The following is a 269,405-nucleotide window of genomic DNA, read 5'->3' as shown; positions in this document are numbered from 1 at the left end:
GGGGGTCAGGGGATAAGGGGGGTCCAACAGTTTTTTGTGGGTAGAAAACAGTGAAGGGCCTAAGAATGGAGGAGGAGGGCACTGGGGAAAGGGGAAAAGAGGAGCAGTTGAGTGCCGGAGAGGGGTTAAAGATGGGCTTCAGGGGCCAAGTCCTGGCTCAAACTGCTCTTCAAGCGGGCGTGCTGGGGGGTGGGACCACAGGCTGGGGCGTGGTCCTACGTTGTGTCCCCGCCACTCCAGCTCTTCTCAAGAAAGCAGAACCTCACAAAGCAAGGCCCGGTGAGGGAGGAGCTGGACCGGTATAGGGGCGGGGCCCCTTCGAAGTTGGACCCCGCCCCTCTGCGTGCCGCCTCACAAAGCCGGGCGGGACCGGGGGCGGAGCCAAGCCTCAGGCGTCAGACCCGCCCCCGCCGGTTCCCTGGCCAGAAAGCCACCTCACAGCGCGGCCGCCGGCGTGGGGCGGGGCCCGAGGGCGTGTCCGCAAGGCGAGCACCGCCCCCTGGAGCGAGCTCCGGGCCCCGCCCTTCCTGGGCCTCCGCCGCTGCACGGTCTTACAAAGCGCGGCCGTTCGGGGCACGCCGGGCTGGGGGCGGGGCCCTAGATCTAGGGGCGTGTCCGCGCGGCGGAGCATCACCCTTGACGTACGCTCCCACCCTGCAGTTCCTGGGCCGCGGAGTCACCTCACAAAGCAGCGCCCATTCGCGCGGGGCGGGACGGGGTGAGGGGGTCCGGCCCCGCCCCCTAGCGTGCTCCCGCCCAGCACCCAGAGCCGCCTGCAGGGGGCGCTGCGCCACGGTGGCCGGGCCGCAGCGGCGGTGGCGGCGAGGCGGCGCGTGGCCGGCAGGCGGCGCTGCCCGGCTCGGCCTCGGCCTCGGCCTGCTCGGCGGCGGCGGCAGCGGCGGCGGCCTGGGCCCGGGCGCGGCGGCGGCGGCGGCGGTGGCGGGGCCTGGAGCCGGATCTAAGATGGCAGCAACGGCGGCGGCGGCGGGGCCGGGCGTGGGCGGCGCGGGGGCGGCCGGCACGGGTGTCACGGGGCCCTGCGGGGCCGTGTCCGTGTTCCCCGGCGCCCGCCTCCTCACCATCGGCGACGCGAACGGCGAGATCCAGCGGCACGCGGAGCAGCAGGCGCTGCGCCTCGAGGTGCGCGCCGGCCCGGACGCGGCGGGCATCGCCCTCTACAGCCGTGAGTGTGGGGCCCCGGGGCCGGGCTGCGCGCGGGGGCTGCGCACGAGGCCGGTCGCAGTGGGGGGGACCCTGGCCGGGAGGGACGCGGTGAGGTGCCTGGGGTTCCCAGGGTGAGGGGCCCTGGTCCGTGGGGGCCTGATGTGGGGTCTGTGGGGCCGAACCGAGGGAGCTGGGTGTGGGGGGGCCCCCGAGTTAGGGGCGTGGAGGAACGGTGTCAAGGGGCAGAAAGAGAAAAGAGGGCGTGCGTGGTGGCCAGAGGTGAGGTGCCCCGAGTGCGGAGGGAAGCGGGAAGTGGGGGGGGGGGGTAGTGAGTGCCCTGAGATTGGGAGAGGGTGGGCAGGAAGTGGGGGGCCGAGAGTGGAAGGCAAGAATTCTGAAGAAGCCGGGGGTGTGGGGGCTGGGTGGGAGGGGAGGGGAGGGGGCCTGGGCGTGGGAGAGAATGGGAGTCTGGGGGCGGGTGTGGCCGCCGTAGCGGGGAGGAGGGAGGGGTGTGGACAGCCTCGGGCCATCCAGGGGACCCTCTGGACTGCTAAGGAAGGTTGGAAAGTGGTGCCCAGTCTGGGGCGGCCTGAAGGACCCTGTTCCACTCATCTGGAGGGCCTGGCATTCCCGACCCCCGAGTGGGAAACTTATGGATCTGGGGAGAGGGTCCCTGCGAGGGTGGTGCGAGCCGCTGGGTGTGCGCCTCGTGGAAACGTGGACGGCTGGGGCCCTTTCTTGATGCCGGGCTCCGAAGTAAGATGTAACACTGCCTCCTCCCTCGCCACGGTCCCCCGATCTTCCTTTTTGGGGATGTGAGAAACTGGTTACATTTTCAGAAGCTAGTTTCAAAACTGACATTTCGGTGTGGGGCGGGGGGAGGGGGGAGGATCTCAAATGTGTTTGCCAAGACCCCGCGTCTTTGTAGTTCATCCTTTTTCTTTCTCTTCTTACTCCTATCTGTTCTCTCTTGTTCTTATCTGTTTCTCTTCTCATTCACATTTTGTTATTCTGTTACACTCAGCTTTGTCTCTCCCGGTTTCTTGCTCTGATGTTCTCCGGGTGTCACTGAGAAGGCTTTTCCTGGTGGTGGTTTGTGTGAGCGTTTTGCCACTTTGGGCATGGGGTTTTCCGAAGGGAAGTGTGTGGAGCAGTTGGTTCCCACACAGAATTCCTCACACCCAGCATCACACCTCTTTTTGCTCCGGCAGAGCTGGGTCTTCTTGGACCAGATGAGGGGAGAGAAGAGTATGCCAGGTGGGTATCGGTGCTCTCGACAGACACTTAAGCTCTGAAGGGCCCCCCAGATCATAAGCACTGCTATTCATTCTACATACATGAATGGGCACAGCACCAAGTAAGGCATCGTTTCTCAAACTAGGGTCCCAGGGCTGATCCTCAGAGGAGTTCCAGGGGAGTTGTTTTTTCTTTGGTAAATAAACTTCTTTTGATTTTAGGAAAGGCTTAGATTTATAGAATTTATAGAATTACTAGGAAGATTGTACAGTGTTCTCATATACTCTCTTCACATCTTTCTCCAGGAGAGGTTTTATTATTTAAATTTTTTAATGTGGTTTTTAATTTATTTTTGGCTGTGCTAGGTCTTCGTTGCTGCGTGGGCTTTTTCTCTCGTAGTGAGCGGGGGCTATTCTCTAGTTGCGGTGCTCGACTTGTTGCAGAGCATGGGCTCTAGAGCACCTGGGCTTCAGTAGTTGCAGCACATGGGCTCAATAGTTGTGGCTCTCAGGCTCTTAGAGCACAGGCTCAGTATTTTGTGATGCAGGGGCTTAGTTTCGAGGCATGTGGGATCTTCCTGAACCAGGGATCAAACCCATGTCTCCTGCATTGGCAGGCAGATTCTTAACCACTGAGCCACCAGGAAAGCCCCTCCAGGAGAGTTTTTACTTTCCTGTTTTTGTTTTGTGGATACACTTGGAATTGTTACTAGTTATAATAAAGGAACACTTCTGTTTGGGGTGGTCATTCATAACTGAAGTGATCTTCGAGAGGAGAAAGTCCGCATTTCTCACACCGAGAGTCTCAGTCTGGAATGACAAAGTCTCAGGGATCTGAGATAATTCCCGTCCCCTTTATGCCCAAGTCACCCTGGCATGGAGTTGAGAGCATGGTCTGTGGTCTTGGCTGAGCCTGGTTGTATTGGTTTCCCAGGGCTGCTTAACAAACGGAGTGGCTTAAACCAATAGGAATGTATTCTCTCATAGCTCATGGGCAGAAGTCCAAAGGCAAGGTGCTGGCTGGGTCACATGCACTCCAGAGGCTCTAGAGGAGAATCCTTTCTTGCCTCTTCCAATGTCCAGTGGCTCCAGCATTGTTTGGTTGGAGGCCACAGAAATCCAGTCTCTGCCTCCATCTCCACATGGCTGCTCCCCTGTGTCTCTGTGTCTTTCCCTCTAAGGTTGCCTGTCACTGGATTTAGGGGCTTCCCAGGTGTCTCAGTGATAAAGAACTCGTCTGCCAATGCAGGAGACACAGGAGATGCCTGTTCAATCCGTGGGTCGGGAAGATCCCCTGGAGAAGGAAATGGCAACCCACTCCAGTATTCTTGCCTGAAAAACCCCATAAACTGAGGAGCCTGGCAGGCTACAGTCCATGGGGTGGCAAGAGTCAGACATGACTGAGCGACTAAACACGCACACATGAATCTGGAATCTAAATCCGGGATGATCTTCATTCAGTCGTGGGCGCTAAGTCATGTCTGACTCTTGCGACTGCATGGACTGTAGCCTGCTAGGCTCCTCTGCCTGTGGGATTCTCCAGGCAGGAATACTGGGGTGGGTTGCCATTTCCTCCTCCACGGGATCTGCCAACCCAGGGATTGGACCCTTGTCTCCTGCACTGGCAGGTGGGGACTTTACCACTGAGCTACCTGGGAAGGCCAGGATGATCTTAGATCCTTAATTATGTCTGTAAGGATCCCTTTTCCACGTGAAGTCATATGCACAGATTCTGGGGGTTAGGGCTTGGGCATATGTTTGAGGTCATCCACTGTGTGGGCTGGGCTGGTGCCCGGCAGGTAGTTGGGGGCTCTGTGCCTCGGTCTCCTGGGTGGCAGGATGGAGGTGATGACAGGACTTGGTGGCACAGCGTGTTTGCTCAGGGAACGAACTCTTCTTCCTTGGAGGCAGCCTCTGCTCCCGTAATGGGCTGGCAAGGGCCTCAGAGTTGGCAGCCTCAGGGCGAGGCAGTGCTGCTTCCCACTTGCTCTGAAGTCTGCTGGGGGAGTGCAGAGTCTCAGATGAGCGAGCAGGCTGGGCCTGCTGGGCATGGACGGCTGGCCACGGTCCCCTGGGAAAAGGCAAAAGTGGTCTGGCCTTTGGGGGGACTTGGAGGCAAACTGCATTGTTGGGAGCCTCAGGCCTTCTCTTGGAATGAACTTCCGTCCCTGGACTCAGCATTTCCCATCCTGGACCCTTCTGGGACCCTTCTGGACCCTTCACCTGACCTGCTTTGACCAGGTGAGAAGGCTTCAGGAACCCTGTTCTGCTCACCTGTCCCTCATGAGGCGGGGTCCTGTGAGCCACTGGTGATCCCCAGATACCTGACATTCGACTGTGTTTGGGGGGTCAGAGCGGGGCATGAGGGTCGGGGGGTGAGCCAAGACATCCACATGAATCTCCCTGTGCCTCACATCTGGGAGGTGAGAGTCTTGAGCACGGAATCTGACTGGTGTGAATCACCGGCTACTCAGCCTTGAACTTGCCATTTCACCTGTCATGATACCTGTTTCCTTACCGATAGCAACAGGTACCTGCACACGACCTCAGTTTCCTCCACTGCAGAGAGAATAGTGCCACCGGGGGCCTGGGAATATGGGGGAAGTGGAGCAGGGAGTCCAGCCATAAAGGGTAGGTTGGTCTACAGATGTTATCACTGGTGATGCTATTGGTGTGGAATGGTGAAGAGCTGGCTTTTCTAGTAGAAAGTCCTGTATGCTGTGGGGCTGTCCAGCTGCCTCCCATCCCCAGCAGATGGGAGAAGGACCCCCCAGGGCTGCCACCTCTGCGTCAGGTGGCAAGGCTGGGAGATGGGCTTCCCTGATGGCTCAGTAGTAAAGAATTCATCTGCCAATGCAGGAGACATGCAGGTTCAACCCCTGGGTCAGGAAGATCCCCTGGAGGAGGAAATGGCAACGACTCCAGTGTTCTTGCCTAGGAAATCCCATGGACAGAGGAGCCTGGAGGGCTACGGTCCATGGGGTCGCAAAGAGTTACACACAACTTCACAGCTGAATACCAAGAGCAACCAGGACATACAGGAGGACATGTAGCCATATTCCTTGATGTTCACATCCTCCGTGTGGGAAAGAGGACAGTTGTGGAAGGCTCTGGCTCAGTCACCCTGCGGTGAATGGTGACCCTTCCCCACCCCACTCTCTTTTTTTGGTTTTGTGACATCTTAGTTCCACAACCAGGAATTGAACGCCTGCCCCCAGCAGTGAAAGCACAGAGTCCTCCAACCACTGGACCTCCAGGGAATTCCCTCCCCACCCCTTCTTGCCACTTGATGTCACCCTGGCTCACGTCCATGGCATTGGCTAAGTGGCAGCTCCCATAACTGGACCACTTTCCCCAAGCAGAGGTGCGTCTTCCTGGGCCTTGAGGAAGCTTTGGCACGGGCCCTGGAGTTCCTGGTTGCAGGCTTCCCACGCCCAACTTGCCGGGAGGCAGCTCCTTGAGAAGCCCGTCGTGAGGTGGCTGGGGCCGTGAGCAGAACAGACTCAGTTCCTCAGGCCCGTGGTGGCCTTCCTGGAGATGACAGGGCTGCTTTTCTCTGGGTTCTCTGGCTCTCCCAGCCCCATTGGCTAGGAAGGGACATACAGCAGGGCTGGCTCTGATGGGCTAGATTTCAGTTTGTGGGGGGACCTGCCAGGGGCTGGAAACCCTAGAGAAAACCCCTCTGTGAAAACAAGCTGCAGGTTCCAGAATCAGGAACCCTGTGACTTCCTTCAAGCGCGCTCCTGGTAGCCCCCACCCCCGACAGCTGGGGGCAGTTGGGGTGCTGAGATTGTGGAAAAGTTGGTCCTGTGTGCAGCCTTTAGGACATGCAGTGTCCAGCCTGGGGGACAAAGGTAGTCACATCAGAAGGCATTTACATTTTCAGCGGTGCCTGCCAGTTGCTACTGACTGCCGTCACTTATTGAGCACTTTCTGTGTGCCAGGCATGGATAGACCCCCGTGCTTTAACTTTGGAGGCACTGGGGAAAGGATGGTAGTATAAGGCAGGGCCTGTGGGCCAGTGGCCAACTTTTTAAGCAGTCAGAGCTAAGGGAGGTTTGTACATTTTTGAAGTGTTGATTAAAAGGAGAAAACCCAAGGAAAAATATTTAACGAAGACCATAGAGTCCTGCAAAAACCTAAGATATTTACCTACCAGTCCTTCATAGGAAAAGCTTGCAGACCCCAGGGATAAGTGAATGAAACAGGCAGGAGGAGGGGTAACTTGGGAACTCAGCCCCAACCAGGGTCGGTAGATCTTGCGAAGCTTGCTGCTGCTGCTAAGTCACTTCAGTCATGTCCGACTCTGTGTGACCCCATAGATGGCAGCCCACCAGGCTCCCCGTCCCTGGGATTCTCCAGGCAAGAACACTGGAGTGGGTTGCCATTTCCTTCTCCAATGCATGACAGTGAAAAGTGAAAGGGAAGTCGCTCAGTCGTGTCCTTGCGCAGCTTAAGAGAAGTCAAAAAGCCCTTCTCTTTGTAGGTCTGTTTGTTTTGATTGTGAAGTGTCCTGATTGATCAGGCCATATAGAGTACGCTTTCTGGACCATGTGGGCCCGTGTGGGCCAGTTAGCCTGACAGGTATGACCCTTCTGTGTGTTACCACTGGGCCTTAGAATAGTTCCGGGAGGTCAGGTACGGGCCTACCATACTGTTGTTGGAAGAGCAGGGGTGAAAGGGTTATCCTGGCTGGCAGACAGCAGAGCTGGCTGTTGGATGCTTTGCTCCCTGCAAAGTGGTTCAGTGGAACTGGGTGGTCAGGATTCAGTTTATCCATGCATTAACAGAGACCCAGAGTAGAGGTGGCTTAACCAAGCCGGCAGTTCATTTCTCGTGCTCTGGTCCTGAAGTCTTGGAAGCTGGAGACCAGGGCTGGTGTGGAAGTTCTGCTCGAGGAAGTCCTCACACCCAGGTCCTTCTAGCTAACCCTGTTCCCACATTCCCAGGGTCAAGTCTTGTAATCATGGCTCAGTATGGCAGCAGGAGTCCAGCTATTACACGTGGTTTCCAGACAGCAGGATCAAGGAAGGGGCAAAGGGTTCCAAGAGCATTGCCAGGTGTCTGTTCGGGAAGGTTCCCAGAAGCTGGCCCTGCTTGCTTCTGCTTGCATCCCATTGGCTAGGATGCAGTCACATGGCCACTGCTAGCTGCAAGGGGGCCTGGGAAATGTAGTCTTTAGTTAGAGGGACCCTGTCCTCAGCTCATTTCCGGGTTTCTCTTTCAGTGGGAGAAAGGGAGAACAGATACTGGGAGATAGTCACCTTGGCCATAGTAGGTAGGATGTGGATGTAGCCACCATAATTGGGCAGAATACTCCTGGTTTATGGAAAGATGCTCAATGAGGTGGGAACAGCAGCCTGGTGTGAGCAGAATGGAGGGACTAAAGATGGGTAGCAAGGTTGGGCCCAGGTCACGTCTCCCAAATGACAGGGCCTTTTCCTATATGTGGTCAGGAGTGCCCTGCCATTTTTCACGGGGGCCTAACATGATAAGGATGGTATTTCTGAAAACTCTTCTGGCAGCAGGTAGCAAGGAGAGAAGCCGCAGAAGCTTGCAGGGAATGTAACAGAAATGTAATCAAATGGTTTCAGCTTAGTCTGCCCCTGAAGCACATTAGAGGCCCAGAGTCCTGTTATGGTACAAAAGCTGAATTCCGCCCCTAGGGCAAAGGGCAGATAGTCAAGGCCATGACACTCGGCCAGGGGTCATGAGTTACCTAGCTAAAGGGTTTGTTCCACTCTGTGGTTAAAATAAAAGGAGATTCCTGATATTTTTAAAAATCGGGTGATTTCCCATCAAAATCTGGCTTGTACTTCTGAAAAATCAGTAGGGCTGCAACCCTGGGCCCTCACATCCCCAGGCTGAGTTGGATGGCAGTGCCGCCTTCAGAAGGGGCCTGTGCCCCACATGGCCAGCGCCCCTTCCCTGCTGGTGGCCACCCCATCACAGGCCCCACACCAGTAGCCATTTGCCTTCCCACTTGTAGTGTACTGTTTTTTTTGGGTGTCCATCAGGTATGGGAAAATGTCTCTTAGCCTTAGCCCTCGCCCTTCTTCAGCCCCCTACCCCTCCCTCTAGACAGCTGTTACCCCAGTTCAAGCTGACCTGGCTTCTAGTCGCGGGCCCTGCCCACTGACTACCTCCCAAGCCCCTCCCCTCCCTCACCTCTACCTGCACCTGTGCAGGCCCACAGGCCCTCATTGGCAATTTGGAAATATAAAAGGTCTGAAAACCTGACTTCCTGCTCATTTGGCAGCAAGAGCTAACCTGACCCAAACTCAGGCAAAACCCCAGCCCTAAGTTGCCACATGGGGCTTTTTATACTCTCTGGTATCCAGTTGAGAATGACTGTTCCCACTTAGGGCTTCCCAGGGACACAGTAGTAAAGAATCCGCCTGCCAAGCAGGAGACGCAGGTTCGATCACCAGGTAGGGCAGATCCCCTGGGGAAGGAAATGGCAACCCACTCCAATATTCTTGCCTGGAGAATCCCATAAACAGAGAAGCCTGGCAGGCTACAGTCCACGGGGTCGCAGAGTCAAGCACAACTGAGCACTGCACATTCCCACGTTTGGCTGCAAAACGGTGCTTGGTTACAGCTGTTGCCTATGCTCTACTAGGGATAATTCATGCTGTCTGTACCTTGTTACCTATTTTCAGATGTGAGCAGTTTGTAATCTGAAACTCACTGAGCCCCACGTGTTTCAGGCCGGGTCTAGGGGCCTGGCGCGGCACATCCGTTGGGGTGATTGGGCCTATACGTGAGATCACGGGTGGAAAGTGGTCCACACCATGAGCAGCACCTGGCAAGCAAGCGCAGGCGTTAGGTGTGGGGGTCTGGATGAGGTGGGTGGGCGGGGCCTTTTGACACAAGGAGGAGTGTGGTGTGAACTTCGGATTCTGCGGTGCATTCTGAACCGGTTAGGTCTAGCAGAAGGAGGGAGGCAAGATAACTGGGCGGCAGGTGAGGCTTCTTTGCCGGGGAGCCTGGGGAGGCAGGCACCACCTGAGGAGGTGGTGAGTTTGCTAGGATGTCGGAAGAAATACCCATCCCAGGTGGGAGAGCGGGAGGGCTAGACTTGGGCTGGACTTGGCTGCTTCTGTGGAGAGTGGAGGCTGGTAGGGGCTTCAGGCAGCTCATAGTGGAGGCTCTTAACCTGAAATCCTAGGATGGTCCTGGTGGGTCAGTGGGTGTCCCATGATCTTACAGCCCCTTAAAGTTGCATGTGGTTTGCATAATGGTAGACGGACAAGAGTCAGTGGCTAGGACCTCGGAGGAGCCTCCTTGATTTCAGAAAAGGGGTGGCAGCACCTCTCTGGAGGGAACACTTGTAAAGCGCTTATTAGCTCCGTGTGCTTCCGGTGACCTGGGGCCATGGTGCGGCTCTTGGTTCTCTGTGCTTCTTTCGAGGGAGAGGCTCCTTTGCTTTTGATCCCCCTCAGAGGGATCTGTGACCCGAGAAAGGCTGGTGGCCACTGAGGACAGCAGCAGATTGCGGAGTAAAGCAGTCAGTGGGGGCCACGTGGTATCTGTGTCCTCTTCAGGAGAATGACTATGAATGGCAGGAGCGCCAAGGGGAGATTACTGGATTTCTGAGCAGGAAGAGCTGCCCACTTTGGGTGCTGGAGTTGGGGAGGGGCCCAGGCAGATGACAAGTCTGGGGAGGGCCTGGTAGTGGAGGCTGGTGGGGAGAGTGGGGGAGAGACCTTACCTGGGATGGCAGGGCCCACCAACAGTTCTGTGAAAATCGGGAGACTCGAATTTTCATCCTTTCAATCAGAAGCACACATTCAGAGTGACCTTGCTGTCTCTTTATTGTAGTCATTACCATTTGTCTAACTTTATTTATTAATTTTAAATGTTATTTCTCCCACCAAACTTCTGATGACAATTGCAGTGTGTTAGCTATCTATCGTGTAACAAAAAGTAGTTAATGAATTATTGGCTGCACCGGGTCTTCGTTGCCATGCACACCTCTAGCTGCAGGAAGGTGGGGGACTGCTCCTAGCTGCAGAGCTCAGGCTTCTCGTTGTGGTGCCTCTTGTTGCAGAGCATGCATGGACTCGCAGGCACTCAGGCTCAGTAGTAGTGGTGCAGGATCAGTTGCCCTGTGGCATTTGGGATCTTAGTTCCCAGACCAGGGATAGAACTCGTGTGCCCTGCATTGGCAGGCAGATTCTTAACCATTGTACCACTAGGGAAGTTCTTTAAACAGCAAAAGTTTACTGAGCATCCATTGCGTGCCAGGTACTGTTTGAGGAGCTGAGATTAAGCACGTGGGTCCACACTTGGAGGTCTTGTGGGGTGGGAGTATGTGTGACAAGTGCTGTCTCAGCAATCTCCCTTGTGGCCAGTGCCTTGAAGGTAAACCCGTCTGAGGCTTGAGAATGCTGGGGAAGGGGCTGCTCGAAGTGGGGGTGAGTGCGAGGTACGGGTTGGTCAGGGATGGTCACCACTCAGAGTGTGGCATTAAAGCTGCCAAGGGAAGTGCATCGGCATGACCCAGACTCTATGCCTGTTTCCTCAGCTGTGAAATGGGGATCTTGGTAGCATCTGCCTTGGAGAGTTGTGAGTTGTGAGCTGATAGAAGTAAGGTGCTTGAAGTAGTGTCTGCTACTCAGGCAGGCAGACCTGGGGAGTGAGCCTGTGGGCCTGCATGGCCAAGAGCAGCCCATGGCCAGTGTGGCTGGAGCAGGGTGAGTATGGGGAGGGGTGGGTCCCAGCCAGGGCCTTGGCCTTTATGCCCAGAGTGTTGGGAAGGGAAGTGACACCCGAGGTGGTGTCTGGGTTCAAGCCCTCCCCCATACCTTAGTTCCCTGCCCCATCCTTTCCTAGCCAAGCGATCCTGGGCGAATGACTCAGCCTCCTGGATATCTCAGCTTTCTTGTTGGTGAGGGGGGTTTCACTGAGGGGTTTGGCTGGTGGTGGGTGGTCACCTGTGCCCAGACTCCAGGCCCTGTACACATCAGACGCCACCCCTGCCCCCGCCTCAATTCTGGTCTTGGGGAGCAGAAAGAAAGCGGATGAGGAACCTCTCTCCTTGCTTGGGGAGGGGCCGGAGTGTGGCCTCGGAACCAACCTGAAGAGAAGGGGGCAGGAGGCCGCAGCCTGACAGAGCTGAGGTGGGAAGGAGGGGATCTTGGCGCAGGAGCCACGGGCTCGGCTGCGGCGGGGCCGGCTCTGGGGCAGCTGGGGTCTGTATCTCTGGGCTAGTCCTGCTCTCCTGGTCGGCCAGGCCAAGGGACAGGCCTGCTTTGCATTCCTGGGCTGGAATGCTCACCCTTCCCCCTCCTGGTCTGCAGCAGCTCTCATGGGTCAGAGGCATCTGGAGGTCATGATTAGCATAGGCCACAGAGTCTCCTCTGATTTGACCTCATAACCCCAGGCAAGTGACCCTCCTTCTCAGTTGTTCCCTCCTAGAGTGGAGAGTGGTTTTGGGGGCTGGTGGGCTACAGTCCATGGGGTCGCCAAGAGTCAGACAGGACTGAGCGACTGAGCATGTGCACACATAGATTCGCCCCACATATACAGCAGGTGAATAACATGGTATAAGGGATCACTGGTCTCCTAAGCCTGCCGTGTGGTCTGGAAGAGACGTGTCCCAGGCAGAGATGATCCTGAAACCTCCAGATGGGTATGGGGCAGCTGGGAAGGCCTTGGAGATCCTGCCAAAGCCCTTCCTGGTCCCATACGGCTCGCTTCGTGTGTTCACCCTCCTGTCTGCTCACTTCCGGGACTTGCTGGGAAAGCGTCAGGATTCAGGGTCCCAGGAACACAGCAGGGCGGGGCTGCTGGCACCCTTTATGTCTGCTCCGAGAAGCCGTGGCACCTTTTGGTTTAAGATCCCCGAGTCCCTGACTTCCCCCACACCCACCTCTTTTGTTCTCTGAAAACCAGTTATTGAAGGAAATTGAGGCCAGGCTTCACCCAGGCCTGCAGGAGTTAGATATGGAGGCCCTGTGGGCCTCAGGCGTCTCCTGTGGGGGTTGTGCTTTAGATCACTGGCTTTAATTGTTTAATCAACACGCACAGATGCCCGGGCCTAAGGTGCACTTGACGTGGTGTGCACCCCAGTAACTGCCACCCGAAGTCAGACCTAGAACTTGGCCTGCAGCCTCTGTGTGGGTTTGGTTTGGTTGGCAGGGTATTCTTGAAAACTGGTCGAGACGGGTGTGTGTGTCTGGGGGGTACTCTGTCTCCTCCCCTCCCCCACTCCTCACAGAATAAGGGGAGAAACTCTTCCACTCCCTCTTTTTGTCTGTCTCTTTCGGTTGATTCATCACCCACAGCTTTGGTGAGAGCGGGTCTGAGCTGTTTTCTTTAAGACTGTTGGGCGGATTTGCTCCCCCGCTAATTGTGTTCCCGTGGCTGGCGTTCGTCTTGGCTGCATGTGATACTCACGTAACGGTTTTGTGTATAGAAACCTGCCTGACAACACAGGAGCTGGTGAGAGTCCAGCTGCAGGGACCCCGGCAGATCTGAGCTCTAATGAAAAAGGAATGCTCCGTCATCCCCCCCACAGGGGACACGTGAACAAATGATCAAAGGCAGATTGGGGGGCCTCTTGCAGATCCAAACGGGGCATTCCAGAGAGCTAGCCACATTTTTCGCTGAGCTGGAGGGGAGGGCAAAGGCAGGCTGGGGCTTCCAGCCTTCTGTTGTGTCCCAGAGGCCCCCTCCGCTGAGCCTGTCTGGTCCACACCGAATGTGTGACTGGAGGTTGGCATCCCTAGTGTTGCGTGAGTTTCGGGTTGGAGATGCTGGCTGTTTTCCTGGCCTCAGTGCCCCTCCACCCCCACCCCAGTGCCCTTCTTATCGCCGCTTTGAGGCCCTACCACGGCTGTTGTGGGCTGAGCAGCTGGTGGGCGCCGTGCCAGGCTTTTTACGTTCATTGACTCGTCTGGCCGTCAGAACAGCCCCTTGGGGAGCCACCCTCTTCCTAAGAGGGGAAACTGAGGCACTTGGTGGTGGCTGGCTGTTGGGTGCCAACCCGGCTTTGGCCCTGACGTCTCCCTGGGGGTGCTGGTGAAAGTCAGTGCCCTAGAGGAGAGGCAGACCTGGCCCTTGGGGTGTGTGTCAAGGAAGTGGCCCTGGTGGATTCTTCTGGAGCCCAAAGCCAGTCTTTCCTCATTCCTGTCTTGTTGCCGATTCCATCGTGGGTCGGGCAGGCTCTGTCCCCACTGGCCTGGGCCACATCTGGAATCACATCTGGCGAGGCAGCTGCTGGCAGGCTGGCAGGAAGGGGCCCTCCTCTGGACTCACACATCCGGTTCTCCGAGCCCAGAGGCAGGGCCAGAGGGGCTCCTGGAGCGCCAGGGGCCTGGCAGAGACCCTTCCGGCAGCCACGCGGCCCCAGGACATCCTGTGTTACCTCTGGGCCAGTGGACGAAGTGTTCTCTTTGTCAATGAGCCCTCCACCAGGACTGCAGGTGGGCCTCAGCCCCCTAGCTGGTTTCCTGCATCACTTCTCCACTGAGGCTCCTCTGTCCTGTCCTCCAGCCTCTTCTGGTTTGGCTTCCCTGGAGTCACCCTGGGCTGAGGGCTGAGGTCTCTCAGCTGGCTGGAGGAGGAACACGTTAGCATTCCCCAGACACTGACTGGCTTGGCTTCCTGTGCTGAGCGCACGGTCCCCGGCAGCTGTGGGAACCAGCATGTGGGGTGTCCCAGACACTCTGAGGGTGGGTCCCCCTGCTGCCCTTGACAGGCTTCCCCTATGCATCCATCAGCATGGATGGGGAGATGTTTGCATGTAATGGCTCCCGCCCAGTCAGAGCCCCGAGTAGTCTTTTCAGAAAAGCCAAGCCCTTTCTTTGTCTGGTGCTTCTTCTCTTGGAGTTGCCATTCCACACACCCCTCAGACTCGTTTTTGGGGTCCCTCCAGACCAGACCTACAGGACCACAAGCCTCCAATCCCTAAAGGCAAATACCATCTGCCACCCCACCCCCAGCTCCCATGAACCACCCTTTGAACGGGGTCCCTGCTGACTCCCTCATGAGGCCCTGCCCGCCCAGTTCCTGCGGTCACAGGCGGTGGACACCTTCATGACCCCTCTCAGCCCTTGGAGTCTGGCTCTGTTGTGAGCCTGTAGTGGGGACTCTGGGGGATGGTGCCTGCCAGCTGTGGTCAACCAGCTAGGCCTGGCTCTGCGAGGCCCAGGGCCCACATCCTTCCCTGGACCCTGAGCATGGTCCCCACAGCCTCCTAGGCCCAGCTTGCCCCCAGTGACTGGGATGGGGTGCAGCTGTCTTTCATGAGCAGCCAGGTCCCCAGGCTGGGCCGCTTCAAGCATGTCAGTTCTCTGGGCCTCAGTTTCCCCTCTTGAGCTTGAGCTCAGTGAGGAAGGTGGTGGTTGGGAGCATTAGCTGAGGCCCTGACTTGCATTAGGTGTCTAACTGGTACCATGTACAGCAACTGCTTCAAAGTCCCAGCCAAAGAAGAAAGGCTCGGCGCTAGAGGCCGACAGCACAGCCCCTGGAGTGAGGGGCTGGGGCTAATGGGTTTGTTGCCTCCCCCCACCCCTAATTATCCTCTAAGCCCCCCTGCTTTCAGGGGCCAAGGAACCGTGCACAGCTGCTGTTCCTTTTGTAGCTCACAAAGCCCCGGGCTGCCGGCTGATTAGCATGGATGGGGAGACATTTGCATGTAATGGCTCCCGCCCAGTCAGAGCCCCCGAGTAGTCTTTTCAGAAAAGCCAAGCCCTTTCTTTGTCTGGTGCTTCTTCTCTTGGAGTTGCCCTTCCACACACCCCTCAGTTATACTCGTTTTTGGGGTCCCTCCAGACCAGACCTACAGGACCACAAGCCTCCAATCCCTAAAGGCAAATACCATCCGCCACCACACCCCCAGCTCCCATGAACCACCCTTTGAACGGGGTCCCTGCTGACTCCCAGAAGCCAGTGCCGACTTAGGAGGTTTGGGGGACTCTAGTGTGGCACCTCTTCTTCAGCCTGCGGTCAGCCCCATGGTGGCGGGGAGGAGGCGGGTGGCAAGGAGTGGGCCAGGAGTGGTGGCTGGCTGTTGTTATTGTGAAGTATTGTCACAGGGATGAAGGCTAATAAGAAGACACCAGGAACCGCCCACCCCCACCTGGAGAGAGAAACAAGTGTTGCCTGTAGAGTCCAGGGCCCCTATCTTGTCTCCTCCCAGCGAGATAACCTTGTGGTCAGCCAACTCTGGTGGTCAGCCTTCGGGGCCCCTTTGATGTGGCCGAAGGTCCCACACCTAAAGTCAAGACCTTCCCAAGCACAGCGTGAAGCCGGCACCTCTCAGCCTCAGCCGATGGCTGCTTCAGGTCGGAGTGGCCTGCCCCGAGCCTGGTCTGGGTGCCCAGTAGGGTTGAGTCAGTGGCCAGGTGCCTGGTCTGGGCCCAGCGTGGCCTTGTGTCCAAGATTCTCTCTGAGAGTCCTCCTTTCCCGTCTTTGCCTCTGGTCAGAGGGCCTGGGGATGTGGGCCCCCAGCTGGATGTTGTGTGCCCAGAACACCTGCTGCGTGCTGTGGTCTTGGGCTGGGCGCAGGGTGTTAGTCCTTGTGCCGGTGCTGATTGACACGCTATTTTTCAAGACCTGAAAGCTTGGAGGGCTGGAGGGTGGGGTCCAGGTGGTTCGAACGTGGGTCTGGAGTTCTGGGATTTGCACTGCTGTGTGGCCTCCTCAGCAGGTGGAGAGGGACTTGCCCTGGGCTTCCAGGTCTCAAGAGGCCTCTGGCACCCTGGCCCGGCCCAGCCCTCTGCCCTTCCTCCGTCACACCCACTCAGGGGAGGGGAGAGCGGGGTGCTGGCCCACCAGCTGAGAAGCCAGTGTCCTCTATCCTTTAGCCCTAGTGGAACACTGGGGTCACAGGAGCTGAGGCTGCGGCGGGGCTGTGTGTGTGTGTGTGTGTGTGTGTGTGTGTGTGTCTGTGTGTCTCAAGGCCTCCCCACTGTCACTATTGCTTTTGTGTGCTTATCTTTCCGGAACATGGTCGAAATTCAGACTGCTCAGGAGAGTGTAACGTGAAAAGCCCGTTTCTTCCTCCCTCCCCATCCTGGCCGCTGCTCATCTCCTGTCATGACCTACCCACCTGGGCTTTCAGGCACACACGGGCTTTCAGGCACACATCTCCCCGGGATCACACCGGCTCAAGGTTGTCCATGTTTAAACCATGAGAGGGGGGTGCCTGATGACAAACTACACCTCCCTTCCAGAGGCAGCCCCTGAAGTCATTTCGTGGTGTTTCTTTCTAGACAGGCCTTCCCCATGCCAGCTCGCCCTGCTCGTTTTTACGCCCGTGGCGCGTGTATTTTACACCGTGTATCCCTAACAGTGTGGCTTGGTCATCTTAACATGGCGGCATCTATGGATTGAAGTCTGTGTCTTTCCTAGGCCCTCCTTTCCTTCACTCGTTCTGTAGGTACGTCGGTTTTCTGCTGTTTTGAACAGACCTGTATTTAAGTGCATCTTCACAGACATTTAAAAGTAGAGCTATAGGATAAGGCCCTGCAAGGGAACTTGTAGGTTAGAAGTCTTTGGTCATGTGTGCTGGGAAGAGACGCCCAGACAGGGGCTGCCCGGGGGCGCTGGGGGCTCTGGGTCCCTGCGGGGAGGGTCTCGGATTCACCCAGGCCAAGGTCAGGCCCAGGAGCCCACGGTGACCTCACGCTCCTCAAATACCCTGGGGCTGGGCGGTGTGGCAGCAGCTGCTCCAAGCGTCTCGGGGGACAGCACTGGAGCAGCCGGCTGAGGTTACAGCCAGAGGGAGGCGAGGCCGCACTAGGAGTCCCAGAACCGTGGTGGCTCCTGATCATGACGTGCTTAGTACACTCATACTGCCCTGCCCTGTTATCTCGGGGAATCCTCACAGCAGAGAGGGTTTTTTTTTAATTAATTAAAAAAAATTAATTTGTTTGTTTTTGGTTGCACTAGGTCTTCGTTGCTGTGTGTGGGTTTTCTCTAGTTCTGGGGAGTGAGGCTTCTCTGCGTGGTGGCTTCTCATTGCGGAGCACGGGCTCCGGGCGCACAGGCTTTAGTATTAGCAGCTCATGGGCTCCTGAGCGCGGACTCTGTAGTTCTGGTACGTGAGCTTAGCTGCTCTGCCGCATGTTGGTTCTTCCCAGACCAGGGATCAAACCTGTGTCTCCTGTATTGGCAGGCCACTTCCCATCCATTGTACCATCAGGGAAGTCCTAGGAAGGGTTTTATCTTGACTTTATCCCCATTGCAACCCCATTGCACAGATGGGGTTCCTGAGGTTGAGGGTGAAGGCAGGTGGTGGGGCTGTCTGCCAGGCCCTCCCCGTGGGCTGTGCCATGATCCCCAATGGACAGATGAGGAAATGAGGCCCGAGGTCACATCTAGAGGGCGGCCCGTTAGGCCCTGAACTTAGGTCTTCCTGGATGTCCATTTATTTACTTGGCTCCCTGGGGTCTTAGCTGTGGCATGTGGAATCTTCTGTCTTCATTGTGGAATGTGAACTTTTAGTTGCAGGGATCTAGTGCCCTGACCAGGGATTGAACCCTGGTTCCCTGCACTGGGAGCTGGTGTCTTAGCCATTGGACCACCAGAGAAGTCCCTCTATGCCCCCATTTAAACCACTGTCCTCTTGGTCTTGCCCCCACTGAGGAGGTGGGGCAGAGGGGCCTGGTGCCTGTGGGAGATGGGAGGCTCTTGGAGGACGAGCCCTGTACCCTCATGCGGTCTGGCTTGGCTTGGATGTTGCCGCTGCCCCGAGGCAGCCCATGATCCGTGCTGCACAGGGCATTGTGGGTATCAGCCCCCTGACTTCCCTCCAGCCCCTCTTACCCTGCCTTCTCCCTGGTGCTGCCTGCCACCCTGTGGTGCCCAGGAGCGCGGGAAGGCAGGGCCTGGCCGGCTTGTTCACCACCGTGCCCTCATGCCCACAGTTGGCACTGCGCAGGCTACAGGCTAAGTTGCCCAGCAAGCCAGCCGATAGCCCTGAGCAGAGGGGGAGGCCGCTGGGTGGGCCGCGGAGAGCACTGATTGCTGTGCCTTGTCCTCCTCTTCACCCGACTCTCCTCTCTCCTGTGCAGTGTTTTTCCTCTGGAAGGTGAAAGCCTGTGTTTTATTTGGCAGTAGGAGGCGATTTCATAAAAGACCTCACATTCGGACAGGCATCTCCCCCCTCTCCCAAGTCTGCCAAGATAAATAGCTTTAATTATTCCTCGCTTGTGGCTGTAATAGTTTTCCCGCTAGAGAGGCAGGGACTTGAAATGTGGCCCTTTTGTGTGTGGGTTGCTCCCTTCCACCAGCTGGCGGCTGCTTTTCCGTCTCGCTTTTCTGTTCCCCAGGAGGCAGAGAGCGCCCCTCATTCTCACACCAGGACAGACGGTTCTGTGGGAGGAGAAAGCTTGGCTCCCGGCATTTATTCCCATTCTGCTGGGCCCCTCTGACACAAGTCTGTCCAGCATGAAGGGCTCAAGGCCCCCTGCTTGTTCCAGAGCAGAGGGGAAGGGGGGACAAGGACAGGGGTTACCAGAGGGCTGCCCAGTGCCCAGTGCCTTCCCCAGGCCACACACGCCCTTGGCCTGGGCAGCTGGACCCCCCATTCTGGCTGCCTCCTGCACATAGGGGAGTGGCCGGGCCTCCGTGACCCCAGGCCCGGGGGTGGCCGTGCAGGTGAGCATCCTCAGATGCTGGGCAGGTGCTTGGCCAGCCATGTGCAGAGCCCTGGGTTCAGCTTGTCCAGGAAGTGCTGGAGAACCTTCCTGGTCCCCTGGAAGAGGTGACAGGGACACAGGGAAAGAGAGGCAGGGTGCCTGGGAAGAATCAAGGGACCACGAAGGCTGGGGAGAAGGCCTTCTGCCTGTGGTCTGGGAGGTGGTAAGATCAGCATGGCCCTGTGGGGAGATGGAGGGGTGTGCCAAGCCATCCATGTTAGCAGGGCCTGGCAAGCCCCATAAGGAGTTTGACTTTGTTCCAGAAGGTTCTGGGGAACCACGGAGGAGTGTGGGCAAGAGAGAGACCACAGCAAGCCGGCTGCATTGGACGCTGTGACTGGGACATGCCTGGAGGCTCAGCACGTCCCTGGGTCATCTGGTCAGTGCCCTTGAGGCCACCAGCTTCTTTTAGGCCTATCTGAGTGCCAGGCCCCGGATTAGGCCCAGGAGTGAGGGTGGGGAGTAGGGCATTTCCTTCAGGCCTGGGGCAAGGGAGCCCCCGTGCCTCAGTGTCCCTGCCCTATTCGGCTGCTCCAGGTTCCATGGTGCTATCCAAGGAGCCAACAAGAAGGGGCCTCAGGGTGGTGCTGTGCTGGGCGGGGAGGAGGCAGCTTGTCCCCGAGAACTGCTTGCTTCCCAGTCTCCGTCTTCTTCTGCCTGGCTGGCAGCCCTCCAGCCCTGGCCTCTCCTGGCACGGGGTCCCTTTGGGTGGTTCACCAGGGTTCACCGGGGCCTCTCTCAGCTCCTCCACAGCCTCCCTGCAAATCGCTCGTCTTGCCTGGGAACCCCTGCAACCTCCCTGGGCTGTAGCCAGGATTCCCAGTCACCTCCCATTCTCCTTGCTGGGCCCCTGCAAGGGAGAACTCCATGCCCGTGTGTGTCCCCTGCTCTCAATACTCACTTAGCACTTGAGATCACCGCCAAGCAATTCTCCAGCACCAGCTGGGCCTCCTGCAGTTCAGCTCCATTCTGACCCTGTCTCCCTGGAGGTAGTGTCAGATCACACAAGTTGAGGGCTCAGTACCACCAGACTGTGCACACCCCACTTGAGACGCCAGGCACAACCTCATTTGGGTCACTGGTGTTTCCAATCAAGTTGCTGTATAAATCGGAGATTCCTAGGATCTTGTCCTCAAGTTCGATTAACTTGCTGCAGCAGCTCAGGAAGAGACTGCGCTTACTAGACGACTGGTTGACATGAGAGGATGCAGCCCAGGCCCGCCAGATGGAAGAGCCAAGCAGGGTGAGGCGGGGGTGGGGGGGCAGGCCTGCCGCGTCCCCTGGGGGTGCCAACCTCCTGGCACGCCGCGTGCTTGCCAGCCCAGAAGCTCTCCTATACCCTGTCCTTTTGGGGTTTTATGGAGGCTTCATTGTATAGGTACGATTGATTTAACCATTGGCCTTTGGCGGCTGAGGAGGGCGGACTGAAAGTTGCAACTAATTGCTAAGCTGGTCCTGAAATGGCTTTCTAAAGTCATATACCCCAGGGTGCTTGAAGGGGGTGTCACGTGAATCACAGAAGACACCTTTATTGCTCTTTAGTTTATTTAAGCTTTTTATAAAAAATAATTTTTATCTGTTTATTTTTGGCTATGCTGGGTCTTTGTTGCTGTGTGGGCTTTGCTCTAGTTGCAGCAAGTGGGGGCTCCTCTCTAGTTGGGGTGCACAGGCTTTTTCCGTGTAGTGGCATCTCTTGTTGCAGAGCACAGGCTCTAGGGCGCATGGGCTTCTGTAGTTGTGGTTCCCGGGCTCTAGAGCACAGGCTCAGTAGTTGGGGTGCACAGGTTTAGTTGCTGTGCGGCATGTGGAATTTTCCTGGACCAGGAATTGAACCCGTGTCTCCTGCATTGGCAGGCAGATTCTTTACTACTGAGCCACCAGGAAAGCCCACGTTTATTGCTCTTAATCACTTGAGAAATTGCAAGTTTTAGGAGCTCAGTGCCAAGAAAGACAACTAAATACATGTTTATTGTTAATCAGCATATCATAGCTCCCTTTCCTCTGTGTTCCCACGTGTCATTTCCTCTCGCTGAAGAATTTGTTCCAGTCTCTTTCCCTGGCTGAGTCAGGTGCCATCTCTGCTGCTGCTAAGTCGCTTCAGTCGTGTCCGACTCTTCGTGACCCCATGTACTGCAGCCTACCAGGCTCCTCTGTCCATGGGATTTTCCAGGCAAGAGTATTGGAGTGGGTTGCCATTGCCTTCTTCAGGTGCCATCTCTAGCCTCCCACTATACCCCTGTGTCCCTGGCCTCAGTCCCCATCACCTGGGGATCCTCGTCACTGGCCACCCGGCTCTCCTCACCCTCTCAGGGATGGGGAGGGTGTCTCCCTGCACACCATTGTAATACAGTCTTATTGGCACATAGCCACGCTCCTTTGCTCCTTTACGTAGTGTCTGCAGTGGATTGGAGTCACTGTATGTGCGTGTGTGTGCTCAATTGCTCAGTCAGGTCCGATTCTTTGACACTTTGGACTGCAACTTGCCAGGCTCCTCTGTGGGAAATTTCAGGCAAGAACACAAGAGGGTTCCATTTCCTCCTCCAGGGGATCTTCCTGACCCAGGAATTCAACCTATGTCTCCTGCATCTCCTGCATTGCAGGCAGATTCTTTACCGAGCCATCAGGGAAGCCCCTGAGTTACAGTAGCAGAGATTAAATGGCCTGAAAAATGTTGGGTCCTTTACAGATAAAGCTGTGGCCACAACTCCCTAGTGCTGGCTCAAGGAAGCTCAGAGAGGTGGTGTGCACACCACTTAGGAGCACAGACCCTGGGGCCAGTAGGCTCAGCCACTCGCTGTGTGACCTGGAGCAAGAAACCTAACCTGTCTGAGCGAGCCCCTTTTCTCCTCTGAGCCTTTGGGGTGGTAACAGGAGGTATGAGGCTTTTGTGTAGAGTCCATGAAAAGTGCAGGAGCAGAGCCTGGCACCTGGGAAGTTGTCTGATGTGTTAGCCCCGTCTCACCTCAGCAGGGTGTGGGTGGGTGCTAGCAGCTTGTGGAAACTTGGCCTCTGTGACTTGGACACTTGGGGGCCTTGCTGCCCGGAGAGCAAGACTGGTAGGGTGTTTTTCCAGGCCCCCCACCACACCCCCAGAGCACTGCGTTCCCTGTAGAGTTGTCCCTGGTGATTCTGGCCCCTCGACCCCTGGCCCCGGAGCCTCAGCGGAACAGACTTCACAGTGTGGTGGGTGGGCGGCCAGCCCAGGGTGTCAGGCTGGGTCCAGGAGCAGGGCAGGCATGCTTGCGGTAGCTGTGGCCTGACTAGTGCTCCTTGATCTGAGTTCGTTTCCCTGTTGAGAGCCTGTCTTGGTGAGCTTCCTCGGAGCCTTCATTTCTCAGCCCGCCAGTCCCATCACTGCAGGGAGGAGGGACACGGGCCCTGCTCAACTTGGCTGGGAGGGTACCCTGCACACCCTCCCAGCCCAAAGCCCCCTTCGTAGTACCCCCTGCAGGTAGATCGACAGGGCGGCCTGCCAGCCCTCCTCTCTGCTCCGTGCCTGCCAAGGTGATGAAGGGTGGTATGTTCTAGGTCAGTTTCTGGAAGCAGAGCCCAGAGACCAGTTCTGCCCCTTCCACGGCTCACCCGCAGCTGGGTCCAGGCCCTGTGGGCTCCAGGCCCCTTTCCTGGGGGAAGAAGCCCCCTCCTGGGAACCCCTCCCCCTGGGGGGCCAGGAGGCAGGCTGTGCCTGAGCCCCAGCCTCAGGGAGGTGCGTGGAGAGGGGAACCATTGGCCCAGCGCAGCCAGCTCTGTCCATTGTCCTGAGGGCCCCTCCCAGTGAGGCGGGGAGAGGGGAAGTACAAGTGCAAAGGTCGAAGCCCTGCCCACTGTGGGAACTGGGGCGCTAGTTTGGCCTTGGGAAGGGGCTGGGAGGGGAGGTCCTTGACTGCCAGTCCAAGAGCTCTGATTTCTCCAGAGGCTTTTAAAAAAGACAGGAGCTTGATTCAACTTTTTTTTTTCTTTTGGTTTTTCAGATATTTTCCGACCATCCCCTGCGTACCAGGGACTGACCTCTGGTTGTATAGCTATGATTATACAAAATGCTGGTCCTGTGGGTGTTGGGGGGCCCACCCATGATGAGACCACTCAGGCTGTCCTTCGCCCTGGCTTCCCTGTCCCGGGCCCCTGGATGAAGCCAAGCTTCCCTTGGCCATAGGTCCTTGTGGTCGCCTGCCTGGCGCCAGGCCGCCGGGCAGCTGCTTGGGTTGCCAGGCTCTTCTGGTCTGGCAAAAAGGGAGACAGGCCTTCCCTGGTCTGTTTGCCACCATGTGGGAGTAGCTGACAGATTGGCTTTATTTTCTGACCCAGAAGCAGCCATGGGTACTGCGTCAAGGTTTTAGGTCCGTTCCTGAGACCCATTTACAGTTGGACTCAGGGGCACCTTGTCTTGGGCCCCCTGTGGGTGCGGCCTGGCCGTGACCCTGGGGCTGCCCCCCCTAGTCCCCTCTTCCCTCCTGCCCGCTGTCAGGAGGCTACCCATGCCCTGCTCACCTTTCTCACCCCCAGGAGGTGGCGCCTGGCTCCTGAGGTGTGTGGTGGTCTGGTGGAAACCTAGGTTGTGGCCTCAGGAGCCTCCTCCAGGCTGTGGACCAGGCTTAGGGCTCAGACCAAACCAGGGGTGAGCAGGGGGCCCAGTGAATGCCCGTTGGCCCTTCATATCCAGACTCATGCATTGGGAAAGTTTTGCTTTTTCTATTGAGATAAAATTCACATAACAAAAAACAATTCAGTGGCTTTTAGTATACTCAAAGTATCCGGTCACCACCACCTCTATTTCCAAAATATTTTCATCAGTTCAAAAAGAAAACCTTGTTTCCATTAGGCAGTTATTCCCCATTCTCCTACCCTCAGCCCCTGGTAGCCACCAATTTACTTTCTGTCTCTGCATTTACTAACTCTGGATGTCCCAGATAAATGGGATCGTACACCTGTGACCTTTTGTGTCTGGCCTCTTTCACTTGGCATCAAGTTTCTGAAGCTCATCCACGGGGTAGCAGGTGTCAGGACTTCATTTCTTTCTATGGCTGAGTAATATTCTATTCTGTGGTTGGACCGCATTTTCTTTATCCAGTCATCAGTGGATGGACATCTGAGCTGTTTTGAATAGTGACATTTTGAATATTTGCATACAAGTATTCGTTTGAATATCAGCTTTCAGTTCTTTGGGGTATATACCTAGGAGTGGGATTGCTGAGTCAAATGGTAATTCTGTGCGGCCGTCCCATTCTGAGTTCCCACCAGCAGGGTCTGAGAGTTTCAGTTTCTCACCAGCATGTGTTATTTCCCAGTTTTGTTTAAAATTGTAGCCATCCTGCTGGGTGAGCAGCAGCCTCTGACTATGGTTTGAGTTCCAGGTGCCTAATGGATAATGCTGGGAGGGATTGGGGGCAGGAGGAGAAGGGGACGACAGAGGATGAGATGGCTGGATGGCATCACTGACTCAATGGACATGAGTCTGAGTGGACTCCGGGGGTTGGTGATGGACAGGGAGGCCTGGCGTGCTGCGATTCATGGGGTCGCAAAGAGTCGGACACAACTGAGCGACTGAACTGAAATGAATGGATAATGCTGTGCATCCTTTCACATGCTGGTCATTTGTATATCTTGGGAGAAACATTTCTTCAAGTCTTCTGCCCATTTTGTGAATTGGGTTATCTTTTAGTTGTTGAGTTCTTTATATATTCTGGACACTAGATTCTTATCAGATATATGATTTGTAAATATCTTCTCCCATTCTGTAGGTTGTTTTTTCACTTTTTTGATACTGTCCTTTGATGCGAAAAGCTTATATGTGTGAAAAGTGAAAGTGAAGTCGATCAGTCATGTCTGACTCTTTGCGACCCCATGGACTGCAGCCTACCAGGCTCCTCCGTCCATGGGATTCTCCAGGCAAGAATACTGGAGCGAGTTGTCATTTCCTTCTCCAGGGGATCTTCCCGACCCAGGGATCGAACCCAGGTCTCCCACAATTGCAGGCAGACGCTTTAACCTCTGAGCCACCAGGGAAGCCCTTATGTGTGTGTGTGTTATTAATTCTTTTTTGGGCCACAGCACATGGCTTGTGGGATTGTAGTTCCCTGACCTGGACCCATGGCAGTGAAAGTATAGAGTCTTAACCTCTGGACTGCCAGGGAATTCTTCTAAAAGTTTATAATTTTGATGAAGTCCCATGTATGTAGTTTTCCTTTTGAAACTCTTTGCTTTTGGCGTCATCTTGAGGAATCCATTGCAAAATCCCAGGTCTCGGAGCTTGACCCCTGTCTTCTCCTAAGAGTTTTACAGTTTCCACTCCTACGTTTGTTTAGGTCATTGATTCTTTTGAGTTGGGTTTTTTTTTGTTTTTTGTTTTTTTTAATATATGGCATGAGGTAGGGGTCCAGCTTCATTCTGTTGTACAGGGACACCCAGTTGTCCCAGCACCATTTGTTGAAGAGACTATATTCTACCCCCTGAATGTTCTCAGGACCTTTGATAAAAATCAAATGACTATAAGCAGAGGGTTTATTCTGGAGTCTCATTCTGCTGACATAACAGTCCACGCCTCTCCATTTGCCAGCGCTGTTCTATTTTGATTGTTGTACCTTTGTAATGCGTTTTGAAATCTGAGCCTGTGAATCTTACCACTCTGTCTCCAGCTTGTTCTGGCTGTTATGGGGGTGACTGGGAACACTTGGCCGCAGTTGTATGCATGCTTCTCTCTATAAATATATTTTGTTGTTGTCACTGTGGATTTGACGAGCCACTTGAAAGCAAGCTGTAGACATCACAAGAAACTTCACTGTATTTCCATATGTATCTTTCAATAAAAGGGGCATTCCTTTACAGAAGAATGCTCTCGTCACATCTAGATCTTTTTAAAGTTCCAGCACCTGGGGACGCCCCTGCTGGTCCAGTGATTGGGATTCTGAGCATCCAGTGCGGGGGGTGCGGCTTTGATCCCCAGCTGGGGAGCTAGGATCCCACATGCCGAATGGTGCAGCCTCCCCCCAGCCGCCCCCACCAATAAAAAAGCACCTGTAGTCTACACATTTCCCCAGGAGAGCTTAATCGCTGTTGAGAGGTGTTCATTAGGCTGCATTTCAGGACCACGCCTGGCATCTGCTGGGCACGTCTCTTCAGTCTCCTTCACTCCAGGATACACCTGTGCTCAGTTGTGTCCAACCCCACAAACTGTAAGCCCACCAAGCTCCTCTGTCCATGGGATCATCCCAGCAGGAATACCGGAGTGGGGAGTCATTCCCTTCTCCAAGGGGATCTTCCTGACCCAGGGATCGAACCCACGTCTCCTGTGGCTCCTGCACTGGCAGGTGGATTCTTCACCAATGAGCCATCAGGGAAGCCCTCACTCCAGCTCCCAGCAATTTCTGTCTTTCTTTTCATCTTTGGCCGTTTTGAGGTGACCCAGGAGGTTGTCTTGCAGACTGCCCTGTGAGCTGGCACTGTCTGTTGTCCCCTAGTGATGGGCCCAGGGTTCTGTCCCGCTGTCCCGTATCCGGGCCACAGCATCGGGTCACTTTGTCTCCTGGTGACGTGGTGCCTCACTGTTCGGCTGAGGTGGGGCACCCCACGCTTTTTGAGTGAATGGCCAGTAACCGATAGTGGCAGGCACAGGGATGCAGCGCTTCCTGTGTGTGTGTTGGGTCTGACCCCTGCCCACTGTTAGTTCTGCTTGACAGATGAGAAAACCGAGGACTCAAATCTACCTGGGTGACACCTCAGTGGCGTAGGTGGGGCGTGAATGCAGGCTGTCCAGCTCCCGTGGCCACACTCCCCATACGTTCAAGAAGGGGACTTTCCTGGTGGGGGCTCCAGTGGTTAGGACTTGGCACTTTAATTGCTGTGTCCCTAGGTTCAATCCCTGGTTGGAGAACTAAGATCCCACAGTGCTGGAAAAAAAAAAAAATTCAAGGAGAAGGGCTCAGCTGGAGGAAGCAGAGGTGCCATGGGGATTCTTGACTCCCACCCACCCCTGCTCGGCTATGAAGATGCCCCCACATGACACAGAAGGGCTGGCGAAGGAAGGCCCAGCCCCCTCATCTGGACCCGGGGCACCCTGCTGCGTTCCCAGGACCCTCTGACCCTGCCAGATTGCCCTTTGCTCCCCTGTGTCTTCCCACCTCAGGGCGACGTGGGGTTTGGTGCCAGGAGGTGCCCAGGGAGGGGACATCCCAGCAGAGGTGTGCACCCCACTGGGCCCCCTCGGTGCCTACGCACCTCCTCTCCCCACCTCAACCCTGGTCGCCCTGTGAACCACTATCCTCTCCCGCTGGACAGAGTGCGTCCTAGGTCCCCACCGGGGACGCTCACAGGCCACTGCCTCATCCTCAGTGTGGGCCGGGCGGGCAGGGCACATGGAGCACTTCGGGGGGAGAGGTTGGGGGACTGTGAGGACGTGGGAAGGGTGGCCCTGGGACCTGCCAGCTCACGCCCGCCTCCCTCCCCTCACAGATGAAGACGTGTGTGTGTTCAAGTGCTCGGTGTCCCGGGAGACGGAGTGCAGCCGGGTGGGCAAGCAGTCGTTCATCATCACCCTGGGCTGCAACAGCGTCCTCCTGCAGTTCGCCACACCCAGCGGTACGTGTCCCTTCTGCCCCGTGGCTCGCGGGGTGCCCAGAGCTGGGGGGCCTAGGCTCCCAGCATGGCTGGGGGGCACCTGGAGCTGAGGTGAATCAGAACCGGTTCATCTGACCCAGCGAATGACCCATCCACATCAGAAGTATTCCCCAACAGAAATATGTCCACAGTAAGAGTATGTTCTTGCTGCCTGGACACTGCCCCAGACCTTGCAGGCTCCTTTGGGTCCTTCTGGGCTGGGCTCCTATGTCCACTCCTCTGGGAGGCCCGTCCTGACCTCCCGGCCACCCCCCAGGCCTCTTGGAGGGGCCCCTCAGGTGGGGGTCAGGGGCCCAGCCGCAGCAATGGATAGGGTGGGGCGAAATCCGGGGGTCCAAGTGCAGAGGAGATGCTGGAGGGGTCCAGGCAGACCCATCTGAGGGACACGCTAGGTTACTGCTGGACTTGAGGAGCCCCAGGCGAATGGTGCTGAGAGGTGGCCCCAGGCTGGAGACCCCTGGAAGGTCCAGCGGCTGGGCTTGGTCCTTGCAGAGCTGTAATCAGTGAGCCTGATGGTCAGCGCAGGGGCTGGGGTGGGAGAGCCCGGAGTGGGGAAGCCATCTGTCCACAGCCACCCACTGTGATCCCAGAACCCCCTTACCTGTCTCAGTGCCTCTGGCGGAGTGGGGAGGCGTCCCCGGCCCAGACCCTCAGGACTGCCTAGCTTCATGTGGCCCGGCTTCAGAGCTGGGAGCTGGCCAGGTCAGGAGAAGGCAGCCAGGTGACTGCCCACCTCCCACCGGAAGCATTCTTAGGCTCCACCCTAGTTCCTTCTTTATACGAAACCAATCCCAGTTCACTGTTTAAGAAATAAGTTACAGAAACACCAGCAGGGTTATCAGTAGATGTTCATGGTATAAATCCCCTTGTCTTTTTTCTGTTCTGTGGATAGTTGCATTCTAATTTTTTGCCCTTACATCCTATCAGTTTCTTAAATCGTGGTCAATGATACATAACCATTTTACCATGTTAACCCTTTCTGAGCGTACATTTCAGCAGCAGAGTGCCTTCTGTCCAGCTCCGTATCTCCCCACACTGTGTATTTTAAAGATACCGTCTTCTAGTTCACTTCGTTAAAATACACACAAAATTTACCAGCAACCGCCTTCATGTGTCTGGACTCCAGAGCTGTTACAGCACGTTCACACAGCGGCGCGCCCTCCCCCGATCCATTGCCAGGACTCTTGCTTCTTCCTAAACCAAAGTTCCATCCCCAGTAAACATTCACTCCCCCTTCTTCTCCCCCAACCCCCACAGTACCACCTGTCTTCATGATTTGATTTTGTTTCTTTTTCTTGATACAAGTTTGTGGTCGGTGTTTCACATTGGTAATCGCAGTCCATCTGCATAGTATCCGGCTCTGCCGACTGCTGGTGGCTGGCCCTCTGCCGTGCCGCTCGGCGTCCCCTGCGGTCCCTCCAGTCCCCTGACTGGACGCTGGGGTGGTGTCCCTGTGTCAATTTGCCACCCGCAGACACTGCCAGGCGCTGCGGGCGGGCCTGTGCTTCTTTACTGGGGTAAATCCTAGACATCTGATGCCCGGGTTACTCTTGGAAAGCTTTGGCCAAGCTGCCCTTTGGCAAATCTGCGCCTGGGCCCACTCCCACCAGCCTCAAGGAGCACAGCCCCCCTTGACACCTGCCTTCTCCCATGGCAGCCACCACGTGGCCCATGTGGCTGTCCTTTTTCATTTCCTTAAATTTCAACATTTCGGGGGTAGGGATTTTCAGATCACTCATGCTCAAGGTAGAAAAGTCAGGTGCACACCTAGACCAAACTCCCTGCCCCTGAGTGGGCCGTCATGACCTGGCCTCCCACTTCCAGATTTCTGCTCCTTCTATAACATCCTGAAGACCTGCCGAGGCCACACCCTGGAGCGGTCGGTATTCAGCGAGCGCACGGAGGAGTCTTCAGCTGTGCAGTATTTCCAGGTGGGTACATGGCGCTTGGGCCAGCCTGCCGCCCTTGGTGGTTCCTGGAGGCTGCGTGGCATCTGGGTTCCTGTCCTGGCTCTGCCACTTGCTCAATGAGTAACCCTAGACGAGTGTCCTGTGCTTGCTTGGGCCTCGGTTTCCTCATCTGTGAGACAGAGATGCCAGTGCCTGCCTAGAAGGGTTGTTGGAAGGATTTGAGTGCAGATGAAGCTCAGGTTCACAGGCCTTCTGAGTAACGATAGCACAGTTACTGTGTCCTGAGCACGGAGGGCATGCCAGGCACTGGCTCCAGCGCTTTGATGCGTACGGAAGCACTTGAGACCCTCCCAATAGCTCTAGGAGGTAAGTACTATTGTTGTCCCCATTTTACAGATGAGAAAACTGAGGCTCAGAGAGGTTAAGTGACTTGCTCCAAGTCACACAGCTATTATGCAACAGAGCCAAGATGGGAAGCCAGGTCTGCCTGCTGCCCCGGCCCAGGTGCCACGCTGCCTCCCGATCGCCTGGTTGTCTTACAGAGAGACCCCGCAGCACCTCACCTGCCTGGCGCTCTGAGCCCTAGGGTCCTGTTTGACCTGCTCCTCCGCTTCTTTGGGTCCCCTGAGATGGGGCAGGTGGCCCTCGATCGCAGAACCCCGCCTGTGGCGTGTCTGAGTTCTGGGTGGCTTCCGGGGCCCAGGCGCCATCCAGCTGCATCCTTTGGCCGCAGTGACGGCGGTGGTGCGCCCCCACCAACGGGGGCCGCCTCCAGCTTCCCGCTCCCCTGGAGCGGCTGGCTGCGGAGAGCGATGCGGCCTCCCCAGGTTGATCTCTGCCCGAAGCCGACCTTCCTCTGTCGCAGGGTCAGCCAGGGCCTCGGCCGTCTGCCGGCTGCGTGCCCTGTGCCATTGGCCTGTCTCTGTTCCAGTTTTATGGCTACCTGTCCCAGCAGCAGAACATGATGCAGGACTATGTGCGGACGGGCACCTACCAGCGCGCCATCCTACAGAACCACACAGACTTCAAGGACAAGGTGAGCCGCCAGGCCACGTCTGCCCCCCTCCCCTTGCCCTCAGGCTGCGCTCGTGCCTTGCTGCCTCAGTGGCCTCTTCTCTTCTCTTTTTTGCTCATTGATTTTGTCTTTTCTGTCCTCGGACTGTAGAAGCAAAATCTACTTTTTGTAGAAGCCTGGTGTGTATCAGATGGGAACGAAAGGCCCCTGTCATTTCCCTCTAAAACAGCCACTGCCAACAATAAAGCCCTCTTCCAGATGTTTCCCCTTGCGTATATCTATATTAGCATATATATATATTTTAGAGTTATAATCTTTTTTAAAAAAAATATTTATTTATTTGACTGGGCCAGGTCTTACTTGAGACACACAGGCTTTTTGTTTTAGTGTGTGGGAACTATTTTTTTTTAGGTTGTCGCATGTGGGATCTAGTTCCCTGACCAGGGATCGAACCCGGGCACCCTGCACTGGGGGCACGGAGTCGTGGCCACTGGACCACCAGGGAGGTCCCTCAGGTTATAATCTTTTTTTTTTTTTTTTGAGTTTTTTCTTTTTAGTTTATTTTTTGTATTGAAGGATAATTGCTTTACAAAATTTTCTTGTTTTCTGTCAGACCTCAACATGAATCAGCCATAGGTATACATATAACTTCTCCCTTTTGAAACTCCCTCCCATGTCCGGTCCTGGGTTATAATCTTTTAAAAATATATATATATATAAAACATGGAGAAGGAAATGGCAACCCACTCCAGTATTCTTGCCTGGAGAATCCTGGAGAATGGATAGAGGAGCCTGGCAGGCTACAGTTCACAGGGTCAAAAGAGTTGGACACGAGTTAGCAACTAAACCACACACAAAATAGGATTGTACGCCACATTCACTTCCTACAAAATACTTTTCCCCCACCTAATGTTGTGTCTTGGCACGTGCTATTAAGTTACATGGACGAAATGGAATCTAGTCCTTCCCTAGTTCCTTTTAAAATCTTTGTACTGTTACTCACTGGTACTGCTGACCCTGGAACAGCACGGGCTTGACCTGCACAGGTCCACTTACCCACAGGCTGTTTTTGATGGATATGAACAACCATGCTACACGATCCACAGTTGGTTGAATCCATAGATGTGGAGCCATGGACATGGAGGGCCCACTGTCTGGTTATACTCAGATTTTCTACTGGGAAAGAGTGTTGGCGTCCCAGACTCCCGTGTTGTTCAAGAGTCAACTATATGCGCATGATTAAAGAGAGACCAGATTATATATATTCAGAGAGGAAAGTTGATTCCTTTCTCTTCCCGTAGCTTAGAGTTTGTCCCCCCCCCCCTTTTTTTTTTAATTTTTTTTTTGGCTGTGCCAGGTCTTAGTTGTAATATGTGGGATCCAGTTCCCTGAGCAGGGATTGAACCGGGGCCCCCTGCAGTAGGAGCACGGACTCTTAGCCACCAGGAAAGTCCTCTGGAGTTTATTTTCCCTTGCCACATGGACGTTTGTGATTTTCTCCACACATCTAGGGGGTTCTCTCCACGTGATTCACCTGGATCCACCTTGTCCGGCACCTAGGTCATGCCCCCCCACCCACCATTGCTGAGAATCCCCTCCCATCACTGAGCGCCCCCACCTCCTGCCCACCCCTGGCCCAGGGCCTGAGCCCCCGCAGCCTGAGGAGTTGTTGTCCTCGACATGGCAGCCATCTGTGTGTCCTGGCAGCTGGCATGAGCCACACTGGGGCAGCGCTCGTAGCCTGGGAAGCCCCAGTTCCTTCAGCGAAGCCCCTTCCAGCTCCTCCAGGATGCAGATCCATTTCCTTGTTCATCTAGAGCTCTGAGAGGCACTCAAGGTCCACCCCCCTCACCCCCCGACAGCACCAACGTCTCTATCAGGCACTCAACCTGTGCCCACCCCCACGCCCAGAGTGGGTCTCCTTTAGCTCATGCGCGTCACCAGCAGACCCGTTTATCCCAGCTTTCTGCTCACGTGGTGGCAGTCAGACGAATCCAGAATATGGGGTAGCCCACCATGCTGTGGCCTGGAATCCGAGAGCCTGTGCTGTGGAGCCCGGCAGCCCTGAAGAGGGCACCCATGTGGGAACCGTTCCCAGGTCTCCTCTCAGGTTGTGGGGATACCCTGTAGGGCCTGGGGTCGGGGGCTGCCACTTTCTGCTGGCTGTGTGGGCCGTGCCGGTCAGCCCTGTGTCCGAGTGGTCCTGCTGCCTGCAGGGCTCAGAGGTGTCCTGACCTAGTGAGCCCTCACTCCCACACGCCCCATAGATGGCCCAGGCCATGCCTTCTTGAATTGGATCTCAGAGAGGGTACTGGTTCTGACATCCCCACTGTGCTCAGAAGCAGAAGCTCCCCTCCTGCCACCTCTGGATCCAGACCGCAGGCTCCCACTGGGAGCAGGCTCAGGGCAGCTGGCCGTGCGGAGGCACAGCAGGCTGCGGGGCGGGGGCGGGCTCAGCGGGTGGGTGGGTGGGCCTGCAGGGAGCGAGCACCCCTGACACCCCCATCCTTACTGTCGTATCCCTTCACTGCTAGCTTGTCCTCACCGCCCCCTCCTCCCCCAGATCGTTCTCGACGTTGGCTGCGGCTCTGGGATCCTGTCGTTTTTTGCCGCCCAGGCTGGAGCGAGAAAGATCTATGCAGTGGAGGCCAGCACCATGGCCCAGCATGCCGAGGTCAGTGCCCGCTGGGACTCCGGCCTGTCCTCGTCCCCCCACTCTAGGCCTGTTCAACCTGGGGAAGCCAGCTGGTCAGGAACGCGGGGGAGGCCTGACCCCTGGATCCAGGAAAGCCTGGGGACGTCGCTCTTTACTTGGGTCTCTTGTCCCCCAAACTGAGTGGTTTCAGGGGCAGGGGCTTGCTGGGCCTCAGAGAGTCTCTCTTGCGTGATGAGTGGTTGCCCACCAGGTTCATGGGTGGTTCGGGTCTTCAGGGCAGGACTGTGCAGTCACACAGACCAGGGTGGGATCCTGGCCCCCCGGCAAGCCGCCCATCTCTCTGAGCCCCCCTTGAAAGATGGACAACAGGAGTTCATTTTGTTGGTTTATGTTGCTTGGCACCGAAGCCTTCATTCAGAGTTTAACACCTAAAAACTACAAAGACAAATAGTGGGGATGGCTCCCTCCCCCACCTCCAGCTCCCAACCACTTAGACCTCCCAGCAGAGGGAGAGATACGAACACAGAAGCCCTGTGAGCCCCCGTGGGCTCTCCACCCGCCCCTCCCACATGAACATCCACACCGCTGTCTGGCTCCTGGCTTTGCTCTGCTTGTGGTGCATCTGGGTTGTATCTGTCGTGTGAAGAGCTTCATCACTCTAGTGGTCGCCAAGCATCCCTTTGCCTGGCTGGACTGCTGTGTGTAGGCTGTAGTTGACACTGAGGCTGATTCTCGGTCTACAGCACAAACCAGTGCCGCCCTGAGGCTTCGTACCCGCATCCCCTCTCGTGGTGAGGGTACATCTGTAGTGCACACCGCCCAGCACTGGGATCGCTGGGTCAGAAGGTGTGTCCAAGCTGACGTTTGGTGGCCCTAGCCAGGCCTGCTTGTCCTCGTACCTGAGGTGACAGTAGGGTCTGGGAAGCTGCAGGAGGGCCGGCCCGAGATGGGTGGGGCTGCAGCGACCTCCTGACGGGCCAAGGCTGTTCACAGCTGCAGTCAGCATGCTTACCAGCGAGGTAGCGGGGGATCTGGTGGCCGAGCGTGGACTGAGGCCCTCCCCAAGAGGACCCCCGTGACCCCTGTGGCCTGCCCACCCTCAGGTCTTGGTGAAAAGTAACAACCTCACCGACCGCATCGTGGTTATCCCTGGGAAGGTGGAGGAGGTCTCACTGCCTGAGCAAGTGGACATCATTATTTCGGAGCCCATGGGCTACATGCTCTTCAATGAGCGCATGCTTGAGAGCTACCTCCATGCCAAGAAGTACCTGCGCCCTGGCGGTGAGTGTCCCTGCTGGCATGGCCGTTGCTTGGGTCGGGGGCCCCAGGGCCCCTGCGGGGGGGCGCCGGGCTATCGCTCAGTCCAGGTGTACCGCAGCACCCCGCGGGTCTGCGCTGGCTGCCTGGGTGCCAAGGGCATCAGGGCCTTCACGCCCACTCCCTACCCTGACCCAGCCCCAGATGACTGGGCCCCAAATGAGGCTACTTGTTGGGCTGCCTCGGCATCTTGTGCCACCCGGGGACAGTGTCCCAGTTGGTCTGTGGTCAGAGCCAGAGTTGGTTTCTGCCAGCACCTTCTCTGAGGAGCCACCCTGGCATCTTTGTCCCTAGGCTTATAGACTTGCCCTCAGCCTCATAGAGCCCTTTGCTCCTCAGGGCCAGGAGGCCATGGGAGGTGTGGGGGGTGGTGTGTGTGTGTGTGTGTGTGTGTGTGTGTGTGAGTGGGGTGGGGGTTCTTGGCACTGGGACGCAGCTGTGTGACCTCTGTGTCACTGTACCAGCCCGTCTGTGCTCTGGGGTCTCTGGGTTCCTGTTGACCCCTGTGTCACTGAGGTCGGGTCTGCACTTGGCCACGCACATCTGCTGCTGTGTCCATTCTCTGCTTACCTCTGGCACATGTCTCCATCTGCGTGTTTTTGTACAGGAAAGGGGTTGTGTGTGTGTTTTTGCGGTACAGGATGACCGTGGCCAGGGCAGAGCGTGGAGGCCAGTGCACCTGCAGGCCCTGTAGGGGCAGGAGCCGGGCTGCAGGGAGAGGGGAGGTGGCCGTGGTTCCCCACAGCTCTGTCCTGCTTTCCAGGTGTATGGGCAGCCAGGCTGCCCCAAGGCTTGTCCTCTACCTGCTCTTCTCGTGCTTGGCCCTGCAGCGTGGTGGGCCATGCTGGCCGGGGTTAGGAGGGTTTGCGGGGAGTGGAGTTGGGTTGATAAGCAGTGGTGGCCCCAGCAAAGCGTGGTCTCCTCCTCCTGGGGTTCTGTGGGCAGCTGCCCACTCACCCCACTGGTCAGGCAGCCTGCCCAGCCCCCTCTCCACAGCCTGCATTAGTGTGGCTTGGTTCTATCTCAGGGAGCTCTTTGAGAGCATTAAGGGGAACTCCCCCCAACCCCCATAATTGCTCTTCAGCTACCTTCAGGCAAGGGGGGGGGGCACTTGCCCATGATTCTCCAGGGGCAGGCGGCCTGGCTTGTGGCCTCTGGGCCAGAGAGCACCTCGCCTTCCCCACCCCACGGCTGCAGCTGAAAGGCAGGCAGATTCCCGGTGCCTCCTCGGACAAAAGGAGCGAGGGAGCCCCACATCTGGAGGCCAGGTGACTGGAGGCCCCAGACTCAGAAGTAGGCAAGAGCTCCTGAGCCCTGACTGTCCTCCCGCTGGCTCTGACTCACCCGTCTGTTCCTCGAGTCAACAGATGGAGGCCCCACCCCGCCCCCCCATTTCAGGCCATGCATGTGGCCCACCCTGCCTGGCAGAGGCCTGTGCAAGGGGATTCGGCTGAGGCCGTGATGGTGTGGCCTGGGGCTCACCCTCGCCCTGTCCAGAGTACTTGGCTTTGTTTTCCCCACTGCACACCGGTCCCAGAGACACCGTCCAGCTGATGGAGCAGGACCCCTGAGGCCCTGGAAGGTGCCATCCTGTCTCCCAGCCCTTGGAAGGCTAGGTCTTCCTGCTTCCCTGGCTAGCTGTCCAGGTTCAGTGAGGAGGTGGATGTCAAGTATTCTGTGGCCGCTGGCAGAGCAGGCGCTCGGTGCCTCTGCACTGCATGGATGCAAGAATGAGTGAGTGAGGAGCTGGGAAAGCCCAGAGTTGGGGTTCTGGGGCCCTCTGAGGCTCTGCCAGGCCTTGCTGGATGTCCCACCCTGATGCCAGCACCCCTCCCTGCCCCCACTCCCAGGAAACATGTTCCCCACCATTGGTGATGTCCACCTGGCACCCTTCACGGACGAGCAGCTCTACATGGAGCAGTTCACCAAGGCCAACTTCTGGTGAGTGTGCTCCTCGGTGTCCTGCCTCCTCAGGGACAGCCCCGCCTCTCTCTCATTCCTTATCCTTCATAGGACCTAAAAGACGGGCTGGATGAGGGCCAACTGGGAGAGAAGGCAGTCTGGCCCGCCTTTCTCCTGCTGCTGGTGACCTTGCCATGGGGGGCGGGCGCTTTCTGCAGGTACCAGCCATCCTTCCACGGAGTGGACCTGTCAGCCCTCCGAGGTGCTGCAGTGGACGAGTATTTCCGGCAGCCTGTGGTGGTGAGTGGGGGCACTCAGGGCACTCCTGGAGTTAGTGCTGGGCGTGGCCCTCATCTGGGGTGACAGAAGGAAAGCTTTCTTGTCAGCCTGTGCAAGCTGTGCAGCGTGAGGGAAGCCACTGAAGCTCTGAGTTTCTGCCCCTGCAGGGAGCTCTCACACGGGGATGTTGGGAATAAAGTAGCAAGGCATGTAGAGTACTTAGCTCACAGCATGCAGTACTTGTTATCAGATGCATTGATCCTTGATGAACTGATTCTGTTCAATTGACTTTAATTATTGAGATTTTTGAACTGATATATAGACCCATGGTTCAAAAATCAAAAAAGTACAAAAGTGGAAACCTCCCACTTCTGTACCCTAACACACAGTTCTCTTTCTTTATAGGCAAACAGTCTTGTTGTATATCTTTTAGAACTCTTATACCTAAACGTGCATGTACAAATATATACATTTTTTCAATCTTTTTTCCTCTCAAAGTATAGAATAATCAATGTGTTGTTCTGTCTTAGTTTTTCTGTGTTCAGAGAACATACACTGTATGAGTTCAGTCCTTTGAAGTTTGTTCAGAGTTGCCTTATGCCCGATGTGTGTTCTCTCTTGGTTTATGTTCCCTGTGTACTTCCTTGAGAAAATGTGTACCAATCACTTGTTGAGTACATTGTTATATTAATACCAATTCAATCACATTTGTTAATCATGTTGGTCAAGTCTTCTCTGTCTACTGATTTTTTTATTTGCCTTTTCTGTCTATTACTGATTGTAGATTTATTTTTCCGTGTAGCTCTGATAGTTTTTGCCTGATTTTTTTTTTTTTTTTTTTACATTACTGTTATTAGGTGCATATAGGTTTAGGATTATTTTTATATGTTCCTGTTGGATTGATCCTTTTGTAACTATAAAAAGTGTCTTTATTTTAAAAATGTCTAGTAGTACTGTTGCCTTAAAGTCTGTTTTTTCTGATAATAGTTTAGCTACTCAGGCTTTCTTTGATTAATCTTTATACGATACATATTTTTCCATCATTATACTTTCAACCCTTTTATAACCTTATTAAGGTTTATCTCATGTAAATAGCATGTATTTGAGTTTTGTTCTTTAACCAGATTGATGGTTTTTGTCTTTTAATTAGAATGTTTAGATTATTTATATTTAATGTAATTACTGGTCTTTATGGCTATAAATCTGTCATCATACTATTTTTTTTTTAATTTATCCTGACCCTTCTTTCTTTTTACCTCTTTTCTTACTTCCTTTTGTCTTAATAAGGTACATATTATCCCCCCACCCATCCCCGATTGTCTTTCACTAGTTTTGCAAGACTCTAGGACAGCATCACTTTAAACATGACCTCTGCCCCATGTTTCTTCTCTTGGTTCCCTGATTATGTGTATATGAGACCTTTTCACCACATCTCAAATGATTCTTCTACTCTTTACTCTTTTTTGTATTTTTCCATCTTTTTTCTCCCAATTAATTGCATAATTTTTACATTGTCTCCTTATCTGTCTCCCAGTTTCAATTTTCTTGATGCTATGTCTAATCTGAGTTTGTTCTTGGTTTTTCTTTGGAAAAAAAAAACAAAAACATTTTCTTGTGATAAGAGCTCTCAGGATTTAATCTCATAACAACTTTCATATGTATTGCAGAGTTAATTGTATTTATCACGTTGTACATTACATTACTGGTACTTATTTTATCTTACAACTAGAAGTTGGTAGTTCCTTTTGATTGCTCATCCAACACTCCCTCCCTGATTTTGTAAAATTTCAGTTCTAGAGTTTCACCTTGCTTATTTTTTATTTCAGTTCTCTGAAATTTGTTCCCTCTTTTTCCTTGAACGTGTTAAATATAAGTCTCTGATCACGTGTAGTATCTGGAGGATAAGTGGTAAATGTATTTCTGCTCTTTCTTCTCTTGGTTTGGTTCTTTGTTCTGTCTCTTGGTGTGCCTGGTCCTTAAGTGTCAGAATGAAAAATTATAGAGGCTCTAGAGGATAGAGTTGACTCACTGGAAAAGACTCTGATGCTGGGAGGGATTGGGGGCAGGAGGAGAAGGGGACGACAGAGGATGAGATGGCTGGATGGCATGGCTGACTCGATGGACGTGAGTCTCAGTGAACTCTGGGAGTTGGTGATGGACAGGGAGGCCTGGCGTGCTGCGATTCATGGGGTCACAAAGAGTCGGACACGACTGAGCGACTGATCTGATCTGAGAGGATAGTTTTCTTTCCAAGGATTTGTTTTTCTTCAGGCAAGTAGCCATAAGGATGTAGCACCTTGGTCCTGTGAAGCATTTAAGATATTTGGAGGCTGCTCTTCAATTCTACTTTGTTGCCATATTGCTAGCTTCCCTGTAAGGCAGCAGTTCTCAAACACTTTCAACTCAGGACCCTTTTACATTCATAAAAATGTAGGATCCCAAAGAACTTTTGTAAATGTGTGTTATATATATATATTTTTAAAACAATTAAATTTTGTTTTTATTATTTTTGGCTGTGCTGTGGACTTGAGTTGTGGGGAGCAGGGGTACTCTGTGGCCGCTGCAGTGGCTTCTCTCGTTGCGGAGCGCCGGCTCTAGGTCACTTGGGCGTCAGCAGCGGCGCACAGGCTTTAGTTGCCCTGCAGCGTGTGGAATCCTCCCAGACCAGGGGTCAAACCCGCTCCCGGCATTGGCAGGTGCATTCTTAGCCACCGGACCACTAGGAAAGTCCTAAATATGTGTTGTATTGACTGATATACTGCCAATATCTATTGGTGTTAAAAACTAAACTCAAGAAATTTAAGAATATGCATTAAAGGATGACAGGAAAACCCATTATATGTTAATATAAACAGCATTTTTTGAAAAGAAAACTATTTTCTAAAACTTTCCAGCAAGAATTAGTGTCATTTGAAATTTGCCAATCTCTTTAGTGTCTGGCTTAGCAGAAGACAGTTGGATTCTGCTTCTTTTGTTGTTGTTATTGGATTCTGCTTCTGCATTCAATCTGTTATGGTATCATAGGTGAGTGAATGAATGAAAAGGACAGAAAACACCTTAGTGTTACATGAACGTAGTTTTGACCTGAGGGAGCTCTGGAAAGGGACCATGTTTTGAGAACTGCAGCTTCAGGGTAGTCTCCATCATCTTAGTGAGCCTGGTGGTTCATAGGCCCCTGTCCTAGCCTCCCAGTTCCAATCTGGTGCTGAACCATATTTAAATAAAAAAATTAAAAATCGTATTAAAAAAAAGATAGCTTCATTTAAAAAAAATCTTATTTCTATTTTAATGGGGCAGTAAATGCATTTGTTCAATCAGCCATCTTTAGTCAGTATTTTTTTTAAAGAAGTCTGCTTATTTAATGTAATTATTTGGCTGAGTTGCATGGCCTGAGGGATCTTGGTTCCCTGGCCAGGGATTGAACCTGTGAGCCCTGCACTGGAAATGTGGAGTCTAAACCACTGGACCGGCGGCGAAGTCCCTTTGCTTTAGCTTTTTAATCTCATAGAAGCATCTTTCTGCTTGGTTCCCTACCACCATCCCACATGTAGCTCAAAAACTGACAAATGCCAAGAACTAAAATCACATGTGCAGTGTCCACCTCGAATCTCCACATTTCCTTTTTTTTTTTTTTTAGCATCTTGGCCCCTTGAGTCCTAGCCGCCTCAGTAATCCCGAGTCCCCATCTGGCTTTCCCCACACAGGGAGGCCTCTGAAGGGCCCCACCCCCAGGGGAAAGGCACGTGTGAAACAGCACCTCTCCTCCGTCTAAGGTCTTGGCCCCAGAGCTGTGGCTGCTGCGGTTGCTCTCCAGTGAAGCAGACAACTGTTGTTGTCGTTGTTCTTTTTTATTCAGTTCATATAGTTCTTGACAGTCTGACATGAAATCTCCGTCATAGCTGTGAGTGGATGTCAGCGTAGTTCACTCACTTGATGTTTGTGAATTTGCTTAACAATTTATCTTGGACATCTTTCCCCATCTATTCTAAAGAGCCTTTTCATCCTTTTTCACATGCGTGGTCTTTACCTGTTGGGCCATCACTAGTTTACCTTCCAGGCTGTTTCTGCTCTTGGCAATCTGTAACTATGGGTGGAAGTTCTGTACATGTGCACATAGATTTGTAGGTTACAATCCCTGAAGTGGAACTGCCAAGTCTTTCAAGCAGATGAATAGTTGTCATTTTGAGAGCTGTCACCTAATTGCCCTTCATTGTGTCAGACCAGTTCCTCCTCCCCCCAGCATGGCCGAGAAGGGCAAACTGCAAACTGGTTTGAGCCAAATGGCCTAGAGGCTGCAGCCAGCCTGGAAGAGGGCCGGGCTTCCCCTTCTCCTCACAGCCCGTGCCTGAAGCCAGGTCACTCTTCTGCTCTCTCCCAGGACACATTTGACATCCGGATCCTGATGGCCAAGTCCGTTAAGTACACGGTGAACTTCTTAGAAGCCAAAGAAGGAGATTTGCACAGGTACCAGCAGCCCTCCACCCCTGGCACCCCGTCCTCCTGGGCTCAACTCGTTCTGGAGGTCAGGGCCACTGCTGGCTCCCTTGGGCAGAACCCTGCTTCCCAGCCTGGGTGGGCTAGGGCCCCCACACCCCTCTCCTCTCCCAGAAGCCCTGTCACCTTCCCCAGCAATCACTGCCCTTTGCCTTACAGGATAGAAATCCCATTCAAGTTCCACATGCTGCATTCCGGACTGGTTCACGGTCTGGCTTTCTGGTTTGATGTCGCTTTCATCGGCTCTATGTGAGTGCACCCGAGCAGAGCAGGTGGCCCCCCTACTCCAGCCCCAGGTGGTAACTCCAGGCCTGGCTGGCTCCGATGATGCACTGGGGGCTGGAAGGGCCTGACTCGACTCTGCCGGGTGCTACTGCTCCTTGCAGAAGGCAGTGGGAGCTGGCCTTCGAGCAATAGACTATTGGAGGAGGGTGGTGGTCTACCCTGTTCAAAGTGACTGTTCTTCACGGGACCTGATTGTGTCTCTTGGTGTGTATGTCAGGGTGAGTGGGCGTAGGTAGAACTTCCTGGACAGCCAGCCTGTCTCCGCTCCAGGGGACCCCTGGGTGGCGGAGGCCAGGGGTAGAGGGTAGGTGCTTGGGGAAAGCTCAGAATGCACAAGGTGGGGGTCTAGCCCAGTCAAGGGCATGCCTGTCCCTGCTTGGCAGAATGACCGTGTGGCTGTCCACGGCCCCGACGGAGCCCCTGACCCACTGGTACCAAGTCCGGTGCCTGTTCCAGTCGCCACTGTTCGCCAAGGCCGGGGACACGCTCTCAGGGACATGTCTACTTATTGCCAACAAAAGGTGCGAGCAGCCGCCGGGGGCTGGGGGCAGCAAGGGCTCAGTCCCTCCCGGCAGCCAGCTCACGGCCGCCCTCCCTGCCTCCGCAGACAGAGCTACGACATCAGTATTGTGGCCCAGGTGGACCAGACAGGCTCCAAGTCCAGCAACCTCCTGGACCTGAAAAACCCATTCTTCAGGTAGGACGGGCCCTGGGCCTGCGCGGGGGGCGCCCTCCTCGCCCGCTGCCCCTCGCCCTGCCCACGGGCCGTCTCTGCTGCAGATACACAGGCACAACACCCTCCCCGCCGCCTGGCTCCCACTACACATCCCCCTCGGAGAACATGTGGAATGCCGGCAGCACCTACAACCTCAGCAGTGGGATGGCCGTGGCTGGTGAGCAGCCCGCGTGTGCGTGGGGTGGGGGCGGGGGCAGGGTCCTTCCCTGGACCCCCGCCAGTGCTGGCCCGTCGAGCCCTCCTGCCCTGACCTCTCGCTCCCCGGTGCAGGAATGCCGACCGCCTACGACCTGAGCAGTGTTATTGCCGGAGGCTCCAGTGTGGGCCACAACAACCTGATTCCTCTAGGTGAGCCCACAGGGGTGGGTGCGCCCAGGACCACCGTGAGCTTGGGCCTTCTGCCTCACCACCTTTGCTTCTTCCCCGGGGGCTGAGCTCCGCCCCCCAACTGCCTCTCCACCTTGCTCTGCGGGCGCCGCACCCACCCTCACCCGAGTGTGAGCACCCACCACGCCGGGCACGTGGGCCGGGCAGGCTGGGGGCGGTGACGCCATCTCCTTTCCTTCCTTCCTTCCTCCTGCTGTGCAGCCAACACGGGGATTGTCAATCACACCCACTCCCGGATGGGCTCCATAATGAGCACAGGGATTGTCCAAGGTAATGGTGGGCGGGGGTCGCAGGGCCCCGCGGGTGTGCGTGTGCCCGGGTGCCCGCCTGCCCTCTCTCCTGTGCTCTTTCTCTCTGACTCTGCCATGGGTCTGGGCGGGCAAGGGGACAGAAGCAGCCCCTTAGTGCCCACCCCCTGCCCCACAGGGTCCTCTGGCGCCCAGGGCAGCGGTGGCGGCAGCTCCAGCGCCCACTATGCGGTCAACAGCCAGTTCACCATGGGCGGCCCCGCCATCTCCATGGCCTCACCCATGTCCATCCCGACCAACACCATGCACTATGGGAGCTAGGCCCCTGCGGCGTGGAACGGACTGACAGCACCAGGAAACCAAATGAAGACCCTGCCCCACCCCGGGCGGCTTTGACCCCTGTACTGGAGAGACCCACATACCCGGCCACAGCCCTCTTTGCTACGGGAACTTGAACACTTTTTTACACGACATTGCCGCCGCCGCCGCCCCCACCCCACTGCCCATCCACATCTTGGCCCCAAGCGCGTGTCGCTGCCATATTTTACACACGATCATGTCGTGGGAGCTCTGTGCCCCCCCCCCCCCCGGCCCCCTCCACCCTGACCTGGGTTTGACATCTTCTGTAACAGGCGTGTCCGGGCCTGGCAGCTGCAGGCCTGGCGGGGAGGGAGGGGGCAGTGGCCGCCCTGCCCGGTCCCTCGGGCCAGTCCCCTGCCTGTCTCCAACAGGGAAGGCAGTCCTGGCTGGCCCCTTCCTGGAGGGGCCTCCCCTTCAACTACCAGGCCTTGGTCACCACAGGCGTGACATGCTGCTTTTTTTAATTTTATTTTTTTATGAAAAGAACCAGTGTCAATCCACAGACCCTCTGAGAAATCAGGCCGGCCGGGCCGAGCCAGCAGCCCCTCTCCCCAGCTCAGAGGCTCAGTGGCGAGGGGTGGCCCTACCAAGTCTTCAGGATGGGGTGGGGCCGGGCCTCTGGAGCCCAGGGAGCCCCTCGGCCCCCTCCCACCAAAGGGTTCACCTCACACTTGAATGTACGACCCACCCGGCTGTCGGGAAGGCCCTCCGTCCTCAGCCCCTGCCTCTTGCTGCTGTCCTGTCCCTGAGCCCCTGCAGGCCCAGCCCCACCTGCACCCAGAGCTAGAAAGGGTGGCCTGGGGGCCCTGGGCCTGGAGGGAAGGGTCAGCGTCAGCCGCTTGGGGCAGACGCAGAAACCTCAAGGGTCTGTCGTGGAAGGCGTCCTTTTTCCTAGTAGCTAACGTTAGGCCTGTGTACCCCCTTCAGTATTTGTAGATGCTCCTCCCCCGCCTCCTACTCTGATGGCATTCTGGTCCCACCCCAGCCTGGGAAGGGGCCTTGCAGGGACCTCTCCAAAAAAAAAGGAAAGAAAAGGAAAAAAATAAAAATAAAAAAACCCACGGAAATGTATGTTTCAGCACAGGCAGTTTTCTTCTAATTCTGCTCCCCCGTTTCTAACAACCCCAGACTTGGATGTGGCGGAGCTCAGGCTCAGCTCAAGGCCCGCTCTCTGGGCGCCCCAGGAAGAGCAAGTGTGGCCCAGGCTGGGGTGGCCCCTGGGGGCGATGGCCGCCCTGGAAGCTCCCTGCTCTGCCCTTCTCCTGCCTTTATATCAATTCTCTGAATCACCTTTGCATAGAAAATAAAAGTGTTTGCTTTGTAAGAAAAGTCTGGAAAGTAGCGAAATGATCTTGAGGTTTCAGGGGAGCCTCCAGTCACCATCTCTTGGGCCTGAAAGAGAGAAACTGAGAAGTGGCCCCGTGGCTTCTAACATCGGGCAGGGGGCAGGGGAGTGCAGTTGGAGCTGGAGACCCTGCCCCCAGCCACAGCTGGGGACAGTTCCTCACCTGCAGGCTCAGCCTTCCTAGGCTGCCACAGACCTTGGCAGGGTGGGTGGCAACATTGTGGCTGGAGGCTGAGAGGCGGCTTGGTGGGGAGATGCCATGGGCTCTGGAGGCAGCGGCTGGAAGAAATAAAACTGATCCAAGAGCCCTGGGTCAGCACTGGAGCCGGCGAGCTGAGTCCCCACCCCGAGCCCAGCCTGTGACCACCCCAGCCCAGTACCTTGCAGCCCATGGCCAGGAGGGCGTGGAGTAGCACCACCACAGACAGCAGCACCCCAGCTGCCCACCGGGTGTCCTCACGGACAACGGGCCAGAGGGTAAACACCAGGCCAGTGGCTGACAGGGCTAGGGCCAGGGCCCCGAAGAGCCACTGCAGCCACGGGACAGGGATGAGCCACAGGACCTGGGGGGATACAGGCAGCTGGCTAGCAGGTCGTCCCTGTGGCGCCCGGGACCCACCCACCCCTGGGCCCTACTCACCACAGTGGGAATGAAGACAAAGAGGGAGTAGCCGTAGATGCACACGGTCTCCAGGAAGGTGTAAAGCCCCATGCGCTCCCGGACACCCTTGCGCCACCGCAGGAAACCCCACAGTGCCAGCGGCACCAGCCACGCGTAGCAGTAGATGGTGATGCTGGCCACGGTCACTGCGGGCCAATCGGGTTATCACTCCTGGGCCCCATGGCACCCTGAGCCCTTCCAGCTCCCAGGCCTTGCCCACTTCACTTGCCTTTGTGGAACTGGGGGCTGTAGTGGATGGATGGGTCCCTCCTCTGGGCCAGCACCAGGGTCAGGTTGCCAGTGATGGCCAAGACGAAGGCCAGCGTGGCACAGATCCAGAAGGGGCCTGTGGGTGGAGCACGGTCAGGGCCCCAGGGTGGGAGGTCCCCCGACTAGTGACCTGCGCCATCCGGTCCCAGCCTCTTTCCAAGCTCCGGGCTGCCTCCACCCCCACCGCTTCCTTGATATGGTGTCACACTGGTGACAGACTAGCAGCTGAATCCAGCCTTCATCTCTCATCTCTCTTGGCTTTTCAGTGGCCTTTGACGTAGCTGATCCCCTCCATCTGGAAACACTCTCCATGCGGTTCCCAGGGTTTTACGCTCTTGCTTTTGTCTCATCTCACTGGCAACTCCTCAGCCTCTTTGACCCCCTGAACTCTAACAATGAGGGGACCACAGTTCTCAAACCTCCTCTGTGTTCATTCACCCCTTTTGTGAGCTTGTCCAACCTCAGGGCCTTCTGCCACCTCTGTGCCCACAACCCCCAGTGTCCCAAGTCTGGGCCTCTGCCCTGAACCTGGGGCTCCTATTCAACATTCCATTCCACTTAGCATGCCCACTCTTTCCCTTAGAATCTTCTCACCTTTTCCCATTGATAAATGGAATTCCCTCTTTCTGGGGAAATTGTTAGTCACTCAGTTGTGTCCAACTCTGTGACCCCATGGACTGTAGCTGCCACGCTTCTCTGTCCATGGAATTCTCCAGTGAGAATACTGGAGTGGGTTGCCATTCCCTTCTCCGGGGGATCTTCCCACTCCAGGGATCAAACCCTGGTTTCCTGCATTGCAGGCAGATTCTTTACCATCTGAGCCACCAGGGAAGGTCCCGCTTTCTCACAGTCCAGGCAAAAGCTGGGACGCATCCTTGCCACCTCTCCCCCCACCTGTCAAGTGTGTCAGCACATCCTGCTGGCTCCATCTTCCATGTTTGCCAGGATCTAACCCCCACTCTCTACCTCCCAGGCCAGGCCCATGATTCCACACGCGACTCCTCCCTGGTCCTCCAGCTTCTGCCCTTGCCCCCCACAGGGCCTGCAGCACCCAAGGGCACTTGGCTAAGATCTCTTCTCACCAAAGCACAGGAGGCCCATGTGGTCTGACCGGTCACCTCTGGGGCCTGCGGGCAGCTCGTTCCAGTGCCGTCAGTGCTGCCCTGCAGTGCACGCCTGTTTCCGCCACACGCCTCTTCTGTGATGTTCTTCCCCCGGGTCTCGCCACCCTTAACCCCAACACCAACAAGGCTCATTCCCTCACCCTCCTCAGCAGGGCCTTCCCTGAGCAACCCACACAACATAGCAGCTCCCACCCTCTAAACACTCTGCTTCTCCTCCCAGCCCCACAGCCCTCTGCTGCCTCGCTTGGCCCTGTCTGCATGAACAGAGTACGTTTCAATTCTACCCGAGTGACTGTGCTTTGCGCTCAGCTGTATACCAGGGCCTGGCCCTCTGTCAACATGTGTTGCATCAATAACTGAATGAATTGAACGCACAACCTCACTCACCATACAGGTCTGGCCGATTCCGCAGGTGGTGCCGTACAAAGTTGTGGCCGGGTCGGGGCAGCAGCGAGCCTTTGATCCGGTCCAGGACCTGGGGGGCAAGGCCAGGACCTAGGACAGAAGCCCATCTGGGGCTCCTCACTACCCACAAAGGAAAGAGGGTCACCCTCCTTAGGGGTTCCTTCCCTGCTTGACCTCCCACCTCCTCCATGCTCTCATTTCTCTCCTGTGGCCTGGAGCCCCTTGCCCTGGGCAGCCCCTACTCAATATCCCAGTGTCCCCCCACTCTGAAGGACGCTTCAGGGCCTGCCATCTTTTTCTTAGCGTCCCCCTCCTCTCTGCTTGGCTGCCCTGGACTCCCCTGCTGTCCACCGCCTCCTGCCCCCAATAAGAACTGTCAACAAATCCTGGGTAATCTTCCCCCATCTCTGCCAACGTCTTTCCTACTCCAGAACCCTGGCTTATCACCATCTCCCACCCTGGCCTCCAATTTCATGTCACTCAGTCCTTTCCTGCTCTGAACCCTTCCATGACCCCCTAGCACCTTTAGGAGAAAACCCAAACTCCTTAGTACAGCTCATGAGATCCTTGGTGATCTGGCCTCTCTGCCTGGCCCCCACCTCACTCTCCAGACTGAGTGAGAGGCAGCCTCTGCAGCAGTGGTTGGCTTCTCTCATCTCTGGTCCCCTGCCTATGCTGTTCCCCGTGCCTGGAACATACTTATGCTTCCCTCCACTCTAAGTCTACCTGCTTGTCTAAGTCCCAGCAAATCTGTCGCCTTCTCCAGGGGGCCTTTCCCTGTGCACCATGTCACGTGTGCTCCCCGTGTTCCCGAGTCCCACTCAGGCCACACACATGCAGTCCACCCAGTCATGTCTACCAGCCTGGGTGGGGGCTGTTCTCCCATGTGCCTATTGCCAGCAATGGCCCAAGGCCTGGTGCACAGGAAGTTCTCAGTGAATAGTGGCTGGACCCCATCCCACCAGCTTCCTGGGTCTGACCTGTGAGGTGTCCACGTCGAAGAAGCTCTGATAGTAGCCAAAGGTCCAGAAACCAGGCTGCTGCTTCTCTTCCTGTAGGAGCTGCACAGTGCAGACTTTCAGTGCTGAGGGTGCGGGGGTGGGGGTGGAGGGGTGTGCCAGAGGGAGGGTAGGAGGGACAAGACAGAGGCAGGGCACAGGGACTCCTGGGACTCACCATGGTCTTGTCGCTCTCCTCTACCTCATCCTCAGCTCCATAACTGCCGCCTGAGTCCATTGCCACAGCCACATGCCCCTTAGGGCTCAGCTGATCACTTCTGGTGGTGGTCTCATTCGGGGTCTGGGCCAGCAGATTAGTAGCTTCCTCGAACTCTGTCGAGAAGGAATATGGGACACAGGTGTATTTGGGAGTCGAGGCAATTTCGTTTTGCCCACAGCTCGTCTGGGGAGACTGGCGTGCTGCAGTCCATGGGGTCACAAAGAGTCGGGCATGACTTAGGGACTGAACGACATCTGGGAGCCAAGAGTAACCATCCCCACCTCGGTGTTACCCCCAGCCCAGAGTTTCCTCAACTGTAGTGAGTGGGAAGGAGGCGTGTCCCCTCCTTCCTAACACAGGACCACAATGAGGGCTGGCTCAGGGATGGGGCAGAGCCTCAGATTTGTGGTCTGAGTTTAAGGTGGGAGCGGTGCCAATGCAGGAAGGAGATGCAGGAGACCCGGGTTTGATACTTGGATTGGGAAGATGCCCTGGAGGAGGAAGTGTCAACCCAGTCCAGTATTCTTGCCGGGAGAATCCCATGGACGGAGGAGCCTGGCCGGCTACAGTCCATGGGGTCGCAAGGAGTCGGATACGACTGAGAGACTAAGCACGCACGGGGTTCGAGTTAGAATGGGTTTCATGTCTGGGTGGTTGTTCACAGCTGACTGGGGTTCGGGTTAGATCTGAGCTGGAAACTCGATGGGAGGTTTCGGCCAGTGGAAGGAACAGGATTCCGGCCGGGTCGCGGCTGCACTCACCGTGGAAGGCCAGCTCGTCAGCCGCTGCCATGGTCTCTCAGGGTCGTCACCGCATCCCTCTGAGGATAGAGGCCAATCAGACTCTCTCTCGACACCAGTCGGCGCCCCTCCTGGACGCCAGCCTCAACCCCAAGCCCGGCCTGGCGGCTCCCGCACCCACCGGAACGTGAACTCGCCTCTCCTGCCCCACAGGTGTACCCACGCCCCCCCCTTACCTGAGGCGATCTCAACCGGCGGGGCCCGGGCTCTCTGCGCCTGCGCGACCCGCCCACCCGCCGCAGATGACCCAACTCAGATCTGACAGCAACATCCGGCGTCGGTCCGTCTGCTATCCTTTTCCGATGGGGAAAGATTTCCGGTGATGTTGACGCTTGCACGGAAGAGATTCTCCGGGTCCTCTGTTTTGTATGCGTGGTGTTTCTCTTCGGAGAACGGACGCCCAGCCGGAAGACAATGGCGGCTGCCGCTCTGAAGAGATTTTGGTCCCGAAGCCGTAGAGAGGCGCGTGACGCTGCAGCCGCAAAGCCCGGCGTGTGGGCGCGGTTGGGTGAGTAGCAGCGGGAGGCGGCGGGGTGGGTGGCGCCAGCGGCCGGGCGGCTCTCAATGCTCTTTTCTCCCCTCAGGCGCTTGGGCCCGCTCGCTGCTCCAAGATTACGCCGAGGCCTGCAAGGACGCGGCGGCGGCGGCGCGGGCCCGGCCCGGGAAGGCGGCCGTGTACTTGGGGCTGCTGGGTGGCGCGGCGGCCTGTTGCTCCCTGGCACCCAGCGAGGCAGCCTTCGAGGAGGCGCTGCTCGACGCGTCGGGGACCCTCCTGCTGCTGGCGCCCGCCACTCGCAACCGCGACTCGGAGGCGTTCGTGCAGCGACTGCTCTGGCTGCGTGGTCGCGGCTGTCTGCGCCACGTGAGCCTGGGCCTCTTCTCGCTGGTGTACGAGGCGCCCTTCGATGCCCAAGCCAGCCTCTACCAGGCTCGCTGTCGGTACCTGCAGCCCCGCTGGACCGACTTCCCGGACCGGATTCTGGATGTGGGCTTCGTGGGCCGCTGGTGGGTGCTGGGGGCCCGGATGCGCGACTGCGACATCAACGACGACGAGTTTCTGCACCTGCCGGCTCACCTGCGCGTCGTCGGGCCCCACCAGCTGCACTCGGAGGCCAATGAGCGGCTCTTCGACGAGAAATACAAGCCTGTGGTGCTCACCGACGACCAGGTGGACCAGGCGCTGTGGGAGGACCAGGTTTTGCAGAAGGAGAAGAAGGACCAGCTCTCCCTGAGCCAGGCTGACTCTCTGCTGCCGTCGGAGGCCGCGAGATGAAACTCAGACCCCCCGGGTCCCGACCGGGCTCCCGGCCCCCGCAGAATGCTGGCCCGGGAATGTGCAGTTGGTGCGGGTGAGCCTCAAACGCAGAGTGGTGGAAGTAAATTATTTGCAACGTTCTCTCCCTGGGTTTTCACAAAATCGGGGGCCTCCCTCTCACTTGTTCGCTGTGAGCAGACGGCTTATTGAGAGCCTCCCTGGTCTAAGAGTTGGGGAGAGCAGAGAAACGTGCCATGTCATCTTTATCACTGCCAGAGTTGGTAAGAAACTTTAGACGGAAATAAGCCTTTTTCACTGGGCTTTACGGTTCTCCTGACTAGGGTAACTTGCAGATTTTCGTTTTAAAATTTGACCTAAAAGGTTTATTCTCTATTTCCATGAGGGACATGTATTTTTTAATTCGGTTTGAAATAATTGTAGTCTCAGAGGAAATTGGAACAATAATCGAGACATTCTGTGTAAAGGTTCACCCGGCTTTGCACAATTGATAACATTTCACACTGTCCTTATTGTTCCGTTGCTAACTCGAGTGGGACTCTTTTGCGACTCCGTGGATTGGAGCCCACAAGCCTCCTCTGTCTGTGGGATTTCTCAGGCAAGAATACTGGAGTGGGTTGCCATTTCCTTTCAGTAACCTTGAAAATTCAGAATCATTTGGAAAGGAGTATGTCGCTAAGAGTTGGACAGGACTGAGGGACTTCACTTTCACTTTTCACTTTCATGCAATGGAGAAGGAAATAGCAACCCACTCCAGTATCTTGCCTGGAGAATCCCAGGGATGGAGGAGCCTGTTGGGTGCCATCTATGGGGGTTGCACCGAGTCGGACACGACTGATGCGACTTAGCAGCAGCAGCAGCATGTTAATGTCTATAGCTGGGGTAAAATCGTACTTTTAAAACTACTGTTACAAGAGTGAGACAGCCTCCGTCACTGCTGGGGCCTATGACTAGTTAATAAATCAGGAGATGAAACCACCGTCTTTGTTGTTACATTGTGTTTATCTGTTTTGCTGTTAAGTTTTGGTACTTGGACCTTCCCTTCATACTATAGGGTGCATTGGACACATGGTAATGTTTATATCCTTATTTGGGGGCAGAGGAGCATCTTTAAGCCAGCATGTCCGTTTTACAAAGGAAAAATTTTGTTATTTTTCCAGAGCTGTGGCAGACTTCATGATTGAAACTAACTTCTCAAACTCATGGTATTATCTTTGACCCTAATAACGTGCTACTAGAAACTACTGAATACTGTTACCACTAGCCATAAATAAAAGCTAAGTACAGAAATAAGTGAATATAAACAAAAAGCAATGAAAACAAAAGAGAAATGATACTATAAATTGTAATCCTATACCATTACCTGCTGAAGGCTCTGGACCTGAATCCTGTTGTTCAAGAGAAATTAACCAACATCAGGGAAAGGTTTAAGATGCACTGATATCAAAATGAGACTTGCTCTTTACCATGATCATGAAGTATTTAGAAAAAAGAGACAGACTTTCCTGCTGGTCCAGTGGTCAAGACTCCAAGTTTCCACTGCAAGGGGCACAGATTCTATCCCTGGTCAGGGAACTAAGATCCCATGTACCTCAAGGCATGGCCAAAATTATAAAAATTTTTAAAAAGTATTAAGAGGATTGCACATCGTCATTGAGTTGGTTATTAAATGACACTCAAAGCCAGGGAGTCCTACCATATTTGCTCCCTGCTCCAGTAGCTCTGGTGTCCTGAGTTTGGTATGAGGCATGTGGACTAGAGCGGTTAGGTTTGACAGGGGCCTGAATGTTCATGCTCAGCACCTTAGAGTATACACAGACCTCCAGAGGACGGTCCAGCTTAAGCTTCGTTAACTGTTCACTGTTAAGCTTCCAGTATCCCTCAGTGCTCAGCCCAGTGTGGGCCCCAGCAAATGTTTATACTATACATGCCCATTATAGGTGGGAGTTGCTGTGATCCTACTGGGGAGGGGAAAGCAGACAGGGACTTGGCTCCCCATCCTTTGGCCAGTCCAGAGTAAGAGACCTTCAGATCTCAACCCTGCCCAGGGCATAAATAGCAAAGTAGACATAATGTCTCCATTTGCATAAGGGCAGTAGAATCTGAGGAAGAAGAAGTGGGTTTTGAGGGAATTCCTGTCGATCCAATGGTTAGGACTCTGAGTTTCCACCTGATGGGAAGAACAGACTCATTGGCAAAGCCCCTAATGCTGGGAAAGATTGAAGGCGGGAGGAGAAGGGGACGACAGAGGATGAGATGGATGGCATCACTGACTCGACGGACGTGAGTTTTGAGTAAGCTCCCCGAGTTGGTGATGGACAGGGAGACCTGGCATGCTGCAGTCCATGGGGTCACAAAGAGTCAGACACGACTGAGCAACTGAAGTGAATATAAATTGGCCACAGACATGCATGTGTCACCTGCATCCTGAACGGCCCCTCCGCCTCCCTCCCCACCCCATCCCTCCAGGCTGTCACAGAGCACTGGCTTTGGGTGCCCTGTGTCATATATCAAGCTTGCCCTGGCTATCTGCTTTACACATGGTGATGTGTATGTTTCAGTGCTGTTCTCAAATTATCTCCCTCTCCTCCCACTGAGTCCAAAAGTCTGTTCTTTATGTGAAAACGGATTCTTAACCCCTGGGCCACCAGGGAAGTCCTGGAGGAAAGAAATTGAAGATACAAATAAATGGAAAGATAGGCCATGCTCATGGATTGGAAGTACAACTGTGTAGGACCCTACAGGGTCTTCCTGGGACAGACCCCACCATGTCCTTTGCCTGCCTTGTCTGTTAAAAAACTTGAGCTTCCTCGGCTTTCCCCAAGATTCAAAGAATAAATTCTATCAGAGAAGGGCAGAAATACAGAAACACAGGGAAAGAGTCAAGCAAGACAAAATAATAGTTTCACCATTAAAGTCAAGGACCTTTAGTTCCTCCTCAAGGGCTATAGATGATCTTCTGAGGCATATTGTTCGAGCTGTTTTGCAGATACTGAAACGTGCACCACGGGGAAGAAGTTAACGAGAAGGTTGATGATGTTGAGTCCCAATTAATCAGTCAGAAGAATGTTAAATACACCTGGCCTTTAAAAATCTTTCCCTGAAAGCCTTGGTGTTTAGGCCTTCTGAACATTAGCTGCCTGGTGGAATCCCCTGGTGGTCTCGTGGTTAGGACTCTGAGCTTCCATTGCAGGAGGCCTGGGTTCAATCCCTAGTCAGGGAACTACGATCCTGCAAGGGGCACAGCAGTATGGCCAAACAAATAAGTAAATAATAGAATAAGATAAACATTGGCTTCCTGAACTCCTTGCTTGGGGCTCTGCAGTAATCACTGCACTTTCCTTCACCACAAAGATGCATCAGTAGGTTGGCTTTACTTTGTGTGGGCGAGTGACGCTACATTTGGTTCAGCAACAGAAGAATTAACATTGTTAAAACTGTAATCCCTACCAAAATTTGAATGACATTTTTCACAGAACTAGAACAAAGAATCCTGAAACTTGTATAGAACCACATAAGATCCCAATAGCCAAAGTAATTTTGAGAAAGAACAAAGCTGAATTTATCATACTGCATGATTTAACCTGGATTTAATACTGCATACTACAAAGCTATTGTAATCAAAACAGTACAGAAATAGATCAATGGAACAGAATACAGAGCCCAGAAATAAACCCACAGGTTTATTTACAAATGCTCCTTTGTAGTCAGTTAATTTACCACAAAGGAGCCAAGAATATACAATAGGGAAAGGACAGTCTCTTCAATAAATGGTGTTGGGAAAACTGGACCACTATCTTAAACCATCCACAAAAATTAACTCAAAATGGATTAAAGACTGAAACATAAGTCCTGAAACCATAAAACTAGAAGAGAACATGGGCGATAGCTAGCTCTTTAACATCAGTCTTGGGGATAATATTTTTGAATTGGCACCAAACAAAGGCAACAAGAAATAAGTGGGACTATATCAAACTAAAAACTTGTGCTCAGAAAATGAAAACATCAACAAAATGAAAAGATAATCTCTGAAATGAGAAAATATTTGCAAATCATGTATCTGCTGAGGAATTAATGGTGGCTCAGACGGTAAAGACTCCACCTGCATCCCTGGGTCAGGAAGATCCCCTGGAGAAGGAAGTGGCAGCCTGCTCCAGTATTCTTGCCTGGGGAACCCCATGTACCAAGGAACCTGGTGGGCTACAGTCCATGGGGTCACAGAGTTGGACACAACTGAACGACTAACACTTTCACTTTAATATCTAAACTACATGAAGAACTTGTAACTCAATAGCAAAAACGAATCTCGGTAAAAAATGGGCGGAAAATCTGAAAGTTTTTCCTTAGACATACAGTACATGGTACATGAAACTACGTACATACAGAACAATAGGTACATGAAAGGGTGTATGCTAATCAGGGACATGGTATTTTAAACCCCAAGGAGATAACACCTCACGCCTATAGAATGGCTATGATCAAAAAGAAATAGCAGGTGTTGTCCAGAATGTGGAGAAAAGGGAACTCTTAAGGCACTGTTGGTGGGAGTGTAAATTGGTGTGGTCACTAAGGAAAACAGTATGAAGTTTCTTTAAGAAATTAGAAATAGAACTACCATATGATCCAGCAATTCCACTTCTGGGTATTTACAGAAAGAAAAGGAAAAGAAAAGACACATGTGCCCTTATGTTTAAGGTAACATTATTTAAAATAGCCAAGATATGGAAGCAACCTAAGTGCCCATCCGTAGAAGAATAAAGATGATATGCCATATATTACATTATATATATATATATGTAGGAATATTAGCCATTAAAAAAGGAAATCTTGTCATTTGCAACAACATGGATGGACTTCGAAGGTATGCTAAGTGAAATGTCAGAAAAGAGGCAAATATAAGACCTCACTTAAATGTGGAATCTTTAAAAAAATTAAAAGAGTATCTAGCTCGTCGGTACAGAGAACAGGTTAGTGGCTGCCGGGGCAGGGGGTTGGGGGTTGCACAAACCTGAGTGAAGTGGGCTAAACGGTACAATCTTCATGTTATAAAAGCAGTCATGGGGGCTTCCCTGGTGGTCCGTGGTTCAGAGTCCACCTGCAATGCAGGAAACAGGAGATTTGGATTCCATCCCTGGGTCTGGAAGATCCCCTGGAGGAGGATATGGCAACCCACTCCAGTGTTCTTGCCTGAAAAGTCCCAAGGACAGAGGAGTCTGGCGGGAATTGTCCAAAGGGTCACAAAGAGTCAGACGTGACTGAGTGACTAATCACATATTGGGAAGATTCCACGTGACCCAGGGCAATTCAGCTCATACACCACAATTATTGACCCCACATGCAGCACCTACTGAAGCCCAACCTAGGGCCAGTTCTTCACAAGAGAAACCAACCCGATGAGAAGCCTGTGCTCTGCAATTAGAGTAACCTCTGCTTGCTACAAATAAAGAAAAGCCTTTGCAGCAGCAAGGACTCAGCACAGCTAAAAATAAATAAAAAAAATTTTTAAAGCTGTCATGGGAATGTAATGTACAGCATGGTGACTAATAATAAAGAAGTATTTGAATTCCAGCTTTTACACTCAGGGGATCTGGGACTCACCTGAGATAGGTGAAGTGCCTTCTCCACCCCTCAGATTCTTTCTCTGTAAACAGGAGCACAACCTACCTGAGGTTGTTAGCAACATCAGAAAGCACTTGGTACCTAGTAGGCCATTACTGTGCAGTGGGGCTCAGTGTGGAGGAGGGAGGCTCGGAACCCACCCTCTGTCTGCCCAGGCCAGGAAGAGACCACCACTTCCAGTCTCACCTGCAGCCCCACACACAGGGCTGCCCAGGGAAGTGCCTGGTTAGTGGAGGTCCATGGAGCCTGGGCTACCCTGGTGGCTCAGAAGGTAAAGAATCTTCCTGCAATGCAGGAGACCCAGGTCCATTGCTGGGCTGGAAAGATCCCCTGGAGGAGGGCATGGCAACCCACTAGTATTCTTGCCTGGAGAATCTCATGGACAGAGGAGCCTGGCCGGCTACAGTCTTCAGGATCGCAAAGAGTTGGACACGACTGAAGTGACTTGGCATGTACAGAGCCTGGAGCCTGTGTGTGCTTGTCTCTAGGAGCCAAAGAAACACTTGACTGATACAGGAACATTTTCCAGTCCTCTCTTTTAAGATTTATTTATTAATTTTTTTAAAAAGTATTTTAAAATTTATTCATTTAGCTGCACTGGGTCTTGGTTGCGGCCTTTGAACTCTTAGTTGTGGCGTGTGTGATCTAGTTCCCTGACCAGGGACAGAACCCAGGAGCTCCGCACTGGGAGCTGGGAGTTCCAGCCTGTGGACCACTAGCTGTGTGTGTGCTCAGTCGTGTCTGACTGTTTGCCACCACATGGTCTGTAGCCCACCAGGCTCCTCTGTCCATGGAATTTTCCAGGCAACAATTCTGGAGTGGGTTGCCATTTCCTCCTCCAGGAGATCTTGCCAACCCAGGGATTGAACCTGTGTCTCTTACGTCTCCTGCATTGGCAGGGGGATTCTTTACCACTGTGCCACTTGGGAAGCCCATAGACCACAAGGGAAGTCTCTTAAAAATTTTTTCTGGATGTGGGCCCTTGTAAAAGTCTTTATTGAATTTGTTACATTTGCTTCTGTTTTATATTTTGTTTTTTCCCCCGGAGAGGCGTGTGGAATCTTAGCTCCTCTACTACGTGACCACAAGGTGGCGCTGGTGAGCCGTAGGCCGCGGATCCGCTGTGCCTCGCGTGGGCCGCCTCCTCAAGGCTCCAGGTCCCAGGTCCTGTCTTCTGGGTTCCCACAAGTGCTCTGGGTGCCCCAAAGTCCAGGCCTTCGTGTCGTCTTGGTGATAGGCAGGATCTCCCACACACCAGGTCCCCAAGGATCCCTCCAAAAAGCTTGGACATCTGGTGGCCATCACACACACCAGGAGAACCTGGGGTTCAGAATGTCACTGCCCACTGTCCCCACAAGGGCATCCCTTCTTTAAGCACCAAAAACTGGGGACACCCCAGCTAGGGGCCTTTTCTTTCTCATCTCTGCCCTGGTTCCCACACCTCCTTCGGGTCTTTTCTCGTGATAAGTTTCTGCTTCCTGGAGCCCTGGCCCTCACCTGTCTACCTCCTCACCTGCCTCACGTTCTCCAAAGTTCTTCTGGCAATGGGACCTCATGGGTTTCCCTTTATTTTCTTTACGTGGATTTTTTTTCTTTGGAGCTAGCCCAAGTCTGCCAGGGCAGCGGTTCTTTCTGTCTGACCGTTACCCTGTGCCTTGAACAACCCCTGGCACCAGTAGGTGCTCAGTGAACACTTTCCAAACGCACCAACATGCCCAGGGGTGGAAGCAGGGGGCGCCTGGAGCCGGTTGTTGGCTGTCAGTCCTGTCCAGACACACTGTTGTGCCTGCCACTCTGGCAAGACCTGTTCTCCAGAGGGTGCTGATAACCTTGAGCCCACAGTACCTCCAGTTTCAGTTCTTTGCCTCCCCAGCAGCTTCTAATTCAGGTGCGTGCTTGGGGGAATGTTCTCAACTGTCAGCCCTGCCTTTGGGGAGCTGGCTCCTCTCATTAAGTGTAGCTAGAGGTAGGAGCCCCCTCACACCTCTGGGCTGGAGGTGCTGCAGGTGAGCGGCTGGGTCACCATTCATTTTTTCCCCTCATTTTGTTAAAAAATATTTTGTTGAGTTCTGCCCCTAGGCCACAGAAGTGGAGCCCAGAACCAAGGTCATCTCCGAAACTAACTGAGCCCCTTTGTAACCCTTGCCGGAAGCCCCCCCCCGATCATCACTAACAAGCTTTCTGACTCCCAGTTAGACAAAGATGCCCACTCTAGTAAACACCCCACAGCACCCCAGCCAATCACCCAATGCCAGCCTTCCATAGCAATTTCGTCTTGAGGCTATAAAAATTGGCTGTTAACGCACGAGAGAACTATCGACTCTCCCTGCTTGGTCAGGAGTTTGGCCTGCTGCGCCCTTTTCAGCTCTGCTCTTGGTTCTTAATAAACACCCTCCCTTATGAAATGCTCTGTGTCTGGAAACTTTTCCAGCCCACGCTCAGACTGCCTTAACGTATGTATTTATTTGTCTGCGTTGAGTCTCAGCTGTGGCACGTTGCGTCTTCATCGCATTATGTTGGATCTTTCCTCACGGCTTATCGGCTCAGTAGTTGTGGCGTGGGGCTTAGTTTCTCCACAGCAAACCCCTGTCCCCTGCGTTGCAAGGCAGATTCTTAACCACTAGACCACCAGGGAAGTCCCTGGGTCACCGTTCTTGCTGCTATGCCTGGTTCAGAAGACAGGCCTGGCCCGGGCAGCCTGGCCCCAGGAGCTCAGTGGGCGTGCGAGTGGGGTCAGTGGGACGGGAAACCACAGTAGTGCCTGGTGTTGGGGTCCCTTGAGGAGTGATGACGGAGGATAAGCTCGTGGCGGTGGGCGCCATGATATGAGGAAGAGTGCCCTGACCATCCAGCTCATTGAGAACCACCCCATGGAGGACAACTCCACCATGGAGGTGAGCCGACTCTAGTCCACAGCCTGGCTCCTGACAGGGGCTTGTCCTCCTCCTGCTCTGCAGGAGGGGTCCCATTGTCCTAGGTCCTGGGGGCACAAGAGAAGCAAGGGAGGGTCCCCTCCCAGGAAGGTTGGCTGTCTCTAAGTTCCTACTGGAAGCAAGTGGTCACCGATGGGGAGACCTACCTACTGGACACAGCAGGCCAGGAGAGTCAGCATCATGGAGACCAGTACATGAGCACCAGGGAGGGCTTTCCTCTGGGTGTTTGCATCAACAATACCGAGTCCTTCAAGGGCATCCACCAGCCCTGGTGAGCTGACCACTGACCCTCAGGGGCTTCCTGTCCTCTCTCTGTGACCCCAAGTGCAGCCCAGCCCGCAGCCTGCCCACTGGATCATGCCTTCCCCCTTGTAGGGAGCAGATCAAGTGGGTGAAGGACTCAGATGGCATACCTGTGGTGCTAGTGGGAACGAGTGTGACCTGGTCATAGTACCGTGGAGTCTCAGCAGGCCAGAAACTCACCCAAAACTGCAGCGTCCCCTGCAGTGATGTGTTGGCCCAGATGCACCAGGTGGAAGCCCCCCTCCCTGCCCCCCATCCAACCAGGGCCCTGTGCCACCCCCACTGCCTGGGAGCAGAACTCACTGCCCCTTCTCCCTCCATCCAGGGCAGCTGCTCGACCTCTGGCTCCAGCTAAGGGACCCCCTGGAACCCACTTCGATTTCCCTGACCCAGCAGCCCCTCAAGCTGTGAGTCTCCCCGGGAGGCAGGGGCAGCGAGAGGGTCCAGGACCCGGGTCTGGGCTGACACAGCTCCCGGGGGAGGTGGAGGTCCCCAGAGAGAGCTGCCCTGAGCCAAATGGGAGCAGTGACCCTTTGGCCCTGGCCCATGTGCCCCCAGAGCGCCCCAAGGTCCCAGTCAGCCTTGACCCCTCAGTGGGCAGTGGGAGGGCTGCTGACACGTATTCCAGTAGGGTGCCCTGGAGCCCAAGACAAGCAGGACCCAGCTCCCCATTTGTGGGGTGAACGGGGAAGTGCTGGGGTCTAGCCCCGGTGGATCCAGGGAATTCGAAGCAGGGATGGCGTCGGCGAGGATCAGGAAACAACTGCTTAATTAAACGTTAATTAAGGATATAAAGAGTAATAGAATAAGGATAGCTCAGTGAGGAAATTCAGTGGAGAAAAGAGGCTGAAATAAGGAGAGCTCAGTGAGGAAATTCAGTGGAGAAAAGAGGCTGAATAATTCAGCCAGAAGGTAAGAGAAAGAACGACATGGGGAGACCAAGTTTCAGTGAACAAGGCCCGCACTTTATTTTCCAAAGTAGTTTTTATACCTTAAGTTATGCATAGAGGATAATGGGGGAAGGGGTAGAGTCATGCAGTAAGCCAGGCTTTCTCCTGCAAACTTATCATATGCAAAAGTTTAGGTGATTTGCATCATCTTCTGGCCCGGAGGCCTGTTAACATTTTAAGAAACTTATTTTTCTCTATAGGTGATTATTCTAAAGTCAGGCACCACCCTCCAAAAGCATTAGATAAACTTGCATTCCTACAGAGCAAAGGAGTGGTGGGCTATAACAAGAAAAAGAATTAACTCAAGGGTCCCAGGTTACAAACATTAAAGCTACTACTTACACCAATTATATTAATCAATACACTGCCAGGGACACAGCAGGTAAGGGATATGGAGACTTAGCAGCAAACATTGGCTCAACAAGTGAAAAACCCTTCACCAATACAATTTCTAATCAATCTTTTAACTGCTCAAAGGAATCTGTGTTTAGACAGTTTAGAACATCTCATGCCTCTCACAGTTGCGAGGCTCTGAGCAATCACATGTGGCCGGAAAAACCTATTCAGGCAGGCTAGAGGACTTCCAAAGGAGTTTGTAGGTTGAAACACTATCACACCCAGGAACTTTATTAACTGGAGCTGTAAGTTAACTCTTTTTTCAGAGAGGTAATGGGGGACAGCCCCCTCTAAAGTCAGAAGTGTAGGTGAGAGCACAAAGCAGAAAGTAGGCAGACTCTGGTTTTGGGGGTAGATGCTCAAGAATTTCCAGGGGGACTCCTGAGGCTCGATCCCACCTTTGCGTATGCCAAGCCTCCTTCCCCATGACCTTTGCCACTGGCGGAGCTCGCTCCGGCAGGGAAGGGTCTGAGATTCTGCTCGAGGCGGAGGCAGTGTTCCCCTTGAGCCAGTGCCCTCTTCCTTCCACTGGTGCGTGAGATCCGGCAGCATGCCCACCCAAGGAGGGGGCCCTAGGCTGCCTGAGCTCAGGTGCTGCTCCCCTGACAGGTATGGAGGGGCACGGAGGTGTCCAGTGTGATGTGGGAAGGGGTGTGCGAGGTGGGTGTGGGGAGGAGGAGGCAGGGAAGAAAGCAAGCGCCACTGGAGCCCGGCCAGCCCAGGTTGGTGGACAGAGTGACTGAACTGATGCTCCCTGCCTGCCAGCTGTTGCTCTCCTGGAGCCCAGTCCTGGCCCACCGGGCACAGGCTGAGTCACAGTCAATCATCCGATGGTCTTGATCCTGGGGTTTGGCTGAAGCTCGGAGTCTGTAGTGCCTGTGGCCTCCCACGAGGCAGCTGGGAACCTCAGTTTTGTCCAGCTGGTGCTCCCTTTGCCTCTGGGGGCCCTGAGAGCATCCTTCGGAGACGTCTAGGTGCTACAAGAACCAGCCAGTCTAGCACTTAATGCACGAAAATGTATTAACCTTTAACCAGCAAGGGGGGAAACTGAAACCAAAGTCTGTCCGTCCCCTGGAGGGAGATCTTCATAGGGAATGGCTGGGGGGCAGGGAACCCAGTTGGATCCCCGGTGGGTTGTATTTGCTGAGATTTAGGGGCCCCAAAAGGCAGTCACTGACTTGGACAGTGTGTTGCGTCAGCCCAAACAGCAGCACCCTCTGCTCTAGCCCCGCCTCCTTATGCGTGTGAGGTCCTGGAGGTGGCCTGTTGTTCCCAGAGGCTCCTCAGGTCACTGAAGGGACCTTGTGGGGCACTCTCAGGCTGCAGGAGACCACATACAGCTCCTAGAGGGCTCGCCTTGCCTTGAGCCAGCTTTCCTGACTGGCCGGGGCAGCCCCTTTAGTCACAGTCCAGGCTGGGGGGTGCTCACACAGCATCTGCCCTCCTGGAGCCCAAATTCAGGCCCTTTGGAGTTAGGGACTTGTGCTATATTGGGGGGGGGGGGGTAGGGTCCATCCTCCTTGAGCTCAGCGTGAAAAAGCAGAGCATGTTGCTGGCTTCTGGGGACCTCGGGGTCCCCGGGAGCCTCGGGGTCCCTGTGCTCACAGTCACCTCATCCTCTGGAGGCCCCTGAACGTCCAGTCTCCCTATGGACACAGAGCTCAGGGGGTCATGCGGACGTGTGGGGCCTTGGTGCAGCTCTTGGGGTGCTGTCCTGGCTCCACCATGGCCGTGCTGGTCACTCATGGGAGGGATGCTGGCTGCAGCTGCCTCAGGGCAGGAGGGGTGTCCTGGGCCCAGTGGCGCCGTCTTCAGCAGGCTGGGTGGAGCTGGTTGCCGGAGCCTCAGTGGGGTCACGGAGTCAGGCCTGTTGCGTGGCCCTGGGGGTGGCCCAGGCAGGGACTGAAGGGGAAGGGACCCAGCATTCCAGCTCAAAGCCAAGGTCTGGGGGCCACCTGCCTGTGGCCTCACAGATCACCGGGAAGTTTGGGAGGGAATTGTATCGCTGTGGTCTGCACAAGGTGGGCCTGTGGGGCCAGGCATGGCAGAGCCGGCCCAGCTTTGAGAACAGCCCTCTAGGCCACCAACCCCTGGACTCTGTGGTGGCTGCCCAGAAGAGCGAATGGCCGGGGGTGAGGGGAAAGCCCGGGGCTCACCCACCCACTACTGCCTGAGAGGGGGACTCATGGGGAGACCAGGGCTGAGCCCCTCTGGCCGGCGGCAGGTCATACGTCATCCTGGGTAGCTCAGCCATGGAGGCCGGCAGCTGCGTGTGCACACTGCACCATCCGCCGGGGCCCCGGCCCGGGACAGCGCGTCCTGCAGGAACTCCTGCAGCCTTCCAGGGGCAGCGTCAGGAGGCGCTTGAGGGGTGGGGGTGCCGTCAGGCCACAGGGGGACACACAAGGAAGGCTCAGCCCTCCACCCTGGGGGTCTTCCCACGGGGGAGGGGCGGCTGTGTTCCGCTGTGCACCACCCCTGGGGGTCCATCTGTCCCGACAGAGCCCAGGGAGCACCCCGGCCAGGGGCGCTCACCACAGGGCACCCTGACCGCCTTCATGCGGCTGGCACTCCCTCCTCCGTGGCCTGCGCTCCACGCTCAGGCCCGCTTCCTCCTGTGCACCTTGAGGACGGTGTAGGCCATGGCCGTGAGCAAGTGCCCACCCTCCAGCATGGAGGCCTCCCAGAGCCTCAGGGTCAGCGGAAAGGGGGGTCTGTGGGGACAGTGGGCATGGGAGGGGCCGCTTGAGCAGGGCACGGGGGTCCCAGCACAGGGTCAGAAGCCACATCTGCCTCTGGTCCCTGCAGTCCCACCATTCGTCAGACAAGGTCCCAGAGCTGCTCATCTGGGTGGACAAAGGTGCTCCCACCAGGCCTCTCAGGGTCCTTAGGGCCTGACAGCGCACCAGCTAACCCTCTCGGTGGGGACACCTCAGCAGATCACGATGGTGGCTCAGCTGCACCCCAGGTTGACCCACCCTTCCCGAAGGGAGCCAGGTGGAAACGGCGGGTCCCTGGGACTTCACGGTGCCCTGGGCCCACCAGAAGGGCTCTGGGCTGCCCCTTGGGGCTCCTCAGGAGGGACTTGGCATATCTGAGGGTGGGGTTTGTCCCTCCCTGGGCATCAGGAGTGGGGGACAGGGAGGCCTTGGAACCCAGCGTCCCTGGGCAGCCTTACCTGGTTGATGAAGCACTGCATGAACCACGTGGGTGTGTAAATCCCCGCAGACATCGGCTCTAGAGCAGGGCAGGGGGTGCTCAGGGCCTGCCTGCCCTGCCAGAAACCTCCCTATTTGAGGGCCCTGTACAGCCACCCTCAGGGGTGGTGGACATGCTGTCCGTGGGCCTGCTCAGCCCCAGCTCACCCCTGGCAGCCCCCAGGAGAAGGCAAATGAAGTCTGCAGGAAGCCAAGTCCCCGCAGTGGCCATGGGACAGCACCTCTGGGCGGGGCGACAGTTGTACTCACCACATGTCCCTTCAACTTGGGGAGGGCTCTGCCGAGAACGTGCTTGTGATGGGCCTGGAACCTTAGCAATTTCGGGAATCCAGGGATGAAGCCTGAGGAGCCCCCAGACCCCCACAAGTCAGAGCCTCGCCCAGAGGGGAGTGGAGTACCACAGGAGCCCCCAGCGGTGACCCCTGCCTGTGGGGCCCTCTTGAGCCCTGGCTGGACATGCTCTTCCCAGGCAAGACAGCCTGTGAGGCCAGGGCAGAGGCCCTGCTCCTGGATGCCCAGCTCCGCGGGCACCCTGGGCAGAGGGGTGGGCAGGCATCTGGCCCCGGCATGCTGTCCCCACAGCAGCCACAGTGGGGGATGGCGGGCCTGGTATGGAGGGGCAGTGAGTGTGGCCCCCAGGGGAGATGCGGGTGTGTGCCTGGCCATCTCCTGGCCTCTGCAACCAGGCTGGGGGCAGAGGAGGTGGTGTTGCTGCCCGGGCTTCGTGTGGCTGTGGGCTTGCAGGGCTTGAGGCAGAAGGACCAGCAGGGAAGGAAGGGAGAGTGGTCTGCATGAGGCTGGGACTGAGGGCTGAGGCTCCAGAACCCAAAGGGCAGTGTGGGAAGCCAGTGCCCTTTGCTGATGGGGAGCTGTCCTGGGCCAGGGTCCCCACCAGCCCCCCTGCAAAGAGACCCCAGATCCTCTGGCTTGCCCAGCCGTCCTCGACAGTCACCTACCGCCCATGGTGTGCTTGTCGTCAGTCATCAGCTGCACCAGCCCCTAGAAAGCATCCTCTTAGTTCAGGAACATCAGTAGGATGGCCGCAACCTTGTTCATGTCCTGGAAGTAGACATGTCCTGCAAGAGCCAGACGTGTGTGGAGGACCCACCTGGAGGCCACTCTGTCCTCTCCTGACACTCCCACCTCTGCTCCTGGATGCTCCTGATTCGTGACCAGCAGGAAGACCCCCTGGAATGGGCAGGGCCTGGGTGAGCAGATATTCTCAGTGTCATACATGGAATAGGCCACCAGCACGTGGAACAGGGCCTGCTGCCTGGGGAAGGGGACACAGGGGGCTTCTTTCACACTGATGCTCTTAATTTTATATTGTCTGACAGAGCCTCACGACAAAGCAAGTGTGTTTAAGAAATGAGCCCCCAAAGCCAAGGAGTCCTGGGGTCACCCTGCTTTGGGACTGGCAGGGCCCTTCAGTAGAGACATCTCACTGTGAGAGGAGCATGAGGGGTCTGGGGTCACCACTCGGGCAGCACAGCCCACTCCTGCCTTGTTGCTCTCAGCCCTGCTGTGGCCAGATCCCTCTTCTCTCTGGGGTGGAGGCTCTGAAGAGTGTCTCTTGGTCCAGAGTGAGCTTGATCTGCAGGCCAATAGCCTGCAACCTGAATTGGTTGTGGCAGAACCCTCTCTCTTACCTGCCCATATGTTTTCCCTGGCTGTCAGCGTCTTCCAATCCAGTTACCTGGATTGGAACAGCTTGTTCAGAAAGCACGAAGTGTTGGGAGACGTGATCTCTGGGTGCGTATTAGGGGATTACAGTACACGCTTCAGGTGTTGCAACAGGCTTGAGGTCACGTGTAAAAAAAGAATCCTGCTTCTTTTTTTCTTTTTGCCCCACTGCTTGGCTTGTGAGAGCTTAGTTCCCTGACAGGGATGCAACCTGGGCCCTCTGCAATTAGAGTGTGGAGTCTAACCACTGAATTGTTAGGGAATTCCCAAGAATTCTTGTTTTTAAAATGCATACTAGCAGCAGTAGGTTAGGGTTAGCAATGGCAACCCACTCCAGTACTCTTGCCTGGCAGATCCCATGGACAGAGGAGCTTGGTAGGCTGCAGTCCATGGGGTCGCTAGGAGTCAGACACGACTTCACTTTCACTCATTGGAGAAGGAAATGGCAACCCACTCCAGTGTTCTTGCCTGGAGAATCCCAGGGATGGGGGAGCCTGGTGGGCTGTCGTTTATGGGGTCGCACAGAGTCGGACACGACTGAAGTGACTTAGCAGCAGCAGCAGTAGGTTGGGGGGTTCCCTGGCTGACCAGGGATTAAGAGTCTGTTCTTCCACCACAGGGGGCATGGGTTTGCTCCTTGGTCAGGGCACTAAGCTCCCACAAGCCACGTGGCGCGGCCAAAAAAAAGCATACTGAGAGCCTAGCAATGGGGTGAGGCCAGAGGTCTTGGGTCCTCTGTGAAAGGCATGTGCTGGTCAAGGATGTGGTGAAGGCAGGAGATGGGATGGGACTGGGCCCCTAAGTGATGGAATTTGGGGTTCACCAATCTATTTTTACAAATGATAGAAACTGTAGAAGTAGAAATATGTAAGCAACACCATCAAGATGGGGCGTTATTTTGACTCCTCTAACACGAATTCAGTTCATCTGAGCTCCTGTTCAGCCAGGTCTCTGCCGCCTGGAGGCCCTCCCCTCCAGTGGGTGCCCCGCCCCACTCTCCCCTCTCCAACCGCCACCCGCCGCGAGCCCTCCACCTCTGCCCGAGCTCCTAACGTGACTACTCGCGCCCCCCTCGAGGCTCAGCCGGTACAGCCAGGACGGGCAGGGGTCGACACCCTGCCACCCCAGCTCCAGACCCAGGTCCACCGCCTCCCCGCCAGGAACCTTGGGGACCCACTTGATTCCGTATCGCTCCCAGAAGAAGAGGTTATTTCTGAAGGTGCGGTTGATGTCTACGTCAATGTGCTTGACGTCAGGACAGCACCGGCGGGCCTGCTCTTTTATGCGCTTTTTTAATGCTCTTTTGTGGGCGGGGCCGAGGGGGCGGGGCCAACGTCAGGCGGCCCTGACCCACTGGACCAACTGCCACAACTGCCGCGACGCGGCGGGCGCTGCGCGGCCGGAGGGGCCGCAGCTCTTTTCTGCAGAAACCTCATTGCGCTTGTTTCTGAAGCCAGCGGGGCTCACGAGGGACTCCCCCGTTCAAGGCCCAGAACCCCGACCGTTAACAAGGTAACGTCCAGGCCCTCTGGACCCCTCCGCCGCCTCCCCCAGAGGCCTCCCAGGTGACAGCTCCCGCCGGGCCCTGAGCCTGGTCCCGGGAGGCGGCTCCCAGGTGCGGGGACGCGGGGAGGGCGGCTGGGCCTCTGCTTCCTAACACCCTCTGGAGTGTCCCTGCCATTAGGCGGTAACAGGCCGGGCGGGGCGAGAAGGGGGCAGGATGGGGTGGGCGTGGGGAGGAGAGACTCCAGTTCGCTGCCTTTCCTTCTGATAGTCACCTACTCCTCTTTTGGCGCCAGCCCGACTCAGGGGGCTCGGGCTCCCAACACCCTGACTCTAAAAACCGCCCAGGAGGAGCGTGGAGCCCCACAGCCCGACACCTCCATCCCCCACCCTTGGGGATGGGCCAGGGGTCCCCAGGGGCAGCCCGCCAAGCCTGGCCCGTTGCCCCTGCTCAGGTGGACCGACCGCACCTGATATTTCCTGATGTTCTCCGCCTTCACCTTCTCCAGGTCCCAGAGCAGAGACCAGGCCTGCCCTCGCACTGGTGGAGGGATGCCCTTGGACACCCTTCAGCACATCTATGGGGGAGAAGCAGCCCTGAGACAGATGCAGGCACCACGCCGGGGAGGAGACGGAGCGAGAGGCCTGTGGAAGATGCAGCAGAGGGGCAGGGTCTTCCTAGAGCTGGGTCTGATCTTCCCAAACTGGGAGTAGAGAATAGCCCCGATTGCTCCCTCCCTGTGGGGTCCTGGGCTGGGCTGGCTGCCGCCCTGGCTGGCATTAGAGTCTCCCGAGCCTTGTGGGGCCCAAAGGCTAGCGCCCTGCAGGGTCAGGATACTCAGCTTTGTACCTTCGTGCTGCTCTGGTATTTTTGCCAGTTCCTCAGCTTCTTCACCCACTTGTCAGCTCCCCGGAGGTCTTGGGCTTTTTGCTAGAATATAGGACATGGTGGTGGTCTAGCTGCCAGCTCCCTAGGGTGGCAAGAATGGGCGTGAACTCAAGGGCCCCCAGGACAGGCACAGACCCCTCGCAGACCAAGGACACTTTGACAGCTCTGGGGGGAGCAGCAGGGAACCCCAGCCGCACCCGTGACCACCTCCCTCCTTCTGCTGGTACAGCACGCGTGGAGCCTTACCCTCAATGAGTGAGTGCTGAGGCCGCAGATACTGAAGCCCTGGAGACTAGGTGGGTTTTCCTGACTGGAGGGCAAGAGAAACAAGGTGTGAGATACTGACCCAGCTGGAGGCCCAGAAGGCCCCACCCACCCACTCAACCCCCAAGTCAGTCCAGGAGACTCGAAGGGAGGGCTGATCCCCCCCAGGGTGCTGGCTTCAAGGTGAGCTGCATTCTGGAGACTCTCTAGGGGTGAGTGTGCCGTCAGGCCACTGGGGGGACCCACAAGGAAGGCTCAGCCCCCACATTGGGGGGTCCTCCCGTAAGGGGCGGCTGTGTTCTGCTGTGCACCACCCCTGGGGGTCCATCTGTCCCGACAGAATTCCAGGGAGCACCCCAACTAGGGGCGCTCACCACAGGGCACCCTGACCGCCTTCATGCGGCTGGCACTCCCTCCTCCGTGGCCTGCGCTCCACGCTCAGGCCCGCTTCCTCCTGTGCACCTTGAGGACGGTGTAGGCCATGGCCGTGAGCAAGTGCCCACCCTCCAGCATGGAGGCCTCCCAGAGCCTCAGGGTCAGCGGAAAGGGGGGTCTGTGGGGACAGTGGGCATGGGAGGGGCCGCTTGAGCAGGGCACGGGGGTCCCAGCACAGGGTCAGAAGCCACATCTGCCTCTGGTCCCTGCAGTCCCACCATTCGTCAGACAAGGTCCCAGAGCTGCTCATCTGGGTGGACAAAGGTGCTCCCACCAGGCCTCTCAGGGTCCTTAGGGCCTGACAGCGCACCAGCTAACCCTCTCGGTGGGGACACCTCAGCAGATCACGATGGTGGCTCAGCTGCACCCCAGGTTGACCCACCCTTCCCGAAGGGAGCCAGGTGGAAACGGCGGGTCCCTGGGACTTCACGGTGCCCTGGGCCCACCAGAAGGGCTCTGGGCTGCCCCTTGGGGCTCCTCAGGAGGGACTTGGCATATCTGAGGGTGGGGTTTGTCCCTCCCTGGGCATCAGGAGTGGGGGACAGGGAGGCCTTGGAACCCAGCGTCCCTGGGCAGCCTTACCTGGTTGATGAAGCACTGCATGAACCACGTGGGTGTGTAAATCCCCGCAGACATCGGCTCTAGAGCAGGGCAGGGGGTGCTCAGGGCCTGCCTGCCCTGCCAGAAACCTCCCTATTTGAGGGCCCTGTACAGCCACCCTCAGGGGTGGTGGACATGCTGTCCGTAGGCCTGCTCAGCCCGAGCTCACCCCTGGCAGCCCCCAGGAGAAGGCAAATGAAGTCTGCAGGAAGCCAAGTCCCCGCAGTGGCCATGGGACAGCACCTCTGGGCGGGGCGACAGTTGTACTCACCACATGTCCCTTCAACTTGGGGAGGGCTCTGCCGAGAACGTGCTTGTGATGGGCCTGGAACCTTAGCAATTTCGGGAATCCAGGGATGAAGCCTGAGGAGCCCCCAGACCCCCACAAGTCAGAGCCTCGCCCAGAGGGGAGTGGAGTACCACAGGAGCCCCCAGCGGTGACCCCTGCCTGTGGGGCCCTCTTGAGCCCTGGCTGGACATGCTCTTCCCAGGCAAGACAGCCTGTGAGGCCAGGGCAGAGGCCCTGCTCCTGGATGCCCAGCTCCGCGGGCACCCTGGGCAGAGGGGTGGGCAGGCATCTGGCCCCGGCATGCTGTCCCCACAGCAGCCACAGTGGGGGATGGCGGGCCTGGTATGGAGGGGCAGTGAGTGTGGCCCCCAGGGGAGATGCGGGTGTGTGCCTGGCCATCTCCTGGCCTCTGCAACCAGGCTGGGGGCAGAGGAGGTGGTGTTGCTGCCCGGGCTTCGTGTGGCTGTGGGCTTGCAGGGCTTGAGGCAGAAGGACCAGCAGGGAAGGAAGGGAGAGTGGTCTGCATGAGGCTGGGACTGAGGGCTGAGGCTCCAGAACCCAAAGGGCAGTGTGGGAAGCCAGTGCCCTTTGCTGATGGGGAGCTGTCCTGGGCCAGGGTCCCCACCAGCCCCCCTGCAAAGAGACCCCAGATCCTCAGGCTTGCCCAGCCGTCCTCGGCAGGCACCTACGGCGCATGGCGTGCTCCTCATCAGTCATCAGCTGGAACAACCTCCAGAAGGTGTCGTCCTCGTTCAGGAACATCAGTAGGACGGCCACAACCTCGTTCATGCCCTGGAAGTAGCCCACCTCCTGCAGGAGCCAGACGTGCGTGGAGGACCCCCCGGGAGCCCACCTCTGCTCTTGGATGCATCAGCGCCATGGCCTGCCAAGGCCACCAGGGGTCTCCCTCCCCTTTTGGACCTCTGAGAGATGTTTCTTCCAATGGAAACCCACCCCCAGGATGGGGGAGAGGGGCATCCCAGTGACTCACAGAAAGGAACCTAGCCTGTTGGCAACACTGTACAGTGAGAGGTCTGTATCCTCCCCTGGTTCCCGCACCCTCCCTGCATGGCCCCAAAGCCAGAGGAGGCTGAGAGATGCCAGGAAAGGCAGGGCAGGATAAGTCCCCACCCTGCATCCTAGGGGCACAGTACCAGGCCCACCCGACTCAGTGGGATCTGCCTGGGCCTCACCTGCTCGTACCTGGCTAGGATCCTGCCTGGGCCACCTGGTCCCATTTGCAGTGACTCCCACCTGAGCCATACCCGCTCGTCCTGGGGAGGAGGATGTCCACTCAGGCTTGCTCTGCTCAGCTTTTGCTGTGACCCCTACCTGGAATGAGAGTGCTCTTGCTGCCCATGGTTCCCGCTGGGCTGTACCTGTGCACACCTGGCAATGGGCCCCACCTGGGCCTCACCTGCTCCTCCTTGGCTATGATCCCACCAGGGACATCCCTGTTCCTGCTGGCCGTGTGGGCTGGCATGGCCCACCTGGGGCTCAACCTGCTGCATGCTGACTGTGCCCCCTGCCTGAGCTGTTCCTGTTCCTACTGATAACCATCCTTACGTGGCCTTCCATGGTCTACCCGGGGATGATCTCTGCCTGGCCTCCCTTGCTTATTCTTGGCGCTGGTTCCTCCTGGGACATACCTGCTTCTGTGGGCTAGGATGCTCGCCTGGGCTGCAGTGACTTCCACTTGGCGAATGTACCTTTTCTGATGCGTGATACCAGTTCTACCTGGCTGGGATCCCTGCCGGGTCTCAGCTGCCTGTCTTTGGCTCAGATCCCTGCCTGGGTGCACCTACTCTTGTCTATGATCCTTGCTGGGGTCTCACCTGCTCATATTTTGTTATAATTTCTTCTCATTCCAAGGCTAGTAGGGTCTCCAGCTTCTCCATGTTGGATGCTGCAAGACAAAATCCATGTATTCCAGTGCCCTAAAGAGCTTCAGGGACCCAGAAAGTGGAAGTTGGCTCCCTGTTGGCAGCTTCCTGGTCATAGGGGGAGAAATCAGACATTAGTGCCCCCTTAGTGAGTGGGATCCCCCTTGGCGATCATGGCTTGCAGCCACACCTAACACTTCCACTTCTAGACTTAAGGACATGGGTAGACCTTTCTCCGAAGTCCACCCAGCCTTAGAAAACAAGGCCAACAGGCTCAGGGGGAGCTTCCCAACCTCATCAGTCATCAGGGAGATGCAAATCAAGACCACAGGGCAGACCACTTCTCACCCATGGAAACTTTATTCCCAATAAGAGGATGTGGAGAGATTGCAACTCTCCTGTACTGCGGGCAGGAAATGGTGACCCCAGCTACACTGTGGATGGGTGAATGCAATTGGGCACAAGAGACCATATATTGTATGATTCCATTGATCTGAAGTGTCCAGCATCACCAGGTCCATAGAGACAGAAACTGGATCGGGGGTCCCCAGGGCTGGGGGATGGGCGAGGGGTGGGTATCTGCTGATGGATGAGACTTTTATGAGGTGGTGACAGGTGGATGTAGTGGTGACGGTAGCAGGAGTCTGTAAAATAAAGACCTTTGAATGGTCTACTTGAGCTAAAGTGGATGACGTGTGAATTTCAGAGAAAGCTCTTTGAGCCGGATTTGCCCCAGGAGCCCTGAAAGGGGCAGAGAGAGTTCACTTAGATTAAAACACAACCAGGGGCTCTCATGTTCTAGGGCAGCAGCCCTGAGCTCCTGCCCATGGGGCTCTTCCTGGGACCACGCCCCCCTCACCGCACCACCCCCCACCCCCCGATGGCCCCTCTCGGGAGGCAGAGCAAGAACTGGGGACCAAGGGCACTAGGAAGAGACACATGTTCTCATAATGGACCTAACTCACCGATTCTGGCTGGTGAATCGGCTCAGGCAACACACCAGCCGATCAGAAGGGTGTTAGTTTGGGAAAAGAATGACTTATTTAGCCTCAGGCAGCCTCTCTGTGCTGCTGAGACCACCCTTCAGTCCACAAGTCTGAACAAGGCCAAAGGGGAAGGGCCTCAGTTCCTGGACTCGCACAGAAAACCATCAAGAACATGGCTGGAGAGTGTAGACCTGGTGACACGTGGAGAGCACAGGGGCGCCGTGCACTGCACAGCATGAGGCCCTGTGTCCCCACCCCCCAGCCCACAGGCCAAATGAACTCACATGGCCAGCTTGCCTGGTCTGGGGCAGGACAGACAGGATGCCTCTGGGATCCAGGACACGAGCACAGGCTTGGACCCACCGGGCTCTGGAGATGCCAAAGCTCTGCCCTTCTCCCCTCATCCTCCTCCATCCACAGTCCACCCCTGCATCCCCCCACCTCTTCCCCTCAGCTTCCATCACTTCCCCATCCTCCCTATCCCTCCACCAGCTGCTCTACAGTCCTCGGGCAGCCCCTAGCTTCACCCTCCCTCCTCCTCATTCTCAAGTCCCGCACCCCCGGACCTTCACCTCCCCATCACCCTTCCTCCTCCTACTCCTGTTTCCTGCACTTCCTCCTCTTCCTGTCTCACCACCTCTGTCCCATTCCCACCTCCTCCCTCTATATCCATCCTCCTATACTCTTCTGTCCTCTGCCTCCATCTTCCATCTATCTCCTCTACCTCCTCCTGTATCCTCTCTCCCCTGCTTCATGCTCTCCTCTGGGTCAGGTGTGGAAGCTCTGAGACTCCTCACAGGGACACGGGCACCTCTGGCTGCAGCCCACTCCCTCCTTGGAGCCAGGAGGGGACTGCAAATCCTGGCTGTTTTTCAGTACTGGGGGCTCAGCATCATCTCTGCCAGGAAGGATGGAGTCACCCACCCGGGGGCCTCTGTCCCCAAAGAATCTACAAGAAACGAGGTGATGCTTTTACCCATCAGACCTCTTGCTGCTCGAGCCATGTCCCCTTGATGGAAATGCACCCAGGGACAGGGCAGAAGAGATGGAACAGGGCAGGCGAGGGTCAGAGCAGGTCAGAGAGACAGGGGCCTCGAATGAACACCTACGGACATGAAACAGTGGGTGTGGGCCGCAGGCAGAACTGAGGGGTTGCTGCCTTTCCACCCCACAATGGGGGCAGGTCAGAAGTCAGGGGCAGCACTGAGCCCATACACCTGAAGGCCAGGCGTGGAAGAGGAGCATCTTGTCACCGGGCAAGGGAAGGTGACCAGGGACAGGTGTCACCCGGCACCAGCAAGAGGTCCTAGCCAGCAAAAGCATGTAAGCTTCAAAAGCTCAAAATTTAAAAACGGGTCCGGCTGCAGTGCGAGAGTCGTGGCGGCCTCTGAGGCAGTGCAGGCGGATTCCGCGGCTCTCGCCTCAGGTGCCCTGGCTGTCCCGGCGGCCACAAGGGGTGCCGCCGCTGCCTTGGGTCCTTGGGGTTCCCCCAGGCAGCTGAGAGGCAACCAACCCTGACCCACGGTGGCGAGGCAGCAGCCCACAGGGTCAGTGTCGCCGGCCCCAGAGTTCATCCAGCCGCCGGTGAGAGAGCTGTCCTGGGCCATGAGGACCAACATCCTGTGCACTGTGCGCAGCTGCAGCGAGATCCTGCCCAACTGCCCCGCGCTCAACAGGCACCTGGTCAAGAGCTACCACCGCCTGTAGGACGGCATAGTGAATCCAACAATAAAAGATTTGAAAACTGTACTGAAATTCTGCTGCTGCTGCTAAATTGCTTCAGTCGTGTCCGACTCTGTGCGACCCCATAGACGGCAGCGCACTAGGCTCCCCTGTCCCTGGGATTCTCCAGGCAAGAACACTGGAGTGGGTTGCCATTTCCTTCTCCAATGCATGAAAGTGAAAAGTGAAAGTGAAGTCGCTCAGTCGTGTCCGACTCTTCGCGACCGCATGGACTGCAGCCTACCAGGCTCCTCCCCCAAAGGGGTTTTCCAGGCAAGAGTACTGGAGTGGGTTGCCATCGTACTGAAATTCTACTGTTGTCCAATTGAATGATGCCCTAGAGGCCCTGACAGACCATTTTCTCAATTTTTGTAAAACAGCATTTTATGAAAATGCATGCTGAAAAGAAGCATAAATGTAGTAAGTGCAGCAATTCGTATGGCATCGTGTGGGACCTGAAAAGACATGCAGAGGATTGTGGCAAGACCTTCCAGTGCCCGTGTGGCCATCCCTATGCCAGCAGGACTGCGTTACAGTCCCACATCTACCGAACTGGCGTGAGATCCCTGCAGAGCACAGGGACCCACCTAGTAAGGAAAGGAAACTGGAAGCTGCCTGCGCAGCTGGAAGCTGTCCAGGAAGACTGCCGATTCACTGAGCGACCAACCAATTCCACGGCCAGACGCTCCAGAACTAGAAACTTCAGAAATAAAGCTGGTGGCTTCTTTTGAAGACTCTTGTAGCTCTAATGCCAAACAGTAGACTCTTGCAGCAGCTCCAAGGTACCCTCAGATGTTGCTTTTACCAAAGCCCAAAGTGGCTTTGGTTAAACTCCTCATCATGCAGTTTTGTCCTGTGCCTGTCTTTGTGCCTACAGCTGACTCATCAGCCCAGCCTGTGGTGTTGGCTGTTGACCATCAGGGCTCTGCCCCGGTGCCGTGCACTTACTTGCCTTGTCCATTGGAACCCTGATTCTCGGCCTGGATTCGGAGGCCTGCTCTCTCAAGGAGAGCCTCCCTCTCTTAAAAGTTGTAAATCCTGTTGCTGTTGAGCTGATTAGCACAGGTATTCAACTGAACTTGGGTAAAAGTCCATTTAACCCGTTACAAGAACTTGGGAACACATGTCAGAAGAACAGCATTTCTTCAATCAATGTACAGACAGACCTGTCCCACACCACACCACAATTTATGCCATTTGCGCAGTGGGCCAGCCCTGACTCCTCTGTGTTGTCCTGTTCACAAACTTATTTGACATTTGGTTTCCAGGTTTCCCTTCCCATTAGTGTTCAAACTCAGACTTTTTTGCCCAGTTCTAAGGTAACCTTATCTATTACTGCTCAGACTGACACATTTATAGATGCCAGTTTCCAGCCAGGTGGGATCTCCAGAGAAACTCAGACCAGTGGGATGCAACGTCCAGCAGATGGCCAAGTACAGATGGACCAAGCTGTAATGTGTGGAGATATTTTTGAGAGTGTCCATTCATCATATCGTGTGTCTACAGACAATATTATAAGCAGCAGCTTAATAGCAGAGATTGTAATTCATGACTTGTTACCTCAGAACCACCCTAAAACTTTAACTCAAGATATTGAGAAATCCGCACCAATTATAAACTTCAGTACACCGAATAGTATGCTTTCATCACAGAACATGACAGATAATTAGATCCCAATCATGGATTTATTAAGTGATCTAGAAAACATCTTGTCAAATAACCTGCCTGGTCAGACCCTGGACAATCATAGTCTTTTGTCTGACACAAATACTGGACCCAGCTTCTATCTGGCCCAGCCCAGAATCCTGCAATTGATTTTGATATTGAAGAGTTCTCAAATATCCAGACGCAAACCAAGGAGAGTAAGCTTAGCACCATGACCACTGAGCCAGTCTTGGAATCACTGGACACAGAAACCCAAACTGACTTCTTCCTTGCAGACCCCTCTACCCAGGCCTACAGTTGTAGGGGAAATTCTAGCTTCTTAGGCCTTGAAATCTTTGACACGCAGACACAGATGGACCTGAACTTCTTTTTAGACAGTAGCCCTTGTCTGCCGCTGGGAAGTATCCTGAAATATTCCAGCTTTTTCTTGAGTACTGATTCATCTGACACAGATACCCAGACTGACGGAATCTCCACTGCTTAAAAACCTGCCTGCCCTGGAAAACAAAGTTCAGTTGAACAGTGCTGAAACACAGACCACGAATTCTGGCTTCGAAACTTCATGGAGCTTATTCTTCACCAGCAATTAAACTCGAGCAATGGATGACTTTCTTCTGGCCGATCTGGCCTGGAACACAATGGAATCTCAGTTGAGCTCTGTCGAAACCCAAACGTGTACAGAACTACAGTCAGTCTCCAACTTCTGAAAGCGGAGTCCACATGGGGAATGGATTCACGGTTCCCTTCTGGATTTAGAAGATGCAGAAGGAGGACAACAGTATTAACTCTATTGAATGTAGTCGATGATACAGTAACTTCGATTCTTTGAGGTTCTTTGCCTTTTTGTACTTGTAAACATGAAATTTGTGTGAAAATTTGTGAGTGTATTATAAAGTATAAGATGTTGATCTAAAAAAAAAAAATTAAAAACAGGGAGGGAATTCCCTAGCAGTCCTGTAGTTAGGACTCCATGTCTCCACTGCCATGGACCCAGGTTCAATCCCTGGTTGGGAAACTAAGATTCTGCAAGCATGGGGTATGGCCAAAAATATATATGTGTATGTACATACAGATAAATAGATATAGATACCTCTAGGGAATCTTCCCAACCCAGGGTTTGAACCCAGGTCTCCCACATTGCAGGCAGATTCTTTACCACCTGAGCCGCCAGGAAAGTTCTATATAGTAGGACCTTGTTGTTTATCTATTCTATGTATGGTAGTTTGCATCTACTTATCCAAAACTCCCAGCACACCCCTCCCCCACAGCTCGTTCATTGTCGTCCACTGTACGCCATCGTCCGGATATGCCACCGTTTGTGTATCCGCTCACCTATTGTAAAAGGTATCTTTGGAGCTGCTTTTGTGGGCAGATTATAGCAGATGCCACGGAGCGGCTCAGGACGAGCTGTGGCATGAGATGACCATCAGAAGGCGCCAGAACCTCTTCTCTCTCACCAGGGCTGCACCAGTGCTTTCCTCTGATCCTGACCCACGGTTACTGCACTAGAGTAGAGCTGGTCTTTGCCTCCAACTAGGGTTGATCGGGTGGGCTTCCCCTGTGGATCAGGTGGTAAAGAATCTGCCTGCAATTCAGGAGACCCAGGTTCGATCCCTGGATCGGGAAGATCCCCTGGGGATGGAGGAAATGACAATCCACTCCAGCATTCTTGCCTGGAGAATCCCATTGGAAGAGGAGCCTAGTGGGCTACAGTCCATGGGGTCGCAAAGAGTTGGACACGACTGAGCAACTAACACACACACACACACACACACACACACACACACAGGGTTATGGGGAAACCACTGGTAGGAGAAATTAGTTGGACTTGTTTCCTTTGGATTAAAAAGCAGGGTTTCATGACTGGATGTTGTCCCTGGAAGGGATGAGGGGAGGATAGGTGGGTCAGGGTGTAATCAGGGTATATATGGGGTGGTTTGTAGTTCAGCATTTATGGGGCTTGTCCAGAATCTCACCCCCAAAGAAGCTAACTGAAGAGTCAGCTGGATCTGCCATCTGTAGAGATGAGCTTGGCGTTGGGGGGTGGGGGGTGAGGAGCAGGGAGGAAAAGCAGCCCCATGTCCGATTTCCCAGGATGGCAATCCCTGACACAAAGATGCTTGTGTCTAGCTGGATGAGAAATCAGGGGCCCGGCAGGAGGGAGGTGGCTTGGGATCCTTGGGTCTGAGGCCCCCTCCCCTTTATATAGTGACCATGATAAGTGGCTGTTGAAGGCAGCAGGTGGACCTGCCTTCCCGGGTGTGTGCAGCCGGCCTTGTTTTCACCCTGTGTTGTCAGGGCACTTTAGAGAAGATAGCGCCTGCTCCAGAAATACTGACCGATTTTTTTCAGAATGTATTTATTAAGGCCTCAGAATAAGAACCTCCCTGGTGGCTCAGATGGTAAAGAATCCGCCTGCAATGCAGGAGACCTGGGTTTGATCCCTAGGTTGGAAAGATCCCCTAGAGGAGGGCATGGCAACCCACTTGGGTATTCTTCCCTGAAAAATCCCCATAGACAGAGGAGCCTGGCGGGCTACAGTCCAGGGGGTTGCAAAGCGTCAGGCATGACTGAGCGACTATGCACAGAAAAAGGAATCTTATGCCTACAAGTATTTATTTTTTAATTAAATTTTTTTGGCTGTGCTGGGTCTGCGGTTTCTGTGCAGGCTTTTTCTGCACCTGCGGTGAGAGGAGATGATTCTAGTTGCGGTGCTCAGGCTTCTCACTGTGGTGACTTCTCTCGTTGTGCAGCACAGGCTTCAGTAGTTGGGGAGCAGGGCTCAGTCGCTCCAGCATGTGGGATCTTCCCGGATCGGGGATTGAACCCGTGACTCCTGCACTGGCAGGCAAATTCTTTACCACTGAGCCACCTGGGAAGCTCACAAATAGGTTTTTAATTATGAATTCATAAAATAAATTATTCACATTGAATCCTATTGAGACAAAATTAGGCAAGAGGAGAGGGGACCACAGAGGATGAGATGGTTGGATGATATCACTGACTCAACGGACACGAGTTTGTGCAAAGTCAGGGAGATGGTGAAGGACAGGGAAGCCTGGTGTGCTGCAGTTGATGGGATCACAAAGCGTCAGACATGACTGAGTGACTGAACAACAGCAAAGCCTTGTAAGTGCTCCCATGAAAACTTGAGTGAAGCTGGAACTTTAAATTTATGTATTTAGCCATGCCTCACTGCACGTGGGATCTTAGTTCCCCCACCAGGGATCAAACCTGTGCCCCCTGCAGTGGAAGCACAGAGTCCTAACCACTGGACTGCCAGGGAATTCTGGAAGCTGGAGCTTTTAAACTATTTATCATTCCTTATTTCCTAGTCTCTTGTCCTCAGCCCCTTTTAAGGAAAATGATATCAGCTCATTCTGGTGAATCCAGAACAACATGGACAAAGATAAATCGACTCAAAAGAGGACTTAAATGAAATCTAGCTCATGTCCACCTGCCATGGCACTTGGGTTCCTCAGACACTCACACAGCCTTATCAACAGAGAAAAAACTAGAGACTTCCCTACCTGTTCATCAGTTAAGACTCCATGCTTCCACTGAAGAGGGCATGGATTCAATGGTTAGCGGTGATTACCACCGTGGAGAGGGATGAGGTAAATGGCAACATAAGGGTAGCGGAGTAAGAAGTACAACTAGTATAAAATAAGCTACAAGGGTATATTAAACAGGTGCTTCAGTGGTAAAGAATCCAACTGCCAGTGCCTGAGATGCAGGGGACATGGGTTCACTCCCTGGGTCGGGAAGATCCCCTGGAGTAGGAAATGGTAACCCACTCCAGTATTCTTGCCTGGAAAATTCCATGGACCATGGAGCGTGGCGGGCTGCAGTCTATGAGTCGCAAAGCGCTGGACACGACTGAGTGACTGAACTCACATGCATGGGAAATAAAGCCAATAATTTATAACTATAATGAAGTATAACATTTAAAAATCATGAATCACTATATTGTATACCTATAACCTATAATATTATACATCAACTGTAATATACATATAAAAAATAAACCTGGGGGACTTCCTTGGTGGCGTAGTAGATAGGAATCTCCCTGCAAATGCAGCGGACATGGGTTTGATCCCTGGTCCTCACATGTTGGTGCAACTAAGCCCATGTGCCACAACTACCGAACCCACCCTCCAGGGCCCGTGAGCCACGACTACTGAGCCTGCGTGCTGAAGCCCGTGCACCCCAGAGCCTGTGCTTAGAAACAAAGAAGCCCACTCATCACAACTAGAGAGTAGCCCCTGCTCACTGCAGCAATGAAGACACAGTGTAGGTGAAAAGAAACACACCAATAAAATAACATAGAAATTAAAAAAAAACCAAAGAATTTCCTGGAGGTCCACTTGTTAGGACTCCAGGCTTCCACTGCCGGGGACCCAGGTTCAATCCCTGGAAAGATCCCACAGGGTATGCAGTGTGGCTTAAGGAAAGAAAAAAAGGGTACAAAACATACAAACAAAAATCTTACTTAAATACCCACCCGCCTCCAGGGGCCAGAGGTCATGAAGATTGCTGGGGAGTCCAGCCCGGGGTGGAGGAGACCTCGGGGTAGGTAGGGGCGTCCCAGGCGGAGGACACAGTGTGGGTGGGCTAAGACCACCAGGTCACGTGGTCTTGGGCCCTGGTACCAAGCTGGACTTGGTCCTTGGTAGCTGGGGTGGCCTGTGCATTTTCTAAAAATTAATAACCCTTTGTTTTATAGTTCTAGGTTTACAGAAATACTGAGAAATGAATACAGAGCTTCCATATACCTGCCCAATTCCCCTACTCCTCCCCCCCAGTCTCCTCAGTTATTAACATCTTGCAGGAGTGTGGTGCAGCTGTGCTAAAGAATGAAGTAAGACTGATCTTCATTGGACGTGAGTTTGAGCAAACTCCAGGAGACAGTGGAAAACAGGGAAGCCCGGTGTGCTGTAGTCCATGGGGTCACAAAGAGTCAGACACAACTGAGCTATTGAACAACAAGATTGATGCATTATTAGTTAAAGCCCATAATTCAGAGTGGGTCTCACTCTCAGTGTTGTGCAGTTCTATAACTTTTGGAAAATAATGATGACTAGCCACCCAGGATTGTACAGAAGTTTCATTGCCTTAAAAATCCCCTGGGCTCCACCTGTTTCTCCCTCTGTCCAACCTCCTGGCAACTACTGAGATTTTACCATCTCTGTTGGAGGAGGAAATGGCAACCCAGTATTCTCCCCTGGGAAATGCCATGGACAGAGGAGCCTGGTACCAGAATGTCCAATGGTTGGAGTCATATGGTATACAGTGTTTTCTGACTGGCTTCTTTTACGAAGCTAATGTGCACTTAAGGTACCTCCATGGCTTTTCACGGCTTGATAGCACTTTTTCTTCTTCTCATTTTTCAATATGCTCTTTTGTTAATTGTGGTGAAATACACACAACATTTGGGCTTCCCAGGTGGCTCAGTGAGTAAAGAATGCATCTGCAAGTGCAGGAGCCACAGGAGACGTGGGTTTGATCCCTGGGTCAGGAAGATCCCCTGGAGGAGGGTGTGGCAACCCACTCCAGAATCCTTGCCTGGAGAATCCCATGGACAGAGGAGTCTGGCGGGCTATAGTCCATAGGGTCACAAAGAGGCGGACACAACTGAAGCAACTGAGCGCACTCACACGTACATAACGTTGACCATTGTAATCCTTTTTAAGCGTCCGGTTCAGTGGTGGTCATAGTGTAAATACAGTCACGTTGTGTGTGGCCATAGTCAACTATCCATCTCCAGAACTCTTCTTACCTTGTGAAACTGAAACTCTGTCTTCATTAAAGATAAATAGCTCATTTTTTCTTTTATTTAAAAATCTTATTATGGTAAAACTTTTGTTGTTGTTCAGTCACTAAATCGTGTCTGACTGCAACTCCATGTACTGCAGCACGCCAGGCTCCCCTGTCCTCTGCTGTCTCCCAGAGCTTGCTCAAACTCATGTCCATTGAGTCGGTGATGGTATCTAACCATCTCATCCTCTGCCGCAACCTTCTCCTTTTGCCCTCGGTCTTTCCCAGTATCAGGGTCTTTTCTAATCAGTCGGCTGTTCGCATCAGGTGGACAAAATATTGGAGCTTCAGCTTCAGCATCAGTCATTTCAAAGGATATTCAGGGTTGATTTCCTTTAGGATTGACTGGTTTGACCTTGCAGCAAAATATACATAACATAAAATCTACTGTGTTAACCATTTTTAAGTGTATAGTTTGGTGACATTAAGTACATTCACATTGTCGTGCAACCCTCCCCACCATCCATCTCCAGAACTCTTTTCGTCTTCCCAAAGTGAAACTCTGTCCCCTTTAAACATTCACTCCCCATCCCCCTCCCCGTCACTGGCCCCCGCTCCCCTACTTTCTGTCTCTGTGAATCTAGGGCCCTCCCATAAGAGAAATCCTACAGTATTTGTCCTTTCACGTCTGGCTTATTTCACCCAGTATTATGTCCTCTAGGTTTGTTCATGTCGTAGCAAATGTCAGAAGTTTCATCATTCATTAAAAAAAATTTTTTATTATTCATATATTTAGCTGTTGCGGGTCTTAGTTGTGGCATGCTGGATCTTTGATCTTAGCTGGGGCCTGTGGAGTCTTTTTAGCTGTGACATTCGAACTCTTGGTTGCTGATTTAGTTCCCCAACCAGGGATCAACCTGGGGCCCCCTGCATTAGGAGCGAGGAGTCTTAGCCTCTGGACCACCAGGGAAGTCCTAGAAATTCCTTTATTCTTAACAACTACTGGTAAAGAAGGACTTACTTCTGTCACACTGATAATTGTTTTCTATATAACTTACAGCTCTTTTGTCTTTCATTTCCTGCATTACGTTTTCTTCTGTGTTTAATTTTTTTAGTGAAACATTTAAATGCTTCTCCTATTTCCTTTTGTGTATATTCTATAGCCATTTTGTTTGCGGTTACCATGGGGATCGCATTCAACATCCTAAAGTTATAATACTCAAATTTGGATTCATGCCAGCTTAATGTCACTAACACACAAAACCACCTCTTCACGGCCCCATCCCGCTGTTTTTCAGTTGTTGGTGTCACAGAATCGCATCTTCAGACGTTATGCATCCAAAAACATCAACCAATAAATGTTAAAATACATTAGCCTCAAGGCTTCCCTGGTGGTCCAGTGATTAAGAATCGCCTTGCAATGTAGAGGACACAGGTTCCATCCCTGGTCCGGGAAGATCCCACATGACATGAAGCAGCTAAGTCCGTGGGCCAGTACTACTGAGTTGCAAGCTGCCAGTAGTGAAGCCCATGCACTTAGAGCCCATACTCTACAACAAGAGAAGCCATCGCTGTTAGAAGCCCTCATACCTCAACTAAGACCCAGGGCAGCCCTCATTCGCGTCCGACTCCTTGCGACTGTATCCGTCAGGCTCTTCTGTCCATGGGATTTCCCAGGCAAGAATACGGGAGTAGGTTGCCATTTTCTCTAGGGGATCTTCCTGACCCAAGGATCAAACCTGCATCTCCTGCATTGGCAGGCATATTCTTTATTACTGAGCCACCAGGGGAGTCCTAGGTCCCAATGGCCATAGGTTTTCTGCCATCAAAATGCTACATCTTTTTCAAAAAGCAGGATTCCTAATTGTCTTTACTCTTGAGACCAGAGCTTGGAGGCTGTTCTACTCCAGCATGTGGTCGCTGGAAGATACTTTCACCTGTAGGATTTCAGGCCATTCTTCTGTGAAGCTCTGCTTTGAAATGCCAGCTTGCAAAACAGTTGAGACCTATTAAGAAACCTTCCGCTCTTAAAACATAGTAAACTTGATCTACAGAGACGGAGATTGTATCAGTGGAGATTTAAACTGTGCAGGTACCTTTTTCCCTCGCAGGTCTGCCTTGGTCCCTGTGCAACCACGTTCCTGGGGAGATGAAGGTGATGCTGGTAGAGTACAACGTTACCATGGAGATGACTGGGCCGTGTTCTTGGAGCAATGCAAGTGACATTGGTAAGGTATAATGTTACCATGGAGACAGCTGGGCCTGGTCCTCTGAGCAGCAATCATTCTAGCTATTATCCTGGCAAAAAGAGTGTGAAGAAATTAATATGCCAGCAGCTCTAAGGACACGTGACTGCTACAAATTCTGTGCGAACCACTGTGAAGATGCAGTCTGCAAAATCGCCAGAGAGGCTCTCAGGAAAACCTTCCAGTTCACCCTCTGTTGAAGGTTTGTTACAGATCCACAGCCTGATAAAGCAGAGATGTTTGTGCCCTTTGTCTTAAAGCGCAAACACAAAAGAAGAAAGAAAAAGAACAAAAAGTTCACCTCAGAAGTTCATACTGGGGACTTCCCTAGTGGTCCACTGATTAAGAATCCACCTAACAATGCAGGGGACACAGGTTTGCATCCTGGTCTGGGAAGATCCTACATACTGTGGGCCGCAGCTTGCCTAGAGCCTGTGCTCTGCAACAAGAGAAGCCCCTGCAGCTGGAAGCTTGCACACCGTAATTAGAGAGTAGCCCCTGCTCACCACAACTAGAGAAAGCTGGCACACAGCAACGAAGACCCACGGCAGCCAATGTGCAGCCAATAAATAAATAAATAAAAAATTTAAAGAGAAAGTTTATATTCACTCCACAAGTCAACTTGAAGAAAAATCAGAGCAGCTGGGGATTAGTCTCTATGTGCTTTTACGCCCAGATTTTTGAGCAAAATTTTTTTTTTCTCAAAGTAAATTTTATATCATTAGCATATATGGCAGCTAGTATCACTTGCTCTAATTAGGAGATAAGAGTAGAGACAGTTATGATGACAATCACTATGGAAATCGGCATGGCAGTCCTTTGAACAGTTAAAAGTAGATCTCCCATATGATCCGGCAATTCCACTTTAGGGCATGCACCCAAAAGAACGGACAGCAGGGTCTCCCATACACCTGTGTTCATAGTAGCATCATTCACAACGTGAAGGCTCTCTCTGGGTTGTGGGTGGCCTGCCTCTCATTCAATCCTCACATGGTGTAAAGAAGATGGGAGGGCTCCACTGTCATTGTTCAGTGGCCCTGCGTTCTTCAGGGCTCCACTGTTGCTCAGTCGTGTCTGACTCTTTGTAACCCCATGGACTGCAGCATGCCAAGCTTCCCTGTCCTTCACCACCTCCTGGAGTTGGCTCACACTCTCGTCCATTGAGTCAGTGATGCCATCCAACCATCTCATCCTCTGTCATCCCCTTCTCCTCCTGCCTTCAATCTTTCCCAGCATCAGGGTCTTTTCCAATGAGTCAGCTCCTCTCATCAGGTGGCCAAAGTATTGGAGCTTCAGCTTCAGCATCAGTCTTTCTAATGGATATTCAGGGTCAATTTCCTTTATATATATATTTTTTCTTTTTTTCAATTTCCTTTAGGATTGAGTGGTTTGATCTCCATGCAGTAGACTCATGAGAAGACTCTCAAGAGTCTTCTCCAGCACCACAGTTTGACAGGATCAATTCTTTGGGGTCTCTTTTACAAGGGCACTAATTCCGTTCATGGGGGATCCACCCTCCTGACTTAACCACTACCCAAAGGCCCCGCCTCCTAAAACCAGCATCTTGGGTGTCAGCATCTTAACATATGAATTTGGGGGGATGCATTCTGTCCATTGCAGTGGTTCATCATCTTCAGAGGAAGAGACTTCACTGGACAGCAGCTATGTTAGCAGCCAGCTGATTCATGCTGAGGACCCAGGCCGTCATCAGAGGCACATTCACAGCCTGATCCTTGACAATATGCGAAGTGCCTCAATACTGGAAGATCTTTTTTAAAAAAATATTCTCCACTCTGCATCCAATAAAATCTCTGGCACTGGGAGGCAGCAAAGAGTTCCAGTCCTGCTCTCATGGAATTTATCATTTCCTTTAAAAAATGTTTTATTTTTTTGGCTGAGCCATTGTGAATAACGCTGCTTAGAATGTGGGTGTGCACATGCTGCACAGCAACTAAGCCCATGCACCACAACTACTGAGCCTGTGGTCTAGAGCCTGGGAGCCACAACTACCGAGGCCCATGTGCTCTAGAGCCTGTGCTCCCTAACAAAAGATGCCACGGCAATGAGAGGCCCGAGCCCCGAAACTAGAGAGTAGCTTCTGCTCTCCGCAACTAGAAAAACGTCCGAGGAAGAACGAAGACCCAGGACAGCCACAAATAATATCTACAAATAAATTCAAAAAATATTAAAAAAAAAAATTGAGGCTTCCCCAGTGGTCCACTGGGTAAGGCTCTGCACTTCCACTGCAGGGGGCTTGGGTTCACTCCCTGGTTTGGGAACTAAGGTCTCACATGTTGTGACTCCTGAGCCTAGAGGCTCCAGAGCCCACACGCTCCAGAGCCCACACGCCACAACTAGGGAGTCCCTGTGCCACAACAAAAGATCCCACATGATGCAACTAAGGCCCAACGCAGTTGAGTAAGATAAATAAATGAATAAATATTTTAAAAAACACAAAAAACAAAAATATGGACTTCCCTGGTGGTCCAGGGGTTAAGACTCTACGTTTCCACTGCAGGGGGTGTGGGTTCAACCTCTGTTCAGGGAACTAAGATTCCCATGATGCAGCTGAAAAAAATTAAAAAAAAAAAAAGACTAGCAGACTTTCACATACTTGGGCTGGGCCCAGTGCACCTGGACACACAGGTTCAGCTGTTAGGGAGGCCGGACGGCAGCTGCAAAACTACTTCTGAAACACGATCCCCTGGAAGCTCAAAATCTTATTTATGCAGAAGCCAGCTGTGCTCACGCACTGGCTCTGTCTCTCCAGTCCCCACTGACCCCGCTCTTTGCCTCAAGGCCAGCTCCTTCTTCGGGCGTCACCTGCAGCATCTTTCTAGCCGAGGACGCCTTCCCAGTTTCCAGCTCCTTGCTATACACCCTGCCTTCAGAGCACGTGCTACAGAGGGGAGGTTGCAGAGGGGTTTGTTCATTCAGCTTTCTCACGCCACGTCCCCAGCCTGACACACAGACATCAGGTTCCTACCTGGTCGGTCTTGTATCCTGGGGAGATATCTGCTCAACTCCAGCCACCATACTAATTAAAAAAAAAGTTCTAGACTTTTTATTTTCAACTTCAGAAATACATTGCATTATTACTAGTGTTTCAAAAAAGTCAACATGCATTTATTTTATTATTGTTTTTTCCTTTTTTAATCTTTCCTTTTTAATTTTTATATTATTTTCTTGTCATTCTTTTTTATTATTTTTAAACTTTTCTTTAAAAATTCTTCTTTTTAGTTTATTATTGTTTTTTAATTGTTTTTTGACCATTTGGCTGTGCAGCATGGCATGTGGGATCTTAGTTATCTGACCAGGGACCAAACCCATGCCCCTGCAGTGGAAGTGCACTGGATCACCAGGGAAGTTCCCTCAACATGCATTTAGATTTTTTCACAATTATATAAAATCCTAAAAGATGATGCTGTTAAAGTGCTGCACTCAGGATGCCAACAAATTTGGAAAACTCAGCAGTGGCCACAGGACTGGAAAAGGTGTTTTCATTTCAATCTCAAAGGACAATGCCAAAGAATGTTCAGACTACCCTACAATTGTGCTTATTTCACATGCTAGCAAGGCAATGATCAAAATTCTTCAAGTTAGGCTTCAGTAGTACTTGAACTGAGAATTTCCAGATGTATAAACTGGGTTTAGAAAAAGCAGAAGAACCAGAGGTCAAATTGCCTACATTCCTTGCATTATAGAGAAAACAAGGGAATTCCAGAAAAACATCTACTTTTGCTTTATTGACTATTTGAAAGCCTTTGTCAGTGTGGCTCACAACGAACTGTGGAAATTCTTAAAGACACGGGAACACCAAACCGCCTTACCTGCCTCCTGAGAAATCTGTACGTAGGTCAAGAAGCAACAGTTAAAACAAGACATGGAACAACGGACTGGTTCAAAATTGCGAAAGGAGTACGACAAGGCTGTATATTGTCACCCTGCTGATTTAACTTATATGCAGAGTACATCATGTGAAATGTTGGGCTAGATAAATCACAAGTTGGAACCAAGATTGCTTGGAGAAATATCAACAACCTCAGATATACAAATTATACCACTCTAATGGCAGAAAGTAAAGAGGCATTAAAAAGCTACTTGATGAAAGTGAAAGAAGGGGGTGAAAAAGTTGGCTTGAAATTCAACCTTAAAAAAAAACTAAGATTATGGCATCCAGTCCCATCACTTCATGGCAAGTAGAAGGGGAAAAAGTGGAAGCAGTGACAAATTTTATTTTCCCGGGCTCCCAAATCACTGTGGATAGTGAGTGCAGCCATGAAATTAAAAGACACTTGCTTCTTGGAAGGAAAGCTATGACAAACCTAGAAAGCATATTGAAAAACAGAGACATCACTTTGCCAATAAAGGTCTATCTGGTCAAAGCTATGGTTTTTTCAGCAGTCATGTGTGGATGTGAGAGTTGGACCATAAAGAAGCTGAGTGCCAAAGAATTGATGCTTTCGAACTATGGTGCTAGAAAAGACTCTTGAGAGTCTCTTGGACTGCAAGGAGATCAAACCAGTCAATCCTAAAGGAGATTAACCCTGAAAATTCATTGGAAAGATTGATGCTGAAGCTGAAGCTCCAATACTTTGGCCACCTGATCAGAAGAGTCGACTCATTGGAAAAGATCCTGATGCTGGGAAAGATTAAAGGCAAAATGAGAAGGGGGCTGGCAGAGGATGAGATGGTTGGATAGCATCACCGACTCAATGGACATGAATTTGTGCAAACTCCAGGAGATAGTGTAGGACAGGGAAGCCTGGCGTGCTGAGTCCATGTGGCTGCAAAGAATCAGACATGACTTAGCGACTGAATAACATTAAAAATTGTACATTTGTTTTCTATACCCATGAGTCTGTTTCTTTTATGTAAATAAGTTCATCTGTATCATTTTTTTAAGATTCCACAATAAGTGATATCAGATATTTGTCTTTCTTTGTCTTAGTTCACTTAATATGATAATATCCAGGACCATCTATGTTGCTGCAAATGGTATTATTTCATTTTTTTTTAGTGACTGAGTATAATTCCTTTGTGTATATATATATATATACCATGTTTTTATTTATTCATCTTTTGATGGACATTTAGGTTGCTTCCATGCTTGGCTATTATGAACAGTGCTGCTATGAACAGTGGGGTGCAGTTATCTTTTTGAATTAAGAGTTTGCTCTGGATATATGCCCAGGATTGCAGGATTACATAGGAACTCTATTTTTAATTTTTTTAAGGACCATCCATACTGTTCTCCATAGTGGTTGTAACCAACCTACATTCCCACCATTCCTCCAACCAGGAGGGTTCATTTTTCTCCGCATCCACGCCAGCATTTATTATTTGTAGACTTTTTGACGATGGCCATTTTGACATATGTGAGGTAATATCTCATTATAGTTTTGATTTGCATTCCTCTAAATAATTAGCGATATTGAACATCTTTTCATGTGCCTGTTGGCCATCCGTCTGGTCTTCTTTGGAGAAACATCCATTTAGATCGTCTGCCCATGTTTTGATTGAGTTGCTTTTTTGATGTAGAGCTGCATGAACTATTTGTTTATTTTGGAAACTAATCCCTTGCTAGTAGCATCATTTGCAAATATTTTCCCCCATGCTGTAGACTGTCTTTTCATTTTGTTTATGGTTTCCTTTGCTGTGCAAAAGCTTTTAAGTTTAACTAGGTCCCATTTGTTCATTTTTGTTTTTATTTCCATTCATCTAGGAGATGGATCCAAAAAAGTATTGCTGAGATTTATGTCAGAGTGTTCTGCCTAGGTTTTCCTCTAGGAGTTTTATACTATCTGGCCTTACATTCAGGTCTTTAATTCGTTGCAAGTTTATTTTTGCATATGATGTTAGACAGAACACACTTGATAGTTTATGCTAACTCAGTGACTCATGGTGGGCCCCTGGATTGTTTATGCTACCTTGATGACTCTGGGTGGGTGCTGTTCAAGCCAGAAAGACCAAACACGTAATTAGATAGTTAGGCCTGGAGTCACAGGATATTAGCCTGACTTCCAAGGAGGGTAGGTGGGGACGGGGGCAGGAGACTGAGCCACTTAGGCAATGATCTGATCATGTAAGGATTCAATCAGTGATTCCTACCTAATGAAACCCAAAAAAAACTCTGAACACTGAAACCTGAGTGTGCCTTCTAGGTTGGCAATAATCTCTGAATATTGTGGATGGGTGTGTCTGGAGGATAAATGAATCCCTGAGGACATCAGAAACTTCTCGATGTTAATTCTCCAGTGTCATTGCCATTGTCAATGCTGGAGAAATATTTGCCATATTTTTCTATATGACCTATATGTTTTTTTATTGTTGTTTATCTTAATTTCTTCATTACTGTCTTCTTTGGTGTTTGATGGATTTTTTTTTTTCTGGTGGGCCATTTTCGTCCCATATTCCCTTCAGTCTGTTGCTCACCCTTTCTGCCATCTCTTGCCCGAAATGTCTTTTTAAAAAATATTATTTATTTATTTGGCTACACTGTGTCTTAGTTGTGGCACACAGGATCTTTGTTGTAGCATGCAGGATCTTTTTTTTTTAATATAAAGTATTTTTAATTATTAACACCTATTTATTTGGCCATCAGGTCTTAGCTGTGGTGCACAGACTCTGCAGCTGTGGCCCATGGGCTTAGTTGCTCCGTGGCATGTGGAATCATAATTCCCTAGGGATTGAATCTGCCCCCTCTGCAGTGGAAGCGGGGAGTCTTGGGATTGAACTCAAGTCCCCTGCATTGCAAGGTGGATTCTTAACCACTGAACTGCCAGGGAAGTCCCAAGATGCAGGATCTTTAGCTGTGGCACGGGAACTCCTGAAGCATGTGGGATCTAGTTCCCTGGCCAGGGATTGAACTTGGGCCCCCTCCGTTGGGAGCTCAGAAGTCTTAGCTACTGAACTACCAGGGAAGTCCCTCGATGTCTTTATAACTTTTGACAGATGCCACCGGGAAATTGCCCCAGCCCTGGCACTGCTTTGACGGGGGTGAAACAGAAGCACGCCTCTGTACTAGTCCTTGTGGGGAGCAGGACTGAGGGCAGGTCAAATGCACAACCACGTGTTTTGAGAACAAGATCCACATTGCTCCCCACTCCCTACTTGGGGGCAGCATCAGACCCACAGGTTAAGGTCTCTGGTCAACGAGAGTGCCTCCCAGTCCCTTTGATACCAGTTGCAACTTCAGGTTGTCCTCTGTGCTTCTGACCGACTGGCTGTAAATCAGAGGCTGTAAATGACACCTTCTTGGGTTCAATTATTTTGCTAGAGCAGCTCACAGAACTCAGAGGAACATGTTACTTCCTAGATTACTGGTTTACTACAAAGGTTATGAAAGGATCTGAATCAACAGCTGGATGAACAGATGGACAAGGCGAGGTCCTGAACACAGGAGCTTCTGAGTTGGGGATTTGGCAATCTGGAAGCTCTCGGAAACCCCATCCTTTTGGGTTTTTATGGAGGTTTCACCACATATGCAGGATGGAAGAAATCATTGATGGCGATGGATTCAAATTCCAGCACCTCTCCCTTCCCTGGAGGCTGGTGGCGGGGTTAGGAACCAAAAGTTCCAACTTTCTCATCACAGGCTTTCTTCCCTGGACAACCAGCTCCCATGCTCGGGTGCTTTCCAAAAGCCCTCATCAACATAAACTCAGGTGTGTAGAAAGGCACTGGTTACCACTGTCAAGACATCTTTATTGCTTTTACCGCCTAGGAAGTGCCGAGGGTTTTAGGAGCTCTGTGCCAGCAATGGGGATGAAGCAAATATATTGCTGTTAGTATTAGTCACAATATCACAGAACACAATTTGAATGTAGAACTGATGAGCAATGCCAGAGGAACAGGATGTGAGGGTGAGAGAAAGTGAGGTGGTGAGGAAGACACTGAGATGTTTGGCTTGAACACCTGGAGGGGCGGAGCTGCAGTGGATGGACAAACAAGGCTGTTATTACTGTGTTTCAATTTAATTTTGCACTTTTTTTTTTTGCCACATTGTGTGGCTTGTGGGATCCTTGTGCCTGGACCAGGGATTGAACCTGGGCTCTCGGCAGTGAAAGTGTGAAGCTCTAACCACTGGACCGCCAGGGAAATCCCTATTACTGTTTTTTAAATGTAAAGTACTACCTTAAAAATAATTTAAAATTGTTCATATTTTGGTCTTTCTTCTCATTCAGGAAACACCTCTCAAATTCTAAAGCAAAGGGTCCTATCCATGGCTCATGCAAAACCCATGGACTAGCCCACCAGGCTCCTCTGTCCAAGGGATTCTCCAGGCAAGGATACTGGCGTGGTTGCCATTTCCTCCTCCAGGGCATCTTCCGGACCCAGGGATTGAACATGTATGTCCTCCATTGGCAGCGAGATTCTTTACCACTGAGCCGCCTGGGAAGCCCATTGGTAGCTCAGATGAATTAATTTATTTAAGGTTTGCTAAGCACCTACTACACACCAGCAACTATTAATATTACAGACACATGGGATAAAGTCAATGAACAATTCAAAGGCCCTTGCTCTCATGGAGCTCAGATGATAGTGGGAGGGGTGGGGGAGCACACAGGGCAGAGGAGACGACCGTTGACGTAGTTAATATACTATTTTAAAATGCATTTATTAAAAAAATTATTTATCTGTTTGGCTGCACTGGATCTTTGCTGCAGCATGTGGGATATAGTTTCCCTACACGGGATCGAACCCAGTCCCCCTGCATCGGGAGTGTGGAGTCTCAGTCACTGTACCACCAGGGAAGTCCCTAAATATACTACTGACACAGTGAATAAGGAAATCGGAGAGCGTGTTAGAAAGTGGTAAGTGCGATTGAGAAGTGGGGCTGAGAGCGCTAAGTGCTGACAGAGGGGCTGAAATATCCAAAAGGGTGATCAGAGATGCTGAGACTGGAGTAAGTCTAAAGGAACTGAGGGAGGGACTTCCCTGGCAGTCCAGTGGTTAAACTGCTCTGCTTCCACTCACTGCAGGGGGTGAAGGTTCAGTCCCTGGGGACCTAAGATCCATCCTGCAGCACACAGCAGCTAAAAATAAAAAAAACCATTAAAGGAACTGAGGGAAGAGCAATGATTTCTGGAGAGAGATTGTTCCAGGCAGACAGACAGCAGGTGCAAAGACCCTGTGGCAAGACCATGCCCAGCAGGCTGGAGAGATGGTGAGGAGGCCGGTGAGCCTAGAGAGCATGAGCGGTGGGGACTGGTGGAGTTGAGGGTACAGGGCCTTGTGAGCCACAGTCGGGACTTCAGCTGAGGTCAGTGTAGCAACTGAGGCTAATCCTTCTAGCCTAAGTAGATTCCAGAGGCTCTGATTGCAAGAAATGCTGTCTTTTTTTTTTTTAATGGAGGATAATTTTGCTTTACAATGTTGTGTTGGCTTCTGCCATACAGCAACATGAATCAGCCGTAAGTATACATATATCCCCTTCCTCCTGAATCTTCCCCCTACCCCATTCGACTTCTCTAGGTTGCCACAGAGCACCCAGTTGAGCTCCCTGTGCCCATAGAGCAACTTCTCACTAGATATCTGTTTCACACATGGTAATGTGTTTGTTTCAACACTACTCTCTTAATTCGTCCCCGCCTCTCCTTCCCCTGCGGTACCCATAAGTCTGTTCTCTATGTCTGCATCTCTATTCCTGCCTTGCAAATTGGTTCATCAATGCCATTTAAGAAATGCTGTTTTTACCTTGCCCTAGTTGTGGTGCTGGAGAAGACTCTTGAGAGTCCCTTGAATAGCAAGGAGATCAAACCAGTCAGCCTTAAAGGAAATCAGTCCTGAATATTCATTGGAGAGACTGATGCTGGAGCTGAAGCTCCAATACTTTGGCCACCTGATGAGAAGAACCGACTCATTGGAAAAGATCCTGATGCTGGGAAAGATTGTGGGCAGGAGCAGAAGGGGGCAACAGAGGGTGAGATGATTGGATGGCAAATAATGCTATTTGCAGCAATACAGATGGACCTAGAGTTTGTCCCACTGAGTGAAGTAAGTCAGACAGAGGAGAAGTATCTATGGCATGCCTTATACATGGAGTCTAAAAAGAAACGACACAAATGAACTTATTTACAGAAAGAGACTCACAGACTTAAGGGAGTGAACTTATAGTTGTGGAGGGCAGGGCAAAGAATGGGGGGAAGGGATAATTAGGGAGTCTGGGATGGACATGTACACAGTGCTATATTCAAAATGGATAACCAATAGGAACCTACTGTATAGCACATGGGACTCTGCTCTGTGTTCTGTGGTAGCCTGGGTGGGAATGGAGTCTGGGGGAGAATGGATGCATGTATATGTATGGCTGAGTCCCTTTGCTGAAACTGGACCTGAAACTATCACAGCATTGTTGATCGGCTATACTCCAATATAAAATAAAAAGTTGAAAAAAAAAGACCTAGTGAGAAGTCCCAAGGGGAAAATCCAGAGGAACCCAAGATAGTGAAGCCCTTCCCAAGCATGGCTGACGCCCCAGCCCGCAATGCCTTTCCTAGGGGCCCCCTGCTGACAGCGGCTGATGCACAGGTCATGTTGGAGGAGGCCCGGCTTGGGCAGAGCAGAGATGGGCTTTGTTTCTCCAGTTCAGTGTTGGACAACCTGTTCTACCACAGGCTGGCGGATGCCACGCCCCAGCGTAATCTGCACTGCAGAATGAGGTCAGTGGAAGAAAGGGAGAAGATGGTGTGGGAAAGGCAAAGAGGAGGCAGATGTAGGCGGGCCAGGTGAGAGGGCCACCTGGTTCTGTCACAGCTAGGCCGGCTTTATAATGTCTCTGCCTTTTAATATGCTGTCAAGGTTGGTCATAGCTTTTCTTCCAAGGAGCAAGTGTATGTGTATGTCCTGGTGTTCACCTGTTTCTAGTCTGTTTTGGTGATTGATGGCTAACGTTATGTGTCAATTTGACTGGGCTGTGGTGCCCAGTCATGTGGTCAAACGCTATCCTGGATGTTCCTGTGAGGGTGTTTTTGGATGAGATTCACATTTAAATCAATAGACTCTGAGAAAAGCAGATTGCCCTTCATAATGCAGGTGGGTCTTGCATAATCAGTTGAAGGTATGACTAGAACAAAAGACTAACTCCCCCAAGCAAAAGGGGATTCTGCTGGCAGATTGCCTTGGGGGTGGAACTGCAGCATCAGCTCTTTCTGGGTCTCCAGACTGACGACCCATCTTGTAGATGCTGGATTTGCCAGTTTCCTTAATCATCTGGGCTTCCCTGGTGGCTCGGTGGTCAAAGAATCCGCCTGTCATTGCAGGAGAGGTGGGTTTCCATCCTGGGTCAGGAAGATCCCCTAGAGGAAGAAATGGAAACCCACTCCAATCTCTCTTGCCTGGGAAATCCCATGGACAGAGGAGACTGGTGGGTTACAGTCCATGGGGTTGCAAAAGAGTCAGACATGACTGAGCGTGCATGCTCCTCCTCCTTGATCACCTGAGCCAATCTTGTATTAGTCTGCTCAGGCTGCCGTACCAACATATCATAAACTAGGTGGCCTCAAAAACAGAAAAACTTTTTTTTTTCACAGTTCTAGATGCTGAGACATCCCAAGATCAAGGTGCCAGCAAATTCAGTTTCTAGAGAGGGCTCCCCTCCTGGCTTGTAGATGGCCACCTTCTTGCTGTATGCTCACATGGCAGACTTAGAGATGGAGATGGAGGGAGAGGGGAGAGACAGAGAATAAGATTGTTCCCTGGTGTCTTCTTTTGTGTGTGTGCATGTTCGGCTGCTAAGTTGTGTCCAACTCATTGTGACTCCGTGGACTGTAGCCCACCAGGCTCCTCTGTTCATGGAATTCTCCAGGCAAGAATACTGGAATGGGTTGCTATTTGCTTCTCCAGGGGAATCTTCCTGATCCAGGAATTAAACCTCTGTCTCTTGCATCTTCTGAACTGGCAGGTAGATTCTTTACCACTGAGCCACCTGAGACAGACAGAAAGAATAAGACTGTTGTCTGGTGTCCGCTCTTATAAGCACACTAATCCTATCATATCAGAGCCCCACCCTCATAACCTCATTTAACCTTAATCACCTCCTTCTAGGCCCTCCTCCAAATATAGTCACAGTAGGAGTAACAGCTTCAACATGGAATTTTGGGGGACACAATTCAGTCCACATCAAATCTCTTTCCATCCATGTACACATCCTATTGGCTCTGTTTCTCCGGGAAACCTCGACAACAGAGGTGAGATCAGATCTTCTAAATAAACCAACCCAAGCTCTCTCAGTCACAGACCACTGAGCCCAGGTGATGCTGGCCACTAGGGTTCCCCTTCCCTCTCTGGCTCTGTGTGCCACCTGCAGGCAGCTGACTCCTGCCCCACCGCTAGCCTGCATTTTCTTTTGCTCCCATCACTGGCAGCAGTGGTTAAGGGCATGGCTACCAGAGTCCATCTACCTGGCTGTGACCAGGCCAGCCTGTAAGGACAGTGTGGACCTTGGGTAGATTATTAACCTTTTCTCTGCCTCAGTTCCCACTATAATGTGGGGGCAATGGCAGGAGATGCAGCGAGGGTCATGTACATATATGGATATGGATGTGTAGGTTTTAGATGAACAGACTTTAGTTTTCAAAGATTTATTTGGCTGTGCCAGGTCTTAGCTACGTCATGTGGGATCCTTCACTGTGCTGCACCGACTCTCAAGTTTTGGCGTGTGGGCTCAGCAGCTGCGGCGCACACACCAGGGATCGAACTCACATCCCCTGCACTGCAAGGGGGGTTCTCAACCACCGGACCGCCAGGGAAGGCCCCAGACTTTATTTTTTAGAGCAGTTTTAGGTTGACAAAAAATTGAGCAAATGGTATACAGTTCCCATATATCTCCTCTCCCCATCAACCATCTATCCCATAGTTTCCAGTTTCCCTTATTAACATCTTGCATTAATGTGAAATACTTTGCTACAACTGCACAATTGGTTACAACTGAATCAATATGGATACATTACTACTGGCTAAAGTCCATGGTTCACATTAGGGTTCACACGTATTGTTGCATATTCCATTTTTTAAAAATAGGCTTTAATTTTTAGGGCAGTTTTAGGTTCACAGCTAAACTGAGCAGAAAGTACAGAAAGAACAGTACAAGTTTCTTAGCGCCCCTGCCCCCCTTACATGCACAGCCTCCCCCACTGTCAACAGCCCCCACCAGAGTGGTACATTCGCTGCAATTGCTATACCTGCCTTGACACATCTCCATCACCCACAGTTTATATTAGGGAAAACCCTGTGTTGCACATTTTATGGGTTTGGGCAAATGACATGTATCCATCACTGTGTCATATAGAATGGTTTCACTACTTCTCTTTCACCCCCAACCCCAGGGGAAGGTCTCCTTTTACATTCTCCGGTTTTGCCTCTTCCAGAATTGCCATAGAATTAGAATCACATGGTATATAACCATTACAGACTGGCTTCTTTCATTCAGAAATACGCAATTAAGGTTCCTCCATGTCTTTTTTTTTTTTTCCCCCAATTTTTTTGGCCATGCTGCGAGGCATGCAGAATCTTAGTTCCTAGACCAGGGATCGAAACCATGCCCCCTCCAGTGGAAGTACGGTCGTGGGAAGTGGGCTGCCTGGTCTGATCTTGTTTCTCTATAGTGCTAACATTCCATTGTCTGGATTTATCATGGTTTGTTTATCCGTTCACTTATCGAGGGGCATCTTGGCTGCCTCCAAATTTTGGCAATTGTGAATAAAGCAGCTAGAAACACTCATGTGCAGGTTTCCGTGTGGACCTAAGTTTTTAATACATTTGGGTAAATACCTTGGAGCAGAATTGTGAGATGATAAGAGGATATTTAGTTTTTCCTTTTATTTGCTTATTTTGTCTTTGGTTGTGCTGGGTCTTTGTTGCTGCCTGGGCTTTTTCTAGTTGCAGCAGGTGGGGCCTACTCTAATTGTGGTGTGTGGGCCTCTCATCGCGGCGGCTTCTGTTGAGGAGCACAGGCTCTAGGGTTTGCGGGTTTCAGTAGTTGTGGCACTCAGGCTTAGTTGCTCCGCAGCATGTAGAATCTTCCCGGACCAGGGGTCAATCCCGTGTACGCTGCATTGGCAGGAGGATTCATAACCACTTGTGCTCCAGGCAAGTCCAAGGATATGTTTGGTTTTGTAGGAAATTGCCATATGGTCTTCCAAGGTGGTGGTACCAACTTGCATTTCCACTACATTTAAATTTACAGATTCCCAGCTTAGAATAGCAGCTGGCACCCAGGAAATGCTATGCAAGTGTTAGCTGTTGTTGCTCATATTAATTTCTGGTCCTTCAACGGCGGCTTGGCTTGCTAAGCTCATCCTTTCAACACCTTTGAAAAAGGATTCCCTCTTGTGTCTCTATTTTTCCCAGCAGAGGAAGGGTGTCTAACCTGTCTGGGGTGGGGATGGAAGCTAAATCTAAGCCAAGTCCTCCTGTAAGATGCCAGGGAGGGAGGCAGAGAGATGGCATTCAAGCTGGGGTTATTGTTCAGTCACTGAGTTGTGTCTGACCCTTTGTGACCCCATGGACTGCAGCACACCAGGCTTCCCTGTCCTTCGCCATCTCCCAGAGTTTGCTCAAACTCATGTTCATTGAGTTGATGATGTCACCCAACCATCTCATCCTCTGTCGCCCCCTTCTCCTCCTGCCCTTAGAGACTAGAACAGGACAAAAGGGGACCTGCATTAGGTGTGCAGGGCTGTGTTCCCAAGGAGGTAGAGGAAGATCTGCAGTGGGGAGTGGGGTGGGCAGGAGAGGGCAGAGCCTTGTGGGCCTGCTACTTCACAATGCCTATTTCTGAGCCATTCAGGGTTTATTTAAAGTAAGCAGGTGCGGACTTCCCTGGTGGTCAGTGGTTAAGAATCCACCTTCCAATGCAGGGGACATGCTTGCAATGCCAGTTCTCAGGCCCTGCCCCAGGTCCGCTGACCAGATGCTCTGTGGGTGGGGGCCCCCTGCCTGTTCATAGGCCCTCAAGAAGATCCTGATAGACACACCAATAGTGTGTTCTCTAGTACACGTTTACATCTAGAGTTTAAAAATATGGTCACGTGGAATTAATCACGTGGCTACACTAGTTGTAAATTACTCACCAGACTCACCTTCGCCTTTCCTATTGGTAGGCAGGTGGGTAAGTTTCTGAGTCTGTGGATACTTGCCACTGAAATGATTGCTCCCTCACCTGTTCACAGATGGTACCGATGCCAAGGCTCACCTGGGGCACTTTCTTTTTTTGGCTGCACTGAAAGACTTGCAAAATCTTAGTTCCCTGACTAGGGATTGAACTCGTGCCCTCAGCAGTGAAAGCCTAGTGTCCTAACCACTGGACCACTACAGAATGTTCATTCCTTGGGCACTTTTTATTTATCTTTGACTGGGCGAGCGCTTTGTTGCTGCGTGCGGGTTTTCTCTAGTTGTGGGCACGGGCTTCTCATTGCGGTGGCTTCTCTTGTTGTGGCTCATGGGCTCTAGAGCGCACAGGCTTAGTTGTCCTGAGGCATGTGGGATCGTCCCAGACCAGGGATTGAATCTGTGTGCCCTGCACTGGCAGGCAGATGCTTAACCACTGGACCACCAGGGAAGCCCCCTGGACATGTTCTATGAAAAAAATTTCTAGAGCTCCACCAGATAGGGTCTCAGAACTTAAGAAAATTCTCCAGGCTTGTGTTTTGAACTAATCTCCCCTTGGCGATTCATCACACAGGTTAATGTTTCTTTGTCTGTTTCTTTAGAACAGAAACCTCCATGGGGGCAGAGGAGTTGCACAGTACCTGAAAATAAATTAAGCAATGGATTAAATCACTTTTATTGAATTGTCTCCTAAACAAAAATCACTTACATTGAACTCCTTCCCAGCTGGCCCAGTGGTGAAGAAACTGCCTGCCGATGCAGGAGATGCAAGAGACTTGGGTTCAATATCTGGGTCAGGAAGATGTTCTAGAGAAGGAAATGGCAACCCAGTCCAGTAATTTTGCCTGAAAGATTCCACTGACAGAGGAGCATGGGGAGCTACAGCCCATAGGGTCACAAAGAGTCAGATACGACTGAGCATGCATGCACACACAAACACCTCCAACAAGACTGTAGCTCCCAGAAGGCAATGTTTTTTAAAATTTATTTGGCTGCGCCAGGTCTTAGTTGCAGCATGTGGGATCTAGTTCTCTGACCAGGGATCGAACCTGGGCCTCCTGCATTGGGAGCTCAGAGTCCTAACCACTGGACCACCAGGGAAGTCCCCTCCTTCAAATTTTCTTCCAGCAACTAAGGTATGATTACGACAGAGAAGGGACCCAAAATATTACAAGATGTATCTTCTTCAACTTGCTCATCTGTTCATTTGCCCAGATTTGCAGAAGTACCAGAAGTCAGACAAAGGTAAATAAGTGGATGTGATACACAAGTTCATGGCATAAAGCTGAGGGCAGAGAGTTCTGCAGACTGCAGAATGCTGTGCATTGTTTCTCCAGATGTTGACAGAGGGTGATGCCATTAGAGTTAGGCTGTCCCCTCTTACTGACTGCGTTGGGAAGGAGGGGAAGCAGCAATTACTGAGTGCATTGACCAGATCTCACAGCGGCTCCTGTTGACTCTGCAGGGTAAATACCCAGGAAGGCCACAGAGAGTGTAATTACACACACACTCGCACAAGAGCAGGAGAGCCTAAACAACCCAAATATGGCAGGCCATGAGGTCTTTTTTTTCCTTTACATTTTTCAAGCAACCACAAAATCATTTCTTTTGCTCAGTTCACTGCATAACAATTTCTACCCAATCCATTTTAAAAATTAAAACCTTTTTAAAAATTAATTTTATTGGATTATAGTTGATTTACAATGTGTTAGTTTCAAGTATATAATGAAGTTTCAATTATACATATACATAGATCCACTCTTTTTTAATTCTTTCCCCATATAGGTCATTATAGAGTATAGAGTATTATAGAATCCCCTGTGCTATACAGCAGTCTCTTATTAGTTACCTATCTTATAGTAATGGGGATATGTCAATTCCAATCTCCTAATTTATCCTTTCACTCCCCTTTCCCGCTTGGTAATCATAAGTGTGTTTTCTACATCTGTGACTATGTATGGATGGAGCCTGTTTTCCTTGTAAATGTTATCCTAAGCTTCTCCCTTCCTCCTCTGGATAGAAGGTTCAACACATCTGAGAAAATACAAGTGATCTGCAGCTTTGCTTCATTTGTCATTTAGTCCCTAAGTCGCTTCAGTCACGTCTGATTCTTTGTGACCCCATGGACAGTAGCCCACCAGGCTCCTCTGTCCATGGAATTCTCCAGGCATGAATACTGGAGTGGGTTGCCATTTCCTTCTCTAGAGGATCTTCCTGACCGACCCAGGGATCAAACCTGCGTCTCCTGCATTAGGGGCAGATTCTTTACCGCTGAGCCAGCGGGGAAGCCCCCTAAATAAGACATACCTATAAAACACCTATAAAACTATGAAAAATGTGGGTAGTTTCCACCTGTAGTTGCAGAAAGTGACACAGTTTGCCGCAAGTGTAACACAATATTCTTGATCATCTGCTGAGCTGATTTAAAACTTGGGCTTTCAGCTAAAAGAAATCTATTGCCCTGGGTTTGTAATTTGGAAGGATGGCTTCTTGTTTTCTGCACAGCACATCTCATTGTTTGATTTGGGGAAACAGTTTTCTTGTGATGCCCATTTTTTAGGGCAGTAGGTCATGTTTGAGGAATAAATATATGTTTGGTTAATAAATTAGCAGTTTTATGCCTAAGTAAGATCTGAAGAGACACTCTAAAAAGTATTTCCTAAAGGAAATCAACCCTGGATAGTCATTGGAAGGACTGATGCTGAAGCTGAAGTTTCAATACTTTGGCCATCTGATGCAAACAGCTGACTCATTGGAAGACCTTGATGCTGGGAAAGATTGAGGGCAGGAAAAGAAGGGGGCGGCAGAGGATGAGATGGTTAGATAGCATCAGCGACTCACATGAATCTTAGCAAACTCTGGGAGATAGTCAAGGACAGGGAAGCCTGGTGTGTTGCAGCCCATGATGTTGCAGAGTCAGACACGACTGAGCAATGAATAACAGCAGCATCCACTTTACTGTGGCAACTGAAGAGTATGCATTTCACATTTTCACCCACTGGATGTGGATGAGCATGTTATTTCAAGACCTTGATTTGAGTCAAAAGAGATTAGTCCATTTTCTCTGTAATGGTTCATCTTGTGTATCTGTTTGGCTGGTTCATGGCACCCAGCCATTTGGTTAAACACCAGTTCCTAAGCTGCTGTGGAGACTTTTATCAAAATGTGATTCATGTTTAAATCGGAGTCATGATGTTGAGTCAAACCGTGGACCCTCCATCGTGTGGATGGGCCTCATCCAATCATATATAAGGCAAAAACTGAGGATTCCCAGAGAGGAAGGTCTCAAGACTGTGGCACAGAAACCTTGCCCGAGTTTCCAGCCTGCTGCCCTGTGGAATTCAAGCTCAAACACTGCAGCATCCTCTCTTCCCTGAATTCCCAGCCTCTGGCCTGCCCTACAGATCAAACTTCAGACTTGCCAAGATCCTACAAGCCCTGGATGCTGGGAAAGATTGAAGGTCAAATGAGAAGGGGGCGGCAGAAGCTGAGATGGTTGGAAGGCATTATTGACAATGGACACGAGTTTGAGCAAACTCTGTTAGATAGTGAAGGACAGGGAAGCCTGCTGTGCTGCATTCCATGGAGTCACAAGGAGTCAGACATGACTGAGCGACTGATCAACAACAACAGTCATGTGAGCCAATTCCTTAAAATAAACATCTTTCTCATTTATCTATATACATATATATTAATATATATATGTGTGTGTGTGTGTGTTCTCTTTCTCTCCATATGCATATATACTTCATTTCTCCAGTGCAACAGAATCAATAGGATGTATGTGTGTGTGTGTGTGTGTGTATATCTGGGATTTTCCAGGTGGTTCAAGTGGTAAAGAACTCACCTGCCAGTGCAGGAGATGCAGGTTTGATTCCTGGGTCAGGAAGATCCCCTGGAGAAGGAAATGACAACCCACTCCAGTATTTTTGCCTGGAGAATCCCATGCACAGAGGAGCCTGGTGAGCTACAGTCCATGGGGTCGCAGAGTCAGACATGACTGAGTGAGCATGTGTGAATGTGTATGTATAGCCAACATCCTATTGATTCTGTGTCTCTAAAGAACTCTGACACATCCTCTGAGCTACATGGGAAGCTCCTACCTAATAGGGCCACAGATACGAGGTTGTAGATGTGAATGCAGACTCTGAGACTCCTAAGACCAACTGGGAATTGTATTTTTGCTGTGTGGGGAGTGATGCTGCAAACATCTGGATTGCTACACTCCTCTTTGCATCCTTGCGGAGCACAGCTTCCTCATGCCCCTATCTGGCCCTGTCCTGCCCACTGGGGAAGGTGGGAGGGGCAGCTATCATTGTAAGAGGCAGCATATGGGGAGAGTGACCAAGACCAAGACACAGGAGATGAGGGGTGGAGCCTAAAGCTCTGACTTCACTCTAGGCATCTCCCTAGTGGCATCTGAGATGTCACAGGTGTAAGACTGAGGCCTCAACAAGCATCTCATAAACTCTGATTTTGTGTGAGAGGCAGCATGGGCCACTGGAGAGTGCTTCTTTAGCCTCTTTTCCATGCACCAGTCACTAGGCGCTGTGCTAGGTGCTGGGGACAGACAGAAAGCTTATGTTCCAGCGTGCAGGATGAGTACAATGGAGAGAAATCACCTGGGGATGTAGCAGGTCGCATTTGTAACATTACAGAGATTCTCTGGGAGACACAGCCATGCAGGGGTCAGATGCACATGTACAAAGGCCCTGGGGCAGGAATGTGCCAGGTTTGAAGAATATTAAGAATTGTCCACGAAGCCCTGCCCTCCCCGGTTACTGCAGACCTCCCCCACACAGAGCCACAAGAGCTGTTCTCTGTTCCCACACTCCTTTCCCTCTTCAGGGTCTTTGTACATCCTGTTTCCTCCGCTGAGTGCCTTCCTCCTTTGGGTCTTGGCATATGGAGAGTCTGACCTGACTTCTCAACCCCAGGAAGACCCCATATTATCAACCCCGGGGCTTTTCTTCCAATGCATTTAGATTTTTCCTATCAAGTATTATTAGTGTGATCGGTGTGGGAGATCATTAGCTGAACTCATGGACTGTCTGCTCCAAGGGCCAGAACCCTGCCTGCTCAGTGCATCACCGCACGACTAAGACCAGCTCAGCGTTTTTGGGTTTTTTGGCTGGGTCAGGTCTTAGTTGCAGCATGCGGGATCTTTAGCTGCAGGGCACGGAATCTCTAGTTGTGGCTCTTGTGCTCTGCAGCATGTGGGATCTTATTTGCCCAACCAGGGATCAAACTTGCCTGCGTCCCCTGCATTGCAAGGCGGATTCTTTTTTTTCTTTTTTAAAATTTATTCTTAATTGGAGGATAATTGCTTTACAATGTTGTATTATTTTTTGTGCAAGGCAGATTCTTAACCACTTGACCACCAGGGAAGTCTCCTGCTCAGCATTTAAGATGTTGAAGGCACTTTAAAAATATTGCTTGAATGAATGAGACAGGCCAAAGTCCAGACCCCACTTGCCCATTACCTGTCCATTATCCAACGTCACAAGCTAAGTCACCGAGAGCTTCTCCATGGCCTGTTTTCATGGATTCCTCATAACCAACCCTGTGGAGATGAGTGCTGTCACTGTTTTGACTTTACAGGTGAAGGGATGTGTGGATGCCTCCAGTAAACTTGCCTGGCATCCCCCAGGTACTAAGAAGAGTCAGGTTTTCAATGCAGGTCTTTTTGGCTTCAGGCCAAGGTATTAGTTGCTGCTCTATGCTCTAAGGGCCTCACCTTGGGCTTGGAAAGGCCCAAAGAGCTGATGATACACACCCCATAGAAGCTAATATATTTTCAATTAAAAAAATATATTTTAAGGTATCTAGTGTGTGGCAGAGGGTGGCACCACACTAGATATTCGGTATTCACTAGGGACTAAAATTGACAACACTGTGCCATTCAAATCGAGGTTAGGGAGACGGATATTAAAGGGGTTACCCAAGAAATGTGAAAGGAAGGAAAAGGAGGTGGTGATCAAAGAGGAGGCAAGGCCAGGGGAGGTGATGAGTCAGCTGAGACCTGAAAAATGAGGAAGAGCAGGCCTGAGAGAAGCAGGGGTAGGGAGTCACAGGCTGTGGGACTTGGTCCTGGGGACCGTTTGTCCAGTTGTGGGGCTAGAAACAAAGTATACCGACTCAGAGATACTCTCAAAATTTAAGAGATGAAGCCTCCTACAGTCTCCGGGCCTTCACACTTGGAACAACGCTCTCTCTCTCACTGCTTTTATGTCTTGACTCAAATGTCTTCGCAGCGAGGCTTTCCCTAACTGCCCCATTTAAAACTTCCCCGACCCTTCACGTGTCCATTTCAACATAGTGTATTTTACTAGAGTTTTCTTGCCTCGCGCCTGCCTCTCCCACTAAAGCATGAGCGCCACAGAGGCTGAGATTTCTCTTCGGTACTACGGCACCTCAGTCTGGGGCAGGTCAATAGATATCTGCTAAACTAATAGCCCTAGGTAAGTTTTGCGGAAAAGGTAGCCACGGTCTTTGCCCCCCAGGCTTTGCCGAACAGGCACCGCCACCATCGGAACATCGACCTGCACTTGGCCCAGGGGCCGGCTCTGCTCATCCCCGGCCCAGCCTGTCCGCCTTCTGCCTTCATGCACGACCTTGGAAGCCTCACTTCTGAGTCTCGGGGTCGTCGGCCACGCTTTCCCCGCAAACCTCTCCACCACCCATCCCATCCCATCCCCCAACCTCCCCCTGCCGCCTCCACCACCGCCGCAGTGACCCTGCTCTGCGCATGCTCGGCAGCGTTGAGATGCGCGGCGTGCGAGGACGGAGAGCATCGCGCGCAGGCGCATGACCGTCCCACACAGAGTGGGGAGGCGCGTTGGGCGCTCTAGCTCTCCCTGGCCCCACCCACCTCTCCCAGACAACCCCGGCCAGACGCGCACGCGCGCTAGGAGCGGAAGGGCGGGCGGGCACGCGCACGAGGACGGGCCAGCAGCGGAAGCGAGAGAGGGAGTTCGTGGTGGGGGGAGGGGAGGTGGCGAGTGCGCGCGCAGCGGGGGCGCGGGCAGCGTGGGGGGGCGGCTGAGGCAGGCGGGCGCGCGCGCGAGGCTTACTCTCGCTCGGCGGCTGCGGCGGCTGCTTCTTTGTTTCGTGAGGAGAAGCGAGACGCCCATTCTGCCCCCGGCCCCGCGTGGAGGGGCGGGGGCGGCGCCGGGAAGGCGACGGCGCCGGCGACTCCCGGTAAGGAACGCGGGTCGCGGGGGGAGCGCGGCGCGGGGCTTGGGAGGACGGTTTGAATGGAGCCGGGCCGCCGAGGGGGGAGGGGGCCGCCGGCGCCCGGAGCGGGGCCGGGGTACGGCGGCGCCCGAGGGTCAAGAAGCCTGGCCGGCACCGCGCGCGCGGGTAAGGCCACAGGCAGCGAGGCCTCGGCGACTACAGTATCCGCGGGACGGCGGGGTGGGGGCCCGGGCCGCGTGGAGGCCGCGCGCCCCTCGAGCGCGCTCTCGCCGGGGTCGCCGGACAAAGCGCGTCGCCCCGTCGGCGGTCCAGTAGCCCACATCCCGGTGTCCGCCGGGGCTGCAATAATAGCCAGGCGTCCGGGCTTTTCTGCTTACGTTCTAACGGGTCCGACTCGAATGTTGGGTTTTGGCGAGGCTGCAGTCGGAGCTCAATAGAAAAACCCTAGGTGTGTCCAGCGTCGCCCGGACACGAACATTAGCAGCCCCCCGGGGTTAGCCGACCTGAATTTTTATTTTTAAAAAAGTCATGTCGTTTTAGATTTTCAAGGAAAGGTAAAGAACTCTGCTAACCCCTCGCAAGTAGTGACTTGAGAACGTTTGCCCTGAAGCCGGGGGTCGGCAGCAGTGGGGCAGGATGGAGAGAACTGTTTGCTGTTGAAAGCATTGTTTTAGTTTTGCATCCTTCCCCTTTTCTGCCAATCGATTTTCCAGATTAAGGTTTTTATTTAAAACGCGAATCTTTCCGGAGAAGGTGTTTTGTGAAGGTCTTGAAGACACTATTGTTATTTTTTCCCCCTAGTGAATCATTGGGGAAAGTAGGGAATAAGCAGTGAGAGCCACTTCCTAGGAATTTGAAACAAGTTTTCACTTTTAAATGACAGGCCTGATTCGAGTTTGACTCCTGGCTGTTGCTGGTCACTTCGCTGTGTGACAGGAGGCAAATAGCTTAATCTTTCGGAACCTCTCAGTGTCCTCATATGTGAAATGAGAATAACGGCACGAATGGAGCTGGTGAAAGCCTGTAAAATGGTTCCTGTCAAGAGGGAAGCGCTATTCTTGTTGTGCAGTCCAATCTCTTCCATTCTTGTTCAACACATACTTGTTGAGCCCCAGCTGGGTGTTTGGTGGTTGGAGGTTGGGTGCCCAGAGCAGCCTGTTCAGTCTTGTAGGGGAACAGGTGGTAAATGTGGGAACAACTGGAGGCCTGTCATGTGTGAGGAGCACAGCAGATGGGTGCGAGTGGTGGGAACCAGAGATCAGGGTAGCTGCATGGAAGAGGGGGCCTTTACTCAGGGTTAGGGACGACCCCCAGGTTGTGTTGGACCACTCGGGACCAGTCATTGCTCCCCTCTGCTGCTTTTGCACATGGTCATCTTGATCCTTTCTTGTGTTAGGAGTTACTCCAGTTTATCATTACACATCTCTTCTCCAAGGGCCATCAGAGCTGTTTCTGTGTAATCTCCTTTAGTGTACCCTGGCCCAGAGTGTAGTAGGCCCTTAGCGAACATTTGTGGATGAAGGAGGAGGGTACTCTTGAGGATTGAGTAACCTTGTGTGTGAAGTGCTTGGTCCAGGACTTGAGGGCCAGTTGCAGACAATAAATATTAGTTGCTGGTGATGTGTTTTGCTTTGTTTTTAAATTTTTTTCTAAAGCTTTCCAGGCCATTTTCCCCACACCTCATTCCCTCAACAGTGAGGGTGTGGGGTGGTGGTTAATAGGAGGTGGTGTTGTGGAGTGCTAGTTCTGGAATTAGACCTCCTGGATTCACAGTCAGCTCTAAATTCTAGTTTGATCTCGAGCAAGACACTTAACAGTAGGTCCCCCAACTTGAGAAACAGATATGACAGCGGTGCCAGCTCAAAGAATTGTTGTGAGGGTTGAAAAGATAGTATGGGAAGTGGTTTAACACTGTAGAGTCTGGCATGTAATGAGCTCTCAATTTTTCAGAGGTGGTTTTGTTTATATGTATGTATTTGTAAATTAACTGTTCAGAAAACTGCAAACATAAGAGTCATTCTGTATCCCAGAAACCCCAGGTTTGATGTCCTGGTTATATACATGTTCCTAATTTTCTTTAAACTCAGTACATACACGATTATGAAAATAATAAGTGTTCCTCCTCATGCCACTTGAAATCATTTGTGCCCAACCCTTCAGGGGGCCTTCCAGGTGGCACAGTGGTAAAGAATCCCCCTGCCAATGCAAGAGACATAGGAGACATGGATTTGGGACCTGGAGGAGGGCTTGGCAACCCATTCCAGTATTCTTGCTTGGAGAATCCCATTGACAGAGGAGCCTGGTGGGCTATAGTCCATGGGGTCGCAGAGTCGGACACGATTGAGCACGCACACCAGCTGTTCAGGAGATGTTGATTTTGCAGGTTTTTTGGGGGGGTGTTCATCGTGGGGTGACCTCATCAGAGCTTTGGTGCAGGGCAGTGCAGTGGTCTCCAGACTTTCTGTCAGTGAAAAGCACTCCAACATAAACACTGTATGAACACTCCAACATACACTGGTAACTGTAGACCAGCTTCCGGTCCTCACTGTTTATCAGATGTGGGAGAGGGGGAGGGACTCGGTGTGTTGGGTGAATATCCCTTGAGAACGTTTTGCCAGTGAAGAAACTGAGGTCCAGGCATATTTCACCAGGGCCTATCGGGTTGAACATACAAGTCTGACTCCTGGGTTGGCCAGTTTCCCTCTTGGTGCCTCCAAGAAATGGGGTAAGTCCTCAGACATGACGATTGATTTTGGCCTGGGTCATCAGGGCTGCCGTGGCTCAGAGGGCATTCAGATTGACCCTAGACAGAGCACAATGTCCGTGGTGCCCCCCTGGAGTTGTGCAGGAAGTGGCCCACCCATGCATTCCCCGTTCACATAGGGAACAGGCACGCACCTGCTATGAACCTGGTGCTGCTGGGGGCCGGGGGTTCGGCCAAGAACAGGCAGACAAGGACCCTGTCCTCATTCAGTCATATCCATCTCCTTATGTGCAAAGAGGGCTGGTCCAGTAATAGTTCCCAACTTGGACGATTGTTGCAAGGACTAAACTACAGCAAAATGATGGATGACCAATGTTAAGTGCTTAGAGTGCCTGACACACAGGAGTAGACAGTTTGTCGCTGTTGTTATTTATTAGGATCCCAACAATATCCTAGTGGGTTAAGATACAGAATAGATTTTTGCCTCATTGCAGTAGTTCCATATGTTTTCAAAGTGGTAGGAAAGGAATTGGTGCCTCCGTTCTGTCCTTAATAATTTCAAAATGCTGCGCTTTGCAGTTTCACCATACGGCACTGGAAAGAGGGAAGTGTGTTAGGTGGCTTGGATTTTGAAAAACGTAAAATGTTCGTTTTCCCTTTCACATATCTCCTCGTAACTGGATTGAAACACTGGAGAATCAAAGTTTTTTTTAAAAAAAAAAAAAAAAGAATGAGCAAAACCTCTAAAAGGGAAGTAACAGCGGTCGAATATTGGTGAGGGGAGAGGTCTGAGGGTGAATCTATGAGAACTGAGTTGAGATCACGTGAGCTCTTATCTTCCAGGTGTCATTCCTAAGAAGCAGGAAGCTCTTTGGTGTGATCAGTGATATCTCCGTGTTTGCTCTTGTGTGCTTAGTCATCAGTCGCGTCCAACTCTTTGTGACCCCCATAGACTATAGCCCGCCAGGCGCTCTGTCCATGGAATTTCCCAGGCAAGAATACTTGAGTGGGTTGCCATTTCCTACTCCAGGGGATCTTTCCGACCCAGGGATTGAACCCCCATCTCCTGCGTCTCCTGAATTGCAGGCAGATTCTTTCCTTGCTGAGCCATGGGGGAAGTTTTTCAGGATATGGATTTGATGGGCATGAGAAAGTGGGCCTCTGCTCATCTTCCTGAGTGGGAAGGGGCCTGGAGCTGCCTCCAGGCGTAGCTGGGTTTCTTGGGGGATTCCGTTTCCCACAGCAGAGGGAAGGGAAGAGTTGTAGTCAGTTCCCCTCAGGGAATGGGCTTTGTTGTCCTGGCCCCTTCCTGGAAGCCAAGACTGGTTTCCAGAGCTTGGTTTTTGGGCTCCGTTACTTTGCCTAAAGGCCGTGTATTCATTTTTGTGTGTGGACACTTGTAACCCGGGGGCAGTCTTGAGTTTCGCTCACTGTGAAGTCTGCCAGCTCCTGGAGTGTGATAAAGAGGAAAGGCTTTCCCAGTGAGGACCTGCTGTAGAGCCTGGGGGATTGTACTCAGTATTTTGGCATAGCCTGTAGGGGAAAAGAATCTGAAAAGGCTTATGTACACATATCACTGAGTTGTACACCTGAAGCTAACACATGGTAAATCAACTAGCCTGCAATTAAAAAAAGAGAGGATGGGCTTTAAAATGGCTCCCTGGGGTGGGGTAAGTTCTCCTTTCACTGGCGAGTCGCGCCTCACTGGTTCAGGAAGCAGGCGGCCGTGTGGCAGTTGCCGCCTCACCTGGTACCGTGCGAGACGGGAGGGGGCAGGGTTGCCCCAGAAGCTTCAGGATAGTTGGAGGGAGGGTGTCTCTTGTGCCCATGGCTACACTGATGCGCAGGGGGCTCCTCCATGCGCCCTGGGAGCCGCTTCTGGCCCTGGTGAACTCCGAGCGCACGTTGGACTGCAGCCGGGACTCCTGGCGCCTCCTCAGAACAGCCCTGGAGGCTCTTGCCTCGGGAGTGCTCCCTCTGCTGCACTTTGTGCTCCTCTGGACTGTCCTCCTCCTATGTCTTCTGTTCCTCAGCCGGCATCAGTGCTCAGGCACCAGATGCAGACAGTCTCGAGGCAGGCAGGACTCTCTTCCAACGTGACTTTGGGCAGACAGCCTCTTGGAGCATAAACCCCCTGTTTCACCCCAAGCGGGTGTGAGTTGAGGCCAAAATGCAGCCTGGCTGGGCTTTGCTAAGCCTGGTTCCAGGGCTGGTTGCCCCCAGGGAAGGGACACTTTCTGTATTTCTTTTTTTTGATAATTCTTTTTATTTACTTATGGCTGTGCTGAGTCTTCGTTGCTTCTCAGTCTTACTTTTCAGCTGCAGTAAGCAGGGGCGACTCTTGCGTTGCTGTGCACGGACTTCTCGGTGCCGTGGCTTCCCTTGTTGCGGAGCACAGGCTTTAGGTGTGTGGGCTTAAGTAGTTGCAGCTCCTGGGCTCTAGCGCACTGGCTCAGTGGTCGTGGTGCACAGGCTTAGTTCCTCTGTGGCATGTGGGATCTTCCCGGACCAGGGATGGAACCCATGTCTCCTGCATTGGCAGGTGGATTCTTGAGCCACCAGGAAAGCCCCCTGTATTTCAAATGGCATGGCATGTGCCAGCTGAGGCCCCTCTGGTCACTTTGGTCATCCCTGTCTCCTCTTATTCTCTCACTCTCACATCCATTCCATCTGCCGGTTCAGAAAAATCTTCTAAAACCATCATCAGACCATGTCGCTGCCTGACCTGCAGTATACCAGTGGTTTTCCATTGCACCTTGGGTGGACTTCTGCTTCCTCACCACTGCCCTCCAGGCCTGTGATCTGTGCTCTTCACCCATCTCTGATCTCGTCTGCGGCCTCCCCCTTCTCGCCTCCTCTTCTTCAGGGTCCCACCCCAGGGCCTTTGTACTTGCTGGTCCTGTGCCTGCCCACGGCCACCGGCTCCCATCACACTCCAGGTTTCTGCTCAGATGTGTCCCCGTCCTGAGACTCCCTGGCCACCATGACTGGAAGCGCACCTCCCATCAGCTTGACTGTTAACCCACTTGATTATGCGTAGCTCTTCCACCCACTAGCAACGTTGTGTCCTGTTGATTTGTGTCACTCAGTTGTCAGTTCCACCAGGCAGAGACTTTGTTTTCTGCTGCATGTCCAGTCCCTGGAACCCGGTTCAGGGCACGTGTGTTCTCCCCAGGTGTTTGGAGGTGGCTGGAGGGCCCGTCACAAACCCGCCACAAGTGGCACTTGTGGGTGCCGCACGTGCACTCTGTGCGTCCCTGTTGTAGGGAATTTCTCTCCAGCTGTCTCCAGGAGTCACGGCTAATGCTCAGTGTTGAGTACAGAGCAGGCCTCACAGCACACTTGGTGGTGGTCTTGCTGTTCATCCAGTGGGGCTCGGTCAGCCTTAACAGAGGAGAGGGGGAGAGTCTACCCAGGGTTCAGAGGCGGAGCAGGGTCAAGACTGAAGCTGAAGCTCCAGTACTGTGGCCACCTGATGCAAAGAGCTGACTCATTGGAAAAGACCCTGATGCTGGGAAGGATTGAGGGCAGGAGGAGAAGAGGGCGACAGAGGATAAGATGGTTGGGTGGCATCATCAACTCAGTGGACGTGAGTCTGAGCAAATTCCGGGAGATAATGAAGGACAGGGAAGCCTCGTGGGCTGTAGTCCATGGGGTCGAAAAGAGTCGGAGATGACTGAGAGACTGAACAAGGGTCAGGAGAGAACTGTAAAACTTGTTACGGTTACTTGATTTGTGTTTATGTTGGGTCACCTGGAGTCTGCTGTGCTCAGTCGCTAAGTTGTGTCTAACTCTTTGCAACCCCATGGACTGTAACCCACCAGGCTCTTCTGTCCATGGAATTTTCCAGGCTAGAATACTGTAGTGGGTTGCCATTTCCTCCTCCAGGGCACATGGAGTCTGGATCATAGTAAAAAGAGTTTGTTGTAGATAGGCAGTGTTTGTGTTCTGGAAGGTAGACAGTTTTATCTCCCTGCCAGATTAGAGCTTGAACTCCCTGAGGGCCTGGTTGCCTGCGTGTCTCCTGCCACGTTATAAGTGGGGAGGTGCTCTTCAGTGGTTTTCAAATGAATGAAATACTTAAGGGCGGAGTGGCAGGGGGAGGATTTCAATGCATCAAATGATGCATAATTCCCAGTGCTAAAAGTAATACTAACAATTTGGCATGTCTACCTCTTAGGTAGACCTGAGAAGACATTGTCATCATCATCATCAGGACATGGTTTTTTAGTTTCTAAAATTCATTCTCTTTTAAATGCAGGGCAAGTTTTTGCTACTTAATTCTGTTGGAGGGATAATGTTTGCCACAGAACAGCCAGCTCAGGGCAGCTGTGGGCTCAGGAATGTGCTATTTCCATGTGGTTCCTGAAACCCCAGGTGCCCCGACCCTCATGTCCTTGCTGGTTTGAGGACTGCTGCACCCCACAGCCTCAGGTCAAATGTGGAGGGTTTTATTAGTTGTGGAGTATCTAGGGGAAATCTCATTTTGTAGTTTAAATGGGACGAATGAGGCTGGATTTGCTGAAGCCACCTGGCCAAGCTGCCTTGAACTCTCTCTGAGCTCCGAGTCATGACTTGACTACCATGGAGCTGCTGCTGAAGTGTGTCTTCAAACAAATTTCTCCACACCCCAGGAACAAAACAGCAGCTATCCTGGGACCAAACTTAAATATACAGCCGGTTTTTAGGCAAAATAGAAAAAAAAAAACCTTACCTGATCATCTCAGTAAGCAGATTTCAGAGGGTCCCCATCGCCCGTTAGCAGCCTGTCCTGCTGCAGTGATCGGCTACCATGATCCTTTTAAGAGAAATCATGGTCCTTAGAAGCACTAAGGCCGGTACGAAAGAAGAAATGAGACCTTCTGATACTGAAGCAGTCTGGTTCCACATCTGAACATCAGCACAGCAATTTTGGTGAAGTTGAAAGTAGATGGAAAATAACAGTCTCCAAATGCTTTCATTGTCCTTGTTTATTTCTCCAGAGACACTTCCTGGGCATCTTTTCTGGGTGTTGACTTCCCAGGTATTTTGTCTGACCTAGGCTTTTTTTTTTTCCTTAAAAAGTGTGTGTGTGTGTGTGTGTGTGTGTGTGTGTGTTTAAATCGTGTTTACAGAAGTAATAGATGGTTAAAACAAACACACACAAAGAAAAAACTCCAGAAGTCTGTGATGTGGAACGTGTTAAGCTCCCCATCACACGCCTCCGTAGAGAGCCACTGGCAGTTTGGTGCATGTTTTCTTGGGGCTAGCTTCTATGCTTGGATTAACATGAGGAAATTGTTATTCTTAGCAAAACGGTGCTCAGGCCTACACCCCTGACTTTGACGGTACCTTCTTCCCCCACTTCATTTTGGACCATCTCCATATACATATGTACAATGCTACCTCAGTTTTTGTGTTTTTTTTTTTTTTAACTTATTCATTTATTTACCTATTTTGGTTTTGATTGCCTGGTTTGAGTTGCAGGGTTTTGGTTGCTTCACGCCCCCTTTCTCCGTTTGCAAGCAGAAGCTATTTTCTAGTTGGCGGTGCACAGGCTTCCATTGCAGTGGCTTCTCTTGTTGCGAAACACAGGCTCTAGGCACATGGGCTTCAGTGGTGGCAGCACTTGGGCTCAGTAGCCCCATGGCAGTGGGATCTTAGTTCCCTGACCGGGGATTGAACCCATTGCCTCGCATTGGCAGGCAGGTGGAGCTCCAGCGAAGTTCTGAAGTCAGCCAAGGGAAGGCGCCGCCCCGGGATTACTTTGTGACTGATGTATCCTCAGTAATAGTCACTAGTGACTAGTAATAGTCGCACAGAAGCAAAACATAATCCCCCTGAATTTTGAAATATTCCTTTCTTTCTATATCTCGATGACCTTGAAGCAGTTAAGGAAAACCTGCTTTCTCTTGTCACAGTACTTTTGACACCGAACATGTTTTTTTCCCCACACCAAACAGTTCTCCAGGTTTGTATGGATGCCATTCGGGTGTCCAGCAGTTCATTTGAATTCTGGCACTAACCACCCAGAGTTAGTGGAGACCTCACGGGTTAGGGGTTCAGCCCCACGAGAGTGATGCCTCTTCAGATGCCAGTTGCAAGTAGTGAGTGGGTTTCCAGGTTACCCACACCCCTGTCCAGCTTGGCTACAAACAGGGATTCCCATGATGCCTTAGCAGCTTTGGAAATTTGCACTGCTACTGCTGCTGTTTCGTCGCTAAGTCGTGTCCAATTCTTTGTGACCCCATGGACTCTAGCCCCCAGGCTCCTCTGTCCACAGGATTTCCCAGGCAAGAATATTGCAGTGGCTTGTCATTTCCTCCTCCAGGGAATCTTACTTAGGTTTACTGGTTTATAAAGGCTACAGAAGAACAGCCAGCAGAAGAGATACGTAAGGTGAGGTCCAGAAAAGTTCTGAGTGCAGAAGTGTCTGTCCCCATGCAGGTGGGGTACACCACCCTTTTGGCACATGAATGTGTTCACCAACCCTGAAACTCTTGTGAACCCCATAGTTTAAGGTTTTTGGTGCTCTGTCACATAGTCATGGTCTATGAACTCAGTCTCCAGCTCCTCTCCCCTCCCTGGAGGATGGAGCTGAAGTTTCTAAACTATTAACGTCTTTTCTTCTCACCAGCTCCCATCCTAAAGTTATTCAGGAGCCCACCTGGAGTAGCCTCATTAGAACCAAAGACTGTCCTGTCTCTGAGGGAATTCTAAGGGATTTTGGAGCTCTGTGTAAGATGCTCTTATCACCCTTATCACTTAGGAAATTGCATGGGTTTTAGGAACTCTGTCAAGAACTGAAGGTAGAGACCACAAATACATTATTTCTCATTGTCACAGATAGACATAGATTTCTTAAACAGAACCCCAGAACCATTAATTGTAAAAGAACAGACTTGAGATTATTCAGTTCAGTTCAGTTGCTCAGTCATGTCCGACTCTTTGCGACCCCATGGACTGTAGCATGCCAGGCTTCCCTGTCCATCACTTAACTACTGGAGCTTGCTCAGACTCATGTCCATGGAGTTGGTGATGCCATCCAACCGTCTCATCCTCTGTTGTCCGCTTCTCCTGCCTTCAATCTTTCCCAGTATCAGGGTCTTTTCCAGTGAGTCAGTTCTTTGCATCAGGTGGCCGAAGTATTGGAGTTTCAGCTTTAGCATCAGTTCTTCCAGTGAATATTTGGGATTGATTTCCTTCAGGATTGACTGGTTTGATCTTGCAGTCCAAGGGACTCTTAAGAGTCTTCTCCAACACCACAGTTCAAAAGCATCAGTTCTTCGGCACCCAGCCTTCTTTATAGTCCAGCTCTCACATTCATACATGACGACTGGAAGAACCATAGCTTTGACTAGATGGATGTTTGTTGGCAAAGTAATGTCTCTGCTTTTTAATATGCTGTCTAGGTTTGTCATATCCTTTCTTCCAAGGAGCAAGCGTCTTTTTAATTTTATGGCTGCAGACACCATCTGCAGTGATTTTGGAGCCCAAGAAAATAAAGTCTGTCACTGTTTTCATTGTTTCTCCATCTATTTGCCATGAAGTGATGGGACTGAATGCCATGATCTTCGTTTTTTGAATGTTGAGTTTTAAGCCAACTTTTTCACTCTCTTCTTTCACTTTCATCAAGAGGCTCTTTAGTTCTTTGCTTTCTGCCATATGGGTGGTGTCATCTGCATATCTGAGGTTATTGATATTTCTCCTGGCAATCTTGATTCCAGCTTGGGCTTCTTGGTGATTCAGCTGGTAAAGGAACCACCTGTAATGCGGGAGACCTGCGTTTGATCCCTGGGTTGGGAAGAACCCCTGGAGAAGGGAAAGGCTACCCACTGTAGTATTCTGGCCTGGAGAATTCCATGGACTGTATAGTCCATGGGGTCGCAAAGAGTCAGACATGACTGAGTGACTTTCACTTGATATATTGGACATCATTAAAATTAAGAACTTGTTTTCATCACTGAGAGACAGTAATTATAATCACTTATCCCGAATAAAATGTTAGTGAAAACTTAGAGCCTGTATAAAAGTGAATCTTTTGGTGGCCATTGAACCTATGAAAAGGCGCAACACCGTTAAGTCACAAGGGAAATGGAAATTAAAACCGTAATGAGATTCAATTATACCCTCACCAGAACGGGTACAAAGACCGACAGCACCAAGTTTTGAATGAGAGGAACTGGAATGCTTACTCTGCTGCTGCAGGGAGGGCAGCGTATGTGATTATTTTGCTAATTTGGAAAACTGGCAATATCTGCCAAGCTAACATTATTACGCCTCCCTTATGACCAGCAGTTTCCCTCCTGGACACACTCACAAGGAAAATGTGCACCCACGTCCACCTATTGACATTGTTCACATCAGCTTTACGTGTGCTGGCCAAAACCTGGGAGCTCAGGGTCTGGGAATAGAAGAACTGACGGCTGTCCCTACAGCATGGATGTTCCTCCCAGACCTGACGTTGTGCAGAAGTAAACTGTATGACCCTCCTTTCAGATGGAGTTCAGTAGCAGGTGGAACTAACCTACAGTGAGAGAATCAGAGCAGGGATTCCGCCGGGAGGGTGGTGGTCACGGCTGGAAGCAGGTGCCGTGGAGGTGCCGTATCTGATCTAGGACTCGTGTAGCTGTACACCTGGGATCCGGACCCTTGAAGTATGCCACAACCCGAGGCTGCATCGAGTGCTGGAGGGCTGCTCCCTGCTTCCCTTTTCCTGTGCTCCACACCCACATGATGCTGTAGGTCTGCCCTCCTGTGTCCATGGGTGGTACGAGCACCGGTGCCTGATGGGTTGCTTTTTTTTCTTAGTATTTATTTTGGGTCTTAGTTACAGCATGCGTGATCTTTGTTGCAGTATGTGGGATCTTTCGTTGAGGTGCACAAACTCTCTACTTGTGTCACACAAGCTCAGTAATTGCAGTGTGCAAGCTTGGTTACTCCTTGGCTTGTGGAATCTTTGTTCCCTGACCAGGGCTCGAACTTGCGTCCTGTGCATTGCAAGGCGGATTCTTAACCACGAGGCCACCAGGGAAGTCCCACATTTTGTTTTTAATTGAGGTATAGTTGTGTGTGTGTGTGCGTGTTTGCGCATGCTTAGTTGCTCAGTCATTACAACTTTTTGTGACCCCATGGACTGTACCCCACCAGGCTCTTCTATCCATGAGATTCTCTAGGCAAGAATACTGCAGTGGGTAGCCATTCCCTTCTGCAGGGGATCTTCCCAACCCAGGGATCGAACCCAGGTCTCTTTCATTGCAGGTGGCTTCTTTACTGTCTGTGCCACCAGGGAAGCCCGAGATACAGTTGATTTACAATATTACATTCCTTTCAGATATACCACATTGTGATTCAAACGTTTTTCTACATTGTACTCCATTTAAAGTTACCATAAAACATTGGCTGTTATTCCCTGTGCTCCACGATATATCCTTGTAGTTCATTTTATACGTACTAGTCTGTACCTCCTCATCCTCTACCTGCGTCTTGCCCCTCCTCCTTCATCTCTCCCCACTGGTAACCACCAGTTTGTTCTCTGTATTTGTGAGTCTCTTTCTGTTTTGTTATATTCATATGGTTTATTTTTAGGTTCCATATGTAAGTGATAACAGACTATTTGTCTTTCTCCTAATTGACCAAGCAGAGTACCTGGCAGGTCCATCCGTGTTGCAAATGGCAAAGTTTCATTCTTTTCTATGGTGGGGTAATATTCCACTGTCTAGACTATTACTCCATCCATCTGTTGGTGGACACTTATGTTGCTCCCATGTCTTGGCTGCTGTAAACAATACTGCTGTGAGCATTTGGGTGCATTTTTTTTTTCTGCATGTATTCTTGCCTGCTTTGTTGTAGATTAGCTGACCCTCGTTGCATGGTTTGCTTCTGGGCTCTCTATTCTGTTCCATCGATCTCTGTGTCTGTTTCTGTGCTGGCACCATACTCTTGATTACTCTGGCTTTGTAGAGCAGTCTGAAGTCAGAGAGCATGATACCTCTAGCCCCATTCTTCTTTCAAGATTGCTTTGGTAATTCGGGGTCTTTTGTGTTTCCATACAGATTTTAGAATTATTTGTTCTAGTTCTGTAAAAAAAAATGCCATGGATATTGTGATAGCGATTGCATTGAATCTGTAGATTGCCTGGAGAGGTTTGGGTATTATTTTTCAATCCACGAACACAGTGTACCTTCTCTTTGTGTCATCTTCAGTTTCATTCTTCTTTTGTGTGATTGTGTATGAGATTTCTGTTCGTTTATTTTGGCTGTGCTGGGTCTTCACTGCTGTACGGGCTTTCTCTGGTTGCGCAAGCAGAGGCTGTTCTCTAGCTGCAGGATGTGGGCTTCTCACTGCAGCAGCTTCTCGTTTTGGAGCACAGGCAGATTTTAGGGTGCATGGGCTTCAGTAGTCATGACGCACAGGCTTACAGTGGCATGTGAAATCTTTCCGGAGCAGGGATTGAACCTGTGTCCGGTGCACTGGCAGGCAGATTCTTAATCCCTGGACTACCTGGAAAGTTCTTCAGTTTCTTTCATTAGCGTCTTAAAGTTTTCTGAGTACAGGTCTTTTTGAATCATCTCAGATTTTGCTTCCAAATGAATTGGTCTCGAATTTGTTTTTTGTTTTTTTAAAGTTTGATTTTTCCTTGAGCACATTGAGTTGGGATGTGTGGGGAAGGGATTGTGAGCATGTTCTCTGACGCTACTGTTCATCTCCAAGGCTCCTGGAGCTCTGGAGGAGACCAGGGATGCAGGCAGAGTGGAGAAATGTTTGCTCGTTTGGTTGGGTGTGTTCACAGGCAGGGGAGGTATTTGGGCCTGCCGAGATTTCTCATCCTCTTTGTTCCCGTTATTTAGTCGTGAAACTGGAGTGAAGAAGTATGGGCTTTTGATCTGTTATCCAGGAAGATACACCCCCACCTGTCACAGGAAGACCTTTTTTTTTTTTTTTTAAATCAGGAAAATTTAAAATGTTCCTGTACTGGGACTTCCCTGGTGGTCTAGTGCTTAAGACTCCGTACTTCCAGAAGGAGGGGGCACGGGTTCGATCCCTGGTCAGAGAACTAAGATCCCACATGCCTTGCCATGTGTTGTGGCCAAAATATTAGAAAGTAAAATAAAGCATGTTTAAAGTATCCCCAAAAATGTTCCTGTACCTTTTCAAGATTTATCCTTGAAATCAGGAGAGCCTAGTAAAATTTAAGTGAAAGTGAAAGTCGCTCAGTCGTGCCTGACTCTTTGCAACCCCATGGACTATACAATCCATGGAATTCTCCAGGCCAGAATACTAGAGTGGGTACCCTTTCCCTTCTCCAGGGAACCTTCCCGACCCAGGGATCAAACTGGAGTCTCCTACTTTGTCAGGCGGATTCTTTACCACTTAGCCACCAGGGAAGCCTGACCTTCATGGGAAAAGAATCTAGAAAAATGTGGATATATGTATATGTATATATCCACTGATTCACTTGGCCAATTCATTTTGCTGTACAGCAAAGTGATTCTGTACAGCAGAAAGGAACACAACACTGAACTAACTATATTGCAATTAAAAAAAAAAAGCAAGGGGGGAACTTTAAAATAACAGAATGCATCAGTCCCAGGAAACTTGGTTAAACGGCTAGAATTTGCAGCTTGAAGACGACTAAATGATGAAAAGGTCCTAAGTATGATTCTCTGAAGGGAAACCGTGCCTGGAATGTGCTGAGTAGCCCTGTAGAGCGAGCGTCTGCCTGTGTGTGGAGTAGCCTCGAAGGACAGGCCCCGGAGTGTGGTGGGGTCCCGGTGCCAGCACCAGTCAGACCTCCTTCCTTTGGGGGCTCTGTTGTCACAGCTCTGGGGGGCTCTGAGGAGCTGTAGCCCTTCCTCCCCACAGATACCCCTCAACTCACCTTCCTGGGAGGGTAAGAGGGCAAGACTGTTTCTTGCTGTCTGCAGGGCCAGCAGACACGTAACCTCTGAGTCTGATGGGTTGATTGGTGATTTTTCAGTATTCTTTTTGTATTTTCCAGATTTCAGCACTGAGAATGCCTTACTCTGTCATCAGGAAAGGGGTTGTTGCATTAAAGAGAATCTTTCTTAAGGACATATAACTGCACAGCAGATTGAAAATTGAACACTTACTATAGAAAGCTCTTATAAATCAGCTCACAGGCCAGTCAAAGGAATCATGACTCAGCTCACATTAGGAATTTTTGGGCTGATTTTTGAATCTTGTGGAGGTTCTGGGTCATAATTCTGGGTATCAGATTTTAGTTTGCAGCCCTTGAGTATCACTTTAAATTAAAAAAAAATTTTTTTATTTGACTGCACTGGGTTTTAGTTGCGGCATGTGGGATCTAGTTCCCTGACCAGGGATTGAACCTAGGTCCTGTGCACTGGAAGCATGGAGTCTTAGCCACTGGACTACCAGGGAAGTCCTGAATATCACTTTTGAGGTATTTGAGATATCAGAGTGCCATTAGTTACGTAGTTCGTTATGTAACTATGCCCTTAGTTATGTAGGCTCTTTAAAGGAGCCTACTTTTAAAACTTGGATTCATTTATTTTAAAGGAAACTTGGTCTCACTGCATTAAGTTGAAACCAGCATTCCTTGCCATGAATATTTGTTTTAGTTGAATTGATGAAGGTCCAGTCAGATGCTGTTGCTGGCAAAGGTTTGAGCCTCAGTCACACTCCTCTTTTTTCTTAAATGGAAAGATGAGCAGGCATTCAGAGGGCATGAAGGATGTGTCAGCTCTTCCCTGAGACACGCCCTCTGTTATAACTAGAAAGCTGCCAGGGCACGCCAGGCAGTATCTGTCACCTGGTGCCCCACCTTCTGGGTCCCACCCCTTCCTCAGGGCACTTGGGTTTTTTGGGTGTCTGACTGTCATCTGCTCGGAGAGGAATTGGGGAGAAAGGCCCGGGTGGCTGGGGGTGCCTGTCAGAGGCTCTGTCTGACCTGACCGTGTGTGATCGTCCTTGACCTGCTGTGACCCACCCCAGCCAGGGACTGTGACCCCCACACTGACCAGGACTCTTTTCCCAGCAGGAGACCACTGTCCGCAGCTCCTGTGAAGATGTCCACACCGGACCCAGCCCTGGGCGGAACTCCTCGGCCAGGCCCTTCTCCCGGCCCGGGCCCCTCCCCCGGAGCCATGTTGGGCCCCAGCCCGGGCCCCTCCCCTGGCTCCGCCCACAGCATCATGGGACCCAGCCCAGGGCCTCCCTCGGCAGGACACCCCATCCCGACCCAGGGCCCTGGAGGGTACCCTCAGGACAACATGCACCAGATGCACAAGGTAGGGAGCCCTGGGCCCTCAGCCCCACCAGCTGGGTCCACACGCGCAGGGGCGGGGGGTGCGCAGCGTGTCCTGAGCCCCACTGCGAGCTGGCAGCCGTCCTAACCCTGGGTCTCTCACGCCTGTTGTTTTATTAATGAATAAAAGTGTCCAAATCCTGAAAGATGGCCTGCAGCCCGTGGTTACCTGCTTGGCTTACCTGCATGACTCACGGAGCACAGCAGCCAGTGCCCTCTGTCCCCACTTGATCCTGTACTTGGGTATCATTGTCCTGACCACTCACCCGGGCGCATCAAGGATGCTTTAGCCAGTGAGATGAGAAAAGCCTCTTTTCACACATATAATTTTCTCTTTCTTTGTATTCCTGGGAGGTGGTTGGAGGAAATACTTTCTTATGGATAAAAAGCATCTAAAGGAAAAGGTGCCTTTTTCAAGCATCTGGGATCACAGGCGGCCATCACAGTAGGAGATACAAGGCCTGGGGACGAGGGGTCTCTGCCGACCCCTCTGGCTTCCCTGCCAGGCTGTCCATGTGTCCGTACCCCAGTTCACTTATCCCCTCCTGCCAGCCCATCAGGTGCAGGTATGTATTGTGCCCATTTTGCAGATGAGGAAGTAGGGTCTCAGCGGGATGGTCACTCAGCAGAGCCATCTCATCCCTTTGGCTTTCCCTGACCTCCGGCACAGTGAGGTGACCCCCCTCCACCCTACCCATCACCCATATATTCCTGTCAACTTGGGTACAGTATCTGTCTGGTCATTTCTTCTTAGAAAGCTGTTGAAGCTGTTGATGATTCTCTGACCGCTGCCCTTAATGCTGACTTAGGCCCATTTCTCCTCCGTTTCCCCTCTCTATTTTGTTTCTTCCTGGACACCTGACACGTCTCTCAGACACCTGCCATGTGTCTGGCTGGCCCAAGAGTTGAGGTCTGGTGGTCCCCGCCCCTTCCCCTGCCTGCAGAGAGCTCCTGCCCTGGGGGAGGGGAGCCTGTCTCTCAGCTCCCCAAGCCCAGGGGAGAAGGAGCAGAGGGCAGGCCCCACCCAGGGGTCTGCTCAGCATCCCAAGGGCCCCACGCTGCTTCTGGTTGGGAAGCTGGCCCTCTGCTCTTGGCGCACGCCTTTTCCTCCTCCTCCTTTCATGGTACACATTGAGCTGTGGCTGACTTTGCCTGGCCACCTCTTAGGCCAGAGAGGTGGACATTGGCATCCGAGCCTGGGAGGGTCTCGGAAGACGTCCACTTTGCCAGCCATTCCATGGGGGGAGCGCTTAGTGCTGAACATCAGGAGGGAGGCTGTGTGTTTCTGTCCCACCAAAATCTGACCGTGTCTCCTAGGAGGGGCAGAACAATGTTACAAACGTCCCCCTCCACTCTAGCAGGCAGGAGGCCGATCTGGGATCAGTGAGGACATTTGACTGTTGCTACTGTACCTCGTGGGCAGGAGTTACTGCCTGTCTCTGATTTACAGTCTCCCGGGCTAGAGGGTCCGTGGTCACAAGGTCTTCTTGTGACGGCTAGAACCGCTCCTGACCTGGAGCTCTGTGTGTGCTTTCCTTGTGAGATTTGGGCCATCAGAAACTGTCCCCTGCCTTCCCCTGGGGTCCTCGTCCGGCCGTGCCCTTGCCCCTAGATCACCAGTCTGCAGGTCCCCTGATTGGCGTTATTTCATGCACATGCCTTGACACCTAAGTAGGCATCAGGACCACGTCTTGGACGTAAGCTTGGCCATGGGGGCTCAATAAGTGCCTGGTGACTTGAATGCACGTTTTCAGTGACCTTGAACTTCTCTCGTGTGCATTTCTGTGCTGACTCTTCCCATGCCCCCTTGCTGATCCTGCCTTGTTGTCCACTCTCGCAGCCAATGGAGTCCATGCATGAGAAGGGCATGTCGGATGACCCCCGCTACACCCAGATGAAAGGGATGGGGATGCGGTCAGGGGGCCATGCAGGCATGGGGCCCCCGCCAAGCCCCATGGACCAGCACTCCCAAGGTACGGTTTCCTTTCTCCTCTTTCCTCATGTTTGTCGCCCTCTGGAAGTCCCAAGCTCACTTTCTTAAAGGAGTCACCGATAGATGGATTCCAAGGACCCAGGACAGTTGAGCCTTGTGATACACCCTGCCATGGAGGGCTGTTGAGCTTGGGCTTAGCTGGCGCCCTGTTCAGGCCGTCTTGTCCCAGAGCAGCCCCAGGAGAGTGGAGACTGGTGGGATGAAACCATGTTCCACGCCAGGTGTTAGACAAGGGCTGGGCAGGACAGGGTCCTTAGGACAGTGGCTCTGGTGTCACCCAGGAGCGTATTAGGAATGTAGACTCTGGGAATTCCCTGGTGGTCCTGTGGTTAGGACTTCCACTGCTGGGGCCCTGGGTTCGATCCTTAGTTCTTGATCTGGAAAACTTAAGATCCTGCAAGTCCTGTGACGCAGCTGGAAAAAAAGGAAAGAGAAAGCAGATGCCTGGTCCCTGCTTCAGACCTGCTGAGTCAGAATCTCAGGAGGCGGGCAGGGCTGGGCTTTATCTTTGCTGAACGGGGGTGGCTTCCTGTCAATGGGGCTGGAAGCTCAGGGGCTCTGCAGGTAAGGGAAGTGGGGAGAGTGGACCTGCCCAAGGTGAGGGGCAGGGGGGCGGGCCCAGAGAAAGCCTGCATTTTTGTGTCACCTCTGCTTTAATCATTGGCAAGTTACTAAGTGGGCGGAACCAAGTGCTGTGCAGGCTGCCAACCAGGCTGTGAGCGTGTGTCCTCTGGGTGTCTCTGTTTGAATCATGAGTACAAAGTCATTTGGCCGTCCTTGTCTCAGGGTAGTGGCCAGTGTAAGCTGGGCCCCATCTTTTCCTTAAAAATCACTGGATGTGTGCTGCCAAGTGACCGCCCAGACCCATGTCTCCCCACAGGTTACCCCTCGCCCCTGGGCGGCTCCGAGCACGCCTCCAGCCCGGTTCCAGCCAGTGGCCCGTCCTCGGGCCCACAGATGTCATCTGGGCCTGGAGGGGCCCCACTTGATGGTGCTGACCCGCAGGCTTTGGGGCAGCAGAACCGGGGCCCAACACCCTTCAACCAGAACCAGCTGCACCAGCTCAGAGCGCAGATCATGGCCTACAAGATGCTGGCCCGGGGGCAGCCCCTTCCCGACCACCTGCAGATGGCCGTGCAGGGCAAGCGGCCGATGCCTGGGATGCAGCCACAGATGCCAGCTCTACCTCCGCCCTCCGTGTCCGCAACAGGGCCTGGGCCCAGCCCTGGACCAGCACCTCCAAATTACAGCAGGCCTCATGGTAGGGCCCACCGCCCTGGCCCTTGGGATGGGGAGGGATCTCAGAGCCAGCCGACAGGAATGTGGACATGTGCATTGGCAGGTCTGGGCTCTGCTGTCCATTGGCTTCCCCAGCACCAGGGCTGCTGGTGATAAATGGTGTTTCTCTAGCTCCCTTGTCTGCTCTGGTGCCCACACCAAGGGGCTCCTTGTTGGATGTGTCCCCTGGAGCCAGGGCTGCCCATGGTGGGGGCAGGGTGCAGGGCCGCTGCAGGTATAAACACAGGACACGTTTTATTCTCTGGTCTGTTTCTCCTTGCGTGTAGGTATGGGAGGGCCAAACATGCCCCCTCCAGGACCCTCAGGCGTGCCTCCTGGGATGCCCGGCCAGCCCCCCGGAGGGCCTCCCAAGCCCTGGCCTGAAGGTGAGTTCCCTCTGTCCTACTGACACGTCTGTGCCCTGACTCCCACGTCTAGTTCATACTGTGCAGACCCTGAGATGAGCCTGGTCAGAGAGAGTAGGTCGGGGACACGTCTGCTGCTTCTGCCATCTTCTTTGGGTCTCATCTGGCCTAGCTTGGCTCCCAGAGCCTTGGGTTTGGTCCCATTACTCTCTACCTACCCACCCTTGTCTTTTGGGTCACAATGACCCTGGGGTCTCTGAGCCAGTAGCAGGAAGAGAGGGACAGTAAGGTATGAGTCCACTGTGCGACTCAAGTGAGAGGCTGCAGAGCAGACACCATCCTTCAGGATGTAGTGCCCTGGGCCCAGAGGTCACGGCCAACCCCTTTGTCTCCCGAAAATGCCCCCAGCGCTGTGGGAGGCAGGCTGGAGGGCAGGGCGACTCAGGGTTTTGTCACCCCTGTGTTCGGTGTAAAATGTAGTTAGTACTTATTTGAGGGTTACATCTGTGAGGTCAAAGCTGTGGATAAAACAGACTCATTCCTGTCGTCTTGGGGCCTGAGGATCAGTGATGGGCATTGAAGAGCCAGTCCTGTAAATCAAATTCTGCTGCAGCTGGGGTGGGTGAAAGGCAGGCTCACCCCATACCCACCCCGGGTCGGCACCTGGACCAGTAGGGGCTTTGGGGAAGGGATGTGCAGGCTGAGACCTCAAAGAAGAACAGGGAGCCAGACCTCTCAAAAGTGAGGAGCCATGGGGCAGTGAAGGGTGGGGGGCTGAGAAGCTGCCCAGCCCGTGTCAGCCTTGGGACGAGCTTGTCCCCGGGGCAGTCAGCACCCCACAGGCTCTTCACCTCCCAAGGCTGACCTGGGACTTAATGTGGTGGCCCACTTCCTGTCTCCCCCCAGGACCTATGGCGAATGCTGCTGCCCCCACGAGCACACCTCAGAAGCTGATACCCCCACAGCCGACAGGGCGCCCCTCGCCCGCACCCCCTGCTGTCCCACCTGCTGCCTCCCCTGTGATGCCGCCCCAGACGCAGTCACCGGGGCAACCAGCCCAGCCTGCCCCCATGGTGCCGCTCCACCAGAAGCAGAGCCGCATCACCCCGATCCAGAAGCCGCGGGGCCTGGACCCCGTGGAGATCCTGCAGGAACGGGAATACAGGTGAGGTCCTGCCACCAGCCAGGAGTGCCCCCCCCAACCCTGTCAGCTCTGACACGCATTGATGGTGGGGCTCAGTTCTGAAGGCCAGTGGGGTATGCAACCAGAGGTCTCCTTCCTGCCTTGGTCCCCAGCCTTCTAGTTCCTGGTGTGTGTGCATCCTTGCAGAGAAACCCCATGTGTGTCAGAATAAGTGTGTCCACACAGCTTAGTTTGGGTACAGGGGGTTTATGTGCACGAGGAAACTTCATAGATTGTGCAATACTGCCCTCCATGGAGGTTGTACAGATAGATACGTGTTAGAATGAACATGCCTGGTTCTCCTCTCCTATCCAACTTTTGGCTCATCCGCATTCAAAAAGTCTCCTGGCGAGCTTTGCTGTGGACGTTTCTGAAACGTCACTCACTGTCGTCTGCCTTGCCCGGGCCTCCTGGGCACTGGGCACTGTGTGAGGGGCTGGCACGCAGTAGATCTGTATCCCCTTGTCCGACAGTTCTGTTGGTGCCTGAGATTCACTCCCTGGACACCTCACGCTCCCACTGTTTCTCCCTTGTGTTTATAATCTCTTCAGGGCTGGCCTCCCTGAGCAATGGCAGCTCTGTCCAGGAAGGGGCCTTGCCTCATTCACCGCAAATCCCCAGATACATCAGTGACTCAGCTTAATGACAGTCTTCAGAGTGTATCTCCAGCTGTGATGAGCCCTGGAGCTCCAGCACCTGGGCCCAGGTGCCTGCCCTTCTGCTCCATCCGAATGGCTTAAAGATGACCTGTCCAGATGGCCCGACTCCATTCTGTCTCTATTCCCATGTACCTACCATCCAGCACCAAAGGGACCATGGGACCTTGATCCTTGCTTGCAGTGTCCCCGTGGTGAACTCTCTCAGCTTCTTTTCCCCCCAGCACCGTTCACCCTGCCAACTGGCCTGCACCTCCTCCCCAGCCTCCTTGCTCTCGGCCTTGCCTGTGCAGGCTGTTTTCCCTCAGTTAACTTACACCTATTTCTTGGGTTAAAACTGGCTTCCCATTATCAATTTTGCAACCCTTTTCTCTTTAACCCCTGCCCAGTGCTCTGTCCTCACCTCCTTGACTCTCCTGGTTCCTCTTTCTGTTCAACAGGTTAGACTCATTCCTGCCCCAGGGCCTTTGCACATCCTGTGCGTGACTGCTTGTGGTTATTTAAACTTTATTGCCAAGGCCTCCGTGTGGTAGAGACTCTGTCTCCCACACCCCTCATCTCCAGCCCCTTCTTCAAAGTACTTTTCTGGAATAGCCATAGATACTTAATTTTTTAATTTCTTTATGGCTTTTCTTCCTGATAAACTTATGAACTCTGTGAGAGCAACCAAGAGCCCTGGTTAGTCTTGTTTAGTGCTGAAGCCCCACACATCGAGTGTTCCCTGGCATACAGTAGGTGCTCAATAATTAAGTGTGTGAAAATATGGGGATTATTCCGTTTGAACTTTATGCTCTACCCCGCCCTTTTTCTTTTTTTGGCTATGCCGTGCAGCATGTGAGATCTTAGATCCCCAACCAGGAATCGAATCTGTGCCTCCTGCACTGGAAGCACGGAGCCTTAACAACTGCACCTCCGGGGAAGCCTCCTGTTTGAACCTGTGACCAAGCCTATAGGGTTGCTCTGAGGGGTCTCCCCGCTTCATAGCTGAGTAGATTTCCAGGGCCGGGATGGAGGCCCTGGCCCGCCTGACTCCAGAGATTCGCTCCCACTGCTGAAATGCCAGAAGCCGGCTGTGGGCTTTGAGCTTTCCTGTGTGCTGCGGCTCCTGGGGCCTCTGTGGCTGCCCTCCTGTGCGCAGTCTGTTGTGTGCATCCTTGCTCTGCCCTCTCCTGTCTCAGAACTAGTGTTGGACTCCACTGAGGAGGATTCTTTTGAGGCTCTGGCTTTAAAGAAAGGGAACCAGGGGGGTTCCCTATAAACTGGTGAGATCTCATGTCATGGGTCATTTTTTCCATCTTCGCACCCTAGGCTGCAGGCTCGCATCGCACACCGAATTCAGGAACTTGAAAACCTTCCCGGGTCCCTGGCCGGGGATTTGCGAACCAAAGCTACCATCGAGCTCAAGGCCCTCAGACTGCTGAACTTCCAGAGGCAGGTGGGCGCAGATGTGGGCTGTGGGGTTAGGAAGAGACCCTTCCTGCCAATACTGATGCTCAGATTCAGAGAGATGCTTACTGGGCAGTTTTTTTTTTAATCTTTCTTTTGCTCTGTCTCTCTCTCTGCGTTGGGTCTTAGTGTGGCATGCAAGATCATCATTGCATCACTTGGGATCTTCATTGTTATGCACAAGCTCAGTAGTTGTGGCATATGGGCTCCAGAGTGTGCCGACTCAGTAGCTGTGGCTCGTGAGGTCTCTGGGTGTGGTTTGAGAGCTTGATAGCTGTGGCTACAGGCTTAGTTGTCGCAAAGCACGTAGAATCTTAGTTCCCTGACCAGGGGTCAAGCTTGTGTATCTTGCATTGCAAGGCAGATGCCCAACCAGCAGACCATCAGGGAAGTCCCTGGGACAGTTATGAAGTATACCCTGACCCTTAAGCCACAGTGCTCCCCCTCACAGTCACCCACTGTCCCCCCTTCCTCTCTTCGTCCTGCCATTGGAATGAGCAAGTGTGGGCCTTCCTTAAGGTGGCCGTGTTCAGCTTGCAGCAGGAGGCTTGGATAGGTCTATTTCTGAGGGTCCTTTGCTTTTGAATGAGCAGTAAGAACTTTTGTGTGTGGTTGAGGGAGGGCAAAGCTGGAGACCTGAAGACATGAGAGGCGCTCTCTGGGGTCCAGGGGCAGCCGTGTCCTGCACTGTGGGTGCCTGCTAGCCCTGCCCCACCCCAGGTCCTCTCCATGCGTGTGTTTGTGCTCTCGGGTCCTCCTGCGTGTGGCAGCCCACTGCCTGGTTTGCATTGTGGAGGCACGCGGGCATCACCGAGTTATACCAGTCACCAATTTCTCCCCTTCCTTCCTGAAGCTGCGGCAGGAGGTGGTGGTGTGCATGAGGAGGGACACAGCCCTGGAGACGGCCCTCAACGCCAAGGCCTATAAGCGCAGTAAGCGGCAGTCCCTGCGTGAGGCCCGCATCACCGAGAAGCTGGAGAAGCAGCAGAAGATCGAGCAGGAGCGCAAGCGCCGGCAGAAGCACCAGGTGCGTCCCTGGGGTGCAGGTCGTCAGCCCCGCACTCTGGGGTCCCAGTTTTTGTCTGCACACACAGTCTGCGTGTGTCTCTGTTCATCATAACAGTATTCTAGGCACCGAGAGTACTTCAGTGAACAAAACCAGTAAAGACAGTCGGGGAGATGGGCTGTAATCAAACACACATATGACGTTTGGGGAGTTAATAGGGTGTCAGGAGACAGGACATGGGGATAGACAGAGATGGAGGAGCCGTTCACACAGGATGGTCGTTCAGAGAGGGCCTCCTCGAGAAGGTGGGGTCTGAGCAGAGACCCGAGGGAGGAGCCACACGGATGTGTGATGACAGGGGTAGATGCAAAGGCCCTGGGGTTGGACGGCACACTGGTGTTGCATGTGGTCAGAGTAGGGGGAGCATGGGTGAGGGAGGGAGGAGGTGAGGACAGGGACGCGATGGGACGGGCGTGTGGGGCCCTGTGGCAGAGGGGACCACTCAGGCTTGTGCTCGGAGTGAGGTGGGCGCCATGGAGGGCCTGAGCAGAGGCAGTATCTGACTGAGGTGGTTACAGGGTCTGTCAGGGAGACCAGATTCTCCATTCAAGCAGGGTTTGGGATTATTTTGTCTGTTTACGTTTATATTTATGTTTTTTGTTTTACTTAATATAAAAATATTTGTATTTTCTAAAGTTTTTCTCCAAACAGTGTCTGTTATTGGCATAGTTTAAAATAACAAAAAGTCAACATTCAGCGATTAACCACTGTTAACTTCTTGGTATATATCATTGCAGTCTTTTTTTTTTCCCTCTATATAAACACAGTAGTCAAAAGTTAAATAGCTGTCTTTAAAAAACATATAGACATGTTGACCTGTTGAAAGTATTACTGAAGTCTACATTGCCTTCCGTCTCCGAGTGCTCAACATTCAGTGGTTTATGAAACCATTTCCCTGTCTTGGGACACACAGCGTATTCTCCACTTCCCACTGTTAAAAGTGACGCTGGGCTAGGCATTCTTGGACTTGAATTTTGGCGCCCATCTCTGCCATTTTTCTTAAATCCCTCGCAGCGATGGTTTGGATTGGGGAGGGGATGGGGGCGGATTTTGCAGTGAGAACAATTGCCCTGGCTGCTGAGGCGGGGTTGGAGGGGGGCCCTTGCCACCACATGGTCCCCACAGAGAATGGTGGACCTTGTCAGCAGGCAGTGTCGCAGGACCAGTTTGATCACACCCCCTTGGTTTTCACCAAGCCCGCTTTGGAGTTTCGTCTCCCTCGGGGCAACATCCCGTAGTCAGTCGGCTCTTCTCTTTGCGCTCTGCAGGAATACCTCAACAGCATTCTTCAGCATGCCAAGGATTTCAAGGAATATCACAGGTCGGTCACAGGCAAAATCCAGAAGCTCACAAAGGCGGTGGCCACGTACCACGCCAACACCGAGCGGGAACAGAAGAAGGAGAATGAAAGAATCGAGAAGGAGAGAATGCGGAGGCTCATGGTACAGTCGGCCGTGGTGACCTGGGTCCCTTCAGGAGGGTGACGGGTGTTGGGAGCCTGGGGATCAACCACCCAGGATTACGCTGGGGCATTTTGCTGCTTAGTGTTAGAGGTGGGACAGAGGAAGAAAGGATTTGGGAGTCCGAAACACCTGGCCCCAGGTCTTTGCCTGGTCATCCTGACTGTCATTGACCTCTTGACCTCAACCAGTTAGCCAGCTGCTCTGTGGTCTCTGAAAGCTGCAGGTGGCACTGCCCCCTAGTGGGACAGTCACCTAGTGTGTGCCCAACCTCCCCACCCCTTTGTATGTAACCACGTATTATTCACGGAGGGTTCTCTGATTGGGCCAATATCAACAGCCCTGCTGCGTGGACAGGGACCACAGTAGTAAGGAGGACATGGTTCCTTCCCTGGTGGGGTCATGCTGGCCCTAGAGAGACAGGTGCCCACAGAGACAGACAAGATGGTTTTGGGGGGTGAGAAGTGCACAGAGGAGAACAAAGCAGAACCAGGGAGTGGGGATTAACTGTGTGTTCCAGGTAGGGTGGGCCTGACCCACGACTGCAGAGCTCTGGGGCGGGGGGTGTGCCTCCCAGCACAGAGGGGAGCCAAGAGCATAGACTCGAGGCAGGAGGAAGCTATGTGTGGGGCTCAGTCAGTACCCCCTGGAACAGTGTGGTTCAAGGCAGTGAGGTTGGAGTCCCACCTCCAACCTCCTGGCATTCACGGGGGCCTGGCAGGCCATGGAGGGCTTTGGCTTTAATTCTGACCCTGAAGGGGAGGCTGTGAGCTAGAGGAGGGCAGTGTGGTCTGATGTCTTCTCAGAAAGCCAGGTGGGAGAGTAGTGGTTCGGAAAAGGTGGAGAGAACAGTTGGAATTTGGGTGTCTTGTGAACAGAGGGGATGGGGCTTTTTTCTCCCCAGTCTTAGTTTGGCCACACTTCATGGCATGTGGGATCGTAGTTCCCCAACCAAGGATCGAACTCATACTCCCTACAGTGGAAGAGTGGAGTCTTAACTGCTGGACCGCCAGTGAAGTCCCAGGATGGGCCTTTTAAATGGCTCCTGCAGGACCATGTCTGTCCAGCAGGACCCTGTGGGGCCTGGTAGGGGTGGGAATTGGGGAGGTTCTGCAGGGGAGTTCATAGATCACATCAGTGAAGGGGGTGTATAGAGCACAGTGTAGGCCATGAGCTCAGTGCTTCCTAAATGTGGGTCTGGCCACTGGTTAGCAACACCCCACAGGCTTCTGAGTCTGCTCACTGCCCTGGGTGCTGGTGGACAGGTGAGTCACAAGCTTCCGCCATAACCACCCGCTTTCGCAGGCCGAGGACGAGGAGGGCTACCGAAAACTCATCGACCAGAAGAAGGACAAGCGCCTGGCTTACCTCCTGCAGCAGACAGATGAATACGTAGCTAACCTCACGGAGCTGGTGCGGCAGCACAAGGCCGCCCAGGTCGCCAAGGAGAAGAAGAAGAAGAAGAAGAAGAAGGTGCGCCGCTTGGTGGGGCTGGAGTGGCTGTGTGTGGGCATGCACCTTGGCCTTCTCTGTCAGGGGCTGACTGTCTCTCTCTTCTCTTCCAGAAGGCGGAAAATGCTGAAGGACAGACGCCTGCGATCGGACCTGATGGCGAGGTGAGCAACCAGGGCTTTCTTCTTGTGGACATGCCAGCCCATCCCCGGAAGTTAGGTCAATTTCACCCTTAAAGTTTTTTTTGTTCTGAAATTATGAAATGTATGGTGCTGGTAAGAGTCCCCCTCGGTCCCCTGCCACCCCCCACCCTTCTTGCCCCCACTCCCCAGAGAGCACATCGTTCACACGTGGGTGTGTTTCCTTCTGGGGCTTTTTCTGTTCACGGGCTGTTATTTCTTTCTCAGTTCTTTCTTTAAAATTTTAGACTCCCCGGAGAGGTGTAAGAACAGTACAGAGAACCTTTGTGTGTTCATCACCCACATCCCCACTGTTGATATTCATTTTTTATAAGCCATTTGAGAGTCAGATGCCAACATGATGGCACTCTGCTGCTGTGTGTTTCCTGTGTACATCCTAAAAACAAGGCTGTTCTTTTCCGTAAGTGCACAGCAGTCAAAACCAGGAAACGGACGTTGACGCGGTGCTGTCATCTGATCCACAGCCCTTGTACGGCCCCACCGTTGACCCTCCGGTGTCCTTCACAGCAGCAGGAAGCCCTGGAGTGACGCAGGGTCCTTCTCCATGCATCACATGGGGAGTGTGTGGCGTAGATTTCTTCCCTCAGTGGTGACCTTGATCCCTTGGTGTCAGCCTAGGCGTCTCCAACTGCAGTGATTGGAAGTACCTTCTGGGGAGGTACTCACACTCTGTGAAGATACTCTAACGCCGGAAGCCTGCACCCACTGTTTCAGCGCCCACTGTGTTTGCCTGCATCAGTTTTTGCCATAACAGTTGCAAGATGATGATTTCTCCAGTCAGTATTCCTTCTGTGTTTATTAGTTGGCTTTCTGCAAGAAGGGAAAGTCTTCCTTTTTTCTTTTCAAATTGGAGTGTTGCTTAACAATGTTGTGTTAGTTCCTGCTGTATCCCATTTAGGTCAGCTCAGAGCATTTAGTAGAGTTCCCTGTGTTATATAGCAGGTTCTTATTATCTGTTTTATACATGTGTGCTGTGCTAAGTCACTTCAGTCATGTCTGACTCTTTGTGACCATGTGGACTGTAGCCCACCAAACTCTTCTGTTCATGGGGTTCTCCAGGCAAGAATACTGGAGTGGTTGCCATTTCCTTCTCCTGACCAGGGGATCAAACCCATGTCTCTTAAATTTCCTGCATTGGCGGGCAGATTCTTTACCACCTAGGAAGTCCATTTTATACATAGTAGTGTATATGTGTCAATCTCAATCTCCTAATCCATCCCAAACCCTCTCTTCCCTCGTTGGTAGCTATACATTTGTTGTCTACATCTGTGTCTCTATTTCTACTTTGCAAATAAATTCACTAGTACTATTTTTCTAGATTCCACATATATGCATTAGTATGCGAGATTTTCCTTTCTGACTTACTTCACTCTGTATGACAATCTGTATGTCCATCCATGTCTGTGCAAATGGCACAATTTCATTCCTTTTTATGGCTGCATAGTATTCTGTTATATATATGTGCTATGTCTTTTTTTTCCCTATCAGTATTGTGTTATTGTAAGGGTTCCGGTTTCTCCACACCTTTGTCAATACATGTTATTGCCTGTCTTTTTTAAAAGTTTACTTTATTTTTGGCTGCATTGGATCTGAATTGATGTGTTGGGGCTCTCTCTAGTTGTGGCAAGCAGGGCCTCCTCTCAGTTGCAGCGCACAGGCGTCTCATTGCAGTGGCTTCTTTTGTTGCAGAGCACGGGCCGTAGAGCCGGGGCTCAGTAGCTGAGGTGCACAGGCTTGGTTACCCTGTGACATGTGGTATCTTCCTGCACTGGGGAGCGAACCTGTGTATCCTGCGTTGGCAAGTGGATTCTTAGCCACTAGACCACAAGGGAAGTCCTGCACCACATTTTCTTTATCCATTCCTCTGCTGACGGACACAAGCTTCTGTTCTTCTTTATTTGGCTCATGGGCCATAGTTTGCTGACCCCTGGTACCGACTCATGGATTCTTATTTGGTCTAATGGATTTACTTGGTTTAATCTTGCACTGTCATTATATATTTTGATGCTCAAGACTGTTCCAATTTAGGCCCGTGGGAACCCCTTCACCTTAACTCCTGTGTCCTTCTGCCCCATTGTTCTCTGAGGGCGTTGTGACTTCCTCACACACCAGAATGGCCTCGGGCTCATCTGCTTTCCCTCCTGAACTCAGCCATTTCTCCAGGGAGCCCTGACTCCTTTCATCAGAAAAGAATATTTGGAAACCATGATCTACGTGTGCTCATTGTTACTGAGGTTTCATTGTTTGGGGGCCCTCTCAGCGGACACATCTAGGAAATAGATGTGTGTATGCACGCACATCCACTTTGCTAGTTACACATATTAACTAGTTATATAAATTACAAATGTTGCAGTTGCACTGATACCTCCAGTTCTAATCCAACACCCTGGCTTCGTTGTCTCCTCCCTGCCCATGTTATGATAGCCCCAAACCGACTCCTGTCTGCCACAGTATAATCCCTTATTCGCAGAGTCCTAGAAGGCGCGGGAAGTAATTCAGAGCGGCTAACGTGCGGTCAGTGTTTGTTTTCAATTTAAAACATGTGCTCCAGGGACTTCCCGTGGCTAAGACCCCGAGCTGCCAGTGGGGCCTGAGTTTGATCCCTGGTCAGGGAACGAGACCGCACATGCCACAACCAAGACCTGGCACACCCAAGTAAATAAGTTATTATTTTTTAAGTATATGCTTCAGATCCTTTGTTCAGAAGATTAGTCCTCCCAATTGTGAGGTTCCCCCCAATCCTTGTTGGTTTTATTTATTTGTGTGCATGTATGGCTCAGTCCCTCAGTTGTGTCCGACTCTTTGTGACCCCATGGACTGTAGCACACCAGGCTCCTCTGTCGGTGTTTCCCAGGCAAGAATATTGGAGTGGGTTGCCATTTTCTCCTCCAGGAGATCTTCCCGACCCAGGAATTGAACCTGTGTCTCTTATGTCTCCTGCATTGGCAGGGGGATTCTTTACTACTGGGCCACTTTATTTACTCCTCACTTATTTATTTAGTATGTGAAATATTAGCCTGGTCCCAAAGTCAGAACCATGCAAAGAGGCCCCCTAGAGAGGGGCTACTATCCCCACACACCCGTCTCTTCCAGAACATTCCTTTCTGCCTCCAGAAGGCAGCCATTCTCACCTGACACACTCATGTGAAAAAAAGATGTGAGATGTGCAAATGAACAGTGTGTCCTCTACCCTCTCCCTGAACCCCTCCTCCAAGCCCCTTCCCAGAGGGAAGCCTTGAGTAATCATGGGAGTGTGTGCTCTGGGGTATCTTCTGTATACATGCCTCCTGGAGGTTTTCTTTTCCCTGCCTGGTGCTGTATTTTCGTTTTTCCAGTTTCACTCTATTTATTTATTTATTACCCTCACCATAGTCTTTTTATTTATTTACTTGTGAGATTTATTTATTCTTTTTAATGTGGATCATTTTTGAAGTGTTTATTGAATTTGTTACAGTGCTTCTGTTTTATGTTTTGGTTTTTGGCCAAGAGGCATGTGGGATCTTAGTTACCCTACTAGGAATTGAACCCACACCCTTTGCATTGGAAGTGCAGATTCGGAACCACTGGATGGCCAGGGAAGTCCCACCTGACTCTTTTTAATGTCACTGTGTTAGAGATGTGGCTGTTGCTTGCTTCTTTGAATCATAAATGCGATACTTCTCCTTGGTGAAAAAATGATAACATGAAATGTGAATGTAGTGACGACGTGAGAAGTAGAAGCCCCCGTGGTGCTTGTTCTCTCATGAGCGTGCATGTTGATTTCTGGTTGACCTCTCTCTCTACACCTTTCCCAGAATCTTCGTGCTTGCATTCTCTTTGTTTTGTTTGGGGACCATTTGGGTTAGTCTACACATAGCAAGACTTCTACTTGGCAGAGTATCTTGGACCACTTTCCATATCAAGCCATTAGTTCTCTTATTTTTTTGTATTGACGTACTTAGAATCTCTTTCATTGTTCAGACCGATATCTGTTTAAGTTGCTTCCCATCAGTAGATACAGCAGACACCCTGCACCAACCAACCCTGATGGACCACTGTGTACCTCCTCCCTTGTTGGTAGCTCTTCCCCCGTTTGCTTTCTTTTTTACACGCACATTGTGGTAATGAGCCGCCTTGTACTTACCTTTTGATGCTCTCTTAGCTGGTATGGCTTAAGCATCAGAAATACGTGTTTTTATGGTTATGGAAGCTGGAAATTCAAGCTCAAGGTTCAGCAAGGTTGATTCCTGGTGAGGACTCTGTTCCTGGTTTGTAGCCTCCTGCCTTTTGGCTGAAAAGAGAGCAGGCTCTGGGGTTTCTTCTACAGTCACTAATCCCATCATGAGGACCCCACCTTTATGACCTAATTATGACCTTATGACCTTAACCTGGATTACCCCACCCCCTCACTCCCACAGGGCCCTGTCTCTAAATATAGTCACATTGGAGAGTTGGGGCTTGAGCTTTTGAGTTCCAGAGGGGACACAACCTAGCCCATAGCAGTTGGCGCACTTTTGCCTATTGGCCTGATTCCCAGAAATGAATGGCTATAGTGATTAACTCACATAATGTATTGATACTTATTCCACAGGGTTTTATTTGAAATACTGAATTTTTTAAGAAGAAATGTGGGCTCGCATTTGACCACAGCACAAAGCCTTCCCGAGGCCATTGGGGGCATTTGTATGGCAGGAAGCTGAGGCCCAGGGAACTCTGGAGGATTGCCACTGCAGCTGCTCATCCTGTTACGGTGACAGGGAGCACTGCTCCATGGTGGCTGCTGGTGGTGGTCCACAGCCTTGGCTGGACATCATTATCACCTGGTGAACTTCTGAAAATTAGAGAGGCCTGGGGTGAGGACCCCAGGGCAGTTGAGTCAGGATTCTAGGGATGGAGAGGTCCCACCATCAGCACCCTGATTGCTCCCAGGAAAGATGCAGGGGTGACAGTCACTGACCGAGGCAGCCTGCAGAGCTTGTTTGTGGGGTGGCGGTTAGGCGGGTTTACAGTCCATGGGGTTGCAAGAGTTGGACACAACTGAGCGACTTAACAGCAACAGTAGTCTCTACTGAGGGTCATTGTAGGTGGTGAGCACAGCCTGCAGGGAGGTTTGGGAGGTAGTAAGTTCCTAGTGGGTATCTCAAGAAATGAAGGAATTACATATTTGTTGCTACAAGGAAGTTGTTTGATTTTTCAAAGATTCTAATTAGCTGTTTAACAGAAAAGAATGAGGACCTTTGATGAAGTCTACAAATCCAGTATGAATGGAAGCAATCAAGGGCCAGAAGAATGGGAATAGTGTGGTCACTTGGGTCAAAAAGTAATGAATACAGAAGACCTTGTTTCTTCTGTGTGGAATTGATCTAGGAGAACACACCAGAAACTGATCGTGGTGGGCACTTGTGGAGAGAGGGACTGTTGAGTTCGGGGGTGGGGATGCGGAGAGTCCACACTCCATCTTCTTGAATCTTGGACTGTATGATTATGTTATTGAGTTGGCCAAACAAATGGGTGTTGGGTTGGCCAAAACGTTGGTTTGGGTTTTTCAGTCCCATCTTATGGGGAAACCCCAACCAATGTTTTGGCCAACCCAATACCTATTTGAAAATCAAAAACATTTATGTCAGTTATTTCCGAGACACAGCTGTTATCAATTGGTTACATATATTTTTACTGAGTTATTAACATTCAGTGACCCAGCTTGTGTGCCATTTTTCTGGGCTGGAGTTGGGGTGGGTGGGGGGCAGTTCCCAGATGGCCCCGGTGCATGGATGGACGCCTAGGGTACGGACTCTGCAGAACCTCATGTCCTGTGTGTGACTCTCTTTCAGCCTCTAGACGAGACCAGCCAAATGAGCGACCTCCCGGTGAAAGTGATCCACGTGGAGAGTGGGAAGATCCTCACAGGCACAGATGCACCCAAGGCCGGGCAGCTGGAGGCTTGGCTGGAGATGAACCCGGGGTGAGTGGGGTCTTGTGGACCAGTGGCAACCAGCATCCCTGGTTGAAAGGCAGCCTTGTTCCGTGGGAGGTAGCCGCCAGGGGTGATCCTGGTTGCATTGGGAACAGGCTGATTTGCTAAAGAAAGTGAATCATGCTGGTTCTGGGGAGTTTTTTTTTTTTTTTTTTTTAATCTGTGCTGCATGACATATGGGATCTTAGTTCCCCCACCAGGGATTGAACTCGTGCCCCCTGCATTGGAAGCTTGGAGTCTTAACCACTGTACCTCTAGGCAAGTTTCCTGGGGAGATGTATATTACAACACTGATTTTTTTTTTTCCCTCCCCAGGTATGAAGTAGCTCCAAGATCTGATAGTGAAGAGAGTGGCTCAGAAGAAGAGGAGGAGGTAAGAGTTCGTTTGCTGACCATCCAGGCCCTCGGGGCTCTGTGGTGTGACCTCTACCACCACGGATGCTAAGCTCCTCTTCCACTCAGGCCAGGCATCGAGTTGGGTAAGAGATGGGCAGGGGGCCGCTGAGGCTGAAAGTTGGTTTTTGAGAGCCACATTGCTTAATATGGTAGCCTCTCATCACACGTGACTGTTTCTACTCTAACTTCATTAAGTAAAATATAGATGTCCTCAGTCACACCGGCCATATGCCAGGCACCCAGCAACTCTACCCTCCAAAAAATGCCGGTATGAAGTTGTGAGCATGCAATCGTGAGCATGCAGTGTTTGCCCCTTACCATCTGTTCTTTGAAAACCTTGTACATGATTGTATTTATTGTGCGTATTGTCTAAGTCGTTGAATTATGCCCTGTGAGGTGATTTTTAGAGTTGCCCTGGTTGTCAGAGCTCAGATGAGAGTCTTGTCCCTTTGTCTGTCCTGGCCGGCCTCGGGAAGGGTGACTGGGAGGAAGCCCGGGGATGCAGTGTCTGTGGGGAGGCTTCCTTCTGCACGGTTACCCCCAAGAAGGGCACTCCTTGCAGTCCCCCATCAACTGTGGTGAGGGTGGCTTACAAGGCTTTTAAAAAGCTTTCGTCCCCTCCATGAGGTTAGAGAGAATTTTAACAGGCATATCTTTGCTTATTAAGATCAAACATTTTTTCAGGTGTTACTGACCACCTAGATTTCTCCTTTGAATGATTTGCTTCACTTGCCCATTTCAGATCAGTTGTGTATTTTAGCTGAAACTTTAAGTGTTCTTTATGTATTTACCTCAGCCTGAAATCAGCTTGGTGTTTATCTGTATCTTTCTTTTGATTTGTCCTGTCTTCACTCCCCTCCTTCTTACCTCTTCAGGTCACCTGGAATTTATTTTGTGTAGGAATTCAGATGGAGTCCCTTTCCCCCCCACTTCTAGTAGTATTAAGTCCCACAGACAGAGGAGCCTGGCAGACTACAGTCCATGGGTTGCAAAGAGTAGGGCATGACTTAACGACGAAACAACAGCAAAGTAGTATTAAGACAATGGGTATACTGTTGGTTCACTGCTTCCCCACTGACCTGTGATATTTTTAAAAAATTAATACATTGGGTTTTTATATCCACCAGTTTCTTTTTTTTTTGATTTTAAGAATTTACTTTTCTCGTTATTTTGTTTTATTTGTTTTTAAATATCGAGGCATAGATACATAGTTGATGTAGTATTTAAAATTCCTTTTAAAATTCTAATGATTTTTAGACTAATAATGTTTCATTGAAATTTTTTTAAACAACGTTTTGGAGATATAATTTGCATACTGTGAAAGGCACCCATAATAAGAGCACTCTTCAGTGATTTTCGTGAAGTAACAGTTGCACAGTCGTCACACTACCCAACGTTAGGGTGTCTTCACCACCCCAGAAAGCTTCATCTCACTGATTTACAGTTTTTCTTGCTATTTCCTCCAGCCCCAGGAAATCACTGGTCTGCTCTTCTCTATAGATTTGCCTTTTCCAGAGTTTCACATAAGTGGAATTATACAACATGTGGTATTTTTTGTCTGGCTTCTTTTATGTGGCATGTTTTTAAGTTTCACCTATGTTGTCTGTATGTCAAAAGTTTGTTCTACATTGCTAATTATTAGAGAAATGCAAACCAAAACTACAATAAGATACCACCTCACACTGATCAGAATGGCCATCATTAAAAAGTCTACAAATAACAAATGCTGGAGAAAGTGTGAAGAAAATATTTGCAATGAGAACATTATGGAGGTTCTTCAAAAAACTAAAATAGAGTTGCCATGTGATCAGAAATCCTACTCCTGGGCATATATTCAGATAAAACTATAATTCAAAAAGATACATGCACCTCTGTGTTTATAGCAGCATTATTTACAATAGCCAAGATATGGAAACAGCCTGAATGCCCGTCGAGAGGTAAATGGTTAAAGAAGATGTTAAAGATAATATACACAGTAAAGTATTAGTCATAAAGAAGAATGAAATAATACTATTTGCAGCAACATGGATGCACCTAAAGATTGTCATACTAGGCAAAGTAAGTCAGAGAATGACAAATACTACATGATATCATTTATACATTAAATCCAAAATATGTGAATGAACTTATCTACACAATAGAAACAGACATAGAAAACAGACTTGTGGCTGCCAGGGGGCAAGGGAGGAGGAAGGATTGGGAGTATGGGACAAGCAGATACAAACTGCTATTTATAGAATGGGTAAGCAGCAAGGTCCCACACACGGAGAACTGTATTTAATACCCTGTAATAAAGCATAATGGAAAAGAAAAAGAAGATATTCTCTGCTTTGAGGGTGTAGATTTAACCCTTATATGCATATTTCCAAACTTAACAAACTCAACTATCAAAATTTTTGATAAGATGTGTACATTTTACTCCTAGGTGATTTATACCTCAATTTAAAAATATTAAAAAGAAATAATGTGGAGAAGCCATTAATAAAAGTTAAGATCTTAAAAAAAATTTTTTTATTCCTGAGTCGTGTTCCTTTGCATGGATATACCACATTTTGTTTGTCGATTCACCAAATTGTGGGCATTTGTGTGTGTTCCATTTTCATTTCTCTTGGGTAAATACTTCGGAATGGCATTACTGGGTCATATGGTAAGTTTATGTTTAACTTTTTAAGCAATTAGCAAACCACTGCCTGAAGTGATTGTACCTTTTCACAGGTCCCCAGTTTCTCCGTGTCCTTATCAACACTTGGTATTATCTGTTCTTTACATTGTAGGCATCCTAGCGGGTATGTAATGGTATCTCTGGTTTTACTTTGCATTTTCCTAGTAAGTAGTGACGTTGAGCATCTTTTCAAATGTTTATGCACCATTCATATATCTTCTTTGGTGAAAATCTACTGAAATCTTTTGGTGATTTTTAATTGGGTTGTTTGTCATTTCATCATCGAGTTGTAGGAATTCTTCATACGTTCTTGATACCTGTCCTTAATCAGATATATAACTTGCAGATATCTTCTCCCAGTCTGTTTGCCTTTTTTCCCCTCAGTGTTGTCTTGAAATGTAAAAATGTTTCATTTTGATGGAATCTTTTTATTGATTTTTTTCTTTTATGAATTGTGCATTTGGTGGTATACTGAGAACTGTTTGAAATCATTAAGGTTTTTCTCTTATGTTTTCTTTTGGAAGTTTTATATTTAAGCTCTTACATTTAGGGTCATAGTTGAGTTGATTTCTGTGTGATCTGAAGGTCTAAGGGTTTCTTTGTATATGGATATCCACCTTACCCAGCACCATTTGATGAATAGGCTATTTTCCCCCATTGAATAGCCTCGGCAGCTTTGTGGGAAATTAGTTAGAATAAGGGTTTGTTTCTGATTCAGTGTTTTTCTGTTGATCTGATTATGTTTATCTTTGTGTCACTGCCACACTATCTTGATTATTGTAGCTTATAATAAGTTTTACAATCAGGTAGTGTTAGTCCTTCAACTTTTTTGCTGTATTTACTATTCCAGAGCCTTCACATCCCCATGTACACATTAGGATCAGCTCATCAATTACTACAGAAAGGCTTGCTGGGATTTTTTTGGGGGGATTGTGTTGAGTCTAGATCAGTTTTGGGAGAATCACGTTTAATAGTACTTACTCTTCCAATCCATGAACATGAACTGTTTCTCCATTTATTTTGATAATCTTTAATTTCTTCTAGTATTGTTTCGTAGTTTTCAGAGTACAGTTTTTGTTTTTTTGTTGTTAAATTTATTCTTAATTATTTTATCCCTTTTATGCTACTATAAATAGAATTGTTTTCTTAATTTTATTTTTGAATATTTTGTAGCTTTTCTGTGGAAATAACATGGAAAAAATTTTTTTATGTTGATCTTATGTTCTGGGAACTTGCTAAACTCATATTGGTAATTCCAGTAAGGTTTTTTTGTTTGTTTGATTCCTTGGATTTTCACAAACAAGGTCATGTCATTTCTTGGATTTTCACAAACAAGATCATGTCATTTCTTGGATTTTCACAAACAAGATCGTGTCATTCATAAATAACCATGACTTCTTCCTTTCCCATCTGTGTGCCTTAATTTTTAATCTCTTTTTCTTGCCTTGTTGCACTGGCTAGATCCTCCAGTAAAATGTTGAATAGACGCATCCAGAGCAGGTATCATTGGCTTGTTTTTTATGTTAAGTTTGAGGCAGTTACTCTGTCACTGTTTAGTGTTAGCTGTAAACTTTTCGTGGGTATCTTTTAACAAGATGAGTAAATCATGTTCACATCACACTCTCTTCCTTTTTTGCTTATTTTACAATGAATGTTTGTTGTTGTTTAGTCGCTAAGTCATGTCTGACTCTTTTGCGACCCCATAAACGGTAGCCTGCCAGGCTTCTCTGTCTATGGGATTTCCCAGGCAAAAATCCTGGAGTGGGTTGCTGTTTCCTTTTCCAGGGGATCTTCCCAACCCAGGGATGGAACCTGGGTCTCCTGCATTGTAGGCGGGTTCTTTACCTCTGAGCCACCAGGGAAGCCCAGGGAATGTTTAGTGGAAGGCTGTATTAGCCACTCTGGGTTCTGACTTCCACCCTTGTGGGTTCCTTTTTGGTGTTTTTATTTGTTTAGTAAATTATCTAGGCTGAATCTGTGGGATGTTCCCCCAGGGAATGTGCTGTCTATGGTGTCTGATCAGTTTATTGTTTTGCTTTTTTTCTCATTTTCATTTTTAATCCTGGCCCTCTAGGAATGGGTTGTATTTCTTCATAACTTAGCAGTCACCTCCAACACCTTGACCCAGTAAAGACTGTGTCTCCTGCCAATAGATCTGTGTATGTAGAAGAGCATGTTCCGGGTCTGGGTCATTTTCAAGCCTACCCTGGCTTTTACTTTCCGCCAGGCCCTGTTTCATTTCCTTTGCGCATGTGCAGAGCCCTCAGCTGGTAATCTGCTCTCCCTACGCGTGGCTGAGGTCCTCAGCTCCACTGACTGCTGCTGGCCCGAGCATCGCCCACTGCTGTAAAACAGCTGAGTCCCCCCTCAGCCTCAGTTGCCAGGCCTCATGGCCTGCCTACCCTGACAGCTTACACGTCAGGATGGGAGAGGGGAAAACACCCACAAGTAAAATCTCTACAAACTCCCACCCTCTACTTACTCAAAGCTCTGCAGTTTTTTTAAGTATTAGTGCCTCTCAGACTCCAGTTCTCTGGAATGGTTCCTGGTGCTACTTTTGTCCAGCTGTCATGTCACTTTTTAAGGTAAAATTTGCTGATCCCCTTTAATTGAAATCAGCCAGGCTTCCCATTCCTATTTAATTCCTGGTAATATCAGCTTGGAAAGTCTTACAGTTTAGATTTTTGGGGCCAAAGTGTGTGTGCTATCATCACGTGTTCATTATTCCCAGTAATCTGTAAGATTATTTTGCTTTCTCCAAGGGAAATTTCATTGGAGTTTGGAATAATTTAACAGGTTAATAAACAGATACTTTCTTTTTTTTTTTAGTTTTATAGCAGTTCCATTGTACATACACATTTTGTGTGATTTAAACAGGAATACAAGGATAGTTTAATGTTAAGGAATGCATTTGTGTGTATTTTATCAATATGTCATACAGAATCCCCTTTATTATCTGCTAAGTTAATGTTGAAATATCCTTTTAATGAAACATAATACTTAAATAGTAAGTCCCCTACATACAAATGAGTTCCATTTCGAGAGTGCGTTCGTAAGTCCAACAGTTCGCATAGGTAGCCAACTAACACAGTTTACCTATATAGTACCGTACGGTAACGGGTTTATGATACTTTTCACTCAAAGAATACATAAAACAATCATGAACTATAAAGAAAACATTTTCACTTATAGTATGGTACCTTGAAAAGTATAATAGTACAGGTCAGTAGCTGACACTCAGGGGTGGGCATCTAGTGAACAGGCAAGAAGAGTTTACGGACTGGAGGAGGGAGAGGAGGCGGGAGATGGCAGAGCTGGAGGATCGTCAGCAGTAGGAGACGGAGGGCAGGCTGCTTTGTCATTCACACCTGACGTTGATGGAATGCATGTTCACATCTTTGAAAGTTGTCAACTTGAAGGTTCATATGTAGGGAACTTACTGTACTCAAATTTATAGAAAACCTCTTAGTAAACTACGGTACCTGTTACCACGAGTCTTATTTGACATGTTTTACAGACACTTGGGCTGTGTCAGTAAAACCAAAAGAAAATAAAGACCAGCAAATACTGAAGGTTGCCTATGAATATTTAATACCTAGAAAATCCAAGAGAGTTGAAAAGCTGTTTTAGTAGCATACATTATGTAAGAAGAGCTGGGTGCAAATAGAATCTACTAGCAGCAACTGAAGTACAGAAATATCCTGAGATATCCTTAAAAAGAAGTGTCTGGACTCTGCTGTGAAAACTAAAAATCATGTACTGAGCAGCTAAAAGAAGATGCACGTGAAAAGCATGACATGTTTTGGGATGGGCAGGAGGAAGGCGTGTGGGTTGTAAAACCATCCCTAGTTTCTGGGCTTCTCCCTTGGGCGCCCCAGGCCCGTCCCTGTGGTGACCCGGGGAGACACGGACCTGTCTCTTGGCAGGAGGAGGAGGAGGAGCAGCCGCAGCCCGCGCAGCCCCCGACCCTGCCCGTGGAGGAGAAGAAGAAGATTCCAGATCCCGACAGCGACGATGTCTCCGAGGTGGATGCTCGGCACATCATTGAGTAAGGATTCTCGCTGCCCGCTCCCACTCTGCGAGCTCCCTGCATGGGAGCACGAGCTGGCAGCCATTGCTGGACCACATAGGTCAAATGGACTGAACTTCAGATGTCTCTGATTTTCATAGGATGTGATGACAGTCCATCCATTCACATGGTTCGTCTTGTGTGTAGGAGATGGTGGGGTTTACCACGAAAGATTTACCATGCTTGCGCTCCAGCTCAGCCCTCCCCCTCTCCTCCCTGGGAGAAATTGGTTCCTCCGCGTGTGTCTTCCACACATACCCTGTGCTTTTTTTTCCCCTTTTCATTTCTGGGACACTCTTCTGCCCCTTGCTCCCGTGTCTGTGTACACACAGCATCTCACTCTGTTCCACATCTGGCCGCGTGGTGTCCCTGCCATGGTCTTGTACTGTGGCCTTTGTCTAGTGGTGGTCATTTAGGTTATTTTTCATCCTTTGCCCTTGAAAACAGTTAAAATTATTATACCAGTTTCCTGGTGGCTTACAGTACAGAGTTAGTGGATACTCTTAGAGGATTGAGAATGATATGTATTATATACACTTCAGGCATGGAGGGGAACCACTAGAACAAACATACAATCTTTTTAATCTATTAGAAAAACCCTCTAAGCCTCCAGGCCGCAAACCAGTACCTCTGTCAGATCAGCGGCAGCATTAGATTAGCAATAATGTGCTCAATAATATGTAAAGTACTTGAATCGTGGTGAAACCACCCCACTGCACTCCCTGGCCTGTGGAAAAACTGTCTTCCATGATACCAGTCCCTGGTGCCAAAAAGTTTGGAAACCACTGCTCTAAGCTAAGAAAACCCAGCTTAACTGGGCAAATGGGTAGGGTGATACAAGGACAGAAACATAGCGTAAAGCAGTATGCTGGAAATCGGGTCACCTGTATCTGTCACATTAATAAAATGTGAGTAGTTTAATGTCATTTTTTTAAAGAATTCCAGATTGGATCACAAAACCTCCAGTGTATAAATGATTCAAGTTTGCAAGGCTGTCAAGTGTACATTTTCCCTTGAACTCTCAGTAGAGAGGGTGGGCCATGCAACCAGCCTCCAGCAGAAAGTAACGCTGCTTCCCAGGCGCCCCCTCAGCACCCAGAAATCCAGTATTGGCCCCTAGGTTAGTGTCTACTGGCTTGCCTGTCCTCAGACTTTGTGGCTGCTCTTGGGCTCATCTTGTGGCTCAGGCCGTAAAAGCTGCTCCGCAGAGGCTTGTGTCAGAAGCATGTTGTCCCAAGTAAGAGTGTTTGTCTTCTCATGGCCCTTCCGTTTTCCTCCCAGGAATGCCAAGCAAGATGTGGATGATGAGTACGGCGTGTCTCAGGCCCTCGCTCGTGGCCTGCAGTCCTATTATGCTGTGGCCCACGCCGTTACCGAGCGGGTGGACAAGCAGTCGGCGCTTATGGTCAATGGCGTGCTCAAGCAGTACCAGGTAGGTTGGATGGGGCCGAGTCCGCACGGCAGTCCTGACAAAGGGGTTGAAATGAAATGGTGCAATCAGTCTGTCCTGTGTGCTTGGTTTGTGCCTGGCAGAACAGGAGCACTGACAGGCTTTTAGCATCTGAATTCCCCCAACAGCTTTGCAGTAGGCACTGTGATCCTCCAGGTTTCATGGGGAGTTTGAGGGATAAGTGAGGAGCAGATAGATACAGCAGTTTCTCAAAGTCAGTTGGTTCAGAGGGAGCTCAGCTCAGTGCTCTGTGATAACCTAGAGGGTGGGATGGGGAGGTGGGAAGGAGGTTCAAGAGGGAGGGAATATGAATATACTTATGACTGATTCATATTGTACAGCAAAACCAACACAAAATAGTAAGGCAGTTATTCTCCAATAAAGAAAAAAAAAATCACACGGTTTGGGAATGGCTGAGCCAGAATGGGACCCGGGTGTGGGGCCATGGGGGCTCTGCAGTGTGAGGCAGCGAGGAGGAGAGCCTAGCAGCTCTAGACTTAGTCCTTTCTTCTCAGAAATGCAGGCCTGTGAGGGTCACGTGGTCATGACTCTAAAGCTCTGTGTCAGGGCCTGGCCTGGAGCAGCCAAGAAAGGGAACTGCTCGTCACAGAAATTTCTTTTTCTGTGACTGTGGCCCCTCACCCCTGCTCATCTCAGCTCCCAGGAGACAGCTGGCATACCTCCAACCAAAGAATACGTTCCCTGTCTGCTGCTCGGTGTGCTGGTAACCCCTGAACCCTGCTTTTCCTTACAAGCACTCAGCACCTCTGCTGACATCAGGTTCCAAAGGTGAATCCTGTGACCAGTGGAAGTTTCCAGAGAGGCCTGTAAATCACAGAAATCAGAACATGGCCACGACTTACTTAATCTGTTAGGAAACTTGCCAGATTTTCCTTGAGGACAGTCTTCTAACGGCCTGTGGCAGAAAGCTTTGCAAGCTTTGGAAACCTTGACCTTCATCTTGAAATGCTGTCGAGGCAGTTAGTCATGTGGTGCACTCGTTACCCTGACGCCCCAAGGCTCCCCTGAATCCGGAGTCACACATTGAGGGCAGGCTGGTCCCAGTGGGCTGTGTGGCTTGGTAGTCGGCAGTGACAGAGACTTAACAGTTTAAACATGTGCCTGGGAAGGATGTTTCATACCTGGCTCTCATGAGCACAGCAGCCCTGTGATTCCAGAGAAAGGAGTGTGAGATGGGCCGAGTGGGATAGAAGAGAGTGAACAGAGCACGATGCCGAGTGAGCATGGCAGCGGGTGGTCCCTGGCTGGGCTGGAGGTTGGGAGTCTCCGAAGCGCAGGGAACCCTCTCGCCCCACCCGGGCCTCAGCTCTGGCCACTCGTCCTTGCAGATCAAAGGCTTGGAGTGGCTGGTGTCCCTGTACAACAACAACCTGAACGGCATTCTGGCTGACGAGATGGGCCTGGGCAAGACCATCCAGACCATCGCGCTCATCACATACCTCATGGAGCACAAGCGCATCAACGGGCCCTTCCTCATCATAGTGCCCCTCTCGTGAGTGCCGCCCGAGCTCAGACGCCCGTGTGTGAGGTTATCCGGGCCACCCTCATGAAGAACCACAGCCTGGGTGGCCTCACCATGGGCCCTGCTTCCCTGGAAGCCCAAGTCTGGGTCCAGGGTGTCCGCAGGCCTGGTTTCCCCCGAGGTCTCTCTCCTGACCTTGTGGATGGTGTCTTCTCCCTGAGTCTTTACTTCACCTTCCCTCTGCATGTCTGTACCCACATTTCCTGTTCTTATAAGGAAGTCATATAGGCTTGGATTAGGGCTCACCCTGAGGACCTCATTTTTATTCATTACCTTTTTTTTGTTTGTTTTCTAAGATTTATTTGCTTGGCTGAGTCCGGCCTTAGTTCGGCACACAGGATCTTTGTTGCAGCGTGCAGGCTTTTTGCTGTGGTTCACGGCCCCAGTAGTGGGGGCACACGGGCTTCTCTCTCGTGCTCCCAGGCGCTAGAGCACAGGCTTAATAGTTGTGGCGCACAGGTCTAGCTGTTCCGCGGGGTGTGGGATTCTCCTGGATCAAGGATCAAACCCGAGTCTCCTGCATTGGCCCGCGGACTCCCTGCCACTGAGCCACCAGGGAAGCCCTGCATCGGGCTGTAGTTGTGGCTCGCTGGCTCAGTAGTTGTGGTGCTCGAGCTTAGCTGTCCTGCAGCATGTGGGATCTTAGTTCCCCAAGCAGGGATCAAACCCGCATTCCCTGCCTCAAAAGGTGGATTCTTAACCACTGGACCACCAGGGAAGTCCCTTCTTTACTTCTTTTAAAGACCCTATTTCCAAACATAGCTGGGCTCTGGGTATGAAGATGTCAGCATGTGAATTCTAGGGGGTCACACCCAGTGCACGGCTGCCTGCCTCTGGGTTCAAGGCACAGGGTAGAGGAAGGGCAGGTTCTGGGGTGCCTGCCCATATGGTCCCTGTTGGGGCGATTCTCACAGGCTGTCTTTGGTGTCCTCTTCAAGTCTTAGAACCAACAGATTCCGCTTCAGGTTGTCACAGGAGTCAGATAACTGCCCACTAGAACGTGGAGTTTTGGTGTGTGTTCAGGTGCTGTTTCCGCTTCCTGCTAGGGCTCTGTGCTCTGTCGGTTGCGTCCCAGCCCAGTCCAGGCACCACAGGTGCTGAGCTGTGGTGTCTGGTACCTGAATGGCGTCCTGCAGAAGCTCTCACTTGCAATCTCTTGGTGGTACCGGCCTCTTCCTCCCCACAGACACCCTTCTGGGGCCAAGATTCCTTAGCCACTCTGGGGCTGCCTCTTCCTAGCTCTGCATATGACACACGATGGTTCTGCCTGCAGGGTTTTTCTAGAAATCCTGGGACTGGCTGTCCTTGACCTGGTTCCAGTCACATGCTAGGCGGCAGTCCAGCTGTGGGCCCAGGGGATGGCCTGTTCTGATGTGGCCAGGCCTGAGTGTGTGCACTTGGCCTGGCTCAGAAGGGGAAGCCCTTGCCTTCGGCCCAGTGTGCAGTAGGGGCCACGTCAGCTGTCGAGGCGGGTGATGGGAAACCATGTCCTCATCCCCCAGCCCATGGGAACATACTTTCCTGCCTGGAAGATGGGCAGGCCTCCAGAGGCCATGCACCCGTGGCTGGGGGGCCTCAGGAGCCTCTACAGTTTACTGGGAGATGTTGATTTCCCCTTTTGCTTTCTCTGGCTCATGGTGGTGTAAATCTGGCTGCCTTGGGGGGAATAGATCTTCATAGAGAGGGAGTTGCTTCTAGAAGCGGCAGGAGGTCCTGGGCCTGCAGCTGGCCTTGCTGCGTCCTCCCTTGGGTCGGCCCAACTTCTTGTCAGTGCCCGCGGCCCTCGCCTGTGTACTGTCCACAGCCCTCCAAGGGCTCCTGTCCCCTCCCTTCTGTTTAAGTGGGACACCAGAATAGCTCTGTGTCCAGCGTGCTATGCTACAGACTGGGTTTGTTTTTTTTTTTTTTTTCCCTTGGCTGCACCTTGCCGTTTTCCAGATCTTAGATGAGAAAGGGGATAGTCATAGAGCTTCTCAATACCCTCAGCAATGAGAGCACAGAGTCCTAACCACTGGACTGCCAGGGAGGTCCCATGGTTTGTCTCTTTTTTGAACATATGTTTCTTTAAACTTTATTTTGTATAGGAGTATAGCTGATTAGCAATGTTGTGACGATTTCAGGTGGACAGCAAAGGCGCTGAGCATATGACAAGCTATTCAGCATCACTAATAGAGAAATGCACGTCAAAACTACAATGAGATACCAGTTGTTAATTTTCATTTTTAAAATTTTTTAAGGCTTAAAAACAACTGCAAAAGCAGCTTAAAAAGTTCCTGCACACCTTTTAGCTGGCCTCCCAGAGCTCACATCACCTTAGGACGGTTTTAACACCAGGCTAGTAACAACGTGGTGATAAATCATCACTGTTAGTGACTCCAGAGACACAGTTCAGATGTTGTCAGTTTCCCCATTGAAGACCTTTTTCTGGTTCACGGTCCCTCCCCTGCCTCTTGTTGTCGTGTGTTGTGATGTCTCTGTGACAGCTGCCCAGCTCGGCTTTGTTCTTCTTGATCTTGGTGAGCCTGAATCCCGGGCAGGTGTTTGGTAGACCATCCCTCCTTAGACAGGGCTCATGTGATGTGTCCTTCTTTCTGGAATTCCGGCAAGAACCTCCAGGAGGGGCTCTTGTGCCCTTCCTGAGGCTTTACATCAGAGGGCACAAGCCCAGGGCTCCACAACAGGAGAGCGTCACTTTGGTCTGCCCTTTTATCTTTCTGCCGGATGGTGCAGCACGAGGGATCTTAGTTCCCCGACCAAGGCTCGAACCCTCGCCCCCTGCAGTGGAAGCATGGAGTCATAACTGCTGGACCACCAGGGAAGTCCCGAGTTGTTCTCTTCCTGTGTGGTACCTGCTGGTTTCCCCATGCAAACGTAAGAGTTTTCCTTTGTGATTTATAAGTATCCCGCGGGAAGATTCTGAGAAACTGTGACTGTTGCATTTCTCAGCATACTCTTCTCTGTAGTTTCAACATCTATCAGAAACTCTCGCCTGAAACGATGATCCCCCTGGAAGGTGCCCAGGCAAGGTTTTCTCTTTCCAGCGTTCCTTCCGCACTCTTGGAATCTACTGCAAAGGAAAGCTGTCTCTTCTCCCCCGTGTAGTAGTTTAATGGTTTAGTTCTTCATAGCAGCATAGGCTCATGGAGCCTATCATTAGCGATTTTGCTGAAGAAGGAAAGTGAAAGTGAAGTCGCTCAGTCGCGTCCGACTCTTTGCGACCCCATGGACTGCAGCCTACCAGGCTCCTCTGTCCATGGGATTTTCCAGGGAAGACGACTGTGTCCTTTCAGCACGTCCCCACCATTGCCTTGTGATGGTTTGTTTCCTGTCGAATAGCATCCGCTTTATAGAAAAGTTGGAAGGATGGTACCCAGAGCTCCTGGTCCCTTCCTCTGGATCCCCCTGTGGCTGATCACATCTTTTTTGCTTGTGTGTTTGTGACTGGGCATTGAACCCGTGCCCCTCTGCACTGGAAGTGCAGTCTTAATCAGCGCACCACCGAGGAAGTTGCTGTGGTTGATCACATTTCACGTGACCCTGTTACGTTTGTCACAAGTGAGGAATCCCCACTGGCCCATTATATATAGAGAGAGAAAGTGTGACTGAACACATTACCTTATGTAAAGTTTATGCAGATTTTACTAGTCTCGCCCTGACTTCTGTCTTCAGCCTCAGGAGCCCATGTGGCATTTACCCTTCGTGTGTCCTCAGGCCTCTTCTGGTCTGTGACTGTTCCTCAGACTTTGCGTAACTTTAGTGACTTTGATGGTTTTGTGGAGATTGGTCAGGTGTTTCATAGGAGGTACTTCAACCTGGGTCTCTTTGGTGATTTTCTCATCCTTAGATGGGATGATGGGTTTTGGGAACAAAGATCAGAAGTGAAGCCCGCCTCTCAACTCATCATGGGGCAGTTACTGTCAACGTGACACTTCACGCTGGTGGTTGACCTTGATCACCTGGCTGAGGTAGTGTGTGTGGCAGGTGTCTCCACTGTGAAGTACTTTTTCTTCCCCTTTCCATACTGTATTCTGGGAAAAATACTCAATTTAGCCCACACATAATAGGTGGGCAGTTAAGTGCTACCTCTTAAAGGGGAAATCACTATACAAATTATTGGAAGTTCACCCTGCCAGGATCACGGCCACGTCAGCCTTTACGTCCTCATGGACATCAGTGTGGACAGTGAGTGGCTGATGCCAGAGCTGGTACCTGACTTTCTTCCTTGTTTCCCCCAGAACCCTCTCCAACTGGGCCTACGAATTTGACAAGTGGGCCCCCTCCGTGGTGAAGGTGTCCTACAAGGTACGTGCCACCTGAGGAGGTGGGCGTGGGCAGGGTGGGGTGGGTAGGGGATCCGTGTGGTGAAGAGGGATGTCGACCTGCATTAACGACAGGACGCACGTGTGCCTGCCTTCTTAGGTCAGCCATGTGGGGGCTTGGGTCATTTCATTTCGAGGAGGGGTGCTTTTCCTAAGTTCTGGACTCAGTGTGTGGACTGTGCTGGTGTGAATGCACTCACCTGAAGTTTGTTACGCCAGCTGACCTCCAGACCTGTCCACATAGGCAGACTCAGTGAGTGTCGCACAGCTGCTGCTGTGTGATGGGCTGCTCCCTGTCCTCACCATCTCTAGACCAGTTCACCTGTGCACTGGGGCTGAGAGTGCCTCCTGTCCTTGTTGGGGGCGGGGCGGGGCGGGGGGCCTCACGCAGCGACTCGGTGGCAGAGCTCAGTCATGCCCTTGGCACAGGGCTCCTGGGTCCAGGCTCACCACTCTGCCATGGAGCTCTCAGCCCTGTGATGGGAAGAAGCGGGTCCTGGCAGAGATGACAGCATGTGCAGGGAGAAATTGGTGCATTTGAGAAACTAAATGTTGTCCTGCTGCCAAGGGCTTTTGGGAACGAAGCAACTTATACTCTAGTTTAAAAAAAAAAAATTCAAGAGGAAAAAGAGCTTCTGGGAATGAGTGCAGCTCAGTCTGTCAGGAACAGTGAGCTTGAAACGGGGAACCAGACAGATTTGCTAACCAGGGAGAAGCTGGAGCTGCCAATAGGGAATGGTCACCGTGGACTGAACCTGTGTGGGAGACACGGTGGCCTGAGTGGGGACCCAGGAGGAGGCAGACATGGGAAGCGGAGCTGGTTGCCCACCAGGAATGGGGCAGGTGGAGGTGCAGGCTGCAAGCCACCCAGGGCCTGCATGCCTCTCTGCTCTCTGCTCCCTGCACGAGGCCCTCTGCATGGAGGGTGGAGTCAGGGACGGGGAGCAGTCTGGGGGTGGAGTCCAGGGAGGGACATCCGCTTGGGGGCCAAGCTGGGGAGAGCAGCAGTCTGGGGTGGAGTCGGGAGAGGGCCAGCAGCCTTTGCCAGTTCTCAGCCTTACCAGGGCCCCAGAACTTGGGGGGCTGAGGTGTGTGCGTCTTCTCTCCCTCACAGGGCTCCCCAGCAGCCAGACGTGCTTTCGTCCCTCAGCTCCGCAGCGGAAAGTTCAACGTCTTGCTGACGACATACGAGTACATCATTAAGGACAAGCACATCCTTGCAAAGGTAGCGTGTTCACCTGTAAAACAAGGCAGCTCGTCCCATCACGTGCTGTCTGGGTGCCTGTGATCCTGCCCAGGCTGGTCATGCATGGGTCATGCTTCTCATCTTCTCAGACCCCCCACAAGTCATTGCTCAGTGATCCCCTGCATATGCATAAGGACAGCTGCTCTGTGGGTGTGAAAGGCCTCAATCAAGGTGGCTTGGGGTTTGCTTCTCTGACTGTGTGTTCCCTGGCTTGCCCTGGATCACGTCCAGAGACTGGCACCATCTACATAGCACGTGGACCAGCTTCTCTTGGGGCTCCTGCCCAAAGAGCCTGGTCATCTGCGATGCCTCCCAGCCTTCCTGTCCTGCCTGCCGTGTCCCTCACAGGGCCATGTTGAGGCCCTCCTCCATCTCCACCTGTCTCTAGAGGCCTCAGACCTGCCTCCCTGGTGGCTGTGTCTTCGCACCGCAGCCTACAGGAAAGCAGCCCGTGAAGCAGGCGGGGTCCAGCCTTCAAGGCAGTGTGCTCTGAGGTCCTGTGTGTCCCATCGTCCTTGAGCCACTGAGCTGGTGTGTTTAGTGGGTGCCGTGCGGCTGGGCAGCCTCTTAGCTGACTCAGTTGTGAAGGTGGCTATAGTTGGGCCACCAATGAGTTACCAAGAATAATACTATGACCCAGCTGTAAGACAGGCACAGTCCTTTGTGTCCAGAAAGCTCTTTTCCTGGGGTGGGGAGGGGTTGGGCTGCCATATCTGGCCTCGCTGACCGTATGGGGAGGAAGTCCAGGGCTAGAGCGCTTTACACGTTAACCCCCACCTGTGGGGCATGTTCATACTGATGACATTTGGTGCTTGATATGCATCTCTGAGCTACAGGTAAGGACACTGAGGCCCAGCCTGCTTATCCTAGGGCTTGTGCTGCGGGTCACCCTTCTGACCCAGGACAGAGCCAGGCCCATCCCAGACACGAGAACAGGGCTCTGAAAATCCTGTGTCTGACAGTGGCTTTAATCAGTGTAAACCTCCCACCATGGGGGTTACTTGTGGGAAAGGGCTGCTGCCCCCCGCCCCAGTCAGTCCTGTCCTTTTCCTCTGGGACACCTGATGTGCAGAGCCTCAGCTGGGCCGTGCTTGGTCCCCAGGACCTAGATGCCAAGGCCCGAGTGGCTCTGAAGGGCATCACAATTGCATGTAAACGGGAGTTTATACCTGCAGCCCCTGCCTAACCAACCTAACTCCCTGTTAGAATTGGCGTCTAGCCTGTGTCCATTGGCCAGCGACCACTGATAGGCTCTGGGGTACAGGCGGCGCCCCCACAGCAGAGTATGCCCCCAGCTGTGCCTCCCTGCCTCTGAGCCACCACCTGCTGACTGGAAATGTTTAGTCGCTCAGTCATGTCCGACCCCCATGGACTGTAGCCCGCCAGGCTCCTCTGTCCATGGGATGTCCCAGGCAAGAACACTGGAGTGGGGTGCCATTTCCTCAACTCTGGGGGATCTTCCCAATCCAGGGATTGAACCTGTGTCTCCTGCATTACAGGCAGAGCGTTTACTATCTGAGCCACCAGGGAAGCCAGATTGAAACGTACCTGTTACCAAACCATGTCCTCTCTTGACCCTACCCCAAGGACCTGTGATCAGCAGGCTGTGTATTATTTAGGGTTTTGTTTTCTCTATGCCAGATACTTGGCGTATGTAGTTTTCTTGGAAAACCAGAGTTCTTTTCTGGACTTAGCTTTGCTCACCTAACAGCAGCTCCCAGCCGTCGCCCTGTCCACGTGTCCGCCCTCCCCACGTGCCACGGAGCTGCAGTATGCGTCTGCCCCTCGGGGCGTGGCCCCTCCTCTGATGCTGTTGAGCTCATGTTCCCCACCCTGCTGGGCCGAGCTGCCCAGAGCCTTCATGCCTGACAGCAGTGAGCTGCTCACCCAGGAGACAGCCCCACCGCCTGTCCTCCCCTGACCACCCGCTCTCGGCCCGCAGATCCGCTGGAAGTACATGATCGTGGACGAAGGCCACCGCATGAAGAACCACCACTGCAAGCTGACGCAGGTGCTCAACACGCACTACGTGGCGCCCCGCCGCCTGCTGCTGACGGGCACACCGCTGCAGAACAAGCTGCCCGAGCTCTGGGCGCTGCTCAACTTCCTGCTGCCCACCATCTTCAAGAGCTGCAGCACCTTCGAGCAGTGGTTCAACGCGCCCTTCGCCATGACCGGGGAGAAGGTGGGCAAGTGGCCAGCCACGTGGTGGAAGGGGGCGGGGCGGGGAGCCATGCTCTTTGGCCACAAGCAGCTCCAAGGACTGTCCGAGCTGACAGTCCTGGCCCAGCCGGCTTCCCCAGGTGGTTGTGGATTGAGTGCCCACCGCAACCAGCCTGGCCACATACATGGCAACCCTGCCACCAGAGAAGGGAAGAGAAATTTCAGGGGATCCTTGGGGCTTCCCTGACCCTGTGCCCCAGGCATAGAAGAGGACATGACACAGCAGGGCCTGAGGTGTGAAGGCGCAGCTGGAGGGCTTGAGGGGAATTTAATTCTCACCCTGAGGGCAATGGGTGGCTCTGGTCGTTTCAGTGAAGAGAGTGGTCAGATCCTGCCCCTTTTGTTTTTAAAGAAAATAAAAAGCTGTGGGCTGTGGCTTGTATCTCTCACATCTGTCTGGCTATGGGTGGAGTTAGTAGTCTGCTTGTGGGCCAGTTGTTTTCTGTTGAAGGAGGTTGACGGCCTGAGCTTTGTACTGAGGAGGTGGGCTCGACTGCAGGGTGGACAAAGAGCCCCCTCGCCCGGCAGCCACATCCAGCCCACTGGTCCCCAGTTAGGAGATTCTCCTCGGGTCTGGGACAGTTGGGACCACCACGCTCTTACAGGGGGACCTCTGCATCGTCCCTGGGGTCCGCCCTCCTTGGCACTGGCTGAGGCAGAAGCCCTCCTAGAGGAGAAACTGAGGCCCTTTTAAGGCTCTCATGATTAAAACAAGCCCCCTGTTTTCAGACTTCTAGGACTCCCACCCCAAGAGCAAGGGAACAAATGCCATGGTTTCACCTATTTTCAAGTTGAGTAAAAGCTTCACTTAAAGGGTCCTAAAGAAAAAAATTCAAATGTTGTCTTATTATTCACTTAAAAACTGTTTTAATTCAAATTTTGGTCAGAGTAGCAGGCCCACAGGAGAGCAGCCTTTCTATCTGTCTCTCCCACGGAGGCTGAAATGAGAGGGTATTGGGGCTCCCAGTAGAGCACCCCCAGTTGGCACCATGCGCTCTGTCCATGTTACCCCCGCTGTGCTGGCCAGGTTCCCTTTGGACATGGTCTCAGGATTCCAGACACATGAGTTTTTACTCTTGGGGAGGCCACTCAGTGTGATGCCGTGTTTCTTGGTGCCCTGGGGGCTTCGCTTCCGTGTCCCTGGACTTCCATGGAAGGTCTCAGGTCCCTGCAGTTTTCCACAGGAAGAGGGTGCCCCGCCGAGCTCTCGTAAAGCATAGTGCTGCCTGGAAAGGGGGTGCAGGGCGACACCAGGTGGCCCTACCCACGCGTCGCTGCTCCCCTGGAGGTAACACTTGGCTTGCATGTCTCGTTGTGGTGCCAGGTGGACCTGAACGAGGAGGAAACCATCCTCATCATCCGCCGTCTCCACAAAGTGCTGCGGCCCTTCCTGCTCCGGCGGCTCAAGAAGGAAGTGGAGGCTCAGTTGCCTGAAAAGGTGCTGTGTTTACTTTGAGTGGAGGGAGCCCTAATGCAGCATTCAGCATTGTGTGGGGGTCGCCCCAGGGTGGGGGTCCCAGTTGGGCAGCTCTCTAGAGTCCCCCAGCCTGGCCCTGTCTTGCTCAGCATTCAGGAGTCAGTCTTGCCTGGGGATGGCTGCTCACCTGCATGGGTCTCTGAAAGTGCAAGGCAGATGTGCTAGGGGCCAGCTAAGTCCCATCTGCTGGCCCGTAGCGGCCCCTCCCCTCTCCCTGAGGGGGCTTTGGGTCCCCAACAGTCACCCCTCATGTCACTCTTGCTCTTTGTTCCTGGGCTGGCTGAGGGGAGGCCTTTGAAAGAAAGCTGTGTTGCCCCTCTGGCCCAGGAAGCCCCACACTTCTAGCCCCGTGCATATACTGCAGCTCGGCTTCACTCATGCCCTGGGTGTGGGGGCTCTTCACCATCACCCTCGTGTGCCACGATCAGAGGCTAGGGCCCAGGATGCCCAAGAGGCTGGGAGGTCAGAGTCGGGCCCAGGCTGGGCTCTGGGGCCTGGGCTCGGCTGACAGCGGCGTGTGCCCACAGGTGGAGTACGTCATCAAGTGTGACATGTCGGCCCTGCAGCGTGTGCTCTATCGGCACATGCAGGCCAAGGGGGTACTGCTGACCGACGGCTCCGAGAAGGACAAGAAGGTTGGCCTGGGCCCCTGTCCCACCTGGGTATCCATGGCAGGCGGGCGGGTGGGCGGCCTGGGAGCAGCTGAGTGCGTGGGAACCAGCAGACTCTCTCCTCCCGGGAGGTGATTTTTGTGACCAAGGCCCCATCTGGTTGTGATCCTGAGGGCGCTGACCGGCCCTGGTTTAGATCATAGCTGGTGTGGTTCGGTCCAGTCTTTAAGGCTAAGGGAGCAGGGGCTGAGGGCCTGTTTTCAGGGGGGCCTGAGCCTCCCAGTCAGCAGTCCAGGGTCCTCTGTTGTGAAGTGCTGGCTCCTGTGGGCGCATCCGTTAGCAGTGAGGATCCAGCACGGACCATAGCAGTTAGAACATTCAGGCGCATCCCATCTTCCCGACAAGCCACGGCCACTGGCTCCCTTTTCCTTGTCATTACGTGAACTTGGGGTGATGTTCATTTATAATGGAGAGGAGTCGGGGCTAGGTGGGCTGCTACCTCCTGGGCCTCTCTGAGGCCCCGGGCCTACCCTAACAACTCTCTTCTCACCAGGACTGAAATCATCCTTCCAGGTCCCTCATCTCTGTGGCCTCGAGCTTAGCCCAGCCTCCCCATTCCCTCCCCCACATGTTTGGTTTGGGCTCTTTACCTGGGCTGTTGTGGCAGCACGTTTCCTGGTTTACTTCTCTGCCCACGGCAGCCACCCCCGCACCCTTCCTTCATCCCGGAGCCAGAGGTCTTCCTCAGCCGTCACGGCCCATCTGGCTGCAGCCCCCGGGGACTCTCTCCCAGTGCCCGCGCAGCTGGCCTTCTGAATCACACAGTGTTTGTGATCCGGCCTCAGCGCTTTGCCAGTCCTTTCCGTCTTGCTGGCCTGGCCCCTCCTCACTCTTCACCCTCCAGGGTGCCCAGGGGTCTCTGCTCCCCCAGCGCTGGCTTTATGCTGGCTTCTGAGCCCCAGGAGGAGCCAGCTCCACAAGCCCTGCCTCCCCCCATGTCCTCCTTCCACACCCACCCCCACCCCACTCCAGACAAGACCAATTTGGGAGCCTCTTATGGCTCAGCTGGTCAAGAATCCGCCTGCAACGTGGGAGACCTGGGTATGATCGCTGGGTTGGGACGATCCTCTGGAGAAGGGAAAGGCTACCAACTCCAGTATTATGGCCTGAAGAATCCCATAGACTGTATAGCTCTTGGGGTCTCAAAGAGTCGGACACGACTGAGCAACTTTCACTTGTGCCTCCTCAGGGCAAAGGTGGTACCAAGACCCTGATGAACACCATCATGCAGCTGAGGAAGATCTGTAACCACCCCTACATGTTTCAGCACATCGAGGTGAGGCCCAGGTGGGGGGCCTCAGCCCGCACGAGGCCCTGCTTCCCCGGCAGAGCTGGGGCACTTCTCTCTTCAGCTTTAAAGATGAAGAGTTTGTAATTAGGTGATGTGCATACATTTGTCTTCTTATTGAGATTCTCTCTGCAAGTCCTTATTGTGAAGAATCCAAACAGTGTAGAAAAATATGAGAGAGAGGGACTCTCCTGGTGGCCCAATGGTTAAGACTCCGCACTTCCACGCCGGGGGCATGGGGTTGATTCTTGGTCAGGGTACTAAGATCCTGCATGCCCTGTGGTGGCCAGAAAGAATACATAACATTTTTTTTTTACAAAGGAAAGAGAAAAGAAGTATGTGAGAGAAATGAAAGTCCCACCTTGGATGACCACGAAGCCTTCCAGGCTGTTCTCTGGAATTGCTTCCCACCCAGGGTGGGAGTGGTCATGCCACCCCTGCTGGCTGGCTACTAGCCTTCCCCACTCGGCAGTGTGTGGGGCCATCCCAGGTCAGCATGTGGAGAGCATGTCCCTCTTCATGACAGCTCCAGCCATGACCTTTCTGGGCCCCAGGACACTTGAGAATCTGGATTCTTGCTTCTGAAAAGCACACATAACGACTTCCCTGATGGTCCAGTGGTTAAGGCTTCGTGTTTTCACTGCAGGGGGTGCAGGTTCAATCCCTAGTCCGGGAACTAAGATCCCACATGCCACATGTTGCGACCAAAAAAATCAAATAAATTTAAATGAAAAGCACACATATGTCTACACATTCTGGCATAAAGTTTCAGGATCATCGCAAATCCCCTGACAGTTCCTTTTCAGTGCTCCAAAGATGATGTCGGGTGCCTTGTGCGCACCTTTGGTGGTTAAGACCCTATGGGAAGGCGTGTCGGGGGGGTAGAAAAGCTGTTGTCAGCACTTCTGTGTGGTCTTGGAGCTGCTGTGGGTGGGCTCGGAGGCATGGGGCCGGGACACCTTTTCCTGCCCCCACTGACCCGCGTCTCATTCTGTTACAGGAGTCCTTTTCTGAGCACTTGGGGTTTACCGGCGGCATTGTCCAAGGGTGAGAATCTCCCTCACTTAACAGGGTGGATGGATGGTCCACTGTGTTCTCGCTGTGGTTGACTGTGTTTCTGTTGTCACAGTTGTCTGCTTTCAAAGGCAGTGTATTCCTGGTAAAAAACTTAAAAAACATAGATGAGCCCAAAGAAGAGAAATGAAAATTCTGCACTTTGAGGGACTTACATGGTGGTTCAGTGGTTAAAACTGTGCTCCAAATACGGAGGGCCTGCGTTCGATCGCTGTTCAGGAAGCTGCATTGCACCCGCTACAATTAAAGATCTGCACGCTGCAGCTAAGACTCGGTGCTGCTGCTGCTGCTCAGTCGCCTCAGTCGTGTCCGACTCTGTGCGACCCCATAGACGGCAGCCCACCAGGCTCTGCTGTCCCTGGGATTCTCCAGGCAAGAACACTGGAGTGGGTTGCCATTTCCTTCTCCATTGCGTGAAAGTGAAGTCACTCAGTCGTGTCCAACTGCTCGCGACCCCATGGACTGCAGCCTACCAGGCTCCTCCATCCATGGGATTTTCCAGGCAAGAGTACTGGAGTGGGGTGCCATTACCTTCTCTGAGATTCGGTGCAGCCAAATTTAAAAAAAAAAAAAAAATCTGCAATTTGAGAGTTGATCAGACATGGCTTCCAGGTCCCACTCTTGCACTTCTGGGTTCTGTGACCCGTGACAGCTTCCCTCTACCCTCTCGAGCCTAAACTCTGCCCACCAGGAGAGAGGCACTTTTTATACAGTGTGCCACCCAGCTTGCCGTGGGGGTGTTTTCCCCAGTATTGTTTATAAAGTGCAGCCCCAGCATGGTTCAGCCTTAGCATTGGGCTCGGATCTAGCCTCCAGGTTTCACTCTTCAAACATTCTCAGCGCTAAAGCCACCATCACTTCTCTGGGATAGTACACTCTTTCTTAGAGCAGGAACCCTGAAGGAAAGAGCAAAGGTCCTTTTGCTGTGTCGTTTTTTTGTATCAAGTTACATAATGGGGTCCCACAGACCTGGCCTTGAGTCCTGGCCCTGGCAGGTCAGCAGCCATGTCACACTGCCCCCAGCCTCAGTTTCCATACCTGTAAACTGAGAATGAATGACCAAAGCCATGTGGCCCTCAGCCCTTCTTCTCACTCGTACAAAGATCCTAGTTGCTCCGTAATTCCACAGTCACCCTTGACCCGGGGGGCTTCCCTGGTGGCTCAGATGGTAAAGAATCTGCCTGCAACGCAGGAGACTGGGGGTCAATCTCGGGTCAGGAAGATCCCCTGGAGAAAGAAATAGCAAATATTCTTGCCTGGAGAATCCCAAGGACCGAGGAGCCTGGTGGGTTATAGTCCATGGGGTCAGAAGGAGTTGGACATAACTGAGCGATTGACACTTTGACTTGACTTAGGGTGGCCTGCGTTTATTTTAGTTGGATTGGAGTGGCTCTGCTGAAACTTTGGGGGCTGGGTAGTCTGCCAAGGGAGACATTTGTGTGCCCCTGGCCCTGGTGGCCAGCCCACCCAGGACTGGTCAGGTAGTGGGTGGGAACACGTCCTCTGCCTGCCTTCAGGGCCCTGTGGTTCACGTCCTGTGTGTCCTTCCCCGCCCCCACCCTCCCCAGGCTGGACCTGTACCGAGCCTCAGGGAAATTCGAGCTGCTCGATAGAATTCTTCCCAAACTCCGGGCCACCAACCACAAAGTGCTGCTGTTCTGTCAGATGACCTCCCTCATGACCATCATGGAAGACTATTTTGCATATCGTGGCTTTAAATACCTCAGGCTCGATGGTGAGTGTGGCCGGGGAGAGAGATGTGTTTGAAAGGGCCTTGTTATCCACTGCTGCCGAAGCTTCTGGAGGGTTTGCCCTCCCCCGTGAGGCAGGGCAAGGCCCAGAGACTCCAGGTCTAGTGTTGGGAGTGGACACAGTGGCATGCTCAGTGACGCAGGCCTGTGGGACTGGGAGGGGTCCTGGGAGTATTGTGCTGGTCTCCCGAACACAAGGCTTAAAGTCCTTGCACCGTAACGCTGGGTCCAGTGGCTAATGTGTATCCCATAGACTTAATTTTAGTGGGAAGTGACAGAAACTCACATCCTGTGGGCATAGGGAAGAAAGCCTTAATAGACTCACATAACTGAACTTTAAGGGTAAGCTTGCTTCAGGCACAGCTGGATCCAGGTACCGAGATAGTGTTAGAGGAGCTTTTCTGGGGCTCTCGGCTCCTTTGTCCTCCATGTTGGCTTCATTGTCAGGCATCCCTTCCAGGCTTTTCTTCCACCCACAGAAATTGGGGTGTCCCCAACACTGAGCAGACAACAGTGTCCCCAACAGAGAAGCAGCTTATCTTTTTCCCCAGGGGTCTGGAGTGAGCTTTCATTCGACTGCTGTGAGCGACATGCCCCCGTCTCCACTGCCCTGGTGGCTCTGGAGCTGAAATCAGACCTATCCATGCCGGAACCACAAGCACGGGGAGAAGCAGGAAAGGGCGGGATGGAGGGATCCAGATGTGGCAGGGGTGATGGGGCATGTCCAGTGGGAACCACGCTGGCCTGTGACCATCAGAAGCCCGGCTCCTGCTTTGTTGCCAGCATAAGGGAGTCCTGGGGAGATGGGGCTGAGCACAGTGGTAACGGTGTGCGGGACTCCTGATCCGACACGTGTCGCTGACCAGGACGGCCTTAGGGGGAGACCCCCGCTCTCCATAAGACGGAGTGAGTGGGGCTCTCAAGAAGAACTGGACTTGGGGGAACTTCCCTGGTGGTCCAGTGGCTACGACTTCACCTTACAATGCAGGGGGTGCAGGTTCAGTCCCTGGTCGGAAGCTAAGATTCCCATGTGCTTTGGGACCCCCAAAACTAAACACAAAACAGAAGCAATACTGCAACGAATTCAGTAAGGACTTTTAAAAAACTAATTCACATCAAAAAATAGCATTTAAAAAAAGAGAGACTTGAGACCCACTGGAGTAAATACAGTTAAGAAGCGTGGGATAGACCGTATTTCTGCAAGACGTTGTCTAAGCTCGGTACCAGCTGCATCCATCCATGGATGGACACCCAAACCTCTGTGCCTCTGTTGTGTGTTTCTCAGTGCCTATCGTGGTACTGTGGATTTTCAGACCGTTAACTTGTGATTGCTGGGTGGATCTGTCCTTCGAAATCGGCCCTCCCCACTCCCGCCCAGAACCTTTGCTGCATCTCCATCTTGCCTTCTTTCAGCTGTTCTTAGAATTCCATCCAGGGTAGTAACCTTTACAAACACAGCTTTGGTCAGGTGCTCACGCGTCCTGAGGCTGAAAGCTGCATCCCTGCCAAGGCCTGTGTGACCTCAGTGCGCTGGCCTCTGTTGGGTCTGAGCTCTACGATGGTGACACCGCCCCCTAGTGGACAGGCCGAGAGCATGTTCCCACCCACCCAAGTATCTGTCCACTTGCCCCCCAACCCCTTTTTCTCTCCATGACAAGAGGCCTCTGTGTAAGTGAGGACTTCCGTTTGCTGGACCATGGTTGCATCTTTAGCATTTCATGTGGTCACTGCCACATGGGTGGAAACTCTGGGAAAGAAATGCCTGGTGGTCCAGTGGTTAGGACTCTTATGTTTCTACTGTGGAGGCATGGGTTCAATCCCTGGTCGGGGAACTAAGATCCCACAGGCCTCTCTGCCCCCAGCCCCCTAGAAGGAATGGCAAAGGGTTGGGGAGCTCAGTGACATGGGGAGCGGAGCCTTCTGCTGTCAGAGTGCTGAGAGTGAGGGTGCAGCCTGGGGTACTGGAGCAGCCCCTTGACCCGGCCCTGCCCAGCCGTGCCTGAGGCCTTAGCCCCTCCTAGGAGCCAGGACAGCCCAGGCGCCATGGACCTTGGGCCTCTTTGCTGTTCGTCCTGATGTGTAGGCGAGTCGCTAGAAGCAGCACCAAAAATGACACCTGGTTTCACCAGAGGCACCTCTGCTTTGAGTTGATGGGAGCCTGAGGAGCTTAGATGCCCCTCTGAGGATCACGCCCGGGGCCCTCACATTCGAGTCACTGTGGCTTCAGGAAGCGGGGAGCCATCCTGCCCACAGAGAGACGTATCCCCATTGTACAGTCGCATGTGCTTGTCTGTATAGACGGTTCCCTTTGTGAATGGAGAAAACCCACCACAGGGGCATGGAGGCAGGCTCCAGCCTCTGACCAGTCTCATTACCATAGCAGCACCGTGTGTCCACCCAGAGGCCCCTCACGGGTTCAGAGAGGCGCACTGAAACAGCGCCGCTGCAGCGTCTCCCACCGCCCCGGACAGCTGGTTCCAGCAGTGCTCGGGTCAGCCTGTTGCCTGGGTGTCTGCGGGGTACCAGCCCTGCGCTGCAGCGCCTGCCTGTCTAGTGCCTGTGGCAGCCCCCGTCCACGTGGTGGGGCTCATTTTCTTCTCCTGGGGTGGGCAGACTGGCGGTCAGTGGTGTCACCTGGATCTGAGTTGCTCGTCAGTCACAGTCCACAGCCATTGGTTGGAAGGCGGTGGGCGTGGTCGCCGCTCCCTGATGCAGGTGTCCCTCTGTGTCTCCTCCCTCGGTTGCCCTGCTAACACTGGTCTACCCACTCGGCAGGAACCACGAAAGCAGAGGACCGGGGGATGCTGCTGAAAACCTTCAACGAGCCCGGCTCCGAGTACTTCATCTTCCTGCTCAGCACCCGGGCCGGGGGCCTGGGTCTGAACCTCCAGTCGGCTGACACTGTGATCATTTTTGACAGTGACTGGAACCCCCACCAGGTAACAGCGCGCACCCCCCGGCAGTGACCGTGCCCCTGGTGTGAGTGTCCGGCGGCCTCCTGACATTTTCCGAGAGCCTTGGCAGCGCCTGGAGAGAGGTGCAGAGGGCAGTTTCTCAAAAGCAAACTAATTATTTGCTCTGATTATGAAAAAATACATGTTCTACCGTTATTTTAAAAAAATTTTCTGAAAATTCCCCGGCTGTCCAGTGGTTAGGACTCCACGCTTTCACTACTGACGGCCTAGGTTCGGTCCCTGGTCTGGGGACTGAGCTCTCACAAGCTGCGTGGCACCATCCAAAAGAAGGGGAAAAAAAAACCAATCCTGGCATCCCATAGATGTGCAAAAAAATGGAAAATGGCCCCGTCCTATGGTCTGGTAGTAAGGGTCCCCGTTAGTCATGGGGTCCTTCCTGGCCATGTCCTGGCCCAGCCCTCACGGCGGCCCCTCTTCGCCGGGGCTCCTTTGTGTGCTCCACGCACAGCTGCCCTGATGTCTTGTCTGCACGCCTGCATGGGGCTACATGCCCGTAGTTCTTTCAAATGCAAATACCAGTAACTGAAAGTAACAAACGGAAGTGTGCATTTTTTCCCTTCCCTGCCACTCCCACTCTACTCTGAGCACACGCCAGCCTCTCCCTCTGTACACACAGATGCTCTGGCTTTGGCATGAACCTGGCACGTTCCAGCACGTGTCTCTTCCTGCCACTGGCTGGTGTGTTCACATTTCCGTGCAAGTGCACTAAGCCTCTGCCCAGCACATCCTCGGCAGCCAGCCTTCCTGGTATATGGCGGCCCCAGGCCTTTTAACTCAAACCCCAGTGGGCAGGTGTCCAGGTTTCCCGTTTCTCGGCCTGACCGCTGTCCTTTCATGGAGCCCTCTTGTCCCTCTCTCAGAGCACTGGCCAGGCCCAGGCTGAGCGAGAGGTGGGGTATCTCGGCCCACAGGCCTGTGCCCGTCATGTTCTGTTGGTTCTGCCAAAGTGGCCTCCACCAGGCTGCCCAGCTCTCGCTCCTGTTGATGGTGTGAGTGAGCCCTTCCCCACGCCCAGTGGCCCTGGTTATCACCGTGCGAACCATAGCCTGTATGCCAGCGAACGTCTGGGGTGGTCACTGCCGTCAGCCTGGGTTGGAATGGTTCCCACCCAGACTCCCGTGACTGGCCTGTTTGCTAGGAGGTGGTGGGGCTGTGCTTCCCCCAACAGCAGGCAGCTGGGGGAGAGGCCTCTGTGGAGCCCCTCCTCCACACTGGGAGGCATTGGAGGTCATGAGACATGGCAGGGCTAGGTGTATCATTAGGCGCCAGTCCTCCCTGCCGGGAATCACGCAGGCTGACCAGGAAGCTGAGCCGTGGGGCCAAGACACGCCTGTCCCACCAGGTGTGGCCTCTGCTGCCCTGTGGGGTGCAGATCTCCAGGTCAGCTCCACGCGGCCCCAGACTCAGGATTCCGTAGGCGCCCTCCTGGCTCTGCACTGGGCTCATGGGGTGACACAGATCGTGTTGGCACCACACCTCCCACTCTACCGGCGTTTGCTCCACACCAGGCACTGGGTATCCATTGCCCGTTGGCTCCTCATGCACACAGTAACCACGAGCGGGGCTGGTGTTAGCAGTGGCTCCCAAGGCTAGACTGGTGGGACCTGGGCCCGGCGTTGCCTGGCAAGGGAGCAGCAGGGCCCCCAGTCAAACCAGGCATCGACCTGGAGTGGTGCGCAGCTTCGGCGTCATTCTGTAAACAGTGCTGTTGCGTAATGCGGCCCCACCTAGGGGGCCTAGTCACACAGTGATGGGCCCCCATGCAGCTGTGATGGGAGCTGCTCAGGAATATCCCTCAGGCAGCCTTTTAAAACCACGCTTCCTTCCCGAGTATCTGCCAAGTTCCACTTAAGGTAGAAAGAGACGCTTTTGCAGGATCTCAGGGTGAAGTCCCCTTGGCGCAGGCTTCAGGTCTCGTTCCTGAGTTTCCTGGCTGTGTAGCTGCTGGCCAGGCGAGCGCTTGTGTGTCTCTCAGCAGCATCCAGTGTCCCGACTCCCCCTTAACCATCTGGGGCTGACGGCATCTCCCCCACTCCCGCCCCCAGGACCTGCAGGCGCAGGACCGCGCCCACCGCATCGGGCAGCAGAATGAGGTGCGGGTGCTCCGCCTGTGCACGGTCAACAGCGTGGAGGAGAAGATCCTGGCCGCGGCCAAGTACAAGCTCAACGTGGACCAGAAGGTGATCCAGGCCGGCATGTTTGACCAGAAGTCCTCCAGCCACGAGCGGCGCGCCTTCCTGCAGGCCATCCTGGAGCACGAGGAGCAGGACGAGGTGAGCGCAGCACTGGCCCCGACCCCCTCCCCGGCGTGAGTGGTGGACGCATGAGCGGCTTTCGTTTTTGTTTTTTTTTACCTTTTTTTGCACTTTTTCTTTTTCTTTTTTTGTTTTTTTTTTGCATCCCTTTGGAGTAAAGGGAGTGTGGGCTGAAAGGAAAGACGATGAGTATACTTGCTTTTTCTTTGAAGTGGTTTTTTTTTATTATTATTATTAATTATTATTAAAAAAAAAAAAAAAAAAAACAACTGCTGGTGAAAGACGCCGGATTGATAGCCCTGGAGACTGAAGTCCTCTATCTATCCACAGAGCAGACACTGCAGCACGGGCAGCGGCAGTGCCAGCTTCGCCCACACTGCCCCTCCGCCAGCGGGCGTCAACCCCGACTCGGAGGAGCCACCTCTAAAGGTGAGCGGGGTAGTTCAGTCTCCACGCCCATTCAATCCTCGGCTTCTCGGCTGAGACGGCCAGCAGAGGGCCCTGACCCCACGGAGCGTGCGTGTGCGTGTGCGTGTGTGCCTCATCGCTGCCGCGTGGGTCCCCATCCACCGCAGCCGGACCAGGGACCACCAGCTCCACTCCCACGGACCGCCGCCGCTCGCCTCCGAGCCCGGCCGCCGCCGCCGCCCACCCCGGCCTCCCCGCAGCCGGACTAAACGTGTGACGTCTTGTAGGAAGAAGACGAGGTGCCTGACGACGAGACGGTGAACCAGATGATAGCCCGGCACGAGGAGGAGTTCGACCTGTTCATGGTGAGCGCCGCGGGCACTGGCTATTCCACCTGCACGGACCGTGGGCTGTGGGGCTCACATGCCCCTCCCTGCCGACACCCAGCAGACCGAGTGGTCTCAGTGACATCGGCGTCCCCAGACTACTGAAGCCGGGGGCAGCCCTTCGAGTGGGCTGCAGACAGCACCTAACTGACCCCTCTTTGTCCCGTGGTCTCCTAAGGTCTCCTAAGCATGTCATAGGGATGGCAGGACACCCGGGCACACCCAGTCCTGCTGGTGCCTGTTGTCCTTGAGGCTCTCTCCCTTTCAGAGGGCATCATACTGTCCCGGGCCGAAGAGCTAAATCGGGCCTCGGTCTCAGATCTCCCTCGCCCTTCGTGGGTGTGGAATCCAGGGCGTCCTTGGCCTCAGCGGGCCTGTGCCTCCCACTGAGGCTGTCCATGGAACCGCCATCCCATTTCAGCCCTGCTTCTGTCACCTCCACGTCCTTCCCAGTTCTCTCTGCCCCACAGCAGAGTCCCAGCCAGGGTCTGACCTGAGAGCTCAGCCAGTTTGGCCACCACAAAACCCAGCTACCATGTAACTGGGTCCCCAGGCAGGGCGCCCCGCATGTGCCTGCCGGCCGTCCCTGTGCTAACGCTTCCTTGGCCCCACACCCCACAGCGCATGGACCTGGACCGCCGGCGTGAGGAGGCCCGCAACCCCAAGCGGAAGCCGCGGCTCATGGAGGAGGACGAGCTCCCCTCGTGGATAATCAAGGACGATGCCGAGGTGGAGCGGCTGACCTGTGAGGAGGAGGAGGAGAAGATGTTCGGCCGTGGCTCTCGTCACCGCAAGGAGGTGGACTACAGTGACTCGCTGACTGAGAAGCAGTGGCTCAAGGTACATGCTGGAGAGGGCCGTGAGAGGGGCTCAGGCGGCACAGGTTTGGCTGCCGGGTTAGGGGCCTTCATCCAAACCCCGGGCAGCGCCCTTTAGCCATTCTCAACACGAACGGCAGCAACCCTTCACACACGGGCTCAGGTTCACTCCGTTCCTCCTGTTGAAACGGTGGCAGGCACACCTTTGAGGCTTCCGAGCCGCTCAGAACGCACTGCTGGGTGGAGCTGGCCTTTCGTGTGTCAGGTTAAAGAAAACTTGGTGACCTCGGCAGGGGGCTGGCCAGAGAACCCAGAGCTAGACTAGGGATGTCACCACTCCCTGTAAGATCATTGGGAGTGCTAATGGGGTCAGGTGCCCTGATCAGGGTGCGTCATCCCTGGGAGCTGCAGGGAGGAGGGAGCGAGCGCCCCGCCCGGCCCCCTGGAACCCCGTAGCCCCCAGCCCTCGGCTCCCAGGGCCCAGCACTGAGGTCAGCATCTGGGTTACCGTGACACATCAGACCCCACCCCCACCCCAGAGCTCTGAGTGTAGAGGTGACGATTGAGAGTCCAACCCTCAAATTGTTGTCCCTGAAACAGTACTTGCAGAAGGCAGGTGGTGGCTTTTGGCTGCGCCCTGCTGGTTGTCACACCCTGAAATGAGCAGCTGCACCCCAGGCCTCTAATCACACACCCCAAGGTTCCTCTTGATTAACTGTGGTCGCGGCACTTCCTCGGCTGTGAGGCCGGGTGGCCCTGATCCTCTCCTGAGACCTCAGAACACCCGAGATTTGCAAGCTCACCCACTGAGCTATACACCAGAGGGAGCTGTTGAAGCATGCCAGGCAAGAAGCCTACAAAACTCAGATGAGGCAGCTGGGGTGTCCTGTCCCCAGCCCTCAGCTCAGGGCTCTGAGAGGCAGAACAGAACCTCTGACGTTAGCCCAGCCATAGACCTTACAGCTCCCATGGGACCTCTGCCAGCCCTGCATTGCTAAGGCAGTGGGTGCCCTTGAAAAGGGCTTCCCAGGTGGCTCAGTGGTAAAGAAGCTCTTTGCAATGCAGGCAACACAGGTTAGATTCCTGGGTTGGAAAGATCCCCTGGAGGAGGAAATGGTAACCCATTCCTGTATTCTTGCCTGGGAAATCCCATGGACAGAGGAGCCTGGAGGGCTACAGTTCATGGGGTTGGAAAGCATTAGACGTGACTGAGCATGCATGCACACCTTTTAAAAAAAAAACTGCCCACTTGTGTATAATAAAAATTTATGCACATTTCTTTCTCTACATTTTTTGAGGAATAACTTACATACCACGGAATTCACCCACTTAAGATGCACAATTCAGTGATTTTGGTGTGTTCTCAGAGTTGTGACAGTCATCACAAGGGAAGTCTAGACCTTTCTCCTCTCAAAGAAACCCTTTCCTCTCCAGCTATCTTCCCATCCCATTAAATCCTCTGAATGACTTTGTCAACAAAAATTTTGACTATTCAGGACATTTTCCATGTGTAAAATCATGGAATACATGATCCTTTGATGTCAGGCTTCTTTCACTTAGGAAAATGTTTTCCAGGTACATATAGATTCTCGTGCACATCAAGAGTTCATTCTTTTTATGGCTGAATGATAGACCATTATGTGGGTATACAGTACAACATTTGTGTATCTAGTCATCAGTGGGTAGACATCATTGGGGTTGTTTCTGTTTTTCGGCTGTTATGAATAATACACTGAATATTTGTGTATACAGATATTGTGGACACATGTTTTGATTTCTCTGGGGTGGATGCCAAGGAGAGGATCATAGGGTCATTCTCTATTTAACCTTTGAGGGGACAAAAACTCTTTTCCGAAGCGGGTGAACCATTTTACACTCCTGCCAGCAGCACAAGAGGGTTTCGGTTTCTCCACATCCTCACTGATGACTTCTATTTTTTGGCTTTGGCTGTGCCAGGCAGCATGTAGGATCTTAGTTCCCTGCCTGGGGATCAAACCGGCACCCCTGCATTTGAAGCTCAGAGTCTTAACTGCCGGATTGCCAGGGAGGTCCTGTTTGCCTCTTTGATTCCAGCCATTCTAGTGGGTGTGCAGCGGTATCTGTGGTTTTGAACTGCATTTCCAGGGGGCTTGTGGTGTCAGGCCCCTTTTCATGTGCTCGTTGGCCATGTGTAGATCTTCTTTAAAAGCCTATTATCAGACATATAATTTGCAAATATTCTTTCCTGTTCTGTGGGATGGTTTTGGTTTTTGTTTTTCACTATCTTGACGATGTCCTCTGTAGCACAAAAATGTAAATTCTGATGAAGTCAAATTTGTTTTTCTCTTTTGGCCTTGGTATCATGTCTGAGAGTCAGTCCGTTGTCAAATTGAAGGTCACAGAGATTTACCCCTGTGTTTTCCTTCGTCAGTTCTTACATTTAGGTCCATGATCCTTTCTGAGTTAACTTTTGCCTATGGCATGGGGTCAAGGTCCAGATCCATGCTTTTGCATGTGGCCTCTGGTCATCCCAGCACCATTGTTGGAAAGACTATTCTTTCCCCTTGGATAACATCCTTTTTTTTTCAGTAGTTCATAGTCAGTAAAATTTGCATTAATAAAAGAGAGATTTACCCAAAACAGCACTCCTCGGTCTTAGCTGTGGGCGTGGAACTGGCACTGCTTCTCTGGCAGCCACTGTGCCCTGTATGCACACAGACCCTTCAGAATGTGCCTGCCTGTTTGCCCGCTGCGCTGACCCACATGTCTTGGGTGTAGGACCGGAGGCTCCAGTATTGGATTCCAGAGCCTCCTGTAATAGTGATCACAGATACAGTGATTTTAACACAACAGGAATTCAACTTCTCACAGTTCTGCAGGCTGGGAGTCTGAAATCTAGGCATCAGCAGGGCTGTGTTCTGTCTCCAGGCTCCTTCCTTGCCTCTTCCAGCTTGTGGTGGCCCCAGCATTCCTTGGCTTGAGGCTACGTCTCTTCAGTCTCTGCCTCCATCTTCACATGGATGTCCCTAGGGTCTCTCTGTATGCCCTTTTCTGTCTCCTGGAGTCTGGTCCACCCTAACAGAGGATGGTCTCATCTCAGTCCTTGAGTTATTATGTGTGCAAAGGTCCTGTTATCCTATAAGATGGCACTCTGAGGTTCCGGGTAGATACAGATTAGAGGGGGCACGCTTCAGCCCTCTGCATGCCTGCCCCTGGGCCAGCCTACTCTCAGGCCCTCCTGCCCGCTCTGTGCCCCCATGCTATTCCTTTAGCCTGGGTACCTCCTCCCACCGCCCCCCAGCCCTCAGGTCTGCTGACGTGCCCCACCCAGGGGAGCACTTCCCACCCCCGACCAGGACACATCAGCTGCCGCACCCTTGGAGCACCACTCACCCTCCCCATGGCAGTCAGCACGCTTGTAACCGCATTTGTGGGGGGTGTGACTGTCTCCCCTCCGCAGGGGGCGGTGGTCAGTGCCTGGCCCCAGTGCCTGGACCCTACCTGCCCACAGTTGCAGCAAGTCACTGAGATGAGTAACCAGTGCCTCCCCTCCTTTTGGCTCCAGACCCCCCTCCCATTTCTGACTCCAGCCTCCCCTGGACACCTGGCTTCCTCTCACTGGGTGTTCAGATTAGTTACTACTTTGAGAATTCATCATTCGGAGCTATTTTAAAGTGACCATTTACGTTCATGTCCTTCAACTCGGCAGTTTCACTTCCAGGAATCAATCTGAAAGACAGACAGATGTCTGGTCATGGCATTACTTAAAAACAGCCCACCCCCTAACCCCACCCCACCCTAAGTTGGAAAGAACCTAAATTGCCCAAGAACAGAGGTTCAATTAAGGCCCGCTGTGCGAGAAAATACTTAATAGACATTAAAAATTGTGCTGCAGAAAAACGAGAGGAAGTGTATCTAGGACAACTTAGTGAGCAGAACGATGGGTCGTGGTGTGGTCTGGGCTCTATCCCCCTGCTGCCTCGGTTGTACAGACAGGTGGATGGTGGTCCACCTGTGGGAACACTCCTGATACTGTTGAACTGCACACTTGACAGTGTTTGAAGCACTTGGTTCTGTGGGATGTGGATCTTAGCACAGTTGTTTTAACAGCATGGCAGTCGGGGGCACAGTGTTGACCAGGTCACCTCCCGGTGGAGGACTGACAGGCACCCACTCTTTGCGGCTCTGCACCATGAGGCTGTGACTCTTCAACTTGTCACAGACGCCATATGTCCGTGAAGGACGGGGTTGGGGAGGCAGAGCTGTCCCCCACTGGGCCCCCGGGTCTGCGCGCGGCCTCTGCTTGTCGACCTCGGTGCTGGCTGTCCTATTTTTACCACTATTGACCCTGAAGGCCATCGAGGAGGGCACGCTGGAGGAGATCGAAGAGGAGGTCCGGCAGAAGAAATCGTCACGGAAGCGCAAGCGAGACAGCGACGCCGGCCCCTCCACCCCAACCACCAGCACCCGCAGCCGCGATAAGGACGACGAGAGCAAGAAGCAGAAGAAGCGCGGCCGGCCACCTGCTGAGAAGCTCTCCCCTAACCCGCCCAACCTCACCAAGAAGATGAAGAAGATCGTGGATGCCGTGATCAAGTACAAGGACAGGTAAGTGGGGGCTCCGGGGGGGCCCTGTGAGCCCACTGCCTCCAGGGCAGTCACTCCACAAACTCTGATTGGTTCTCCGTCTCAAGTCTCTGACCTCATGGGACATGATGTTCACGTCCTGGAAGACGGGAGACAGTGTCAGCCGTGATGAGAGGGCAGGAAGGTGACCTTTGAGAAGAGCCCCAAGGAGGGCAGGTCTGGGGCCAGTGCTCCAGGAGGGGCCCCACAGTGGGGTGAGTGGAGGACGAGGGTGTCTGCTGTGATGGAGGCCGATCACATGGCCAGTGGACCGTGGTGAGGAGGCTCCTGTGGCTGGAGCAGAGAGCCAGTGGGTCTCCTGTAGACACCTGCCCCCAACCCTCGCACCCTCTTCCCACCTGATGTAGTCTCCCTGGGCCATCGCAGGTCAGCCGCTTGTTGAGAAGACATAGACCTGGGTCCCTGCCCTCAGAGAGATACCAAATAGAAGACTGTGTGCTTTCTGCTTCAGTGAGGGTCCTGAGTAGATCAGGAGCTCTCCTTAAGAGAGGGACTTTTCCTGGTGGTCAAGCAGTTAAGGCTCTGTGCTACCTTGCAGGGGACACGGGTTCAATCCCTGGTCAGGGAACTAAGATCCCACATGCTATGTAGTGTGGGCTAGGGGAAAAAAAAAAGGATAGAAAAAGCAGAAAAAGAAAACCATGGCTCTCTCACAGCCCTCCCAGGAGATGCGTGTGTGTTCTGCCCACTAGGGCAGGTTGTGTGCAGGTGCGCAGGGCAGCCAGGGTCGTCCTTCAGCCCCCCAGTGTCTGTTCCGCTTCCTGCTACATCCAGGTCCATAAGGCTGTCTCCATGGCAGGAAGGCTTGAGTTTATAGCAATGCTTAGCAGTTAGTCACAAGCAAAGTGGGGGGAATTAATCTGTGGGAGGGAATAGTGTGAAGGTGTGAGCCCGGGAGCATCCCTTGGAGACACTGTTAGCGTGAATTTTGGGGTGAGTAGTGACTGTTATAGAACCCAAATAAAGGATGCAAATTGTGCTAAGAATTTTCTGTCTTAAGAAGAGAAACAAAGGATGAAGTGGAGAAGAAGCAGATTCAAGTTCAACTTCTGGGCCTAAAAATGTATAATCTGTGTCATTGTTGAGAACAAAACATCAAACTCATTTGGACACTTCACCTCTGAGGCAGATTCCACAAAGAAAAAGAAATGTAGAGCAGCAATTATTCAAAATATGCAGCGTACCAAAATCCAGTGAAAATGACAGACCCTGGTGTTTTCTTCTTAATAATATTCTTCCAAAAGAACCTTGTTAGAATCGAGAAAACAAAGACCCTTGGAGGTCAGTGGGGAAGGATGGGTTTTTCTGAACGTCATGCAGATTGCTGGCATATCCAGACAGAGAAGATGAACCTTGACCTCTCCCTTCCCTGCACACATATATTAATTTTAAATGGATGATAGACAAATGTGATGTAAATGAGCTGTATTTCAGTAAAGGTTTTTTTTTTTAATGTGAAAAGAGCAACATGGGAGAAAATCTTCGTGGCCTGGAAGGAGGCTGGACGGCTTCAGGTCAGAAACGCCACTAGCAGTAGAAGACTCGGAAGCGAGACTTCACTAAAGTTAAACGTCTGTTCATCAGAAGACACCCTCTTAACAGATGGTGAAAACTGTTACAGACTGGCAAAGGAAAATCAGATTTTAAACAGGCATAAAGGGACTTCCATGATGGTCTGTGGTTAAGACCTGGTGCTCGCTCGCAATGCAGGGAGCACAGGTTTGATCCCAGGTGGGGAAACTATAAGATTCTATGTGCCATATGGAGTGACCTTAAATAAATAAAAATAAAACGGGCAGAGACTTCCTGGTGGTCCAGTGGTCAGGAATCTGCCTGCCAGTGCATGGGACGTGGGTTGGATCCCTGGTCTGGTAAGATCCCACCTGCCATGGAGTGGCTAAGCCGGCGTGGCCCAGCTGCCAGTCCTGCACTGTCGAGCCCGCGCTCTGCAACAAGAGAGGCCACCACAGTGAGAAGCCTAAGCACCCCAGCTGGAGAGTGGAAGAAGCCCGTGCACAGCGCCGAAGACCCAGCACAGCCAGAAATTTGAAAATAAACAAAACAGGCAAAAGGCGTGAACAGACACCTCCCAGAAGAGGATGGCCTGATGACCAGTCAGCATATGAAAAGGTGTTCTGATCACTGCACAAATGTCATGACCACAAGGAAACGTACAAGTGGATGGGAGTGATGTGCCCCCTCATGTGCCCCAGAACGTGGAGCTCCAGGACCTCACACGCTGCTCATGGGCACACCGGGCTCTGGGCATTGTCTCCCAGAGCTGGACACACTGACTGCTTCTGACATGGCCACTCCAGTCCTAGTGCTGAGCTCACACACCCACCAGAAGACACGCACCGGTGCGTCCACAGCAGCTCTGATCACAACTGCCCTAAAGGAAACAGCCCAGCGTCCACCCCCAGGAGAACATGTCCACGGTGGCCTAATGGAGAGCAGAATTCTGCCAAGCACAGAAACAGCCAGCGTCAGCTGCCTGGAAGAATCTTACAGATGCTTTGTTGAGGGAGAGAAGCCAAACACTGACAAGTACAAGTTGTGCGCTTCCAGTTACAGGAAGTTCAGAGGCTGATCACTGGCGATGGATGTAAATCAGTGCTTGCTTCTGGTGGGGGAACTTGACAGAGAAGAGGCACTAGGGACCCTCTGAGACTTTGGAATCTGGGTCTGCACTTGAAAACCTTTACTAGGGATACACCTCAGATGTATATACTTCCCCATAGCAGGCTACATCTCGGTTATTAAAAAACCACAGGGCTTCCCTGGTGGTCCACTGGCTAAGAGGACTAGTGCGGGGGGCCCGGGTTCCACGCCTGCTCAGAGAACTAGGTCTCACATGCGGCAGCTAAGAGTTCACGTTGCACCACTAAAGACCCCGCCTGGCCCAACGAAGACCTGATGCAGCCAAGCAGATCAGCAAATAGACACTTGGAACCAGCATCTTACTGACAAGGCCCTGGATATGTTCAAACCAAAGACAAGGTATGTCAGCTGTCAGTCCACCTGCTGTCATCCTGTGACTTAGAGAAAAATCCATCTGAGCATCGTGTTTCGCCACTGGGACACAAGAGAAAGTGGCTCCCCCAGCTGCTGAGAACCACCATTCTCCTGGCCTGTGTGAAATGGGTGGTAAATCAGTCTGGCGTGGTGCAGGGAACCCACGTCAAGACTGGTCTTTAGGACACAGAGATCCTGTTAGGGATTCTGTCATCCAGCTTGCCGAGAAACCCAGCTGCAATCACAGAGCTGAGCTCCCAGCCCTGTTGGACCCACACAGCGGTGCCTCCATTAAGGGTTGGACAGGTGGCTGACGTCTAACCTCATGTCCCCCTGGAATAGACGGCCACGCTAGATTGGGCATGCCTGCTAAATCGCTTCAGTCAGTCCACCTCGTGTCCGACTCTGTGCGACCCCACGGACTGTAGCCCACCAGGCTCCTCTGTTTGTGGGATTTTTCAGGCAAGAACACTGGAGTGGGTTGCCATTTCCTTCTCTAACACTAGACTGGGAGCTCTCCATTAAGCTGGGGGAACTGCAGAGCAGTTACAAGGACAGCGAATAAGACCATTCTGGGAAGTCCACCCGCACTCCAGCTTTGAGATGAGTTTGGTTCTTGACTGGAGCTGGGCCTTCCACTTGCTGGGTTGCTGGTGGCCGCACAGGAAGAGATCAGACAAGGCACACAATTGCTTCAGAGATGATGTGTGGGAACAAGCTGACATTTCTGATGTTCTCAGCAGACAGTGTGAAGTCCCGGGGAAAACCTTGGTGTGGTTCATGCAGCTGTAAGATTAGGCCCCACCCTGTCTCTTCTGACCACAGCTGCAGAGTCCAGGGTCTCCAGGTCCATCCTCAGACTCGATGATCCCCTGGAAGGACTCTCAGAACATTCTGAAAGCTGGTGTGCTCATGGTGATGGTTTTTTACAGCAAAAGGACACAGGTTAGAACCAGCCGAAGGGAGAGGCATGGGGGCAGCATCCTTCTGTGGCGTTGCAGGCAGCACCAGCTTTGCTGGCAACATTACAGGAAGATGCACACGGAGCATTGCCAGCCCGCAAGCCTTGCTGTCTGGGAACTCGGTCACATAGACATGACTGACCACCCACGTGGCTGCCTGGTCTCCACCCCTCTATAGTTGAGCTGATGCCGTGTGACCCCACACCTCTGCCTAGAATCACATTCTTAGACTCTGTGCCCAAGGCCCCCAATTAAAGAAAGTCACCCCCGCCCCCCCGTCCCGCCCAGGCAGGACATTCAAGGGCCGAGAGATGGCCTCCCAGCAGCTGAGGACAAAGGCCAGACCTTTCTTTGGGCCAGGTTATAATCTCTGTGATGCACCTGTCATCTACCTGGAAGGTTCTGAGGGACTGACCACTGCACCACACCAAGGAGAATAGACATAGAAATCGGAGGCAACCTAACGCACTTTTTTGTCTCAGACTTCCAACTACTCCTTCCCAGAAGGAAAAGTGAAACTTTGGGCTTAAAGATCCCATTTCACTTCTAGAACCCTGTGATTGGCTAAGCACTGTACTTGAGTTAAACGTGGATCTGAAGGAGAGACTGTTACAGCTTGATTCTTCTGGCTGCCACAGAATGGTCACCAGACATTATCAGTAGCTGGCTTCCATGGAGGGAGCCTGCCTTGCTGAGCCGGGCTCATGGGGCTGCCATTCCTGCCCCTGGTGGTCATGGAGGCTCGATGCGGTCTCTCCAGAGAGAAGTGGCTGGGCCTGTCCTGAGCTGCCACTGATCAGCACCACTCCAAAGTTTGCTTTCAAGTGTTGATTTCAAGATCTCCCCACAGTTCTGTCCAAATACCCACACAGTCATGGTTGCTTGCACCTTCGCATCTATACCCTTGTCTGCATGCAGGTAATGTCCTGATTTGGAACCTTTTGCTCCCTTCATGTGTGTTCAGACTTAGGGCTGCCACACCCACCCTTCTCAAGTTCCCTGCCGCCCATCCATGTGCCCTGTGAGTAGCACGCCCTGGAGTTGTACGGCTTCTGACATAGGCATGTGCAGCTTCTGGCATTGGCAGCTGCAACCCCCTGCTATGTCAGGGTGAAGCTGCACATCCCAGGACTTCCCTGGTGGTCAGTGGCTAAGACTGTGCTCCCAGTGCAGGGGGCCTGGGTTCAATACATGGTCAGGGAACTAGATCCCACATGCCGCAAGTAAGAGTTCACATGCCACAGCTGAAGATCCTGAGTGCTGCAGCTAAAATCTGGAGCAGCCAAATAAATGAATAAGTAAATATATTTTTTAAATGATTAAGATGGTAAATTTAAAAGAAAGAAAATGCAACACCCACTATGGGTTCACTATGGGAAAATGCTTGAAGAATCTGCAGTTGACCAGTCCTGGCCTGGGCAGCCCTGGAGGCCAAGCCTGCGTGCAGGGCCTCTCAGGGCACCTTCTTGGTGCTTGGAAACCTGAAAACTACACAGAGGAACCATCTGTTAAATAGCCATGAGTGAAACCAGAATTAAGTTGGAAATAGGGATTCCCACTTTAAGCATGCAAATAAGTTAGGCTCCGGGGTCTGGCCAGGGACTGTGTGTGGTGCCAGCTGCTGTCTTCTCCCCTGACCCTTCGCAGGGAGGCAGCTGCTGGTGGCCAGAACATTTGGGCACTGTCTCCAGATGCCAGTCAGCGGTCATGTGTCCCAGGGCACATCCCATGGCGCCTTTGGGACAGCTTCAGAGAAGTGCATCTTCTAGAAGGCCCTTCTTCAGGGTTCAGCCTCCTTAGGACCCCACAGAACCCCCTCTGTGCCCAACTGGCTGGGGTGTAGAGCTAGACTGTTAGCAGCTCCAGGGCAGAGCTGTGGCTGCTGTAAAATCTGCATGGACAGTGGAGGCGTGTTGGCACCAGGTGTCCTGAATTTACTCACGGAGCCGAGGTTGTGCAAGAGAACATCTTTGTTTTTAGGAGAGTCTCAGAAGTTATTCCCAGAGGGTTCAGAAAGCTGGTGATGTGTACAGGTGCCCAGGCTAAGCCTCCCAGAGCTGAGCTCCACTGGGTGGGGACCCAGAGGGCCCAGGTCCCCTTCTCCTGTCTTCTTATCAAGGACCCTGTAAGAACTGTAGGGGTCTGTAGATCTAGGGTCCATACAAGATCCAGGGCTTCCCTGGTGCCTCAGTGGTTAAGAATCTGCCTTGCAGGAGTCATGGATTTGATCCCTGGTTCGGGAAGTTCCCACATCCTGCTTGAGCAACTAAACGTGCTCACCATGACTGCTGACCCTGTGTTCTGGAGCCCACGTGCTGCAGCTGCTGAAGCCTGCAAACCCTAGGGCCCATGCTCCACAAAAAGAGCAGCCACCGCAATGAGAAGCCCAAGCCCCGCAACTGGAGAATGGCCCCTGCTTGCCACAACTAGGGAAAAGCCTGCCCAGCCACAAAGACCCAGCATAGCCAAAAATAAATACAATTATTTTTTTTAAAAAAGCACTAGAGTCCCCCGTGGGTGATGAAGGGCCCCACGGCATGCACCATGGCAGCTTCACCCGGGCCTGGGGCCCACTGCCCAGACCCTCTCTGCATTTGCCCTCTGCCCTTGCAGGTGCACTGAACGCCTTGATTAGAATAAAAAAGCAGATAGCTCTCCGGGGGAAAGGTTGTGCCTTGATTTGTAAGAAAAACCGGGGCAGAGTCACAAGGCCCGGGCAGGTTGTTGAGCCGAAACATTCTCTAGGAGAGGACGCCCCAGTTGGCTCCAGTCCCCTCAACATGGGCCTCTGGCGAGAAGGGAGCGGATGACAGTAGGCGGTCTTGGAGCCCTTTCCTGAGCGGGCAGGGAGGCCTCAGGCTTCTCCTGCCTCAGCCTGTGGCAGGCCACACTGGCCCTCCATCAGGAGCCCAAGCTTGGGTCCTCCAGGGACAGGAGGCAGGCCTCCACCTGCAGGGCCAGGTCTGGGGTCAGCATCATCTGCCTGGCACCCAGTCCCCAGCCTGACATGGAAGGCGCCCGGGTGAGATGTTGTGAGAAATAGTGCTGATTGCTATCATCTAACCCCAGGCCAGTCAGCGTGGGCACGGGCCTGGTTGTTAGCCAAGTGGGGCTCCAGACCACAAGAAGGTTAACTTGGGTGGCCTTCTTGAGCCAAAATGAGATTCTGAGCCTGCCACACACTCTGCTGGAAGAAGCTCCAGCTGCCCAAGGTGTCAGGCCAGTTCCACCCCTGGGCTTCACTCTCTGCTGGTAATTGCCGTGGTCTAGACAGATGCTTACTCCTTGGAAGGAAAGTTATGACCAACCTAGATAGCATATTCAAAAGCAGAGACATTACTTTGCCAACAAAGGTCTGTCTAGTCAAGGCTATGGTTTTTCCAGTGGTCATGTATGGATGTGAGAGTTGGACTGTGAAGAAGGCTGAGCGCCGAAGAATTGATGCTTTTGAGCTGTGGTGTTGGAGAAGACTCTTTAGAGTCCCTTGGACTGTAAGGAGATCCAACCAGTCCATTCTGAAGGAGATCAGCCCTGGGTGATCTTTGGAAGGAATGATGCTAAAGCTGAGGCTCCAGTACTTTGGCCACCTCATGCGAAGAGTTGACTCATTGGAAAAGACTCTGATGCTGGGAGGGATTGGGGGCAGGAGGAGAAGGGGACGACAGAGGATGAGATGGCTGGATGGCATCACCGACTCAACGGACGTGAGTCTGAGTGAACTCCAGGAGATGGTGATGGACAGGGAGGCCTGGCGTGCTGCAATTCATGGGGTCGCAAAGAGTTTACACGACTGAGCGACTGAACTGAACTGAACTGAGACAGAGCACGCCAAAGACCACAACAAAAAAAATAGGGATCCAGTTCTAATGGTCTTCGTGGCTCATGTGCTCAGTCGTATCCAACTCTGCCATGCTAAGACTCCGTGCTCCTAATGCAGGGAGCCCAGGTTCGATCCCACGTGCCACAGCTGAGACACCTGGAGTAGATGGCACACCTGAGAAGTGGCCTGCGTTGTGATCTGCCTTCTGCCACTTGCCGTGTGGCCCTGGGTCTGCTGTCTCTTCTTCAGCAGAAAGGTTTCATTCAAGCTAAGTGGTTTCAAGTCCGGCATAACGGAGTGGGGGTCAGGTTTTCTTTAAAATGAGATTTGATTTCGTTGTTGAGCTGTATTAAGAAACATGAGCCTCAGGGACTTCGCCGACAGTGGTTAAAAAACTTCCTCTTCCAATACAGGGGGTGTTGGTTTGATCTCAGGTTGGGGAGCTAAGATCCCACATGGCTCTAGGCCAAAAAACAAAAACATAAAAACAGGCACAATATTATAACAAATTCAAGAAAGACTTTAAAAATGGTCCACATTGAAAAAAAAATCTTTAGGGCTTCCCTGGTGACCCAGTGGTGAAGAATCCGCCTGCCAATGCAGGGGACACTTCTAACCCTGCTCTGGGAAGATCCCACTTGCAACAGAGCAGCTAAGCCCATGCGCCACTACTACTGAGCCTGTGCTCTGCAACAAGAGAACCATCGCAATGAGAAGCCACACACTCCAGGGAAGAGTAGGTCATTACAGCAAGAGAAAACCCCACACAGCAGTGAATACCCAGCACAGCCAAAAATAAACTTATTTTTAAAAAGAGACATAATGCCAAATGTAATGTGACCGTTGATTTCAAAAAATATTTTAAAAAGGAAGAAAGACACATAAGCTCAGGCGTGTCATTGGCCCCCATAAAGCAGTCAGTTCACTAGAAATGTTGGTTCATTAGGTGCTGATTAATCAGCATCATCACTTGTAGCCAGTCCAGCCCTCCTCAGGAGGATCCTGTAATAAGGTCCCCCCTCCCCCTCCTCTATTGGGAGAGTGTGTTGAGAGTGCAGGGCAGGTGGCTTAGAGACCTTTCCTATTGGCAGGTTCCTTGGTGAGTATTGTCTCCTTTTACTCGTACACGAGGCTGGATTTTTCCTACACCACACAGCCATAAATCTGACACTTAAGATTGATCTCAGAGCAGTGGGTGCCCGGCAGGTGGAGGCTCTTAGTAAATATCTGTAAGTGGAACTGCTGTAGGCATTTCACTTTTCTGATTCTCGAAATGGCCTTGACTTTGTAATGGGTCAAAAATTGAACCTAGTAAGTAATTTTGTTCTAACATTTTTTGTAAAAAAAAACATGGTTTTGGTGGGGCTTTTAAACACATTTATTTGGCTGCATTGGGTCTTAATTGCGGTACACGGGATCCTTGTTACAGCTTGCAGGTTCTTCACTGTGGCTCAGGGCTCCTCTAGTGGCAAAGCACGTTGAGCTTGTGGGCTGTCATGACGTGTAAGCTTAGTTGCCCCACAACATGTGGGATCTTAGTTCCCCAACCAAGGATCAAATCCATGTCTGCCTGTCATGGAAAGTGAATTCTTAACCACTGGACCCTCAGAGTAGTTCCTGGACTAATAGCTTTTTAATATGTTTCATTATTTTATTTTCAGATTTCATGTATGATGTGCATGTATATATCTTGAGATGCTGTATCAGATAAATGTTCTGCTGCTAGATCAGTTCTTAATATCCTGAGCTGCACCTATCTGGGGCTTCTCTGGTGGCTCAGATGATAAAAAAAATCCGCCTGCAGTGCAGGAGACCTGGGTCCAATCCCTGGGTCAGGAAGATCCCCTGGAGGAGGGCATGGCAACCCACTCCAGTATTCTTGCCTGGAGAATTCCCATGGACCAAGGAGCCTAGTGGGCCACCATCCATATGGCCACAGAGAGTCAGACAGAACTGAGTGGCTAAGCACAGCTGCTCCTGTCTAGGACCCTTGCTGATACATTTTACTGACTGAGTCAAAAGAGAAAATGGCCCAGGGCGAGAAATCTGGAGGTGACGCTTACTCCTTGGAAGGCAATTATGACCAACCTAGATAACAGAGACATTACTTTGCCAACAAAGGTCCGTCTAGTCAAGGCTATGGTTTTTCCTGTAGTCATGTATGGATGTGAGAGTTGGACTGTGAAGAAGGCTGAGCGCCGAAGAATTGATGCTTTTGAGCTGTGGTGTTGGAGAAGGCTCTTGAGAGTCCCTTGGACTGCAAGGAGATCCAACCAGTCCATTCTGAAGGAGATCAGCCCTGGGTGATCTTTGGAAGGAATGATGCTAAAGCTGAAACTCCAGTACTTTGGTCACCTCATGCAAAGAGTTGACTCAGTGGAAAAGACTCTGATGCTGGGAGGGATTGGGGGCAGGAGGAGAAGGGGACGACAGAGGATGAGACGGCTGGATGGCATCACTGACTCAATGGACGTGAGTCTGAGTGAACTCTGGGAGCTGGTGATGGACAGGGAGGCCTGGTGTGCTGCGATTCATGGAGTCGCAAGGAGTCGGACACGACTGAGCGACTGAACTGAACTGAACTAGGAAGATCTGCACTCTAGGAAGGAGAGTGATGCTGAGGGACAGGGCGGGGCAAGTAGTAGGATCTATCAGGAGCACCATCTTCAGTTGACTGCTTCTGCTTGCCTGAGGCTCTCAGTGCGCAAGACAAGAGTGCTGCTGTGATCCATTTGCAGTGTCTGCCCTTGTCAGAGGATGAGCAGTGGAAGGCACCAAGCTGTATGTTATCATCCCTGGTACAGACATTCTTCCTGTTGTTTTTAGGATTCATACCAGGGCTCAACAAACCAAATCAGCAGAAATAAGATCTGGCTCACCACTTGTATGTGTATAGTCTGAATTCAGAATTTTTTCTTAAATGAGTTTCAGAGAATCAAAAGAATACTATTTGGGGATGTCCCTGGCAGTCTACTGGTCAGGACTCGAAGCTTCCACTTTAGGAGGTCTGAGTTTGATCCCTGATCAGGGAACTAAGATCCTGCAGGGTGTGTGGTGAGGCCATGAAAAGAAGATGACAACTATTTCATGGTATGAAATTATATGAAAATCAAAGTTTGTTTTTTTATAAATGAGGATATACCTGAATAGTGTATTAAAACCTAGACTGCATATTAAAAAGCAGAGACATCACTTTGCCAGCAAAGGTCCGTATAGTCAAGCTATGGTTTTTCCAGTAGTCATGTATAGATGTTAGAGTTGGACCTATAAAGAAGGCTGGGCACTGAAGAATTGATGAATTGTGATGTTGGAGAAGACTCTTGAGAGTTCCTTGGACTGCAAGGAGATCAGTCCTGAGTGTTCATTGGAAGGACTTATACTGAAGTTGAAACTCCAATACTTTGGCCACCTGATGCGAAGAGCTGACTTACTGGAAAAGACCCTGATGCTGGGGAAGACTGAGGGTAAGAGGAGAAGGGGGCAACAGAGGGTGAGATGGTTGGATGGCATCATCAACTCAATGGACATGAATTTGAGCAAACTCTGGGAGACAGTGGAGGACAGAGGAGCCTGGCGTGCTGCAGTCCATGGGGTTGCAAAGAGCTGAACGCGACTTAGCAACTGCAGAACATAAATGAGGAACACAGCCAGACTCCCTTTGCCTACATGTTCTGTGTGGCCACTTTGGTGTAACAACGGCAGAGCTGAGCCATTGTGGCCGAGGTGATACGGCACTCAAAGCCTGTAACATTCACACTGGCTGCTCACAGATGAAGTTTGCTGGCCTCGACGTAGAACAGCGCGAGGGAGGGTGGGAGAGGCCCCCGACTGGGCCGAGGAGGCCTGTGCTGGGGTCCTGCCTGCCCCCAGTTCCCAAGTGTCTGGGCCAGCTCTCATAACCTCTCTGGTTTCTCCATCTGTTTGAATGGCATAACCAATGGATGATCGCAGATACTGAGAATATTTTTTTTTAAGGGTTTTGTTTGTTTTTACTGCTTGGGGTCTTCGTTGCTGTGTGCAGGCTTTTCTCTAGTTGCGGTGAGTAGAGCTACTGACTAGCTGCAGAGCGCAGGCTTTAGAGCTCGGGCTCAGTAGTTGTGGTGCACGGGCTTTGTAGCCCCTTGGCATGTGAGATCTTCCCAGACTAGGGATCAAACCCGTGTGCCCTGCATTGGCAGGCTCATTGGACCACCAGGGAAATCCTCTGATCGTTATTTCTCCTTCACGTGTTGTAGGTTTTTAAAAATATTTAGTTATTTATTTGACTGTACCGGATCTTTGTTGGGGCCTTTGGGACCTTAGTCCCCTGACCAAGTGCCCTGAACCTTGGCCCCCTCCATTGGCAGCATGGAGTCATAGCCACTGGGCCACGAGGGAAGTCCCCCACATGTTGTAATTTTGTTTGAAGAACACATCAAAGGATGTGTCATTTAGACTTTGGGGCTCTCCCCCACAGTGTGGTCAGCCTGGTTGCGACAAACCTCATTGAATAAGAAAGGACCAGTGGGCTAGATGTGGGAGGGCTCGAGGCTCCACGCAGGGCCCTGGTCGCTCAGGGGTCGAGGCTCCACGCAGGGCCCTGGTCGCTCAGCCCCTCTGTGTGTCATGTCCCGTTGTGACGGGGACAGGACAGTGAATGAGGGAGAAGATCTCTGCTGTGGGAGCTAACATCTAGAGGCAGGAGATTAATTTCATTGTCATGGGTAACAGCAGCCACCGTTGCTGCCAAAACAGGTGGCAGGGCAGGCTGGGGGCATGAGGGCCGTGGTGGGCGCTTCCGTTCTTTGTGTCTGAACTGGGGTCATGGGAGGGTCCTGACAGCCTTGGGGTTCTCCCAGGCTCCTTCACTCCCATCCCCTCTGCTACCGGGCGGCCGGACATAGAGCAGGGCCGGAGATGGAGTTCCAGGCAGCTCTGCCTGCAGAAACTTCTTGAGAGCCAGTCCTCACAGCAGCACGCTCTCTGGGCAGTGGGGTTCCTGGCTGTTGCTGCCAGGGTCCTTTCTGGAACAGGGTGCTGTATGAATGACCATGCAGGGGCAGGGCAGTGGGGCATCCTTGCTCAGAGACGGCCCTGCTGAAACCTGAGTTGGCACACTGCTCTGTGACCCTAGGGCTTGCACCCTGAGCCATTTCTTCATTTAAAAAATGTATATTGAGCACCTGTTGTGTACCAGGCTTTATTCCTGGTGCAGAAGATAGAGCAGCAAATAAAACAGGCAGAGCCTCTGCCCTCGTGGCTTGTGTTCCAGCTAGTAAAGCCAGGCAAGATATGGTAGGGAAGATGACAGTTGCTATGGACAAAAACTAACCAGGATAACCAGCCTCGTGCCTAATAATGGGAAAGGATTAAAGCAGCAAAGCTTCCAGGGACTTCCCTGGTGGTCCAGTGGTTAAGACTCCATGCTTCCACTGCAGGGGGCTTGGGTTCAATCCCTGGTCAAGGAACTAAGATCCTGCAAGCCTTGTGGCATGGTAAAAAGAAAAATAGCAAAGTCTTCAAGAAGGAAATGCAATACTTCATGACCTTGGGGTAGACAAAGATTTTTTTCACAAGACAAGAAATACCAGGTATAATAGGAAATATTGGTAAATTGGACTCAGATTAAAATTAAGGCCCCCTCGTCAAAAGACACCATCAAAGGAGTAAGAAGACACACTGTGGGGGCCTCCCTGGTGATCCAGTGGCTGTGACTCCGTGCTCCCAAGGCAGGGGCCCAGGGTTCAATCCCTGGTCGGGGAACTAGATCCCACACACCACAGCTAATGATCCTGCATCCCATAGCTAAGACCCAGTGCAGCCAATTTTTTTTTTTTTTTTTTAAAAGACATGCCATAAACTGGAGGCGTTTACGATGAATGTGCCCTACACAGAATTCCCAGGAGGAAAAGTAAGAAAACAAGGATGCCTGGGAGAGGCCATCATATGACCAGTAACCTGTGAGGATGCTCGTAAGGAGACGTGCATTAAAACCACAGGGGAGTCTGTGGCCATACCACCCTGAGTGCACGCGAGCTCGTCTGATCTCAGAAGCTAAGCAGGGTTCGGCCTGGTTAGTACTTGGATGGGAAAACAACAAGAGATGCTGGTAGATGGCTCACCCACAGCCGGAAGAGTGAACGTGGGCTCAGTTGCTACCAAAACTGAGTGCCCCTGCCTCCAGGACCAGGCCCCCCACCCCCCAGGGACCTTCCCACACGATGCAGGCCAAGAGCTGGGACACAGTGTCTGCAGCTGCTCACCATTTAATATCTCAGACCATAGCCCAGGTTCCTGTCACCAGCAGGGGGACAAGCAGACCGTGGCACGTGCCCACCATGGAGCGTGTGGCACAGCACAAGGGCCAACAAGAGCAGGTCTCAGAGCCATGCAGGGGGGTGGCCACGCCTGGGGGCACACCCTGTGGGATCTCATGACCTGAAGTTCAAGAAGAGGCCAGGCTTGGCCAAGTCCTGGAGGCTGGGGGGGCTCACAGGAGTGAGTAAATGAAGATTTGTGCCTTTATCTTTTTTCTTTAATATTTATTTGCTTATTTGGCTGCACCAGATCTTACTTGTGGCATACAAACTCTTAGTTGCAACATGTGGGTTGTAGTTCCCTGACCAGGGATTGAACCCCGGGCGTGTCCCCCTCCCCTACATTGGGAGTATGGAGTCTTAGCCACTGGACCACCAGGGAAGTCCCCGTGCCTCTCTGTCTTTCACCTCAGTCATCCATTTTCATTACGAGGTGTCGTGGAGGTGATGTTTATATTGAGGCAAGGGCGGGAGCCAGGGTTCCCTGGGGGAGCAGCCGCTTGGGTGATTCTGAGGCGACTGAGCAGGTAGAGAGAGGCACTGACATCGGAGGTTGTGGGCCACCCATCCTGGAGAGCCAAGCAGCCCCCAGAGCACCGTGGGTTCTGTTCCCAGCAAGGAGGGACTTGGTGAGCAAGCCTGGAAGGCTCCCAGCCCCGGTGCATAGAGGGTGGGGGGTGAGGTATTCTCCAGGGGATTTCTGAAGACAAAAAAGGATCTCTCAGCACTTTGGCAACCAGAGTTTTGCAGCAGTAGCTTTCCAAGAAGTCTGCATTGTCAGAGAGGATGGTTTTCAGAGTCCCCGTGGCCCTGGCACCCTGCCCCTCCCTCTCACATGACCAGTCCCCAGCCATCCATGCTCAGCACAACACACCAGACAACGGTTTTCAGGCCAGGTGGGCCTTCATTCCTCAGGGAAAAGGTTCCCCCAGAGGTTTGTGAGAGGGTTTTTACTATGAAATGTTGCTCTGTGTAATGGTGCCAGAGTCCCCCGTCCTAAGTTCCCTGAAGGGCTCCGTGTCCTCTGAGGCCAGGTCACCTGTGTGATGCTACAGGCAGTCCCGTAGCCTTGGCACCACACGCATGCCCGTTAGTGAGCTGCAGAATGAGTTTAGTGGATTTAAAACTGGCGTTTAATTTTCTTGATTTTGTTGTTATTGTTGTTTTCTTTTTTAATTATTTGTTTATTCAACTTGGCTGCATTGATTCTGCATTGCGACATACAGGATCTTTAGTTGTGGCATGTGGGGGTCTAGTTCCCTGACCAGGGATCGAACCCGGCCCCCCTGCATTGGGAGAGCAGAGTCTTAGCCACTGGACCATCAGGGAAGTCCCAAACCGGTGTTTCTTAAAAAAAAGTGAAGTAAAGCAGGAATTACTAGCATCCACTACTGTGCAGGCACTTTAGTTACTTCACACCCGCAGGCCCATGTCCTGCTCAGAAGTGTAGAGTGACACTGCGGTCGAGAGATAATGGAGAGCCCTTTGCTCAGGAGGTTGAGGAGTCAGGGGCGCAGGTCTGGGCTCTGCTGGAACATCAGAAACCAGTTTCCCAGAGTGAGCAGGGTTGGCTCGTCTCCCATCACCCCAAGTCCACTTATCTGAAGTAGGGGCCCCAATGTAGTTCATGCCTGTTCTCGGTTTTTTTGGAATTTATGTGAACAAATTCCAGTTTTCCTGTGGCCAAACCACCCCCCAACCTGTTCATGAGAGAGAGGACACCTGTGCCCCTGGGGACGGGCCCTTGGGTGGGGACAGTGGCCTGGACCTGGCCTCCCTCCCCGCCCCCAGTGTGTGACCTGCCAGCCCCACACAAGGCAGGACGTGGCTGAGAACTCAGCCCGGAGGAAAGAGGGGGCTGGCCCTTGTTGAGCACAGGCGACCCCACTTCACGCTGGGCAGGGAGGCCAAGACCAGCAAGGCTGGTGTTCGGGCCAGGCTTCTCGCCGGTTTCCTCATTACAGTTGGAATAACATAGTCCATTGAGAACACGGGTGTCATGCATCTGGCCCAGAGATGGTAGTCTTCCGAGGCCAGTAATGTGCGAGGCCCAGATTCCAGCCCCCGTGTTTCCCCGAGTGTGAGAGGGGGACCAGGGGCAAATGGCAGCAGCCTCTGGGGCGGGCAGTCCCGGCCAAGCTGCTCCCTAATGCAGCTGTGAGATGGGGCATCTGGCGACAAAACCCGAGAAGCGCTCAGGTCATCACTGCTGTCTTCCTGGCTGGTAGACCAAAAGCAAGGATGAGATGTGTTCAGGACGTGCAGACAGATGGACAGGCTGCCACCCTGTTCCCTGAGAACTGTCCTGAAAAGACCAGGAAGGCAGCGGTGCTGACGGGCGGTGGCGCTCCACTCCTGGTGCCCCCAGGACCGAATCCACCGTCTCAGACCTGCCCTGGAGGAGCCTGTGTTGTGAAGCAGCCAGGAGGAGCCCGGGCAGTGAGCGGGACCTAAATGAACCCACAGCCAGAGCACGTGGGGCCCCGGGTGGAGAGAGTGGGAAAGGAGGGTGACCAGGTCCCCAGCCCCCTGGATGGCCGCGCAGGGCCTCTGCTACCGTCCTTCTGGGGGACAGGATCCCCATTCTGGAGGCTGAAGGAACGCTGGTGGGGTGGTGTCTCGGGGGTGTCTCGGTTCACCCCATTCCTTGTCCAGGCCCCCAGGGGGTTGTCGCCTTGGAGCCCAGCGCTTGGATTCCTCATTTCGTGACCACTGACAGCTCACCCTTCCTCTGCTCTGGTACAAACCAGCGCTGCTCAGTGGAAAGAACTAGGAAACAGCTCTAGTCGCCCATTAGCATCTTGTCAGGGGGCGTCTCTCCTTGGGTTTTCGCCTGGTTCTCTGAAGTTCACTGCTTATGAGCGCCACCCGAGAGAGGCACAACATGCTTGAAAAACCCATCTCTGAAAACGCTGGCATTTAACGCTCCTGACACGAGCAAACTGATTTCTGTGTCATATGTAAATAAAGAGTTCTCCCTCGTGCAGGTGCCAAGGCTCTTGCTGCATGTGGCACGTGATGCTGTTTCCTCCAGGGGTGGGGTGGGGGGAGGTGGGTGAGTTCAGAGCCTCCATACAGATGCAGCAGCAGACCTTTCTGCTTGGCTGCCCCTCGGGAATATTACAGAACTCAACGAGTCAGCTCACATAACAGGAAATGACTCCTGAGTGGACTTTAAAATTTCTCACCATCTCTGTCCTCCAGCACCCGGGGTGGGGTGGTGGTTGTTGTGGGGAGGGTGCCGGGCAGAGGTAGGGGCTCCCCGGCAAGCAGGGCCTGCGAGTGACGCAGCCATGTCTCTCCTTACAGCAGCAGTGGACGCCAGCTCAGCGAGGTGTTCATCCAGCTGCCGTCCCGCAAGGAGCTGCCCGAGTACTATGAGCTCATCCGCAAGCCTGTGGACTTCAAGAAGATAAAGGTAATCCCGAGTCGAGTGCTTAGAGCCATGGAACGTGGGAGCAGGGGTTCTTGGTCTTGGGAGCCCCCACCAGGGGCCCTGGTCATTGGCCACTGAGGATGTGACAGGTGACCCCATCACCCACGGCTGGGCCCCCGAGTCCACACAGAGCCGGGGAGTTCCACTGTGACCTCACCTTAGGTGGCTGGGACCCGGGTGCCAGGGGGCCCCGAGATAAGGCAGCTTCTCCTGCCCCCAGGAGCGCATCCGCAACCACAAGTACCGCAGCCTCAACGACCTGGAGAAGGACGTGATGCTGCTGTGTCAGAACGCGCAGACCTTCAACCTGGAGGGCTCCCTGGTGAGCGGTCCTGGGCCCCAACTCCCCAGCCCCCGTGAATTGACTGGTTCAGAAAAAAGTTCCTTGCACCTCGGAGCACATCGCTCATTACAGAGGCCTATGTGTTCATTACTGAAAACGTGGCAGAAGATAAAGATGAACAAAATAGAAGAAGTAGACTCAGTCCCATCCGTCCACGGGGCCCTGGGCACACTCTGTGAACATCCTGGAATCTGTTACGAGGTCAGTCAGGGACGCTTTTGAAAGGACATCCAGCTCTGTGCTGGGTCCTGTCCGGTGATGAGATTCACACACAGCCTCAGCCTGGCAGTTTTCCTCATTGCTGGGATGAATGCCTGCTTGGCAAAGAGACTTTAGAGTCGCACATGCCGGGGAATGCTGGCTTCAGCGAGGCCGTGCGTCTCTGATGCTAAACTGCAGGCCATCTCAGAGCCTTTAACCGGGTGCTCGATGCGATTCTTCAGGGGGAGGGAAGGGGACTTCCCTGGTGGTCCAGTGGCTAAGACTCTATGCTCCCAATGCAGGGAACCCAGGTTCGATCCTTGGTCAGGGAACTGAATCCCACATGCCACAACTGAGGGTTCATGTGCCACAACTAAGACCCAGCGCAGCTAAATAAATAAATACTTGAAAAAAAGAGAGGAACGCCTGACCTTCTGTCCAGGACCGTTTCATTGAGCTGTCCCTCGTCCGGGACCAGGCGGGCGGGCAGCCCGCCCCTCATCTGGCCCCCGACCTGAGCTCTGCGTGTCTCCACCCAGATCTATGAAGACTCCATTGTCCTACAGTCGGTCTTCACCAGCGTGCGGCAGAAAATCGAGAAGGAGGACGACAGTGAAGGGGAAGAGAGCGAGGAGGAGGAGGAGGGCGAGGAGGAAGGCTCCGAGTCAGAGTGTGAGTCCTGGGGGTGGGGACGGGAGGTCGCATCCACCCCAAGACACCCTGGGGCCCTGCGCTCACGTCTCCTTTCCTTCTGATCCCCTCCCCAGCTCGCTCAGTCAAAGTGAAGATCAAGCTTGGCCGGAAGGAGAAGGCCCAGGATCGGCTGAAGGGGGGCCGGCGGCGGCCGAGCCGTGGGTCCAGGGCCAAGCCAGTGGTGAGCGATGACGACAGCGAGGAGGAGCAGGAGGAGGTGAGGTCCCCACGCCCCAGGGCGGGCAGGTCACCAACGTCCATTCTTCTTGCCAGGTCCTAGACCTGTGGGATGTTTTCAGACCTCCAATCCACAGATGAGGCTCAGTGTTACAGAGCGTGGGACTCAAACCCAAGTCCGTGCAGCCCTGGAACCAGCGCTCTTGGAGCCACTGGGCGTCAGGTTCAGACGGCATCCCTCCTCCCCACCCGACGCCCACAGTTCCCACTGCACAGCCCCAGGCTGACCGTGAGGGGGCGGGAGGCGGGGAGTTGGAGATGCCTTCAGAGAGACCGGCCCCGCTCCCCCAGTGCTGTGGCATCCTCACCACACTGTGCTCCCCAGGCCTCTGCTTGTGGCTCCGTTGTGGCCTGTCTCAGAGGGTTTCCAGACCGTGGTGGTGGGTTGAATAAAGCAAACAGAAAGTGAAAGTGCCATAGACCACAGTCCTATAAACAGGGGAGCTGAAACCATGAACGGGGCTGTGAGTGGTACCTCGGTGATGGTCCCCCAGGCACACCAGGGAGGAGCCACGAGAACCGCAGGAGCACCGAGCCTGTACAGTCTCGTGGGCCTGGGGGCAGGAACAGACTCGCTTGCTGCGTTTTAATAAGTTTTGCTCTCTGGCTCCCACCTGGACGCCTGGCCCTTCCCTCCTGTAGGACCTGGGCTGTTTGCTTCACCTCTGAGCCTGCCTCCACTTCCACAAAGCAGGGAGGTCAAGTGCATTTCACGGGCCCCAGCTCCCAGCAGAAAGCTTGACAAGCACCATTTCATCGTTGTTAGTCTTCTTATAGAGCTATTTGCAGTAATAGCAAAACCAGGTGCCTCAGAATAATCCTGACCGCTGACGTTTGTGGTCTTACGGGGACGTTAATGACATTCTGAACACGGGGAGCAGTGGCCTTGTTTATGGCCAGGAGAGTCTGGGCTGTACAGCTCCCTGTCTGCCCAGTCTGGATCCAGCAGCACCTTCTGTGGCCCTTGCTAAGGTGTTGAAAATGTTTACATAGAAGAGCAGAGATTGTACGTGGTCAGGAATAGCCAGGGTGGTTTTAAAGCTTCAAGTCAGGGGAATTCCCTGGTGACCTGGTGGTTAAGACTCAGCACTTTCACGGCTGAGGGCCTGGGTTTAATACCTGGCCAGGAAACTAAAATACCACAGACCTTGAGGCTCAGCCACAAAAACAAACAAAAAACCCCCCACAGGTCAGGGGCACAGGGACAGGCAGCTAGCAGTGGGACAGAGCTGAGAAGGCCCAACCTGCTTCCCAGGAACCAAGGAGTCGTCAGTGTGAGGGTGCAGGGGTCAGTCCTTGGGAGAAAATGACATTTGGGTGTGACCTTGGCAGCAGGGACTGAGGGCAAAGGTCACTCCACCCCAGCCTCAGTGTGGACAAGGCAGTTCTGCCTGCACTGGTGATTAAGTATATTTAAAGCAAAGGTCGGGGACTTCCCTGGTGGTCTAGTGGTTAAAACTTTGCACTTTCACACAGAGGGGCAGAGGTTCAATCCCTGCTCGGGGAACTAAGATCCCACATGCTATCTGGGTGCTCCCAAGGGCCAGGCTGACTCTCACTCTCTCCTCCTGTCCCCCTCCCAGGACCGCTCAGGAAGTGGCAGCGAGGAAGACTGAGTCCCGACATTCCAGAGTCTCGACCCCGAGCCCCTCGTTCCAGAGCCGAGATGGTGTTAGCCCTTAGCAGTAACGGGTAGCAGCAGATGTAGTTTCAGACTTGGGATAAAAACTGTATAAACGAAAATCTTCCATATTTATACGGCAGAGAAGATGTAGGACTGTCTGTGTCTGGTCCTGTCCTGGCATCAATAGCGTTTGTAACAGCATTAACTGTTTAAAACGAGAAAAAAGGAGAAAAAAAACGAATTATGAATTGGGGAACACACGACACCTGTCTTTCTTCCCTTTCCCTGGCAGTACTGTTTCGGCCGCAGTTTGGAATCACTGTAGTTTAAAGCTGTGGATGCATGTGTGTAGCCGTCCACTCCTTGTACTGTATTTTATTGGACAGGTCAGACTCGCCGGGGCCGGGGGCCCGCAGGCCCGGCGAGGGTATGTCAGTGTCACTGGATGTCAAACAGTAATAAATTAAACCTCCGACAAAAGTCTCGGCTTCTGCTGGACTCATTGCTGGCTCCTGGTACGGGGGGAATGTCTGCAGCCGCCTACCCGAGCGACGCAAGGCCCTGGCTGAGGCCTCACTGTGTCTGCAGTCCAGTCCTCCCGTCACCAGATCCCGGGGGGCCCATTTCCCGGGGGAAGACACTGAGGCCCAGGCAAAGGAGAACCTTGCCTGGATGTCACACCATCTTGACTAGCAGCCTGGGCTCCCTCTGGGTCTCTCACCACTGCCACTCCCCATCATTTGTTTAAGCCCACCATGTCATGCACAGAGCAGACAGATCAGTCCCTGCCCCTTTGCAGCCACGGTGGGGTCAGGAAGACAGGTAAACAGGTGCCTGTCAGCAGTCGAAGTCCTGACATAGGAAGCCCAGGGCATTGTGGGAACCCAGGTGATAAAAAGCTTCCAAGTCCAGGACTTACTTTAGGTCCTATTCTGTAGTTTTTGTATCTCCCTTAAGATCTTATATTCGTGAGTCACTGTCATCGTATTTGCCATTAATTCTTCAAACATTGTTCACTTTAGTTTTATGAATGTTTAGACTGACTGCTGTGGGTGCAACATCTGGGCTCCCTCGGAGAACATTTCTATCAACTTACTTTTTTTTCCCTCAGAGTAGGTCACACTTAGCTCTTTCTTCACATGTCATGCTGCCTTTTCTTTCTTTTTTTTTTTTTCAAAAACAGGCTTTTTTTTTCCAGCCTTGCCATGTGGCCTGTGGGACCCCAGCTCCCCGACGAGAGATTGAACCTACACCCCTGGTAGGAAAAGAGCAGTGTCCTAACCACTGGACCACCAGGAAACTTTCTCAAAAATGGACATCTGTGGAGACTTCCCTGGCTGGCAATCCAGTGGTTAAGAATCTGCCTTGCAATGCAGCGGGATGTGGGTTTGATCCCTGGCCAGGGAACTAAGATCCCACATACCACAGAACAACTAAGCCCACACACCCCAGCTAGAGAATCTGTGTGCAACAACAAAAGATCCACATTCTTCAGCCAAGGTCCAGCACAGCCAGATAAACAAATAAATGATTTTAAGAAATGGACAGTTTTTTAAATAATAGAGTTTAGCAACTCTGAATTCCTCTTTCCCCACACACGCAGGGAGTTGTCCCGGTGGTGTTTTTGTTCTGTTTGTTTTAGTAAGTGCTGAGCCGACTCTGTAGGGTCCCTCTCCCCCACAATGTGCAACTGTTGATGTCTCTGCTAAATTTTTGAGTTTCTGCTTTTCATTATTTTTAGGCTGACTCCCTCTGGGAGTCACCCCTGGTTCGGTCTAGCTTCGGGGCCAGCCAGCAATGGCTTGGAGGTTGTGCTCAAACCCCAGAGTCAGTGAGGCCCAAGCCTGGGGCGTGTGCTCGGGCCAGTTTGCAAGCCAGACCTGCCTTTGCTTCTCGCCCGTCCCTCTTGCATTTTCTCAGTGTGTGCACATGGCCTCCTGTGGGGCAGGTTGCCTGCATTTGTGGGTTGATGGGGTCTCTCTGGCTCTCATGCAGCGTGGTGCATACATGGACCTTTTCAGACCCTCAGGATACGTGGGGCCAGCTATTTCATTCGACCTCCTGACTGGATAGATGGTACACCAGCAGCCATATTGGGCCATGAGGTAATGCTGTGCATAGGGGCGGCAAATACTAAAGGAACAACATAGAGGCTGTTTTCCAACACCGAGACACCAGCTCCAGACTTTGACATGAGAGAGATCGTCTATCCTGACTAGGTTACCAATCTGTTGCCACCAGGATCTCAGTGAGGAGACCTTGGCCTTCCCCATACACTCCACTCTGAGATCTCTACTGTATCCAATTCACCCAGTGGCCTGAGGTGTTACTTGGCTCCAAGTCAGCTCCCTCCCACAGTGATGTTCATGGCTTGTCCTGGCCAGTAGGAGCTGGGAAGCCAAAAACCCGTAATCTCCCACTGTTCTTACCTTCCCATTTAGTAATTATTCTTGAGTAAATCTTTCTTAATTTGTTTAATGCCTTTAATTAATCTGCAGAATCCTGAAGTGGGTTGTTTTTGACAACTCTCTCCTTTTATGGTTGCCTCTTTGGAATGCATTTGCCAAGATACTCACATGTCATTTTGAAAGTCTGCTTTTGCAGGGGGCGCTTCCATGGCTGTTCAGTGGTTAAGACTCAGAGCTTTCAATGCAGGAGGCATGGGTTCGATCCCTAGTAGCGGAATGAAGATCCCACATGCCACGTGTGTGCGTGTGCTTAGTTGCTCAGTTGTGTCTGATTTTTTGTGACCCTGTGGACTCAGGCTCCCCTGTCCATGAAAGTTTCCAGGCAAGAATACTGGAGTGGGTTGCTATTTCTTCCTCCAGGGGATCTTCCCAACCCAGAGCTAGAACCTGCATCTTTACCTGGGAAGCCACATGCCGTATGACAGAGCCAAAAAAAGAAAAAAAATACACATTTTTGTATGTGAATGACTCTGACTTCATTTTAATAGATTTAGGTTTATTTTAATGTTTACAGAACCCTTGATTTCATAGTATTCAGACTGAGGCCAGTGTAAAAAAGAGTCCCCTGGTGGGGGATGGGGGCAGATGGGAGAAGTGTATGTGGAATTTGAACAGGAGAAAATATGTATCTGATGGGCTTCCCTGGTGGCCCACTGGTTGAGAATCCACCTACCAATGCAGGAGACTTGGGTTCAATCCCTGGGTCAGGAAGTTCCCCTGGAGAAGGAAAATGGCAACCCACTCCAGTATTCTTGCCTGGGAAATCCCATGGGCAGAGGAACCTGGTGGGCTATAGTCCATGGGGTTGCAAAAGAGTTGGACATGACTTAGTGACCAAACAACATCAATGTGTCTAATCACAGTTTGTTGGGAAATGGATGCCAGAAAAATTCAGAATAATGTTGACTTGTCGGCCATGAGTTCATGTCTTGCCTCTCTCCTGTCAAAGTCTGGAGTTGGTGTCTCAGTGTTGGAGAACAGCTTCTGTCTCGTTACTTTCAGCATCACCTCATGACACAAGAGGGCTGCTGGTGCTCCATCTATCCATTTCACATCCCAGCCATCCACGAGGAGACAAGGAGAAGGAGAAAGGCCCACCCATCCTTTAGAGATCCTCTCTGGAAACCAACACTTCACTTTCTTATGTGCTGCAGTATAGTCAAATGGCCACACCTCTAGCTGCACAGGAAGCTAAGAAATGCAGCCTATCTGGTGCCTATGTGCCCTGCTGAAGTTGTGGGCACACCACTTTCTTGCTCACTGCCTACTTTGCATTGATTAGCGCCAGTCTTCAGATGAGTAAACAGGTGCAGAGAAGAGAAGGACTTGCCCAAGGCTGCATGGCCAGTCCTAGACCCGGTGGTTGTCAAGCTCTGTTTACCTTCCTCCCAAGTTGAGTGGTCATGGGTTTGAATTCTGGCCCTGCCATGTCCAGGCTCTGTGACTTTGGGCAGCTCTCTGCACCTCTGAGCCCACTAAGAGATAACCCAAAAACCTCATGGAGGTTTGTGTTTTTCTTTGGGCATTTTTGTATTTTCTAGGGTGACAATGAAAGGAGAAATAATTTTTCAGAGGAAAAAAAATGAAGGGAATCAAGAGGAACTAGTTGAGCTGAATGTCCTCACTTGCAAAGCCAAAGGTGATGGTGACCCAGGAACAAGTGGGCTGTGGTGAGGGCGAGAGGTCAGCCCCCTGGCCTGGCTCTCCCACACTGACCTTGACTTGAGGTCCTGGAACTAGCCTGGCTGGCCCTCATGTGGACGCTGGCCATGAACCAGGGACCTCCACCAACCTGAACTCCTGTCGCTCCTGGTGACAGCTGCCAACTGCCCCCTGGCAAGCCCACCGGCCTGTGCTTTCAGCTCGCATCTATGCAGACGGTCCTTTCCCCTCTGTCTCTGTCCTGCTGGCCAGTGCCTTCCTCCCCCATTTATCCCAACAATCCTGAGGGGTGGGGGCCTGCCTTCCCGTTTCACGGAGGACACAAGTGAAGCTCAGAGAGGTTGAGGCACTTGCCTAAGGCCACACAGATTTGGGCCCAGGTTTGTGGGGCCCAAGCATGAACCTTTGGAGTCTGGGACCTCTGAATCTGGAGGAAAGGCCCTGGGTCTGGCAGCGTGAAATAGCCCCTGGAAAGGGTGAATTGAGTAATGGAACACAGGTCTTTGTGTCCTCAGTGGAGCAGGCAGGCAGGCCCCAACAAGACTTGGGCAAGCAAGTTCTTTCAACTGGAATGCCAGATGGTCAGGGCATGATGGGAGTCCCTGGGGTGCCCTGGCACAGCCAGGACTGGGGGAAAGGCAGTCAGGAAAAATACGGAGCATCACATGTGACAGATGGTCACATTATCTCCCTTCCCACATGCACTTCTGGAACCTGGTAACTACATCATCAAGGCATGGAATCTAGGGGCTTCCCTGGAGGCACAGTGGATTAGAATCCACCTGCCAATGCAGTGGACACAGGTTTGATCCCTGGTCCGGGAGGATTCCACATGCTGCAAGGCAACTACACCTGTGAGCCACGGTTACTGAAGCCTGTGTGCCTGGAGCCCAAGCTCTGCCATAAGAGAAGCCACCGCAATATGAAGCCCACCCACTGCAACGAAGAGTAGCCACTGCTCACTGAAACCAGAGAAAGACCGTGAGCAGCAAAGAAGACTGAGCACAACCATAAATCAATTTTTTTTAAAAAAGAAAAGAATCTGAAAAAGAATACTAAACATATATGTATAACTGGATGACTTTGCTGTACATGGAAACAGCATTGTAAGCCAACTACCGTTGTTGTTGTTCAGCTGCCAAGTCATGTCTGACTCTGCAACCCCGTGGACTGCAGCACGCCAGGCTTCCCTGTCCTTCACTATCTCCCCGAGTTTGCTCAAACTCATGTCCATTGGGTCAGTGATGCCATCCATCCAACCACCTCATCCTCTGTTGCCCCCTTCTCCTCTTGCCGTCAATCTTTCCCAGCATCAGGATCTTTTCCAAAGAGTTGACCCTGCAACAGATGGCCAAAGTATTGGAGCTTCAGGTTCAACATCAGTCTCCCAATGAATATTCAAGGTTGATTTCCTTTAGAATTGAGTGATCTTGCAGTCCAAGTTATTTTCAAGAGTCCTCTAGCACCACAGTTTGAGAGCATCAATTCTTAAACGCTCAGCCTTCTTTATGATCCAACTCTCACATCCATACATGACTACTGGAAAAACCATAGCTTTGACTTTATGATCCTTTGTTGGCAAAGTGATATCTCTGCTTTTTAATATGCTGTCTAGGTCTGTCATAGATTTTCTTCCAAGGAGCAAGTATTTTAATTTTGTGGCTGTAGTCACCATCTGCAGTGATTTTGGAGCCCAAGAAAATAAAATTGTCACATTTCCACTTTTTCCCATCTATTTGCCATGAAGTGATGTGGGCTCCAAAATCACTGCAGATGGTGACTGCAGCCATGAAATTAAAAGACTCTTACTCCTTGGAAGGAAAGTTACGACCAACCTAGATAGCATATTCAAAAGCAGAGACATTACTTTGCCAACAAAGGTCCATCTAGTCAAGGCTATGCTTTTTCCAGTGGTCATGTATGGATGTGAGAGTTGGACTGTGAAGAAAGCTGAGTGCCGAAGTATTGATGCTTTTGAACTGTGGTGTTGGAGAAGACTCTTTAGAGTCCTTTGGACTGCAAGGAGATCCAACCAGTCCATTCTAAATGAGATCAGTCCTGTGTGTTCTTTCGAAGGAATGATGCTAAAGCTGAAACTCCAATACTTTGGCCACCTCATGCGAAGAGTTGACTCATTGGAAAAGACTCTGATGCTGGGAGGGATTGGGGGCAGGAGGAGAAGGGGACGACAGAGGATGAGATGGCTGGATGGCATCACTGACTCGATGGATGTGAGTCTGAGTCAACTCCAGGAGTTAGTGATGGACAGGGAGGCCTGGCGTGCTGCGATTCATGGGGTCGCAAAGAGTCGGACATGACTGAGCGACTGAGCTGAACTGATGTGACTGGATGCCATGATCTTCATTTTTTGAATACTGAGTTTTAAGCCAGATTTTTCACTTTCCTCTTTCACCTTCATCAAGAAGCTCTTTAGTTTCTCTTCGCTTTCTGCCACTAAAGTGGTATTATCTGCATACTTAAATTTAAAAAACTGATGCAGGAGAGTGACTGGATCTAGAAATTAATTAAAGAGAACTAAACAAGATAGTGTATTGGAAAAAAAAAGGACATGGAATCTAATTCTTCTTCCCTTGACTTTGGCTTGGGACTCTGATAAGCAGTGGAATGCAGTAGAAGTGACACTGTGCCTGCTGAGAAGGGCTCACACAAAGCACCACAGCTGGTTGGGATACTCCCTCTTGAAGCCCTCACCTGTCACGGAACAGCCCAAATGCCTAGAAGCCACCGTGTTGTGAGGAAGCACAAATAAGCCCATGCCAAGAGACCACCAAGCCCACAAGAGGGGCAAACCCCCAGCTGTGGGCACCCACCTGGCTGAGCCCTTCCCATTTTCCTGGTGCAAAGAAACCACGAGAGAGAATAAACTGAATGTTGTTTCAAGCCACTAAGCTGTACAAAGATGGGTTTTCTACACAGTGATAGCAACTGGAACATCCTAAAACAATTTTTCCCATGACATGAGTCTAATTAAGCTAACATGGAAAGGACTTTCCTGGTGGTCAAGTGGTTAAGAATCTGCCTGCCAATGCAGGGACATAGGTTTGATCCCTGGTCCAGGAAGATTCCACACGATGTGGGGCAACTAAGCCCATGCACCACAACTACTGAGCCCCATGCTCTGCAACAACAGAAGCCACAGCAATGAGAAGCCACTGCATCACAACTCGGGGGTAGCCCCCACTCACTTCAACTAGAGAGAAGCCCTCGCACAAGAACAAACCCACAGCAGAGCCAAAAATAAAACAGAAAGCTAACATGGAAAGATCTTTAGGACAATGCTAAGGCTAGAAAAGCAAGCTGCACACTGAAATGTCCAGCAAGATGCCTTTTCTGGGCACATACACAGGATTGCATATATTTGTTCTGGACCATGTCACTGCCACATAGACATTTAGGGAAATATTTGTCAGGATATACCCCAGACACACTGTATCCTGAACAGCTGGAGGCAGGGACAAGAAGATGGATTTGGGAGCTTCTCCAAGCTCATGAGTTTCTAGACACATGTCTTTTTATGGCTGTTTGTTTGTTTATTTATTTTTTAGTTTTTAGGGTTTTTTGTTTTTGTTTTTTTTTTTTGGTCACAGGATGCAGCATACAGTTCTCTGACCAAGGAACGAAACTTCACTCCCTGCATTGGAAGCGTGGTGTCTAAGCCACTGGACTGCCAAAGGAAGTCCCCACGTGTCCCTTTTAAGAACCATTTGTTGATTCCTCACCAATGCTTAATTCACTATAATAGTTGATTTCTAGTTTATGTCATGGTTGCAAAGATTTCTGCTTCAATGAGGCCATTTGTATTTTCTGGAGCATTAATAATGACAAGGTGCCCGAAGCCCAGCTCATTACGTTCCCACCTGATTCTGCTGCTGTGTCCCCATCTCTTAGGTGGCTCCAATAGCCCCAGGAAATCGAAGTCACTCTCATCCCTTTCCCTCAGCCTCCTCCATCCTGCCCATCCCCAGGTCAGCCCATTTTCCTTTCAAAGAGTATTCAGTCCACCCGCCTCTTCTCCACCCTTGGCCTCTACCTGATCCACCACCACTGCCATCTCTGGTCTGCACCAGTGTGGTCCTCTCCTCCCTGCTTCCCCACCCTCACTTCCCACCAGGAGTTTTTCCCACGTGGCCAGAGACTTCTAAACCCCAACTCCTGAGCGCACACAGGGCTCTGATCATCTGAGCCTGGCAAACCTTCCTAAACCCCAGCCACACTGAAATTTCACACCGCACACTTACAGGTGTGTGCACATGGGTGTTCCTCTTCCCATCATGTCTCACCTGGCGAGTCTCCTTCCCCTGAGCCTCATCTCAAATGTCACTTTCCTGCCCCTTCTCACCTTTTGTTGACAATCTGGGGGAGGAAGTTTGTGGGCACTCCCTGCAAGAATCCTCGGAATGTCTGTTTCCAAAACACATTCTCAAGACACCCGTGAAAGCTTGTTGATAAGTAACTAACAGGAGGGGGATGAGAAAGAAATGCTAACTTGTTTGCTTTCTGTTTGCTGTTTTTCTTCAAAAGGCTTAGAGAAGAGTGACAAAAAAGAAATACGAGTGTGTGTATGTGGGGTGAAAAGGGCTTCCCTGGTGGCTCAGCAGTAAAAGAATCCGCCTGCAATGCAGGAGATGCAGGAGATGCAGGTTCGATCCCTGGGTTGGGAAGATCCCCTGGAGGGGGAAATGGCAACCATTATTCTTGCCTGGGAAATCCCACGGACAGAGGTGCCTGAGCCACAGTGAGCTACAGTCCCTGGAGTCTCAAAGACTTCTAGCAACTGAGCGTGCATGCACATACATGAAAAAAAAGAATGTAACTCTTGCAACCACCAAGTAAAGGCAAATTAAAACCAAATAAAGGCGAATTAAAACAATGATGAAATCTTTATTTTTGTTGGCTTCAGTTCAGTTCAGTTCAGTTGCTCAGTCGTGTCCGACTCTTTGCAACCCCATGAACTGCAGCATGCCAGGCCTCCCTGTCCATCACCAGCTCCCGGAGTTCACCCAAACCTATGTCCATTGAGTTGGTGATGCCATCCAACCATCTCATCCTCTGCCATCCCCTTGTCCTCCTGCCCTCAATCTTTCCCAGCATCAGGGTCTTTGCAAATTATTCAAGATTTGTTAAGTGATAATGGGATGTTGGCAAGGTGGTAAAAAGGCAGGCCCTCATATCCCAGTCTGGGCTGTGGAGTCCATACCAAGGTCGTAGGTTTGAAACCTTGTACCAAGGCCACTGAGGTGGAGCCAGAACCAAGGTCATCTCTGGAACCGACTGAGCCCCACTGTGACCACTGCCAAGAGCCCCCCTGACCCCACAGAGCTCACTGACCCCACATGAGGTAAAAATACCCACCCTAACCAATCACCTAATGCCACTCTTCCAGCAGGAATTTTCTTTGTCTTGAGGCTATCAAAATTGGCTCCTAACCCATGAAAAGCGTCACCTCTTCCTGGCCTTTCAGGAGATTGCCCTGAAAGATAAGCAGTGCCCCCCTTATCTCTGCTCTTTATTTTTCATAAACTTACTCTTTTCCAAAACACTCTGTGTCTGGAAATTCTTTTCCAACCTGTGCTCAGACTATGACAGGTGCCTGGATGTGGCTTTCTAAAAAACAATTTGAGGAGCTTCCCTGGCAGTCCACTTGTTATGACTCCACGCTTCCACAGCAGGGGCTTGGGTTCAATCCCTGGTCAGGTAACTAAGATCCCACCGTCACACAGCATGGCAAAAAAAAAAAAAATTAAAAAGCAATTTGACAAAATGATGTAAATATGTTTAGACCCTTTCCTCAGGAATTTCTTTTAAGGAAATCACTAGGGATACAAAGGAATTAATACATGTACAGGTATCATTTCCATATTTTTGGTGGAAACTCAAGGGCAAAACAGTGAGGCATTGGTGACACCTGCTAAGTTTCACCTGGAAGATCCTGAAAAGTCATTAAACATCATGACAGGGACATGAAAAAGGGCTTATATGAGAAAAAGAGAGAGGATACAGGCCGCTCATTTTTATTGGTTAATAAAATCAGTTAAGTCTATGTATAACTGCACTGTCCTAAGACCAATCTCTTAGTTTGGGTGTGAGATACCCCACGCCCAAGATAAGAGAAATCCAAGTAAGACGGTAGGTGTTGCAAGAGGGCATCAGAGGGCAGACACACTGAAACCATCCTCACAGGAGACTAGTCAATCTAATCACACTAGGACCACAGCCTCATCTAACTCAATGAAACTAAGCCATGCCCGTGGGGCAACCCAAGACGGGCGGGTCGTGGTGGAGAGATCTGACAGAATGTGGTCCACTGGAGAAGGGAATGGCAAACCACTTCAGTATTCTTGCCTTGAGAACCCCATGAACAGTATGAAAAGGCAAAATGATAGGATACTGAAAGAGGAACTCCCCAGGTCGGTAGGTGCCCAATATGCTACTGGAGATCAGTGGAGAAATAACTCCAGAAAGAATGAAGGGATGGAGCCAAAGCAAAACAATACCCAGCTGTGGATGTGACTGGTGATAGAAGCAAGGTCCGATGCTGTAAAGAGCAATATTGCATAGGAACCTGGAATGTCAGGCCCATGAATCAAGGCAAGTTGGAAGTGGTCAAACAAGAGATGGCAAGAGTGAATGTAGACATTCTAGGAATCAGCGAACTCAAATGGACTGGAATGGGTGAATTTAACTCAGATGACCATTATATCTACTACTGTGGGCAGGTATCCCTCAGAAGAAATGGAGTAGCCATCATGGTCAACAAAAGAGTCCGAAATGCAGTACTTGGATGCAATCTCAAAAATGACAGAATGATCTCTGTTCATTTCCAAGGCAAAGCATTCAATATCACAGTAATCCAAGTCTATGCCCCAACCAGTAACACTGAAGAAGCTGAAGTTGAACAGTTCTATGAAGACCTAACTAACTAACCCAAAAAAGATGTCCTTTTCATTATAGGGGACTGGAATGCAAAAGTAGGAAGTCAAGAAACACCTGGAGTAACAGGCAAATTTGGCCTTGGAATACACAATGAAGCAGGGCAAAGACTAATACAGTTTTTCCAAGACAATGCACTGGTCATAACAAACACCCTCTTCCAACAACACAAGAGAAGACTCTACACATGGACACCACCAGATGGTCAACACCAAAATCACATTAATTATGTTCTTTGCAGCCAAAGATGGAGAAGCTCTATACAGTCAATAAAAACAAGACCAGGAGCTGACTGTGGCTCAGATCATGAACTCCTTATTGCCAAATTCAGACTGAAATTGAAGAAAGTAGGGAAAACCACTAGACCATTCAGGTATGACCTAAATCAAATCCCTTATGATTATACAGTGGAAGTGAGAAATAGATTTAAGGGCCTAGATCTGATAGATAGAGTGCCTGATGAACTATGGAAGGAGGTTTGTGACATTGTACAGGAGACAGGGATCAAGACCATCCCCATGGAAAAGAAATGCAAAAAAGGAAAATGGCTGTCTGGGGAGACCTTACAAATAGCTGTGAAAAGAAGAGAAGCGAAAAGCAAAGGAGAAAAGGAAAGATATAAGTTTCTGAATGCAGAGTTCCAAATAATAGCAAGAAGAGATAAGAAAGTCTTCCTCAGCGATCAATGCAGAGAAATAGAGGAAAACAACAGAATGGGAAAGACTAGAGATCTCTTCAAGAAAATTAGAGATACCAAGGGGACATTTCATGCAAAGATGGGCTCGATAAAGGACAGAAATGGTATGGACCTAACAGAAGCAGAAGATATTAAGAAGAGGTGGCAAGAATACACAGAAGAACTGTACAAAAAAGATCTTCACGACCCAGATAATCACAATGATGTGATCACTGACCTAGAGCCAGACATCCTGGAATGTGAAGTCAAGTGGGCCTTAGAAAGCATCACTACGAACAAAGCTAGTGGAGGTGATGGAATTCCAGTGGAGCTATTTCAAATCCTGAAACATGATGCTGTGAAAGTGCTGCACTCAATATGCCAGCAAATTTGGAAAACTCAGCAGTGGCCACAGGACTGGAAAAGGTCAGTTTTCATTCCAATCCCAAAGAAAGGCAATGCCAAAGAATGCTCAAACTACCACACAATTGCACTCATCTCACATGCTAGTAAAGTAATGCTCAAAATTCTCCAAGCCAGGCTTCAGCAATACGTGAACCGTGAACTTCCTGATGTTCAAGCTGGTTTTAGAAAAAGCAGAGGAACCAGAGATCAAATTGCCAACATCTGCTGGATCATGGAAAAAGCAAGAGAGTTCCAGAAAAACATCTATTTCTGCTTTATTGACTATGCCAAAGCCTTTGACTGTGTGGATCACAATAAACTGTGGAAAATTGTGAAAGAGATGGGAATACCAGACCACCTGACCTGCCTTTTGAGATGTGTATGCAGGTCAGGTAGCAACAGTTAGAACTGGACATGGAACAACAGACTGGTTCCAAATAGGAAAAGGAGTACGTCAAGGCTGTATATTGTCACCCTGCTTATTTAACTTCTATGCAGAGTACATCATGAGAAACGCTGGGCTGGAAGAAGCACAAGCTGGAATCAAGATTGCCAGGAGAAATATCAATAACCTCAGGTATGCAGATGACACCACCCTTATGGCAGAAAGTGAAGAGGAACTAAAAAGCCTGTTGATGAAAGTGAAAGTGGAGAGTGAAAAAGTTGGTTTAAAGCTCAACATTCAGAAAACGAAGATCATGGCATTTTGGTCCCAACACTTCATAAGAAATAGATGGAGAAACAGTGGAAACAGTGTCAGACTTTATTTTTCTGGGCTCCAAAATCACTGCAGATGGTGACTGCAGCCATGAAATTAAAAGACACTTACTCCTTGGAAGAAAAGTTATGATCAACCTAGACAGCATATTGAAAAGCAGAGACATTACTTTGCCAACAAAGGTCCATCTAGTCAAGGCTATGGTTTTCCATTGGTCATGTATGAATGTGAGAGTTAGACTGTGAAGAAAGCTGAGTGCTGAAGAATTGGTGCTTTTGAACTGTGGTGTTGGAGAAGACTCTTGAGAGTCCCTTGGACTGCAAGGAGATCCAACCAGTCCATTCTGAAGATCAGCCCTGGGTGTTCTTTGGAAGGAATGATGCTAAAGCTGAAACTCCAGTACTTTGGCCACCTCATGTGAAGAGTTGACTCATTGGAAAAGCCTCTGATGCTGGGAGGGATTGGGGGCAGGAGGAGAAGGGGACGACAGAGGGTGAGATGGCTGGATGGCATCACTGACTCGATGGACGTGAGTCTGAGTGAACTCCAGGAGTTGGTGATGGACCCGGAGGCCTGGCGTGCTGCGTTTCATGGGGTCGCAAAGAGTCAGACATGACTGAGTGACTGAACTAAACTGAAGATCAATTTCCTGGTTTAATAAAGTAGTGATGTAGATGTTACCCATCACTGAGGAAGGTTGGGGAGAAATGTCCAAGGGACATTTCTGTACTATTTTTGTGACTTATTTTAAATCTATAATTATTTCAAACTAAGAGGGGATAATTGTATCGGTCATGACATGCTGCTCTAACAAACAACCCCATCATCTAAGAGATGAAAACGGATGGAATTTAGACCAACCTCCGAGGAATGGTCTATGTTGGAGATCCCTAGGTTTAGAATTTGCAGAGGTGACATCAGCGTTTTTTCTAGCCCCAGATATGGGTTATTTCATTCATTGTTAGTCGAATTGATGTTTTATCAAGTAGAGTCCCTGCTTGCAAATGCCTCAAATCAGCTCGGGTTGTTTCAGAATCAAAGACAATGGATATTAGAGCCACAGTCCTGGTGTGGAGTCAAATCCTGGGTGTGAGGCTATGATTGGCTGAGTCCAGGTCATATACTCACATTCTTGTTCAAAGGATACTGGGGAAGTGAGTATCTGGCCTTTGGAATTTCTAAAGTTGGAGGGGGGAGGTAGACCTCCAAATACAGGAAAGGAGTTCACACGTTGAACAGACAAAAGGAAGGGAGAGTACTGGACAATGACTGCAGCCATGAAGTTATAAGACACTCCTTGGAAGGAAAGCTATGACAAGACTAGACAGTGTATTAAAAAGCAGAGACATCACTTTGCCAACAAATGTTCATATAATCAAAGCTAGGGTTTTTCCAGTAGTCATGTACAGATATGTGAGTTGGACCATAAAGAAGGCTGAGTGCTGAAGAACTGACGCTTTCAAATTGTGATATTGGAGAAGACTCTGGAGACCTTTGGACAGCAAGGAGATCCACACCCGTCAATTCTAAAGGAAATCAACCCTGAATATTCATTGGAAGGATTGTGCTGAAGCTGAAACTCCAATACTTTGGCCACTTGATGCGAAGAGCCTACTCATTGGAAAAGACTCTGATGCTGGAAAAGACTGAAGGCAGGAGAAGAAGGGGACGATAGAGGATGAGATGGTTGGATGGCATCACTGAGTCAATGGACTTGAGTTTGAGCAAACTCCAGGAGATGGTGAAGCACAGAGAAGTCTGGCAAGCTGCCGTCCATGGGATCACAAAGAGTCTGACATGACTGAATGACTGAATAGCCACAATATATCAGAATAACTTTACTGTACAGCAGAAATTAACACAACATTGTAAATCAACTATACTTAGACTTAAAAAGGAGGGAATACATTGGTTCCTATAGCTGAAAATTCGATAGGGTGCCTTCAGGCATGGCTGTATCTAGGTGCTTAGCTCTAGCTATGAGGTCAAGTCTCCATGTCTTATTTGTTCTTGCCTCTCTGGGGCCTTCCCCTCAGCAAACCCTCCCCTAATGGTGTCAACCAAGATGACTTCCCCATTGCTCCATCCTTCCCAACTCAGCTACCCCAACAGGAAGCAAATTCCTTTTACCCTGGTTTGAGTCACAGGTCCATTCTTGAGTCAATCTCTGAAGCTGGGTGTGACTTATTATTCTAATTGGTCAGACCCAGGTCACGTGGCCAATCCCTTACTGTTGCCAGGCTATTCCTTGCCCAAAAATGCATGGATTGAGAATTAGGGAAGAATGGTCCCTCCGTCCCTCCCTCCTGTTACCAGAAGTAGGGGGAAAGGCTGATGGGCAGAAAAGATCCCCCAAATGCCCAAAAAGATTGGATGAGGAGAGTAGAAGGAAAGGCATTTCTGGTAGAGGGAACAGAATAAACAAAGGCAGAGCCTGTGGCACTCACTTAGAGATAGGCTTCCCACTTGGCACTCGTGGTAAAGAACATGCCTGCCAATGCAGGAGACATAAGAGACACAGGTTCAGTCCCTGTGTCGGCAAGATCCCTGGAGGAGGGCTCAGCAACCCAGTCCAGTATTCTGGCCTAGAAAATCCCACGGACAGAGGAGCCTGGTGGGCCACAGCCCACGGGGTCACAAAGAGTCGGACACGACTGAAGCGACTTAGCATGCACACACACACGCACGCATGGACAGGATGGGACTGAGAGGACTCGAATGCCAGGAGAGGACACCTGGTCGCCCAGGGAATGCACTGGCATTGCCACAACAGTGATAACAATAGTAACAATAATGGTGAGACAGGCTGGCACTTGGGATGCTTTGCTGCAGTTCTGCAAGGCTTCCACCTAGACACGCCTCTCCTCCAGCAACAAAATACAAAGAAACCATATGGGACTAAAAATAACTGTGCAGTTATAACAGGATTCTGCACATCTCAACTAGATGGTAGCCCCCAGCTCACTGCAACTAGAGAAAGCCTGCAGCAAAGACCCAGCACAGCCAAAATAAATTAAACGCTCCTTAAAAAACGGGGTGTTGAGATCAAAAGCAAGGTACTGCGAACGCCCTCTGTACTCAAAACCACCAGAGGGGTGGGCAAAGCACCTAAGCCACCCTTCTGACCCACCCCCTGGACACACGCCTAGCCTCACCCCATATAAAGAATAAGCAAGGGAACCTGTTGCTTGTTCTCACTCCCCTCAGCTGCAGCAGGGGCCACAGTGAAGCCTTGTCTGAGTTTCTTTCTGGCCTCTAGTCAATTCCTGGGCTTCCCTGATGGCTCAGATGGTAAAGAATCTCCCTGCAATGCAGGAAACCTGGGTTCAGTTCCTGAGTCAGAAAGATCCCCTGGAAAAGAGAATGACAACCCGTGACTAACACTTTTAGTTTCTGCTGATTGGAGATGGTGAGAACCTTGGTCAGGAACAATAGCAGCTAATGCCATTTCCTCCTGGGTTGCAGGTACTAATCTCAAAAAGCAAAAATCATCCTCACATCCATTTGATGCCTGACGAGATCAATGCACAGAGGAGCAAAGTAACTTGCCCAACGTCACCCAGGAAGTGGCAGAACTGAGGTTTGTGCTCAGAATGGGTGGTTCTCCACCCACAACCCACAAAATCAAGGCAAGGGTAAAACACTCGGTCAGAAGGTCCCTGGGCTTCCCGGGTGGTTCAGTGGTAAAGAATCCACCTGCTAAGAAGGGGACATGGGTTCAGTCTCTGGTCCAGAAAGATCCCACAGGCCTTGGAATAACTAACTCCGTGCACCACAACTACTTAGGCATCGCTATAGCGCCTCAGAGCCACAAGAGGAGAAACCGAGACGATGAGAAGCCCGAGCACCTCCATGAAGAGTAGCCCCTGCTTACCCAGCCTAGGGAGAGCTCGTGCACGGCAACGAAGGCCCAGCGCAACCAAAAATAACATAAATAAATAAATAATGAATGAACAAATAAATGAATCTTAAAAAAAAGAGAAGATCCCTGGAGGGTAGGTGGTATTTTTACTCGGATCTGTTTGTATCCGTTACCATCAACTTCAGCTGCATACTGTAAAAGAACAACGCATTTACAGAGTTCTCTGGTGGTGCTGTGGCTAAGATGCCATGCTCCCACTGCAGAGGGCAGGAGTTTGATCCCTGGTCAGGGAACTACTTCCACGACACCAAAACTTAGAGACTCTGTGTGCCACAATGAGATCTCGAATGCCTGAGCAGCAACGAAGTCCCACCTCAGCCAATAAATAAATAAATAAACATTAAAAAAAAAAGGTTTGAATTTTAGGACTTCCCTCATGGTCCAGTCTTTGAGACTATGTGTTTCCAAAGCAAGGGGTGTGGGTTCATCCCTGGTCAGGGAATTAAGATCCCACATGCTCCACACCCAAAACAACTAAAGTTTCCAAATAAAATTTAAAAAAATAAAAAATTGAATTAAAATATGATCAAAATAAGATAAAATAAAATAAAATTGTATTTTCACCAGGGCAGAAATTTCCACCTGCTTCATTGGTCTTGAGACTACCACTAGCAGCAAGGGATTCTGGGAAATAATTTTAACTGGGCACATTATAGCCTGCAACAGGATTGAGATTCTATAAATAAAAGAAAAGAAATGTAAAACGGTGCAGCTGCTGTGGAAAATAGCATGGAGGTTCCTCAATCAATTAAAAATAGGTATGATCCAGCAACTGACTTATAGGTATATATACACCCAAAAGAATTGAGAGTACAGACTCCAAAGAGATTTGCAAACCCATGTTCATAGTAACATGATTCACTACAGCCATAAAAGGCAACCCGAGTGTCCATCAGTGGATGAATGAAAAAATGTGGTGTATGTATCAGTTCAGTTCAGTTCAGTCGCTCAGTCGTGTCCGACTCTTTGTGACCCCATGAATCGCAGCACGCCAGGCCTCCCTGTCCATCACCAACTCCCGGAGTTCACTCAGACTCACGTCCATCGAGTCAGTGATGCCATCAAGCCATCTCATCCTCTGTCGTCCCCTTCTCCTCCTGCCCCCAATCCCTCCCAGCATCAGAGTCTTTTCCAATGAGTCAACTCTTTGCATCAGGTGGCCAAAGTACTGGAGTTTCAGCTTCAGCATCATTCCCTCCAAAGAAATCCCAGGGCTGATCTCCTTCAGAATGGACTGGCTGGATCTCCTTGCAGTCCAAGGGCCTCTCAAGAGTCTTCGCCAACACCACAGTTCAAAAGCAACAATTCTTCGGCGCTCAGCCTTCTTCACAGTCCACCTCTCACATCCATACATGACCACAGGAAAAACCATAGCCTTGACAAGATGGATTTTTGTTGGCAAAGTAATATCTGTGCTTTTGAATATGCCATCTAGGTTGGTCATAACTTTCCTTCCAAGGAGTAAGCGTCTTTTAATTTCATGGCTACAGTCACCATCTGCAGTGATTTTGGAGCCTAGAAAAATAAAGTCTGACACTGTTTCCACTGTTTCTCCATCTATTTCCCATGAAGTGATGGGACCAGATGCCATGATCTTCGTTTTCTGAATGTTGAGCTTTAAGCCAACTTTTTCACTCTCCTCTTTCACTTTCATCAAGAGGCTTTTTAGTTCCTCTTCACTTTCTGCCATAAAGGTGGTGTCATCTGCATAACTGAGGTTATTGATATTTCTCCCCCCAGCCTTGATTCCAGCTTGTGCTTCTTCCAGCCCAGCATTTCTCATGATGTGCTTTGCATAGAAGTTAAATAAGCAGGGTGATAATATACAGCCTTGATGAACTCCTTTTCCTATTTGGAACCAGTCTGTTGTTCCATGTCCAGTTCTAACTGTTGCTTCCTGACCTGCATACAGATTTCTCAAAACGCAGGTCAGGTGGTCTGGTATTCCCATCTCTTTCAGAATTTTCCACAGTTTATTGTGATCCACACAGTCAAAGGCTTTGGCATAGTCAATAAAGCAGAAATAGATGTTTTTCTGGAACTCGCTTGCTTTTTCCATGATCCAGCGGATGTTGGCAATTTGATCTCTGGTTCCTCTGCCTTTTCTAAAACCAGCTTGAACATATGGAAGTTCACGGTTCACGTATTGCTGAAGCCTGGCTTGGAGAATTTTGAGCATTACTTTACTAGCGTGTCAGATGAGTGCAATTGTGTGGTAGTTTGAGTATTCTTTGGCATTGCCTTTCTTTGGGATTGGAATGAAAACTGACCTTTTCCAGTCCTGTGGCCACTGCTGAGTTTTCCAAATTTGCTGGCATATTGAGTACAGCACTTTCACAGCATCATGTTTCAGGATTTGAAATAGCTCCACTGGAATTCCATCACCTCCACTAGCTTTGTTTGTAGTGATGCTCTAAGGCCCACTTGACTTCACATTCCAGGATGTCTGGCTCTAGGTCAGTGATCACATCATTGTGATTATCTGGGTCATGAAGATCTTTTTTGTACAGTTCTTCTGTGTATTCTTGCCACCTCTTCTTAATATCTTCTGCTTCTGTTAGGTCCATACCATTTCTGTCCTTTATCGAGCCCGTCTTTGCATGAAATGTCCCCTTGGTATCTCTAATTTTCTTGAAGAGATCTCTAGTCTTTCCCATTCTGTTGTTTTCCTCTATTTCTTTGCATTGAAGGCTTTCTTATCTCTTCTTGCTATTCTTTGGAACTCTGCATTCAGATGCTTATATCTTTCCTTTTCTCCTTTGCTTTTCGCTTCTCTTCTTTTCACAGCTATTTGTAAGGTCTCCCCAGACAGCCATTTTTCTTTTTTGCATTTCTTTTCCATGGGGATGGTCTTGATCCCTGTCTCCTGTACAATGCCACGAACCTCCTTCCATAGTTCATCAGGCACTCTATCTATCAGATCTAGGCCCTTAAATCTATTTCTCACTTCCACTGTATAATCATAAGGGATTTGATTTAGGTTATACCTGAATGGTCTAGTGGTTTTCCCTACTTTCTTCAATTTAAGTCTGATTTTGGTAATAAGGAGTTCATGATCTGAGCCACAGTCAGCTCCTGGTCTTGTTTTTGTTGACTGTATAGAGCTTCTCCATCTTTGGCTGCAAAGAACATAATCAGTGTGATTTTGGTGTTGACCATCTGGTGGTGTCCATGTGTAGAGTCTTCTCTTGTGTTGTTGGAAGAGGGTGTTTGCTATGACCAGTGCATTGTCTTGGCAAAACTCTATTAGTCTTTGCCCTGCTTCATTGTGTATTCCAAGGCCAAATTTGCCTGTTACTCCAGGTGTTTCTTGACTTCCTACTTTGCATTCCAGTCCCCTATAATGAAAAGGACATCTTTTTTGGGTGTTAGTTCTAAAAGGTCTTGTAGGTCTTCATAGAACCGTTCAACTTCAGCTTCTTCAGCGTTACTGGTTGGGGCATAGACTTGGATTACTGTGATATTGAATGGTTTGCTTTGGACACGAACAGAGATCATTCTGTCATTTTTGAGATTGCATCCAAGTACTGCATTTCGGACTCTTTTGTTGACCATGATGGCTACTCCATTTCTTCTGAGGGATTCCTGACCACAGTAGTAGATATAATGGTCATCTGAGTTAAATTCACCCATTCCAGTCCATTTGAGTTCACTGATCCCTAGAATGTCTACATTCACTCTAGTCATCTCTTGTTTGACCACTTCCAATTTGTCTTGACCTGACATTCCAGGTTCCTATGCAATATTGCTCTTTACAGCATCGGACCTTGCTTCTATCACCAGTCACATCCACAGCTGGGTATTGTTTTTGCTTTGGCTCCATCCCTTCATTCTTTCTGGAGTTATTTCTCCACTGATCTCCAGTAGCATATTGGGCACCTATTGACCTGGGGAATTCCTCTTTCAGTATCCTATCATTTTGCCTTTTCATACTGTTCACAGGGTTCTCAAGGCAAGAATACTGAAGTGGTTTGCCATTCCCTTCTCCAGTGGACCACATTCTGTCAGATCTCTCCACCATGACCCGCCCGTGGTGTATGTATACCAAGCAATATGATTCAGCCTTAAAAGGAAGGCAATTCAGACACATGCTACAGTATGGATGAACCCTGAGGTCACCATGCTCACTGAAATAAACCAGTCACAAAAAGACAAATACTGGATGCCTCCACTTATATCAGGTCCGTGTGTGTGTGTGTGTGTGTGTGTGTGTGTGTGTGTGCGCGTGCGCGCGCGCTCAGTCACGTCCGACTCTTTGCAACCCCATGGACTGTAAAACCCGCCAGGCTCCTCTGTCCTTGGAATGTTCCAGGCAAGAATACCGGAGTGGGTGGCCATTTCCTTCTCCAGTGGACCTTCCTAATCCAAGGATCAAATCTGTGTCTCTTGCATCTCTTGCATTGGCAGTCGGATTCTTTACCACTGAGCCATCTGTAAAGTCCATATTAGGTCCCTAAAGGAGTCACTTTCACAGAGACAGAAAGCTGAATGATGGGTGCCAGGGGCTGGGGGAGGGAGGATGGGGAGTTAGTATTCCGTGGGGACAGAGTTTTACTTTTGCAAGATGAAAGGGTCTTGGAGATGGACGGTGGTAATGGTTGGACAACAATGTGAATGTACTTAATGTCACTGAAATGCAGATTTCCTTTTTTTTTTTCCCCACGTGTGGAATCTTAGTTTTCCAACCAGGGATTAAACCCACATCTCCTGCAGTGGAAGTGCAGAGTCTTAACCACTGGCTGCTGCTGCTGCTACTAAGTCACTTCAGTCATGTCCGACTCTGCGCAACCCCATAGACGGCAGCCCACCAGGCTCCTCCGTCCCTGGGATTCTCCAGGCAAGAACACTGGAGTGGGTTGCCATTTCCTTCTCCAATGCATGAAAGTGAAAAGTGAAAGTGAAGTCGCTCAGTCGTGTCCGACTCTTCGTGACCCCATGGATTGCAGCCTACCAGGCTCCTCCATCCATGGGATTTTCCCGGCAAGAGTACTGGAGTGGGGTGCCATTGCCTTCTCCGCTTAACCACTGGAGCTTCAGGGAAACCTCTAAACTGCACATTTCAGATGGTTAAGATGGTACATTTTATATTATGTGCATTTTAGCATAAGTATTAATTAATTAAATTTTTAAGTAAAAAGGAAAGATGCAAAAGGAGAGCGCTCTATTTGCAGGCTGCTCACTGTGGCCAACGCACCTGTAGTCAGGTAACTTCTCCCCCTGACCCAAGACGAAGAGTTGCCATCTATTCAACTGAGGAGGACAGAGCCCAGATTCAGGGCAGGGCAATAGGGTGCTGTGCGTCCTAAGATGCTGAATTGGAAGAGCAGGCATCTGTAGGGATTTGTGATGGGTTTTTCCTTCCTAAATTCTCACAGATTCCTGGCAGTGGGGAGAGAGTGGCCTGAAAGATCTGAGAGGCTGTGCTGCCCTTGACATGGACTCTGAGGCCATGGCTGACGTCAGAGGCTAAGGGAGCCAAGGTTACACGTGTCGCTTGCAGCAGCTTTTGGCAAGTTTCTTCCCTCTTTCTTTCTTTTTTCTTTCTCTTCCTTCCATCTCCCCTTTCTTTCCTTCTTTCTTTATCTCTTTTTTATTTCTCTTCTTCTTTCTTTTCTTTTTCCCCCTTCCTCCCTTTTCCCCCTCATTCCTTCCTTTCTTCCCATTTTTTTTTCTTTCTTTTAAAATATTTAAGCATGGCAAAAGACACATAACAGGGACTTCCTTGGTGGTCCAGTGGTTAACGTGGGTTCAGGGAATGTGGGTTCGATCTGTGGTTGGGGAATTAAGATTCCACATGCTCTGCAGTGCTGCCAAAAGACTAAAAAAAAAGACACATAACATAAAATTGCCATCTTCATTATTTTAAGTGCACCATTCAGGGGCATCACATGCATGCACATTTTCAACCAGCGCCACCATGCATCTCCAAAATATTTCCATCTTCCCAGACTTAAATTATCTCCCTACTGAAAAATAACTCCCCAGTCCCCCTCCTTCAGCCCCTAGAAACCATCATCTTACTTTCTCCTCTATAGAAATTTGACTCCTTCTAGAGACCTCTTGAGGGCTTCCCTGGTGGCTCAGCTGGTAAAGAATCTGCCTGCAATGTGGGGGACCTGGGTTCGATCCCTGGGTTGGGAAGATCCCCTGGAGAAGGGAAAGGCTACCCACTCCAGTATTCTGGCCTGGAGAATTCCATGGACAGTATAGTTCTTGGGGTCACAAAGAGTTAGACACAACTGAATGACTTTCACTTTCACAGAGACCTCCTGAAGGTGGAATCGTACAGCATTTGTCTTCTCGTGACTGGTTTATTTCACTTTTTTCTTAATCACACAAGTAATAAGTAATATAGGCATGCTTCATTTTATTATGCCTCACTTATTTTTTAATATTTATTTAGTTATTTGACTGCCCCAGGTCTTAGTTGCAGAACGTGGGATCTAGTTCCCTAACGGGGGATGGAACCCAGATCCCCTGCATTGGGAGCACGGAGTCTTAGCCACTGGACCACCAGGGACATCCACTATGCTTCAACTTATCGTGCTTTGCAGACACTTCAAATTTTTTACAAATTGAAGTTTTATGGCAAGTCTATAATCACTATTTTCCAACAGCCCTTCCCCATAACCACCTGGGCTGCCAGCCTCCCCCGCTCTCCCCATCCCCACCAGAATGGTGTATCTGGCACCACTGATAAACCTGCACTGACGTATCTTCATCACCCAGAGACCATAGTTGACATTAGGGATCACTCTGTGTTTCAGATTCTATGGGTTTGGATAAGACATCCTGGAATGTGAAGTCAAGTGGGCCTTAGAAACCATCACTACGAACAAAGCTAGTGGAGGTGATGGAATTCCAGTTGAGCTATTTCAAATCCTGAAACATGATGCTGTGAAAGTGCTGCACTCAATATGCCAGCAAATTTGGAAAACTTAGCAGTGGCCACAGGACTGGAAAAAGTCAGTTTTCATTCCAATCCCAAAGAAAGGCAATGCCAAAGAATGCTCAAACTACCACAAAATTGCACTCGTCTCACACGCTAGTAAAGTAATGCTCAAAATTCTCCAAGCCAGGCTTCAGCAATACGTGAACCGTGAACTTCCTGATGTTCAAGCTGGTTTTAGAAAAAGCAGAGGAACCAGAGATCAAATTGCCAACATCCGCTGGATCATGGAAAAAGCAAGAGAGTTCCAGAAAAACATCTATTTCTGCTTTATTGACTATGCCAAAGCCTTTGACTGTGTGGATCACAATAAACTGTGGAAAATTCTGAAAGAGATGGGAATACCAGACCACCTGATCTGCCTCTTGAGAAATCTGTATGCAGGTCAGGAAGCAACAGTTAGAACTGGACATGGAACAACAGACTGGTTCCAAATAGGAAAAGGAGTTCGTCAAGGCTGTATATTGTCACCCTGCTTATTTAACTTATATGCAGAGTACATCATGAGAAAGGCTGGGCTGGAAGAAGCACAAGCTGGAATCAAGATTGCCAGGAGAAACATCAATAACCTCAGATATGCAGATGACACCACCCTTATGGCAGAAAGTGAAGAGGAACTAAAAAGCCTGTTGATGAAAGTGAAAGAGGAGAGTGAAAAAGTTGACCTAAAGCTCAACATTCAGAAAACTAAGATCATGGCATCCGGTCCCATCACTTCATGAGAAATAGATGGAGAAACAGTGGAAACAGTGTCAGACTTTATTTTTGGGCTCCAAAATCACTGCAGGTGGTGACTGCAGCCAAGAAAATTAAAAGACGCTTACTCCTTGGAAGAAAAGTTATGACCAACCTAGATAGCATATTGAAAAGCAGAGACATTACTTTGCCAACAAAGGTCCGTCTAGTCAAGGCTATGGTTTTTCCTGTGGTCATGTACGGATGTGAGAGTTGGACTGTGAAGAAAGCTGAGCACCGAAGAATTGATGCTTTTGAACTGTGGTGTTGGAGAAGACTCTTGAGAGTCCCTTGGACTGCAAGGGGATACAACCAGTCCATCCTAAAGGAGATCAGTCCTGGATGTTCATTGGAAGGACTGATGCTGAAGCTGAAACTCCAGTACTTTGGCCACCTCATGCGAAGAGTTGACTCATTGGAAAAGACCCTGATGCTGGGAGGGATTGGGGGCAGAAGAAGAAGGGGACGACAGAGGATGAGATGGCTGGATGGCATCACCGACTTGATGGACATGAGTTTGAGTGAACTCCAGGAGTTGGTGATGGATAGGGAGGTCTGGCGTGCTGCGATTCATGGGGTTGCAAGGAGTTGGACATGACTGAGTGACTGAAGTGAACTGAACTGAACTGATACACACATCCTGCCCTGTTCTCTCTCCTGGAGTCCTTGACGATGAGGTAGTGTCATGGTCAATTTTGAACCTCCCCAACTACGGATCCAGGGCTTTTGCCATGTTCTCAATATGGGTTTGCTTTCAAGTCTGCGGTTCTTCTTGAAAGAAAGGAATGGCGGTCCAGGACAAATTTGAGTTATGAATTATCAAAATCCCATCAAACCAGTCAATCCTAAAGGAAATCAACCCTGAATATTCATTGGAAGGACTGATGCTGAAACTAAAGCTCCAATACTTTGGTCACCTGATTCGAAGAGCCGACTCATTGGAAAAGACCCTGATGCTGGGAAAGATTGAATGCAGGAGGAGAAGGGGACGACAGAGGATGAGATGGTTGGATGGCATCACCGACTCAATGGACGTGAGTTTGAGCAAGCTCCAGGAGATGGTGAAGGACAGGGAAGCCTGGTGTGCTGCAGTCCATGGGGTCGCAGAGAGTCAGACAATGACTGAGCAACTGAACAAGAACAATAGCGGAATTCAGAAGCAGGGCATCTATAATGCTGTTGGCAGGCACATCAAAAATAAAATCAGTTATTTTCACTTGTCTATTTAGCCCTTACTACATGTATGGATGTGAGAGTTGGACTATAAAGAAAGCTGAGTGCCAAAGAATTTATGCTTTTGAACTGTGGTGTTGGAGAAGACTCTTGAGCGTCCCTTGGACTCAAGGAGATCCAACCAGTCCATCCTAAAGGAGATCAGTCCTGGGTGTTCATTGGAAAGACTGATGTTGAAGGTGAAACTCCAATACTTTGGCCACCTGATGCAAAGAGCTGACTCATTGGAAGAGACCCTGATGCTGGGAAAGATGGAGGGCAGGAGGAGAAGGGGACGACAAAGGATAAGATGGTTGGATGGCATTACCAACTCAATGGACATGGGTTTGGATGGACTACGGGAGTTGGTGATGGACAAGGAGGCCTGGCGTGCTGCAGTTCATGGGGTTGCAAAGAGTCAGACATGACTGAGCGACTGAACTGACTGAGTGCTATGCACTAGAGATACTATACAATATTGTCTCTGCCCTCACATGGCTTATAAGCATCTGATGGCTACAGCGTCAAGTCTGGTCTCTAAATACGCCCATTGGGAGGCACCAAGGCATCTGTGGTTACTCACCCTCTCTGACTGCTGAGTTCTGTTTCAGAGGCATCTATGAAGACTCACCTTAGCCAAAGACCAGACTCTTTTGGGTGGAGACCTATTTTGGTCTGAGCCTCCTGGTGACTTAGAGAGTTGGAAACCTGGACAAAGGGCATCAGAACGAGGAAAACACGTGCCCTGGGTTTAGATAATTTTGCAAGCCTAGGAACTTTTAGATGAAGTGGATTCCATGGAAGGTTTGTTTTTAAGTGCCTGTGAGGAAGAACGTTTCCCATAAAGAGAAGAGCGAAGAAAAAAGAAGATATCATTGCAAAGACAGGCAAAACCAAAACAAGGAACCGATACCCTATGGTCATTATGTGCCAAACAAGCGTGGCTCCAATATGTGTCCAACTCTGCAACCCCATGGACTGTAGCCTGCCAGGCTCCTCTGTCCACAGGGTTCTCCCGGCAAGAAAACTGGAGTGGGTTGCCATGCCCTTCTTCAAGGGATCGTCCTGATCCTGGGATTGAACCCGTGTCTCTTATGTCTCCTGCATTGGCAAGCGGGTTCATTGCCACTAATGCTACCTGGGAAGCCCCCAATTGCATATATATATATATATATATATATACACACACACACACACACACACACACACACACACACACATACATATATATATGAGATGGTTGGATGGCATTACCGACTCAATAGACATGAGTGTGAGGGAATCTCCGGGAGTTGCTGATGGACAGGGAGGCCTGGTGTGCTGCAGTCCATGGAGTTGCAAAGATTTGGACACGACTGAGCGACTGAACTGAACTGAACTGAAACATACATGTGACACACATATATAATCATTTATATACATAATCATTATATATATAATCCTTTAGGACTTCCCTCATGGCACAGTGGATGGGAATCTGCCTGCCAATGCTCGGACATGGGTTTGATCCCTGGTCTCAGAATATTCCACATGCCATGGAGCAACTAAGCCCATGTGCCACAACTACCGAAGCCCACTCTATAGTGCCCAGGAGCTGCAGCTACTGAGCCCACATACCGCAAGTACTGAAGCTGACTTGCTTAGAGCCTGTGCTCTGCAACAAGAGAAGTCACTGAATAAGAAGTCGGAGCATGTGCTCGCTTCAGCAGCACATATACTAAAATTGGAACAATACAGAAAAGGTTAGCATGACCCCTGCGCAAGGATGACATGTAAATTTGTGAAGCATTCCATATTTTTAGCAAATGAAACAATTGACAAAGGATTAATTTCCAAAATATACAAGCAGCTCATACAACTCAATACCAGAAAAACAAACAACCCAATCAAAAAGTGGGAAAAAGACCTAAACAAACATTTCTCCAAAGAAGACATACAGATGGCTAACAAACACATGAAAAAATGCTCAACATCGCTTATTATTAGAGAAATACAAATCAAAACTACAATGAGATATCACCTCACACTGGTCAGAATGGCCATCATCAAAACATCTACGAACAATAAATGCTGGAGAGGGTGTGGAGAAAAGGGAATGCTCTTGCACTGTTGGTGGGGGTGTAAATTGATACAGCCACTATGGAAGACGGTATGGAGAGTCCTTAAAAAACTAGGAATATTCAGGATGGGGAACACATGTATACCCGTGGCAGATTCATTTTGATATTTGGCAAAACTAATACAATTATGTAAAGTTTAAAAATAAAATAAAATTAAAAAAAAAACTAGGAATAAAACCACCATATGACCCAGCCAATCCCACTCCTAGGCATATACCCTGAGGAAACCAAAATTGAAAAAGACACGTGTATTCCACTGTTCATTGCAGCACTATTTACAATAGCTAGAACATGGAAGCAACCTGGATGTCCATCAACAGATGAATGGATGAAGAAGTTGTGGTACATATACACAATGGAATATTACTCAGCCATAAAATGGAACACATATGAGTCCATTCTAATGAGGTGGATGAACCTAGAACCTATTATACAGAGTGAAGTAAGTCAGAAAGGCAAAGATAAATAAATATTCTAACGCATATATACAGAATCTAGAAAAATGGTACTAAAGAATTTATTTACAGGGCAGCAATGGAGAAACAGACATAAAGAATAGACTTACGGACATGGGGAGAGGGGAGGAGAGGGTGAGATGTATGGAGAGAGTAAGGTGGAAACTTACATTACCATATGTAAAATAGATAGCCAACAGGAATTTGCTGTATGGCTCAGGAAACTCAAACAAGGGCTCTGTATCAACCTAGAGGGGTGGGATGGAGAGGGAGATGGGAGGGAGGTTCAAAAGGGAGGGGATATATGTATACCTACAGCTGATTCATGCTAAGGTTTGACAGAAAACAACAAAATTCTGTACAGCAATTATCCTTCAATAAAAAGATAAATTAATTTTTTTTAAAAAGTCTGAGCACTGTAACGAGGAGCAGCCCCTGTTTGCTGCAACTGGAGAAGCCCAGATATAGCAAAAGACCCAGGACAGTCAAAAGTAAAAATAAATAAAACACACAACAGTGCTATATATAATTATTTAAGTAATAATTTTATATAATCATAATGTATTTATATATATATATATATAGAGAGAGAGAGAGAGAGAGAGAAAGAAGGCAATGGCAACCCACTCCAGTACTCTTGCCTGGAAAATCCCATGGACGGAGGAGCCTGGTAGGCTGAAGTCCATGGGGTCGCTAAGAGTCGAACACGACTGAGTGACTTCACTTTCACTTTTCACTTTCATGCATTGGAGAAGGAAATGGCAACCCATTCCAGTGTTCTTGCCTGGAGAATCCCAGCGACAGGGGAGCCTGGTGAGCTGCCGTCTATGGGGTTGCACAGAGTCGGACACTACTGAAGCAACTTCAGTTCAGTTCAGTTCAGTTCAGTCGCTCAGTCGTGTCCGACTCTTTGTGACCCCATGAATCGCAGCACGCCAGGCCTCCCTGTCCATCACCAACTCCCGGAGTTCACCCAGACTCACGTTCATCGAATCAGTGATGCCATCCAGCCATCTCATCCTCTGTCTTCCCCTTCTCCTCCTGCCCCCAATCCCTCCCAGCATCAGGGTCTTTTCCAATGAGTCAACTCTTCGCATGAGGTGGCCAAAGTACTGGAGTTTCAGCTTTAGCATCATTCCTTCCAAAGAACACCCAGGGCTGATCTCCTTCAGAATGGACTGGTTGGATCTCCTTGCAGTCCAAGGGACTCTCAAGAGTCTTTGCCAACACCACAGTTCAAAAGCATCAATTCTTCGGCGCTCAGCTTTCTTCACAGTCCAACTCTCACATCCATACATGACCAATGGAAAACCATAGCCTTGACTAGATGGACCTTTGTTGGCAAAGTAATGTCTCTGCTTTTCAATATGCTATCTAGGTTGATCATAACTTTTCTTCCAAGGAGTAAGCGTCTTTTAATTTCATGGCTGCAGTCACCATCTGCAGTGATTTTGGAGCCCCCCCCCAAAAATAAAGTCTGACACTGTTTCCACTGTTTCCCCATCTATTTCCCATGAAGTGATGGGACTGGATGCCATGATCTTCGTTTTCTGAATGTTGAGCTTTAAACCAACTTTTTCACTCTCCTCTTTCACTTTCATCAAGAGGCTTTTTAGTTCCTCTTCACTTTCTGCCATAAGGGTGCTGTCATCTGCATACCTGAGGTTATTGATATTTCTCCTGGCAATCTGATTCCAGCTTGTATTTCTTCCAGTCCAGCGTTTCTCATGAGGTACTCTGCATATAAGTTAAATAAGCAGGGTGATAATATACAGCCTTGACGTACTCCTTTTCCTATTTGGAACCAGTCTGTTGTTCCATGTCCAGTTCTAACTGTTGCTTCCTGACCTGCATACAGATTGCTCAAGAGGCAGGTCAGGTGGTCTGGTATTCCCATCTCTTTCAGAATTTTCCACAGTTTATTGTGATCCACACAGTCAAAGTCTTTGGCATAGTCAATAAAGCAGAAATAGATGTTTTTCTGGAACTCTCTTGCTTTTTCCATGATCCAGTGGATGTTGGCAATTTGATCTCTGGTTCCTCTGCCTTTTCTAAAACCAGCTTGAACATCAGGAAGTTTGCGGTTCACGTATTGCTGAAGCCTGGCTTGGAGAACTTTGAGCATTGCTTTACCAGTGTGTGAGACGAGTGCAATTGTGTGGTAGTTTGAGCATTCTTTGGCATTGCCTTTCTTTGGGATTGGAATGAAAACTGACCTTTTCCAGTCCTGTGGCCACTGCTGAGTTTTCCAAATTTGCTGGCATATTGAGTACAGCACTTTCACAGGATCATCTTTCAGGATTTGAAATAGCTCAACTGGAATTCCATCACCTCCACTAGCTTTGTTCGTGTGCTGCTTTCTAAGTCCCACTTGACCTCACAGTCCAGGATGTCTGGCTCTAGGTCTGTGATCACATCATCGTGATTATCTGGGTCATGAAGATCTTTTTTGTACAGTTCTTCTGTGTATTCTTGCCACCTCTTCTTAATATCTTCTGCTTCTGTTAGGTCCATACCACATCTGTCCTTTATCGAGCCCGTCTTTGCATGAAATGTTCCCTTGGTATCTCTAATTTTCTTGAAGAGATCTCTAGTCTTTCCCATTCTGTTGTTTTCCTCTATTTCTTTGCACTGATTGCTGAGGAAGGCTTTCTTATCTCTTCTTGCTATTCTTTGGAACTCTGCATTCAGATGCTTATATCTTTCCTTTTCTCCTTTGCTTTTCACTTCTCTTCTTTTCACAGCTATTTGTAAGGCCTCCCCAGACACCAGCATATATATATATATATTTACTTAATCCTCACAAGAACCCTGAGTAAGTTACAGAAGAGCATATGGAGGCTCCAAGAAGTAGAGAAATTTAAAGTGTGACTCCATCCTCAGGGGAATATATGCTTATGTGGCAGGAACAGAAAGGACCTTGAGATTTCTGCAGACAGATCAAAGGCAGACTGGGTAAAACCATCCCAGAATTCTTGCCCAGGCTTGAGACCTCCAGGAATGTTCTTTTCAGGGTTTTTGTAGCCCTTTTCCAGGCCTGTCCCTATATCTCCATACTAGCTCTGAACACATGTTAAGTAAGCTAAGTCCTCTCTGGGAAAGAGTCTCTTCCTGGTAACCCTTTCCAGGGCTGTTGGGCAGAATAAGTCACCTACCACCAGATGGATCAGAGGAAGCTGGGCTCGCAACAGAAACAGTCTGTGAGGTCTTGTAAATTTTCAGAAGGGAAATCAAACCTAGTGCTCCTGCCTTTGAGGGGGGAAAAAAAGGAGCATATGTTAATATGTTATAAAGAATGGAATGGAGGGTGACACATTCATAAATGTTGCAACTCCCAGAACTTGCCCATCCTTGTCAATTTCTGCAGGTAAGATTATTCATGATTTCATTTTGACCCTGACACTGAACCTGCCAAGTAAGGGAAGTAGACATTACTTTCCCCCTGGTTTTTATTTTATCTCCTTCCCCAACCCTGCCCTCTCATCCACTGCCTTGAGGCTTATGGGATCTTACTTCCCTGACCAGGTATGAAACCCACTCCCTCTGCAGTGAAAACATGGTGTCCTAACCACTTGACCACGAGGGAAGTCCCAATGTCCGATTTTTTTAATTGGCAAAGCTAAGTGACTCGCCCAAATTTTGTATGATTCAGAAGCTGGGGCTCTATACTTCCAGACACTGTCTATAAGTTTCTTCTGGATTAATCACTGTTTTTCTTTCTGAGAGTTCAATTATCTCCTCTCTGCCTCTTTTCTGCCTTCTCTCCTGGGTTTCTCCGAAAGCCTGCTGAGAGGTTAGTACGCCTGCCAAGCTCAGTTTGTAAAACCTCAGAGAACTCTGCTTATCCGGAGAGAACCCTTCCAAACTGCCAGACCCTTTGTAGGAGGGCTTTTTGGCAAGGGACCCTGGCAAGTTCATGAATCTCCACCAAAGAGACACCCTGATTATTAAAAGCTGTTCACCATCAGCTCTTGGTGGTTTAGGCATTCAGGTTCAGCTCTGAAATCTCTAGTTTGTTTTGATTTGGCTTTGGGGAGAGGAAGTGGCTACTCTGTTTGTTCAACCCTTTCTCTGAATAAGATAAATCAATATTTATGTCCAGACCCCAGGTATGAGGTCAGTTGATTTCAGAGATGTTTTGGCCCATAATTCATCCAAGTGCTGGATCCCACAAAACAAAATCAGTCTTTGCCTGTACTTTTGTGATGATTACTGTTTTATGGGGCAATTTGGAAGAACCCTCTAAAACTATATATGATGAAGCAGTTAAAATCTATAAACAATTCCTAGAAAGGAGAAGGCAAGTAGAGAAAAGGGGTGGGGGGTAAGTTTCCAACATCTCTAGTTTTTGGTTTTGAATCAGAGGGGAGATGTCATTGGCCAATTAGACGATTTGGAAGGACAGATAGAATCTTCTTTGGGCACCAAAGAGAATATAACAATCAAAATTTGAGAGAAATTTAAAGGAGATGTGGGATTTCATTTTTAGGGTGGGCGTGGAGGCGGCTCAGCTCTTCCTGCCACAAACCCTGCAGCCTGTCCAGGACCAGCTTTGGAAAGAACTGGAATCTGAGTCAGGGCTTCATGGGTTAAGAAGCCCATGTCACATCGGCCGTTTGAAACTCCTCCTCTCCAAACTCCTCCTCCCACAGTGAGGTGAAGATATTTGAAAATCACCCCACTGCAAACTCCTCCCTCTCCGGGAAACCTCACATAGAAATGCTGCAAATGACTGACGCACCGCGTGCAGTCGCGTCCGGGCCGCGCGAAGCCCGGGTTTCCAGAGCGGTCACTGCGAGCGGACAGCGGCCTGCGCCGGGGCGTGACAAGCGGAGGCTGGGATCATGAGGCTCGCGGGCTGGGGGCTGCGCTGGGCCATCGCCCTGCTCATCGCTGCGGGGGAGGCTGCAGGTAAGGCTGGCTCCGGAAGCCCGCACGGGATAGGGGTGAGCTCCTGAATTTGGGGAGCCCCTTGGTATTTTGGGGGGCCGGCGGGAGAGAAAATGAAAAATCATTCAATCCATGGAAGACGTGGGAAAATGGCACAAAGTCCTTCCCCAATGGCTGCATTGGGAAAAGGGTTCGGGGGGATAGGTGTCTGAGGGGTCTGGGAGGGAAACGCGACGCGACTTTCCCCACAAGTATCCCCCCAATGGGGGACCACTCTCCTTTTCTTAGAGCCGGGTACGCTTTAGGAGGACGTACTCCCTCCCAGAGTTATTCCAGGGGTGAGACGGACCCAAAAACGGGCTTCTCAGCCTGGAGGCTCCACGGGCGCTCCCCCACACCGTTTCACCCTCAGGGGTTACGGCGGCGGTCAACTTGGCTTTGTGCTTCCCAAGGGCGCTGCTGCCCCTCGAAGCGGAGCGGGACTCGTCTAACCTTCACCAAGCTTCCGCCCTTAGCCACCTCCTCCAGCCCCGCCTTCAGCCCTATGGGCCCTCCCCCGAGCTCCCATTGGACGCCATTCGAACAGGCGAGCCTCGAGCCGCACCCCTTGGCCAATGGGAGGCGGTAGTTGCTGAGGCCCGGGCGGCGCGGGGCGGGGCTGGCGCACGCCTCGCGCCTAGCTAGATCTCCGGGAGGATGTCGAAGGCGATTCCTCGGGTCGTTCCGGGCTCCCGTCACAAATGATGCGCCAAGTCCCGGGCCCCTGGAGAAGCTCTGCAAGCATGCCCGCCGAGCGCTTGAGCCCCGCTCGGCCAAGGCCTGTTTCCTCCTCTATCTGCAATGATGCCTTCGTACCCACTTTGTCCTCGGGAGCTTCTCCGACCCCGCCCGACTGGGACCAGTTCGCTGACATGACCCTCAGGCCACCTTCAAGGCCTCAGTCCCTTCCCAGTCTGAAACGTTGCCTAGAAACTCCAGTCCTTCCCGGATCGGAAGTGAAGGGCGCTTAACGGAGACTTTCATCCGTGCCTGGGCAGGGACCGAGAGTTGGGACCTAATGGACCCCTTTGGGGTTGCCTTGTCTGTTCATAGGCGCTAAAATGAGTTCAGTTGAGCTGCTCTCATGACAACATGATAACCTTTCATTTTAAGGGGTTTGAATTTTAGATTTGGGCAAGAGGCTAGTTGGTGCAACATCCTGAGTTATCCAGTGGCTGAGAGAGACATTTGACCTCGCCCTGGATAATAAAGAAATGGTCCTTTTCCAGCTTAACAACCATCTGGGCCTAGAAAAGTATTGGAATTGTCCCATGAACAGGATGCAGGAATCTTTTTTTTTTTTTTTTAATGGGGGGGGGTGGCTTTGAGCGGAGACCTTTGAACTCTTGGAATCAGTACCTGTGACACACACATCAGTTTCCTCTGGGAGGAAAGGAAGGAGAATTTCAGCCACACGGCAGAGGGTTATTGTAATAATTCAGCCATTGGGTTGTGTGAAGCAGAGGGATGGTGGCTTGGAAAAGAGACAGTTGATGAGCCTGTATTTAACACACAGATCCACTCCTTCCCTAAGAGGATATTAATGGCAGTGAAGTTTCATTGAGCAAGATATGTTGCTTCAGTTTCCTTTTTCACTAGGCAGCTTGAGGAAATGATGTATTTTGGTTCTCAAGGAGGCTCTGAGTCTGGTTGTGTTCCCCAGACTCCTGAGAGTGAGTGGGCAGCTACTAAATATCTGCCTGCAGTGTGGGAGACCTGGGTTTGATCCCTGGGTCTGGAAGATCCCTGGAGAAGGACATGGCAACCCACTCCAGTATTCTGCTGTGTATTTCACTAAGTATCTACTCTGCTGTTAACTTGATGATAGACATTTGTAGCAGCCCTGGCTACTCCAGTTTGCCCCGAGGGAGCGGGAATTTCTTGTCTGTTTACTTTGGGAATGGTAGTAATTGGAATCTTAACTGCTTGCTTTCTTTCCTTTAGCCAAATCAAAGTCAATTAATTGACAGTTGTGTGTAGGGTATCAAATATGCCAGGGACACACCCAAACCCGGAAAGTAGAGTGTTCCCACTAAGTTGTGTCTGCTTTAACAGAGGATAAGATGGTTAGATAGCATCACTGACTCAACAGACATGAATCTGAGCAAATTCCGGAAGATAGCAGAGGACAGAGGAGCCTGGCATGCTGCAGTCCGTGAGATCGGGAAGAGTCAGATACAACTTAGTGATTAAACAACAACTGCTTTAACAACTAGCCCCAGTGGGATTCACTGGTCATTGTCAGGCATATTTATCTTTCAGGGCAACACTCACTAAAGATAGAGCGAATGTTTCTGAGATATCTGCCTCATGCTGTCTTTCTAGGGCATTCCTGCTCATATCTGTAGGGTTCCTCCCCTTAATAAGACCCAATTCTAGATGCCTTTTTTGCTCAGTGCTTTGATTGCCTTTCACATTCCACATTCAGTATGTTAACAGCATCCACACTCTGCTCCGCTGTCTAGCAAGTAACCATGTGTTGCTAAGACACCATGCAAGTAGTCAGCAGTGGACAGTGATAGAAACTGGCTACCCCTCCCTCAAAAGGAGCAGACAAAAAACTACCACGGAGATCACCTCTGGGGAAAATATCTTGGTGGTCCCTCTTGTGGAAAAGAGCACTGGCAAAAGGATTTTTCATTCATTTTCTGCTAAGTCTCTTAGCTTCAGACATTTTTTTTCTTTTTAAGATTTTTTTGGTGTGGAACATCTTATTTTGAAAGTCTTTATTGAATTGGTTATGATGTTGCTTCTGTTTTATGTTTTGGTTTTTTGGCTCTGAGGCCTGTGGTATCTTTGCACTGGAAAGTGAGGTCCCAACCACTAGACCGCCAGGGAAGACCCAGGCCATTTCTTTTTCAAGAAAATGATTCCAAGTATTTATTTTTTAATTTTTTTTTTTTTGTCCATGCCTCTCGACTTGTAGGATCTTAGTACCCTGGCCAGGGGTTGAACCCAGGCCCTGGCAGTGAAAGCACGGAGTCCTAACCTCGGAACCGCCAGGGAATCCCCTCCATGTATTATTTTGGTTTTCTTGAACAACCACTATCTTCAGTATCCGCGGAAGGAAAACCTTGAAAGCATTTACCATCTCATATGTGTACTGGAGAAAAAGCAGAAATGTATATTCTCCTTTTCTGTTTCGATAACCTTGTTTCTGATTCCTCACCCGTGACAGGAGAGGTCTAAAGGCTAGAGTTTCGATTGCTTTCTTTTTTTGCGGGGGAGGGGGTGTGTTGCATATGTAATTTTAGGCATCCCCAGTATGAGGAGGAGAAGGCAATGGCAACCCACTCCAGTACTCTTGCCTGGAAAATCCCATGGACGGAGGAGCCTGGTAGACTGCAGTCCATGGGGTCGCGAAGAGTCGGACATTAACTGAGTGACTTCCCTTTCACTTTTCACTTTCATGCATTGGAGAAGGAAATAGCAACCCACTCCAGTGTTCTTGCCTGGAGAATCCCAGGGACAGAGGAGCCTGGTGGGCTGCCGTCTATGGGGTTGCACAGAGTCGGACACGACTGAAGCGACTTAGCAGCAGCAGCAGCAGCATTATGAGGAGTTATGGGATGTAGTGCTCTGGTTTGCTTTTGCTGAAATTCAACTGAAACTGACATACAAAACCCAAACCTTGCTTGTGGAACTGGGAGGAAATAAGAAAGAGCTGTTTGTTTCTTTGGGCTGTGGTGTTTGAAATAGGACTAGTTCTGACTCCTTACTCAGGTGGGGGTTGCCCACTGCCGGGACACCCATCTTGAGGTGCTCTTCTGGGTGCTCACCGTCCCTTATCCTTGGCCATATAAGCAAGGCCAGGAGATATTTCCCAGCTGACTGCTGTCGGTAATCGTGAAATCCATTCACTTTTCATTCAGATGTTACAGCTGATGGTCAGCTGTTGGATGAACAGCTGTTCAGGTAGAAATATGTAGTAGTAGGGTCTTCTTGTTGGTAGGGTCTTCAGCCATCGATGATGAGAAAATATTCGATTAACTGCTGCCCAGGGAAGGGCTCATTGGTGTCCAGGGAAGGGGGTTGTTGTTCTTTCTCTCTTACTTTTGTTATTACTGTAATTTTTATTTTTGGCTATGCTGGATCTTTGTTGCGAGGTCGGGGCTCTCTAGTTTGTGACACATGGGCCTAGTTGCAGAATGTGGGATCTTAGTTTCCCAACCAGGGATCGGACCCAGTGCCCCTGCATTGGGAGTGCAGAGTGCAGAGGACCACCAGAGAAGATCCTCCCTGGGATTTCTTTGGAAGGAATGATGCTAAAGCTGAAACTCCAGTACTTTGGCCACCTCATGTGAAGAGTTGACTCATTGGAAAAGACTCTGATACTGGGAGGGATTGGGGGTAGGAGGAGAAGGGGATGACAGAGGATGAGATGGCTGGATGGCATCACTGACTCGATGGACGTGAGTCTGAGTGAACTCCGGGAGTTGGTGATGGACAGGGAGGCCTGGCGTGCTGCGATTCATGGGGTCGCAAAGAGTCAGACATGACTGAGCGACTGAACTGAACTAAATTGAAGATGGTTTAATGATTCTAGCCTTTCCAGTAGGGTTTCCCTGGTGGCTCAGATGGTAAAGAATCTGGCTGCAATGCAGGAGACCTGGGTTTGATTCCTGGGTCGGGAAGATCCCTTGGAGAAGGAAATGGCAACCCCCTCCAGTATTCTCGCCTGGAGAATCCTATGGACACAGGAGCCTGGTGGGGTACAGTTCACGGCGTTGCAAAAGAGTTGGACACGACTGAGCGACTAACACTTTCATTTTTGCACTTTCAAGATGGTTTAATATTTTTAGCCTTTCCAGTAGCACATTCTGCGTGTGAGATGGTTCCTTGGGCAAAGTGGATTAGCAATGATTGAAACTGCCATCTCCTGGCTGGGAGAGCAGATGGCGAAGTTCCTCCTCCAGAATCCTCCTCCTCTGTAGAGAATGCCCCTTGCCTGAACTTCCTTTTTTTTTTTTTTTTAACTTTTTTTTATGAGAGTCCTGGAATTTTGATTGCTTTTTACCCACCCCATGTGGGAAGCCAAAAATGAGTCATTTCCTTTTTCAGGCATAATCACGATTCAGCTGTGAGTCAGTGGGGGTGGGGTATATTGCAGAGGCACCTCAGAGGGCGATGTCCTGTCTTGGATCAGTAGCTGGGCTACATTATCAGTCTATCTTCTGATAGCGGCAGGTAGAGCTCAGCTCATTTGAATCTCCTGAGCTCTCCACTGGGGTTACCTCCAGCCTGGTCTCTTTGTAAGTTCAATTACCAAGTTCTGTTGATGCTTCTAAACACTCCTTGTATGTATTTCTCTCTTTATCACCTATAGCCTCCTCCACCCCTCCACTCATCGCTCTCTTAATCTCACCCGACTGTTCCTCTGGGCAGGAACACTGGACAATGAGCTTTGAAGACCCAGAATTTGTTTCTTTTGAATTAAAGGTGCAATTGACATACTATAAAATTGACAGATAAGAGTTCAGTGAGTTGTGATAGACATCTACTTCCGTGTAGCCACCTCTCATTAGGACCTAAAGGACTTCTCTCCCCCCAGGAAGTTCCCGGCTCTCTTCAGCTTACTCACCTGCCAGACACAGACAAGAGGCACCTCTAATCTGATTTCTGTTATTTCGAAAAGTGAAAGTGTTAGTCACTCAGTTGTGCCGACTCTTTTCAACCCCATGGACCCACCAGGCTGCTCTGTCCATGGGATTCTCCGGGCAAGAATACTGGAGTGGGTTGCCAGTTCCTTCTCCAGGGTATTTTCCTGACCCAGGGATCAAACCGTGTCTCCTGCATTGCAGGCAGATTCTTTACTTCTCAGCCACCAGGAAAAGCCCAGTTTCGACCATTATCGGTTAGTTGTGCCTGAGCTAGAACAGCACATGAATAGTATGTACTCGAGCAAAAGAAACCGGACAGGGAATTCCCTGACTGTCCAGTGGTTAGGACTCCGAGCTTCCACTGTAGGGGGCAGAAGCTTGATTCCTGGTCGAGGAATTAAGATCCCACAAACCACACCGCTCAGGGGGGGAAAAAAGTCTTTGGACCTTTTTTAACTTGACATTGTTATACATCTGTGTTAATAATTCTTCTGGGTCCCGGGGACTTTGCACTTTAAAATTTGACAGATTCTGCCCTGTTGCCCTCCAAAGAGATGGAACTAGAAGAGTTCCACTTTTCCAAAATCTTTGCCCAGTAGTAATATGATGGACCTGTCTCTGATTGGGGCATAACAGCTCAACAAATCTTGTTTTGACTCAGGCCTTGGGCTCTGATGGTTTCACGCTGAAAGGAAGAAAAAGACATTCCTTACTCTCCAGGAGTTTAAATCTAGGCTGGGGGACTCGGTAAACAAACGCTTTCGATCTTGTATGTTAGGAGTGAGAAATGGGTGTTTTAAGAGCTCTTGCATGCGTGCGTGCTAAATCACTTCCAGTTGTGTCCAACTCTTTGCAACCCCATGGACTGTAGCCTGCCAGGCTCCTCTGTCCATGGGATTCTCCAGGCAAGAATCCTGGAGTGGGTTGCCATGCCCTCCTCCAGGAGATCTTTCTGACCCAGGGATCGAACAGTGACTCTTACCATCTCCTGCATTGGCAGGTGGGTTCTTTACCACCAGCGCCACCTGGGAAGTCCACAGGCTGCTAAACCCAGTTTCGGGGAAGGTTAGCTTCGAAGCTGAACTGTTAGCCAAGCAAAGAGGAGGGAGTTAGGAGGGGGCATTGTACCAGAAGGGACTGCAGAGGTTTGGGATCTGAGGTTGTGAAATTTTTTTTTACCAGATCCAGCATGTTCTCCTTAATATAATTATTTGTCATATAACTATGCTATCATCTGGTGTACATTAAAAACCATAATTATACAGAAAACCAGATATGTTAAAAAGGTGAGATAAAAATCGAACACACATTTTAAAATATCTTGTTATTTGCGATGGCTTCCTACTATAGTTAAAAATCTCAAATCATGATGTAGTGAGGGCAAGGTTTTTTTTTCCTTTATATCTCTATATACGAAGTAACATGTATATATATATAGTAAAGTATATTTGATTTACAATGTTGTGTTAGTTTCAGTGATTCAGATTCTTTTTCAGTTTCTTTTCCATTACACATTATTACAAGATAATTGAGTATATAGTTCCCTGTGCTACACAGTAGGTCTTTGTTGGTTATCTATTTAATATATAGTAGCGTGTATGTGTCCATCTCAATTTCCTAATTTATCTGTCCCTCACTTCTTTCCTCTTTGACAACCATAATCTGTTCTCTGTCTGTGGGTCTAATTTCTGTTTTAAATCAGTTCATTTGTATCCTTTTTTTTAAGATTCCACATATAAATGATATTGTATAATATTCATCTTTCTCTACCTGGCTTACTTCACTTAGTATGATAATCTCCAGGTTTATCCATGTTGCTGCAAATTGCATTATTTCGTTTTTTTTTTAATTGCCGAGCATTAAGGGCAAGGCTGATGATTAGCAATTGGATACAGGGAGCCATACTTCAAAGAGTGCCTTTGATCATTCTTATTTTTATGGCTTGACCTTCCACCATATCTAATTAGGTCCGTTTTTATCTTGTACGTTGAGATTAAGAGGGGCAAAATGCTCACTAGTAGGAATCAACTTGTCAGTGCCACTCTCTAAGGTCGTGAACTTTGCACATTTACTTTCACTCACAGCTCATTAACTTAAACTTGGTCCCATGGCCACACCTGGCTGCAAAGGAAGCTGGGAAATTATAGATCCTCCCTTGGGTAATATGCTCAGTTAAAACTTGAAGGTCTCAAACTTCCCTGGTGCTCCAGTGTTTAAGAATCCACCTTACAATGCAAGGGACATTGGTTGGAGCCCTGGTCTAGGATGATCCCACATGCCACGGAGCAACTAATCCTGTGCACCACATCTACTGAGAGTTTAAAGAGAATGTACATGCATGCGTGCTCAGCCATGTCCAACTCTTTGCCATCCCATGGACTGTAGCCCACCCAGCTCCTCTGTCCATGGGATTCTCCAGGCAAGAATACTGGAGTCGGTTGCCATTTCCTCCTCCAGGGCATCTTCCCGACCCAGGGATCAAACCCAAGTCTCCTGTGTCTCTTACATTGCAGGCATATATTCTTTACCATCTGAGCCACCCGGAAAGTCCACTTAAAGAGAATATCAAGGAGGAAAAATCTGAATACATAAAAAGACACAAAGCATGTAAGATCTTGAATCTTCTCCCATATGCAGAATGAAGGAAGAAGAGACTTCTTGCATGAGAAGAATCATTCAAGGATCAAGGATCTTTTTGTCTGGAAGTTTCTCCCAGGAATGAACTAATTCTGGAGACATAGTTTCTGCCTTGTGCACCAAGAGTTCATTAATTGCCTTTGTGCAAAATGAGCAAATGAATACATTTTGTGCAAACTATTAAACTTTTTTTTTTTGTTTCGGTCAACATTCAAAATAAAGTGATAAAAGAAAAACTTTCTTCTTACGAACGTAGTGAAAAATATAATAAACGTAGCCATCAGCCCGAACTTATATTTTACATATCATTTGCCTTCAGAATATCTGCCTCATGAGGAAATTTCTGCTAGCTTCTTCTTTCTTGGTCTTATTTCCTTATCCTGAGATAAACTGGATCATAATTTTTATTAACTGTGTTACTTTAGATTATGAAGGGGATCAAAGTCTATATTTAAAGATTAAAGGAGTAATACCAATTTTATTACCAACCAATAAAAGTTTATTAGAAACCTGGTGTGCTGCAATCCATAGGGTCCCTAAGAGTCTGACACAACTGAGTGACTGAAATGACTGACCCACTCCAATATTCTTCCTGGAGAATTCCATGGACTGTATAATCCATGGGGTCACAAAGAGTCGGAATGAGCAACCTTCACAGTAAGAGTTTGCTTTGATCATAGCTCACACGTAACAATGCACCTGAATCAAAGCATGATACCTAAATCTAAATGCAGTCAGTATTATTTTGCTCTCTTTGTGTGCTTGGTTGCTCAGTCGTGTCTGACTCTTTGCAACCCCGTGGACTGTAGCCCTCCAACCTCCTCTGTCCATGGGGATTCTCCAGGCAAGAATACTGGAGTGGGTTGCCTTGCCCTCCTCCTGGGAATCCTCCCCACCCAGGGATCATACCCAGGTCTCTCAAATTGCAGGCAGATTCTTTACCATCTGAACCACAAGGTGTAAAAGTCATATATTTTAGAGGGGCTTCCCTGGTGGCTCAGGAGTAAAGAATCTGCCTGCCAATGCAGGAGACACAATTTCGATTCCTGGTCAGGGAAGATCTCACATGCCTTGGAGCAACTAAGCCCGTGCACCACAACTACTGAAGCCTGTGGGCCTAGAGCCTGTGCTCCGCCACAAGAGACGCTACCACAATGAGAAGCCAGAGCACCATAGCTAGAGAGTAGCCCCCACTCTGGGAGACAGTGAAGGACAAGGAAGCCTGGTATGCTGCTGTCCATGGGGTCGAAAAGAGTTGGACACAACTCAGCGACTGAACAGCAACAACCTGTTTCTTTAGATCTGAAGTTTAGTTATATGATTACCTTTTCTGCTGGATCTCTGCTGTCTGACCTCTACATTAATAATTTCTCATAACTTATATACCCTTTTTGTGGGGGCCGTGTTGGATCTCAGCTGCATCATGTGGGCTTCTTGGGGTGCACGAGCTTAGTTGCCCTGTGGCAGGTGGGATCTTAGTTCCCCAACTAGGGATCAAATCTGTGTCCCCTGTACTGTAAGGTAGGTTCTTAACCACAGAACCATGAGAGAAGTCCCAATTTTTATCTCTTTAGTTCCTTTCTACCTACTGGAGAAAGCTTTTCAAGTTTGCTGCTGCTGCTGCTGCTAAGTTGCTTCAGTCGTGTCCGACTCTGTGCGACCCCATAGACGGCAGCCCACCAGGCCCCGCCGTCCCTGGGATTCTCCAGGCAAGAACACTGGAGTGGGTTGCCATTTCCTCCTCCAATGCATGAAAGTGAAAAGTGAAAGTGAAGTAGCTCAGTCGTGTCCGACTCTTAGCGACCCCATGGACTGCAGCCTACCAGGCTCCTCCGTCCATGGGATTTTCCAGGCAAGAGTACTGGAGTGGGGTGCCATTGCCTTCTCCCTTTTCAAGTTTTCCTCCAGCTTAATGCTTTTGCAGTCTCAATTTTCCTTCGTACTGTCTCCAATACAGGTTTGTGACATGCTAAATCATGTCCTTTTCTTTGGTAATGTGCACCCAGGTTCTAATATTTTGTCCCCATCGCCCAATGGATCCACACTTTGGACTCACCAACCATGATGTCAGAATCTCACATGGGGGATGAATCTCTTTTTAGGAAGTGTTCTTCGCATCCTCCACTACACTTTTGGTTCACTCAGTTTAGTTGTGGTGTATGTTTGATTTCCTGGAGACCTGACTGCTGCAATAGGATTGTATTTCTGGTTCATTCTTCACTTGGCAGGAAAGAGACACAAAGAATTCGGTCATTTTGTGATCCCAGCCCTAATTCTTCCTTCTCTTTTCCTTCTCTTTAGCGGAAGACAACTGTGGGAGAAACGAGTTTCAGTGCCGAGATGGGAAATGCATCTCCTATAAGTGGGTTTGTGATGGGACCGCCGAGTGCCAAGACGGCTCTGATGAATCCCAGGAGACGTGCAGTGAGTTTCTCCCTGCCTTTGGACGTGACATGTGTCCTAACCTTTTTTTTTTTTTAATCTAAGTATAGTTGTGTTACACTTAAACATTTTCAATGTTAATTTTCAATGTGTTCATTTCTGTTGGATGGCAAAGTGATTTGATGATAGCGGGTGACAGACGTGGTAGAAATTGACAAGCATACTAATGTATTCTTCTATGAATTAGGAGATGGGCAGAGAAGATATTGGGCTTTCCAGGTGGGTCAGAGGTAAAGAATCCACTTGCAATGCAGGAGATGTAAAAGACTCGGATTTGATCCCTGGGTCGGGAAGATCCCCTGGAGGAGGGTATAGCACTCCACTCCAGTATTCTTGCCTAGTATTCTTCCATGGACAAAGGAGCTTGGCGAGCTATAGACCATGGGGTTGCAAAGAACTGGACAGGACTGAAACGCTTAGCATGCACACAGAGACGATATTATTGGAACTTTCCTTTAAAGGCTCTTTTTTTTTTCATTGAGGTTCATGTTACACAGATTAGCCCTTTTTTAAGATTTTTTTTTTTGGTGGACCATTTTTAAAGTCTTGATTGAATTTGTTATAATATTGCTTCTTAATGATTTAGGTTTTTGGCTTCAAGGCATGGGGGTCTTAGCTTCCCAACCAGGATCGAACCTTCACCCCATGTTAGAAGGCAAAGTCTTAACCATTGGACTGCCAGGGAAGTCCCACAAATTAGCCTTTTTGTGTGTTTGTTTTTTGTTTTCTTGGCCACTCCAGGTGGCTTGTGGGATCTTAGCTTCCCAACCAGGGATCGAACCTATAACAGCTGCAGTGGAAGCTTAAGAGTCCTAACCACTGAATTAGGCCACTGGGGGTAGGAATAAAATAGGAATTTGGGATTAACAGATGCATACTACTATATATAAAATAGATAATCAACAAGGACCTCCTGTATAGCCCAGGGAACTATATTCAATATCTTGTAATAACCTATAATGGAAAAGAATCTGAAAAAGAAAAAAAATATATATATATACACACACACACATGTATAACTGAGTCACTTTGCTGTACACCTGAAATTAACACAACATTGTAAATCAATTATGCTTCGATTTTCTAAAAAAGCCACCCCAAAATTTTAAGTTAAAAAAAAGGTGACCAGTTTAGTAGCATTAATATATTCCCAATGCTTTGTAACCACCACTTCTATCTCATTCCAAAACCTTTGCAACACCTAGCATCTAACTTAAAAAAAAAAAATTATTTTTCTGCACTGAGTCTTAAGCACAGCATGCAAGACCTTCAGTCTTCCTTGTGGCATGCGGGATCTTTAGCTGTGGTATGTGGTATGTAGTTCCCTGACCAGGGATTGAACCCAGGCCCCCTGCATTGGGAGCATGGAGTCTTAGCCACTGGACTCCCAGGGAAGTCCTCAGCAACTAATTTTTAATAAGTTCCATTAAATTTCCTTCATTTTGGTCCGGAAAAGTGAGCCTGAATCTCCTATCAGAAAACTCTGGGTTCTTCCCTTGCAGAGCTCGGAGGGGCAAGGCGGTCTTCCCTCTGCATTAAGGTTCAGTTCTGTTTCTTCCATAGAGTCTGTCACCTGCAAGATGGGGGACTTCAGCTGTGGGGGCCGTGTCAACCGCTGCATTTCGGGGTCCTGGAGATGTGATGGCCAGGTGGACTGCGAGAATGGCTCGGACGAAGAAGGCTGTTGTAAGTGGTGTCCCTGGTCTGGTGGCCCGTGGACCCCAGCCGTGTCCAAGCGACCTGACTGGGTTCGTGGCTGAGGTCAGAGTTTGTTCCAAACCATGGAGAGTTTCAGACAGGAAGGCACTCTGCAGCAGGTTCTGTCTTGCCTCTTCGATTTTATTCATTATTTATAATTTCTTTTCTAATTGTGTAGATTTTTAAAAAACAAAGTAAGACTCTTAAAAAAAAAAAAAAACCACCCTGGGGGAAATTTAAATAATTGAGATCACATCAAATCTTCAAGTTGACAAAATATGAAACCCCCAGAGAGAGTATTAAAAAAAAAAAAAAAAAACCTAAAAAGTGAGTGAGTGCTTAGTGATGCATATCTAACCTTGGTTCTCACTGGGGAACATTTTAAAATTAAAGGGATTGGGCCTCTTTTCCAAGTGTTTTATGTTTTCTCCCGGCTTTATTGAGATATAGTTGACATGTAACATGGCGTGAGTTTAGTCTCCAGTGTGATGATTTTATATATATTGTGAAATGATTATCACAATAGGGTTATTCAACACCTTCATCAGTTTACATAATTACTGTTTCTTTTGACTCTTTAATACTACCAGCATAAACAACAAGGTCCTATTATATAGGGCTGCTGCTGCTGCTAAGTCGCTTCAGTCGTGCCCGACTCCGTGCGACCCCATAGACAGCAGCCCACCAGGCTCCCCCGTCCCTGGGATTCTCCAGGCAAGAACACTGGAGTGGGTTGCCATTTCCTTCTCCAATGCATGAAAGTGAAAAGTGAAAGTGAAGTCGATCAGTCGTGTCTGACTCTTAGAGGCCCCATGGACTGCAGCCTACCAGGCTCCTCCATCCATGGGATTTTCCAGGCAAGAGTACTGGAGTCGGGTGCCATTGCCTTCTCCAATTGCATAGGGCAGGGAAACTATAGTCAATATTCTGTGATAAACTACAATGGAAAGGAATATGAAAAAGAATACATTTACATATAACTGAGTCACTTTGCTGTAGAGCAGAAATTAACACACCATTGGAAATCAACTATACTGCAATCCAACTTTAAAAAAAAAATTATTAAACTCTGTCCACAATGGGGGAAAAAAAAAAGATTGACATGTATGTACAATAAAACCGAAGAAGTTAAAAAAAGAAATAATAGTACCATCAAACCCAGGAGGTGGGAGGATGAGTAAAATAGAGGAGGGAGATTAATAGGAACCAACTTCCTCCTGTAAACTAAATAATTCACAGTGATGTGATGCACGGCGTGGTAAATGTAGTCAGTAAGATGGTGATAACCTTGTCGGGTGGCACACAGTAAGTGGACTTAGCTTGGTGATCGTTTTGTGCTGTCTAAAGTCACTGAGTCGCGTGTGGCACACCTGGAAACTGGCACAGCTTTGTAAGTCAAATATACTTCAACTTAAAAAGTCCAATATGGGCTTCCCTGATATCTCAGTTGGTAAAGAATCTGCCTGCAATGCAGGAGACCTAGGTTCAATCCCTGGATTGGGAAGATCCCCTGGAGAAGGGAAAGGCTACCCACTCCAGTATTCTGGCCTGGAGAATTCCATGGACTGCATAGTCCATGGGGTCCCAAAAAGTGGGACACGACTGAGCGACTTTCACTTTCAAAAAGTCCCATGTCATTGTAAATAAAAACAAGCAAATAATAATAATAAGGGCAACAGTTTTTATTTTTATTTTTGGCTACTCTGAGTGGCTTTCGGGATCTTAGTTCCTCCACCAGGAATGAAACCTGGGCCCTTGGCAGTGAGAGCCTGGAGCCCTAACCACTGGACCGTCATAGAAGTCCCCAGCCATTTTTTGGTTTTGTTTTGTTTTTTAAAGCCGAAATTACCTCCTTTTCATTTTATAAGTACTACAATGTGACATTTAAAGTGCCGTCTCTAAGCTTCCTCTGAACCTGAATGCATTATTTTCAGGGAGATATTTGAGCTGAAGGTCAAGGAGGATGATCACATTTACTATCTGGTATTTCAAAGTCTCCAGTCAGATCAAAATATTCTACTTTACCTTCCTTCAACACCCAATTTCCAAACGTTCAGAGCTGCTCAAGGACCACTAATAAAATGAAGGATAATAAAATTTGAATAGTAAAATGACATGACATGACTCTTTGTGACCCCATGGTCTATACAGTCCATGGAATTCTCCAGGCCAGAATACTGGAGAGGGTAGCCTTTCCCTTCTCCAGGGAATCTTCCCAACCCAGGGAACAAACGCAGGTCTCCCGCATTGCAGGCAGATTCTTTACCAGCTAAGCCACAAGGGAAGCCCTTTAATAGTAAAGGGACACTTAATTATAAGTGCTCAAGTCCCTCAGTTGTGTCTGATTCTTTGCAATCCCATGGACTGTAGTCTGCCAGGCTCCTGTGTCCATGGGATTCTCCAGGCAAGAATACTGGAGTGGGTTGCCATTTCCTACTCCACTTATCATTTTTTTTTTAAACTAAAGTATATTTAATTTACAGTGTTGGGTTAGTTTTAGGTGTAGAGCAAAGTGATTCAGTTACACACACTCATACGTATATTCTTTTTCCTCTTCTTTTCCACTATATTTATTATAAGATACTGACTATAGTTCCCTGTACAAACTCTTAAATATAGGTTCCCATGTACCTTTACATCCCAGTCCTCACAGTAACATTTTGAGACAGGAACAGATGAGGAAACTGAGGCCCAGAGGGGACCCAGGAACTGGGTGATTGTCGGCCAGGTCCCCTGACCACTGCCCGGAGTCCACTCACTGCGCTCTGGCCTCTCCTCAGCTCAGTGTCCCCGTCTGTGCAATGAGCTGGTGTCGGGATTGGGGAGTGGTTTCCCCGGTGACCAGGCTGTCCTCTCCTGTCCGACCCCGCAGCCCCCAAGACGTGCTCCCAGGATGAGTTCCGCTGCAATGACGGCAAGTGCATTGCCCCGAAGTTCGTCTGTGACTTGGACCTGGACTGCTTAGATGGCTCAGATGAGGCGTCCTGCCCCACGCCCACCTGCGGCCCTGCCAACTTCCAGTGCAACAGCTCCATGTGCATCCCCCAGCTCTGGGCCTGCGACGGCGACCCTGACTGCGACGATGGCTCAGACGAGTGGCCGAAGCACTGCGGGACCCCCCGCCCATCAGGCCCCCTGCAGGACAACAACCCCTGCTCGGCCCTCGAGTTCCACTGCGGCAGTGGCGAGTGCATCCACTCCAGCTGGCATTGCGACCATGAGCCTGACTGCAAGGACAAGTCTGACGAGGAGAACTGCGGTAGGGGCGCCTTGGAAATCCCCTCACCCAGGATGGGGGCTCCCCCGGCAGGGGACAGGGGTGGGGCAGTGCCTTTAGGTGCTTAAATGATTCCGCATCACACAATGAGAAAGTCAGTCCTGGACTTCCTTGGTGGTCCAGTGGTGAAGACTCTGCTCTTCCAGTGCAGGGGTGAGGGTTGGATCCCTGGTCAGGGAACTAATATCCCACATACCTTAGCTCCGTCAAAAAAAGAAAAAGGAACACTGCTTCCAAAGGTCTTATCTCCAACTATAATAAATCCTTGATGGAATGATTCAGATAAAAGAAAAGAAAGAGCTAATATCCTGCATAAAGAATATGATATCCAAAGATATCTTCAGATTATATTCAAGGCAACATGGTGTCAATAAAGCATTGACCTAAAAAAAAATACTAAAAGTCGGTCCCATTTCATGTTCCTTTCAGTCTTTCTGATCACATAGAGGACACTGTCTTCCAAAGGAGTTCCCTTTTGAACGCCTGTTTATTTATTTTTAAAATTTATTATTATTTTAATTCAGTTACTTTTTGGTTGTGTTGGGTCTTCACCGTTGCATGAGGGCCTTCTCTAGTTGTGGTCTGTGGGCTTCTCCTGTTGCAGAGCACAGGCTCTAGGCGCACAGGTTCAGTATTTGCAGCACACCGGTTTAGTTGCTGTGTGCCGCGAAAGACCTTCTCAGACCAGGGATGGAACCCATGTCCCCTGTATTGGGTGGTGGATTCTTATCTACTATACCACCAGGGAAGCCCCTCGAACCCCTATTTAATTTATCTCTTGCCAAGAGGAGCAGACTGTAGCACGCTGTATTATTTTGGTCCAGAAAGGATCCAGGCCTGACTGGTGATGTCCAAGCTGTGTGACCCTTGGCCGGGGACGTAGCGTTACTGTGCTTTGATCTCCTCCCCTGTAGATGGAGCAACAGTATCGGCCTCGGTGGACCTGGGTTACGACATAAAAGCACACACACACACACAAACGAGTTCCAAACATTTGCATACTTATTTATCATCTTTTTTTTTTTTTCCCCACTGACCTCTTGAAATTGAATTTTCACATTGTCAGCATTTTTATAGTGAAATATAACCCACAGGAAAGTGGAGAAAGCATAAGCTTAGAGCTTAATGAATTAGGGTTAAGTGAAAACCTGTTTCAGGTCAAGGTCTAGTCAGAAACATTTTTCATGTTCACAGTTTGAGTCATTGAAAGGGCTGTGTGATACTCAGTAGTAATGACTTTTTTTGGAGGGGGAGGTGGGCAGTGGGCTTCACTGGTGGCTCAGTGGTAAAGAATCCACCTGCTAATGCAGGAAACTTGGGATCAATCCCTAGGTCAGGAAGATATTAATTCCCTGGAGTAGGAAATGACAACCCACTCCAGTGTTCCTGCCTGGGAAATCCCATGGACAGAGGAGCCTGGTGGGTTACAGCACATGGGGTCACAAAGAGTCAGACACAACTTAGGGACTAACCAACAACATCATAACGTACCTGGCCAGGCTTCTATCTAGACTGGGACCACATCATTGCTTTTCTGCCAAGAATGGCCTACTAGCTCTGCCAGCTTTTTTTTTTTTTTTTTAATATTTATTTATTTACCTCTGCCAGGTCTTAGCTGTGGCATGAGGGATTTAGCTTCCTGACCGGGGATCGAACCTGGGCCCCCTGTATTGGGAGCACAGAGTCTTAGCCACCAGGGAATTCCCCGATCTGCCAACTTTTTAATGAATTTCCTGCATGCAAGGACAGACTGGAGAGAAATCTATGAAAATGTAATGGTTGTGTTAGGGTGCCTTCCCTTTCCTAATTCTCCACACTTGGCTCTTTCTTTCCCAGCTGTGGCCACGTGCCGGCCTGATGAATTCCAGTGCTCGGATGGGACCTGCATCCATGGTAGCCGGCAGTGCGACAGGGAGCCTGACTGTAAGGATCTGAGTGACGAGCTGGGCTGTGTCAACGGTGAGCCCCACCCCTCCAGGATCCCGGGCTGTGGCGAGATGTGGGGGCAGGAGCACAGTGCCTCCCAGACAAGGGAGGAGCCTCCTGTGTGTCCTCAAGCAAGTTACTTGAGCTCTCTGAGCCTCACTTTCTCTAATCTGCAAAATGAAAACACCCACTTCAGGACTGTGAGATTTAATGAGGTTGGAGTGTACATAGCTCATGAACCTGAGCTCACAGAGTTACGTGGACAGTACAATTCCACTTTGCTGAGTTTATAGTGTAGCAGTTCCGCTCGTGGGAAACTTGTATCTGTGCACTGGGAGATAGGCTCTAGAATGAGCAGAGTAGCACTGTCCTAACAGCAAAGCAGTAGAAGCAACCTGAATGTTCATCGGCAGTAGAAGTAGTTTATATATATATATATATATATATATATATATATGCCATGTTGCACGGCATGTGGGATCTTAGTTCCCTGACCAGGGATCAAACCCACGTACCTTGCATTGGAAGCTCAGAGCCTTAACCACTGAATCACCAAGGAAGTCCCAGCAGTAGAATTAATGTAAAAAAAATTTTTTTTAAATTGTGGTGAAATAGAGGCTTCCCTGGTGGCTCAGATGGTAAAGAATCTGCCTGTAATGCAGGAGATGTGGGTTTGATCCCTGGATCGGGAGGATCCCTTGGAAAAGAGAATGGCAACCCACTCCAGTATTCTTACCTGGAGAATTTGGTGGGCTACAGTCCATGGGGTCTGGAAGAGTTGGACAGGACTGAGTGGCTAACACAACTCTGTCCCCATTATACGCTCGCTATTCTCCTTCCTCGAGCCCCTGGTACCCACCATTCTACTGTCTCTACGAATTCCACTCCTCTAGTATTTGACCTTATGTAACTAGAATCACAAATTTGTGTGACGGGTTTATTTCACTAAGCATCGTTTCCTCAACGTGCATCCATGTTATAGAAGATGTCAGAAATTCCTTCCTTTTTAAGGCGAAATAATATTCTGCTGTATGGATGGACCACATTTTGTTTATCCAGTCACCCGTGGATGAACACGTGGGTTGCTTCCACGCCTTGGTTGTTGTGAATTGCGCTGCTGTGAATAGGGCTGCCTGCAAATAATTTTAAACGGCAGTGTCATCAGAGTGGAATATCATGCAGCTGAGAAAAAAGAGGCTACAGCCCCCGTCTGCAGCCCAGGCGAACTTCATAACCTTGGGGTTGCAAGCAAGAAGGCAATTGCAGGAATTTAACTGGATACAGTTATTAAGACTCAAAAGCAAGCAAAATTCAACAGTAGATTGTTCATTCATACATGTTTGATAGAACTATTAATGAAAAAATAAAGAAGTGGTAATCAAAATTCAAGATTCTCATTACCTCTGGGGGTAGTAGAATGGGATGGCTTAGACCACTATAAAAGTTTATGTCGGGGCTGGAGAGTAGGAATTTTCAGCTCTGCAGGCCATAGTCTCAATTACATCTGCTTGACTCTGCTGTTATAGCATGAAGTCTGCCATTGACAGTATGTAAACCAATGGGCAGCGCTGGGTGCTAATAAAACTTTTATTTAAACAAACAGGCATCAGGCCAGAGTTTACCAGCCCCTGCTATTGGTGATATTCTAATTCTTAAGCTGAGTGGAGGCTTCATGTTTGATCAGTAACTGTTCTGTTTTACCACCAAATACATTTGTATCTATTCTTGCATAAATAATCATATTCATAAGAAGCACTAAGCCACCTCCTGTCACCTGGAAGCCCCTGACCCTCCTCTGTGGTTCTCATAGTGACTCTTTGTGAGGGGCCCAACAAGTTCAAGTGCCAAAGCGGTGAGTGCATCTCCCTGGACAAAGTGTGCAACTCCGTCAGGGACTGCCGGGACTGGTCGGACGAGCCCCTCAAGGACTGTGGTGAGCCCTGGGGTGTGGGCAGCTGGGTGGTGTTGAGGGTGGGGTCCACCACATTGAGACGTGGGTGCTGTGGTGCTGTGAGGGGCCAGCCCTGCCCAAGCCCACAAGTGCTGTGACTCTGGGGCTAGACAGATGTTAGTGGGGAGCGTGGGGAAAAGTGGATTGGCTTCTAAGCCTCAGTTTTCCCATCTGTAAGATGGGGCAGTAACTTCCCAGACATCCTAGGGCCGCTGGGGATCAGGTGTTGCAAGTATTTTCAGCAGCACTTTGACCCATGATTTGGACTTTCCAGTCCGTAGGGTCTCTGTCGCAGCTCTTCTACTTGGCCTTTGTAGCAGGAGAGCACCCACCCAAGCCCATACACGTGCATTTGAATGCTTAGGGCCATGCTCCAATATTCTATTATGGATACAGACACTCAAATTTCATAGAACTTTTGAAATATTTTGCTTTTGATTCTTATTTTCTTCTCAACTATTTTAAAATGTAAAAACCATTCTTAGCTGTCAAAGAGCAGGTTGGGGGCTGGCTTTGGCCCACACTTGGTATAGAGGGTAAGAGCATGGATTATGGAGCCCAGTGCCCTAGGTTTGCGTCAAGCTGTGTGATCTTAAACAAACTGTTTAACCTGGCCATGCCTTGATTTCCCCAGCTATAAGTCTCATGCCTTTAAGGTCATAGGGAGGATTTTGTGTGTGTTAGTCACTCAGTCCTGTCCGACTCTTTGCAACCCCATGGACGAGCTCCTCTGTGCATGGGATTCTCTAGGCAAGAATACTGGAGTGGGTTGCCATTTCCTGTAGGGAGGATTAAGTGAGTTAATACATGTAACTGTAGTAAGTGGTATGTGGCTTTTTTTTTTATAATTAAAATTTTTTTAATTATGGTTAAAAAACCCCACAAGATTTATGGATTTACCGTTTTTAGGTGTTCATGTTTTAAGTACAGTCGCAGTGCGTAACCATGACCACCATCCATCTCCAGAACTATTTCATCTTGCAGAACCGAGTCTCTGTCTCCACCGAACACTAACTCCCCCTCCCCCAACCTCTGCACCCACCCTCCTACCTTCTGTCTCTATAAATATGATCCCATTAGGGGCCTCATGTGGAATAGTATTTGTCCTTCCGTACCTGGCTTATAATTCACTCACTATTACACCCTCATAGGGCTTCCCTAGTGGCTCAGCTTGCCATTGCAGGAGACTCAGGTTCCATCCCTGGGTTGGGAAGATCCCCTGGAGGAGGAAATGGCAACCTACCCCAGTATTCTTGCCTGGGAAATCCCATGGACAGAGGGGCCTGGTGGGCTACAGTCTATGGGGTTGCAAAGAGTAGGACAAGAATTAGCGACTAAACATCGACAACATCCTCGTGGTTCATTCATGGTGTCACGCATAACAGTGGCTCTAAGACCTCTTAGGAATCATGGCAACTTCACCAGCAGTCATCATGTTGGTTATGATGAGGTAGAAATAGTGCAGGATGTTGGGCGAGAGGTGGCTGGAGGCCAGAGTGTGACCGGTGCCCCTCCTGCATCTGGCACAGGGACCAACGAATGTCTGGACAACAAGGGCGGCTGCTCTCACATCTGCAATGACCTCAAGATCGGCTACGAGTGCCTGTGTCCCGAAGGCTTCCAGCTAGTGGGCAAGCACAGATGTGAAGGTAATTCCCAAGCCCCCGGCCCTTTCCTTGGAAGAAGAGGGGATCAAAGCCTCAGCCTCAATTTTCCCATCTGTTAAGTGGGTGCAGGTACCATTTCCTCCTCACAGGGCTGGTAGGAGGCCAGGTGCTTGAACCAGCTGTTGCCAGCTTGGCCCTTGGGGAGCACTTGCTTTTGGCCTTTGGGGATTAATAATTAAGAAAGAAATCTCAGTTGATGCAACTTCGCCCAGTTGACTGTGCCCTAAAGTGAATGGTGAGGTTGGGGTTAGAGATCATGCTTGGCCATTTTCAAGATTTTGGTGATCAGGGACTTCCAGTGGCTCAGACCTCATGCTCCCAAAGCAGGGGGCCTGGGTTCGATCCCTGGTCAAGGAACTAGATCCCACATGCTGCAATTAAGAGTTTATATGCTACAGTTAAAGATTCCACGTGCTGCAACTAAGACCTGGTGCAGCCAAATCAATAAATTAAAAAAAAAAAAATTGGTCAGAGCATCCTGTCCTGGAGGGTTTCCCGAGAGGGGATGGGTTGTCCGCCATTTGCCACAGGGAGGCATGGCTGTTGGTCAGAGCCCATGGTTCCATCTGCGCCCTGCTGGAAAGATGCTCCAGTTCTCTCTGTGTCCCAACTCTCAGATATCGATGAGTGTCAGAACCCTGACACCTGCAGCCAGCTCTGCGTGAACCTAGAGGGCAGCTACAAATGCGAGTGCGAAGAGGGCTTCCGGCTGGAGCCCCTCACCAAGGCCTGCAAGGCTGTGGGTAAGTGCAGGGAGGTGGCAGGAGGGGGAGGCCATATGGTGGGACTTTCATCATCCTGTGGACAGAGGAGCATGGCAGTCTACAGTCCATGGGGTCAAAAAGAGGACTAAATCAACTTAGCATGCAATGAAACAAATAGACATCACTGAGTTTCTTTTACCTGAAGTTTAGGTTAGAACTGCAGTGATTCTTAGAAGCACCTAAATCCGGGGATCCCATGTTTCTGGAGGTTGGGGTCCCTTCCACTCCGCTGAACCGCCCCCCTTCCCGGCTCCCCAGGCACCATCGCCTACCTCTTCTTCACCAACCGCCACGAAGTCAGGAAGATGACTCTGGACCGAAGCGAGTACACCAGCCTTATCCCCAACCTTAAGAACGTGGTCGCCCTGGACACAGAGGTGGCCAGTAACAGGATCTACTGGTCTGACCTGTCCCAGAGGAAGATCTACAGGTGAGCCTGCCCGCCTCCCAGCCGCACGCAGCCCCAGTCCCTGAGTGGACGGAGGGCACCCGGAGCTGACACTCTCCTCTTCCTTCTCCTCTCCCCTCAGTGCCCAGATCGACGGAGCCCCCGGCTTCTCCTCCTACGACACCGTCATTGGCGAGGATCTCCAGGCCCCCGACGGGCTGGCGGTGGATTGGATCCACAGCAACATCTACTGGACCGACTCCATCCTAGGCACCGTCTCCGTGGCTGACACCAAAGGCGTGAAGAGGAAGACGCTCTTCCAGGAGGAAGGCTCCAAGCCACGGGCCATTGTGGTGGATCCCGTCCATGGGTATGTATTCCTAGGGCTGGGGTTCACAAATGGATTAGAGCTCCAGATGGGGGGAGGTTTGGGCTTAGGTAGACCAGATGACCAGACCAGACCAGATTAGCTTTTTGTTTGTTTGTGGCTTTTTTTTGGGGGGGGGGCACAGGTTTTTCTTTATGTCTTTATTTATTTTCGGATGTCCGGCTCTTCATTGTTTTGCACAGGCTTTCTCTAGTTGTGGGGCACAGGCTTCTCACTGTGGTGGTTTCTCTTGTTTTGAAGCACAGGCCGTGTGGGCTTCAGTAGTTGAGGTTCCTGGGCTCTAGAGCTCAGGCTCAGTAGTTGTGGCACAAGGGTTTAGTTAACTCCGAAGCATGTGGGGTCTTCCCACGTCCCCTGCACTCTCAGTGGGAGGGGGGTCCGTCATGGTAGGAATTTTATCATCTGAACTTTGCACAGAATGGGGGATGTTTGCTACATCCCCAAGACCTCTCCCAAATGAACACACAGCCCAGTTAGCATGAAAACAAGAGAGACAATGTCGTTAAGAAATACTGAACACTTTAAAAAAAAAACCAAAAAAACCAAAAAAACCCCGTACACACTTCAGGCCAGCATTAGCCAAACAACAATTTTTGCAAACGAAGTGAAGGTCGCCACCCTGTGGCACGCCCCCTGCAGGTGGGACCAGGCTGACTCAGCAGCTCCAGTGCCCACAGGGACCCCTGTGAAAGCATGGTCTCGTCCCAAGTACCATGCCCTGCAGAGGACACCTGCTCCAGCACATGACATGTGTGTCTGGGAGGGTCTCTGGGGCTGGGAATTTCACAGCCCCAGGATGGGCAGCCTGTTCTGGCTGCAGTCATTGGAGGAGAGGGAGCAATGGGCCTCAGAGAGAAAAGGTTGGCGAAGCCACACTTGGCTGTGCTAGCACGGTGTCCACGGCTCAGATTGGAGGGACCCTGGGATGAAAGTGGGCCCAGCAGGCCTTCATCCAAGACTAATGCCCTCATTTGGTGGAGGGCCATCGGTCTATCCAGATGCCAGGAGAGAGAGACCCTCCCAGACACACACTCCACTTAGACTTGTATCACTTGCTCTGCTCTTATATTTCTCCCCCTAAACAGCAGGGACCACCACCTGACTCTTCCATTTGGTCTATGAGTTTCCTTTCCTTTGGCCTGATGGGCCGTGATTTATTTAAACTGCTCTCCAGCACATGGAAATTTAAGTTTTTCTCCCCTGCCTCATACAAAGTAGCCAGAATAGCTTTGAATGTCTTTGAACATGAGTCCTTGCAATTTATCTGCAGGATAACATACACTTAACCTGGTGGTCCAGTGTTGATACTCTGTGCTCCCAACGAAAGGGGCATGGGTTCAATCCCTAATCGGAGAACTTAGATCCCACATGCTGCACAGCCTTAAAAAAAATAATAAGAATAAATAAATAAATTTGTACTTTACCAAAACAAATTTATAAAAGCCCTCAGGCTCAGAAAGCAGTGTTCAGAGAGCGGATTCCAGTGCCCCAGTCCCAACACTGGAATGAAAACCTCCCTTTGTTCTCCAAGGTCTCTGAATCTTGCCAGGTCTCACCAGGTTGCAGGCCCTGGAACCGGCAAGGTTGGTGGGGTTTAGTCCCTAAGTCGAGTCTGACAAGCTCCTGACAGTCCATGGAATTCTCCAGGCAAGAATACTGGAGTGGGTTGCCATTTCCTTCTCCAGGGGATCTTCCCCACCCATGGATCAAACCCAGGTCTCCTGCACTGCAGGCAGATTCTTTACCAACTGAGCCACCAGGGAGCAGCAAGGTTAAGTTAGGGGACCAGAAAGAACCCATCCAGGGCCTCCCCCAGTAGGGACTGTAGGGGCCGGGGGGGGGGTTCCTGGCCTGGCTGATGCCAGGGAGAGAGCAGCTCTTCCGGTGGTCACAACTTCCCTCTCTGATGTCCCCCTGTCTGTCCTTCCCGCTGCCTCCCCAGCTTCATGTATTGGACTGACTGGGGCACCCCTGCCGAGATCAAGAAGGGGGGCCTCAACGGCGTGGACGTTTACTCGCTGGTGACCGAGGACATCCAGTGGCCCAATGGCATCACTCTAGGTACACTGGGGGGACAGTAGTCCTTGGTGTCAGGCAGGGTCTGGAGGAGAGATGACCAGGGGGCTCCGTGAGAGTGTCGAACTGGAAACTCACCTCCCCTCTCCCCACACCACACCTGCATGCGGTTCGGGTGGGAGGCGGATGTGGATCTGAATGGCTTTCCCAGGCGCTGGGTCCGGTTGGGTGGGGGGTTGGTTCCCTCCTGAGAAGAGCAGGATACCCAAGCCCCACGGCCCGGGCATTGCCTGTGACCTTTCCTTGCCCCCACTGTGGGTTCTAGATCTTTCTGGCGGCCGCCTCTACTGGGTCGACTCCAAACTGCACTCCATCTCCAGCATCGATGTCAATGGGGGGAACCGGAAGACCGTGCTGGAGGACAAGAAGAAGCTGGCACACCCCTTCTCCTTGGCCATCTTTGAGGTGGGGGCTGGGGGCACGCAATCACTCTTTTTTTTTTTTTAATTAAGACATTTTTAAAGAAAAAAGGCTCTGGGAGAGAGATGGCCAGGCGGCTCTGTGAGTTTATAACCTAAACTCAGTTCTCTTCCCCCGACACACCTGCATGCAGTTCAGGCTTGCAAGTCAGGGCAGGAGCTGGGGGGAGCCGATGGTTTTCCCCGGTGCTGGGTCCTCGGGGTGGGGCCCTTCCTCCTTCGGGGAGCAGAATGCCCAAGTCCTAAAGCCCCCGACATCGCCTATGACCTCTCCTCGCTCCCTCACCCTGCCAGGCGCACCCCTGTGGACCCATTTGGAGGGGTGTGGAACCAGTGGTCGTGTCCCCTATGGCTGATGGGGATATGTCATATTCCTTATGCCCCTGTAGGATAAAGTATTTTGGACGGATGTTATCAACGAAGCCATTTTTAGTGCCAACCGCCTCACAGGCTCAGACATCAGTCTGATGGCAGAAAACCTGTTATCGCCGGAGGACATTGTCCTTTTCCACAACCTCACGCAGCCGAGAGGTAAAGATGGGGTGGCCTCTCCCACTACTTCCACTTCTCTGCCTGTGCTCTGGAATGTTCCAGAATTTTTCTGACCTCATTCTCATCCTGCCTCCCTGCCTTTTCCCGCCGCAGGGGTGAACTGGTGTGAGAGGACTGCCCTCCGCAATGGTGGCTGCCAGTACCTGTGTCTGCCGGCCCCACAGATCAACCCCCGCTCACCCAAGTTCACCTGTGCCTGCCCCGACGGCATGCTGCTGGCCAAGGACATGAGAAGCTGCCTCACAGGTGGGGATCGGCCTTCTGCCACCCTTGAGGGTCGGCCCTGCAGCCTTTCTTTGCTCATCTGTCAAATGGGAGAGCAAGGCCCCTGGAGGCTGTTGTTAGGCTTTTCTCAAGGCTGGGTACATCAGCACTGACTAGCAGGGAGACGGACTCAGGTCCAGTTCTCTCTTTCCCAGCCCTCTTTGGCGGGAAGGCCCTGATTTTAGCTGCAGACATTAAGGGAGAATGCAGCCCCTTTTTCGGTCTCTGTATCCTCAGAGAAAGTCCCTACTGGGGGCAGTGTGTCTGCGGCACTTACGAATCTCCGTTTTGAAAGACAACGTGTAATATAATAACATAGACACTAGTGGGTTTGTATTTTCACTGCATTTGTCTTCAGTTTTTTCTGTGGCCCATGGTACTTGCTTCCTACCTGTTTTCAGCAGCAGCACAACTCTCATTGGCTCTCAGGCCACAGGACACTCAGGAAATGTTTATTCTTTCAGAGTCTGAATCTGCAGTGACCACCCGAGGACCCTCCACGGTCAGCTCGACAGCTGTGGGGCCGAAGCGCACGGCCAGCCCTGAGCTCACCACAGCCGAGTCGGTGACAATGTCCCAACAAGGTAAAGCCTGAGGCCACCTACACCCCGCTCCCTGCACCAGTTCATTGATAACCAGCATCTCTGTGAAGAGACAGAGTGGATTTAGTCTTAGTTCTTTGGCTGACTGTCTCTGGCATGGCTTGTGCCTGTCTGAAGCCTCAGTTTCCCTACCTGGAGCTAATAACAGTGCCTGCCCACCTCCCTGGAAAAGTGGGGATCACATGAGCGTGGGAAGAACCTGAAGTTTAAGGTGTCTGCCCAGCAAGGCCAGGACTAGTGTGAGGCAGGTCAGGTACTCCCTGGCGTAGCGCTTAAAGGGATCACCAGAAAATCAAGGACTCAGATAATATTTTAATGCAATTTTTTTTTCAGTTTTTAGGTTTTCTTTTACACTTTAAAAATAAATTTATTTCTAATGCATTATTATTTTTAAATCAAATAATCAAATTGTGGCCTGTGGGGACAGTCCTGATAAATAAAGTTTGCTTGGTCCCAATGAGGCAGGTTTTGCAAAGTGTATCATCAGATCCTGTTTTCCTAAAAATTTTGCTCTTTTGTTCTTCATGAGATATTGGCATTAATTTTTGTTTTCTTTTCTTTTTCTTTTTTTTCTTGGCCATGCCACGTGGCTTGTGAGATCTTGGTTCCCCAACCAAGGATTGAACCCAGACCCTCAGCAATGAGGGTGGAATCCTAACCACTGGACCATCAGCCAGGGAGTTTCCATTGGCATTAATTTTGATATTTTAAAAAATGCATTATAATGTTACTGGTTTACTGAGTTTGGGGGGGAATCCCTTTAAATTTTGTGACTGAGGCGAGTCCCCAGTTCCCTTCTTAGCCTGCCTTCAAGGTCTTACTCTACCACCTCCCCAGCTTGATTGATTGGAAACCCGCTGTTCACTGATTTGTCCAGCAGAGGGCGCCCGACCCTGTTTTTGAGCAGTCCGGAAACAGCACAGGCTTTTCTGGCCAGGAAAACCAAAAAAAAGCACAATAGCAAGTTTCAGACATTTTTTTTTTCCCTTTCAAAGTAACTGAATCCTTTGTTCCACCATAAAGGGGATACAACAGGAACTGTATAGTAGAGAGAGGCCCAGAACCGTTTTCGATTGAAGTGCCACTGCTTGAAATACCATTTCACGGACGGGCCCATCTGGGGCTTCTTGAATTTGGCAAAGGAGCTCTTTTAAAAGAAAAATTTCTCAAGGACACTGCTGCTACTGCCCTAAATTATTTTTGTGGTGAGGGTTCTTAAATAAGCGCAAATGTAAAACTGGGTACAAACTCTGTCCAAAGCATGTATGACAGCTGGTAGATACGGATTTGAATATAACTGGTGATGGTCATTACTGCTCACTGGCTTATCGTGTGGCTCGGACGTGACTTGTGTGGTCTTCGTAGTGCATTGGCCTGTTTGGAGGCCTTTATATTTTCACTCACACGGGCCCTCACGTTGTCTGGCCCAGGTGCACACATGTGATTATATAACGATGTCACCTCCAATATCTTTTTTTGTTTGTTAGTTTTTTTTTGATGTGGACCATTTTTTTTTAAGTCTTTATTGAATTTCTTACAATATTGTTTCTGTTTCATGTTTTGGTTTTTTGGTGGTGAGGCATGTGGGATCTTAGCTTCCCAACCAAGGATCAAACCCATACTCCCTGCATTGGAAGATGAAGTCCTACCCACTGGCCCACCAGGGAAGTCCCTTCCCCAAATATTTATTAGCTGGGGCCAGCTGGCACAGGACTATGGGTCTTTGGTGCGATCCAACCCAAGCACTGAAATTGCTGAGAATTATGGGGACAGAAGGTGACCCCTGCCCTCATCCACAATAGGCTCCTTGTCATCAAATGCAGGGGCTTCCCGGGTGGCTCATCTGCCGATGCAGGAGATGTGAGTTCAATCCCTAATCAGGAAGATCTGGAGAAGGACATGGTAATCCACTCCAGTATTTTTGCCTGGGAAATCCCATGGGCAGAGGAGCCTGGGGGACACGACTTAGCAACTGGACAACAACAACAACATCAATGCAAGAAGCAGGTTGAAAAATTCCATCAGTGACCTCTCCAGCCCTGGGAATGTATCCACAAGTTTTGGTCTCAGAGGCCGGCATCCGCCTTCTCTATTGCCTCATAACACGAGCCTACAGGACCCTCTTAAATTCGGGCCATACTCCCAGTTACCCACAAGCGAGGCCTGGACAGAAGCCAGTCTGCACTGTTCAAGCCTGGGAGATACTCCAACTTCCTTTGGACGTTTGAAGACACTGGGAAGTGTCGGGTGTTCTCTGCATGTTGACATCATATACCTGTGTTTCCCACCCTTTCGTGGTGCATCTGGGCCTCACTTTCTCCCTTGTCTCCCGCAGGCCTGGGCAACGTTGCCGGCCGAGCGGACACGGAGAGGCCCGGGAGCGTGGGTGCCCTATACATCGTCCTCCCCATCGGTAAGCCTGTGGCCGGTCCTCCCCTGGCTCCTTGCTTCCTTCAAAATGACTTCAGCTCCCAGCAAGCTGTTCTGGTCCACCTTCCCTCCAGTAATCGGCTGGCCCCATTGTGTGTCCTGTTTATCACTGAGCAACCCCCTTCCTAGCTTCATTCACTAAACAAGTATAGTTGAGCGACACCTGTATACCAAGGCCATTTCTGAGCACTGGGGACAGAGCCCAGAGAGAAACAAACATCCGCCCCCTTGGAGCTGAGAGCAGAGTGGGACATCTGAGATGTCACAGGGGAGAAAGGGGAACTGGGCCAGGGTTCCCACTGTGATTGATGGGCACTTTCATCAACACCCAAAGGATGGGAAGGCACCAGCAGGGGTACCTCCCGATGAGTTGTTCTGTTTCAGGGCGCAGTTTGGAGATTTCTACTTTCCTGTCCTCACCTGTCAATCATGACTTGGTTTGCATCATACCCACTTTCCTTTTTGAAAAAAAAAAAATCCTTTCATGGTGTCCTTTCACAGAGACCAGAGATCTAAGTCCCCACCAGTTGTCCAGCTGTGGGTTGATACACTTGCCCAGGGAGGCCCTCACCTCCCTTGGGGCTGCCCCAGGGTGATGCCCACCTGGCATCTTCCCACCCTCTGGGTACCAGCCAGGATCTTTTCAGGAAACGGCACCCCAAGACCCACCATCAACGATGCAAAGAGGGATCCCACGTTATCCACATTCATGCAGAAGCAGAGTGTGCCATGGTGGCCCCGAATGTTGAGAACAATCCCATTTGTGAAACGAAGTAACCGATGTGTGACTAATACACAAGAAACATGGAAAACTGACAATAGTCTTCTTGTCATGAAATGCAGAGCAGGTTGAAAAATTCCACCAGTGACCTCCCCGGTCACTGGGAATGTGTCCTAAATCTTTGATCTCAAGAGACGGGCAGCCTCTGACCCAGTGCCTCATAATGCAAGCCTGCTATATACCCAACAATAGGTTTGGGGGGGCGAGGCAGTCACAGTGGTCTTCAAGCTAGAGATTTCTTATACTCACTGATGGATTTTTTTTTTAAACACTGGGCAAGTATTGTCTTTTTTTTATGTTTTGTGGGGCATTTGGGAAGATCTTAGTTCACCTACTAGGGTTGGAACCCACTTCCCCTGCAGTGGGTCTTAACTGCTGGACCACCAGAGAAGTCCCAAGTATTAGGAAGATTGGAAAAATACAAATAATAAATTGGGAACAAAAACATTTCCCCGTGAAAGGGCCTGGCGTCTGAAGGCGGCACCCCTCCCCTCTCCCCGCAGCACTGCTCATCCTCCTGGCCTTCGGAACCTTCCTCCTCTGGAAGAATTGGCGGCTGAAGAGCATCAACAGCATCAACTTCGACAACCCCGTGTACCAGAAGACCACGGAGGACGAGGTCCACATCTGCCGCAGCCAGGACGGCTACACCTACCCCTCGGTGAGCCGCCCCGCTGGGGACCTCGCCGGCACCCGGCTGTCTGTCTGAGAGTTCCTCATGCCTCCTAAAGGCCAGGCCCTCCTCGAGAGAGGACGATCTCACGGAGTGGCGGGTGGGGGGTGGGGGCGCGGCAGGGCCAGAGGATAATCCAAGGGAACATAGGTCCAAGGGTGAAAGCCGGAAGGGGGACTGAGTTTTTTTGTGGGAGGTCTGGAAAGGAGGGGAGGCGACTTCAGATAAGGTGGCCCGGAAGGCTTTCTTGAGTAGGGAGTGTACGGAGTGCATCAGGCACCACCTGTGCAAACGCCTGTGGCTGAACCCTGCCTGTGGTGCGAGGGGCGCAGAGTGGGAGGGGAAGGGGCAGATGGAGCAGGACGCTGTGGGCCTATGGGAGCACCGTTGCTGGGAGTGAGATGGGCTCCACGGAGCCACTTGATCAGACTCGGGTGCTCACGGGCGCCCCTGGTGGTTGTGTGAGGAATAGGCCTGGGCCAAGTCCCAGAGCCCCGAGACGAGGGTGGAGGCCTTTGTGCGGGTCCAGCGGTAATGAGGGGGGTGGCCTGGGGGACCAGGAGAGAGTCAGGCGTGGGTGGCCTGTGGCCATGTTTACTGCATGTTGGACTGATCGTTTCCGGCGTTTACTGCTTTGTTGACAGAGACAGATGGTCAGCTTGGAGGATGACGTGGCGTGAGCTGCTGCCTTGAGTCCTCTCCCTCCCCCGAACCTGCTGCCAGTCACTCAAAGGCAGCAAGAACACTTTCACCCCTGACCCTTGACCTGCTCCCAACCCTTCCTGAGACTTCTGCACCAAAAGCGCTGTTGGGGACTGCCGCCCAGGCACTGTCTGCCCGTCTGCCAGAGCTTTGTTTTATATATTTATTTTTCTGGGAGGCAGAACAGGCTTCAGACGGTGCCCTCGGGCGGCAGTTGGATTGCTTTTTTTTCTTCCTTTCTTTACACGTGAAGGAGAAAGGCAGAACAGCTTGGGAATCTGTCCTCTCCGGGAATCTCTGAGCTGCTCTCCTTCTAGACACACTCCTCCCCAGAGGGAATGACGGAGGGACACGGAGCCGGAAAGCTAGTGGCTTTGAATGCACGAGAGCAGGTGCTACCCACAGGGTCCCAGGTGGCTGCTGTTGCCACCCACCCTCTAGCCCAGGCCCCACACTCAGGACTGAACATGTTTACTTCTGCCAGGCAAGCCTGCGGGATGGCCAGAGTTGGTCTGCCACCCCCTGGTCAGGATCAAACTAGGGTTTTCCAAGCTGGGTTTGTCCTCCACTTAAGCCAGGAGGGGACCCTGGGTCCAACCTTCCAGGAGCGGCACCCGCTGAACCCTATTCATTCACCAAAACCCTGATTATCCCCAGAGAAAACAAATGCGAGCCACCAGTCGCCCTTAACGTACATGTATTAAGTGCCTGAGACCCCCTTACTTTGTGCGTGAAGATGAGCAGCTCCCACCTCTAACTGTATCCCTCTGTCCGGGAGTGGGTGTCTGGACCCCAGCCCCACCCCTTGCACTTTTCCAGTTCAGGGTCGTACACTGTGTAAAGTCGACATTCTATTATTATTTTGCACTACTTTCCGTTCTGGTTCCCTTCTGGCTGCAAAGAGTCCGGGTTGATGATTGGTACAGACCCGGCCCTTCTCCCAGACCCGGCCCCTCTCCCAGCACGTAGGGAGACGTGTGCGCGGTGGCTTGATCATGACTTCAAAGCCAAGATTACGACTAGACGATCTGCCTACTGTTTCCACTTCTAGGCAGAGGCCACTGAGCCATTCATATCCCCAACAAGCCCGTCATGGTTGGCTGGTGTCCATCTGAAACATGCATGGCAGGTCTGCCCTGTAAGATGTGCTCTGGGCTCGGGAATTTCATGGGATTCATTAAACAAGAATGCTTTCTGAAATTGCCACACATATCATATTTATGACCACTGGGGGCTGGGGGTTGGATGGGAAGCAGCCTCCCATGGAAACGTCTGAGTGGGTTGACTACTGTACAACCACAGAACACGGGCACCCCTGCCGCAGACTGTGAACACCTTTTCTCTTTCTGAAGCATGTAAATAACACCCCCACCACCGCCGTGCAGACAGTGGGGACTTTTTGTTATGTTTGCACTTTGTATATTTGTTGAAACATTTCTCACTTACGTGTATATATATAAAAGAAAGATCTATTTATTTTTGCAAATCCTGGTTGCTGCAAAGATGCCTCGTCTTTCTGTACAAAGCTTATTTGAGCGTGCCGTGCACAGCCCTCTTCAAGAGAATCAGGTTCTGTGTTGTATATATGGGTTGCTTTTTGAGGATGGGTGTCGCTTTTTAAACCACTGTATAGAATGTTTTTATAGCCTGAATGCCTTACTGTGATCGATTACATTTCTTAAATAAAGTATTTGACTAAACCGGAAGTGCTTTCTTCTGCCTTTCTCTGGCTCCTTCCATCTGTTGATGGACAAGACTACCCCCAGGGAGAAGGATCTGGAAAGGGAACATTTTCCTACAGCATCAACACAGGCTGCAGCCTCTAAGGGGATATTGTGCTCAGCTGGGGACCAGCTCTGCTGGGTGCTGAATTGAAGTTTTGCTAAATTTCCTGCTTATTCACTCATTCAACAAATATTGGGCACCCGTTGTGTGCCAGGTCATGTTCAAGGAGTGTGGAACACTGCCGTAAGTGTCTATGCCCTCAAGGAGATGACATTTTAGAAGAGGAAACAGATACAAAAAATTATTTTGAAAGATTATTCTAGAAGAATATTTAAAAAGATAATGAGACAGAACTGACTGGCAAGAGGCTCTTTTATATAAGGGGGTGGGGGGAGGTGTCAGGGAAGGATTCTCCTTAATTTTTTAATTTTAAGAATCTGCCTCCAATGCAGGTTCTGTCCCTGGGTTGGGAAGATCCCTTGGAGAAGGGAATGGCTACCCACTCTAGTGTGCTTGCCTGGAGAATTCTATGGACAGGAGCTTGAAGGGCTACAGTCCATGGGGTCACAAAGAGTTGGACACGACTGAGCGAGTAACACTTTCACTTTTAAATTTTATATTGGAGTATAGCTGATTAACAATGTTGTGATAGTTTCAGGTGGACAGCAAAGGGGACTTAGCCACACATATATGTATCCATTCTCCCCCAAACTCCCCTCCCATCTAGGCTGTCACATAACATTGAACAGAGTTCCCTAAGCTATATGGTAGGTCCTTGTTGGTTATTCATCTTAAATATAGCAGTGTGTACATGTCCATTCCAAACTCTCTAACTATTCCTCCTCCCCATCCTTCTCCTTTAAAAAAAACCCTTTTTTCCTGAATTTAATTCTATTAAATTCATTGCTAAGATAGAAATAAATTGAGAGGTTTCACATCACAAATCTGGCTTCATCTTGATAACATTTGTCCAGAGCCATAGACATCGGAGTACGTGGACTGCACTCTCCTCAGTCCCCGGCACCCCTATTCTCTTGTGCATCCCAGCTTTACCTGAGTCTGACCTCAAGGGCATTTCAGACCCTTATCTTCGGGCGTGGCAGTCAAGCCACAGATAGTCCTGGCATTTCAAGTGGGAAACAAGAATACGGCAGGTCATTGGATAGGAAAAAAAATACAAGGAACTAAGCATAAAAAACTAAATGGGACAAACCATAAGGAGATGCCACCTACATGCCATTTGTATGGCTGTAATTAAAAACAAAAAACAAAAGACTTCCCTGATGGTCCAGTGGTTAAGATCCTGTGGTTCCAAGGTAGGAGATGCAGTTCGATCCCTGATCAGGGAACTAAGATCCCACACACCTCGACTAAAGATCCTTCATGCCCCAACTAAGACCAGGCACAGCCAAAATTTAAAAAAATAAATAAAACTACCATGTGATCCAGCAATTGAAATCAGGGATTTTGATATTTGCACACTCGTGTTCATAGTATTATTCACAAGAGCCGAAAAGTGGAACAAACACAAGTGTCCATCTGTAGGTGAATGCATAAATAAAATGTATATATACACAGTGGAATATTATCCAGCCTGAAAAAGGAAGAAAGTTCTGAAACATGCTCTAAATGGATGAATCTCCAGGACATTGTCTAAAGGAAATCGGCCAGATCCAAAAAGATAACTACTGTATAATTCCACTTATATGAAGTCCCTTGTTCATTGCTCAGTCATGTCCAACTCTTTGCGACCCCATGGACTGCAGCACGCCAGGCTTCCTTGTCCTTCACTGTCTCCCAGAGTTTGCTCAAACCCATGTCCATTGAATCAGTGATGCCATCAAATCATCTCATCCTCTGTTGCCTGCCTCCTTCTCCTCTTGCCCTCAATCTTTCCCAGCATCAGGGTCTTTTCCAATGAGTCAGCTCTTCGCATCAAGACTGGAGCTCCAGCTTCAAGCAACAGTCCTTCCAATGAATACTCAGGGTTGATTTCATTTAGGATTGACTGGTTTGATTTTCTTGCTGTCCTTGAAGTTCCCAGTGCAGTCAAATTCCTAGAAACAGAAAGTAGGACAGAAAGTGGGTGCCTGGGGCTGGGGGAGGAGGAGGGGGAGTTTAATGGGTACAGGCTTTTAGTTTTGCAGGAGCAAAGAGCTGGATGGTGAGCAAGGTTGCACAACAAAGCGAATGTGCTGAATGCTGCTGAACTGCACACTTCAATGTGGTTAAGATGGTAAACTTCAGGGCTGCCTTGGTGGTCCAGAGGCTAAGACCCCGTGATCCCAACACAGGGAGCCTGGGTATCAGGCCTGGTCAGGGAACGAGATTCCACATGCTTCAACTAAAGATCCAGCTCAGCCAAATGGGACTTCCCTTGAGGGTCCAGTGATTAGGAACTCAGAGCTTTCACTACACCGGGCACAGGTGAATCCCTGTTCGGGGAACTAAGATCCCGCGTGCTGCACAGCACAGGCAAAAAAAAAAAAAAAAAAAGACCAAATGCGGGGACAATGAGGCATCCAGAAATAACAGCAGAAGGGGTGGCATTACTGGAGCCCAGGAATTGTGGGAGCTGGGAGGAGACCCGTCCATGGCACAGAGAGAGGAGATTCTAGCCTCTCCCCGCCTCCAGGCCCCGCCTCCCGCCAGCACCCCCCTCCAGCCAGCGCCTCTTTGTGCTGAGCCCAGTAGGACGTGGAAAACGGGGTTCCCTGCAGGACCCGGCCCAAGGGCAGAGGACCCGAAGTATGGAGGCAGTGGGTGGGAAAGGGTGCAGACTGGCTGGAGTTGGGTGACTTTGGACCCATCCGAGCCTCCGTTTCCCCACCTGCAAACGGGGCGATGCTAATCCCCGCCTCCCGGGCTCCGCGGGTGGCGGGTGTAGCGGTGGCGGAGGGAAGCGCCGGGAGCCGCCGGGACTGCGATCTTTTCTGTGTCCAGAGGGTGGCACTTCCTTCCTTCCTTCCACCTTTTGTCTTGGGAAGGTTCCAAACTGCCTCTGGGGGCGAGAGCTGAGCGGACCGCACAGGAAGCGTCCGGGGCCTGCAGGCGGGCGCTCGATAATTGGTTGATTGACTGACTCCATGCTCAGCCGCGTGGCAAACCGGACAAATGAGCCTGAACAGTCCGGGCGCGCGCGGGAGGGGCCGGGCAGTGGCCGAGAGCGCTGAGAGGGGAAGGTGGGCAGGACTTGGAGAGGGGGTCTCCTGCAGCCTGGGAGAGACTGGAGGTGATGGAAATTTCTGATCCCTGGCCTGGGCAGTTTTCTGTTAACGGAGGGAGTAGTAACCGAAATCCTTCCTCGGCGCCCCCAGCGTGCCAGTGAGTGTGACACAGACACACAGGACTAGAGTGTCAGGAAAAATAAGAGCAGACCCTTCTTGGGGATTAACTGTCTGCAGCCTCTCTGTGGCGGCCCAAGCAGGGGCCCAGAGCCCATTTGACAGATGGGAAAGGGGAGGCTGGGGTCACTGGGTTTGGGTCCCAAGCTCCTGGCGAGACCTGGATGCCCTGCCTTTTTATCCTTCAACAGCGGCAGCCTAAAGGGCGAGGCCGTGGTGGTGAACCTCTCTGGGCTCACAGGGGGTCCCCTGGGGAAAGGCGTGGTTGTCACTCAGGTAAGATGAGGGGCAGCTGGCTGGCTGCTTGGAGTTGGTCTGTGGGCTTCCCCAAAGGGGTGGGGAGCAGACTGGAGCTTGGGAGCTGCTGTCCCTGAGGACAGGGTGTGGGCAGGTGACTCGGAACTCCTGCCTCTCCAAGAGGCTCGACAGCTCCGACCAACACCAGCCGGGTAGTGGGAGGAATTTGCTCCCCAAAGCCTGACACCCCAATTGACATCCTCTGCTGCCTCCACCCCCAACCCCCAGCCCCCACAGGCATCTGAAACCACAGCTGCCTGTGGTGAGTCAGGCTGGAGCCTGCGGGGCTGAGCCCAGGTCCGTGGGAGGAAAGAGGGGAAGGCAGGGAGGGGGGAGAGCTGTCCGCATGCCGGCCCCTCCCCCATGGTGGGGGGCAGCGCCCCCCTTCCTCTAGGCAGTGAATTCCCTCAGTGATGAGGAGATGAGAGCGGCTGAGAGTTGGAATTTGAGCAAATACTGGTCATATCACCCACCCTATGGAGTGCAGTGGAATTGAGAGGCTGGGAACAGCCCCCAGGACTCCTGGGTCCTGTCCAGCCTCCCCTCCAGGCAGCTCAGGTTTCAGCTCTGACTCCTGCCCTCGGTGGAGGGGCTCCACCCTCCCCGGCACAGCTGCTCTGCTTACACCACAGCCTCCTCTCCCAAGCTGTGCCTATGATTGGGCGGAAGGCTGGGAGCTTGGGGGTTCAAAGCAAAACCACTCCCCTAGTTGGCTGGGCCTCTGCACCACGACCTGTGTCAAGAGGGCAGTGTCAGACTCTACTTTCCCAAGGCCCAACTCTGAGCTCCCCCACCCCACCCCCGGAATCTGAAAATCCTCCTCATGTCTCACTGTGGACTGCAGGCCTGGCTTGATCCAGCCCCATGGCCTCTCATTCTCTCCTTGCTGGCCTCTTTGCTGTCTCTGAACCTTTGTACTTGCTGTTCCCTCTGCCTGGGTCACTGTCTCCATACTTCTGTCCCCTGGGGGCTCAGGTCTGTCTGGGCTCAAATTACTCTTGCTCCCTGGGGCCTCCAATAGGCTCTGTCTTCATCAGCTGTGACGCTGTTCTGTCACTGAAGGGCACTGGGAACCAGCATATAGCACCTGATCATGGCCTCCACAGTAGCGTGGCTCCCTGGACTGGGGGGCCTGGCAGGTCACAGATGTCCACTGCACACTGCTGAGTCAGGTGGGGAGGCCACCAGGAGGTCCTGGGGCCTTCCTGGGGGTGGTCCAAGCACTGCTGTGTCTGTATTGATCCCCTGTGGTCAATCTTCCCAGCCTCTCCCCAGCCTCAGCCCACCAAGCTTGCCAGAGGTCCAGGTGAGAGGTTCGGCCTCTTGACTCCATATACCCTTGCCTATTTTCTCCAGAAACACCAATTAAAAGCCAGGGTGCGTAAGAGATATGGGTTCAATCCCTGGGTCAGGACGATCCCCTGGAGTAGGAAATGGCAACCCACTCTAGAATTCTTGCCTGCAGAATTCCATGGACAGAGGAGCTTAGTGGGCTACAGTCCATGGGGTCGCAAAGAGTCAGACACGACTGAAGTGACTTAGCGTTTCGCAATGTAACTTTAGTGTTTTAAAGCAGTCTTCAAACATCACTTTCTGAGATGTCAGTTATATGAAAATGTATGAAAGCATAGAAAACGGATTGAAAGACAATCATTGAAATGTTAGCTGTGTTGTCTCTAGGGAAAAAAAAAAAAAAGCCAGGTTGGCCAGGTGTGTGGATATTGGACCAGCAACCACTGATTACTAAGAACTTCAAGTGCTCTGTTGCCTGGCAGGGCTCTACCAAGTACAGGCCTGAGTTCCAGTTCTTGGTCTCTTTCCACCTGGGTAACTTTGGATAAGAGGCAGGCACCTCAGAGTCTGTTTCTCATCTGTAGAGCCAAGAGTCTCCTCCATGGACCCTGGGGCCCCCCTGCTGGGTTCAGCCTCCTGGGGAGGGGATGTCACTGTGACTTTGGGCAACTGACTGGACCAAGCTGTGCCTCGGTTTTCCTATATGTAAAATGGATCCCCCTCACCAGCTTGGGGTGCAGCTGGCCAGAGAGGATGCCAGAAGAGGAACGGGGTGGGTGTGTGGGGTCAAGTCTCAGTTCTGGGGGCGCCAAGGTTTGGGTTCCATGCTCCCTTCCTGGTGGTAGAGGGGAAACTGATCCTGCACCCCTACCAGGGCTGGCCTAGCATTCAACATGCCCCTAGCCAGGTTCCATAATCTGGGAAAAGGCTGGTGGCTGCTGATGGGCTGGCTCTCAGGGGGAGAGCAGGCAAGGCGGGGGTTGGGGTGCAGGCTGGAGGCCGTGGGCCAAGACCATCCGGGCGTCTGGCCAGCGCTGGGCAGTGAGTCAGGGCCCAGGCATGCAGAGGGCCAGGGCCTCCCCGGCCCCTGTGAGCTCAGGCACCTCCCTGAACCCGCCCGTCGGGCCCCACTGGGCTGCATGCCTCACCCCCTTGCTCACTCCTTGGACTGGTCTCGGGGGGCTGCCTGGGGAGATTGGACATGGCCCCTCTGAATCTTGTGTCCATACAGCCTCCTTCAAATGTCAAATGTCCTTCTTCTTGGTCACTGAGCTCTGGGCAGGCAGGCAATGCCTCCTAGGCCCCTCCCCGAAAAAAGCCACTGCTTGGAGGTGGGTGTGACTATGGCAGGGGAGCAGATCCCTGGGGAAGGGGCTCAGGCCCTGAGCTGGGGCCCAGAGAAAACTTTTTCTGTAACTGTACCTGCCTCCCATCACCAGCTTTCTCTCCCAGGGACTCTGTGCCCATAAATTTGAACTAGACAGAAATACACTTCTCTGCCAGCCCTGGGACCCTCGGCTGGGCCCCAGTCCTCTCAGGGCAGGGAGCCCTCCTGGCACCTTCACTCATGCAGGGGAGCAGGTGGAGGCTGCCTGTGTCAGCAGGAACGGCCATCAGGGTGACAGCAGCTTCTCAACTGACCTTGGCAGAAGACTCATGGATTCCTGGCTCAGGCTACAAGGCGGGGCTTGGGGGGGAGGTGGGGGTGGCAGTCCTGAGTATGTCCGCCCCCCTAACCCCCAGGGTTTTCAGGACAGGGGTTTGCTTCTGGTATCTACAGGTGGAAGCCAGGGTTACTGCCAGATTATCCTGTGATGTCCCAGACAGCCCCCAGCAGAGAGGGACCTGGCCCCAGCACTGCGAAGGCTGGGGCAGGAAAACCCTGGTCTAGGTCGACTTTTGCCCTTTGGAGGCCAAAGGTACCAATGCAGGGCTCTGCTTCTTCTTCACATCATAAAACAACTCTGCCAACCTTGAAAAATGAAAACAGCCCAGGAGGGCTTATGGGAACATAGCCTTGAATATGAAAAGCCAGGCCCTCGGCATAAAAGCAGGGCCTCTGAAGTTCTGGGAATCTTGTGAGCCAGATGGCCTGGGGATGCTTGCATTTCAGTAACACTAATAACCCCTTTTTGGGGTCTATCTCCTGGACCCAACAGGCAGGATTACTTGCCCTAGTATCTCCAAGGGGTACGGAAATGGACTATTTTTAGTGCCCATTTGATGTACTCAGGTGCTGCTAGAACTTAACTGTTCCTTCTGCCTAGAAATGTCCTTCTCTGATCAAGAAATACAAATTGTACTTATTGTAAGTTGTACAGAGGCGCACAAAACCCAACACCCAGAGGTTCGTGTAACTGCTGAACCTACTAGCTTCAGGCAAAGCTGTATCCAGGAGGCGCTTGATAGCAAAGGGACCCTACTTCTCACTTGCTGCCCTCAGACAGGCAGGCAGGCTGGCCATAAACTTCCTACTGGTAGTAGTACCTCAGTCACTGAGGATGGGGGTTAGGTGAATGCATTGATTGGCTGGCCCAGGCTTTGGCTGCATGCTCAATCAGTGAGGGTTTATTATGGGTGTTTGTGATAGAAAAACTAAACTAAGAAAGACACACACAGCAGGTTAGCCCTTGCACCCAAGAAGTCCAGTATTGATATCCAGCTCCACCATCATCAGAGAACCAGGCTCGTATCATCTCTAGAGAATTTCACCCCTCCTCATGTGGCAATACAGCTGCCAGGGCTCCAGCCATCACATCCAAATCCCAGAAAATAGAGGGGAAGGAGAGGGGCGTACTCCCTTGCCTTTAAAGGAGAGGTCACATATAACACTTCTTTTTACATTTCATTGTCCTGAATTTAACTGCAAAGGAGACGGGAAAGTTGTGTTTTGTTTTTAATTTTTTAATTATTATTATTTTTTTACTTTACAATATTGTATTGGTTTTGCCATACATCAACATGCATCCACCACAGGTGTACATGTGTTCCCCATCCTGAACCCCCCTCCAACCTCCCT

At 50.9% G+C, this 269,405-nt stretch overlaps 9 protein-coding genes, 2 non-coding genes and 1 pseudogene across 22 annotated transcripts; 7 read left to right on the top strand and 5 right to left on the bottom strand.

The window, feature by feature from the left end:
• Window positions 1-916: 916 nt before the first annotated feature.
• On the top strand, window positions 917-44,582 carry CARM1 (coactivator associated arginine methyltransferase 1). 5 transcript variants are annotated; one of them, XM_044948153.2, is made up of 17 exons: window positions 9,279-9,365; window positions 10,930-11,098; window positions 27,500-27,625; window positions 29,489-29,595; window positions 30,506-30,610; window positions 33,153-33,263; window positions 34,349-34,526; window positions 36,413-36,503; window positions 36,683-36,764; window positions 41,122-41,207; window positions 41,397-41,486; window positions 41,906-42,043; window positions 42,130-42,219; window positions 42,303-42,415; window positions 42,529-42,606; window positions 42,847-42,915; window positions 43,072-44,582. In XM_044948153.2, the coding sequence occupies exons 2-17, from the start codon at window positions 11,059-11,061 to the stop codon at window positions 43,212-43,214; spliced, it is 1,647 nt and encodes a 548-aa protein (XP_044804088.1). In that variant the 5' UTR covers window positions 9,279-9,365; window positions 10,930-11,058; the 3' UTR covers window positions 43,215-44,582. The 5 variants fall into 5 exon arrangements, with proteins under 5 accessions (XP_025149286.1, XP_025149287.1, XP_044804088.1 ...); XM_044948154.2 differs by lacking the exon at window positions 9,279-9,365 and adding an exon at window positions 9,475-9,580; XM_025293501.3 differs by lacking the exons at window positions 9,279-9,365; window positions 10,930-11,098 and adding an exon at window positions 917-1,183.
• YIPF2 (Yip1 domain family member 2) lies at window positions 43,706-49,402 on the bottom strand. Its single transcript, XM_044948156.2, has 10 exons — window positions 49,253-49,402; window positions 49,038-49,096; window positions 48,235-48,389; window positions 48,039-48,119; window positions 47,041-47,128; window positions 45,489-45,605; window positions 45,239-45,405; window positions 44,979-45,161; window positions 44,762-44,892; window positions 43,706-44,645 (listed from the first exon to the last, which is right to left on the bottom strand). The coding sequence occupies exons 2-9, from the start codon at window positions 49,066-49,068 to the stop codon at window positions 44,779-44,781; spliced, it is 936 nt and encodes a 311-aa protein (XP_044804091.2). The 5' UTR covers window positions 49,069-49,096; window positions 49,253-49,402; the 3' UTR covers window positions 43,706-44,645; window positions 44,762-44,778.
• A 22-nt stretch (window positions 49,403-49,424) lies between these two features.
• Window positions 49,425-51,328, top strand: TIMM29 (translocase of inner mitochondrial membrane 29). The gene is made up of 2 exons (XM_006068385.4): window positions 49,425-49,584; window positions 49,661-51,328. The coding sequence occupies exons 1-2, from the start codon at window positions 49,491-49,493 to the stop codon at window positions 50,347-50,349; spliced, it is 783 nt and encodes a 260-aa protein (XP_006068447.4). The 5' UTR covers window positions 49,425-49,490; the 3' UTR covers window positions 50,350-51,328.
• A 7,145-nt stretch (window positions 51,329-58,473) lies between these two features.
• Window positions 58,474-59,397, top strand: LOC112587129 (GTPase HRas-like). Its single transcript, XM_045166717.1, has 3 exons — window positions 58,474-58,862; window positions 58,988-59,172; window positions 59,277-59,397. Exons 1-3 carry the CDS (start codon window positions 58,794-58,796, stop codon window positions 59,350-59,352), a joined length of 330 nt encoding a protein of 109 aa, XP_045022652.1. The 5' UTR covers window positions 58,474-58,793; the 3' UTR covers window positions 59,353-59,397.
• Window positions 59,398-61,737: 2,340 nt separating this feature from the next.
• Window positions 61,738-66,744, bottom strand: LOC112586982 (USP6 N-terminal-like protein). Its single transcript, XM_025293499.3, has 5 exons — window positions 66,629-66,744; window positions 64,725-64,844; window positions 64,018-64,109; window positions 63,729-63,787; window positions 61,738-63,264 (listed from the first exon to the last, which is right to left on the bottom strand). Exons 2-5 carry the CDS (start codon window positions 64,750-64,752, stop codon window positions 63,150-63,152), a joined length of 294 nt encoding a protein of 97 aa, XP_025149284.1. The 5' UTR covers window positions 64,753-64,844; window positions 66,629-66,744; the 3' UTR covers window positions 61,738-63,149.
• A 1,786-nt stretch (window positions 66,745-68,530) lies between these two features.
• LOC112587074 (USP6 N-terminal-like protein) lies at window positions 68,531-70,914 on the bottom strand. The gene is made up of 5 exons (XM_044948728.2): window positions 70,849-70,914; window positions 70,121-70,241; window positions 69,414-69,505; window positions 69,125-69,183; window positions 68,531-68,660 (listed from the first exon to the last, which is right to left on the bottom strand). The coding sequence occupies exons 1-5, from the start codon at window positions 70,912-70,914 to the stop codon at window positions 68,546-68,548; spliced, it is 453 nt and encodes a 150-aa protein (XP_044804663.2). The 3' UTR covers window positions 68,531-68,545.
• A 3,305-nt stretch (window positions 70,915-74,219) lies between these two features.
• Window positions 74,220-76,616, top strand: LOC102389919 (annotated as a pseudogene).
• A 22,396-nt stretch (window positions 76,617-99,012) lies between these two features.
• Window positions 99,013-106,320, bottom strand: LOC112586981 (WW domain-binding protein 11). Its single transcript, XM_025293495.2, has 3 exons — window positions 105,875-106,320; window positions 104,285-104,364; window positions 99,013-99,442 (listed from the first exon to the last, which is right to left on the bottom strand). The coding sequence occupies exons 1-2, from the start codon at window positions 106,318-106,320 to the stop codon at window positions 104,292-104,294; spliced, it is 519 nt and encodes a 172-aa protein (XP_025149280.1). The 3' UTR covers window positions 99,013-99,442; window positions 104,285-104,291.
• SMARCA4 (SWI/SNF related, matrix associated, actin dependent regulator of chromatin, subfamily a, member 4) lies at window positions 105,862-195,768 on the top strand. 8 transcript variants are annotated; one of them, XM_044948137.2, is made up of 35 exons: window positions 105,862-106,001; window positions 121,703-121,955; window positions 123,813-123,945; window positions 124,846-125,226; window positions 125,531-125,629; window positions 126,515-126,773; window positions 128,756-128,882; window positions 129,747-129,920; window positions 131,228-131,401; window positions 132,725-132,892; window positions 132,988-133,035; window positions 138,882-139,012; window positions 139,340-139,397; window positions 146,009-146,130; window positions 147,433-147,583; window positions 148,951-149,114; window positions 153,380-153,446; window positions 154,578-154,688; window positions 156,652-156,894; window positions 158,257-158,370; window positions 158,937-159,044; window positions 160,270-160,356; window positions 161,369-161,415; window positions 163,011-163,177; window positions 165,969-166,132; window positions 168,214-168,441; window positions 168,754-168,852; window positions 169,119-169,196; window positions 169,839-170,057; window positions 174,360-174,622; window positions 192,064-192,172; window positions 192,411-192,512; window positions 193,274-193,406; window positions 193,502-193,644; window positions 195,248-195,768. In XM_044948137.2, exons 2-35 carry the CDS (start codon window positions 121,734-121,736, stop codon window positions 195,278-195,280), a joined length of 4,926 nt encoding a protein of 1,641 aa, XP_044804072.1. In that variant the 5' UTR covers window positions 105,862-106,001; window positions 121,703-121,733; the 3' UTR covers window positions 195,281-195,768. The 8 variants fall into 8 exon arrangements, with proteins under 8 accessions (XP_044804072.1, XP_025149279.2, XP_044804071.1 ...); XM_025293494.3 differs by having other exon boundaries at window positions 132,985-133,035; window positions 174,369-174,622; XM_044948136.2 differs by having other exon boundaries at window positions 132,985-133,035; window positions 192,067-192,172.
• On the bottom strand, window positions 190,011-190,083 carry TRNAG-CCC. The gene has a single exon. It is a non-coding gene; the product is annotated as a tRNA-Gly (tRNA).
• Window positions 195,769-222,679: 26,911 nt separating the features above from the next.
• LOC112587211 lies at window positions 222,680-222,786 on the top strand. The gene has a single exon (XR_003111727.3). It is a non-coding gene; the product is annotated as a U6 spliceosomal RNA (small nuclear RNA).
• Window positions 222,787-228,269: 5,483 nt separating this feature from the next.
• On the top strand, window positions 228,270-261,433 carry LDLR (low density lipoprotein receptor). Its single transcript, XM_025293492.3, has 18 exons — window positions 228,270-228,472; window positions 239,029-239,151; window positions 240,733-240,855; window positions 243,740-244,126; window positions 245,981-246,103; window positions 247,881-248,003; window positions 249,551-249,670; window positions 250,306-250,431; window positions 250,711-250,882; window positions 250,983-251,210; window positions 253,171-253,289; window positions 253,570-253,709; window positions 254,113-254,254; window positions 254,369-254,521; window positions 255,004-255,123; window positions 257,477-257,554; window positions 258,856-259,013; window positions 259,670-261,433. Exons 1-18 carry the CDS (start codon window positions 228,406-228,408, stop codon window positions 259,703-259,705), a joined length of 2,538 nt encoding a protein of 845 aa, XP_025149277.3. The 5' UTR covers window positions 228,270-228,405; the 3' UTR covers window positions 259,706-261,433.
• The last annotated feature ends 7,972 nt before the right edge of the window (window positions 261,434-269,405 follow it).

Source organism: Bubalus bubalis, chromosome 9 (assembly GCF_019923935.1).
Source record: "Bubalus bubalis isolate 160015118507 breed Murrah chromosome 9, NDDB_SH_1, whole genome shotgun sequence".
Lineage (NCBI taxonomy): Eukaryota > Metazoa > Chordata > Mammalia > Artiodactyla > Bovidae > Bubalus > Bubalus bubalis.
Note: the sequence above shows the minus strand (reverse complement) of the source record. Positions and strands in the feature narration are given on the sequence as shown.

Bases quoted from the DNA above. Each gene is read 5' to 3' on its own strand.
- CARM1 (XM_025293501.3), top strand. From the start codon at position 964: ATGGCAGCAACGGCGGCGGCGGCGGGGCCGGGCGTGGGCGGCGCGGGG. The intron at 36,765-41,121 runs GTGAGTGGGGGC...GCTCTCTCCCAG, and splicing joins ATTTCCGGCAGCCTGTGGTG to GACACATTTGACATCCGGAT. The intron at 42,607-42,846 runs GTGAGCCCACAG...CCTGCTGTGCAG, and splicing joins CAACAACCTGATTCCTCTAG to CCAACACGGGGATTGTCAAT.
- YIPF2 (XM_044948156.2), bottom strand. From the start codon at position 49,068: ATGGCAGCGGCTGACGAGCTGGCCTTCCACG. The intron at 48,390-49,037 runs GTGAGTGCAGCC...CCTTCTCGACAG, and splicing joins TGACGAGCTGGCCTTCCACG to AGTTCGAGGAAGCTACTAAT. The intron at 45,606-47,040 runs GTGAGTGAGGTT...CTCCACCCACAG, and splicing joins GAATCGGCCAGACCTGTATG to GCCCCTTCTGGATCTGTGCC.
- TIMM29 (XM_006068385.4), top strand. From the start codon at position 49,491: ATGGCGGCTGCCGCTCTGAAGAGATTTTGGTCCCGAAGCCGTAGAGAG. The intron at 49,585-49,660 runs GTGAGTAGCAGC...TTCTCCCCTCAG, and splicing joins CGGCGTGTGGGCGCGGTTGG to GCGCTTGGGCCCGCTCGCTG.
- LOC112587129 (XM_045166717.1), top strand. From the start codon at position 58,794: ATGAGGAAGAGTGCCCTGACCATCCAGCTCATTGAGAACCACCCCATG. The intron at 58,863-58,987 runs GTGAGCCGACTC...GTCCCCTCCCAG, and splicing joins AGGACAACTCCACCATGGAG to GAAGGTTGGCTGTCTCTAAG. The intron at 59,173-59,276 runs GTGAGCTGACCA...TCCCCCTTGTAG, and splicing joins AAGGGCATCCACCAGCCCTG to GGAGCAGATCAAGTGGGTGA.
- LOC112586982 (XM_025293499.3), bottom strand. From the start codon at position 64,752: ATGACTGACGACAAGCACACCATGGGCG. The intron at 64,110-64,724 runs GTAGGTGACTGT...GGGGCTCCTCAG, and splicing joins CGACAAGCACACCATGGGCG to GCTTCATCCCTGGATTCCCG. The intron at 63,265-63,728 runs GTAAGGCTGCCC...CTGTCCCCACAG, and splicing joins TGCAGTGCTTCATCAACCAG to ACCCCCCTTTCCGCTGACCC.
- LOC112587074 (XM_044948728.2), bottom strand. From the start codon at position 70,914: ATGCCAGCCCACACGGCCAGCAGGAACAGGGATGTCCCTGGTGGGATC. The intron at 69,184-69,413 runs GTGAGTACAACT...GCCCTGCTCTAG, and splicing joins CCAAGTTGAAGGGACATGTG to AGCCGATGTCTGCGGGGATT. The intron at 68,661-69,124 runs GTAAGGCTGCCC...CTGTCCCCACAG, and splicing joins TGCAGTGCTTCATCAACCAG to ACCCCCCTTTCCGCTGACCC.
- LOC112586981 (XM_025293495.2), bottom strand. From the start codon at position 106,320: ATGTGGGCTACTGGACCGCCGACGGGGCGACGCGCTTTGTCCGGCGAC. The intron at 104,365-105,874 runs GTAAGCCTCGCG...TCATCTCCACAG, and splicing joins GCCGCAGCCGCCGAGCGAGA to GGTTGGTTATGAGGAATCCA.
- SMARCA4 (XM_044948134.2), top strand. From the start codon at position 121,734: ATGTCCACACCGGACCCAGCCCTGGGCGGAACTCCTCGGCCAGGCCCT. The intron at 133,036-138,881 runs GTGAGCAACCAG...ACTCTCTTTCAG, and splicing joins CGATCGGACCTGATGGCGAG to CCTCTAGACGAGACCAGCCA. The intron at 161,416-163,010 runs GTGAGAATCTCC...CACCCTCCCCAG, and splicing joins ACCGGCGGCATTGTCCAAGG to GCTGGACCTGTACCGAGCCT.
- LDLR (XM_025293492.3), top strand. From the start codon at position 228,406: ATGAGGCTCGCGGGCTGGGGGCTGCGCTGGGCCATCGCCCTGCTCATC. The intron at 228,473-239,028 runs GTAAGGCTGGCT...CCTTCTCTTTAG, and splicing joins CGCTGCGGGGGAGGCTGCAG to CGGAAGACAACTGTGGGAGA. The intron at 244,127-245,980 runs GTAGGGGCGCCT...TTTCTTTCCCAG, and splicing joins GTCTGACGAGGAGAACTGCG to CTGTGGCCACGTGCCGGCCT.